Genomic DNA, 288,358 nt, shown 5'->3' with positions numbered 1-288,358 from the left:
CCTCCCGCTTGTGGACTTGAAAGACTAGACTTGGATGAGATGTCTGGAGCCACTGCTGCCATTTCAGCACCAGTGGGAAAATGAAGGATACACAGCAAACCTAGAACCCTCACATCATGGCACTGGTGAGACACCTGAGGACCATTCACCTTCACCTCCAGGTGTTTTCACCAGTGAACAGGCGATGTCCTTATGGACTGAGCCAAGGTTAGCTGGTTCTTCAGTCACCTGAAGCCACCATCACCCTGGCTGATAGAGTGGGTAGTGTTTTTATCCTCTTCACAAATAATGAAGCAGACTTAGGAAAATTAATATCCCAAGGTTTCCCAGAGAGCAGAGGGCAGGACCCTGCCTCAAAATCACATAATCTCAGAACAAAAACTTAACGTCCTCCAGTTTCCTGAACCAATGTCTACGTCATGTTTTTCAGGTCCTGCATTATACTGAGCAGCCTCATATTGTCATAACTTGTTTTCTCAGTATCTCTCCTTTGAGATTCTGGGAGCCAATGCAGTCCTTCCATAATGTGACTAGTGTGCAGTGGGAGGATGTTAACCTTCATGTTCTGAACACTTATTTCCATGAACACAGGCTGGAATTCCAAGAGCTTTTGGCTCATCCTCATGTTGACTCATGTTTAGATTTCTTATTTCCCCCAACTTCCCTCTGACCTTCTACTATTTTAGAGAATTGAAAGGAATTGTGGAGGAAACATCTCCTGCAGTCATCTGCCTTTATACACACACGGGATAATGTATGATTCTTTTTTTCCCAGATTTATTGACATGTAATTGACATGTGGCATTGTATACGTTTAATACATGTGTATATTGCAAAATGATGACCCCCAACATGGGTAGTTAACACCTCCATCACCTCACATCATACTATTTCTGTTTAGTGGTGAGAACATTTATGACCTACACTCTGCACAACTTTCAAGGATATGACAGTATTCACTGTAGTCACCACGCAGTGCATTAGTTCCAGAACTTACTCATCTTATAACTGGAAGTGAACACCTTTGACCAACATCTCCGCATTTCTCCTACACCCCGACCCCTAGCAGCCACCATTCCACTCTTGATTTCTATGATTCAGCTTCCTTAGATTTCACATATAAATGAGAACCCGGAGTATGTTTCCCCCGTTGGTCTTTTCCACTTAGCTTAATGCCCTCAAGGTCCATCCATGTTGCCACCAAAGGCAAGCTTTCCAAGATAAAAATGTCTGAATAATATTCCATTATTATGACAGCTCTTCCTTGGCTTACACTGGTGTTATGTCCCGATAAATCCAGCGTAAGTTGAAATATCGTAAGTCAAAGATACACTATTTCCCCTGACACTCAATCTAATCTGTTATTTTTGGACCCTCTAACTGCTGATCTGCCCAGAACACATGGTTGGTCAATGAATATGTCACGTGGGTTAGGATTGAGTACTGTGATGGAACTAGTGATCAGGCGGAAGGGAGGGAGGGAGGGAGCACAGCCAAGATCTACTGCAGTTACAACTTCTCTTTGATCCCTCAATCTCATCTCCTTTCACAGGAGGAGAGCACAGAAGGGTCTGCTTCTAGTCGAATCTTTGACTTGTTCTCCTGTTGTTTCCCATTCTTTTCATAGGAATCAAAATTAGTCTCCAAGGCTGGACTTTCTTTGTTTCCCCTAATAATGCATTACTTTTTTTAATCTAATCTTAAAGAATTTCACTAGGTCTCCATGAGTACCTTATTGCCCTGAGATTAGGCAGAGGGTCAATTCTTTACATCAGATTTCAGAAGAACTTAATGTGGATCTTTATCATCATTTTAATCAACTCTCACCACTTTGGTTTAATTTTATCCTACTTCCTCTCCCATGGGGAGCCTGTTCTAGATTTTGGCTCACTTACTGCAATGAGTAGAAACATCTTTTAGCTTAAAAGTCTAAATAAGGCTGCGATAAACATGTCTGAAGTTCACAGTTACCAAAAGAACTTGTTATAGCTAAAACCAGAAAGAGATTTGGGAAATAATGATTTATAAAGATGGTTAGTTTTATTTGAAGCATGTTCTCTTAACTGGTAAAGATGAGGTCAAATAAGAAAAACAGTGATACGAGTTTCTCTGAGAACATATTTAGAAATACTTTATTGCTCTGACTCTAATTGAGCATTGCAGAATATGGACGTTGTAGAAATGTCCTCTTCATGCGTGACTTCACACAGTGCAGCCTCGGGAGGAACGTGTTATCCCTGCCCTTGCGTCTCCCCCACGTGATCTTAGAAGGGTCATTGCAAGCACCAGGGCCATGTTGAGATCAGCGTTCACAAAACAGGCCCACATGGCTGGTTTGGGCCTGATATCAAGGCATCAAAAATTGCTGGAGCATGGATAGATTCAGAGCTAGAGTGTCTGTCCACTCACCCATTCTCTCCTGCTCCAAACCAGCAGAAGCAGCGGATCACAGCCCCAGACCCACGGGGTCAACTGTGATGCCAGAGGGCTGTGCCTTAGGGCTCATCCCTCCCTCTGCCTAAACTCGCCAGAAGGGGCACCAACCGTGACCTGACCTATACCCTACACAATGCCAGTAGGGGGCCAAACCCCCAGGGAAACAGCCCTCACAGCCCGAAATACCCAAATACATGAGGAGCTCAGTCTGTAGAAACAGACATGCTGTGGATGTGAACAGATTCATGGGACCAGTGGATCTGTACTTTAAAGTAAGCATTTATGGAAAACGGTATGGAGATTCCTCAAAAAACTAAAAATAGTCTTACCACATGATCCGGCAATCCTACTCCTAGGTGTATATCCAGAGGGAACTCTAATTTGAAAAGATACATGCGCCCCAGTGATCATAGCAGCACTATACACAGTAGCCAAGACATGGAAACAACCCAAATGTCCATCAACAGATGACTGTATAAAGAAGCTGTGGTATATTTATACAATGGAATACTACTCAGCCATAAAAAAGATTAAAATAATGCCATTTGCAGCAACATGGATGGACCTGGAGATCATCGTTCTAAATAAAGTGAGCCAGAAAGAAAAAGAATAACACCATATGGTATCACTCGTATGTGGAACCTAAAAAAAAGAGGACTCTAATGAACTTACCTACAAAACAGAAACAGACTCACAGACATAGTAAACAATCTTACGGTTACTGGGCGAAAGAGGGTGGGAAAGGATAAATTTGGGAGTTTGAGATTTGCAAACATTAACCATTATATATAAAAATAGATTTAAAAAATAAATTTCTTCTGTATAGCATGGGGAACTATATTCAATATCTTGTCATAATCTTAAAAAGAATATGAAAATGAATATATGTTTATATTTGTATGACTGGGACATGATGCTGTACACCAGAAACTGACACATTGTAACTGGCTATACTTTTAAAAAAAGTAAAAATAATAATGAAGTGAGCACTAATTCCCTGGTAATCTGACATAGGACACTGGAGAACTGAAGTCCCAGTAAGTAGAGGAAAGCATGTCCAGTCAAGGGCAGCAAGTCGGTCAGGAATTTGCTGTAAGTCCATGGTGACACCTGAAATGTTAATAAAATTACTAGTAGTTCTTACAAGGACCCAGACCCATGAAAACCAAGCAAGCAAGCAACCAACCAACAGCAGCTACAGTTAGTATCAACCATGCTGGGCCTTTTGGAGCAGGGCTTTGAACCACAGCTTTAAGATGGGTAAAAATAAGATTGGGGAGAGGGGAGCCTGAGGGCATTCAAGGCAGGCAGACAATGTGCGTGAAAGCACAGAGGTGAGACGGAAAAAAACCCAGACGTGGAAAAAGCATGTGGGTTCCTCTGGCTTGAGCTGAGAAAGTATTAAAAAGAGGGAGGAAAGCAGAGAAAAGTGATGTAGGTTATTGAATAAAAGGTTAAGGAGTTCACATTTTGTATACTAGGCTGAAGGAAGCCACCGGAACTCTAAAGCAGGTAATTGACAGCTTTCCATTTTACTACATTGATATGTAGGAGTTTGTAAAAATGCACACAAAATCCCATTCACAGACTTCCTTTTCAAACCTGCCCTCACTCACACAACCTAACATCCATGCAGTTAAAGTCTGGAGGCATCACCAGTTCTCTGATGGGAGACCTGGCGGCAAACAGGAGCTTCAGGATTTCATGATAATATATTTGGATTTTTGTTACCCTTCTTAGCCAATCTCAGTTTCCAGAAAAGTCATCCCGAAGAAGAGTGCTCTTAGAATTTTTATGTGATCATTGACCTACTAAAATGTCACGGTCAAGATGCTGGCTAACTAGGATTAATGCATTTTTGACACACTGAACACGAAAAAGTATTCCTTGTCAGTCAATTAGCCTATTGTCCGTGCTTACTGAACCGTTTCGGGAGTCCTTATTGTGAATTCTGAGGATAAGATTAGAAATGTGTTTACAATTGCTTTTTAAAAAAGGCACTGTTATCTATGTATTTGTCTTCAAATCCTCATACGAAAAGGTGCCCATGTACTAATTGCTCCATTCAGGTCCATACACCTTATAATTGGGTATTTCCCAGACCTTAGTCCAAGTTTGTCATTTGTTTGTTTGTTTGTTTATTCTCTAAACTGGGAGTTTGATAAGAATTGAGTATTAAGTAATTTGAGACTATCTTCTTAGGTCTGGTTTGGTTTGGTTTTAAATTTATTTTTAGCATAGAGTACATCCAAATAATTTTAGATATCAAAGAATGCTGAGCAAAGAGCCATCAGTCTCTTGAAGCCTTTTTCACAATTCCTGGCAACTGTGCCCACAGTAAATCAGTGTTTTGTTTTGTTTTGTTTTGTTTTCTCCTCTGGCATTTACATCAGTATTTTAAAATAACATACACAACTTTTTTTCTTGATTCTGGCTACAAACTAGACAGAATCACTGTTGCCAAGATCAATGTTATTTTAATTCTTTTTTAATTGAATTATAGTCAGTTACAATGTATCAATTTCTAGTGTGCAGCGTAATGCTTCAGTCATACATGAACCTACATATATTCATTTTCATATTCTTTTTCACCATAGGTTACTATGAGATACTAGTTCCCTGTGCTGTACAGTATGAACTTGTTGTTTATCTGCTATATAGTGGTGTGTATCTGCAAATCTCAAACTCCCAGTTTATCCCTTCCCACCCTCTTCCCCTCCCTGGTAACCATAAGTTTGTTTTCTATGTCTGAGAGTCTGTTTCTGTTTTGTGAATAAGTTTGTTTGTCTCTCTTTTTTTTTTTTTTTAGATTCCACATATAAGTGATATCGTATGGTATTTTTCTTTCTCTTTCTGGCTTGCTTACTGTGATTTTAATCACAGTTCAGTTGTTCACTTAGAATGATGATCTCTATACTGTGTAGCACAGGGAAATATATGCAGGATCTTGTGATGGCTCACAGCGAAAGAGAATGTGACAATGAATGTATGTATGTTCATGTATAACTGAAAAACTGTGCTCTACACTGGAATTTGACACAACATTGTAAAATGACTATAACTGAATAAAAAAATGTAAAAAAAAAAAAAAAATGAATGACGATCTCCAGGTCCATCCATGTTGCTGAAAATGGCATTATCTTTTTCTTTTTTATGGCTGAGTAGTATTTTGTTGTATAAATATACCACAACTTCTTTATCCAGTCAATCACTTTCCAGGAGATTTTTATTTCAAAGTAGCCTAATAGAGAGGTATTTTGACCTCTCTCTTGCCTTCAAAGTTCATTCCCAAACAGTAACAGGAACAAGAAACAAAAAAACAAATTCCATTGCCAGTGAAACTAGAAGGTGTTTCATTCAAGTAAAATATAATTACAGAAAATGGTGGAGAACTCATAAATGATGTAGCAGGGGACCCACCATCATTCCTAAACTACAAAGAAACACAGGCGAGAGTTGAAAGCCACGTCCCACGGTTTCTATCAGCTTTCTCCATGGCCAGTGAAGTGTGAAGGAGGGCTGGATGGTGGAGCATCGTTCCCAGGCTCACATCCCAGTGTCCCCTGTCCTTGAGGAGTAAACTGGAACAGTGTCAGGCTGGGATCTCCATCAGATTGGCAGCTCCACACTTGGAGGGGTGTGAAAAATTATGAAAAGAGTCATTTCCTGTTTGCAATAGGAAAGGGAATCCTTGGAGAAGATCATAGACGTGAATACCAACTACGTTTGCTTTTTTTCAGTAAACAGTTTTAATCGGGGTTCAGTTGTTCACAGTGATCATTTTTGACACAAAGGTAAACAAAAATACCAAAAATCCTTTTTGCATTGCCTGTACCCAGGAGTGACTGTTTTCATGTGAGTCTGTGTGATGTCTGTGTTAAAATGGAAAGGCTGAGTACTCGTTAATTTCCACAATTGCGCATATTACCAAATGCCGAAATTTGATTTCCGTTTTTTAGCTATCATTCTTTTGTGAGGAATAATAATTGACTGGTCTAAATAAAGGTTTATGTTTAAATCTCAACAAAATCTGGCCTGAGCCTGGGTCCCTGTGCAATATGTGTGTGATGTATAAATGAAACACACTTGTGAGACCCAAGTGTTCACCGTGTACTGAAGGGTACTAATGACTTTAATAAGAGTGAAACGTTGTGCTTAAAGCAAACTGATTAACCTTGACAACAGAAGTGTAAACAAGAGTCTAATGAATATTAATTTTTCTTCTTTCCTGCATTAGCTGAAGCTGTTGACTGATTAGCTCTGACACCTACATGGTCAAATTAACAAGCATATTTGTAGGATATTTTCCATTGTTTATAACATCAACAATATTCCTGAACTTTGGTATGTTGTTAAAAGCAGCTTGCCATCATTTCTTCAAAATCTCTCAGATTACCTTTAAAACGAGCCTGTCTGTTAGCTCTGACATTGTGGAAGACGGGTATTTTGGAAAGGGTGCATCTAGTTCCAATAATTCATAATGGGATTTCAGAGGCTAAACCAAAATGTAATAGTGACTCCATTATTAGACTTTCACATGAGCTGGATCACTTCTCAGCCGCACCGAGGCAAGGGCAGGCTGGATATATCCAGAACTACCATATTGAACTAAGTGCCACTTCCCATTGTGCCCTCGCCATCTGTATAATGACATCAAAGGATACAAGGCAGGAGCAGATGGCACCAATGGGAAACAGGAGCAAAAGTCACACCCCCAGCATGCTGCTGAGTAATGAAAGTGTGGGGATGCGGGGGAGGAGCAGAAGGACCTTCAGGAAGGGTCGTGGCGGGGCTGTGAGTTGCTCAGCCCCACCATCACAGCAGGGCTACAGCCCCACCCACTCCCACCCCTCTTAGGGGAAAGCCTCTTCCACTATCCGCACAAAGGCTGGCTTGTTTTTACAGGATCCCAACCTCCCTCACCTGAGCTGATCCTTGCAGGTGGTCAGCACCTGACCCAATCCAGACCCATTTTGCCCAGAATGTAAACTAAGTAAAAAGAGACAGTCCTCCCCCCGTGGTGGCAATAAGCCCAACACGAAACGTGTGAGCTGTCGGTAGTGATGCCTCCCCAGCCACGAGGAGAAAGCTAGCCTCCAGCTAGAGAGCATGGCAAATAATACAACAGGAAGTGAGAAACTGGTCAGGAGATACTTGAGGTTGGGTTTCAGAGGGAAAAAAAGAAATCTCTGGAATGGAAGAGAGGTGGAACTCAGACTCACCGGCGTTCATTGCTCCCTAATTATGCAGGTAGAGGCATAAATTTTACAGGCCACAGCAGAAACGTGTGAAGACTGCCCCATCCAACGTTGGCAGAAACAGTCAAGCCTGGCCCAGAGCGGCATCTGGACCATTTGCTTCTTACAGTCAGGCACCAACCTGCAAAAGAAGCGAGGCTGTTTCATAGTCAGGCACCTTCTCCACAATAAGGGAAACCATTTAGCTCAGGTCCCCAAATTCCTGCCCCTCCCCAGCTTCACCCCAGTCAGAAAGCTTGTTCAGGATGCCTGAAGTGTTTCCTTCTCCTAATCCTCTTAAATCTAGTAGAAGCCAGAACACTCTCATAAATTTCTCCGTGGAGGTCGCGCCATTGGGATGGCTGGGTTCTTTGTTGTGTGTCTAATGTGGGTTTCTCTGCAGAGGAAATTGGAACTAGGGAGAGAGGGAGAGCAGGCAAGAGGGACATTCAGTGAGTCTGCAGTGGTTAAAGTATCTTATAGCAATGATGACATTGTAATAATAATGTGTCAAGTTCTCTGCCAAATACTTTACATACATTAATTATTTCATTCTGGCAACAACCCTAGGATATCAAAGCCCTGAAATTATCACTATTTTATATATAAGGAAACTGAGGCACCAGGAAGTTAACTTCCTCAAGGTCACATGACAAATAATTGGCAGATCCTGGATGCTAACCAGGTAATCTTGGATCTGTGCTTTTAATCAATATCGCCTGCTACGTCTAATAGGAAGGAAATGTTGCTCATGTATTGATTGTGTTATTAAAACTAAACTAATAAAGACTCGACTTTTTTTAAGTTTGGAAAAGTGCACACCAAAATATTAAGTCAATTTTTAAATACAGGGGATAACTTTTATGTTATTTATTTCTGGTTTTATTATTGCTATCATTTATTTTTTTCAAATAGATGTGGTTTACTCTTCGATAAAAAAGTCACTAGTTTTCGAGGGTCCGCAGTTCTGTCTTGGAGAACTTCCCACACTGTCACAAGGGAACATTCTCTAAAGCACGCAGCAGTGTGCTTTCTGATTGGTGATTGGGTGAAACTGTTAGATTTTGCAGAGATGTTGCGTCCGTGTTTTCCCCACCCCTGGCACCGCCTGCTGTCTGAGAAGATGTGTGTTATACCTAGGAAGCATGAGGATGGTGTATAATAAGGTTGATTTGCAAGTGGTCATGATTCTGCAGAATGAGGGCCCAGAGAACTTCCTCATGGTCGAGTGGATTCAGTACCTGTCATTTCCGTCTGGGAACAGTTGTGGTGAAGCGACACCAGCATGATACTATGAAAAGAACATGACATTGGGAGAGCAGGCTGAGATTTGGGAAGAAGGGGTAGTTTATCCCATTAGAAACGCTTATCCCAACTGTATCTTTATCTAATTTTTTTTAATGGCGGTCCCAGGGATTGAGCCCAGGACCTGTGCATGCTAACTAAGCAGGTGCTCTACCACTGAGCTATGCCCTCCCCTCTGTATGTTAAATGGTGTGACCTTGTACAAACCATTTAACCTTCTGGCCTTTAGTTTTCTTGTACATAGAAGACAATTCAAAAATTGTAATATTCCATGAGTTGGTTATGTCTGTAGAACTAACCTGTATACTTTTGATTAAAAGTGAAATTTCCTGATCATTCAAAAACTGAACTTTCTCATCTTTTGGACAGATGGGTAACGCTCCCTCAGGGAAACAGGTGTTATAGCTCTTTGAATGCATTCCTTTATCTAAAAGAAAGTCAAATATACGCATCCAAAAAGTCAGGGCTGGCTGGTGGGGAGAGCCCAGGAGACCTGAGAATTTTAGACTTGGTTTCAAGAGTCAAATGGATGTCAGCCTTCAGCTCACAGGGTGAAGGCAACATTTAATATTGATAGCTTCAAGTCGATGCTTTCTGACGTGGATCCTGGCAGAAAAAAAAAAAAAACAGACAAGTATAAAAATTAATTTCTGCCTGAAGACAGTTCATTTGGGAATGAGATGGCCTATATCTAAAAAGTTTCTCTCTCTAAACAGCATTACAAGTAAGAGGAATCAGTTGTGAAAACTTACGGAAAGGGCACATAGGCACAAGGAACGCTTTCTGGTTGCTGGAGATATGCCATTTCTTGATTGTGGTGGTGCTTCCATGGGTGTATCCATCCATTGGTCAAAACATTGAACCGTACAGTTACATTGGATACATTTTACTGTATGCAAACTCAATTGAGTTGGATTAAAAAAATACTCATGGGGACCCCCTGTCAATATATACTCAGAAGCATTCTTTCTCACTTCTTGGAGCTAAGATAATAAAATTTCAAAATATTTAATTTAAAATCTGCTTCCCTTTCAACTCAGAAATCCCATTTATATAGATTTATCATTGTAAGAGGATCCTAATTGATGGGAACTGAAGTGAATCTTCAAGGATGTTCACTGCAAAGCTTCTTATAACTGGAAGCACAGACGCTAAGTAAAGAGTTGGCCTTGAGGTGGGGGGCGTGTACCCAGAGCCTGGGCTCTGAGGCCGGGATGTTCAGACCCCAGCTCTGCTGTTTAAAATAGCTGGACATTTCAGGCAGGTCTCTTAACCTCTCTTGCCTCAGTTTCCCCATTTCTGAAATGAGGTTAATAATAATACTCTAGTTGTCATGATGATTAAATAAGTGAATATTTGGGAAGTGCTTAAAACAGTGCTCGGCACATAACAAGTGCTGAATATGTAATCATTAAAGTGAACACGGTGTGTCTCTTATATTACCAGACTTCTAGCCTAAAAATAGTTCATGTTCATGTATTTTTTTTCTACATGGTGATTTTATATCATATATACTGAATTATAAGGATAAAAATAACAAATTATTTTTATGAGCTGTAACTTACAAGTTGTAGAACATTCTTCTAGAGCCTTCCAAGCGCCATCCTCAACGTCCTGATGATAATTACGGAAACTGAGCGGTGCATTCGGGGGAGTTTATTATACTAGCCTTTCTACTTTAGTGTATGTTTGAAATTTTCCATAATAAAAAAGTACCACCTTCTCCTCATTCCTAATGTAGTTTTTAGAGTCTTTGTTCTTTTTAAACAGTTCCTGGTTGAGGGTGGATGTTTGTAATTAAATTGTGGGCTGAGGCTTGTCACAGTTGAATCAAAACAAGAATTGGGAGTGGGATGGTAGGTAGGCATATTAAAGCTAAAAATCACCTAGCTTTTAAGGAATAATATATTACTATATAATTACATGTGTCCTCACTTTTGTTTGCCTTCAGATGAAACTGCACGTCTTCATTTTGCTGCCACTGGATAATAGTGTGCGTTGAGTGTCAAACATAATTAAAACGTAGCCGAGCACGAGGAGAGACATTGTCAGCAGCCGTGAATACAGTGCTGTTTTGCATCCAGTAAAAAACGGCGCCACAGGCAGCTGAACAGATGCTGCATTTAACTCAAAGGAGTTTACGGAGAAGGGGAAGGAACTGCACAAGACAGTGTCACCACGTTCGTTTCATCTCCTGGCTGTTCTTTACCTGGACTGTTCATTGAGTCTCTTACCTGTTTTCCCTGCCTCCAGGCTTTCCCTCTTTAGTTCTTCTTCATTTTCTAAAACTTGTCCAGCTCAGACCCTGCTCTGGCTACTCAGGTTCCGCAGTCTGTTCAAGCCAGTCCCAGCCAATCCTGTGCCTATCCTGGCCTTCAAAGCCTCTGCCATCTGGCTCTGACCTGTGAGCCTGGTCCTGGCTCCAGCCAGCCTCTCTGGCATCCCGTTCCCTGGTCAGATTAATTCCTTCTTTCCTTCGTACAACCAAACTCCACGTTTAAAATTGCCACCTCATTACAGCCACCTTCCACCCTTTGCTGCCCCCAGTTCATCTGCAAGGTCATTAACAATTTTTTTTAAATGTTTTTAAAAACCTCCCAATCCTTCCAATGTCTGCATTGCAAGTCACCTAGTTACACATTCAACTGTCTTCCTCAGATTCCAAAGCCATCTGTCATTTCCTCCCCTTTACATCACATCCCTGTATCCTTTCACCTCCCCCGCACCAGTTCCTTCTTCCTACAGGCCCCCGTTTCACGCACGCTCTACCTGCCAGCTCCAAACATCCTTCACCCTTCATGATGATTACTTGTCAAATGTGTGTCTCACCCACTCAACCATCAATTCTGTATGGCGGGGACCACGTTTGTCTTTTTCACATTGTAATCCCAAGGCCTGGTACCGAGAGACGAAAATACCTTCAGTAAATGAAGAAATGCAGCAAATCTATTTTATGCAGTATGAGGTATCCAATATTTTTGTTTATTTGTTTTTTGTTGGGGGGGGTAATTAGGCTTGTTCATTTACTTTTAATGGAGGTACTGGGGATTGAACCCTGGACCTCGTACATGGCGTTATCCAATATTTTGTTTTCTCCTTATGTTAATGCCCTCTCTGCTTTATGCCAGGAATCATTTGTTCTTTCCATTCCTCATTAGAAAGCATTTCCTAGCACCTAAATTCCCTTAAACCATTTTTTTCCAAACAGAGTATGCATGAACTACAACAATCTTAAAATATCCCAACAGAGATATTTTAGAGATTTTTTTAACGCCTTTATTGTGGTATGGTTCCTGTAGAGTGAACTACACACATTTAGATGTACAATTTGATGACTTTTGATAGATGTATACACCAGTTAAACCACCACCACAGTCAAGATAGCTAACATTTCCATCACTCCCCAAGAGGTGCAATTTTCAAATTCACAATTTATCCCTTCCCACCCCTTTACCCCTTGGTAACCATGTTTGTTCTCTATGTCTGTGAGTCTGTTTCTGTTTTGTAGATAAGTTCATTTGTGCCCTTTTTTTCAAGATTCCATACATAAGCAATATCATATGGTATTTTTCTTTCTCTTTCTGGCTCACTTCACTTAGAATGATGATCTCTAGGTCCATCCATGTTGCTGCAAATGGCATTATTTTATTCTTTTTATGGCTGAGTAGTATTCCATTGTATAAATATACCACATCTTCTTTATCCAGTCATCTGTCGATGGATATTTGGGTTGTCTCCATGTTCTGGCTGTTGTAAACAGTGCTGCTATGAACATTGGGGTGCATGTGTCTTTTTGAACTCTATTTATCTCTGGACATATGCCCAGGAGTGGGATTGCTGGATCATATGGTAAGTCTGTTTTTAGTTTTTTACGGAACCTCCATACTGTCCTCCATGGTGGCTGCACCAATTTATATTCCCACCAACTGTGTAAGAGGGTTCCTTTTTCTCCACACCCTCTCCAGCATTTATTGCTTGTGGACTTTTTCAATGATGGTGATTCTGACTGGTGTGAGGTGATATCTCATTATAGTTTTGTTTGCATTTCTCTTAACAATTAGTGATGTTGAACATCTTTTTTATGTGTTTGTTGGCCATCTGTCTATCTTCTTTGGAAAGGTATCTATTTAGGTCTTCTGTGCATTTTTTGCTTGGGTCGCTTGTTTTTTTGATATTGAGGTGTATGAGCTGTTCGTGTATTTTGGGAATTAGTCTCTTGTTGGTGGTATCATTTGCAAATATTTTCTCCCACTCTTTAAATTGTCTTTTCATTTTGTTGATGGTATCCTTAGCTGTGCAAAAGCTTATAAGTTTAATTAGATCCCATAATTTTGCTTTTATTTCTGTTACTCCAGGAGCTGGTTCAAAAAATATATTGCTGTGATTTATGTCCAAGAGTGTCCTTCCTTTGTTTTGCTCTAGGAGTTTTATAGTATCCGGTCTTACACTTAAGTCTTTAATCCATTTTGAGTTTATTTTTGTATATGGTGTTTGAGAATGTTCTAGTTTGTCTTTTACACTTTGTCCATTTTCTGAGCACCACTTATTGAAGAGACTGTCTTCTTTCCTTTGTATGTTCTTGCCTCCTTTGTTGTACATTAATTGACCGTAAGTGTGTAGGTTTATTTCTGGACTTTCTATCCTGTTCCATTGATCTATGTGTCTGTTTTTGTGCCAGTACCATACTGTTTTGATTACTGTGGCTTTGTAGTAGAGTCTGAAGTCTGGAAGTGTGATTCCCCCAGCACCATTCTTCTTTTTCAAGATTGTTTTGGCTATTCGGGGTCTTCTGTGTCTCCGTACAAATTCCAGCCATCTGTGAAAAATGTCCTTTGTAATTTGATAGGAGTTGCATTGAATCTGTATATTGCCTTGGGTAGTGTGGCCATTTTAACGACACTGATTTTTCCAACCCAAGAACTCAGTACATCTTTTGATTTGTTTATGTCATCCTCAGTTTCTTTCATCAGTGTCTTATGCTTGTCCTTAACTAGCCATACCCGGGCTCCAAAACAGAAACATTGAAGAAGAAATAAATGTTTGGGGAAAAGTTCAGCCTAATCATGGAAAATGATATGTGTGTTGCTACACTGCAGCCCATGGGCCAGATCCCAGATCCAGACTTTTTTTTTTTTGAAGTATAGTCAGTTTACAATGCTTTGTCAATTTCTGGTGCACAGCATCATGTTTCCGTCATACATACACATACATATATTTGTTTTTGTATTCTTTTTCATTATAGGTTGCTTTACAGTAGAAATTCGTGTTTTATCTATCTTGTATATACTAGTTAACGATGTTTTATTGGAACTTAGCCACACATTCATTCACATACTGTTTACAGCTCTTTCGCGCTCCAAGAACAGAGTTGAGTCATGCCAGAGACTGTGGCCCACACGGCCTAAAATAGTTACTGTTGGTCCCTTGTCAGAAAAAGTTTGATGGCTTCTGGTAAAAAAAGATTGTGTTTTAGAGGCTGCTGTGGGAAGGATGGGAGTTCTGGTCAAACCGGAAGAGAGACCTCTCTAGGTAACACAGTTTGAGCTCTAAAAAGAGCATTTTGCAATGTCCAGTGACCCTCCAGATAAGAAGGTGTAGTGTCCCAAGAAACAGATAAACACCTGAAGGAAAACTGTCTATCCTAGAGAAACAGCAGTACCAACGGGGATGCTCTGTTGGTGGTTTGAGTGAACTTGCGAAGCAAGTATCCAAAGGAAATCGTTCCAAACCCCGATCACAGCCAGCTGTGCTGCTCCTGAATCATCTGAGAGTTTGTTTTTGATGTTAAGCTGGTGGCTTTTGGGTGAAATGGAGGTTGGTGCTCAGAGCCATGGTAGAAGTAGGAGACACGGGGACGTAGGACAGAGTGGAGGTTGAGCACACAGATGGGTGCCCTTGGCAATCAGTTCACCAACAACTGCAGGTCTCCATCACCCCACGCGTGGCATAAGGGCTGGAATGTGTAGATGCTTAAATAAGAAAATGCACATGAAAGTGTCTGGCATAATCAGATAAGTATATCCTTATATCCTGGGCTCGGCTGCATGGAACACGGCCATCTACCATGAAGGATTGTGCCATCATCCGGGAGACTGGCAGAATAAGCTCTCCATAAATAAGAGTGATTTTTTTCTGACAGTAAAAGTACATATAAATGCTTATTTGGGGCCCCTCAATGACCTGGGATTACTCTCAGATTCTCCCCTGACCCTCGAAGTCACATAAAAAAGTCCTGGCCCCATGGGATTAGAAGAGCAGGTCTCACTGCCTGCTGCACAGTCTTCCCTCCCCTTCTTTCAAGACTGTTTCCAATCTGGTCTGTTTGGCAGTGACTTCCCCAGCAGATGAAAGAATTGTGCTTCATGGCATTTTTCTTCACCCTTTCAGAGGGAGCATGCTTTCATTTGCTCACGGAGGGTCTACCATGTGCCGAATGTCCTTCTAGGATTTGAATGCACAGTTGTGAACCTCAGTACTTCTTAAGGGAGTGCCAGCTGCTGTGCTGAATAAACTCCAAAATCGCAGTGGGTTAAGCCAGCACACGTACATTTCCAGCTTCTTGTAAGGTCTGATATGCAGGAAGATGCAGGTGCACTCTTCTCCACAGAGTGACTCAGGCACCAGGATGATGGGAGCTCTGCCGTCTTCTGCTCAGGGCTTCCAAGAGGTCCTGAGTGAACAGATGAGGGGTAAGAGAGCATAGCGGATGGGCCACATCTTGCAGGGACACACCTCACTTCTGTGCACACTCTGTTGGCCAGAACTCAGTCATGTGGCCTGTCCTGGATGCAGGCAGGGCATGCTGAGCGACGGTGTCTGTGGCTACAAACCCCTGCCCTGCAATGATTAGTGCTATTAAAGTAACTTTTTTCAGACAACTGACCATGCCACCACACTTCCCTAGAAAGGAGAGGTGCCATGAACAATTACAGGTATAAACCCTGGAGCAGGATCCCAGTTCTGGAAAAGCTTGCTGAGGGTGGGAAGAGAAGTCCACATTTTCGGTCACAAAAGGCCTCACTGGGAAATTTTCATAAGCTCTATCAAACCCTCCAAATGCAATCCATGCTTTGACACCAAAAGTAAAAACAGACATTCACACACAAGACAAGAATTCATGCAGAGGTGTTGTCTTTTTTAGCGTAACTTTATTTTTCCACTTTGATTAGATCATTCTGGTGTTTTCTTCAGACTTTTGCTTCTTGAATTTGCTACTCTAATCTCAGAGGACGCCTCAGTCCATCTCTGTTGGAAACTTACTTGATAAGCATCTGTCATAGTGTTTAATTGTACGTTAACAGTTAGCTTTAAAAAATGCATTACTGACATTTGCATTCTGGAATTGTTCCTCCTGCAGTTGTGCAGATCATGTTGTATAAGGAAGCTTTTGCCAGGGAAAAGATCCAGAAGTTTCCAGCTATCACAGGAACTCTGGGTCTTAATTAAGCAATCTGATTCAACAAAGTGTGTATGAGTGTAAGATCACATACCTGGGGGGCATTAAAGCTAAAGTCTCTTCTCTGAACGTCAGTTACAATTTGTAGTATCACAGTGTCACTGTGAAATATCCTAAATTATAACTGAAAGTTTATCACCAGAATTAAGTGGAGAGAGAAAGTTTTAGTCCTTCAGTGGGTCACTCAGTCCGAAAGGCATTTATTTCCGGGTCCGTGCATAACTCAGTACTGAGTAAGACTTTTCACCTGACAATATAAGTGTGTAGTTACTTTTTGGATGTCCCTTCTTACGTTGCATTACACTCAGTTATGTTACTTGTCAGCTATAATGACAACAGGATATGATATTCAGAAAAGAACACGATTATTGAAGGACATTGTGTCTCAAAGGAAGCAATAGTGTTCTTGAGGGTCTTTTGGAAATTAGTGGGGACATATTTGGTTGTCCCGGTTATTGGAAGGCATTACTGGCGCGTAGGGGCCAGTGGGCAAGGATGCCTGGTGTCCCGCTGTATGCTGTGCAGCCCGATGCAGCGAACAGCCCAGCAGGAGACACAGCCCTAGGTCCTGACAGACATTCATGAAGAAGTAATACCTTCATTATCTGAGCCCAGCACCTGTTTTTCACATTAACACAAAGTAGCACAATTTTTAGACTCATTGACCTTTCTGGAAATATAACTACCATGTAAATCCATGGAAGACTGACCTTTGTTTTGTTCAGAAATTTACAAGGAGATGTTCATTTTGAAATCTCAGGCTTCTCACTGCAATGTTGGTTTCAACCACCAATACCAGTCAGCTTGGTAGCTCTCCATTGGTGTGGATTCTAATTTAAGTAAACACGTAGCCTTTCACTATAAACTATTTTCCATTTATCTCTCCTTTATTTATAGGTAGGGTTTCTTTGTTTTTAACCTGTGAATATCAGGAGACTGACAAAATCTTTGTGGCTTTGACTCTCAGAGGGTTGGGAACCACTGCTTAGGACAGTGCAGGTTTTCAGGAGTACAATGAGATCATAATGATAATGGCAGTTACCCTTTACTGACTGGCTTGTCATGCACCAAAGCAGAGTGCTCACCACTTTACAGATATCTTCTCATCGGGTTCTCACAGTAAATCTTTCAGACGGGTATATTTTTATCCCCATTTTCACAAGTGAGACAAATGAGCATACCGAAGTTAATTTGGCCAATACAGGAAGTAAATGGTATGGAACCGTGGATACAGAACCATGGATACGGAACCACGGATACGGAACCATGGTTAAGCAGGGTTGACGTCACTACCCCATTTTATATAAGGGACTTGAGTATTCGCAGATTTTGGTATCTGCGTGGGTCCTGGAAATAATCCCCACAGATACAGAGGGGCAACTGTAATAGAGCATCATTTGAACCCAAATCTGCTTGACCTCAAAGCCAACGTGCTTTCCTGCTCAGTTAAACCTCCAACTTAGAAAAGATTGCTGCATTGGTTGAGGGAACAGCTGAAAGCCGGTAGGTCATAGCTGTGTGTCTGAACCATCATTGCTTTCAGTACAGCAAAACCAGTCTCCTAATTTGAGGAAAGGAGAGAGACTACCTAAAACAGTGCTTCTCAAACTATAATGTACATACTCAACTGAGGAACTTATTAAAATGAAGATTCTGATTCAATTAGCTGCTGCTGGTCTCCAGACCACTTTTTGTACAGCAAAGATCTAAAGATAAGTTTCAAATATCAGTGTGTCTTAGGTGTAAACTGAAATTAGAAAGTTCTCTAACACCATATACAAAAATAAACTCAAAATGGATTAAAGACTTAAATGTAAGACCAGATACTAGAAAACTCTTAGAGGAAAACATAAGCAGAACACTCTTGGACATAAACCACAGCAATATATTTTTTGAACCAGCTCCTGGAGTAACAAAAATAAAAGCAAAAATAAACCAATGGGATCTAATTAAACTTAAAAGCTTTTGCACAGCTAAGGATACCATCAACGAAATGAAAAGATAACCCACAGAACGGGAGAAAATATTTGCAAATGATGTGATCGATGAGGGATTAATTTCCAAAATATACAAACAGCTCATACATCTTAATATCAAAAAAACAAGCAACCCAATCAAAAAATGGGCAGAAGACCTAAGCAGACATCTCTCCAAAGAAGACAGACAGACGGCCAACAAGCAAATGAAAAGATGCTCAACATCACTAATTATCAGAGAAATGCAAATCAAAACTACGATGAGGTATCACCTCACACCAGTCAGAATCGCCATCAGTAAAGAGTCCACAAACAGTAAGTGCTGGAGAGGGTGTGGAGAAAAAGGAACCTCCTACAATGTTGGTAGGAATATAAATTGGTGCAGCCACCATGGAGGACAGTATGGAGGTTCCTTAAAAAACTAAAAATAGATTTTCCCTATGATCCAGCAATCCCACCCCTGGGCATATATCCAGAGAAAAATATAATTCAAAAAGACACATACATCCCAGTGTTCACAGCAGCACTATTTACAATAGCCAAGGCATGAAACAACCCAGATGTCCATCGACAAGATGACTGGATAAAGAAGATGTGGTACATATATACAATGGAATACTACTCAGCCATAAAAAGAATAAAATAATGCCATTTGCAGCAACATGGATGGACCTAGAGATCGTCATTCTAAGTGAAGTAAGCCAGAAAGAGAAAGAAAAATGCCATATGATATTGCTTATATATGGAATCTAAAAAAAAAAGGACACAAATGAACTTATCTACAAAACAGAAACAGACTCAGACATAGAGAACAAACTTAACAGTTACCAAGGGGTAAAGGGGTGGGAAGGGATAAATTGGGAATTTGAAAATTGCATCTCTTGGGGAGTGATGGAAATGTTAGCTATCTTGATTGTGGTAATAGTTTCATTGGTGCATACATCTATCAAAAGTCATCAAATTGTACATTTGAAATATGTGTAGTTTACTCTAAGGAACTATAGCACAATAAAGGTTTTTTGTTTGTTTTTTTTTAAAAGAAACATAGAAGACTTGTAAATCTCAAACTCCCAAATTTATCCCTTCCCACTCCCTTTTCCTGGTAACCATAAGATTGTTTACTGTGCCTGTGAGTCTATTTCTGTTTTGTAGATGAGTTCCTTGGTGTCCTCTTTTTTCTTTTTCTTTTTTTTTTTGATTCCACATATGAGTGATATCATATGGTATTTTTCTTTCTCTTTCTGGCTTGCTTCAGTTAGAATGACATTCTCCAGGTCCATCCATGTTCCTGCAAATGGCATTATTTTGTAAATGTTAACCACTGTATATAAAAATAGATAAAAAAACAGATTTTTGTATAGCACAGAGAACTATATTCAATATCTTATAATAACCTTTAATGAAGAAGAATATGAAAATGAGTATATGTATGTATACACATGACTGGGACATTGTGCTGTACACCAGATATTGATGCATTGTAACTGACTATACTTCAGTTTAATTAATTAATTAATTAAGTTGGGTTTAAAAAAGGAACATTAGAATATAAAAGTGTTACAATAAAATATAAAATAAAAGATTAAAAATGTCATTTCTGCATTAAAATCATCAGACGTGGAAAAGATAAAATGAATTTGAAATAGTGTTTGATTTTCCTCACCATGTTAAAATGAGAGATGATTAATGAGCAAAAGAGAAAGGAAACTTTCACCTATATATAGCATATGTGTGTTTACCTGATCAAGTAACAAAATAAAGAGAAAAGAGAAAATCATTAGATCAACCAGTGAAGTCCCCCCAAATAGGACAGCAGTATATGTGTGGCAGCATTATATCAAAGTTACCATGACACCCATCCCTGGATTCTTTATATAAACATTCAGGTCAAACACACAACTAAATTAAATCTCCCTTCGAGTCTTAAGGGTTCTCAGACACCTTTTTTTCACCTTTACATTTTGCAGACATAGATAATTGAAGGTTGCTTCTAACTCTAAAAAGTTATGATCCTTTGGTATTTTTATGACATTTAATCTAGGCTCTGACCTCTGACCTCTGATCCTTTGGTGCCTACGGCAAGGCTCACACACATTAGGAAAGACTGAGAGATCTCTATAGAGTTAAATTTCAAATATATCTGTGCTGCTTCCATTTTAAAAGTAGAAATGCCACAGAAGTCTCCAAGGTCAAAATCTCCTCCGTTCAGCTTTTCTTCACCGACAACTTCATATACTCACGCAAAACCTTTGACCTATAAGAGGCCGGCGGCATTGATAATTGTATCTCTGAAACGACTCTTTTTGTGGTATCCACTCTATAATGGATTCAGAGACATGAATAAAACATCTTAATTTTCAAGTATTTCTTTTTAAATTAATATTTGAAAGAAAAGTGTCTCGTAAAGAAAGGGGATTTTTTTTTTGTAAGGTGTGTGGCTCTTGCATAGAGGGATATAGTTTTCGTGGCCTGTCTTGTTAAAAATGTTCTAGTGCCCATCTGATGCACACTTATTTATGGATTTTAGACTAAAAGCTCTTTTTTGCCAGTTTTCTTCACAGGCACTTATCTCGACATCCTCATTAGGTGATTTTTCTCTTTTCTTTTTCGTGTAGACCTCGCCTTGCCCTTGACGCTCTCTTTTGTTCCGTGCTGCAAAAGGAATGGTTTTAAAGGCTCCCTCTCCACTAGTCCCACCTTTTTTTTTTCCCCTTTGTAATTAGCCTTATTTGAGGACCAGAGAAGCAAAAGACTGGAAAGAAATACAAAAACTGTTGAACAAAAGACGATGTTCTTTACCCGAACCATATGCTGTATAGTTCGTGTAGAACCTGGGTCAGATGACTGCATATATGCCTTTAAAATGAAAAGAGAACAGAAAAAGAAAGAACGAGAGAAAGCACCGCCTTCCACAGCAGCTGCATGGGTATAAACAGGCTGGGAGTAAATGTCACAGTGAAGAAGAATAATGCATCTTACCTCCATTGCCAAAGTAACTCACGTTAAAACCAAAGAACGTGCTGAAACTCCGCGCCTGGTCACAATGCTCGCAGACAACCATTTGAAGCACCTTAATATTAATTTGCTTTCATTGGAATGAGAGAAACATTTTTCTTTCTTAAGACTCTAAGCGTGTTTTCTCATTCGAGCCACATGAAAATGGAATTGTTCAGCTATTTCCTTTAAAATGGGCTCATTAAAAAGGTTTTGATGCAATGCTGATTAATGAAACGTTTTTTCTGCCTTCTCTTTTCTTATTTCATTAGTGAGAAGGACCAGTGGATTTATGCTGTCGTCTCGAGAAGTAAAACTCTAGCTTTTAAAATACTAAAGTTTTTTGTACCAATAAATTTCATGAGAATGACTAGCAAAAACAGTTTTACTGGGACACACATTACTGAGTGTGAAGACTGAGGGTTCTAAAGAAATAGTTGTGAAGAAGTCCAACCTGTCTTCCTCCCCATTTTACCCATAAAATAAACATTGTAAGTGTCAGAATATAGGCTTTGTTGTTTGTTTGTCTGTGGTTTGTTTGTTTCCTTTTGGATTGGGCAAGTATCAGTAATCCAACAGGAAGTACAGAGGGCACTCTACCTGGAAATGAAAGGAGAATTCGGGGAACAGACATGGGGGTTAGAGGCGCCCATCCTCTGCACAGTCAAAAATCTAAGTGTAACTTAGAGTCAGGCCTCGCTACCCACGGTTCCTCAGTGTCTGTGGTTCCTCAGCATTTGCGGTTTTTCAGTATCCACCGTTCCTCAGTATTCGCAGTTCCTCTGCATCCCCAGTTCCGCATCCTCGGATTCAGCCCACTGCAGACCTTATAGCACTATAGTTATTTACTATTGAAAAAAATCTGTGTATAAGTGGATCCGGGCAATTCAAACCCAGGTTGTTCTTGGGCCCACTGTATTTATAAAGGTGTGACAGGCATTTAGGAGAACCCGCAAGATGTTGAGATGGGTGCCACTGTCATCCCACGGCCTGAAGTAGCAAAAGGAAGGAACCCTGTTACCAAAATCCGTGAAAGGAGCTCTGGCATTTTGAAGAGCCTTGTAGCCCACGCACGATGACCTGGCAGTGCAGAAGTCAGAGGTACAGACACCCATCTGTCTTACTTCCTGCCTTTGATTTTTGGCAGGTGACTTCCATTAGCTAAACCCAGCTGGAGACCCGAGGGCAAAGGCAGCTGGTGACGCGGTCCCACAGGTCAGCCTCGGCAGAGAGCAGGTGGACAGGGAGTCAGGAGGGGCAGAGGGGAGCAATCCTTGGCTTTAAAGTCCCCATAACTACCTCTTTCTCTCCCTGCTTTTTGATACAGGCATCTTCTCCTCAAGCTTTCCTTTCCTTTGCTGTAAAGTCAATTTAATGGAACTCTTTTAGGAAACGGTTCTAAACAGCAAACTTGGTTCTCAGTTGTCTTAACAGATCTCAAAGAGCCCAAAATACCTGAAGACATGTGACTGCCCTGCTTCACCTGCTCCTGGGTGGAAAGCACTTAGATGAATGTGGTCTTTTCATTCGATGACTATTTACCAAGAACTTACCACGTGTATCCCAAGGCACCATCTAGGAAGCACGGAGGACCCGAGGTAAGTCAGATGAGGACCCCGGTCGCCAGCATAAGTCTCTGGATCCCGGCATCCGTTTCTCTTTCTTCTCCTGCACGTACTCAGCCAGGAGATGGGGCCGTGACCCAGACCAGTCAGATCGTTCCTTTCTTCCACTTGGTGTGACAGGCTCGGGACAGACAAATTACCTGAGATAGACCAATACAAGTCTTATCTGGGATGGTTTTGCCGTATTTATCAAGAAAGAGGTGCTCTTCCCAAAGGAACTGTCTGGTGAGAGGGATGTGAGTAAAAGCCCACGAGAAGGATGTAGCCAAGTTGAGGAAAGCAGAGCTGGGAAGGAGAGAGGGAGGCTGAGGCTCTGGACCAGCCACACCTGCCGCATGTTAGACTCACGTCTCCGCATCCTGAGACAAGGTTCTTGTTCTGCCTGAGCTGTGGTTTCATCTCTTACAACAAATGAGTCAAGAAGTTTACATGTAATGGGGAGGATAGGTGTGTAAGTAACACATAAAACAAAGTTAGAAACAGCCTTTTTAAAAAAGTAGTATACAGACTTCAGGGAGACTAAGGTTTACTTGCGGAAGGAATTACCTGAACAGTGAAGGACATGAAGATGCCATTTGAACTGGGCCCTGAGTCACAGGTGAAACGTGGTCGTGGTGATTTTTAGAGCAGAGAGCTCAGGTGGAGGCGGCAGCCATGGCGTTTGTGTGTTTGTGTCTCGCAAAGACAGAGGTGCACAACACAGTTACACCTTACAGTTTTTACTAGTGAGGACACAAACGCTCAGAGTATGTGTAAGACTCCGAGAACATGGAGTCAGTTACTTAACAGCTCTTAGCTTTCGAGGGTAGGACTGTGAACGAATGGTCACGTCTTCTTTGCACATTTCTGTTTCTCAAACTGCGTTTTGGTAATAAGGAGAAAATATCATTTTTTAAAAACCGTAGTGAGAAAAATGCCAGAATTGATCCCAAAAGGGGGAGGAGGGGCACAATTAATGTCAAGTTTTGAAAGTGTTCATGCTTAAGCTCATTGAGTTTTGAATTGTTGGAAGACGGGTCAGTGGCAGTTCTTAAAAGCATACCCACAAATTCCCGGGTAGAATTAGCGCTAGGAATCACACCGCATGCTGTTGCAGCCTGCCCAGAATCAGCGCATGTGTCAAAGACCTCCCTGTCACACTCGACTGTCATTCCAGGAAAACTAGATTTCAGCATACCGGTTTATCAAAGGGAGTCGAAGACTCAAGCCATATAATCGCATCAACCGAATAAAACCATAAAAACCTGGCATTTTAAAGCAGGTTCTGTAAATGGTAAGGCTCCATCAAAAACCAGGAAGACTGAGCATTTCCTTTTCATAAGGGAGAAGTTTTTATTTGTGTAAAACTAAGCAGTGATGAGCGTGAACATACACACCTCCCTCCATTTGAACCAATGGAGTAAAATCAACACATTTCACAAAATCAGTTAGGGAATTGTAAAGACCACCCAGTTTAGACTCATGAGAAGTTAACAGCCTTCTCTCTTCTGTCCCTCCTGAAAAAGAGAAGGGCTCCACTCTCTGTCAGAATTGTTTTGGGCACCATTCTTTTACCAATGATCACGAATGGGACTTTGGATAAAAAAATTCTTGGCATCCTTCCTCCCCAACCAGCTTTCATTGTCTGAGCCGATTTCTTCTTCCTCTGTTTCTATGGGGTATAGCTGGGGGCTTCGGTCATAAGTTTTGTGTAGCTGGGGGTTTGGGGAAGAAGAGGGAGTGGACCAGAGACCTCAGAATGTAAAATTTAAGCCTACTTTATGCGGCATCACAAGCATGCTTTCTTGGGGTGACCTTTATGTTTACTGTTGTTTCATAGATTAATTGTTTTACTATTAGTGCTTCCCCTTACAGTCCCAAAATGAAGTGTGATTTGCATATAGTCCTTTTTACAAAATGTCTAAGCATGCCCTAGTAAATTAGATAAGTGTACATAAACCTACTCTTTAATAAATAGAACTTAACTCATTTCAGATTTTTGAATAGGCTGAAGTTAACTTCACTTTGCTATTAAGGAAAACTCGTGTTCATTTCAAGAACTAGGCTACTGTATGAATAGGGAAGAAAAAAAGCAATGGGCAAATCGTGTCCAGAACAAACTCAGGTTACATTCAGGAACTTAATGCCACTTTAAATCAGCAGAGAAAAGGCAAAATATTCCATTAACTAGTTTGAGGACATTTGGCTATATACTTGAAAAAAAATGTGTATATTCTTACCTCATACCATTGACAAAAATAAATTTCAGGTAAATAAATATTTAAATGTATATTTTAACTGTAAATGTTATAGAAGATAATAAGGTAAAATATTTTTATAATCTTACTAGGGGGAAGACCATTATAAGATCTGCCAAGAAATGCAAAAACCATGAAAGGAAATTTGTAAGACCTGGCTACATACAATTGCATTACTTTGTGAATTAAAAGATACCATAAACAAAGTTATGTAGTTTGAATCAGTAGTTTGGAAAAAAATGTTTTGAACACATTTGAACACATGTAGCCCAGGCAAAGGGCTTATATCCTTCATACATAAATAGTTCTTGCAAATCAATAATGAGAAAAGCAAACAATCCAATTAAACATGGCCCCCGAAGAGAGAAAGTAGGTGTTAAACTCAAGATGTTTAATCACACTAATAAAGAAATGCTCAGTAAAATAACAATGAAGTATAGTGCCAAACATTTAGAAGATTAAAATTAAATAACAGAGTAGCACTAAAGATGTAGAGAAACAGGCAATGTAATTCACTGTTGGGCAAAGTGTAAATGATATAGCCTTTATAGGACAGTATCGACATGTTAAATCCGTACCCTTTATGACCCAACAGTTTCACCAGGAGGAATCTGTCTTATAGAAATAGTGGCATGGGTGTGCAAACACATCTACAAAAGAATGATTGTTAAACTTTAAAATGGCATTAAAATCAATAGTAATCTATATATATTATTAAAAGGACACTAGAAAAATAAGTTACAGTGTGTCTATGTGCTTCAGGCATGTATTACTGTATAACAGACCACTTCAAAACCTCTGGTTTAACACAAGTTACTGCTTCTCACAATTCTCAGGGATGGGAATATGGGCAGTTCTTTTGATCTGTGTGGTAATGACCATGGCCAATCACATGCTGCAACAGCTGGTGGCCCGTTTCTTGCTGGAAGCTTCAGAAGGCTTCACTCATGTCTGGTCCTCAGCGCTCCGCATGTGACTGGCTCAGGCCTCCACACAGCATGGTGGTCTCACAGCAGCCAGACTCCTCACAGATGCAGGACTTCCACAAGATGGCATTCCAAAGGGTCAAGTCCCTACGGCCTGTCAAGCTTCTGCTGTCCCGATGGTCAAAGCAAGTCACATGGCCAAGCTCAGTATCAGCGTGGACGGGAGCTACACAGAGGCATGGATGCCTGAAGGTATGGTCCTCTTGAATGTGCACAGAAAATGATGTAGCCATTAAAAAAAAAAAGGAATGGGCCGCTTTTATATTTCTTGGTAGACAGAGAACTGTCCAGGATGTATCTGTGTGTGTGTGTGTTTTGGTGCTTCATTGTGGGCTTTTTTTAATTATTGAAGTGTAGTCAGTTTACAGTGTGTCAATTTCCAGTGTACAGCACAATAGTTCAGTCATACATTTACATACATATATCCATTTTCATACTCTTTTTTGTGATAGGTTACTACAAGATATTGAATATAGTTCCCTGTGCTGTACAGTATAAACTTGCTGTTTGTTTATTTTATATATGGTAGCTAGTATCTGCAAATCTCAAACTCCCAATTTATCTCCTCCCAACCCCATACCCACTTGTAACCGTAAGTTTGTTTTCTATGTCTGTGAGTCCGTTTCTGTATTGTAAACAAGTTCGTTTGTCTTTTTTTTTAGATTCCACATATAAGTGATATCATACGGTATTTTTTGTTCTTTTTCTGACTTACTTCACTTAGAATGGCATTCTCCAGGAGCATCCATGTTGCTGCAAATGGCATTATGTTGTCGGTTTTTATGACTGAGTAGTATTCCATTGTGTAAATATACCACAGCTTCTTTATCCAGTCAACCGTTGATGGACATTTAGGTTGTTTCCATGTCTTGGCTATTGTAAATAGTGCTGCTATGAACATTGGGGTGCATGTATCCTTTTGAATTAAGGTTTCCTCTTGTTATAATATGCCCTGGAGTGAAATTGCTGTATGATAAGGTAAGTCTGTTTTTAGTCTTTTGAGGAATCTCCATAATGTTTTCCATAACAGCTGCGCCAAACTACATTCCCACCAGCAGTGTAGGAGGGTTCCCTTTTCTCCACACCCTCTCTAGCATTTATCGTTCTTGGACTTTTGAATGATGGCCATTCTGACTGGTGTGAGGTGATACCTTATTGTAGTTTTGATCTACATTTCTCTGATAATTAGCAATATTGAGCATTTTTTCATGTGCCTATTGGCCCAGGATGTATTTTTAAGAGGCATGTTATAGAGCAGTATTACTAACCCAATCACATTTGTTATTAGAAAAAAGTTTTAAACTACATATATATATTATACATATATGTGCTTATGTGTGTATGTGTGTGAATATACACACCACACACACAAAAGGGGAAAGAGACAGAGACAGAAGGATCTGAAAGGATATATTCCAGTGCACTTCAAACTGTTATCAGTACTAATTATTAGGAGTTAAGGTATTAGATTGGGAATGGAAAGGTTTTTTTTAAATTATTGTTGGTTGGTTTGGGCTATAATCTTTATTTTCTCTTTTGTATTCTTTAAATTTGTTCCAACTATCATGCGTCACTTCTGTAGTTTTTTAAAGAGAAAAAAAATTCCAATACCTCCTTTGGTTCACACTGCAGACCTACAAGCGGTTTCGATAAACCACGTGTTGATTATGATCTTCCAGAACAGTGTGCTGAGGAAGGGGGACGGGTAAGCAGACACAGAACAGGGACATGAATCGTGGCAGGACAGTGTATTGGAATGACTTTATAAACAGCTTTCAAACGTGAAGAGATCCTTCCTTAATTTCTTCCTCCGCTGGATGTGATTTGTCCTAGACCAAACACAAGTTGTGATGTTGGTAGTAATTAAAATCTGATTTGGTTTGCCACACACAGAAGGATCTACCAGATGGATGTTGCTCCGCTTTGGTTGAGAAAACTAAGCAACCAGGACGTAAGAATGACGAGAAAGATGATATAGTGCATAGTCCATGCCAAGCACATCACATGCACGGCAACCCTGTACATGGTCCGCTCCTGTAATCTGCACTTGGCCGTGGAGGAGAATGACTCTTTTCCTGGGCCCCATACCAAGCACCTGGGAGCCGACATCTGACCTCACGCAGTCCTGACGCAGGGCTCCTGTTCCACAGCTTCTCCGTGGGGACGGTGGTGGATGATCTCTGCATATACACAAACATTCTCAAAGAATTAGGAGCCGTATCCCGAGTACAAATAAGAAAGAGCGATAACCAAAAGTTTTCGCTGTTTCACTGCCCTGTTCCATTATCCTTTGGTGCACGGCTAGCTGACGTTAAGGGTGCTCTGATGCCCATAATCTCGATTTCAGCATCATACTAATTCAGAGGTGTGACTACCCCATCCGTATCTGTCGCTTTGCGCCCTGAGGATCCTCTGTGCCTGGCAGAACGTGACCTACCAGTGCTGAAATGAGCACTCAAGCAGCAGCTGATGGCACACCATGAGATCACTGCAGCCCGACAGCAGGCGTGTTCACCAGTTTTGACCATCATGACGGCAGTCAGGAGGCTTTGTGGTAAAGGGACGAGGGAGCAGAGATCTGGCACCAGGCACCGGGAGAGAAGAAAGCAAGACAGTTTTAAACATGGACCACATGGAGTGACTCATTAGATGCTGAGAGCTAATAAGAGGCTGAAAATTTTCAGCTGAGCGCCGATGCTGGGGGCAGCAGGACCTCCTAGCATCTAGAAATTGAGAATGCATCAGGAGGTGGTGATAAATCCTGTGCTGATGCCTGGTGCGTGGAGCTGTTATATTTTTAGGATGAAGGCAAAGATGTGAAAATCCAAGAGAGCGCCCGGGCGAAGCCAAGGTGTTGAGAGGTCTGCGTGTTTGTGCTTCCTTCGCTCGCCAGCAGGCCCCGTGCCACGGCTAGCATCCTAGGTTTCAGAATACAGATGGCGGCCCTTTCCTGATGGAGCTGGTCGTGTAACAGAGAAGAGACAATTAACCACAAGAGACTGTGAGATGTGATGGGTGTTGGGGTCGCAGAAAGGCAGGATCCGCGGAGGGCGTGGTCTAGAGAAGTGAAGAGACCTGCGTGGAGGTGCAGGCCCAGGACAATAAGGAGGAGTGATGAGGGAGGGAGGGGAGTCCCCGAGGAGGGGCAGGAGCGGTAAGACCAGAGCCGGCAGGACGGAGGGGCGGACAGGGCCTGGATCTTTATGCTCAAACAGACTGCTCCGTGCCACACAGTGAACAGATGAAGTCCCCACCCTCCAGAAGCTGGTCAGACACGAAGGCACAGAAGAATAAGTGTGCCGAGCGTGAAGACAAAGATGAAAGACGGTGTGATGTGACAGCATGAGGGGTCCATGGTGACCGCTTTTTTGGGAGAGAGGTTTGGACTGAGGTCTGAACGAGGAGAGAGAAGGCAACCTGTGAAAGTCTGAGGGAAGCATTCCGAGCAGAAGGACAGCAGACTCCTTGAGAAAGAAACAGGCAGGCGTGTGCTCAAGGCCCGGAACGCGGACCCCTGTGGCCAAGACGGGGAATGAAGGGAGGAGTAGGGGACACGGTGTCCGAGAGATGAGCGAGGACACACCAGGCAGACACCTGAGGGACGATGACCAAACGTCCAGGGTGGCCCCAGGTAACCCCAGTTAGCACCCTTTAGCTTGGTTTAACTACTAATACTGCCCTCCCTCCCTGTCTTAACTCCATAAAGTATGGCAAGGAGTTTAGATGTTGAAGTTCAGATGAAAGCCATTGGGAACTTTTCAGCAAGGGGGACAACGTGATCTGATTCATCCTTTAGAAAAGTCTCCCTGGCCGCGATTTAAAGACGTTCTTTAAGGGGGAAGAGGGGGGTCATGAGCCCAGTCAGGAGGCCTCCCACTTCCATTCATTCTGTTTAAGGCCCTGACACCCAAAGCACTTCTGGTGTTTCTCACAGTGCTGCAGAATCTTGGAATGTGGAAAGAATCTAGAATTCAGTTTGTTTGAATTCCTGTACCATGGAAGGATGCCTCCTACGATAGTTGATGCTTACTGGCTTTAACGAAATTGAAATAAGACTACCATCAAGTAAAGAGGCAGGGGACTTAGGCTAAGAAGAAAACCGTCTTTGCAGCAGGTCAGAGCCAGGTAGGTCCTGACCCTTTCTGAGACCCTTTGTGACCTTAGGCAAATGACCTAACCTCTCTAAGCCTTGGATTTGCCGTCCACAAAACGGAGACAATAATAACCACCTGGGTGCCTTTAAAGTATTAAAAATAAGGTATGTAAAGCACTGCCTGGTGCGTAGTATTTCAATATTATAAAAAGGAATTAAGCAATAAAATTTTTTTTGTTCGTTAAGAAAGAAAGGGGGAATTTTATTCAAGCCAAATTTGAAGATTATAACCTAGGAAGAACACCTCAGAAGGTTCTGAGAACTGTTCTGCCAGTTAGAAATCAAGGCAGTTTTATAAGGTTTTTGAGACAGAAGGTGTTTATTTACAGTTCTCATAATCCAAATCTAAGCCTCATCCTGTTGGGTCATGTGACCCCTTACAGGCTCAAGAAGGAAAGTTACCTTTTAAGGAGTTGTCAGGTTGATGCTAGGAGAATGTTTCTCTTTTTTTTTTTTTAATTGAAGTACAGTCAGTTGCAGTATGTCAGTTTCTGGTGCACAGCACAATGTCCCAGTCATATACATACATAGATTCATTTTCATATTTTTTCCAATAAAGGTTATTATAAGATATTGAATATAGTTCCCTGTGCTATAAAAGAAACTTAAGCAATAAAGTTTCTTTAATGCCATTTCCAAAACCCAGTCCTACCTGACAAAGTGAATTTCAGATTATTGTTGACATCACTTTTTCTAGTTAGCTTCAAACTTCTGTTGAAAATAACGCATTCTCTCCCCAGAGTAACACATGTGTTGATATGCACATCAAATTTTGCAAACATTTATTGATGGGATCTCAAAATAATTTTGCAAACCATTGAAGGGCTCCTTTTAAAACAGAAACTGAGATAAAATCAGAGAACTGTAATTCCATCTACTCCCCCTCAGTACCCCAACTTTCCTGGCAAAGTGATTTAAATCTTTCCCCTCTGTTGCTCACACCCCTTCTCTAACTGCAGTCTACCCAACCTCACAGAACAAACAGAATGGTTATAAGGGACTATCAGACACCCAAAGGAAAGTGTTGTACAGTTTCACCATTGAAAATTATTGAAAGTCTCCAGCCATCACTACCACGGTGTTTTTCCTGTAGTGATTTTTGTCCTTAAGGCTCTGGACAGGTCTGACTGTTCCTGAAATATACATTTACATGATCTTCACTCCAGCAGCTAGGATAAGGTGACCACATCTTTGTGATTTACCACTGGTGCTGAGAGACCAGGACCACAAACACTCGTCCACATCTATAGAGATAACATTTTCCAGAAATCTTGAGTAGTAATTACACTAGCTCTAAAAGGAATTCATCGTAAAAATTTCACAGAGATTGTATCCATCACAATGCTGACATGAATTCTCTTTATTTTACATTTACTTATGTCCTCCCCCCAAAAAGATTCCATTTGAACTTTTCTAGTTTCAGAAGAATGTGAAAGGGTAACTTCCTCAACTTGATGAAGAATATCTTCAGAAATCTATAGCTACTTCTTAACCTATGACTATACTTTATGGGGAAAAACTCAGAAGTTTTCCCACTAAGATCAGGTACAAGACAAGGATGTCCCCTCTCACCACTCATTTTCAGTATTATATTGCAAGTTCTAACCAGTGCAATAAGACAATAAAAGGAAATTTATGTATATATATATGTATATATAGCCTTACACACTTATGTACGTGGAAGGAAAAAATGAAACGGTCTTTGCAGATGATATGATTGTCAATATAAAGAATCCAAAAAAAAAATCAACAAAAACTTGGAACTAGTAAGTGATAATAACAAGTTTGAAGGATGCAAGGCCAGTCACTTTTCTACATACCAGCAATGAACAAGTGGAATTCGAAATTAAAGACACAATGCCATTTACATTAACATCACCAAAATGAAATACCTAGGTGTAAATCTTAACAAAGTATGTACATGATCTATATGAGAAAAACTATAAAACTCTGGTAAATAAAATAAAAGGAAGACCAAATAAATGAAGAGATTACTGCATGTTCATGGATAGGAAAACTCAGTGCTGTCAAGATGTCGGTTCTTTCCAACTTGATCTACGGATTCAGTGCAATCTTGGTCATGATTCCAGACACTTACCTTGTGGATATTGACAAATTGACTCTAGAGTTTACACCAAGAAGAAAAAAGCTCAGAATAACCAACACAATATTGAAAGAGAACAAAGTTGGAGTATTAACTCTACTCAACCTTAAGTCTTATGTTAAAGCTACAGTAATCAAGACAGTGTGATATTGATAACAGAACAGACAGATAGGTCAGTGGATCATAATAGGAAGCCCAGAAGTAGACCCACATAAATATGGTCAACTGATCTTTGGCAAAGGAGCAAAGGCAATGCAGTGATGCAAAGAGTCTTTCCAAAAAACGGTGGTGGAACAACTAGACATCCACATGCCACAACAAACAAACAAACAAACAAACAAACAAACAAACAAATAAATAAATAAAAGAATCTGGACATAGACTTTATACACTTCACCAAACTTAATTCAAAATAGATCATAGACCTCAATGTAAAAAGCTATAAAACTCCTAGAAGATAACATTGGAGAAAACCTAGATGACCTTGGGTATGAAAATGATTTTTTTTTTAAACGGAGGTACTGGGGATTGAACCCAAGACCTCGTGCATGCTAAACATGCTCTCTACCACTGAGCTATATCCACCCCGCTGAAAATGAATTTTTAGCTTGAACAGCAAAGGTATATAATCCATGAAAGAAATAATTGATAAGCTAGACTTCGTTAAAATTAAAAACTTCTGCTCTGTGAAAGATGTTGTCAAGAAAACGAGAAGACCAGCCACAGACTGGGAGAAAAGTATCAGCGAGAAACACATCTGATAAAGGACTGTTATCCAAAATATACGAAGAACTCTTAAACATCCGTCATAAGAAACCACCTGATTGAAAAAATGGACCTGTGAGCCTTAACAACCTCCTCACCAAAGATGAGAAATAGATGACAAATAAGCATGTGAAAAGATGCTCCGTGTCATGCTGTCGGGGGATTGAAATTAAAAGTATGAGATGCACACCTATTAGAATGGCAAAATCCAGAACACCGACACCAGCAAACGCTGGTGAGGATGTAGAGCAACAGGAGCTCTCATCCCCTGCTGGCGGGAGGAAATACGGAATAGCCACTTTAGAAGACAGTTAGACAGTTTCTGACAAAAGTAAGTACACTCTTATGCAATCAAGCAATTATGCTTCTGTGTATTTACCCAAAGGAGTTGAAATAGAACCCTGCACATGAATATTCATAGTCAAATATTTAATTTATAATCACCCAAAACTGGAAGCAAGCAAGCTGTCCTTCAGGAGGTGAATGGATAAATAAGCCGTGGCTCATCAGTACAATTCAGGAATAAAAAGAAATGAGCGATCAAGCCATGAAAAGGCCAGGGGAGAACCATACCTGCATGTTACTAAGTGAAAGAAATTTGAAAACGATATATATGTTGTATGATTCCAACTGTACAGCATTCTGGAAAAGGCAAAACTATGGAGAGAGTAAAAGAGCACTGGTTGCCAGGGGTTGGCTGGGGGCATGGGGTGGTGAGGAGGTACGAACAAAGCAGTAAAAAATACTCTGTATGATCCCGTAATGATGGATACCTGTCGTTACTCCTTTGTCCAAACCCATAGACGATACAACGCCAAGAGTGAACTGTATTGTAAACCATAGACTTTGGGTGATTACAATATGCCATCGTAGGTCATCAGTTGTAACAAATGTACCGCTCTGGTGGGGGAAGCTGATAATGGGGTCTTTGTGTGGGTGGGGTCAGAGGTATACGGGAAATCTCTGCTTTCCCATAAATTTTGCTATGAGCCTTAAACTACTCTAAAAATAAAATCAAGTCTTAATTTTTAAAAAGTGACTCTTTTAAACAGTTCTTAAGAGCGACTTGTCATTCCTGTTTGAAAAGATACTGGCTTTGAAAAGATTGCGCCTTGTTAAAAAATAGACAGCATCATAAAAAAAGAATTAAAAATGCAAAAGAATCTGATGCAGACCTCCCTACAGGCCCACCCCTGCCAACACTTGTTCTCAAAGTGGACATTTGCGTCTCAAGGGTCACCAAGAACACGGAACTCATTCCAAACATCTCTGCGGCTCAGTTGGAACAACTGTTCGTGTTTATAAGGCACATGGTCTGATGAAGATTCCATTTATTTTAGATTAGTCTGGGGGCTGGCATGGTGGCTGTGAAAGTCTGAGGATGAGAGGACACGTTTCAGCAGTTTGTGCTGGGAGCAGAGCCTTCTGTCACTGCCTCACCCTGTCCTGCAGACCCTCATTCTACCAGAAGCACCTATGATTCCCTGCCAGGGGGCTTTCTTCTGGGCTCACGGAGCCCAGGCTGGAACTGCTGGGGGCTTAGCTACCCCCGGGAGGAACTCCCAGCCAGTGGCAGCTATGCACTCCAGCTTTCTTGCAACCTGCTGGGATAACTCAAAGAAACAGCTACACGGACTCCCAGCATCCCAGCCTGGTTAAATCCAGCCACTGGTTCCCGTAACTCGATCTGCAATGGCCCTTTATTAGCCACCTTCCCTTCTTTCTCTCACTTCCCTTCTTCCCTGGTATTTGCTGGTCTCATCTCCTCAATAAACTACTGACTATCCTTTTAGGATCTGCTTCTGGGGTAACCTAAACTAAGACAAGTCTTATTCCCATTTTCCTTGTTAACCTGACTTCAATTTTCCCCAAGTTCCCAGCTTCAAGTTCAAGGTCATGGGCTTCAAAGGAGGCTGGCTCACCCCCGCTCCAGAAAACTGGGTCCATCTCAGTGCAGGTGGCTCAGTGATGACCAAGGAGACATGAAGGGAGTTCAGCCCGGGGACTTTGAGGACGTAGAGGAGCCCGTTTGTTTTCAGCCCCTGGCCTCTGTCACGTCTGGGTGAGACGCTGGAAGTGGTGCAGTCATCTTGTCACCATGAGGGAGACACCGGGAGGATGGAGCGAGGAAGGCAGAGCCCTGATGACAGCACGCCTGGAGCACCTGCCTTTGGGATTCTCGTTACGTGAAACAATTCCTGTCGCTGGACACAGCTGAGTCAGGGTTTGTTGTTACTCCAAGCCAAAAAGAAATCTAATTAATACATTTTCATGACTAGAGAAAACAACACCCATTGCCATTCTTACTTGGTGAACATGGTTCCATCTCCTGCCCTCTTCCCCTGAATTGTTTGTCCCGATGTCTGTTTGTCCCAATGTCTGTCTGTCCCCTTTTGGCTCTTGATTTCTGTTCTAGCATGTCCTCTTTGGTTCATGACAGACTTACTCGTGCCGCATGAACATGCTTACCTTCTCAGATGCAGAAAACAGAATATCACATCATCAGAGTCTACAAGTTAGGAAAGACAGACTTAAGACGGTGAGGCACAAACTAAGGTAAGCCCTCATAGGTGTGCAAATCTTACTGGGAGAGGTAGGAAGTTGGCAGGCTAATGCTGAACGCCCTGGGACCCAAAGGGCAAACTCTGATCAGTGGTGTAAATTCAGAAATTCTGCTTCATCATTTTGCTCAGAACGAATCAGGCCCTGTAAATGGACTTAAACCCAGCTACCTCAGAGGAGAAGACATCAGTAGGTCAATTGGTTATTTATGGTCAAAATCCCTGTAGCCTCTCCCAATCTCAAGGGACTTATAAAAGCCATCAGGAGTTTTCTTGAAGGTCCTGGATGAAAAACAACCGACTGGAAGAGTCCTGAAGGGTTTTTAATCCAGACAGTGGCCAAGCCCGGCGATCTGACTTTACTGCGTGTTGTCTCCATGTTCGTGCCAGGCACATGGAGCCATGGGCTTGGAATGAGGCATCATTTCTGGGATCCACAGTTCTGACTCAGGGCGAGCACTGGGGTGGATCAGAGCTGACCCAGAGCCTGGTCGCGTGAGATCCAAGTAGCAGCCACCCCCCTAGTTATGACAACCCAAACAGTCTGTAGTCATTGCAATGTATATATACCCCCCAGGGTGGCAGTAGGGGGCATAAATCCTGAGGGAGAGAACCACTGGGATGGAAGTGAGTTATGAAGACAATCCTGGGCTGAAGAGATCACTTTGGGAGTCGTTAGCCTGGAAATGATGTTTGAAGTCATTAGACCAATAGATATCACCAGGGAGTAGATGGAAAAGAGAAGACGTTCAGGGGTGAGATTGGGGGTGCGGCTGCACCAGTATTCGGAAGTCAGAGAGATGAGGAACCAGCAAAGTGTCAGCAAAAGAAACAAGTAGGTCAGGTGGGAGGAACGGAGAGAATGTGATGTCCCAGTGGAAATAAAGTGTGTTAACCAAGGAGACAGCATATAACTGTGTCAAACAGATCAAGTCAAATAGCACTGAGAATTGATCATTTGGTTTCCCATCATGAACGCTGTTGATGCCTATGACATTACCCATCTGTAAGCTGCTAAGTACAGTACTGATTCAACAAGAGGTGGGTCTTACATGTATGACCCCGCACCAATACTTCCTCTAAACTAAGCAGATCAAATGCAGTGTGATTTAATGTTTGTTGATTTGCACAGGTGATCCTTTGACACATCTATTTGATCTGGGTAAAATATGCTTCTAATTGATTCCACAAATAAAGGAAAATAATTACAGACACTAAATACAAAAATGTTTTCAACGCGCTTTCTGTAAACAGACAGAGGGATCAGGCACAACTAGAGGGCGAAGTGGAACCATGATGGCGAAGTGGCAGGACATGTTTTCATAGGGTGCAGAGGTTCAGGGGGAAAGTTTGAAGATGCAGAGGAGAGAGGAGAAAGTTGTTGGAGTGATATCCTCGGGTGGGCAGGAGAGAACTGATCCTGACCTTTGAGTCATGTTATGTACGTTTCAGTATATTTCACAGATGCCGAGAATGTTAAGCTGGAGATACGGGAGCAGGTGCCGTATCCTCTGGAAACTTTCTGTCCCGTACCTGCCTGCTTACAGCTTCTGCCTCAAGCACAGCAGGAGGCCTTCTCTGGCCAGAAGAGAGCCAAAATGTTGGCCTCCCCTCCCCCAAGCAGCCCTCAGGCGAAGGCAGATGGGAGTTGGAGTGCGGGTGCCTGGTTCCTTCGCCCTTAGGGAGAGGCAGCCCTAAGGAGGTTCCTGTGCTGTCCCCCAGGGATCTCCAGGGCAGCCAGGCCCCAAGGCCCACAGCAGAAATCTCTTTGGCTCCCCCTGTGCTGGTTGGCTTCCCTCCCCCACCTCACTTCTCCACTTCTTGGGATCATCTCCCGAATAAGCTACTTACACTCAAATCCTTGCCCCAGTGTCTCTTCCGGGGAAACCCAGCTCAGACAGTGTACATTCAAACAACTGTAAGCCCTACCTGCTGGTTAGTAATACATGACTTCTTACAGGTTGCATAGAAAAGTTGTCACTCTGGACAAACTTCAAGCAATGTCTTTATGCCTTTGCAGATTTCAGCCCAGAATATAACATAACACAGTGCAATATTTATCTTGACAAAAATGACCCCAATCTGTGCTTGAGTGTCTCTCTCTGTCACATCAGCGTGACAGCACTGAGCGTTTAGCTTTAGTAAGTGGTTCCCTGTCCTTTGATAATACACCTTGGGCCCTGCATCCTGCTCAGTGCAATTTTCAGCTCCATCAGGGGAAGCCTAAGACAGCTCAGAATTCCCAGAGATTTTCAAACTGTGCTTCATTTGTTCTGCTATGCACTCAGTCTGTCTTGTCCCTTTGAACTGGACTCCCCAGGGGATTCAGTTAGGTAGCCACTTCTTTTGTCCTTTCGTTTCTTATGCCCTCGCTGGCCATTTCCTTTTTAGTCTGAATTATGTTATTTCCTTATCCCCCACCCACCCCAACTCGCTCAACTTTCATCAAAAACCCCAGCAAGACAGGTAACTATAATATAAACCCTTCCTTTCCTTAGCACCTTAAGATTTCATTTTGCATAGTTAGGGGATAATTGGTTACATTTATATAGTGTTTCTTAGGTGCCAGACACTGTTACAAGTGCTTTACATGAGGTTTTTTTTTTGTTTTTTTTTAATTTCTTTCTTCACATCAACTCTGTGTTACAGGAATAATATTATCTCCATTTTACAAGATTGGATTATGATGAATTTTAATTGGTACACTTTGAATTCCACAGCACTTCAGGGCTAGAAGCAACCTTGAAAGTTCATGCAGGTGATCTTTTCCAAGTATTCTAGGATAATTATAGACCCAAACCTTTGAAATGGCTTACAGATGCTGTGAACGGAATTGTGTCCCCTTAGAATTTTTATGTCGAAGCCCTAAGCCCAGATGCGATGGCATTTGGAGGTGGGGCCTTTAGGAGGTGATTAGACTTAGGTGAAATCCTGAGGCTGGGTTCCTCACGATGAGATTAGTGCCCCTTTAGGAAGAGACCAGAGAGCTTGCTTTTTTGTTTGTTTGTTTTTTTAAGAATTATTTGTATTCGACAATCAGATCTAAAAGGAGTCCTTTATAAAAGAAATCTCCAATGAGAGTTGTTTTGTTAGGTTTTCTCTTTGGGGGAGATAGTTAGTTAGGTTTATTTATTTTTTACTTTTAGAGGAGGTGCTGGGGATTGAACCCAGGGCCTTGTGCATGCCAGGCATGTGCTCTACCACTTGAGCTGTACCCTTCCCTGCCCCAGAGAGCTTGCTCTTGTTCTCTCTCCACCCCACGAGGGCACAGCACGAAGACGGTCATCTGCAAGCCAGGCAGAGCCTTCACCGGAACCAAATTGGCTAGCACCTCGACCTTGGACTCCCTCACCTCCAGGCCTGTGAGAAACAAACATTGTGCAAGCCAGTGGGTCTGTGCTGTTTTGTTACAGTATCCTGAGCTGGCTGAGACAACAGGTTTCTGCAGGACCCAGCGTGGCCTCTCTCTCCAGGCCCATCTCACAGCATTATCCCGTCCCCTCCACTCTGACACTCTGGTCACAGAAACTTCATTCTGTGTCTGCAGTGAGACACGTTCCTCCTACTTCAGGGCTTTGATAATTGCTGTTTCCTTGGTCTCGAACTCTGTGGTAGACAAACTAACGGCCCCCAAAGATGTCCATGTCACAATCCCCAAAACCTGTGTATGTGTTACTTTACACGATGAAAGGACTCTGTGTGACTAAGTTAAGGATCTGGAGATGAGAGGATCATCTTGGATTATGCAGATGGTCCTAATGTGATCACAAGGGTCTTTCCAAGAGGAGGCAGGAAGTTCAGGGTCGGGAGAGAGAGAGAGGCCCACAGAGGCAGAGCTCAGAGTGATGCCTTTGCTGGAAGAGGAGCCAGGGCGCATAGTGGTCTCCAGAGTCTGGAAAAGGCAATCCTCCCCTTACACAGTCTCTGCCCAAGAGCCTCCAGAAGGAAAGAAGTCTTGCTGACCCATCGTAGATTTCTGAACTCCAGAATTGTAAGATAATAAATTACATTTGTTTGTGTCACTGTTGGTGGTGACCTGTTACAGCAGCAATAAGAAACTGATACTCTCTTCCTAGCTACTCCTCTCTTCATTTTAATTCTTATTGTTCTTTAGATTTTGATTCAAGTATCACTTCCTCAGGAAAGGGAATATCACTGTCACCCTTACCACTCTGACCACAGACTTATCGTGAAATGCCCTGTTACATTTTCACAGCCTTTCATACTTTTCCTTCATAGCCCTTAACACTGTCAGATTATTTGATTCACAGCTGTGTAACCCCCCAGATTCCAACTTCTGTGAGGGCAGAGTCATGCTGTTTTATTTTTCACCCATTATATTCCCAGCATCTCACACCATAAAATCACAAACATTCAATAAATCATTGTTTAATGAATAAATAAATGAATGAAGAAGTAACTGATTAATAGAGGACATGAAAATGATTGGTTAGCCCTAAAAGAGACATAGAAGATTATTGTTATAAGTTTAGCTGATTAGCCTCCAAGTAAAACTCAGTGCCATATATAAAAGGGATCCTATGAAGCATTAATTTCTATATTTAAGAAGCATCAGAAGTTTACAGTCAGAAACAGGTGCTGGTTAATAAGAAATTGGAGGTTCATTTCTATCTCATTTTAATTCTTCTGTGTCTAAGTTGTGTCTTTTTCTTGCTTCCACCAGTTCAAGTATATGAAAACTGCTTTGAAAAGGAAATTAGCTCTGAAGTTAACTTTTATAACTTTCTTAGTCAAGATAATCCTCTGTGTGGTGTAGCAACAACCCCTCAAATCTCAGTGGTTTCAGACTCAGGTAAAATGACTTCTTGTCCTTAGGAAGTCTGAAAAAGTTGTCTTGCATCTGGTGATTCAGGAATTCAGACACCCTTCATCCCCTGAAGCCTCGCTTTGACCTGTGGCGTCCAGGCTGCCTGCCCTGGCAGAGCAAGAACTCACAGCCCTGAGCCACCTTGGTCCGGAAGTGACCCACATTACTTCTGTTCTCAAGCCTTTGGTCTAAACTTGTCACGTGGGCCTGACCCAACAACCAGAGAGTCCGGAAAGTGTAAAAGGTGTGGGGAATATTTGGCGAGTATTGTCCACAATGGCTATAAATGTTTTTGGCAGTGAGTTATTACTCATATGCTGTAAGTAAATTGAAATGTTGCCCAAATAATATTTAAATGTCCTTAAAAGTTCCAGCTCTTTGAAGAAGCGATACAGTGAGTCATTTTGTAAAGTCTTTTGTGATAATCACTTCATATGTCTCATTTTCAAGTCAGAGAGGCACGTTTATGTTTATGTTGGCTTTTCTTAAAATCCCAAAGGCAGCTTGCCCCAGCTCTTCCCGACTCCCGTTGACGTGGGATGATATCACAGTGGCGGCTTGAATCTGGCCACAGTGGGATCATCTACACCAGAGTAGTTAGCAAATGCTGCAAATGAGGACCTTTTTGTTTTTCGAAGAGGCGACTGTTAAACATTTACTAGCACACCACCTTATAGACACTGGCAGTTAAAACAACTGTTTGGTACTAGAAATCAGATTGCAACGTAGTTTCAAAATGAGCCAGCTATATACAGTTTTAAAGCCAGATCATTTTGTGCCCATGGAGTTTGCACAGGCACCTGCACACGGGCTCATGGCTGGCCATGCGGAGGCTCCAGAAGGAGGAGCAGGAAAGGGCTGTTCTAGATTCTGCCACTAGTCACTCACTTACGAGTCCTTGCCCAGGTCACCCAGTCACTCTCAGGCAGGCACGGTTTTTCAAATGTCAAATAAACAGTTTGTGCCAGCTGGCCTTCCGGACCCTCTCCTGCTCTGATATTGACAATGCAGGTCCCAGTCATGTCATGATGCACACGGTCTGCACTGAGACTGAAGGTACTAAGAACACCGAATAGTCTCCAGGGCAGATATTGTCATTTATTTCCAGATGCTTCTGTTGGGATTTGTGTTTGCTCTGTGAGAAGTGTGCATACCGCAAAAACATCTCTGCAAGAATGGCCCTCTGTTGTTGTAAAATAACTGAGAGAGTCATTTCCCCAAGAATTCAAGTTGCAAGCTCTGTCATTCTGAGAATGAAACTGTACAGCAGCAGCATCTTCCGTCTTTTTAGATCGTGCGCTCTATTAGCTTTTGTCCCAATGACTTATTACTGCATAATGAATCACCTCAAAAACTCGGTGACTTAAAACATAAACCGGTTTAGTACATTTCACAATTTTCTGTGGCCACCTTTCATCATCCATAACATCAAAGAAGTAACTTAAACACCACCAGACCCCTGTAATCTTGCTGTCCCCCAGATACACCACTGCCACCACGAACAGCGAAGAGACCAAATCTCTCAAAGTTCCACTAAACATTATGCCTTGCCTCTCTAGATAAATCCTGCAGCAGGTTTAGCCCAGTCTTGGTATATAACAGTTATGTAAAAATGTGTTGATTTTGTCAGTACATTAAAAAATGTCTGTCTACAAAATACATGATTTATATATATGTATATATGTAAATCTCTTCATTTATTCTTCAAAGAATAAATCTCTTCCCTCATAAATCTTCCAAGACATTTATATATATTATATATAATATATTAACTTTATATGTGTACTGTTTTGTGTGTATTTGTGTGTGTGTATATATCTATATATCTATATCTATATATATATATAGATTTTTTTTTTTTAGAGAGATTTGTTATAAGATATTGTCTCATGCAGTTGCAGAGGCTGGGGAGTCCCACTGTCTGTCTGCTGCCTGCAAGTTGGAGGCCCAGGAAAGCTGGTGGTGGAGTTCAGAGACTTGAGAGTCAGAGAGCTGATGGTATAGACTGCAGTCCAGAAAGGAAGGCCTGGAACCAAGAGCACCGAGGGTGAGGGAAGTTGAGGTCCCAGCTCAGCAGTCAAACCCGGTTAACTCAGCCTTCCCCCATGTTTTTGTGCGATTCAGGCTCTCGGTGGATTGGTTGATGTCCACCCAACATCGGGAGGGCTCTCTGCTCTACTCCGTTCATCAAATCTTTTCCAGAAACATCCTCACAGACACACCTGGAAATAATGTTTAACCAGCTCTCTGGGCATCTCATGGCCCCATCAAGTTGCCACATAAAGTTAACCATCAAAGCTAATAACACTGATACTTTATTTAAGAGCTAGTAAAGAAAGTTTAGAAGATGTATACCCATGCCCTCGTCAGTAAATTTGACAACATCAAAATTTAAATAAATCTCTTACAAAATACCATGAACAAAGTTCAAAGAGAAGTGACAAATTTGTAGGAAATATTTGTAACATGTGTAAATACAACATGGATCAATATCCAAATTATACAAAACATTTCTACACATCAATAACCAAAGATAAACCACCAGAGAGAAAGACAGACAAGGGACATAAACAAGTCATTTACAGAAATAAAAATACAACCATAACCCTCACTAGTAATCAGGAAAGTGCAAATTGCAGTCAATTAAGTAACATTCTTTACCTCCCGGATTAATAAAAATGTTTTAACTTGACAATATCAGTGTCACTGACAGTGTGAGGGCAGAGCAGCTGAAAGTGGAGCCAAAATTGGGACAGGCAGCTTTGAGGCCAAGTTAGTGGTATTTATTGAAACACAAAAATACACACCTTCTGTGACCCAGTAATTCCCTTTTTACTAACCCCCTTTGTTCCTGTGCAGAAGAAAGCATTTTGATACTGTCAAAAAATTATTGACAAAGTCACGTATTTATAACATTTTTTATTTTCAGTTAAATGTCCCGAGTTACCAGTCATAACCTATGAATTTCAGTCGGCAGTTGTCATTTTTAATGCATTAATACATTTATAGGTTTTGCATGATTGTTATGTAAGGAACTACATTTTAAGTTACAAGAGTTAATAGCGTTATTTATAAGCAGGAAACAACCTAAACAATCATTCATAATTGAGGTACTAAGCAAAATGTACTGTAGTCACGGTTAAAAGCACGGGGTTAGATTGGCATGTGTTAACATGAACTGGTCTCCAGAACAAGTTGTTGAGTGGAAAAGAACATGGTAGAGTGTTATAGACAGGGGAAGATGATTTAAGCTAAGCAAATACATGCAAAACAATTCTATAAATTATTGTGATTTTGTAAAGAGTGGCATGTAAATGCAAAGAATATGGTCTGGAAGGACCTTTACGAAGCTGCTTACAGGGGTGACCTAGAGAGGTATTGAGGGTAGGAGCAGAAATCAAAGCAGAATTAAAAGGAACTTAAGCCCCATCTGAATATTTTAATTTCTATCAAGACAGCACTTTGCTGGGCAGAGGGTATAGCTCAGGCGATAGAGCGCATGCTTAGCATGCACAGGGTCCTGGGCTCAGCCCCCAGTATCTCCTCTGAAAATAAACAAACCTCTAAAAATCAGTAAACTCACCCCTCGCCAAAACGAAATAATTAAGTAATACAACAATAAATAAATAAATGATTTTTAAAAGGCAAGATGTTATATGTAAAAAGTAAAAATCATTAAAAAAATTAACCACTGAATTTTTTATTTCAACATTTTTGAAGACGCAAATCACTACTAGTAACAAGATGAAGTATCCACATTATATTTTTAAGTGAACAGAATAAATTGTAGGTTCCAGTGTGTAGTACAGCTTCATTCAGGGAAAGAGAGAGAAACTGTTCCATAGATACAAGCTGTATTTAAATGGGAACTATGTGCACATGGTTAGATCCCACAAACTGTTGGTGATGATGACTTTGTCAGGGAAGGGACCGAAGGTCAGAGGCAGAGGGCAGTGGGAGACTTTTACCTTTTTAAAAATATGCTTCTGTTGAGTTTCCATTTCTATAAGGAGCATGTACTAATCTTATCATAAAAATTCTGATTTGAAAAGTTAATTCTGGGTTGGTCTACTTGGCTAGTTATGAAACATCCTGAATTTCACACCTAAACCCTGGTCTATTTCCAGTCCCACTTTTGTTTAAGTGATGGAAATATTTGTATATCCAAGGGACTGGCTTGAAGTTCACCAGTTGAGACAACAAGAGGACGGCCTCCTCCCATCCCAAGTGCACTGACTGGCCTCCTTCATGGGGAATGAAGAACCCAGAGATGCTCCATTACTCTTCTCTATGGGTAAGGAAAATGCCCCCCAAAGGGCCACATTGCATTTTATTATCATTATTGGTTTGTAACTCTTTAAGAAAAGGGTGTTGAGCAAATTTGAGTATCTGGACCAAATTTTAGGCAAGAATGTGTTGATCCAGACCAAATTATACAGCAAGTCCTGGAAGAGACAGTATTTATTGTCTAACCCCTTTTTTAAATTAACATAGGCACAAAGGGGTAAGTGTATAAATTGATGTTGTTCCCATCCCACCCGTTTGTGCCCCCGAAAAAAGATAAGAAAAAGATTTTACAAACAGTGTCTGTGTGATGGTATCAAACATGGTGGGAAAAGCCTCTTCGACCTCAGTCATTTCCTGTTTGTCAGTTTTCTATCTAGGTGTCAGGTTTAAATTTGGAACACACAATATGCAGTGACTTTATCTCAAGCAAGGGAAGAAAAGAAAAAAAGGAAAGAAACAAAACTTCAGATTACCCAGCTGAAAACAAAATATAATCTAATATATAAGGTCATGTTACTTCTCCTGGTGATAAAAGCTATTGTGCTATAAAGGCAGTTAATCTGCACGATGCCCTTGAGAGCCATAAACAACTATGACTCTAATGGCTTATGAACTGTTAGACTGTGGTTTGGGAACTGCTGACACTGAAAGACTATAAAATAAGAGTGATGATGAGAAGTGATGGATTCCAGAATTGGGCTAGTTCAAGAGAATCAGTCTTGCAGACACAGTAAACAAAATTATGGTTACCGAGGGGAAAGGAGGTGGGAAGGGATAAATTTGGAAGTTTGAGATTTGCAAATGTTAGCCACTATATATAAAAAAATTAAAAAAAACCCAAATTTCTTCTGTGGAGCACAGGGAACTATATTCAATATCTTGTAATAACCTTTAATGAAAAAGAATATGAAAACAAATATATGTATATATATGCATGACTGGGACATGATGCTGGACGCCAGAAATGGACACATTGTAACTGACAATACTTTAGAAGTTCCTTCTGAGTAATACACAGGGGAAAGGGAGAGGGGGAAACCCTATTAAACCGTACTAGTGACTGACCCAGAGAACAGCACGTCGCTAAGAGGAATTTCTCCGTGCACGTGTGTCTCCCCCACCCAGATGTCCCAGTACAATGCCAATTCACTTATTTTTAATTGTGATATAACTGACACAGTGAAAATGCAGAAACCTTAATGAGATAGCACAATCAACGTATCCATCCATGTAACTATCACCCAGACCAAGCTTTACAATATTCCATCACCTTGGAAGAATTTCTTGCAACCTTTTCCAGTCAATTCCTCATCCCCTAGGGGGCGCCAGCCTCTCCTGCAACTGCTGTTGTCAGTTTAATTTGCATGTTCTTGAACTTAATCGAAACGGCATCAAACAGTAAGGGGCCTTTTATGTCTGGCTTCTTTCACTGTTGAACGCCATCTGCGTTGTTCCATTTTGAGATAGAATGAATGAAAGCACTGCGAGCATTCTTTACAAGTGGGCATGTGTTTTCATCTGAGCACAGGTCACCAGGTACAGTTCCTGTGGCTCCCGAGACCTAGGAATGAAAGAGAAAGGTTTCTCAACCTAAAACACGAGACAGAGATTGGATAACCATACACACAGCCCCGCACAAAATGAGAGGGGACAGAAAATACAGAGAAGTCAGACGGCTGTAGCAAGTTCGAAATCCACCAGGCACAGGCCACCAACCTCTTGATTCGGGCCCACTTCTGCATCCTGTGAGTGGCTTATCCTTGGCTCTTGGCTTTGACCTTTGAGCCCTTAATTCCTCCCCCTGAATCATCATTTGTCTCCCATTAAAAAAAAGCCTGTGTTTGCAGCAAGATAGCTCTCTTAAGCTGCTTTCTGCTTATAGAAATTAATTTTTCATACTATCTCTGTCTCTTTCATTCTACACCAGTTTGATTCCTTTAACAATTCTGTGGGTTTCTTATATCAGTTTGTAAAAAACTCCAATAAACAAAGCCACACCCACATTTCTTTCTGAGACAAACCCTTCTACATCTGGGCCACGTGTATGGCTGGGATGGAACAAAACTCTTAAAATTCTTAAAAGCTTTATTACTTAGTTGAGGGGGGGGGTCTATAAAAGTCTGCTCTTAAATCTTTCTGAGATCCTAGCACAGCATCTTACAGCTACATACTTGAGATATTTACCCCGAGGCCATGTTCCACTGATGCTCTGGATTTGGTCTTGCCGTTTATTATTTTCAAAATCTTTTACTGGGAGTGACTGGGGATGGAAAAGAATTTTATTTTCAAGCCCAGCGAGTCCTGGATAACTTATGGTTCCTCTAAATTTGACTCAAGTACTTAGCCATTCCTTATTTCATCTCTTTCTCCTGCTAAGTCATCATAATCAGGAGAAGCCCGGCACTTCCTGCATCCCGCCTGGAAATCTCCACAGCCAGGCCCGTGGGTGACTTGTTTTCCAAGTCTCTGCAGGCAACGATATTGCCTAACTGTGTGCCACCACGTAACAAGGACTGCTTGTTGCTCATCTTCACATACCTCTTCTGTCACTGCCGTAGGCATCCTCAGCAGTGGCCTCCTGAGGGCTTTGAATTTACATTTACGGTATTCTTAAAGCCCTACCAGCATCCACCCACTGCCCATCCCAAAGCCAGTGCCACATACTTAAGAGTTTTCTTAGGGCGCACCCATCTCCAGGCACCATCGGATGCACAAGAAATCACATCGACGTGTGATGGCTTCAAACAGAAGTCACGTAATTATACTCATTGTTTTGTGGGGCAGGGCTCTCCAGAGTGATTCTTCCGCTCCATGTGACACTGACTGACGTCACTCAGTGGTATTCAACTGTGGCGAATGGATTGGTTTGGAGAGTCCAAGACAGCCTCGTCCCATGTCTGAAGCACTTTGGTGAGATTGACTGGAAGTCTGGGCTTAACTGCAGTGTCCACACATGCCCTCTCCAGCAGGATGGTCTCAGGACATCCAACTACTTAGAAAGGGCAGACATCAGGTCTCCCAGAGACTGCGTTCCAAGGGACCAAAGCGGAAGATGCTAAGCTCCTTCTGACCTGGTCTTGGAAGACACACAATATGCCACTGCCGCCACATTCTAATAGCTCTGAGTAAGTCACAGGATCTGGGAAGGAAGCCAGAAGGATGGTTCACTGGGGAGACTTGATAGCACATATGGTACGAAAGTAGATGTCACTTGAAGACTAACAAGAATCACTGTAATGTCACTGTTCTTCATCCAACTAGCAAATAACCATGTTCTACTTTTTAGTTATAAGTCTTTTCTGTGTTATGTAGTCTTAAGTACATTATTTAATATTTCTGTATTTTCTTTGCCTTATTGGTTATACCTCATAAATGTGGTGATTTAACTGAGATTTTAAAGTGCTCAGTTGAATGTCTACTGCGTAGTAAATATTAGGCATAATAATATAAATATTTAATATTTTTCATCCCTGTTCCTATAAGAATCCTGTTGCAAAGAAATTATTTGTAAGGTATAATAAACAAACAAACGAAAAACACACACACACAAAGAAAGTACTGTTAACCAAAATTATCTTATTTTATTGTTGAAGTTTAGATATTTATAAATGTTATTTAGAAATGGTGAACAGAAAACTGGAAGGGCATTGATACATGTCAATACTGACTTATACTTCTAAAGAGAATGGGTTTACAGATAAATTTCTATCCCTCAGTCCCTCTTTTCAGTGATGATACTCTGCACATCAAAGCTCACAACTCCCTGAGATAGAAAAATCAAGTCCCCAAGGAGATGGGGACCGGACTCTAAATTAACAGGTCTCCCCAGTAAAAAAAAAATAATAATAATAAAAAAAGTTCTCATCACAAGGTAAAAAAAAACAGGTCTCCTCATTAGGGTCAGAGAGTAGCCGCAGAATCAACTTTTATAATTATAATAATAGTTCTTGTTGTTGTTATTTTGAGTTACTAGCATGCTCAGAGAGCTCAATTTCAGAAGACAAGTCTAAAATTTATGGTTTTGTCTTTCTGAAGTTAACGGCTATGGTTAAAATCTGATAAAGAATTTCTGTTCCTTTTTCTAATTCCATGCAAGACGAATTCATTTATAAAAAGCCTCTACTTCATTCACTCATTTAAAAGAGAAGGTATGAATCAATCCACTCAGGAAACAAATCTTGTTGTAGATAAAGGATCCGTTGTTTTACAAAATAAAATTAAAAGTGTAAATGTGGTTAACGTTTTAAAGATAGGTCAATTGAAAGCACTCCTTGAACTCATTTGACCAAGTATTTTTTTTTTTCCAGTTTTTGAAATCACACCTGTATTAAGACATGCTCTCTCTTCCTCTGTCTGGTAGGCACAAGGTGTGGGAACTTGTGCAATAGATAATTAATCTCTATTGCTATCTATAGTTTCATAGTTAGCACTGTCTTAGCAGAAGTGTGAAAAAACATTCACACCTTTGAAAATGGATGATTAACTAATCAAATGACAATATGAATGTTAGACAGCATTACCGAAATGACTGCAAGGCAGAGCTCTTTATGATGATAACGTTCTCTCATTTTTAAGGGTGGATTGTTCAGTGGAATCTGTGGTCCTCAAACATCTAAGCAGATTCTCAACTTTTTAATTGCATGAGTCTTCAAAAAAGAATGAAGCAAATTTCAGATGCTTCCCTATTTAAGCATTTTTTCCAGTTTTATTGAGAAATAATTGACACACATCACTGTCTAAGTCTAAGGTGTACAGCATGACAGTGTGATTTACATATATTGTGAAATGATTACAATTAGTTCAGTTAACATCCATCTTCTCATACAATACAAGATACAATACAAGAAAGGGGAAAAAAAGGAAAAAATTTCTCATTGTGATGTGAACTCCTAGGATTTACACTCTAAGCAACTTCCCATGAAGCATACAGCAGTGTTAGCTATAGTCATTATGTGGTACATGACATCCCTAGTACGTAGTTATCTGGAAGTTTGCACCTTCCACCAACTTCATCCAGTTCACCCTGCCCCCATCTTCCATCTGTGGTAATCATAAGTATGATCTCTATTTCTATCATCTTGCTTTCTTGTTTTTTTAAGATTCCTCATATTAGTGAGATCTGTCTGGCTTATTTCACTTAGCATGATGCCTTTGAGGTCCATCCATGTTGTTGTGAATGGTAAGATTTCTTCATTTTTTATGGCTGAATAATATTCCATTGTAAATATACACCACAACTTTACCCATTCATCCACCGGTGAACACTTAGGTTGGTCCCATGTCTTAGCTATTGTAAATAACACTATGAACCGTCCCCACTGAATGAACTTTAAATTAAACACAAATTCAAAAAATAAAGAAAAACTGAAACTGATTACCACTTATCTACATTTTTAATTGAAAACATTCTTAAAATGAAACAATTTTATTTCTTGGAAAAAAAAAAAAGGAAAACACGAATTCAACAGATAGCAAGCAGGGCTCCTTGCAGGAGACCCTATGACTCAGCATAAATACATAAGTGAAGGGGGAGGGTATAGCTCAGTGGTAGAGCGCATGCTTAGCACGCACAGGGTCAATGGGTTCAATCCCCAGTCCCTCCATTTGAAAAAAAAAAAAAAAAAAAGTTAAAGTAAGAATTACGTAAGTGAGTCCTGGCCCCTGTCTGGGCAAGCCCCACAGCCTAGTGAAGGAGAAAGGCTTGAAAACAAATAAGGCGCTCACATAAAGCAGAAATGTGAACCGGGGCTGTGGAACTGGCACCGCCAGAGTGAGGCGGGAAGGGAGGCTGCGCGGAGCAGGGGGCACACGGGCTGGGCCGGGAGTGGTCTCCGCGTCCCACTCTCCTTGTAAGACAGTCAGCCTGAGGACGGAGGCTGGACTAGACCGATGGCCACTGCCAAAGCCCAGAAAATCGAAGCCGAGGGTCGAGTACCTTGAATGGGAAAATGTGGGTCAGAATTCGATGCGGTGATTAGTAAGAATAATAAGGTCTGGCTGCAGTTTGGAGTCACCAATGAGGGCGGGCACCAGCAAGCCCCGGGTGGAGGTGCTACTGTCCATCTTCAAAGTTTCTGAGACCTTTTACGTCAAGATTTCTCTCTCTTCCCCTTCTCTCTTACTGGATTAGAGAAATGAAGCGCAATCCTTTAAGACTCTGGAAAGCCCGACAGTCCTGCCTAGGGTAGGCTCCCCCACATCTTTGTGTCTTTACAGTAAACCCTGGAAAGCGATCGGTTGTGGACTGAACTGTGTCCCAAGTTCATATGTTGACGCCCCCAGCCTGACTGCAGTTGGAGGCAGGGCCTGAAAGGGGGCAACCCCGCGTAAATGAGGTCAGGGGGTGGGGCCTTAATCTGATAGGACTGGCGTGCTCGCAAAAACAGGGAGACACACCGGGCATACCGCCCCCCTCTTCTCTCCTACTCTGTGCCCAGGGAGGAGGCCGGCTGAGGACACACCCGAAGGCCTCCCCACACCCCAACCCGGAAGAGAGGTGCCACCAGAAACCAACCCTGACGGCAGCTTGATCGTGGCGTTCCAGCTGCCAGGCCTGTAAGAGTACACGCTTCTGTCTAAGCCCCCCTGTGGTTTTGTTTTTGCAGCCTGAGCTGACTAAGGCACAGTCATAGTGGAAAGAATACGGCCTCTGGAACCAGAGAGGTGGATTTTAATCTGAGCTCTGCCACTTTCTAGCTGTCACTTATACTCTTCATTGTGAAATACGGACAATGAGTGTAATGTTGCCCCTTCGTTGATTTATTCAGCAATTGTTTCTTGAGTATGTTGTATGTGCCAGGGACTAAAGAAAAAAGATTATACTCTGTGGTGACAATTGGGAGTTAAAATCAGACACGGTCCTTTACCTCCTGCATCTTACAACAGAAAGAGGGACAGACAGTCGTGGGCGAATCTCATACATTCCTGCTAATTTGTAATTGTGATTAGTGCTTCCGCTTCTGTTAAAGAGAGGTCCTCACCCAGGGCCGTACCCCTTCCTGGGGCAGCCACCCAGAAATGGCTGGCCCCTGCAGGAACAGCCCCCTGCTCCAATTCAGGGCAATTCTGAGGGGCCCTCCCAGGCTCAGACGTGCTCACGGAGCTGGCCAAAGTCTTGTTAGGACTGCATTACATCACAGCTCAAGCTTCTCCGTCTGCCTAACCCTGGTTCTCTCCCTTATTTTTTCAAACGTGTTGACCCCCAGAGCACTCCCCAGCAAACTCCTGTGTGCTGATGTCCGCCTCAGAACTGGCTTCCCAGGGACCCAGCCCAAAGGGGCAGGTTTGTAGGAAATGCTCTGAAAGCTGGGATGGGAAGTCAGGACTCTTTAGCTGAACCTGAGGAGGGGGCTCTGGGCTCCATTCTTCAGCTGTCTGCTCCCAGACTAGGAGCCAGCAGGACGTGGAACCGGGATGGACAGGCAGGTCACATGCTCATTGTCCTGACACCAGCCAGTCACAGATCTTGTCTTGAGGCTTAGTAAGTCCAAAGGTCAAGTGTGCTGAGTCATGGCCCGAAACTGGAAGAGATGAAACCATCCTTGTGCCTTTGGTGTTACCTGTCTAGAGCTTAAGAATTAGTTAAAAGTAAAAAGACTATGACAGAAAAAGACAGAAATAGGTAGAGAGCTGGACAGGATAAATAGCCTCGAAGTCGATCCTACAGAAGAAAGAACTGAAAAGGAAAGGATAGGTTATTCAGTAAATACTTCTGGGAAAAGAGTGATAGAAAAATGGGTTAATTATTTGGGAAAAAAAGTCAAGGTAGATACTCAGTTCCTACTGTAATAAAATGAAGTAAGTAGGAAGGAAAGAAATAGATGTAAAATAGGAAACTTTTTTTTTTAATTTTTAAATTTTTTATTGAAGTACAGTCAGTTACAATGTGTCAGCTTCTGGTGTACAGCAAAATGTCCCAGTCATGCACATACATACATATATTCATTTTCATATTGAAAAAATTTTTTTGGAATATGTTTTTTAAAAACCAGAAAACAGAAGAAATATAAATGATAGGGTGAGGTATCTCTCACTGAGAATTAAATCATGGGATAGACAACAAAGAAAAAATATTCCATATGTGTGTAAGTCTGTCAAGTTATTATTAATAAAAGTAAAAGAAGAACAACAATTATAATAAATGAATGCCACAAATTAGATAGAGAAGTTAATATTAATCAGTATTAATCAGTAAGAAAAATAGTAATAACCCAAGTTTAAATGGGAAGGAACAGAAAATTCATAGACGGACAATTAAAAGGCTGTTAAGCACACAAATACATATCAGTACTAATAAAAATAAGTTGTAACAATATGCCCGTTTGTATCAAATTAGAAATATGCTTAAAATGACTTTCCCTGTGGTTGACAACTTATCCACAGTAATTGACACAATAATTCCACTTCTAGGACTTAGCCTTCAGAAATAAACAGAAGTAGAGATGAAAGCTTGATTTTTAGAAAATTTATCTCCGTGTTAATTTTAAAAGAAAAATCAGAGACATCGTGAACCTTCAGCAATAGATAAACAGTAAAATAAACTGTGGGAGGCAGACACAGCTCACAACAGAAAAAGAAGAGGCAAATAGTGGACGGGGAAGGGGGAGGGTACAGCTCAGCATAGAGCAAGAGCTTAGCATGCACAAGGTCCTGGGTCCAATCCCCAGTTAAAATAAATAAGTAAACCTAATCCTCACCTCCAAAAATTTAAAAAAATAGTGGACTGGAGTCATCCCGTAGACAGGAGCCTGTGTTTCTGTGCCTGGAATTTTAGGTATTTCCAATGGCCTTTTGCATCATTAGGGACAATTTCATGGTTAGCGAGAGGGTGAGGGCATTCAAGCAGCACCAAAGAAGTTAAGAATGCAAACTCTGGGTCCCATTTCCATTGGTTCCCATTCAGTTCTGTTGCTGGTACGATCTTCCATGGGACTTCTCTGTCTGAGCGTATCACTAGTGAGAGAGCACTGAAGCTTGACCGCACTTCTCAACACTTGAGTTTTTCCCCCTTGTGTCTTTCCCCTTGGCTCCAAATTGTAGTGGCCAAATCCAGCCACTTCAACCAGATTTGTAGTTCATGAGGTTTATCCAGCGTCTACTCTACTCAGTAAAACATTGTCAATCGGGACTCCATTTGGCTTTCTCTTGCTGGATACCTAATCACTCTTTAAGACTTATTCCAGATATGAGCATTTGTATATAAAGTTTTCTGGAATTCAACTAATTTCTCCCTCCTCCAGGCTCCCACAGCATCTCCTCTCATGTTGGACTGTAATTATTTGTATTATGTGTTTGTCTCTCTCCCTCTAGACCCTAAGTTCCTTGAGGGTAGGAGCTTCATTTATTCATGTTTCCCCAGGAGTTAGCTCGGTGAATGGCACATAGTAGGCTCTCCAGTTTGGTCAAGGAGTGGATAATGAATTCATCAAGTTTGTCCCCTGTCAGGTTAACGATGCAGAGACATTTGGTGTAAGTCACTAAAGTTCTCACCTCTTATTCCTTCCCCATAAGGAAAAGATCCTTGCAATGTGGCCAGGGCAGCTAACTAGAACATCACGGTATTTCAGACGCACTGGACAGCAAAAAGCTCTCCTGCTCTTTGTTTGCCATTTTTTTCAGCTCCTGGGAGAAATTCTGCAAAAGGTCATAGCATTTGCAGGAGCCGAGGGAGGGGAACTCCAGTGCGAGTCGTGCTGTGGTGCCACCATGATCTTTATCATTATTGTATTTTTTAGGAATGAGAGTCTCCGACCCCAGAGAAAATTGCAGTCTGTCTCATAGGAGACCATCCAGAAAACAGTACACAGTAAAAACAAACATAAAATATAGAAAGCCTACTGCAGAGGTGAGAGGTGATTTTTTCACACTTTTTTTTCCTCACCTGATAAGTGATAGGGCCCCGCTGTTAAATCTCCTTTGAAGGGTATTTCACAGAATCCTGATTTAAACATATTGTTCCTATTACCTAGATTTCAGTCCCAAAGGCGGGGCAGCTCTGAACTACTTTATCAAAAAAACAAAAACAAAACCCAAAAAAACTGAATATCGTGTGATGATAGTTCAAAAGACAAGTCTTCTAAAAGTAAAAGATGTTCATCGTAGTAACAAGGCAGGGATGGTGTTGTTGAGGGAACTGAGGCTCAAGAGGAGGAATGAGTTAGTAATGGAAATTAGAGGTAGGAAGGTAGACATACAGGTCCTTTCAACAACGTGAATGAGTCTCTGCTATTGAGTTGAACAAAAGCTAGATGTAAAACACTACACCCTGTCCTAGTACATTTATATGAAGCTCAAAAGCAGGCAGAACTCATAGATTCTCATAGAAGACCGGAGAGTAGTTACTTTTGTGGGGGTGAGGTTTGGCTCTGAGGAGGGTCTCAGGGCACCTTCTGGACGACTAGAAATGTTTTCCGTCTTGACCTGGATGGTCGTTCAAAAGTATGCACATATATAAATACTCATTCAGCTGCACAAATATCTGTGTCCTTTTTGGTATATGATTCATATCTCAAGAAAAAATTTTAAAAGTAAAAGGAGAAAAGCAATTTGAATTTAGTTCTGTGTCTGTGAGTCTGGGTATGAAGGGATAAATTGGGAGTTCCAGATTTGCAGATACTAGCTCCTATATAAAATAGATTTTAAAAAGCAAGGTCCTACTGTACAGCACAGGGAACTATACTCAATATCCTGTAGTAACCTGTAATGAAAAAGAATATGAAAGCAAATATATGTATGTATGTGTATGACGGGGACATGATGCTGTAACCTAGAAATTGACACATAACTGACTATTCTTCAAAAAATTTTTTTAGTTCTGTTTAGTTCCAAAGGCTGTCTCCTTCCACTACACCCTCTTTTGCCATCAGTTTCAAATTTTGATTTTCAGCATAGAATCTTACCCGTTTTCCTGGGATAGTGCACAAAAACTCTCACAGATCCTTTGATACACTATTGCAAGTCAGTTTACAGAGTAGAAATTGCAGAGTACAGGAATGGTTATGAAAGGCTGACAGTAGCAGGGACTAGTTGATAAAGGGTTTGGGGAGCCTTGCTAAAGGAAAGGGTTTTATTTGCATGGGGAACCACTGATGGATTTTACAGGACAACTTCTATGATCATATTTGCTATCGTGGGTGAAATGGATCAGAGAGAATGGATGGGTGGAGGAAGGGCCAGGGACCAGAGTGAGTGAGAGAGCTCTCATCATCTCTGCAAACGTGAGCAGGTCTTGGACTAAGAGTCAAGACCGTGTGGTTGTACAAGAAGTAAAGATACGTTGTGTGGATGCTGCGATCGCTGGGATGTGGGCAGTGAGGCGCAGGCAGGAGCTGACTGAAGGGGCTAGGTGCTCTGAAGCACCAGGAAAACAGGGGCAAAGTATATTCCTCTGGGGAGAAGCTAATGCTAGGCAGCTTGTCAGGCTCCCGCCAAGTAATCTGGGATTCAGGGAAGGGTCCTAGTTCTTGTAATAGGTAGAGTGTCATTACAGGCTGAATTGTGTCCCCCCAAATTCAGATGTTGAAGTCCTGAGCCCCAGTACCTCTGAATGTGACTTTATTTGGTGATGGAGTATTTAAATAGGTAACTAAGTTAAAATGAGGTCATTAGGGTTGGCCCTAACCCAACACGACTAGGCTCTTTATAAGTAAAGGAGATCTGGATGCAGACATGCATTGAGAGAAGACCAGGGGAAGAGACGGAGAAGACGGCTATCCACGAGCCAGGAGGAGAGGTCTCAGAAAAAGCCAGACCTGCCAGCACCCTGTACTTCCAGCCTCCAGTCATAAGAATATAAATATTCTATTGTTTATGTCACCCAGCAATGGCCACCCTAGCAAACTAATACAAGTGTCAACCTGGACTCAAGCCCAGGGCATGGGGGCCCGAGGGCTAAATCCCAGCTCAGAAAGCAGACAGGGTCACCAGGGCCCCTCAGATAGAGATTTTCTAGCCAAGAGCTAGTTCCAAAGTCCATCCACTGGTAGGGATGGGGCTCCTAATATTCTTCCAAACTGAATTCTCACTGGTTCAAAGATTAGGCAGAGCAGAGCTACCAGTGGGTTAAAAGGTACGGTCTTCAATTCTGATGTTAGGCAGGAATGGACACAGGCCAGGGCTGGCTAACCATCACAATTCCAAAAAAATAACTAGCTATCAGCTTGGAGCAAAAAGGAATGCTAGGTCCAGGCAGAATCGACTTGATAAACAAGATATGTGTTTATAATTGCACATTCCTGGGATATTTGACTGAAAAATAAAAGAGGTATGTATCCATACATACATATATATGTATACACATATGTTTAGTCTGTCTACTAAATACCTCACGTGCTCTGCCAGGGTTCAGCCACTGTCCTTGGTCCCTTGGGTTACTGCATCTCCTGACTGATCTCTGTCTCAGTATTGCTCCCCAGGAATGAGGCTCAAGGGCACATCATTTGCGGCATAAATTGCCATGACTTTCTCATTCGTCTATGTTTGTCAGAGTCGGATCGCCTAGGAGTCTTTGACTCCTTGCCTCCTAAGTACAGTTATGCAGTATAGCGTCTTCCTTTTCCATGATTCTCACATCCACTTCCTTTTTACACCTCCACTTACCCAAATTCAAATTCTTGTCTCATTCTGCCTTAACGACTGATAGCCTCCTGACTGTTCTGCGTACCTCCCTGCCCTCTCCGCCCCACCTAAATCTATCCGACACGATGTCTTTGAAGCACATCACTTTGACTACAGCGCCGTTTTTCTACTTGTTAGTCCTTGGCTGCTTAGAGCAGTCAAACAGTCCGCAATCCAATGGTCGAGGCTTTGGGAAGCTGGCTTTTCTAACATTTTCAGCCTTATTTATAACCATCCTAGCTTCCCCAATGTTGAATGCATGCACATGGTTTCAGGCATTGCCCTCCAATGCGGTGCAGCCCTGAGCTCCCCCACCCCCACTCCCACTCAACCCTGTGCTCTTGCTTGTGAGCCTCCTCCACCCATTATGGAAGCACCTTTTCCAGTCCCATTGTCCTTCCAGAACTGCTCAGATCCCAGGCACGTTTGCTCATTCTTCCAGCACGCCAGGCCTCCTCCTCAACGCACATCACTTATCTTTCAAGGCGAACCCTAGTTTGTCTTCATTTTGGGGGGAGGTAATTAGGTTTATTTATTTATTCATTTTTGGAGGAGGTACTGGGGATTGAACCTAGGACCTTGTGTATGCTAAGCATGTGCTCTACCACTTGAGCTATACCCTCCCCGTCCTCATCTTTGGCATCTCTGCTCATCACCTTGGCATCCCATCCTCAGTGACAGGTACCAGGGAGGCCATTACGTTCCAGATGTTGTCTGATCCTCGAGATCACGGCTGGATAACAATAGCCCCTCATTCAATGCAGTGAGTGCCTCCAAACTGTCTATTCATGGCGCGATTGCTTAGGACATTTCTGCTGTTTTGAATTGCCAATTAAATTTCTGATTTTAACTTTTGAAAAAATGACATCTCTTTCCCAGGTTGATTGTAAAGACTTCACCCTCAAATGACCTAGTTTCATAGGAGGGAGGAGAGGAAGACACTTAGGTCCCAGACATTGAAGTACTGGTTTTCCCTGGGCTTCTCTGAATGTGATAGTCTGGCAGTCCGTTTTACGGGACACACAAAACCCATGATTTTACAGATATTCTTGCTTAGGATAAGGCTAAAGTAGACAGTGCCCATGGAAGTTTATTTTTCTATTTTATTTTATTTTATTTTATTTTATTTTATTTTATTTTATTTTAATTCTTACGGACATAATTCCCATTTGATTGAAGTATAGTCCATTACGGTGTGTTAATTTCTGGCGCATAGCATAATGTTTGTCATACTTATGCATATATATATATATATGCTTTCATTATAGGTTACTACAAGATATTGAAAATAGTTCCCTGTGCGCTACAGAAGAAATCTGTTTTTTAATCTATTTTATATATAGTAGTATTTGCAAATCTCGAACTCCCAATTTATCCCTTCCCACCCCCTTCCTCCCATAACCATAAGTTTGTTTACTATGTGAGACTTCCTGCTTTGTAGATAAGTTTATTAGTGTCTTTTCTTTCTTCCTTCCTTTCTCCCCCCGTTTCTTTCTTTCTTTCTTTCTTTCTCTTCCTTTCTTTTTTCCTTCCTTCCTTCCTTTCTTCCTTTCCACATATGAGTGACAACATATGGTATTTTTCTTTCTCTTTCTGGCTTACTTCACTTAAAATGATGATCTCCAGATCATCCATGTTGCTGCAAAATGGCATTATTTTATTCTTTTTATGGCTGAGTAGTATTCCATTGTATAAATATACCACAACTTCTTTATCCAGTCCTCTGTCAATGGACATTGAGGTGGTTTCCGTGTCTTAGCTATTGTAAATAGTGCTGCTATGAACATTGGGGTGCATGTTATCTTTTTGAATTAGGGTTCTCTCCAGATATATGCCCAGGAGTGGGATTGCTGGATTATATGGTGGGTCTATTTTTAGTTTTTTGAGGAATCCCCACACTGTTTTCCATAGTGGCTGCACCAAACTACATTCCCACCAGCAGTGTGGGAGGGTTCCCTTTTCTCCACACCACCCGCCTTTTTTAAGTGAGTTGCTTTAAATAAAAAAAAAACATTAAATAATAATAGTTCAAGTGATACTCAGTTATGGCAGAAACTGTAGAAGTGGTCCTTCAATGACTGAAACAGTATTAGATGATACCACATTTATTTCTCTCCACAGCTTTGCAAATTAGAAACTGAAGTCCAGAAAAACGTTGAAACTTACCCAAGTTAGAAAGCTAATAGGTCGCGAAGCAGCATTCAGGTGGAGTAACCTAGGTGTCTGGCTAAAGCTCTCCAAGTTTCCCCTTTTACCATGACGCCCTTTTGTATACAGGAAGATTTAATTACTTGTGTGTGTCTGACTTGTGTTTTTATGCCCCACTCTTCAAAAAGACTTAACTTTCTAAATTAAATCCTTCACCTCCAGAATGAATTTGGTGTGTTTCTAAACACATTTATAAACCATACAAAGAGAAGGACCTGATTTCCTGCCTGGCTGAGTGAAACATTAATTCTCCACCTTGGCATCTCAAACTACAGCTGTAATAAGGGCCGTTATGCCCAGATAGGCCCTTAAACGGAAGACCTGCTGAGCGGAGACCCACTTTCCCAGCCCTGCTCAACCTCGTCAGCTTCCCTGCCAACTGACCAGGCGGAAGCGGCAGCAGGGGAGGAGGGCCCGCAAGTCGGTGGGGAGGGGATCATTCTGAAAGCCTTAAATCCCTCGCAGGGAAGAAGCAGCTGCTCCTTGTTTTTCTAACATCTGTCCCACCTGTCCCCATCGGCGCCTCACCCTTTGGAGGCTCCAGCCAGCTAAAGGCGGATAGGACGGGTTGGGGAGGAGGGATTTCTGAAAGCTGGTTGTGGGCATAACTGCTACCCGGAAAGTTTCTTCCGCTGAGAAGAGGGCAGCTGGGGTTCTTGAGGGGTCCTGCCCCCTCCCTTCATTTTCCTCACAGACACACGGCTATAGTGGACAGATGGGCATTTGCAGCATCACCCTGGTCGGACGTGCGCCCTGAGGGTGTTAGCTCACAAGGCAGGTGCCCCCAGCGCCACTTTCTAGCTGTAACCTCGGGGGAGGAATAAGGCCCTGCACGCAGGCTACCTGCTCTAGGTAGGACCCCTCAGCACATCTGGCAGCGTGCTGCTCGCATCGGGCTCCCTCGCCGGTACCGCGCTTCTCCAGCCCTCGGGACCTCAATTTCACCGAGTTATTTCCCCCGGCATTCAGGACCGTGCCTGGAACCGGTGGCCATGAAATAGACACTTCTGAATGAATGAACGTTAAGGAAGAAAAAGGTAAACGAGCAGGCTGGTTCATTAGGTTCCAAGGCGGGGGTGGAGGGAGAGGCTTGGACTTACACCGAGTCGCCGCGGGGCGCGCATTCCCGCAGGGTCGGCCTGCGGGCACTCACCCGGCCCCAACGCGCCTGCGCAGCCCGAGACAGCCCCGCCCAGGGCGCGCAGGCACGCCCCCTTCCCATCCTTCCCGCGTTCAAGCGCTCCCGCTCTGGTCTCGGGGGCGGGGCCAGGGGCGCAGGCGCAGTGCGCGGCGGAAGTAGCGACCGGAAACTGAACGGGGCCCAGGCCGCCCGGCTTGCGAAGGGCGCCGAGCTCCTCCTCCTCCCGCGGGCCGCCCCGCCGCACGTGCGGCTCCGCCCCGCCCCGCCCCGTCCCGCCCCCTGTGCGGGAGGCCGCCCGGCTGCTCCTCCCCGCCGCGGAGATGGCGCTCGACCCCGCAGGTACGCGCGGGAGTGGGGGTTGCGGCGCGGCGGCGGGGCGGGAGCGAGCCGGGAACGAGCCGGGAATGCCGGCGCCGAGCCGCCCCCTGGGCGAGGGTTCGAGCTCGGGTCCGACGGTGGCTGCCGCGCGCTGTCCTCCTGACGCGTGGCCTCTTTGCCGCCGCCCTCCCCCCGTCCCTCTGGGCGGGGCCCCTGAAATGTCTGTAGCGCAGCCTGGAGAGGCCCCAGACGCCCGCGGGGTCCCCGTGCCTGTGACTCCCACGCCCTCTCCCCCTCGCACCCCGGCCGCGGGACGCCCGTGCGGCCCTGGCTTCGGGGCTCTCACTCAGCTGCCGTTCTGGAGGGAACGGTCGTTGGTTTTAGCCCGTCCCCTCCGTTTATGGAGGTGAAAACTCCAGGCGTCAGGAGAAGTGGCTTCCAAGTTTTGGAGAGTCAGAAATGGAGAAGACACTTAGGCGGGCCTCAGGGGAGGGGAGCAGACTGCCCCTCGGCTGGTGGTGGGGACCGAGTTCTGGTCGAACCCAGACAATTCCTTCCGCAGTCCAGGCGTAGACGTGCCGCCGTTGGAGGCTTCAGGAGGAAACAGACGGTTGCTGCGCGCTCTCTGTACGTCGAGTCTTGGTCTAGGCCCTGGGAATCCGGTGTTCAGGACCAACAAGACAGCTTGTGTCCCAGTGGTGGAAGGAAGAAGACAGCCCTCCCCCAAACACACACTTTTACAGACCGTGATACACATTAAGAAGAAAATAAGCAGAGTCGTAGGTAGATGGTAAATAGGATCATTTAGATGGAGTGGTCAGGGAGGAGCTCTGGGGGAAGTGTCCTCTGAGGACCAGAGGAAACAGGCCTGTAAGGAGGTAAGGAAAGTCCGCTAGGCTGTCCAAGCGGTAGGTGCTTGGGCTGCTTGGTGGGACTGAGGGCCAGAGAGCGGAGGAGATCCTTAAGGAAGGATGTAAGGAGAGTAGGCAGAACCTCAATGCTGCAGGGCCTTGAAGGCTGTGATAAGAAAGCATCTGGACTTAAACCTTTGGAGGCTTTCTGAGAGGACAGTGACGTAATATGATGTGACTTACTCCTTTACTCCCCTGGCAGCAGTGGTAGTGTTGTAGAGGGATCCTGAGATGGTAGCAGCAGTCCCGGCCAAACATGTATGTATTGGCCTGCGATGGTCTTAGGGAAAAATGAAAAGAAATACAAAACTTCCGTAGATGATTGGGAGGAGAAATTGACAGGACTTGCTGTTGCATTAGCGGTGAGCAAAGCGGAGGCTTTAAGGCTTTTTACGTCAACGACTGGGTGGCTGGTGATGGTCAGATCTAACACGATGACCATGGGAAACTCCGATAAAAGGAGGGATGGAAACAAGATTGGAATGGAAAGTAAGAAAATGGAGTCAGAAAGCAGGAAGAGTTTTAAAAAATTTCTTTGTTTAAATACCAGAATACAAATGTACTGAAGTCAGCTTTTTTTCCCCACTTCATTTTTGTTTGGTTCATAGGGTGAAGCATAGGTTCCTATTTTGATGTTTCTCTTGCTTTTCACAGTCCACATTGGTCTATGCCCGCGCTGAGTTGATGTGTTTCTGAGTAGATGAATGAATAGTTAGGCCAAATGAAGTTTATGTGGTAAAATTTGTTTTCTCGTTGGTTTATGTTAAATTTTTAATCTTCATTTGAGAGCAGTTTTTAACTAACTTCTTAGGATCCATTTTTTTTTTCGGAAGAAATTCTAAACCCAACAGTGAAATGCAGGTTGCATACTTTTATACGTAGTTTTATTTAAACAGTTGTTCCTTATATATGTATATATTTATTGAAGTATAGTCGGATTACAGTGTTGTGTCAATTTGGTGTACAGCACAATGCCTCAGTCATACACGTACATATATTCGTTTTCATACTCTTTTTCACCGTTAATTACTAGAAGATACTGAATACAGTAGTTCCCTGTGCTATACAATATAAGCCTGCTGTTTATCTGTTTTATGTCTAGTAGTTACTATCTGCAAATCTCAAACTCCCAATTTATCCCTTCCCATCCCCTTCACCCCCTGTAACCATAAGTTTGTTTTCTATGAGTCTGTTTCAGTTTTGTAAATAAGTTCGTTTGTCTTCTTTTTGTTTTTTTCAGATTTCACATATAAGTGATATGTGGCATTTTTCTTTCTCTTTCTGGCTTGCTTCACTTAGAATGACGATCCCCACGTCCGTCCATGTTGCTGCAAACCGTTTTCCCTTTTTGTTACGTTAGCGGTAATAGCACTGTCTGCAAGCTTATCAGCCGTGATCACGCTCATCAGTTTCTCTTGCTCTTTGAATGCAGAGGGACAAAACTGGAGAGTCCAAAACACCCAGGAAGAGTGGCTGAGGAGAGAGAGAACTTAAAAAAACAAAAATCCTAGCAGCTGTTTGCACTTGTAGATAATTCAGACTTAATTTGCCCAAAGCCTCTGACGTTTTTAAATAGTCCATGGGCAGTTGTAATCTGCAGAGGAGAACCACCTCTCCCACCGCTCCCTGTTTTATTGACTTTGGCTTTGTTTTCTTATCAGCCTAAGCTTCCTGTTCCCCGGGAGTTCTCCCTACATCTTAAGCCATAACTGGGACTTTTGGTCACATAGTAATGACTCAAAATATACAGTATAGTTCACTCTCCTATAATAGGACTTAAGCAGTTAGTCTTATTCCAAGTTACAACTTTCCCAGTTTATAACCTTTTCTAGAAGTATTGTATTTATTTTAAAAATCGGGTCAAACTTAGGTGAGTGAAATTTTAAAGGCTGTTTATTTTGAAGGTACAACCCATGATCACCTATAGAAACAGTGTTAAAAGTGGTGCTTATGAAAGTGGAATTTGCAAAAAGGTAAAGTTATTGCTTATGCTAATCTATAGTGAATTTGTGTTGAAGATTTTCTTCAACTCATTAATCAGTGAGGGAATGGGTAAAATGTAAAAAACACTCCAAAAAAGCATTTGAGAAGGTAGATAACATGGAACATTTCATAGATTGCTGGCTTCGATAAAAATTTAAATAGGGCCCAAAACTGTGATTTGGGGGCTTATCTTTTCCACTGGCCGGAAATGATTTCTATCTCGATTCGACAAATTCTAGAATTTAACCTCTGCCCCTAACAAGTTGTGAAATAGCCCAGGAATGGGAAGCCAAGCCCATGTGGTACAGATTTTAGATTAATGGTCTGACACTGTCATACCCCCATATGACAACTCCCAGGAACCTGGGCCTGATCATTTTCATTCCTCACTTTCTCTAATAACGAGAAGAGATTCCTTTCTCCCTTGTTTTTATTCTGCCTTCTCTTTGAGCGGGATGGGTGGTATCCGTTCCTGGTCTATCAGTGTGGAGTCACAGTGCGGGCAGCGTGAGAGAGGTTACCTTAAACGCCAAGTGTTTCCCTCCATGGGTGTTTTTTTCCTCAGAAATCTAATAAGCGGAGGAACATGGGATAGTGTCGGGGCTCAGGGGGTGGAGAATGGGGTCAGAAATTTCATGACGGTCCCTGTGTAGATGTTTAAGGAGTGTGAGTTACGGTAGCTCTTGGAATACTTAGGTTGCAAGGGTTCTGTTAGTGGTTCCCGTGGGGATATGGGTAGGTTAGCTGTGGGTATACTAGCACTTAGCATGGGCAAGGTCCTGGGTTCAATCCCCAGTACTGCCAGTTTAAATAAATAAACTTAATTACCTCCCCCCACAAAAAAAAAGGAAAGAAAATTCTTTTAAACAGATACGAAGAATCTTTTTTTTTCTGAGCATTGTGTGATTAATATGTAAAAAAAAATACTGCTATGTAGTTGGTGAGACACTTCTTTGTTTTATTATTGCTTCTACATTCCTACAGTATCCCATCAGCCATAAATTATATTATTAAATATTTTAGTTCAGAGCTAAAAATCTGTTTGACTTCCAAGTTTTGTGTATTTTGAAGCTCAAAGCATCTTTACCCTAGAAAATGTATTTCTGTCTCGCTAGATTAATTTGACAGCCCTCTAATGGGTTGTTCCCTGAAATTTGAAAACCACTGGCCTGAGCATGAGGGAGATCAGAGTTGAGATCAGAGGAGTGCGTGCAGGGCAGGGCGGGGTTTGTGCTGTGCATCGCGAAATGTCTCATGACCCTGTTCCTGGAGTTTGAATTTTATCCAGAAACAACAGAAAAGACACTGCAAGTGTCTAGGCAAGGGAGTGACAGGGACAGCCTTCCTTCCTTTTGTGTTTATCTGACCTCTGTTCAGATCGGGGAATGTGGTCTCTGCTGACGTGTCTGCATCAGGGAATCACACCTGACAGCATGGGAGGTCCATCTTTCTCTCCTGGGTAGTTTTAATTTTGACCATGTGGCCAAGCTCTTGTCTCATTTCTTTGCTATGTTTTTCCTCCCTTGTAATCAGTAGCTGATCTTTTGGGAGACCATTGAAGACTGGGCGAATGTTCATTCCTCGTCAAAAATTCCCCCTTGATTTAGCATCCATTGATGATTTTTGCTGGATTCATTCTTTCCTATGCTGGTTGCAAAATGGTTTTCTGTGTCCAGCATTCTCTCCCCATTTATGAGATGGTCGTTGACATTTTGCTGTAAACAAGAAACCACTTTGTTTCTTCTTTTCTTTATAGATTTGTTACTGGCCTGGACTCAGGAGATTCTGTTTTTTTCAGTGGTTTGTAATTTGCTACTGTATGTAATTGTTTTGGTGCCCATGCTTTTCCAGATCAGACATGGCCAGTGAGAGTTCCTTCAAAGTAGCTTCTGGGTCCTTGTGATGAGCGCCCATCATAGTTTGAGCGTTTCCTCTTTTTCTCACACAAGGTGTCCCTGGCTTATCTCCTACCTCGCCTGGCACATCCATAGAATTTACTGTCTTCTCTGACAAACCCTGGTTCCTTCATGTGAGAACAAGATATGGGCTCCTGGGTACCACTGGGCAATAGATGGATTAATGGAGCGCCCTTAGGAAGAGCCCGTCTCGGAGGGAGGGGAGGAAGCTGGGCCAGGATGTGGGTCCAGGGAAGCCTGTCTCACCCTCAGCTCCGCTCATCGCAAAGTGCACGGTTGGTCCTGCTTTGGAGACGGGGAGCTGGGCTTTGTGATGCCCATCTGCCCTCACCCTTGGCAGGAGTAAGGAGAGGGGCCAGGGAAAGGAAACTACAGGATGGTCCTGGGGAGGGGAGGCTGCAGGTGTGGATGCTTCCGCGTTGCCTCCTCTGGGTGGCACCAGCTCCATCTTGAGAATACCTTGTCTGAATCTATTAGGAACCTTAGTTTGGGTAGTGAGGGTCTGGATCAGGTAGAGGGGGTCCGGTAGGAAGGGGGTCTTCCCTTGCTCAAGTACTTAAATACACACAGATGGAAAGTGTCTTGGGGTTGTGGTCAACGGTTTAAATAGCATTGGCCTAAGATATACCTCACACATACCAAACTGGGGCTTTGGTTTTTTGCCTCTAGGCCATTTGACATTGCTGTTCCTTCTTTTTGGAATTTTCCCTCTCTGCCCCATACCCAAATCTGTCTCATTCTTGTTCATTTTTGACACCTCACTTTTTGATTTGTGAAATTGTGAAATCAGTTTCAGAAGAGGCTTTCCATGATGGTCACCACTTTACAATGTTTCACGATTTTTTTAAATATTTGGAATTTAAAAAAAACCACTAAAATATTAAATAACCTGGGTATAGAGTTTTTTTTTTCACTCTAGCTCCAGAGTTGTTTCCTTGAGAAATAGAATGAAACTTACAGATGTGACCTGTTGTATGTATCAAATAATTTGAAAGATGAAGAAAAACCCATGTGAAAGTGGGATTATTTACTTGTGTAGTAAGCAGTAAATGTTTTTCGTATGATTCCATCTCTAACTTTTTCAGACTGAATGGTTAGGAAGGACAGCCCAGTTAATTACACCTAGACAGTAAGAGGTGGCCCCCCCCAGCCCCAGGGGTGCACTCCGTTGTTATGGAAACAGCACCGCATTGAATTTGGGAGTGAGGACTGACTTGTTTCAGACTTTGCCATTAACCTCTGGCCCTTAAAGTATTCTAAACGGCATAATCTGGGATTTGAGGACAAGGGGTTGGGAGATTAAGATATATCAGAAGCTGAGGCTGCTTCAAGTCTTAAACTTCTATGTTTTTAAGTACTTGCAATTGGTCTCAAGGGGTCCTTGACTAAGCACAGAAAGTTGCTGTTTCGTGGACTGAATTAGTATGGTTATTTATCCATAGAGGGGGTTAACATCATATTTGTAGAAATCTCTAGCAAGAACAATTACCTTATACTTTATATAAATGGGTCACACAGAATGGGCCCAAGTAAGAATGTTGGTTCCCAGATTGACTTTTTCTCACACCATATCCCATTATATACTTTTACATTTTTAAGTAGGGAGATTGAGGGGGAAAAAATTTTAAGAATGGGGTGTTTACTATCCTGCATTGTGTTTTTGCTGAAGAACTGTTTGTTACTGGGAGGTTTCAGAGATTAAAGGGTTTGTTCGTTAACTAAGCATGGTTAATTGTAATACAGAGTTTTAAATGTTTGTGCTGCAGAATAAGGAACATCACTGTATTTACAACCCCTAGTATGGGGAATGGTACGTGGCAGGTGCCTAATATTGGTTAACAGAACAAATACCAAATGAACCAATATATTTGTTCAAATACTTGTTAATATAATGATTATCAAATATCAAAACTTTGAAATATATGTGTCATTTATTAAAGAGTTTCCTTGAATACCACATGCTAGGACTTGGAGCTATAGAAGTCACTGAGACATGGTCTGTGACCTCATTACACTTAAGTTTCCTCTAGTGGTTCTTAATCTAAAGTCTAATATTAGAATTATTTAGGGAACTTTTAAAAAATACCAACGCCTGGGTGTTACCCCAGCACCTCTGATTTAACTGGGTTGGGGTAGGGCCCAGATGTCAGAATTTACAAAGCCCTCTTAGGTGATTGTTAAATGTAGCCAGAATTGAAAACGTCTGGTACCAAAGCCTATCTTGGTCCTCTTGGGCTGCCGTATTGAAATACTATGAGGGCGGGGCGCTGAAACAATAGACATTTATTTGCTCACAGTTTGGGAGGCTGGGAAGTCCAAGAACAAGGTGCTGGCCCTTTCGGTGTCTGGTTCATTATAAGGCCACCCATCGGATGAGGGCCTCCCGGTATGACCTCCTGTAAACCTTAATTACCTCTGCAGACACAGTCATTTCGGAGCTTAGGGCTTCAACGTGAATTTGGTGCTCCGGAACGTAGCTCAGGCCGAAGCCACCGCTGAACTATCGCGAGAGTTTGTAGACGGTTTTTGCTGCGATGCGTTCTAAGCCCGCACGTGACTAGAGCCTTCGCATTTGTGCACGAGAAACGTTGGCGTTAGAGGAAGGAGAAACCCCTTTCCGGTGCTGGCTCAGGGAGAACTTTGGAACGGAACGAGAGTTGAGTTTGATTTTAAATAAGTAAACTCTGGTAAGAAAAAAAGAGGTAAAAGCTGGAAGATAAAGGCAGAATGCGCTGGAGTGCAATTCGAGCAGTTACTCGCTGGGGAGCCTTGCAAGATTGCGTTGTGCTTTCTGAGCCTCTGCTTCTTGAAAACACCTGCTCCTACATGGGGTGATATTTGTAAAATGTTCCCTTCTGCCGCTCCTTCCTTCCTTCTGAAACTACTTGCTGTGCTTTTTCTGTGAGCTACATAAAAGTAAGCTGATTAAAAAAAAAATTTGGTGGGGGAGAGATCATTAGGTCTGTTTATTTTTTATCATTATTATTTTTAATGGAGGTACTGGAGATTGAACCCAGGACCTTGTGCATACTAAGCATGTGCTCTACCATTTGAACTATACCCTCCCCCCTACTAAGCTGATTTTTTTTTTTTTTTAAGCTAAGGAGTGTAGTATAACCACTGGGATGGCAAAATGAGGATTTAAATTTTAGGAGTCTTAAGTTGAAGTTCTGATACTGCTGGGATTTGGAAATTACTAACAGAGACTTGAAATTGCAGGCAGAGTAAATTTGGAGACAAGCACCAGGAACTCAGCATAATAAATGCCATTTTTAAAGACAGAAACTTGTGGGGTTACCGCAGGAGGAGCAGGAGCAGGTTTTACTTTGGAAGCGTTTTACACTTTTTCTAGTATTGTTACTGTTGTTGACATTTTTTAGACTCCTTTAAAATTTGCCTTCAGCCTCTCTCATTCATGCATCTTAATATGCTCATTTTGGCAAATTTCTGTTCAGAAGGTGAACTTGCCTTCAGCCAAGGTTAGGCAGAGGCAGTCTGGTGAAGGTGGTAGGTAGGTGGTCATCCTCGGAAATGCTACCCCCTAAAAAGTGGTATTGTGGAAGCGGCTTTAACTCAGACTGCCTCTGAGAGCCATACGGAGAAAGACGTTGTGAGTGATCTGAGCTAGGACTGAGTCTTTGAAATAAGTGAATAAACTCTCAATATGAAAATACTCCCTTGGAGGAGAGTACAGCTCAGTGGTAGAGCAGGTGCTCACGCACGAGATCCTGGGTTCAATCCCCAGTACCTCCATTAAAATAAGTAAATAAACCTAATTATCCTCCCCCCCCCAAAAAATAAAATAGTTGGACAAAAGAATTTAAAATTAAGTCCTTGACTCTATTATCAAAGCAGTCCATGTTTTTTGTAAGATGGGAGAGAATGGTAGAGATAGGGTGGCAAAGGCATTGATCAGCACTGGTAGACTTGGGAGTGACCCACCATGTTCCAGATGTGCATCAGGGAGAAAATAAATCAGCCGGGGGTACATTGCTGCGAAGCCACAGGCAGGCTGCCGTCCATTCCTTTCTCCAGCGTCTGCTTCGTCTCCCATGACGCGGCGGGTTTTCTACTAGGTATCAACGGAAAATTGTGCTTCTAGGAAAAGATAGCCTTGAAGTTTTACCAAATAAAGTCAGTGTGCACATTTTCTTACAAGAAAGTATGGCCACAAGGGAGGTTCCACGCCTGCCTAGAACTGGCACGTCTTATTGCATAAGCTGGTTTCCTGCTTTTAGGTTTGCTGTCCCCTTCTGGCCTCGTCTCGGCTAAAGTAATGTGGGTGGAAAAGGAAGCCTTCACACCTAGCAATCTGCAGAATCTGAGGTCCAGGAAATAGGTGCTTTTGGGAGATTGGGCACACCTAGTGTGAACGAGGTGGTTATTAACGGTGGATGCTAGTAGCATACCGAAGTTCAAGTGAAGCAGGCTGTTGGGGGAGGGGGGCGGTATCTGACCCAGAAGCTAGGCAGAAAAAGCCACGTCCACCTGCCTGAAGCGCTTTCTGTGTTTTGTAAGTTTGAGCTCATAAAAAAGATCAGCTTGTTACTGACTGACCTACTATTTCACATTGACCCTCGGTGAAGGTATTTTTCAGCCAACTGACAAATCGGTCCTCTTGCTTTTTTTTTTTTTTTTTTTTTTTTTTCCATTTCTTCATCATTTGACTTTACAGTCTGGTCAGAAAATGTGAACTGGGAAGTTTTGAATGTACCTATTTGGAATGATGCCTCTGAAACAGTCTATTGTCTAAGGGTTTTTTTCTTCAGGCTGCACCGTGATGTTGGAGGCACACGGGACCTGGCTGGCTGAGGTCCCCTTCTGTAGGCCACCGCCCCGTGTGAGTGTTCGGTTTGTGGATGAGGGTTCAGGACCTGCCCCTTTATCAGAGGCTGGGGTTCTTTCCCCTCTGTGCGTCTCCACGTGTTTATGTGCAACGTGGAATGAGAATACTTGACCTGAGAGGTTTTTAGAGGACTAAAGGGCTTCTTTCCCTGCCTTCATCTTGAGATCTCAAGTGGCTGGGATATTGGGGAGAATCTTTCCTACTCTGGATTTTCGTTTTTGTTTTATTGGTTCAGGTGTGGCTTGAAGAGGAGAGGGCGGGGAAGGGACACCGACCTTCCCTGTCTTTGTTTGTTTCCCAGTCTCAGTGCCTCTGCCCAGCACCCCTTCCTCATTTTACACTATCGTTGTAGAAGGAGATATGAACAAGCTGGCGAGAACACGAAAGCCTGGTCGGGGCATCAGTGTTTCTGTGCTGCTGAGAACTGAGTCCTCCTGGCTTCCCGGTGTGAAGCCCTTACTGGGAAGGTAACGATGGAGAACGCTGGTCTGACTCTATTGTGCGTGAGGCCACTTGCCCGGGGTCCTTCCATGTGAGCTTCATGGTAGCTAGCAAAGAAGAGGGACCTCAAGTAGAAACCGCTGCTGCGAAGAACACTTATGCACATTTACAAAGAAGCATTTTTCTCATTTTTTTCCTTCACAGTAACGGTAGCATGCAGATGTCTGCAGGAGCAAATACATGCGCTAAGAGGCTAAAAGAGGCGGGGGGGCAGTGTATAAATAACATATATGTTAGATTAGAACACTGTCACTTTTGCAAAGGCAGACCTCGCCCTTCAGCTGTCATTTCTTTCCTACGGGCGATTCTGTGATATTCTGATTCATTTCACCGCTATCTTTGTGGATTCCTAGCCAGTGCTGTTGTCAGTGGCCTTATCATCTCGGACTGCCACACTGCAAGAGCGCGTGAGCCGCAAGCAGACTGAGCTAACAAATCCAGCCCGTGAAAAAGGTGAAAATTGACTTTCAGGTGATGATAAAATGTTGAGAAAGTCAGGGCTTTTGGAAATTTTCCCTGGTGGCGTTATCTTGATTCTTTATCTCCGTCTAAATTCATGTGAGCGTGTAGTAGGAAATTCTAAAAATTTGACTTTTTGCAAGCTTTTGTACAAATGTATAACATGCATGCATCACGTTGACACTGAGGGAATCAGTCTGTAGTTTTGTGGATAAAAAGTACCATATCTATAGTATTTGTTGAAGATAGCTTTGCAATTTGTACAAAATCCCAATTAATTAAAAATTGACATTTAGTGGTTGGTATGCTTCCAAATAGTAGCAGAATTTACATATTTTTAAGTGTACTATTTCTAATTTAACACCAAGAGTGTGGAAAACCTAAGTCAATATTCATGATTCTAGAATTTTCTTTGTTTCAGGAGGATTTAGAAGAATGATCAGAAGGAGTTCTTCGCAAGCCGTTTAAAAAATGTTTTACAGAGGAATATTATAACCTAGAATTTATAATGCAGGTTAATTTCTATTATAATTTACTTACGGAAAAATGGTTCACTGTGACAAAGCTATGTCTGTATGCAAAGAATGGATCCAAAAAATTAAGTGTTCTTGTTATCTAAAACCACTGTATGTTTCATCCAGCAAAGAGTAGATTCATCAGGACACATTATAAATAAGTTGTATAGATTAAAACTCTCTCTCTCTCTCTCTCTCTAAATATATATATATATATATACACAGAAGTATATATATGACAGATGGTTTATAGCCTCCAAAGCTTGAAATATTTACACTCTGGTCCTTAACAGAAAATGTTTGTTGACCCCCTCGCATAGGCAGCAGAAACTGGGATACATTTATAGGTGTGGTAAAGAGGGAAAAGTCACATGAATGTCTTCATATCATCAATTTGAAAGTTTTAATGAAATAGATAATTTCCTTGAGAAATATAACTGACTTGAATAAATAAACAGCCATTAGAAAATTGGATCAGCAGTTAAAACTTGCTTTGTGTCTTATCTCTCATGCACATACATGCTTCCAAACCCTGACTAAACCAAGTGTGTACACACACACACACACACACACCTGGCAGGATACTGGCCTATGTGAGTGATTGTGGGAGCTAGCTGGGCAGGTCTGGAATGGGTAGGGCACCGTATCAGGAAGGGCAGCCTTGGATCTCTTGGTCATGAGCCGAAGCTGTAGTCCAAAGCTTCAGGAAACTCTTTTGTGCTCTGAAGGCTTTTCAGATGATTGAATCAGGCCCACCCAGATTTTCTAGGATAATCTCCTTAAAGTCAGCTGATTAGAGACTTTAATCACATCTGCAGAATACCTTCCTGCAGCTGGATCCTACAGCTGGATTAGTGTGTGTTTGAACAACAGTGAACTAAAGTCTTCCCAGATTGACCCATAGAACTATCACAGGTGGTATCCACTGGACTTTCAAAGAACTGGTCATAATCTTTCCTTTGTACAAAGCGGTTCAGAGAATACAAAGAAAAGTCCCTAATTTATTGTTTAAATAATGATTTTTATACCAAAACAACACATAGAGAGTCAACTCACAGGCAGACACCTGAAGATAACCGCGAAAGTCCTAACCAAACGTGAGCACCCAAGGCAGAGGTGCTGCTAGCTACTACTCACCGTTCTTCTAAAGGACATAGATAATAAGAATTTAAAAAGAAAGATGCAGAGCTAACTACCCCCCCGCCCCGATTGTCTACATAGAAACTGGAAGATAATCTATTGGCAATGTATTAGATTTAATGAGAGTTAGTAAGGTTGTACTGGTTATAAGGACGATATAAAAAATTCAGTTGAACCTACATACCAACAATAAGAAATTACACGTTACTTATGGAAAGATACCTTTACCAATAGAAATAAAATCTAACAAAAGATGAACAGTGTCTTTAAGGAGAAAGTTATAAAACTTTTTGTCTACTTAATTTCAGATAGTTTTGTGTCAGAATCAACTGCTGTGAGTACAGATTTATATCATGATTTATTTTTCTAATTTTTAAAAAATTTTATTTTATTTAGTTATAGTCTGTTTACAATGTGTCCATTTCCAGTGTAGAACACAATTTATCAGTTATATATGAATATACATATATTCATTGTTGCATACTTTTTCACCGTGAGCTACCACAAGATGTTACACACACTTCCCTGTGCTGTACAGTATAATCTTGTTTAGCTATTCTGTATATACCTGTCAGTATCTACACATTTCAAACTCCCAGTCTGTGCCTTCCCACCCCTCCCCCTGGCAACCACAAGTTATTTATTTTTATTGAAGTATTATTGATTTACAATGTTGTGTTAGTTTCTGGTGTACAGCAAAGTGATTCAGTTTATATATATATATATATATATATTCTTTTTCATTATGATTTATTACAGTATATTGAATATAGTTCCCTGTGCTGTACAGTAAGACCTTGTTGTTTTATCTGTTTTATATACAGTAGTCTGTATCTGCTAATCCCAGACTCCTACGTTATCTATCCCTGACCCCCTTTCTCTTTTGGTAACCGTAAGTGTTCTATATCTGTGTGTCTGTTTCTGTTTTATAAATAAGTTTCTTTTGTGTCATATTTTAGATTCCGCATATATGAGATATCATATGGTATTTGTCTTTCTCTGATTTACTTCACTTAGTATGATAATCTCTGGGTCTATCCATGTTGTTGCAAATGGGTTTATTTCATTCTTTTTTATGGCTCAGTAAATTTCCATTGTATAAATATACCACAACTTCTTTATCCAGTCATCTGTTGATGGACATTTAGGTTGCTTCCATGTCTTGGCTATTCTAAATAGTGCTGCTGGGAACATTGGGGTACACGTATCTTTTCGAATTAAGACTTTTCTCCAGATTATATCATATTTTAAAGTTAACATATTATCAACTGAAGTAAAATATACGTACAGTGAAATTTATGGGTTGTGAGTTTTGATATATGCACATGCCCCAATCAAGACATCCCTTAAAGAATGTCCTTGTCACCTCCCATGGGTAACTAGTGTTCTGATTTCTATCACTAGATTAATTTTGCATCTTTTCTTGTGTACTCTTGTGTCTGGCTTCTTTTTCTCAACAAGATTGTTGAGATTCATCCAAATTAAGTATCAGTAGTTCATTCTTTTGTATTACTAAGAAGTATTCAGCGAGCATTTAAGTTTCCAGTTTGGGGCTGTTATGAATAATGGTTCAGTGAAGAGACTTGACGAAGTTGTTTTCTGGACATATAGTTTCATTTATCTTGGGTAAATAAATACCTAGGAGTGGAAAATAAGTTGGGTGTGTATTTAACTTTATAACATAACAAGCAGTTTTCCGAAGAAGTTTATCATTTCACACTTCCACCAGCATATATGAAGGTTCCAGTTTCTCCACGTTCTTCCTAACATTTGGCGTCATCCGTGTTTTTAATTTTAGTCATTCTGGTGGGTGTGAAATGATATCATAGGTTTCATTTGCATTTTCTCAATAACTAATGATTCTGAGCGCCTTTTCGTGTACAGGTTTACAATTTGTGTGTCTATTTTTGACGTGTCCATTCTAACCTTTTGCCCTTTTTTAATTGAGTTGTTTGCATTTTTTGTTACGGACATGTAGGAGTTTTTATATATTCTGCATTCAAGTCCTTTGTCAGATACATATACTGTGAACACTTTCTCCTGGTCTATAAGTTGTCTTTCAGTTTTCTTCATGGTGTCTTTTAATGAACAGCAGATTTTATACTTGATGAAATCACATTTATCATTGTTTTCTTTTTTTAGTGCCTTTGTGTTCTCTTTAAGAAATCTTTGCGCCAAGGAATTGAAGTGTTTGTGTGTTTAATAGTTTTAGTTTTTACATTTAGGTTTATGATCTGTGGCAAATTAAGAGTACTGTGATGTAGAGAGTCAAAGTGTTCAAGCTCCTTCCCCCCCTGGCCCCCAGTGTTTACCTGGGTCTACGACAATTTGTTGAAAATGCTTTTATTTCTTTAATGACTAGCCTTGGTGCCTTTGTCAGAACAAATTGGCTGTATATACACAGAAGTGTTTCTGGACTCTGTTTTGTTACCTTAACCTGTTTATTGATCCTGACCGTGCTGGTGCCACACCACGTGATTGCTGAAGCTTTGTACTAAGACCTGAAATCAGGCCGTGCAAGTCACCCCAGTTTGTGCTTGTATTTTAATGTTGTTTTGGCTATTCTGAGTCCTTTGCTCTTCCTTATACATTTAAAGACTTTATTTTGAAAGAGTTTAATGCATCCAGCTGCAAAATGGTGCAGTTTCCAAGTACTTTCTTCCCAGCTTTCCCTGATGGTCCAGTCTTACATAGCCATAGTCCACGTCTTCAGTGAGTGTGGGACTGGCGCCCATCCAGGTTGTAGCTGTTGTCTGGTGTCAGTAGTTCATTCTGTTTTATCACTGAGTAATATTCTGCTGTTTACCCATTCACCCGTTGAAGGACTTTTTAGATAATTCCCATGTCTTGGCTGTTACAAAGAAAGCTGCACTGAACATTTGTGTACAGGTTTTTGTGTGAATCTAAGTTTTTGTTTCTCTAGGATAAACCCCAAGGAGTGTGTTTGCGGGGTCATATGGGAAGTGTATGTTTGACTTGATAAAGAAGAGCCCAGTTATCTTCCAGGGTGGTTGTACCACTGGATGTCCCCACCAGCCATGCAAGAGAGATCCGGTTATTCTGCATTCTTCTTAGCACTTGGTAGTGTATTATTTTATTTTAGCTGTCTTATTCGATCTGTAGTGGTATTTTTTTGTAACTTTAATTTACTTTGATTTGGACTTCCCTAAGCATAATTGAGTACCTCTTCATATGCTGTTTGCTCTCTGTATATCTTCTTTGGTATCATGTCTGTTCAAGACTTTTGTCCGTTTCTGATTGGATTGTTGTTTTCTTAATGTCGAACGTAAACAAGTCTGTATAATCTGCATACAGGTCACATATGAGATTTGCAAATATCTTTTTCCTAGTATGTGGCTTGTCTTTTTGTCTTCTTAACAGGGACTTCTGCAGAGTGAAAGTTTTTAATTTTAATGAAGTCCAATTATAGATTTTTTTTCTTTATGGATCATGGGTTTGGTGTCGTATGTAAGAACTAATTCATTGATTAATTCTAGGTCATAAGAATTTTCTCCTGTGATTTCGTCCAGAAGTTTCTTCCCTTTAACTTCTTATTTTGAAATAATAACAGACTCACATAAGTTGCAAAAATATTAATATGTAGAATCTTATGTGTCCTTGACCATGACATCTTATGTAACTGTAATACAGTATCAAAAATGAGAAACTTAAGTTGGTTCAATACTGTTAACTAGATTATTGATTTTTGCAGTTTTTCACTGGTTTTTATTACATGCATGTGTGTGTGTATGGTTCTTTGCAGTTTTATTCCGTGTTCCTGTTCTTACAGGAAAAGCATTCAATATTTCACTGTTAAGTACGATGTTCTGCAGATTCTTTGTTGGATTGAAGAAGTTGTTTTTCATTCCTAGTTTACTGAGAGTTTTGTCTGTTCATTTTTAATGAATGGCATTGAATTTTGTTACTTTTTTTTTCTGACTCAACTGATGTAATTGTACGGTTTTCCTTTTTTAGATCTGTTAATGTGATCACATTGATTGATTTTCAGATAGTGAGCCAGCCCTCCAACCTTGGAATAAAGCCAACGTGGTGTGTTGTATTTTTCTTTTCATATATTGTGAGATTCAATTTGGTAATATTTTGAGGATTTTTGTATCTGTGTTCATGAAGAATATTAACGTGTTTGTTTGTTTGTTTGTTTTTTTAATATTGCCTTTGCTTTTGGTATCTGAATAATGCCGGCCTCTTAAAATGTGGTGGATTCAACCAGCTGCTATCTTGTAATACTGTAGTACCTATTTACTGAAAAAATCCGTGTTTAAGTGGACCCTCACAGGTCAAACCTGTGTTATTCAGAGGATGGCTGTGTTGGTATGAGACTCGTAAAATATGAGCATTTATTACTATAAATTTCCCGATAAGCACTGCTTTAGCTTTGTCTTAAAATTTTTGTTGTATTTTCATTTTCTTTCCGGTTGGTGTATTCCTTTTTTTTCCCTTGATAACTTCCTCTTTGACCTGTGAGTTATTTAGAAGTGTGCTATTTAATTTCCAGGTGTTAGGAGATTGTCCTGCCATCTTTCTGTTACTACTGTCTAGCTGATCCCATTATGGTCAGAGAAAATACTTGCAATTTTTAATATTCCATTTGATTTACCTGCAGTGTTTTTCAGTTTATTTCTCAGGTTTTTTCTAGTGGTTGTCCTAAAGATTGCATTATGCATACATTGTTTATCATAGTCTACTAGCATGAATATTTTATCGTTTAAATTGAGTGTAGATATCTTAGTATCACCAAAGCCACTTTACCTGCTTCCCTTTATGATGAAGGCATCTTTAATAATACCTCTGCACACATTGAGAAAGCTGTAATTTTTGCTTCTGTCAAAAATAATTTTTAAAACTCAAGAATAGTTTATCATATTTACCCTTCCTACTGCTCACTCTTCATTCCTGTTGTTCTGAGTTTCCTTCTGTGACTAGTTCCTTCCTGTCTGAATAACTTCCTCTAGCTGTTCTTTTAGAACAGGTCTGCAGGCAGGAAATTACCTTCACTTCCCTTCATCTGAGCTATCTTTATTTTGTCTTCAGTCCTGAAGAATGTCTTTGCTGGGTATAGAATTCTTGATTGAACAGTTCTTTTCTTTCAGTACTTGGAAATACCATGCCACTACTTGTGGTTTCTGATGAGAAATCTTTTGTCCTTTGAATCCTCATTCCGCTGTGTTTCTCTCTGATGCCTTAAAGATTTTTCTTTGCTCATTTTTCAGAAGTTTGTTTATGATATGTCTAGGTGCATATTTCTCTGGGTTTTTAACTTTTTTGTTTTAGGTTTTTTTGTAATTTTTTTTTTTTTAAATGGAGATACTGGGAATTGAACCCTGGACCTCTTCCATGCTAAGCATTCTCTCTATCACTGAGCTCTACCCACCCCACCTTTACCTGTTTTCTGTTTATGTCTTTTGAATAATTTGGAAAGGTGTCAGTCATTATTTCTTCAAATTTTTTTTTTCATCCTTGTATCCTTTTTTCCTCTTTTACTGAGAGTATGGTAAAATCAATGTTAGATCTTGTCTTTTTGTCCTGCAGGTTCCTGAGCCTCAGTCCATTTTTTAAAAAAGCCATTTGCTATTTTTCAGATTGGAAAATTACTATTGAATAATCTTCTTGTCCTCTGATTTTTTTCTTATGTCATTTTCATTTGATTGTTATGTATTAATCTTATATATGGAATCCGTGCCAAACACTTACTGGTTCTGGTAACTTTTTGTAGATTCTTTTGGATCGTCTATAGAGGCAATCATATGATCTTTGAATAGCTATGGTTTTATTTCTTCCTTTTCAACCTAGAAGCCTTTTATTTTTCTTGCCTTATTGCACTGGCTAGTACATACAGTGAAATGTTGAGTGCAAGTGGTAAGAGCAGACTTCTTTATCTTGTTCCCTGTCTTAGGGGGAAACATTCAGTGTTTCATCATTAAATATGATGTCAGCTGTAGATGGTATTTATCATGTTCAGGAAGTTTCCTCCTGTTCCTACTTTACTGGGAGTTTTTATTAGGAATGGATACTGGATTTTTGTCAAATGTATTTTCTGTGTCTATTGTAATAACCATATGTCTTTCCTTTTTTAGTTTTTTAATAATGATGAATTGCATTTCTTGACTTTTGAATATTAAATGAACCTTGCAATCCTCAGATAGACCTCACCTGGTCATGAGATATTATCCGTCTTCTATTGCTGGATTCAATTTGCTAATATTTTGTTAAGGTTTTCATCTTTATTCGTGCTGGGATATTGGACTGTGGTTTTCTTTTCTTGTAATGTCTTTGTCTGGTTTTGGTATCAGGGCACTGCTGGCCTCAGAGTGGTTTTCTGGAAGAGTTTGTATGGAATTGGTATTATTTCTTTGTTAAATGTTTGGCCACATTCACTAGTGAAGCTGTCTGGGTGTGGAATTTTTTTGTGAGAAAGCTTTTAAGTACAGATTCAATTTCTTTAGTAGATACAAGGATATACTGGTTATATGTCCTTTTGAGTTGGGTTTGGTTATTTCTGTTTTTCAAGGAATTTGTCCATTTCAAATTTTCTGGCCTACATTTAAAAATTAAATACATTATTATTATATAAAAATGTATATCATTTCTGATGTTTGTGACCCTTTTTTCCCTGTCTGGTGGTTTATCAACCTCAGGAATCTTTTCAGAGAACTATTTTTGGTTTCATTGCTTTTCTGTCATTTTGCTTGTTTGTTTGGTTTGGTTTCTATTTCATTGATTTATGCTTTGATCTTTATCATTTCTTTTCTTTTGTTTGCTTTGTGTGTGTGTGTCTGGTTTTTGTTTGTTTGTTTGTGTTTACTTTTTCTGGGTTTTCAAGGCAGAAACTTAAGTCATTGATTTAAGACTGTCCTTTTCCAATGTAGGCTTTTAGTGCTACCAGTTTTTCTATCAGGACTGTTTTAGCTGCATCACACAAATTTTGATAGGTTATATTTTCATTCATTTCAAAATACTTTCCAATTTTCCTTTTCATTTCTTCTTAGACCCATGGGTTATTTAAAAGTGTGTTATTTAGTTTCCAAATGTTTGGAGATTATCAGAGATCTTTCTGTTACTGATTTCTAATTTAATTACAAAGGTGTCAGGAAACATGCTGTGTATGATTTGAATTCTTTTACATTTATTAAGATTAGTTTCATAGCCCTGGCTGTAGTTTATCTGGGTAAATAATCAGCTTCTGTCGAGTGGAACAGTCTTTAGGTCAAGTCACTTGATGATGTTGTTCAAGTACTTTAGAATTTTAACATGTAAATTTAAATGCATGTCTTTTTTAACATGCCTTACATATTTCACACTTGTATATTGGGGATTTATCTTTATTTGATCAACGTATCCCCTGTTACTTCTTGTGGCAGGCTTTTTACACAGAAGGTTCCAACGTTGCCTTCCATCTCGCAGGCTCTTCTAGGGCGTGGCTGTCCCCCGAGGAGAGGCTGAGCTTAGTGACTTGAAGTCAGGATGGGGTGACAGCAGTGATGCTCTGTGCCCCCCCCCGCCCCTGCAGGGTCAGCTCGCGATTGGTCGTCTAGGACTGCTTCCTCTCCCATGAAACCTACCGCGGTACCAGGGACAGCCCTCTGGTTTGCCGTCCTCACTGAGCCACCCTCCAGCCTGCCCAGCCCACGTGCCAGATACATATGGGAAGAAAGACATCATCTCGGAGGTAAATCCTCCAGCTCCAGCTCCAGCAGCTGTTGAAGTCAGTGTCTGAGTCTTCCTGGCTGAGCCCCAGACACTGAAGCAGAGAGAGTCGGTTCTGTCTGCCTGTCTGACTTCCTACTGCGGGTCCCCGTGCATAAGAGAACCTCCCTTGTCTTACATCACCACGTATGATTGGTGGCTTGGCTTGTCACACCATAATAAAGATCATTTCTTTTTCAGTAGGGTCGAAAGAGGTACCCTTTCCAGTCCCTGCATACCTAATAGTATCTGGTTTTGTTTCGTTTGTTTTAGGGGACAGGTAGTTAGGTTTTTTGTTTTTGTTTTTGTTTTTTTTAATGGAGGTCCTGGGGACTGAACCCAGGACCATGCATGCTAGTCATGCACTCTACCACTGAGCTATACCTTCCCCCATGAAAACATCTTTAATTTCACTCTCGAGTCGCTCTGGAGTTCTTGGATATAAAGTGATTCTCTCTCAGAACTTTGAAGTTAACGATCTTCTTGCATCCAAGTCTTGCCAGTGAAACAGGATGTAAATCTGGTTCTTATTCCTCTGCCTGGTAATGTTTTTCTTCGTGAAGCTTTTAGGAGATTGGAGCTTCATATATTTCATCAAAGTGCATTTGGGTCATCTGTTATTTGCTTCTGTCTAAGGACTTGTGTCTTTTTATTTGCCTCAGTATATTTATTACAACTTATTCTAAAATTGTACTTTGTTTACTCTGTTATCCCTCTTAGGAGTCGGTTATTTCTTGATTAATTACAGTTACTGTGTTCGCTGTTTTGTTGTTGATGTTTGGTTTTGAGATGCCCTGGTACCCTCCCTGCAGCACTGTATCAGTTCAGAGGTGCATCAGAGGATGTGGGGAGTGCCAGGGAAAGTTTAGGGGCTCCTGGTCTTACGTGTCACGAAGATAGATACTGGAAAACTTTCTGATCTTTTGGAGATAAATGCCTGTGTTGACTTACCCATGGTCCGAGGGCAGCAGGAGAGTGGCTCCTACTGTGGCGTTTCAACCAATCCTGCTTCAGTTTCCTCTGGGGAGTCTCCCTTCCCTGTTTCTGCTGCTTCAGAGCAGGGGCAGCTTCTACTTCTGGTGTCCTGGGAAGAAGCTCTGGGGTAAGGTTACCTCCTTCCATCTTGTCTCACGTCATCTGCATTTTGTCTTTCAGAATCCTCAATCATTTCAGCTCCAGAGGATACTGACCCCTTTGTTTCTCAGGGCACTCTAAGAATTTCAGGAGCAGCTGGGGGTCTGGAGCCCAGGGTCCCATTTTAGGCTAATTGTGGTAGTTGGTGTAAAATGCTCAGAAATTGCATGTGCTTTGTTTTTAATGCACACAGGGTCCTACTTGTCCTTCTGCTGGCTCTGTTTGTCTTAAGCTGCTTTTATTATTAGCAGGTAGAGAAACTGCTCGTGTGCCTCTTAGATGTCTCCATCCATCCTTGGATCTCAGTATTGATAAAAATCATCTTTCTGTGGATTATATTCGTTAAAAAGTTAAAATGCTTTAGTCTGTGACTTGAATTTTGACAAGAATATATGGAATATGTAATCAAATCAAAGTGTTGCAGTATTGTTTGCAGAAATTTTTAGAAAATGTTGCCTATGTCCCTCACATTTTTTCTGTTGTATATAAAACAATATTTAGAATGATTTACAGCGACTAAAATAATCACAGTTTTATAACGTTATAAAAAAGAGTCACTTTTTAAAAATTTTATATATATATATATTTTGGGGTGAGTAATTAGGTCTATTTATTTATTTGTTTATTTTTAATAGAGGCACTGGGGATTGAACCCAGGACCTCCCGCATGCTAGGCATGCGCTCTCCCACTGAGCTACACCCTCCTCCAAAAGAGCCCTTTTGTAATATATTTGCATAGGCTTTCCTTTTAAGTACACCAGCATGCTTATTTTCCCCCTAAATTGGTGATTTACTTGAGACTTTATTATATTAAAGAAAGACCTTTTTTTTTTTCCTCCAGAGCAGCATCTCAGACATGTTGAAAAAGACGTTTTGATCCCTAAAATAATGAGAGAAAAGGCCCGGGAGAGATGCTCTGAGCAAGTTCAAGGTAAAATTCAAATATTCATGTAAAGATCAAATGTATTTTTTATAATATGATCCAAATTTAATCCTTAGCCTCACAGTCGAGTAGTCAGTGAATTAATATGTACGAATTACTTCTCACCCTTTTACTCAATATCACTCAGGATCTCAGCTTTCAGAACTTCCAGGCAGTGTTCCATTCATTTACAATTTAAAAATCTCCCAAATTACTAAGAAAAAAATTTTTTCCCAGATGTACAGTTACATATAGAGAAAAGCTTGTATTCATATTTTGGAGAAAGAAGTTATTGCGATGGTTCGGATAGGGAAAGAAGAAACATCAAATGTAATATGTGCCTCATTTTCCTCTGTCAACATAATCATGTAGATATATATTCTAAGGCGATTTTCTTTGGTGTCACTGTCTATTACTGAATTGTTAGTGGAATCTCAGCAGTACTTACAATGAGTCTTGTTTTCAAAAAAATTTTTTTTCTGTATTTTGGCATGCACCAGACACCCACATATGCAATGAAAATGTTTTCTTTGGAAAATGTTTTTTAGCATGAAATACTCCTGTAGTCTGTAAATCTAGAGATAGGTTGTTGATTGATATATAATATTATAGTGAAAAATGTAAACAAAGCAGTCGGTGAAAAGGGGGACCGTAAATGATGGGTAATTTGCAAAGCAGGTGGCAGTGTTACCGTCAAAATGTTTTTAAATAAAGATCTGCTTCTGCTTCTCGGAATGGCCACTGGAAGGGCGCAGCGGCCGAGTCTGGCCTGCTTTCCTGGCATCCCTGCCTCACTCCCCCACGGTCTTCATTGAGGGACTGCGTCTGGTAGTTCTCAGTGGGCGTGATGGGCTGCGGTCCCACTGCAGGCGTCCCACAGCAAGGCCAGGCTGTGTCAGCTGCATGTCTGCTGTGCTTCTGGGACTGTGTCAGTAACATCTGGGTGCTGGGAACGTTTCTGTCCCTTAGACGCTATCTCCTTAGAGAATGGCCTCTGTGATTGGTGGAGAGGCAACGTCAGATGACGTTGTGTGATGGTTTTTGCTTTTTCTTAAATGATTTGTTCTGAGCTTTCTAGTTTTAAATTCATCCATGAATTAGGTCTAAAGTAAGTCCATCTATAAATAAATTGATTAACACATTACCAGTAATGTATTAGTGTCATTCTGTGGTCCTGCTTTCATTGTGAATTAGTTGCTTAATAGAGCACCTTCCTTCCCCCCACCCCAGGTGTCAGGAGAAATGACCCCATTGGCACCTGCAGGTAGAGTTCAGTGCACATCTGGCATTGGCAGGTGTCATGCTGGAGGTCCCTGGAGCCCACCCCCAACCTGTCTCATAGAACATTTACAAATACGTGCCCTGACTCAGGTGAGGGAGGATAGAACTTAAAAATGGATAATAGAATTAATGCAGTTAACTTTTCACTCCTAGGAAGAGTATTTACTTATTACTGATCTGTTGGTCCAAAATGATAAACATGAGTTCTATTTATGCTGTTTTGTAACACATGATTCGGATATGTGGAATGAAAGAAAGCTAGCTAACTCAGTTATAGACTTGAGTTTTTCCTCTCATGATTCAGATGAAAATATAGAACCATTGGGTTAGGGTTTCAGAACTACCTTTGCTTACTCTTAGACAGTGAAACTTTGTTTGTGGTCTTTGAAATGAAAGAAATAGAGTGTAACTTTAAAGTATTTATTTGTGTTGTACAACTACTTGTTGTACAAACAACTTTGTGATGGTACAGAAAAGAAAATGTTTACTTTTTGCTTCTTTATCAAAACTTAAGTTGTTTAGGATGTTGACATTGTTGTTAAGTTTTTTTTCTAATATCTTGTCAAGATGTTAAAATTTTAATACTTTCATTATGTAAAATAAAACCTGTTTATTTTAACAATATTTAATTTTAATATTTAAAATCTTCTGAAGACTGAAAGCACCTTAGAATTTGAGCTCCATTTGGGTAATTTTAGTGCATTTCTTATGTTATAACAAATGATGTTTGAATAATTGAATTTTTATAGAGAATTGCCTATTGATCTTTTTAGGCCATATGGTCAAAAACAGTGTCTTAGAATCTAAGATTGATTATTTTACAAGAGAATGATCCTTAGTGTCTCCCTGTTTAACCATGTGAATCAGGGAAGAACGCACATTGGTGTTGCTCCAACAGCAGCAGAGCAGCCACATTTAACCTGGACAGTAAGACGTGATTTAGAATCAGGACGCTTGCCTTGTAGTTTATTTACTATTTATAGCCTTTGCTCTGTTAAATCATTGCAGGATTTTATATGAAAGTGTTATGCATCCTAATTGTGTAGTTCTTGGATAAAGATATAGGAATTTTAATGATTGATCTGACTTTCTGCTAAATGCCTGAAACATGGTTATGTAGGAAAGCTATTCTGTTTGATTTTTTTTTCTTCTTCCCTCCATGTCGTTTCAACCCGGCTGATCATAAGAATTGGGTCAGGCTGCCAGCGACTTAGGTTTGTGAAGGGAGTGGAACAGCTTTTCCAGTGACAAAGAGAAATGAAGTCACTCTCAATGAAAGAAGGACGCCTCATTATAGGCATGGACAGCAGTTATTGACAGCTACACTTCCTATTAACAAGGGGCGTTTAACTAAGAGTTTGGCTGTCGGATCTTTGGACTTGATCTAATTTGCTAGCATTAATTAGTTTCTTTTGAGCACAGACACTTGGTGCTCACAGCTATAGATTTGGAGGGCTAATTAGGATGGAAAATTGAACAGAATGGGGTAAGGCATTAACCTTCAACCATTACCAGCTGGGACACTGATAAAGACCACGGCGTCCACATGCTCCCTATTGATGTGAAGAGTGCCCTGATGAATATCCATTTCAGCCAGGTTTCTGTGGTCTTCCTAGTTCTCTCTTCATCAGAAGTTTGAACCCGCATCCTGATCCCCATTATCTGTCTATACACGGTTGGTTTTTAGTACACACTGATTTAGTCTGAGTTGTACACTTCACCTTATGTTTAAACAATTAAAATTTGTCTTAAATAGCAGCTAACGTTTAGCATATTTCATCGTAATATCCCCTAATACTTCTAAAATTTAACTTCTGTCTACAATTACATGATTCTAATTCTACAGTTAATTTTTCTGAAGTCACTGTAACTTCGCCATTCCAGTATGATGAACATTATAAGCTGAAACAAGAAAATCTCATTTTGGGGGTGACAGTTAAGCAGTGTTGGTATTAAACGTGTCATCTTAGGAATCTTTGTCTTCGTCAAGTAGATATACCTTTTTGTTTGTTTTTGAAGAGAAAAATACTTTTGCACTTAATTTTGATGTGATGAGTGAAGATGGCTTGACTTGTAGATTGGATACAGAATTGAGACTCCTGACCTCACTATTGCATAAACTTTCACAAGATTATAACCTCTGCTGGTAGAGTATATATCAGAAGAAAGGCAATAGAACAATTAATTTAAATAGAAAACTCGACTTTATAGTATTTTTGTTTTGCCAGTGGTACTGGTGGCAGTGATTAAAGCCACTGAGAAACATGACCAGGTCTGTTTCCAGATGTTAACACAATGAACGCTGAGTACGCTGGGGATGGACCTGAAGGAAAACTAGAATTTTCTGACTTACTTGCTCCCTCCAGTCTCCCCCACTCCCAGAAGCCAAAACAGAGATCCCATTCCACCAAGTGTGATGATGGATCTGGGAGTTACCAGCTTGTGGTGTTTCAGGAAGATGGTTTGATGACCAGTCAGGGAAATGGTAGGACCACTCCCCAAATCCAGGTTTTCACACCAGCCAAGGGCCAACCTGGCAAGCAGGTCTCTCTAAGGACAGCAGTCTCAGGTCTGCCATGTTGTCTCTTTTCTGCCCCTGGACACAAGAAAAGTTACGTGTATTCAATAGTTTTATAACACTTAATTCAATGATTCCGTATTTAATGAAAGTTCTCACATACGCGTATTGGATCGATGTCATGTCAGTGGCGTCATGAGTAATAGACATCTGTCAATCACAAATACAGCTGAATGATTTTTAAAACAACTGAACAAAGTATATAATGGTCGTTACTCATTGATTTAGCAGTTCTCAGTTACATTTATTAAACCACACTTGTAGTGTAGGACTTAATGACTTACGATTGTCTTGTTTCTGAATAATGGCAGTTTTGTAATAAAATTATCTAAAATTGGACATCAGTATTCTTTAGTTTTACGGCTAGTTTTTATGGCTAGTTCCCCCCCCACACAGAGAAAGGTGCGGTGTACTTTAGTCTTACAACTTAAATCTTTAACTGCTAAATCTTTAAAGGACTAAATCAGCAGGGAATTTTGTCAGGGCAGATGAATTTAGTATTTTAAACAGCTAATTTATGCAACTCATTTCTGAAGGTATGAGTGAAAAGTCCACGTTTGAACACAGAAAAAATTATATGGCTTGAAACTTAGAAATATTGTTAAAATGAGTAAATATTATACAAAATATGAATTATAGTTTATCAGTACTTTATTAACAAGTTTGTATTATTTTCCTAGATTTCTTAGATATTCAACTTTTAATTATTTTGCTGTAATAGACTTAAATCCTTTCATTTTGTGAGCAATTAATGCCAAATTAAATGTGGTCTTTAAACAGATAGTGTCCTTTCATATAAAATCTGAGTACAATATCACACTTTATATGAGCTACCTGATGGTTCTTGAGTTGCGATTAGATTCTTTCCAGATAATCAGAACCTGTGACTGGTAAACTTCTTGCAAATACTCACAAATAATTATATTTTGACTAAATACATTCTTCTAGGAATCTTGTATGTCTGATGGAAAAATAAATAAGGGGGAAATTTGGTTTGTACAGAACTCTGGTATGCATTGAATTGGTAGGTTTAGAACTATTTAAAAACTAAGCAGTTCTTTTTGAGATGGGTCTAGAATTTGCTTCAAACTGTAATGTATAACACAGAAAAAAGTAGTATTTTTGTATTATTACAAATTATTAATCTTGTTACATTTCTAGAGTCAGTGCATGAACACGGTGTTGTATTATTTTCATAAACCAGTTCATTTTTGTGGCTGGCTTTTTTTGAGGGATGCAAAATACAGAGTAAATCCTAAATCACATAAAGAAGTAGTTTAAATAGTAATGATTTCTTATGATTTACTCAGGTTCTCAGAGTATTGTTCAGTTAAATAGATACAATAGAAATTTTATTCTGAGGCCCATAAATAAGCTTATCTGCCATATTAACTGTGTCTCCACAGTGTCAGCATTTGATAATACTCTTTGCATATATTTTAGTGTCAGACTGTTATTACATAACTAAAAATATATTTTCACAAAGCAAAAACAGAATTTTCAAATTCCCTTAAGCACTTGAATGGACCCTTAGGGTTATGTGGAACATAGTCATTGAAAAATATTTGTTGAATATTTCCTACTTGCTAGTCACCATTACATGAACAGTAAATGAACAGACAGAACTATTTATCATTATAGCCCTTACATTTCAATGAAGGAGGGAGATAAATATTATAAGCTATTATAAGTAAATATAATTGATCTGGAGAATAATAAAGTTGGTAAGGTCAGTGGTAGGGTGCTAGGGTTAGAAGGGGCTGCAATTTTTAATAGGTGGTCAGTAGATCTCACTGAGAAGGTGACATTTGGACGGAATTCTGGAGGGAGGGGAAGGAGTGAGACGTGCAGGTGTCTCTGGAAAGAACGGTGTGAACAGAAGGGGTGCACGTGGAAAGACACTGGAACGCAGGTGAAGCTGGCGTGATTGAGGAACACCAGAAAGTCCCTGTGGTTAGAGTGGGATGAGTGAGGGGAAGAGTGGAAGGTGGGAGACTAGGGGCAGAATCTGTGTCTTGTAGACACTGTGGAGCGAAGTGAACGACATCGACGGCTTAGCAGTGGTATGAGACAGGGTCTGATGTACAATTGAGGAGCATCACTCGCCGCTGTGTTGAGTAGATGAAATAGGGGCGAGGGCAGAACCAGGGACGCCAGTGCAAGGATGTGACTGACAGTCCAGATGACAGATGGTGGTGGATCGGAAGGGTGGTAACAGTGGAGATGGTGAGAATGAGCACATCCAGGATGTATTGTGAAGACAGAGGCAAGAGGGAAAGAAAGGACTCCCTGTTATTTGCCCTGAACAAATAATGGATGGAGTTGTGGTTAACAGAGATGGGGAAGACAGTGTGGGGGGAAATATTATTTTAGTTTACTTTCCAGTGATTGATAAATAAGGAGTTTAGTTTTGGACATGTTAACTTTGAGGTGTCTAGTAGACAGCTAAGTTTGAAGCCATTGTATTGGACAATAGTAAAAGGGAAACAAAGGAGGAGAATGTTTATCCAGTTGCAGTGGTTCTGGTACTTTTCTAAGAATTTTGTGTAAGTTCTCTTAGTGTATGTTTGGCCCACATTGCCAGCCTGGACAGTGGGAGATTAAAGACTGAATTGATGTTTGTTCCTTGGTTTTCCTTTTATGATTCCAGATGGACCACTTCCCTTCCAGAATAAATCATGACTACACTGATAGGCTAATCCAACAGACTTTACTTAGTACTGCTATGTGCAGTGTCTGGTGCTAGGTGCGGTGGGGACTACAAGAACGTGGTCTCATTCCACAGAAACGGAACTGAATTAGCTCTTCATATCAAATGACTAGTTAATACATATGAGGTGATGTATCTTAGGTATCTTAATTCCTAGTTTAGTGTTTGTTCCATTAAAACATACCATTTGACTACATCAGAGAACAATAACAGTTCATCTGTGCTGACTTTAATCATTTGGAAGTGGCTGTCTAGCACACAGGTGTCATTAGGTCATCTAGCTGTGTCTACCATGAGTGGTAGATTCGGTGGGTGATGATTTGCTTTGTCTAGTGTTTGTCCTTTTGGCCTATATGCTAGTTTATCTCTACTTACTGCTTTTTAGTTGTGGATTATGTTTGCAATGTGTTATTTATCCTAGACTTTACCAAGATTGAAGTTGTTTTCTTCCAGTAGCTTAAGCAATTTTTATTATTTTCATTTTCTGGGAACACTTTTTTTTTATTGTTTCCTGTAGCACCTTTTAGGGGCTGTAGCCCTACATATATAAACTATAGACCATTTATTCATTAAATGCGGTCATACATAACATAATTTGAGTTATATATTTAACTTTAATGTTTAATTTTTATAATTTGTAATTAAGAATATCTACTTCTTGGATGTTTAGTTTTCACTGAAATTGAAACTCTTCTTGATTTTCATTACCTTAATCTTATGAAAAAAATTATTCAATTAAATATTATATGGTAATTAATAGTAGATTTTATGAAGGATCATTAATAAACCTGAACATGTTCATAATGCTAAATTTTTAAAAAGCATTATATAAAATTATATATGTAGATGGATATAGGAAAAAAGAAATACATCAGAATTTAATAAGTATCTGGAAATGTGGGAGTGAAGAAGATGGATCATAGGTTATTTCTTTTCCTATGTGTGGTTTTTTTTCATACTGTCCAAGACAAAAACATTACTTTCTTTAAAATTTTTATGTCCCACATGCATAAATTCTAAGTACATAGTTTGATGAATTATGATAGAATAAACATATATCAGTAATTACTACTGAGGTCAAGAAACAGAAATTACCAGAAGCCAGCCTTCTTTATGTTCTCTCCCAATCACTATCCCTTTTCTCCTCCTAGACGGTAACCACCATTTTGACTGCAAACTTCGTAGATTAGTTTGCCTTTTTAAAAATTTAAATGGAATCATATGGTATGTGCTATTTTGTGTCTGAGTTTTAACTCAACTTTGTGTTTGTGAGATTCATCCATTTTCCTGCATGGAATAGTAGTTCCTTCATTTTCATTGTCACATAGTACCATGATATGAATGTGCTATAATTCATTCATCCATTCTACTGTAATGGATATTTAGGTCATTTCTGGTTTTATACAAATAATGCCCCTATAAACATATCCTTTGTGACCCATGTGCATGTATTTCTGTGTTGTGTGTGTGTGTGTGTGTGTGTGTATATATATATATATATATATATATATATTTAGAAATGGGATTTCTGGGTTATATGATGTGCATAATTTCAACTTTAGCAGATAATGTTAAACAGACTTCCAAATGACTGGAAGTACATACACCCAATGTTTAAAAACAACCATAAAGGATGTGAGAGGAAGAGGGTGGATTATGAGTGATTTTTAAAAATATGATTTTATAGATTATTATCCATAATGAACATATATTTCTTTAAAAACCTATAATCATTTTACATTTTATAATACAAAAACTATAAATATAGAAAGTGAAGTTTTCTGTATGTTATGTGCTATAGAGAGATCACAAACTGAGAAAATATTCCTAACACATGTGACAAAGGTTTGCAATCCTTAATGTATAAAAATTTACTATATACTGAATAAAAAGATAAGAAACCTTAACAGAGAATCTGAAACACTAAAAAAGACCCAAATCAAAATTGTAGAACTGAAAATATGCAATATCTGATGAATAAACTTTAGAGTGAAAATGGCAGAAGGTGTCATGAATCTAGAGATAGATCAATAGAAATCTAAAGAAAAGAGAAAAAAAGCTTAACAAAGATGAATAGAATCAGAACAGCAGACAGAAAGACGAAAAAAAAATGAAACCAATAAAGGGACCTATGGGATAATATAAAGCATGCCAATCTACACATAATAGGGGTCCCAAAAGGAGAAGAAAGAGAAAAGGGGTCAAAAATATATTTGAAGAAATAATGGCTGAAAACTTTCCAAACCTGAAGAACGAAACAGATATCCCAAGAACAGGAAAGACAGAGGGTCCCAAACAAGAGGAACCCGAACAGACCTACACCAAGACACATTATAATTAAAATGACAGAAGTTAAAGAGAGGATTCTAAAGGCAACAAGAGAAAAACAAAGAGTTAGTTACAAGGGAATCCCAAGAAGGCTGTCAGCTGATTCCTCTGCAGAAACTTTGCAGGCCAGAAGGAAGTGGCAAGATATTTTCCATCCTGAAGGGGAAAAACCTGCAACCTAGGAGCCACTACCCAGCAAGTTTATCATTTAGAATAGAAAGAGAGAGAAAAATTTCTCAGACAGACAAGCAAAAACTAAAAGAATATAGCAATACTAAACCTATCTGAAAAGAAACACTGAAAGGTCTTCTCTAAAATAGGTAAGCAGCAAGAAAGAGAAAATCACAATTGGAAATATGATGATAACTACAATGAACAGCAAAAGAATAAACATGAAGATGTAAAAGAGGACATCAGAATCATAAAATGTGGAGGAGGGGAGTAAGAAAATGTAGATTTTTTTCCCTTAAATTTGTTTGAGCCTATATCACTACCACTCTAAACCAAGTAGATACAGCAGTGGGTTAACATACTTGAAAAACAGGGTAACCACAAATCAAAAACAAAATAGATTCACAAAAACTGAAAAGAAGAGAACTCAAGCTTAATATGAAAGAAAATCATCAAGCTACAAAAGGAAAAAGAAAAAGGAAAGAACAAAGAAGAAATACAAAATAAACTGGAAAACAAGGTTTAAAATGGAAATAAATACACATTTATCAATAATTACCTTAAAGGTCATTGGACTGAATGCTCCAGTCAAAAGACACAGAGTGGCCGATTGGATAATAAAGTAAAAGCCTACACCATGCTACCTACAAGAGACCCACTTTAGGGTGAAGGACACACATAGATAGAAAGAGGATAGAAAAAGATACTTCATGCAAATGGAAATGACAAGAAAGCAGGAGTAGTAATACTCATATCAGACAAAACAGACTGTAAAACAAAGGCCATAAAGAAAGATAAAGAAGGACACTATAATAAACAGATCAATACGAGAGGAGGATATTACACTCATTAACAAAAATGCACCCCATATAGGAGCACTTAAATACATAAAGCAAATACTAACAGATATAAGGGGAAAATTTGATGGAAACACAATAATAGTAGAAGACTTTTAACACCCCACTAACATCAGTGGGTGGACTTTTCAGACAAAATCAGTACAGCAATGAAGATCCTAAACTATACAAAGAACACTTAGGCTTAATTGATATTTTCAGAACATTACATCCAAGAAAACTAGAATATACACTCCTTTCAAGTGTGCCTGAGGCACTGCCTAGGATAGACTGCATATTAGGGCACAAAACAAGTCTCAGCAAATTTAAGAGAATAAAAATTATTTCTAGCATCTTTTCTGGCCATAGTGGCATGAAACTTGACATCAACCACAGGGGAGGGGGGAAACAAGAATAAAAACCAGTAGGTCAATGACATAAGTAAAGAGGAAATTTAAAAATATCTTAGGACAAAACACAACCACAGAAGATCTATGGGATGCAGCAAAAGTAGTGCTAAGAGGAAAGTTCCTAGCTGTACGGGCCTTCTTCAAAAAACAAGAAAAATCTCAAATAAACAACCTAACCTACCACCTAAAAGAATTAGAAAAAGAAGAACAAACAAAACCTAGTTAGCAGAAGGGAAGAAATAAAGATCAAAGAGGAAATAAAAAATACAAATTTTTAAATGATAAAAAAAAAAATCAATAAAACCAAGAGCTGGTTTTTTGAAATAGAAAGCAAAATCTAAAAACCTCTGTCCAGGCTCACCAAGAAGAAAACAGACAGGACCCAGGTAAACAAAATAAGAAATGGAAGAGGAGAAGTTACAAGTGACACCACAGAAATACAAAAAAAACCGTAGGAGAATACTATGAAAAACTGTATGGCAACAAACTGGACAACTTAGAAGAAATGGGCAAGTATCTAGAAACATAACAGTCGGCCAAGACTGAATCAAGAAGAAATAGATAATTTGAACATACTGATCAGTAGAAATGAAATAGAATTTATAATTTAAAACAAAAACAAAAACAAAAACTCCCTGCAAACAAAAGTCTAAGACCAGTTGGCTTCGCTGGGGAATTTTACCAAACAAAGAGCAATTTATATTAATCCTTCTCAAACTATTCCAAAAGATTAAGGAGGAAGGAATACTCCCAAAGTCATTCTATGAAGCCACCATCATCCTGATACCAAAACCAGACAGACACTACCAAGACAGAAAATTACAGGCTTTTTGTTTTTTAATGTTAAAAATATTTATTTTTCTAACAGATCAACAACAGTTGGGAAGAAATAGAAGGTTGTCAACTATCTTACTATCTTTGATGAATACGGCTGCAAAAGTTACCAACAGAACATTAGCAAACTGAATCTAACAACACATACAAAACATCATGTACTATGATCAAGTTGGATTCATCCCAGGGTCATCAGTGTGGTTCAGCATTCGTAAATCAATCATTGTGATGCACCATACCAACAAAAGAAAGGACAGAAACCAGGAGATGCAGAAAAAAAAAAAAAAACATTTGATAAAATTCAGCATCCATTCATGATAAAAACTCTTACCAAAGTAGGTACAGAGGGAACACATCTCAACATAATAAAAGCTGTTTATGATGCACATAATGCCACAGCCAATATAATGCTCAGCTTTGAAAAGCAGAAAGCCTTCCTGGTAAAATCTGGAACAAGACAAGGACGCCCATGCTTGCTAGTTCTATTCATCATAGTATTGGAAGTCCTAGCTACAGCAGTCAGACAAGAAAAAGAAATAATAGTGATCTAAATTGAAAGACATGAGGTAAAATTGTCACTATACGCAGATGACATGATACCATATATAAGAAACCCTATAATAAAGACTCCACAAAAGAACTACTGGAGTGGTTAAAAAAATTCACAACATTGCAGGACACAAGATTAACATACAGAAATCTTTTGCATCTCTTTACATTAACAATGAAATACCAGAAAAGTAAAAAAAAGAAACCTTTTAAAATTGCATCCAAAAAAAATAATTAGGAATACACCTGACCAAGGTAGTGGAAATTGAAGATGATTTAAAGAAATGGAAAGATACCCCATACTCTTGGATTGGAAGAATTAATATTGTTAAAATGGCCATATTATCCAAAGCAACCTGTAGATTTAAGTGATCACAATCTAATTACTCAGGACATTTCTCACAGAACTAGAACAAATAATCCTAAAATTTATATAGACTCACAAAAGACCCAGAATTGCCAAAGCCAGTATGGAAGAAAAAGAATGAAACTGGAGGCATAACCCTCCCAGACTTCAGAGAATACTACAGAGCTACAGTAATCAAATCAATGTGGTACTGGCTCAGAAACAGACAAATGGATCAATGGAACAGAATAGAGAACCCAGAAATAAACCCAGAGACTTATGGTCAGTTACACTTTGACAAAGGAGGCAAGAATATACAATGGAGAAAAGACATTCAGGAAGTGGCGCTGGGAAGGCTGGACAGCAGCATGTAAATCAATAAAATTAGAGCACTCCCTCACAGCATGCACAAAAATAAACTGAAATGGCTTAAAGACTTAAACATGACAAGACACTATAAATCTCCTATAAGAAAACATAGGCAAAATATTCTCTGACAATGTTGTCCTAGGTCAGTCTACCCAGGCAATAGAAATAAAAGCAAAAATAAACAGGTGGGACCTAAAGAAACTTACAAGCTTTTGTGCAGCAAAGGAAACCATAAACAAAAGACAGCCTACTGACCAGGAGAAATTATTTGCAAGCAGTGCAACTGACAAGGACTTAATTTCCAGAATATGTAAATAGCTCATACAACTCAATAACAACAACAACCAACCCAATCAAAAAATGAGTAGAAGACCTAAACAGACATTTCTCCAATGAAAACCTTATACAGAAGGCCAATATGTTCATGAATAAAATGCTCAGTATGGCTAATTATCAGAGAAATGCAGATCAAAACTACAATGAGGTATCACTTCACACCAGCCAGAATGGCCATCATTCAAAAGGCCACAAATGACAAATGCTGGAGAGGCTGTGGAGGAAAGGGAACCTTCCTGCACTGCTGGTGGGAATGTAATTTGGTGCAGCCACTGTGGAAAACAGTATGGAGATTCCTTAAAAAACGAAAAATGGACTTAGCCTGTGATCCAGCAATCCCACTCCTGGGCATATATCCAGAAGGAACTCTAATTTGAAAAGACACATGCACCTCAGTGTTCATAGCAGCACTGTTTACAATAGCCAAGATGTGGAAACAACCTAAATGTCCATTGACAGGTGACTGGATAAAGAAGTGGTATATGTATCTGCAGTGGAATACTACTCAGCCATAAAAAGGAAGGAAATAATGCCATTTGTAGCAACATCAGTGGACCTTTAGATTATCATACTAAGTGAAGGGCTTCAGAAAGAGAAACATAGTGTATGGTATCACTTATATGTGGAACCCCAAAAATGATACAAATGAACTTATTTATAAAACAGACTCACAACCATGAAAAACAAACTATGGTTCCCAAAGGGGAAAGTAGGGGGAGGATTAATTAGGAGTTTGGGACTAGCAGATATACACTACAATATATAAAACAGATAAACAGCAAGGTCCTACTGTATAGCACAGGGAACTGTATTCAATATCTTATGATAACCTGTAATGAAAAAGAATATGAAAAAGAATATATATGTATAAGTGAAATCACTATGCTGTACACCATAAGCTAACACAACATTGTGAATCAACTATACTACAATTACATTTTTTTTTTAATTAAAAAAAGGTAAACAGAATCTCAGGGATCTGTAGAAAAGACCATGAGGCTGATAACCTTTATGTAATTGGAACTGCCTACCTACCAGAATGGTTACAGTTAACACACTGACAGCATTCACTAAACATACACCTGCTGCTGACCCCGCATCTCCACCCAGAAGAAATGAAACATGTTTTCTTTTGTGCCTTACTACTTATAGAAGCTGTTTCATAATAGCCAAAATCTGCAAGTAGCTCAGGTATCTCTGGAAAGGAGAAGGGGTGGATTGCGGTATATGCTCATACAATGGAATACTGCTCAGCAGTAAATTGAATAAACCAGTGTTATCTGCAGTAACAGAGGTGAGTCTCAAAACTATCATTCTGAGCGAAATGTAGATGTCATACATTTAAGAAATATTATGTCTTGAACAGGCAACATTCATAGACTAATCCAAACAATGGTTGTAGCTTTGGGGTCATAGTGGGACAGGTCTTGATTGAAAGGGACACGAGAGGAACTTTCTGGAGTGATTTTAATGTTCTGTATTTTGTTGACTTGTGTTGCACGGGTGTATACTTTTATTGAGTACTGTATTTAAATTTTGTTTATCTCATTGTATATGAATGTCATCTAATAAGAAAACGTAAACAAATACTGAACTCTGATCATGTGCATAATGCAGTATTTGCCAGCAGGAAAATATGTTTGATGTATAGTGTTGAGGAGGCTTTGGAAAAGCAGGTACTTCCATTGCTGGCCAGGAGTGCAGGTCAGCACAATGTCGTGAAAGGAGTTTGTGAGGATTTTAGAACATTAACAGAACTTCCTAAGTCGTGCTCCTTGACCTCGCGGTTCTGGTAGGGATGTGTCTTAAGAAAATGACCAGAGATGGGTGGTGACATATGCATTAGGATGTTCAGCACAGCATTGTATGTGATACAGAATATTGTCCAGGACTTAGATGTCAGCAGAGTCTGACTGGTTATAGAAATTATGGTATTGGAAATAATCGCACACATTTGCAATCACCATGATGCATTATCAACTTGAGAAGCCACTCATGATATATTTTCAATCTGGGCTTGGCCGTTTCCAGTGGTCAAATCTGGCCCTCTGCTTGTTTCTGTGTTTCATTTACTTATGTATTATTTTTAGAGGAGGTGCTGGGGATTGAACCCGGGACCTGAGGGATGCCAAGCATGCACTCCACCACCTGAGCGACACCCTCACCCCTTGTCTCTGTGTTTCCTTGGCCACACCTGTTCCTTTCGTGTTCCCTCTGGCTGCTTCCACACTCCTGTAGTAGCTTTGAGGGGTTGCAGCACACAAAGCCCAAAATATTTACCATATGACTCTTTACTGAAAAAACTTCCTGATCCCTAGTTTAAATTAAGTTAAATTAAAAAAAATACTGACGTGATTACCAATTTAACTCTTTTTCAAGTAATTTCATAAACTTTTTTTTTCTTTTTTTTTTTTTTGGGAGGGAGGGAATTAGGTTTATCTATTTAAATAGGGGCACTGGGGCTTGAACCCAGGACCTCATGCCTGCTAAGCATGCACTCTACCACCGAGCTATACCCTCCTCCCACCGAGTTTTCTAGGTTTTTTTTTCATTTGTCAACCATTTTTTATTGGATAGAAGTAAGGAAGATTGAGTAGATAACCAGAGATTTGCTTCTTCAGAGATTTTTAAAACTTTTAAAAATAATATTACTTTTAATTTAAAGAATTGATCTAAATTGCAGTCTTATTAAGTATTTACTGAGTGCCTGTCACGTGTTCAGCATTGCGAGGAGTGTTTCAGAGGGCAGAGCAGACGTATGAGACTGGGCTTTCTGGAACCTACTGTGTGGTTGAGAGCCAGACCAGACACACATAAAATAGCGTAACACCACATAAAACAATTTATAATAAAATACCGTTAGTTTAGGAAAAAGAAAAGCTGGTGAGTTCTGATCTAGTCAGATGTGACCTGGCCCGTGGCTGGGGTGGGAGGGTGGAGGGGAGCCGGAAAAGCGTCTCCAACCAGAGACTCAAGACGAAGGCACTGAAGTGAGTGCCGCGTGGTCTGTCTGTGCAGCAGGAAGGAGACTGCCCTTAGGAGACCAGGAGAGCACTTGAGGGATGGTGACAAAGACTGGGAGTCAGGCCTGACTCTGTAGTGCCTTAAAAACTTGAGAGAGAAGTTGAGACTTGTTTTTCCAGTAAGAAATCAGAAGCGTCCGAAGTTGCTCCTTTCCCCTCCTTCCCTCTCTCCCCCTCATCTTGTCCCCCCTTCCCAGGAACAGACTTCATACCAGCAGAATTGAATGGAGACTGATTCTGCAGCAGAACATGAGACACGTTGACAACTTTCCTCTCTCAGTTTTGGCTTTCTGTACTGTCTTAAAAGTGGAAGCTGCTGTTCATGAAGGTGACAGACAGTGGCGCGTGTGTGCCAGGGCCAAAGGGACAGCAGTCTCAGACTGCTGTGGCATGACCCGGCATTGGCACCGTGTGAGGGTGGGCGCTCCTGCAGGTCAGGGCTTTTGCAGGCTCCTGTGACCGTCTGTGTTCCTTCTCACAGGTGCCCTCAGGCATCTGTCATTCATTCTTTTCTAGAGAAATTGATTCATCCCATTTGCCAGATTTTTCAATTTGACATTTTATATGAAGTCCCCAAAGCTAAAGAAAAACCTTCTTTGGTCTAAGAATGGCCAGATAACCCCCTCCCCACCATCCCCCCATTCTAAGCCCAGTGGATCCTTGAGCTCTGCTGATCTCATTTCCGTTCTGGCTGACTTTTCTAGACAGACAGTGGCCCTTTATTGTGATGGAAGACGCCTTTGTTGCATCAGTGGGAGCAGTTCTGTTCCAGCCCAGTGCAGATTAAAGCAGTTCCAGCCCTTGCTTCCTTTGCTCGTTACTCACCACACAAACTGAACTAGGCCTGTCCTAGAGTCAAGAGCACGTTTGGAAATTTGAAACTCCACTTGACAGGGAGCTGGACAGTCACTGAATTCCTAGATTGTGTCAGTACAGGGTGCAAACCTAAACCTAAGATATGTTGCATCCCGATCTTTGCCTGGTGTTATCTCCCGTAGAATGTATCTTATGCCAAACTCATAAAACTTAAATTTTTGAAAAATTGAATTTCGGACCATTTTGAAGGGTTTACTAGCCATACTTTGTGATTTACTAGTGTGAAAAATCTGAACTGTTCGTTTACCACTTATTTTGGCATCAGGAGACCATCTGGTCCACTTACATATATATGGTTGAGTTTATGAAGGAAGTCTTGTTTCATTAGTACCCCATGATTATCAGGGAGGACCAGTGCCTTGGTGATAAAGGCGTCATGCAGTTTCTTCTGTGTTTTTTCCTTCTACATTTTCCCTGGTCGAGGCTGTTCGGAGGATGAAGTTCAGATCGCCATATTGTTACATATCCTGGCCTTCTGATGGAAGCGCATTTGATGCCGTGTCTCACGCAGGCGAGATCAGTGGTCCTCCACCCTTGCTGTACATCAGAATTATCTGGGAATCTTTTTAAAAATTACTGTTGCACAGGCTTCTCTCCACAAAGAAAGGTGCTGGTACATTTTTTCCCCTCAAGGTGATTTCAGCGTGCAGCCAAGGTTGAGAAACAAGGGCTTAGCCAAAGACACAGGAGAGCCCCTTGAGGCAGCACGCAGCGCTGGGCCGCGTGGATTTTACTCCTGTCCTCAGCCCGTTTTGTGCATCTGGCTGTTGCGTGCTCCACCGCCTGGAACACTCTTCTCCGCATTAACTGTGTTTGGTTGTTTTCTGTTACTGTAGGCATTCCTGGTTGTTGTGTGTGTGTTTTCTATTTCTGTTTCCCTTAATGCATCATGGAGATTGAGCCCAAGTTATCCAGGCCAGCCTTCAAGTTCTTTAGATTCCTAGCACACTCTTCTTAGGGAGTGGTAAACCCAGGTATGTTCTTGCGGTCTTCAACCCTGACCCCTTTTACCCTGCAAGTTACGTGGCCACCCCCTTCCCCTCTTTCCTGTTGTGAAAGTTGCTGACCTCGTGGCTTCACCCTCCTCAGCTGACTCTTGTCTGTGTTCCAGCAGCATGTTCTTTGGTTCTTCAGATTTAAAGTGTAGAATCTAATCGAAACGAGCAGAGATTGACTTGTGATCATTTTAGATCCGAGTCCCCGGGGTGTCCTGTGAGTAATTAGTTTACAGCTTTCGTGAGGACAGTTGTTGCGACATGGAGACAAGGCCTTTATCCAGCTTGTGCTGTGTCCTCTGTCCTCACCACACTGGTGGTTCTGGAGGGGACTGGCCCCGCTGGGAGGGAGGGCCTGGCAAGGTGACACCCCAAAACTGCGAGAACGTATCATAGAGCATATATACAAGTATGAGAGTTGAGCCTTTAAAAATCTTAACTTGGATTTAAAAACACACACACACACACACACACACACACACACAATTGACTTAACAAGTTATTAAATTATTGTCATCCAGTATGTTGCCCAGGTAAACTCTTAGCTCATCTGTTACGTCACTCTGGTCATATATACATCTTAAACTTCTATATCCCCAGTTTCTGAGTTTCACTAAAAAAAGGCTGGATCAAATCTACTATTATTTTTCCATTTTGTTTTGTTTGCTTGTGTTTAATTTTTTTTTCTTTTTTTAGTGGGAGGAGGTAATTAAGTTTATTTATCTATTTATTAAAAAAAGTTCTTCTGATGGAGGTTCTGGGCATTGAACCCAGGACTTCGTGCATGCTAAGCATGTACTCTGCCACTGAGCTATAGCTACCCCCTGCTATTGTTTTTGTTTTTAATTTTTTTTTCTTTTTTTAGTTGGGGGAGGTAATTCAGTTAATTAATTTATTTATTTAAAATTTTTGCTTAATTTTTTTACTGGGGATTGAATCCACGACCTCGTGCGTGCTAAGCACGCATCCTACCACTGAGCTGTGCCTTCCCCCCAGATCTCCTAATGTTGAGTTACCTTGACAGCTGGCATTCTTTTCACAAGGACACAGTGACTCTTGCTGCATCGGTGTTTTGAGCGGGCCTATTTGAATATCCCCACTTCCACCTCATAATGCAGAGTTGGCTTAGTTGGGCAGTCAGGAAACTGCTTCTTGTTTTTGACCTTGAAGGAACTTTGTTCTCCTGTAGTGGGTAATACTGAGTAGCTTATAGGGTTAATTGTTACTGAGATTGGATTCCTCACTGTTTTATTTTTCCTATACATTTTAACGTGCCATTTAATGAATGTAAAGTTATGCAAAGCATTTATATTAAATAGACTTGTTAAGTCTGACTTTCCTATCTGCTACATGGTTCCAGCTGAGCGTGTTAATATTCAAATATCCATTTATGCTGTGTGTTATTCGGGAATCTGCCTAATAAGAATACACCATATTCTTCGTCGTTAAATTATCACTGTTCAAGAATACGGTGGGTGGAGTATCTCAGTTTTCTTCTTTCCATTTCCCTTTTATTCCACGCTGTAAGGAAATAGGTCATGGCATCTATAAACGGGCTAGGAACTGAAGTATATTATGAAGTAAAAATTGAAGCTGAGTTGCCCTCTAGGGGTTCAGTTTAAACACAGCACATGTCGAAGTAACCTTAACGATATCTTGGCGGGAGGCGTCCATCGGCTGAATCCGGCTCCACTTTTCATTTTCTGTTAGTGTGACCAGTCAAAGTGAGCTGATTTCGGTATTTCAAATGAGGAGGTCCCAATTCTGTAACCTACAGACAGTTTAATTAAGCATCCTTTTTGGTTTTTTGTTTGTTAGTTTTTACAGTCAGAGCATGTGTACCAAAACAATCCAACCATTTGACGTATTTTCAGGAGTTACTTGGTGATCGCTCCGCGAATTCTTTCCGACGCTCTTCCGTCACCTCAGTGCCACTTTGACCGCGCCGTTAGGTCAGCCGCCTTCCCTCTCCTGGACCGCACTGAGGCGGTTAGATCGTGGACCTTTATGCTGTCAGGATGTGCCGATGAAGCTCTTTTCCTCTGGTTTCAGCACCTTTGAGTGGCATCTTTGCGGACTGGCGCTCTCGCCTAAGTGGTACCCAGCTTTGCACTGCTTGCGGTCCAGCCGTTCTCTGGCGTCTGTCTCTGGCGTGAAGTGGTGCTCTACTTTGTAATTGTAGAGTTAGGCTCTTTACTGTTTAGTAAGTGGGAGCAATTTTTTTTTCCATTATTGAAAATGCTAACTGAACTTGGACTTGAGTAAATACGTATGTAGATACTTAAATGTTTTGCATATTTGCATATCTTGCATATATTTTAAACATTTCTGTATCAAATTTAAAAATTCACAGTTATTGATCTGTTTTTAAAGGATCAGTGTGTATTATGTGTGTGTATATTTTAATAACATCCTTTGCTTCCCTTTAAAGGGTGCGATTTAACTTTACTCCTTTTAATGTATGTTTTTTTCACCTCTGTAGCTGTAGTGAGCTTTTCTATTTTTTTTTCTCATGGTTATGGAAAAATGTAGATTATTAATTTTCAGAATCTATTTTTATCATTAATTTGGAATTATTTTAAAGTTCAACTTTTATCTATTAACTATTTTCATACCTGAAGACTCACTGAATTTTGACATATATATTAAAATACTAAATTGGCTGTGATATGGATCTGTGCTGTCCAGTTTAATAGTCTCACTAGTCACATGAGCTACGTCATTTCTCTGAGTGGCACTACCCACCTTTCAGATGCTCAGTAACCATGGGGGGCCTGTGACCCCCACACTGGGTAATGCAGGAGTTGATCGTCCCCTCCACTGCAGAGATTTTTATGGGACAGCAGGTGTATACATACAAATCATCTTTGTCAGTGTTTTTTTAACAAACATCTCAATACTAGTAGTTCCCTGTGTAAAATGAATTGACACGTGTAAACATTATATGTCTTTATATTTTCTTCTCTTTTATCAAAAGAATGTTGGGAAAAACTAATTGAAACTGATCCCATAGGAAATAGCTTTGCCTTTCAGTTTATCTTAGACAGCAGTGGATATTTCTGATGACACGCTAATGATAATCAAATGCTGTAATAAAAATGATATATTTTTGAAATATGTAAATATGTCTCCTTTATCTCCATCTTGCGGTAGAAACAGATGGAAATCCTGTTCTTGAGAACACAGTAAACTGTACTCATCTTTATGCTGATTTTTCCTGCTCTTCCTCATTACTGTAAATGTAACATTGTTAAATGTCTATTAGCAAAGTCTGAGGTCTTACTTTAGGAGCCAATTAAAAATTTTAGGTTCTATAATTACTCTTAAGGGGAAATCCAGAACTGAAGTGTCACTGGAGTTTGTTGCAATGTTAAGGAATATAAATATTTTAGTCACAGTTGAGAGAAAAACAGATACAAAAGCTTCAGCTCCTTGCTTGCAAATAGTTTTTTGTTGTTAAAGAGGATTGTGATGAATATGTTTCTGTGATAAATCTATGGAGTTTCATGAACTGTTTCTTACTGAGACATAGTTTTTAAAAATAAGTTTGAATTTTATAGTTTCTAGTTTTTAAATGTACTCAGTCCTTTTGTGAATACTTATTGTAAAGTTATTTTGGGAAGTAAATTAAAAATGAGCATTAAAACAATTTATAAGTTATAGCATTCCATATAAATGCATAAAATTATCTTTTTAAACCCCAGTGTGAGATATCAAAGGTTTTAAGTACTTATTTCAAATCAGAGTTATTTGAAAATTTTAATTAAAATTTTTAAAATCTTTAACATTTTCTTTAACATTTTTCAGTGAATTATATTTAACTTAATATTCTTAAATTTTGTATTGTGTTTTTTTTTTTAGTTAACTGATATAATTTACAAAGCAGTATTAATTTAAGAGTTAGGTTTTTATATTGAAGAGTCTATGAATGCTCTAGGAATTCTGAAAGAATATTTTAGTTAAATTCCAAGAGTTTGGGGAGACTTTTATGCAGCAAATTGGCTTTTTAGCTAGGTTAGATTTAGAGAGTTTTTTTTTAAACTCCATTTGTTTATCTTAGTAAGTCTTAGGGCAGAAATAGCCTATAAAGGTGTACCATCTAAATTACCTTTCTATTTAGAAGATATCCCCAATAGGAATTAAGACATGAAAGCTGAATATAACACAAGTCAGTGTTGTGGGACAGTGAGCAGAATTTTTGGTGCTCCTGGAAAGCCAAGCACAAAAGTCTAGACCTAATATGATAGAAAACAGAGATTTCCATGTAGCAAAGGTTTTTATTTAGGGAAATTCTGTGATCTTGGAAACTTAGTGTTAGATGGAGCTTTTGGGGTTAACTACTCTCAGCTCAGGAATTTTTCCGACAATATGTAAGACCTTCCGTTTTCAATACCTCTACCCCAATTCAGACTTTTATTTACTTCCTCCTGCATCTGATTATTAGTGTTTTAGAAAACACCATTCTTTTGATAAAAATTATAAACACTCAATTTATACAATGTAAAGAGTATAGAAAATATAAACCCCCTCCCCCAAATTACCCTAAATGTCAACATTCACAAATACAGGTGTCTCTCTGAACATATACAGAAGGAATTACATAAAACACATGGTTTTTAATAGCTGAATTTAGCAAAACAGAACAAGACTAAACTGAAAGATTTGCTGAAGTTCAGGTAAAAGTTTCTTGATTAAAAGTGTATAACTTCTAAATTTGCCTCAGATTTTAAGAAAAGATTACATAAAAGCCCTTAATAAGGCCGAGTCGTGTTTTTTAACTTCACATTGTAATTTTGGACAGGATTGGAAGTATTATTATACCCCTGCCACACCCTGTCTTTTAGGGTCCCAGATATTGTAAGTTGTGTCACAATTTCTAACACTTCTAATCTTTTGTGTAACCATAAATTCGGTACTCATCACCTCTTCTCTTTTTCTTTCTTTATTTTGATCCATTGCTTGACTGGCTTGATTTCATCATCACATAGTTTATTTAAGAACAGTCTTTGGTTTCTAGGGCCCTTAACATCTGTGATGATTGAGATGACCACTTGTTGCCTTATAAATTGGACATGTGGGATGGGTCATGTCTGCTTCCCTCAGAACTTTGTACACATTGCATTAATGTTTTATGACATTAAATGTTGCTCTGGGAAGTCTGAGGCCAGCCTGATTTTCATCCCCGCCCCCCTTGCAAACACCTTGCCATAGATGATTTGATTTTTCTCCTTGGATACTAAAAAAAAAAAATTATTTCTTTATCCCTGAGTTCAGTATCTCGGGTGTTGATTGCTCTGTATCAGTTCTTTCTGGACTATGCTATGTCCTTTTGATTTATAGATTCAGTTTTTCATGTCAGAAAACTTTTCTTAAATTGGCATTGAAAATATGTTTCTTTTCCTTTTTTGAATTCTCTACCTCCAAGATGCCAGTGATCCTTGGAACACTGAAATGGGGTTAACACTTGATGTTACTTGCAGGATAAGAAATCACCCCTAAACTTAGTGGCTCAAAATGACACACATTTATTATGTGACAATTACTATTGGTCAGGACTCAGCGTGCCTGGGCTGGGTCCTCTGCTGCGGTTAGGCACTGGCTCAGGGTCTCCAGGCTCACCTGAAGCCTCGACCAGGAAAGGGTCTGCTTCCCAGCTTGGTGGGCACTGGCAACGCTCTGCTTCCCCAGGGCTGTTGTGCTGACAGCCTCTGTTCCTTGCCTGGTGAGCCTCGCCCACAGGGCAGTTTTCTTCAAAGCATGTCAGCTGGGAAGGCAGCAGTGAGCCTTTGTAACCTAATTATAGCACAGACGTCCCATCCCATCCACATTGCTGCCTTCTTACTTAGTAGGGGACCACTGGTTTAGCCTGCCCTCAAGGGTGGTTTACCCCGGGCATGGGTACCTGGGATCGCAGCCCCCGGAGAAGCCACCTGCCACCACCCACACCTTGGTTTTCTCTGTGTTTGCATTACTTTTCTTCATTTCCTCTGTATTTACCACAATTTTCCTAAGTTATTCTTATAAAATCTCTCACTTGAATTGTAGCTGTGTCTATTCTGTTCCTTATATATTTCTGTTATATTTATTAGCACTATTAGGAATTTGTTTAGGTCTTCAATTTATACTTCTCCTCTTGCCCTCTGTTTTATAACTAATTCCTTGAAGTCTAGCTTTCCTAAGTTTATGTTTTTATTAGTTTCTTATATAGTGTGACATTTGAGATGAACCTTCTCCTTTGGGTGTGTTTGCAGCATTGCCCTGCTGTTTCTCTGAAAAAAAAAAATTTTTTTTTAATTGAAGTGTAGTCATTTACAGTGTATGTTTCTGGTGTCCAGCATCATGTCCCAGTCATACATATACATACATACACTCGTTTTCATATTCTTTTTCATTAAAGGTTATTACAAGATATTGAATATATATAGTTCTCTGTGCTCTACAAAAGAAATGTGTTGTTTTGAATCTATTCTTATATATAGTGGTTATCATTTGCAAACCTCAAAAATTGTGAGTTAATTCTAACACTCCTGCCACCTTTTTCTGATGTTTGTCGTCCCTCATGGGGTGCAGTGAGGGCCGAGGGCTTCTTCTATGTATTTCCCAAAGCCTGGGAGTGGGGAACAGTTTCCTCTTCCCTGGGGGGCTGCCTCTGGGTGCTCCTCTATTGAGTGTGAGGCCCGAGAAATGCCAGCCCTGGTTGCTCTCCTGGTCGTGCTGGGCCCTCAGAAGGGGCAGAGGCTTTTATTCTAGAGGTTTTGTTTGTGTTTCACTTTGCTCTAGGCTTCCTGCTTATGCCCTGGCTCTTCTCTGGAGAGTGAGGGGTGCTACTCACTTGAATTCTCGGGGTTTTTCAGCTCATTTTCTTTGCCCAGTTTGTTCTAAACAGTGGATCTGGGGCCAGGGACCGTGCGCTGCTGAGCCTCGCCTGGGTCTTGTCTTTCTTCCCTGACAACTAATTTCTAAAGCTTGTGCTGTGAGACCGTAGACCCGTAGACATCCCCCTTGTATTGTGGAAGCTAGGCAGTTTTTCCTTTTTTTTTTTTTTTAACTCCTTTTGTTTATTTTATTGAGGCAGGGTTTATGAGCTTGAAATATCCTGCCATTTTTACGCAGACCTGTCCTCGGTATCCATTGCCCGAATTGTTCTATTAGCATATAGACTAGCTTTCCCAACGCAGAAAATTTCCTGCCCTTCCTCCTCCCTAACTTCACCCTCAAAGCTGGTTTCAGCTCCTGTCATTCCCCGCCTACAGGATCAAGGCTAAACTGACATTTAAGGTCTCCCAATTTCACTTAGCCGACTACACTAATCATGTCTTGTTCCCTTCCTTGAGCTTCATTTCCAATCAAATGTACATATTTTCAGTTCTCCCCTGCACGCCCTGGGTAGGTTTCCAAGATGCAGCCAGCGCATACCACGGTGTGTGTAGACCCTGTGGTTTTTAGATGTCTTGATCCGATCCCCTTTCTGGAGGAACACGCTCATCTGTCATGACCCCCCTGGATGTGCGGTCCCCAGAGAAGGGCGCTGAGAGGCCATGAGCTGCACTGCGACCCCGACATTGACGCTAAGATCGGTTCCAGTACTCTGTCCTGCTTCATGTCACTGGGTCACATTGAGTTTATCCGTCATTCTCTTCTAAACTTCGGAAGTTTTGAAAAATGTAAACGTAGGAATTTGCATTTATCCCTGAGAAACTTCACCTTTAATCACAGGAAACGTTGGCAGGACTTGGTGATTGAAGAGACCACTGAAGAGAAGCTGATGGTGCCAGGAGGTTGATGTCATGTGATTTGCCAGAAGCAGTGGCCCTGGACACCCTGGGTTTGAGGGAGATGCTTGTGGGGCGTTCAAGAGGATACCCAGCTTTTAACAGAAGTTTGCTGTCGTCTTGGGTTTCCTCTGTAAAGCATTACAACCAGGTTTTAAAACAAAACATACACCCATTTCAGAGTATTCTTTTTTTAACTCACAACCCTGTTCTGGGTCCTGTAAAAGTCCATGCTTATTTTCCCTCTAAGACCTCTTATCTTTTGCATACATAATTAAATTTGAACTGTGTGGATTTTAAGTAAGGGAAGAGAATAATTGTTATATTTTGAAGAACCCCCTTGAGTTGTGTAAAATAAATGTAAAGTTAGTGATTTTTTTTAAAAAAAAAAAACACCTTTACGATATAATGCCCAGTTGTGTACAAAGTGCGGTCACAGGACCTTCCTATTTACCGTAACATCACCTGTCCATTACTGATACTGTCGTGCGGGCTGTGGGGCAGTTACATCACTGAATTCCATCCGCAAAGTGATAGGACGCGCACTGCAATTTTGAGTGCCTCACTCAATTGCTGTGATGACAAAGACACATGCCTTTTCCCCACTGATAACGTGAAAATTTCCACATTGCTTTATTTTCAGACTTTCGATAACTTTCTAATAGCTTTCTAATGTTGCACACAAGGAGTTAAATGCAAAATTTGGGGATAATTTTTTTTTTTCTTGGATGAAATAAGCATCTCTCTTATACAATATAGGACAAACAAACTTATTAGCCACTTCAGATGTCAGATGGATTGGGAGAACTTTTTATAGACTTTTACGAAGTAAGATAAAGCGCTTGTATAACTTCATGGACCTTAGTGACTATCAGAAGTTAACTACGAAACTACTTGTGTTTCGTAAATAATATAAGGGAAGAAAACTCTGTAATTACAAGTTAAAAAGCTAGTGGAAACTAACATAAGTAAGTTAAAGGCAACATAAAGTAATGATACCAGGAATCGTAAATTTGTTCATGCTGTTTCATTTTTATGAACTAAAAAAATCATTTTCATCTTATTTTCCCCATCTTCTCTCCAGGGAATCTGTGTTCACTGACTTATTTAAAGTAGAGGACTTAGGTTCTTAGTGCATGCTAGGAGGGCCGCGTATAGATTTATCTTTCCGAAACAGCAGCCAATGCTCATTTCCCTAGTTCTCATGGTACTGGACATACTAGAAATCAGACTTGGGCTCAGCATATAAACGTATTTCTTCATTCTTTTGTTACCGTGGTCGAAGGCACAGAGATGCTTAGTTTATGTTACTGATTTTCTAGAAAAACAAAGATTAAAAAGGGTATAGATGCTGGAAGGAGTAGAGAATGCTGTTTGCTGCCCTAGAAATACCGTAGGTGAATGTTTTTCAATAGACTTATTTTAATCTGAGCTCATTTTGCTTTAAGACTTTAAATCGCTTTTTAAAATTTTTTTAAATTTTATTTTATTGACTTGTAGTCAATTTACAATGTTGTGTCAATTTCCAGTGTAGAGCACAATTTTCAGTTATACATGAACATACATATATTCCTTGTCGCATACTTTTTCACCGTGAGCTACCACAAGATCTTGTATACGTTTCCCTGTGCTGTACAGTATAATCTTGTTCATCTATTCTATATATACCTGTCCGTATCTACAAATTTTGAATGCTTTTTATGTGTTTCTTTTATCTTCAGTCTTCACTTTTATTTTAGTGGCATCTTAAAATTAAGCCCTGTCTGTTTCCCACGAGAGTAACGTTGTTGGCACTATGCCTTCCCTTTAGTGGTTAGTGGAGGGGCCACCTGCCTTGTGTTTGGGAATCCAGTCCTGGAAATTTTGTCTTATCTACAGTTAGTCTTCCCCCATGTCCCTTTTCCTTCTAAACATTTCTTGATCTGTCATGTGTACAATTAGAAACTAAAGTATTTGTACGACGCTGCCATTGGATATACAAAGAATGTTATTGATTCCTTTAGTTCCTTTGAGTTTCCCCCCCAAATTTGCAGAGGGTCCTGCTTTGCCAACCCTACAGAAAACACAGCCCACTGTCTCCACCCTCCCATGTTCACCCTTCCCCCCGCTCCTTTATTCCTGTAACTTTTTCCGCATCCTGACATGCTACACAACATTGTATTTCTTGTCTGTCTCGTTCTTTTGAATATGCTTCACAAGAACAGAGAGCCTGGCTTCCTTTTACCCATTTATTCAGAGTACCTAGAGTAGGGCTTGGCGTGTAGAAATGGTGACTATTTAACACTAGGGGGAATGAAGAATATGTTGTTTGTGTTGCTTTTCTACTGTTGCAGAGGATGAGAATTAGCATGCACGAGCTCAGCGGCTTTCAACACTTTTTTTCACTTGACCTGTGGTAAGAAGGACACTTAAAAGTACAAGCCGGTGTGTGTATACCTGCATGTGCACTTTTTGTGTGTGTGTGTGTGCATTCAGACAGATGAAATTTCCTCTTCTCTTTCGTTTTTAAAAATAAATGTTGCTTGCAATCTACTAAATTTTCAGGATCCACCAAAGAATTGCAGACTGCAGTTTGCATTTGGCAATAGATAAACCTAAAAAAAATTTTACGTATGTGGAACCTGTTTTTCCCCTTGTCTTATGTGACTGATTGGAAGTGTTTTCATTTCAAATTGATCTTTGAGAGTATTTTCCAGGTTTCTAGAGGAGCTGCTGTTTTGAGAAACTGATCCTTAAGAAAACTACGGATAAATTGTTCAGTAAAAATGACCTTAATTTGATACGTGCAGTTTCTCTCAAGTGTGCTTGTTTTTTTTAAGTTGGGGTTCATTTCTTTTTGAAGGAGGGAGATTTCCTTCCCTGTAACTGGGAGCAAGTAGTTGAGAGGCAGACGAATCCTCAGTGGAGGCAAAGGCAGCCGCTGGATTCATTTTGAGATCTGCATAAAATCCAGGACCAAGTGGGCTGGGAACAGACTGGGAGAAACCTGAATTCCTCTCCCTCCCAGCTGTTGTAAGACTTCACAGCCCAGGAATTATGCATATATTCAGTTAACTCGAATGTGACAGACACGGCCCATGATAATGTCATGGCGAGACTCCTTAGATGGTTGGCTGACTACGACTCTAACCATGTAATATTTTATCTAAAACCAGAAGACCCAGGAAATAAGTTCCGTTTGACATTAAAAAATATGATGAGCCTCTAGTTTTAAAGTTTGTATATTTTGAGAAAGCTCTTTTTAGCTTAATGTCAGCAAAGCAGCTGCTGTTTGAATTTACTTTGTAAAACACTGAATTATTCATTTCCATAAACAAAACTTCCTCAGTAATTACTTAGCATTAATTTATTTCTCTTTATTTCAATCAACCCTGTTGACATTCTAGTTTAAAATTAAAAATATTCTCTGTGGATTCTAACAAGTAAGACTCTGTGACAGCCACTTTCTCCTCTTCTAGGGCAGACACTTTCCAAATACTTTTTCACTGTTATATTTTAAATATTTTATGTTTTAATTTAATTTTTATTGGTTTTTTATTTTAATGAAACTTACTAATAAAATATAGGCCAAAAGTAAAATCCTTCTTCAGCGGTGTCTTACATAAAGTAGCTTCTTAAGACCAAGCCACGTGTTTTTGACCTGTTAGATTTCGCCATAATGCTTTCTTTACGCATGTAGTATAATCCACAGCTGCTGTATTGGATTCTGACAGTGGAAAGTTACTAGCAACATTTAAAACAGTTGTTCATTTCATCACCTGTACTCACAGGCTGTTTAGTGGCCTATTTAGGAGGAGAAAGGCAAAGATTGTAGTTTTACATTTCCTGGGACTCTTCCGTCCGGCTTTGCCAGTGTGGGACAGTCCTGTAAGTCCTCTGCTGCCTCTCTGGTGGCTGCGGTGAGCCCTTCCCTCCACCTGCAAACCATTTTTTTTTTTAATTGAGTTATAATCAGTTTACAGTGTGTCTATTTCTGGTGTACAGCACAATGCTTCAGTCATACATAAATATACATATATTCACTTCCATATTCTCACCTGCAAACTCTTACATTAGTTACTGCACTTGCCCCCTTGGTGGTCAGCCTGCCCCTGCCGTGTGATGTTTGGTGTCCTTTTGCCGCAGTGTCTGTCCACTTGAATGTATGTCATTGCCTTGCTGTGCCATTGGAAACCCCTTGAGGGCGGCAGACAGACCACTCGTTAGCTAGTCTGATTATTTAATCAAGGAGGTAAAGAAAGGCCTTGCTTATTTCTTAAAGTAGTATCCACTCAGATGAAACAGTGCTTCTTGGCGCACACATTCAGAGAGGTCCAGCAGCTGACGGAGATGCCAGCCTTCAGGGAAGGGCCCCGTTCGGTTCCCTGGGTTTGGTTCCTGAAAGGCAGTAACTGTACTCCATCCGCCATGACTGAACTGGCCTTGCAGGACCACAGAAAGGAGGGGACCTGTGGGACTGGGGGTCGGGGCTTCAGAGCTGGGACCATCCCCAATGAATTCCTCTGCTTCTGGGGCTGTGATGTGACTTAGAGTAAATAGGAGACCCTGCTCTGGGAGTTGTCAGATGACTGATGGTAGGTTTTGGAGGGCACACCACACATGCGTGGTTACTCCAGAGGGGAAGGGTTCTAGGAAGACTGGCAAGCTGGACACGGGCCTCAGCCTTTAGTTAGGAGCCACTGTGCACACAGACGTATCTCCTCTTCCCTCTGCAGGGTGTCTTAGGAAACAGTTAACTAAGCTACTTAAAATTGTGAGGTTTTACCTAAAACAAACATACTAGCTTTGAAAAAACATGAATCCTCGGATCTGGCGGTGCTGTTTCCATTCCTACAAGGCAGACAGTGATCTCGAATAAAGTGACAGCTGCGCCTTTAGACATGGGGCCTGTGCACCAGCTCATTGGTCTTTGTGCTTACAGTGTGATTTTTATATATGTATAAAACATTTTGTAATATACATATATTTTTAATATATATGATATTTTTAATGTATTATACTATATATTTAAAATATATAATATATAATAAGATATATATCACATATACTTTATATAATATATAACTATAACATGTTTTGTATATTATAAAATACTTTATGCATATACTTATATATTTGTTTTTATTTATATATTTTTATTTTTACTTCTGTATATATTTTTATATATATTTTTTATTTCTGTATATTTTTATTTATATATTTTTATTTTTTATGTATTTTTATTTCTGTATATTTTATTTATATTATAAATATATTTTATATTTATATTTATAAAATATACTATATTTATATGTAAATATATTTTATAAATATTTTGTATGTATATAGTATTCATATTAGAGAAATATTTCCCCTGAAATATGCTTCAGTCATAAGACAATCAAAGTGAGATGTCTGTGTGGGTCAAGAAAAACAGGGCAGAGTCTTTGGTGAGACTGAAGGCTACCCTTCTGTGTAGAACATGCTGACAGCCCAGCCTCCACGCTGCACGGGCAGCCCCAGTCTCAAATTCTACGTCTTTGGAGACTATCATATGGTAACAAATGTCGATTTTCATGCCCTTAGTATGGTCTATAGGTAACTTCTATGGCTGTTTGTCATAGGATATGAATTTTGGAAATCTAAATTTCTGGGTTAATTTACAGAATTCTTTGGTTCCTCCTTTTCTGTGAAGTGATTTATCTAAGACACTAGAAAAGGCACATCTAAGGTAACAGCTAAAAATTATTTAGTAAGTGGTAATAACCTACTTTGTGAGGTTTAAAAATATATATAATAAATATATACTTCATATATTTTATAAAATATGTAATTTTTATACATATAACATATAATATAATAAAATATTATATATTACAAATAATGTATGTAATAAATATATGTAGTGAGCAATGTTCGGCATACAGTAAGTACTCTAAATTGTATTGTTATTTTCGATCCTAATAAATAGTGCTTATAGCTGTGATTTTGCTTTCTTAAATCTGTGGTTTAAGATTTGAAATTTTTTTTGTTATTTTCATCTGAATTGTTGAGTTTGCTACAAGCCAAACAGCAGTCTTCTATTCGGTCAGTCCCGCAAATGCTTCTGCTTTTCTTTTCTCCTCCATGTTGGATTGGCAGAGGGTTAAGGACTGAAAGGGGAGGAGAACCTCCTCCTGGTTCTCTTGAGCAGTCTAAGTTACAGATACATCAGCCTTTTGTTAATTCGGGATTCACTGCCCTTCACCCTTCGGGGCAGGGCTGGGTCAGCATGTCCTGCTTTTTCTGGAAAAGTCATAGACGTAGTTTGGTTGTTTTCAGGTGTCTGAGAGCTCCTTGGAGGTGGCAGTGCTGGACAGAGGGTGACCTCTGTTTGTCTTCTTTGCCCACCTCGTAGACGTCTGCGCCCAAAACAGGATTCCTCTCCACGAGTGATGAGTCCTTCATCGAGGCGCACGTCTAACTGCGGGAGCTGATAAATAGCGAAGTTTGTTCTTTTAAAGAAGTCAGGTTTCTTGTATGTCAATTTTCTATTTGCCCTGTGTAAGATATATTTAATTACTGTATTCCATCTCTGTGTTCAAATTAATCAGACCCTGCTACATATCGGTGCTCAAATTAGAATAATTCTTTAATCAACTGTGTTATCCATGCCATGGTAGACTAGAATAGAAAAGCTAGTCTTGGCATATTGAAGATGTGTGCATTTTATTTCCTATTGTAATTTAAAAGTAAAATCAGAAATATTGATTTCTACTTGACTGGAGAGATGATTTAGTTTGAATATCAGTCTGATCTTAATCAGGTGAGAATTAATTGAGTTGGAGGTATTAGATATTCAGTGATGTTAACTGAACCATGGTCAATCTAGAGAGAAGCTTTCTTTTGTACTATGTCAGAATTCTCAAATAGCTCATGCACCACCATGTAGAAGAATCGTGTTCATCCCTCCACCTCCTTGTCTCATTAAATGCACCACTAAATTCATTCTGTACACAATCTAATCTTTAAAGTAGGAAGCTAATAAATCGCCACTTAATAGAAAATTAAAAGCATAATAACTTGGTCATAAATGCTATTATTGTCAGAATTTCATAATGAGGTATTTTCTAGTACCTAATTTTAAAACCGAGTGATTAAAACCTCAGCTTTTCATGCATACCTGGAACTTAAAACAAAAGTAAAACTAAGATTTTTTTTTGAATATTCAACATCTCAAGAATAAAGTGAACAATACAAAGTTATTTTAATGTTTATTGCCAGAAATCAAAGTAGAGTGTGTAGCATTATACTGGTCTGAAACACGGCATGGGTTTTTATTTATTTTAAGAGTGTGACAGCAATATCATAAGTGTTGTGAAAATATAAATGGTGAGATAACACCTCCATAGGACTTGCTCCTCAGTAGTAAAATTGTAAAGTCTTTAAATAAACTGCGGCCAGAACTGAAAGGAAGGATCTGCCTGGTTAACTCAGGACACTACACTCATTAAATGTCTAATTAAATTTAGCATGACATGTCTTTTATTCTTTTTCCTTCTTTAAAACTGAGACTTTGGACCCATTTGTTAGCCAGGGAGCACGTGTTATCCTTGTCGGATCTCTTCCATTGGCAGCTGGTGTGACCATGTTAAATGAAGAGAAAGACAATGGTGTGACTTGACGGTGTCCTGTCACCTTGGGAGAGTGCTTCCCTGGGCATTGGTACGCCGTGCAGCTCTCAGTTTTGCAAAAGGGAGTGTTTAGGTTTGCATGTGAGAACAGGTAGCATTGGATAAAATTAAGCCATGGGTGCAGGAGTGTCCCCAGTGAGATCAGGAGCGGTTCCCGCCCTGCGTTGCTAAGCAGCAATTCAAGGAAAGGGTTGCTGAAGGAGGGGAAAAAATGAGAGATGACCTTTCTGTGCATCAAAGCCACGGCTCCTCTCTCCTGGGCTGCCCCCTCCCCTCTCCTCCGTCCAAGACTATTGCTGTGTTTTCTTTCTTTCTTTAAATTACATTTTGTAAAGGTGACTCATGCACAAACTGCCAGCATGCAGTAGAAGTGTATTTCTTCAATCTTTTCTCGCAGACCCTGAGTTTTCCTCCTGAGGCATCAGTGGACGTATGTGCGCTTGCGTGTATGTGTGTGTGTGTGTGTGTTTGTGTGTGTGTGTGTGTGTGTGTTCACTTTGAGTCGTGGAGACCATCCCCTGTCCCTGCACTGTCTTTAGTGGCTTTTGGATGGTGTTTTGTGGTGTGGTGTTTCTACTTTGGCTGTTGGTGTGACTGTGATGGATTAAAAGAAAACTGATTAACTGCCTTTTAATGGTGCCACAGAATAATTTTTTATGACGTAGAAGTATTTGTTGCTTCAGCTAAGAGAAGACAGGATGTGGAATGGCTGGTGGTACACCAGCCTCTTCATGATTCTCTACAAACGATTCTTGTTAGATATTGATGTATGTATTTATTTTGTTAAGAGGGACACAGCCATGGTTATTTGTATATTTGAATTGCCTGCTGTGTTTGGATATGAAAAACTTACTGTCTCTTTGAATGCCGCCTTTTAAGGGACATGCCAAGCTGTTTCAAATCCTTTGTAAATAAATTTGACAAACCAGCAGAGTATGAGGAGGGTGACCCGGTTTTGTCAATAATCTGGAAACCGTATCCAGCGAGGAGGGCGGAGCAAGTGTTCACACTGGCTCTGAACCAGGACGAGGAGAAGATAGGAATGGGATTTCGTATATATTTGATGATGAGGCAGCCACAGACTTAACTCTAGGTTTTTTTCAGGCTGTAAATTCCCCCCCCCCACCTCACCCCACCCGAGCATGCATGCGTGCACACGCGCGCGCACACACACACACACACACACACACACACACAGTGGAACTGGCTACCGTGTAAGACAAGGAATTTTCTGTAACCGCAGTGTTTACACAGTGAGATGAACTAGAAAGGACGTTATGAATGGAGTAAGGGTCAGATTAGTGACCTCGGAGGTCCTGCCTGCTCTCACCATTCCCATCCCACAAGTCTAGACCAAGGCCTTTCCTGGACCCGCCGTGAGTGGCGGTTAATGGTCTCTCGTGGCCCACACTTAGGCCCAGAATAGGCTGTCAAACCACCTGCAAGAATGAAAAACTGCAGTATAGGTTAGTCCACTGCTTACATTACCAGCATTATTTAAAGCACTGCTGCTTCTGTGTGGTCCCACTTCTTGCTAGGGGATGGCAAGGAGGCCCAGAAGGCTCCGTGGTCGGAAGTGTGTCAGCTTCTTTGTTGGTTGCTCTGATCTGTGTGTGTTAGCGAGTAGGTGTTTAACTTCGGAGGCTGGAGGAGGGAGCAGAGGGGAACGTGTAACACAAAGGTGGCAGGAACCAAACTCGTCCTCTTTTATTTCTCTCTTTTCTACTGAAGTACAGTCAGTTACAATGTGTCCATTTCTGGTGTCCAGCGTCACGCCCCAGTCATGCACACTTGTGTTTTTCTTGCTTTGTCACTGTCCAGATCCTCCACCTCTGTCTTGATTAATAATGCCCATGGGTTCTAATATTTGGGGCGCCTTAAAGCCTCTTTTACATGTAGACTTTTTTTCAAAGACGGGGTGATTTGGTACTTTCCTCGGCCACACTAGGTTGTGCTAATGTCTGCCTTTCAAAGTCTGATAGCACTTAAAATCCGAAACAGAATTTGTTGTTTCGTTATATACTGTTTGAAGAAGCCACTTTCTAGCGGGTAAGATCCTTACTTTAAATATTCAAATATATTTGATAAGAATTCTGGAAGACGAGGTGTGCACCCAGAGGGTGAGGTGTCTGATGTCATTTTATTTTAGACGATTGCTAAGAAGATGGGAGCAGTGAGCTGTGTCTTCTTTTTATCCCATGGTAGGGATGGGGTGTGCTGAGCCACCCTGGGTCTCGGCTGTGACCTCACGCGAGATGCCTGGCAGGGGCTTCCTTCTCCTGTGCGCCTGGGGATTTCCGCTGGGTCTGGAGCTTTTTCTGATGGTGGAAAGGAGTGAGTGGGATTCCACAGTAGTTCCAAGTGTTTTTTTTGTTTGTTTGTTTGCTTTGTTTTTTTTTTGAACTAAAAAGGCCTGATTCTAGGCCAGTCCTTGCCACATTGTGTGTCTTAGAAATGTGGTGTAATCTCCTGAGAGCTCAGTGTCCTCCTCTGGTAAATGAAGGTGATAGTAGTGCTTATCGCCCAGGTTCTGTGAAGTTCATGTGAGCTAACAGAGGACTCGTTATAGTGCCTGGTACGTAATTAATGCTCAGTATATTTCAGTTGCTGTCTTTATTTATTTTTTTTATTGTGGTTACTGTTAACACCTTTAAATACATTGCAAGAAAAAATTATGAAGTTACATGGGAAAATGGTAAAATGAATAAAAAGGCCACCTGAAATAAGACAGTTTATTCCAATGGAGATATGAGTTAAGAGCCACTTTGAGGGGAGAGGGTATAGCTCAGTGGTAGAGCACATGCTTAGCATGCACAAGGTCCTGGGTTCAATCCCCAGTGCCTCCGTTAAAATAAATAAACAAATCTGCTTACCTCCCCCTCCAAAAAAAAGAAATGAAATAAATAGATAGACAAAGTAATTATATATAATTAATTATAATATAAATTTTATATTATATAATTAACATATAGTAATTAATATACAATCTATTATAATATATAATAATACATAAAATTTTATATTATATAGATAATTATAACATACATTTATAGAATTAAATATAAATATAATTATATATACATATATATAAAATAAAGAACCACTTTTGGCCCTGCTGCGCATTAATGTGGTATTGCCGCCTCTTCTCCATGAACAGACATCACCTCTGTTCCGGGTGCTTCTTGTCAGGATCCCATTGTATTCCATTCACCTTCCATTCCAGCAAGCAGAGATAATGGATGTGAGCAGCTCACCCCAGCCACCTGTCTGCCTCTCACCCAAAGCCATGGGTACTGCCCTGTCCCCCACGGCAGCCATCACACACGTGACTGCTTCACTTAAGTTAATGAAAAAGAAAAATCCATTTCCTCAGAAGGTGCAGAGAACAATTCCATCGTTGCAGAAATACTGGACAACAGAAACATAGTGCCAGCCATATTTATAATTTTAAATGGACAGTAGCCACATTTTAAAAATGTGACACTAATTTTTCAAAGGTAAAATTTATTTGAATATATTTTACTTAATGTATCTAAAACACATACTGTATTTTTAACATGCAATCAATATAAAAACTATGAATGAGATAGTTTACATTACCTTTTCCTTCCTAAGTTTCCAGAATCCAGATGTTTTTCACACTCAGAGCACAATGAGATTCAGACCAGTCACATTTCAGACCTTGCTTGTTAGCCACGTGTGCAGGGTTTAGAGGGTTACACACGCAGGTTGACCAGATGAAAACGCAGCTGTTTGATACTCTCATTGAATTCCTTTGTGCACCTGCCACTGTCTTATAAACACGTTGAAGTTAGGAACCATATTTTATATTTAATGAACAGTTGGTTAAGAAATAACGGTCCTAGAGAGTTGAAAGTACAAGCTGTTTAATGCGTCAGTGATAAGGAGCATTTATTCTAATCCTCTCCATGACCTTCTGTAAATCAAAGATATTTCTGGACAGCAAAGTGACTTAAAATCTTACCACAAAAACTAGTAGGTGATTTTCACTCCTCATCTTAGTAGACGTCTCAGCGGCAGACATAGATGACCCCATCTTCTTTAATCCAGACTATCCTAGAAGAGATAGCCATCTGTGGGTACCTTCATGTATTTTTATATTTAAAAATCAAATTAAAAACTTACAGAAGAACAAAGGGATAGTGACCTTAGAAATTTTAATAATAATCAAACACAGCAAGTCCCAATTTTTATTCCACGTTTCCCTGTTTCGAAAGTTTTTTACTCAAAATGGTCAAAGTTGTTTGAATGCAACTAACTATCCATCATGAGCCTGGGATATATCTGTCTTGTCAGTACCGACTCCTGATTCCAAACACACCTCCAGTCGGTCCCACTGCACCGTCAGGCCTGGTTCTCCGTGTCCTTGCATCTAGAATGCAACATTTCCAAAAATGTTGATGGCTGCTGATGTTTTTGAAGAGAGGATGGTTATCTCTTTTGCTCCATAATTAAACTGTTTTGACTTACACATGCCATACATACCACTTCCTTCTGATCATCTTTGTTTATAAACCAGCCTCTGGCATTTGGAGCAAATACATCTCAGCACAGAAGATGGACGAATACTGCCTTACTTACCACAGTGGGATAGTGCAGGCTCTTTTTAGAGAATGCTGTGTGAAAATCCCTCTTGTCGAGTGACTAATGGGATGAGAATGCCGTGATTCCCTTCTGTCCTTCACGTATGTTATTTGCTCATTAGTTCCTGATTGACGAAGTTCACCTCGGATATGGTCACCTGAAGATTCCCGTCTGGGGCTGTGATTACCCAGCCCCTTCATCATCCTCGGAGCCTAGAGGGCTGCTGTCAGTTCTCTGTGTTCATCTTCTGATTCACCTAATAAGTGTGAGGCATCTGTTAGTCAGTTTCCTTTTTTCCACTATAGGCAGCGTATTAGTTTACAATTGCTGCTGTAACAAATTAGGCGAATTCAGTATCTCAAACAGCGCACATTTATTACATTACAGTTCTGCAGTTCAGAAGTGTGACGTAGGTCTTGCTTGGTTAGAAACACGGTGTTGGCAGAGCTGTGGTCCTTTCTGGAGGCTCTGTGGGAAAAGTCCATTTCTTTGCCTTCTTCAGCTTCTCGAGGCCTGTGTTAGCTCGAGCTGCTGGAACAGAAACCCCATGATGGCTAAGAAACAGCAAAACTTCACTTCTCACAGCTCTGGAGGCTTGACGATGCCCTAGACCAGAGTGGCCAGCATGCTGGGTTCTGGTGAGAGACCTTTTCCCGGTTGCTCGGTGCTTCCTCAGGACAGGAGGGGAGAGAGGAGGGGAAGGGGATCTCTGTTCACTCCTACAGGGGCTTTAATCCCTCTTAGAAGGACTCCACCCCTGTACCCTTTTCATCTTGATTACCCCAAAAGGTCCCACCTCCAAAAACATCACCTGGCAGAGTAGTTGGAGGAGGGGCCGTAGGGTTTCAACATAGGAATTTTGGAGGGAATTTTGGAACCAGCAAGATAACACCTCTCTGACCCTGCTTCCATCATCCTGTCTCTTTCTCTTCATCTTGTGCCTCCCTCTTCCACTTTTAAGGACCCTTGTGATTACCTTTGGGCCCACCCGATAATCCAGATAATCTCCCTATTTGAAGGTGAGCTGATTGGTGACCTTAATGGAATAGATTCCCAGGTCCCAGGGGTTAGGATGGTGGGGGCTGTTACTCTACCTAACATAATCAGAAGGTGAAAACCAAATAATCTCAAATCTCAGTTTTGTTGAAAACATGAAGACTGCTTTTACACATTCATGAACAGTGATGTAATACACCAGGCAGTGCAGTAAGGAAACTGATCACATGATGGTTTATTTCGCTGTTGCGGCCTTCTTCCAGGTGATTCCATCATTTTGTTTTCTTATTATTTGTCATTTTTAGCATAGTTGGGAATAATTGATGAGTCACAATGAAGTCCAGGATGATATAGTAAACTGTTTCAAAACGTAGGAAAAATAAAATCATTAGGAATCTGTATTGTGTCTGAGCCTCATTCAAAGATCCAGTGAACCTCTATGAAATTGCAAGTCAGAAATGAGTTTTGTTGTGTTACAAAATGTTTGTTTTCTTTGGGGTTTTTTTTTGGAAAACCTCTTAAGAAAAAATAAAAATAACAAAATATCCTTAAAATAGTTAGAACCACTCATAAAAGAAACTCATTAATTAAAACTGGGTCCAGCGGATCCCAATTTATATTCTTCTGAGAGTCAGTCACTTGGTTTCCTTGCCTTCTGTGATGCCACAGAGTCCTCCGTGTCTGCCAGTGGCCTCTCTCCGATAGACCCTTAAGTACTGGTCTCCCTCGGGGCTCACCGGGGCTTCATTTCTTTTCATTATTTTTAGTAAGTTACTTCTGTCAAAACAGTATCTTCCGACTTGCCTCAGACCCACACAGCCAAGTGCTGTATGGACAGCCCTGCTTGGATGTTCCGCAGCGCTCCCCCCACCCCACTCTCCCGCCCCCCTGCCTCCTGCAAACACGTCCTCATCCCCCCGCCCTCCCCCGGCTTCTTCCAAAACGAACAGCATCACGTGATCCTTGGCTGGGGTTTTCGGGTCACCGCACATCCTTCCTCCGTTACCCTCGTAACTGGTGATGTCCCCAGCCCTGTCGCCTTTCACCCGTGATCGCCACTTCTCTCCACGGCCGCCCCCTCTGCCCCGGGACCCCTCCCATCCCTTGCTTGGATGATCACACCAGCTTCACACCCAGTCTCTGCTTTCTTTCCACTCCTGCCTCCCCTCCTGCTCGTCTGGTTCTGTGCAGAAGACCCTGCGGTGCCGTTCTGCGGGGTAAACTCCTGAGGGTTTCCATTGCCGTTAGACGAAGCCTAGACACCGCTGCCTGCTTTCCTCCCGCGTCCGCCAACCGCACGTCACATGCACACACGTGCTCGCGCACATGCACGTGTGCGCCCTGCCACTCGACCTGAAAGGTCCCAGCCCTTCACCTGCCCTGCCGCTGCTCCCTTCCCTCGTCCATTCTCCCTCCTCCCCTTCCTCCTCTGCCGGCTCACCAGGGATCATCGCTTGCAAGTGTGGTCAGACCCTCCTGGGTGGTCGTGGAGTCCCGGGTCTGTGCCCCCGCGGCGCCTCCCGCCTCCCGCATCAGAGCAGGTGCCCCACTCCGCCGGCAGCGCCTCTTAGCCGTCTGTCCGCCTGTCGTGTTCAGCATGGAGCCCCCCAGGACCGCGCACAGGGCTGGGTGCAGGGTCAGTACTTGGAAAGTATGTATTGAATGAATACATGATATTTTATGAGCCTATGGATACGTACTGAAAGAATGTATGAAAAAAAGATTAAAGTTTTACTTTATTGAATCAGTTACTACGTGTGAAAGCCGGAATTAACTCATTGGACGGTGCCTGGTTCATAGTAAATTCAAGCGTTAGCTATTATTATCATGAAGGCAGGAATGTAGGTGACTTTTCTTTTTTATTCTACTCTCACAACTTAAGAAAAAAATGAAATATTTACAGTTGGCTCTCTTCTTAAACATTAAGGTGACAGCATGATTTGGTGATTTCCCATCTGCAGTTATTTTCCATTTACCTTTGGAAACGGAAACAGTTTTAAAGATGTGAGTGCAGTGAAGAAGCCACTGTTCCAATGAATGTGTCTCCTGAAAGATGATGTCGCTTCTGGGTGTGAGATTTTTTTTCATCAAATGATTCGTTTTATGGACCTCTTGAAAAATTGTCCATGGAATTTTATTGTTGTTGTTAGAGCAGTTGCTGGCAAATACTCAGATCCACTTTTTTCAACTATATTGAACTTGTCCTAATTAGCCTCTCATCCAGTCTAGAATTATTTATAATGTTTGGCTTTTTTGTAGGTTGGATTGGATTCAGTCTTTTCCAAAAGTCTTATTACTAGCATCAGTGACTCAAAAATTGCGAAGAGATCTACAGTTTCATTAATAAATTTTATAAGCAAATGTACATAAAGTCAGAACTGTTTATAAAATATTTCACATCGAGTTCATGACCTGCCATCCCTGCCATCGGTTATACAGATAATGTGCCTTGTGGCCATGGCTCCCTTAGCTGAGCAGTCGGTAGGAGGAGGGGACACACTTGTCCCGCGTGGTCTCGGCGTCGGGTCAGGGCTTGTCACCCCTCGTGATGAGCCTGGGGAGCGCAGGACCAACGTCCCCCACTTCACAACTTCCCGAAGCTCCTCACGCAGGCAGTCTGCAGGATCCAGGGCTTCACTTAAAAGATAGCTTTTCCTGGGAAAGTTAGTTTTAGATTTTAATTTCCGTTGTAAATTCAAAACTTGCAGACACCTTTGTCCAAAGGAAAAATCTTACTAAAAGTCAACACATTCCCGAGACCTTCCCTAAACTGGATCATTTTCAGTCCTGTGTTTTAGAAACCTCTTCTAATTCAGTAACTGGTCAAAAGCTCGTCTGTGCATTGTTCAAAGTACGTTTCTGTTTTTTATTCTTTTTTTTTTCTTCCATTTTTCAGTTTTATTAGGTAGAATTGTTACAGTTTGCACATATACAATATACTGCATGTAAATTCTGTTTTTATTCTTATCCAGTCCTATATCAGGAAGCGGTTCTATGCTGAAGCTTTCCAGTTGCAGAGTTGCTAATATATTTTGAATTTAGGGTGATTTAAAAATCTGCCCTACTACATTTCTCTCATAAGCAGGACCTCCTAAATGTGTCTCATTTAGATTAAAGTTCCAGATTTAAAGTGGAACCGTTAAGATGGTGGCGTAATCACGGAAATATTACACATAGCTTATGTGTTAAAGTTCTAAATTACAGTGGAATCCAAATAGATCTTTGCTTTTTGTAATGCTGGGAAAAAACAGGTACTGTATAAGTACTTTACTGATTAAGGAAATAAAAGTACTAGAAAGTTAGAAATAAGTACTGTGTCTAAAGATGGTTATGTAAAAATTCATAAGCTTTGGATTTCTTAAAAACTGTTAAGTTAGTGAAGTTTTACAAGGAGTGGTTCTAGTCAGAGACATGGAACATTGGGGAGTCTTTCTTTTAATCTGGTCTGTTTTCAGACTGTCATTGCTCATTGAGAGCTTTAGCTCTAACTGGATGACTGCATTTGTGCAGAATAGTACGTTGCTTGAAACTGACTACGTGAAAAGGGTGAGAGGTCCCGTGCCCAGGGTTTCTACTCCCATGCACAGTGGTGGTTCCTCCTTGGCTAAGGCAGGAAGCCTTCTTTTTGGGGGTTATTTAAATATGAAAATACATTTTTAAAAATTCCATAAATTAAATGAGTTGAAAGCGATGAATTCCAAACCATTATTTCTTTTCCTGCTTTTATACGGGGTTTCCCCAAAGTTTTTTCTTATATAAAGTGGAATTTATACAGACTACTTGTACTTGTTTGCTTTGCCCATTATCTTAGACTAAAGTGAGGAGAAGACTTCACCTCTTTCTGTTTTTCTTAGATTTAGTGGATCCAGATTTTAGGATGCCCAAAGAATATTTTTACCAGTAGTTTATTATACATTAAGTAGTTTCTTTCAGAGAAATGAGGGTTTACAAAAGAAAGAATTTCATGTTGTTTATACTTTAAAGAAAGAAGTCTTCAGTGCTATCTTCAAGCACATTTCTTTAAAGGTGAAATAATTGTTAATAATCTCTCTTACTGCATATTGATACTGTTTTCATTACCTGAAGATATACTTCAGTGAATAAAATGTTATTTTTGTAGCCTTTAATGGTCATCAGGTTGTTTATTATATGGGTGTACAAGCTCTTTAACATTGAAAGACAGAAGCCGTTGAAATCGGGGCTGTTTCGGATACCTTGTAGAAACCGGCTGGCGCTACTGTGAACATGAGCATCGTATGAAAGCGTGCTAATGCGGGATGAAAGAAGGATCCTCATTAAAATCTCGCTGCTAAACAAGTGACAAAAACCTTACCAACAGCTTGAGGCTGCAGGCCAGTCCCGGTCATTCCTGAAGAGATGTGGACAAGTGCGAAGATGCCAACACCTGCCTTTGCTGTCCTGAGAGCGCAAAACGCCGCCTGGAGTCCCTTCCCTTCAGTCATGTTAGGGAAAACGAATCTTAGCATAATCAGTGCCTCGGCTTTCCGTTGTGAATTTCTCAAGTGTGGAAGCACTGGGTTTATTCACTTCGGGAAGTACTTCTGGTAACAGCCATTGTATTGTATCTGTGTTTTCCGGGAAAGGACTGGGGTTCGGTCAACTGGCATATTCTCACTGGGTGAGATTCCTGGTGACCGTTGCTGGGACGCGCGGCGGTGGCTGGTGCGGGGCTCCCGCTTACAGCCAGGCTGCCGTGGGTCACCGCCGTCCGGCGTGAGTCACTCCCGGGCCAGCCGTGTGTTCGGACTCCCGCTGAGGAGTGCCCACGTCTGAGGTTTTCTTTAGGACCATGTTTCTGGGGTCTAGAAAGGCAGAGCTAATACTCGGCTGTAGTGGAACGGCCAGCTGGTGGGACTGCTGTGCGCGCCGGGGTGGCAGTGAGCGGACCTCTGGATGGCCTCGTGGCCCCCCCGCAGGACCTCGGATGAGAACGGGCTGCTGATCAGTCCACCCTGCCCGTTTGAGTTGGGGGGGGGGTCCCCTGGAAGGATGCGGAGGAAGCCGCCTTGCCCCGATTGCCCCGCACGCCCAGCTCATCCGCGCGGGGAGAACCAGGACACCTGAATAAAAGAGATACCTGATTGGGTCCAGGAGTCGGAGCGCAGGGCGGAACCGCTGAACCGGTGGAGGAGGCGCCCGAGGGTCACGGTGGGGACGGGGCTGAGTTGAGGTCGCCCCTCCGTCCCTCCGAGCGCGCGCGCGCTGCACGCGGTGTGGACTCGCCCGCACGCCCCGCGCAGCCGCTCCGCGGGGTGGGTGTCCGCGCGCATCCGTCTCAGCCGTTTAGCCGGCGTGTGGCTGAAAACCGTCTTTGTTACCTGTTACGTGTCTCCATGGAGACTCCTGAAATCACCTGCTCGCTTTAAGGGGCAATTAAAATGATACTCCTTAGTAACGGAAAGAGTAACGTATAGCTCAAGAAAAGAGGGGAAGCCTGATAATTTTGTACCAAAGGAGTTCTCAAAAGCTATGTAGAAAAAGCATGCATTATTTTTCGCCAGAGCTTCTTTGTGGGGACGATGTCGTGTTGTAAGGTCTGCGGTGGGAATGGGTGGTCGCCTACAGCAGGCTGGAGGCGCAGAGGCCGGGCCAGCAGCCGGGGTGGGGTGGGGCCCATCCGACAGAGTCGCGGGGCCGCTGTGGGCGGGATTTCTGGGTTGGTGGTCCTGAGAAGGCAGGAGACCCAGTGGCCAGGGCAATTTAAAAGGCAAACTCCCAGAATGGAAATTTAGTCAAAAGCTATTTGAATTTCATAGGTGTTTCAGAGTTGACTCAGGAGTGGCATGGGAGCCCTGTTACCCGAAGTTAAGGACCACTGCAGGTTGTCTGAAAGAAGGGGGGACCGTGATGGCGTCAGAAGACCTGCGGAAACTGCCATCAGATGCCCGTGTCTGGGCACCACTCCCCTTTTGCTGTTCCCACTCATTTCTTCTAGAATATCCTCTTTTCCTCTAGAGGCAGACCCTAGAGATACTGCAGGTGTGGTTGCAGACTTCTGCAGTAAAGCCGGTCACACACATTCTTGGGTTTCCTAGTGCACACAGAACTTTGTGCTCACACTGTAGTGTAGTCTGTTTAGTGTGCAGGAGCTCGTCTGAAAATGTACACACCTTAGTTAAAAAAGACTTCATTGCTAAAAACGTGAAGAATCATTTGAGCCTCCAGTGAGTCATAATCTTTTTGATTATGGAGGGTCTGGCCCGACGCTGAGGGCTGCTCACCAATCAGCCTGGGGGTAGCTCAAGATTAGGGTGAATTTCTTAAAATAAGACAGCAGGGATGCCTGCCAGGTCAGTGAATTCCTCCTTTCACGAATGCCTTCTCTGCAGCAGGCAGTGCTGTTGGATGACGTTGGATCCACAGTGGGACTGCTTTCAGAACTGGAGGCCACCCACTCTAACCTGCCACTGCTCTGTCAATTAATGTAATATTTTAAATCCTCCGTGCTCATGTCAACAACCTTCACAGCAGCTTCACCAGGAGGAGATTCCATCTCAGAACACCACTGTCTTTGCTCATCCAGGAGAAGCAGCTCCTCCATCACGATGGAGAAGACGTGAACAGTCCCATCTTCAGCCTCCACATCTGACTCCAGTTCTCTTGTTTTCTCCATGTCTGTAGTTATAACAGTGACATCGGAGATTGCTGATCACAGATCACTGTAACAGATACAGTAATGATGAAAACGTTTGAAATATTGTAGTTGTACCAAAATATCATGCAGAGATGGGAGGTGAGCAAATGCTGTTGTAAAAATGGTGCCTATAGACTTGCTCGATGGAAGGTTGCCACCACCCTTCAATTTGTTAAAAATGTAGTATCTGCAAAACACAGTAAAATGAAGTATGTCTGATTTAGAAATCCTACTTACTCTCTGCATTCTGTGTGTCTGTGAAGCCACTCACTATCTCTGTCCTCTCCTTTCAGATCTACAAAATGAACAACTTTTATTCATGTACATTTTTTTTGTGGAACGTGTATTATGTGCCAAGCACAATCTAGGAAATAGATGTTAAATGAATGAATATTTTAGAGTTGTTAAATTATATTGATGTGATTACAAGTCATTTATTTTCCTTCCAAATTTTTTATTTCAGATTTCACGAAATGTTGCAAGGACTCTGGAGTCCTCATGGTAGTAAAATGCCAGAAAGAAAATTCTGCATTGAAAGAATGTCTAACTGCTTAGTAAGTAGTTCCCTTAGTGTTTGTACTTCTGGGTGTATGCGTGTGTAATATACGTGGTAGGTAAGAGTATGTTATTTGACTCCTTACATGTAATATATTCTGTACTTCCCAGCAAATTCATCATATTGTTGGCTGAATCTAAAATTTCTGTTTGTTAAAGATTCTTCTGAAAAAAAAAAAGCAATACAGTATATTTATGAAGGGTCTTTTCAAGTTAGGTGTGTTTGTCAGCATTTTATCTGCTGATTAGGTCAGTCAATAAAAAGATACAATTTTCACATGATTCAATAAATTCCTTCTCATGAATAGGTTAATCTATAGAATACATTTTAAATGGGTTTGTATTTATCTCTTCTAATGAAAAGGTACTGAATTAGACTTTGGTCAGCCTTGTGATCGTATAATTTAACTCCCAGAAAAGTGGCACTAAATCAAATGAAGGATACCAACGTAAATTTAGATTTTTGAAGTTAAATCATTATAAAAATAATTCTTAAGTATCATGGTCACTGATACTTCATTGTAGTTTCTTGAATCTTCAAGTAACAGTGTGCAGAGTCCTCTGAATGCAGGCGCTTTCCGCTTATCTCCCCCCCCTCCCCCGTTTTTATTAGCCACGTGTGGACAGGCAGTACCTGGCAGGTGGGACTGCTGAGTAGCTGGTGGGTTGTCCCTGAGATCCCGGTTCTGCTGAACCTGCATTACGGCTTTCTGAGCTGGGATCCCCTGGCCTGGGAAGCACAGATGTCAGCGTGGTTTGATTCTTCTCAGGAAGTTAGATCAAAAGAAAGTAGTCATTAGCTGAATCTTTCATGTGTTTTCTTTTTTTTTAATTGAAGTGTAGTTAGTTACCATGTGTCAATTCCTGGTGTCCAGCATCATGTGCTGGTCAGGCATAGACATACATATGTTCATTTTCAGATTCCTTTTCATTAAAGGTTATTACAAGATACTGAATATAGTTCCCTGTGCTCTACAGAAGAAATTTTTTGAAATCTATTTTTATATATAGTAGTTAATACTTGCAAATCGTGAGCTCCCATATTTATCTCTCCACCCCCACCCAAGCATAAGATCGCCTACTATGTCTGCAAGTCTCTCTGTTTTGTAGATGAGTTCATTGGTGTCTTCTTTTTTCTCATACACCTGGATTTATAGACTTTTAGAATACTGGTTTGGAAGACTTAAGGGATTATTTAAACTAATTATAGATGGGGAAACATACTCGAAGTCCACGTGTCTTTTCCCAAGTTAATAATAAAAACAACCCTAATAGCTCCTCTTGTCTAAGAGCCCAGACCTGTACTAAGCGTTTACCCGTGGAGAAGTGACAGTTCTAGTCCCCAGAGCTCCCAAGGGATGTTTAATGAGCAGAGGGACCTCTTAGACGACTGCCTGACGGAATTTGTTAGATTCTCGTTTGTACATTGATTAAAGGAGTTTCCAGCTCGGTTTCAGCCCACGTAGTAACTTGTGAGCCTTAGCTGGGTCAGGCTGCCCTGGAGGAGGCGGCGCCAGCGGGGATCGTGGGGAGGGCGGCGGGCTCGCGGGCCGGGTCCCCGGAGTGGTGGCTCCGCTGCGCGGGGCGGGCTGCGCCTCCCGGGGCGACTGCACATCTCCCCGGCGCCGGGCACGCGCAGGGTGCTCACCCAGTGTTAGCGCCCTTTCTGAATCTGCACTTGCTCTTTGCTAGCCGCTGTTATCTGACTGCAGATGGTGTGAGTATGCGCCCATGCGTCGCCCCCGAGAGACGGGAGAAAACCCCGGGTTCTGGTCCAGGTGGGCGGGCTGGGAGGGGAGAGAAGCGGGGAGGAAGCCACTCGGGGTGAGCGCCCTTTGCGGACAGTAGGTGGGGGCTGTTAGGGAAGAGCTCGACTGGCGTCCAAGTCTGACGCCCGCCAGGAAGACACTGGTCTCGGCTTCGCCCTCCACGCTTCCCGGTGTTCCGTGCGCCCCCGCCGCGCCGGGGCCGCACGGCGCCCACGTGATCGTGACGACACGGCGACTGTCGCGGCCTGGGCTCCCGGGACGGTGCCGCGCCTCTCGGACTATCCTGGTACATCGCTGTTCAGAAGAGGACCATTAGACCTGTTTTGTTTTGTTTTACTAATTTGGTAGCATACTGTTTATAATGAATTTATGACCATTACTAAAAATCTGTTTCTAAAGGTTGTGCCTGGCGCGCCGGGTGTCTGAACGTATTACTAAGGTAAGTGTCTATTGTATGCTTGTACAGTGACTCAATTTGAAAAGATTTCTGTTTCCTTCTTGTAGCTATAATGATCCAGTCTTTTATGAAGAATGCAAAATGGAATACCTGAAGGAAAGAGAAGAATTCAGAAGAACTGGAATTCCTTCCAAGAGGAGGCTGCAGAAGCTTCCCACAAGCACGTAGGCGGATATTCAGATGGTCCTCAGGGCCCCGATACTCATGGGAATCACAGGCACCTGCTGTAACAGACTCAAAAAGTCTGTTTGCTTTATCCTTAACTATGGAAATAACTGTATTTGAAATAAAGATTTTTTTTGAACTTCACAGTTAAGTGTATTAAATGGGACAAGAGTAAGGAGTGAAATGGGGTGGGTGGCCTGGTCATGGTGGATTTTTCACAGATTTGTCCACAACCGGGGTTCTCTAACACTGATACTGATTCTTAGGTTTCCAATAGAATCTAATTACCCCCTCAGCGCACAGACTCACGGCCGATGGAGGGGCCGGGAGCAGAGACAAGCAGGAGCGGACAGCCCTCCACTCCAAGGCGTTCGGACGCGGCGGTGGACCAGAGTGGTTGTGAGCCTGGCTCTGCCGCGACCAGCTCAGCCGCCGTGGATACCAGTCTCCATCACCATGAGGATGACCTGAGGATGCAGGCGAGTGGGGCCCACAGGACAGTGCCTGGGACACGGTGAGCCCCTCTCCAACGGCCACCAGTAGCAGGACAGGCTGGCTTGGAAACACAGGTGAGGAGACAGGTGTTTCTACATTAGTTTTACTTACATCGTTCATGGAAAATTTCCTGCCATGTACTGTTACATTCCTTGACCTGGTAACTTGGCTACTAGAAATATTTTAACCTTAAATTTTTAGTCTTCTTTGTAAGCATGAATGACCATTTCGTAGCATAGTAATAGTTTCAGGAACTAGTGTAAGGAATTTCTGTCCCAGTGCAGTAATCTGGTCCCAGGTTGAGCTTTTATATTAGAAGTAGCTTTTTTTTTCTTTCTGTTAACGCTTTACCATAGCCACTGCAGCCAGCTTCCAGGTAAGTACAATTTATATTTATTTCCATAGTTCTCATTAAAATTGCAAACAGGAGTTAATACCTGCTAGGACAAGAGGTAACTTTGGCCCCAACCCCATGAAACAGATCTGAGATCTAGTTCATAGCAGGGCCCTAAAGAACCAATGGGTGTTCCACGCGTTGCTCGAGTGGACCATAGAACTGTCTTGCTCGTACTTGAAACCCAGAGACCACATCTTCCCAGCACCCTGACAGGAGCCCCATGGAGTCCGGGAGAGCCCACAGCAAAGGGTCTGCAGGCCCGCCCCCCCGGTGGCCTGTGGGTACTGGTGCGTTTCCTGGAGCCCAGGAATTCGTTTGTTTTTAATGACGTAAATGAAGAAAGGGTAAAATGGTTACTTTAAAAAGCTACTGGAGTATACAGTCTGAGGCTATTTTGTGATTTTAATTAGCATCAGAGGGGCCAGCTTCCGTTTATGTGGAAAATTCCTTTCTGTAGACATCTCTCCCCGAGAGGTGCTGGGCAGCCCAGGCGACAGGGTGTAAGTGCGCTCATTGCCCTTCACCGTCCATCCTGAGCCCGCCTCCAAGTGACAGTCTGCTTTCCACCTCCTCCAGAGCTTTCCTGGAGAAGACCGTGGCTTTTTTCCCACGAGCGTCCGCCCTTAGTGCGTTAGGTCCGAGTTTCCCCACTGTCTTGGTTTCCTCGCACTTCACACGGGTGCATCGCTGCTCTGCTCTGACGCTAGGTTCCGTTTCAGCAGAACCTCGGTTTCCTTTTAGAGAAGATGAAACTTATTTTAGCTAACAGGGGATCCAGAGGCCTTTTTTGTTATCTGTGTTCTCTTCATTCTGCTGAGTTATGGATGTGCTGAATTGGGTTATCCTTATAAAAATCTGAGGATTAAAGCAATCTGGAGCAAGTTTCAGCTAATGTGAAAAAAGTCAACAAAGTTTTCCATTTTAAGTAGACAGGAAGCCACAGACGGCCATTCTTCTGAGTCTTACCAATAACAGGCATGATCTTGAGTGTACATTTAAAAATTCGTGACTGGGGAAAGTGACTTGGTTAATCGTTCCTCAAGAGCTTTTGGTCATTTCTTTAGCACTTTAAACTGTCAGGGACTCACTGATTTTCCAGCATTCCTGTTTCACAGCTACCCTGCTGTTTAGATGCAAAAGCACTGTTTCCATTCAAAAGTTGGTTTAGCAAGACAAATGTCTGCTACATGAACGAAATTAACAACTAATAATTAGCATGCGACCTTGGAATACAGAGGCAAGGACAGTATTTCACATCCACTTCAGTGTCAAACAAAAATAATTTATTCTCATTAAACAATGTCTTGGCATTGTTCAAAACATTAATCAAGCCATTGTGTCACCCGACTTAGTATCTTTACCAGGAAAACTTCCAATCTTGGGTTTTAAAAAGGCAGACCAGTAAGCTACATTAGAGATTAGAATATACAGCCTGCCCAGCCACATGAGGAACGGTTGCTGTTGCTTTGTTGTTACACAGGTAGTTGCTTCCTTCCGCTAAAGCCTGGAGCCTGGTATTTGTTTTATGCATATTGGGTTTTGTTCTATTACTTGGCAGGAGATTGTACTCCCTTGAGTTAGCTGTGTTCATCGGTCAGAATAAATTCCAGCATCTGACACCAACTCCATTAATCACAGACGAGCTTGAATAAGTAAGATAATAGAAAGACAAAAATACCCGGTGAATGGTGAACACTGTTTATATGTGTATGCTATTCAGTTAAAATAGAAAAGACTTGAAATACTGAGTTCAGGGTGTTTGAAACTGTCTATCAATCAGACAGGATAAAGGCCTTTTACATGAAACACTTTCTCTCAAGCAAAAGGTTTAGAGCAACGTGTTACTAATATTCTTAATACCACCACCCTGAAAGAACACAGAGAAATTGCCTTGTGAAGTCATCCTTGGTATTTCTTTGCTTGTTTATAAATGACAGGCAGGCCCACTAGAATCAGAACATTCTGGGGACATTTTGTGACTGTAATATGTCATGTATCAATACAGCACAGAATTTGGTTTCTAGAATTGAAGTTCCTAATTCAGCTTCTTAAAAATCACTTTCTCAGTAAGTAAACCATTTTGTTTGAGAACAGAGCTGGCCAGTTTCTAAGCGGCTCTATGTAACAAGTGGGTGTAGACATCACACAGTCACACACACATTTAAGTTTTCATTACAGAGCACCGCAAGGGACGGGTCAGACGGAAACCTTTGCGATGCTGTTCCTACGTCTAACTGGATAATGTGGAGGACTGTAATCACTTGTTCACATGCCATGTGGTTTTTCAACTAGTTTTTTGCAACTTTTTTTCAACTAGGATTTGAGTGATATACTGGGACAAAGCGGGACTTCAATCAGCAGGTTATTTCAAGTCTTAAAAGTCCAAGCTGTAATTTTCAGTTTTATCAACACTGTGATTAAAGAATGATTTTAAATCTTAAAGTCTGAGACACAGGAGCACATGTGGATGGAATATGCTAGATACTGCTGTTCCACTATAATACGCAGTATTAAAATATAACCAGCTCACACTGCCATTTACTCCTTAGTGCAACTTACAGCAACTTACGATTTTTCTCTGATCTAATGGTCTCCTTTATTTTTACGAATGGATATTTAGGCATTTCATATGCTTTGTAAAACCATGCCTGAAAACTTTCAATTCTATTCATGTGAGAGGCAGAAATTTGTATCATCCAAGGCAGAGGTGTCACGTGGAAACCCCGGAAGTTTATCACGTCACCCGGCAGGATACTCTCAACCACAGCGGGAGCCGGCACGCGCTCCTTCCCGCTGAGAAGTAGACCACGCGCCGTGCTACGCCGTGTGCAAGTGCACAAACTGAGCAACTCCGCAGGTGTCATCAAAGATCTGCCTTCAGTCTGTTAATGATTTCCCAAAGCCACTGAGGGAGATACAGCAACCTCGTGACCAAACCAGGAATCGCTTCAGAAATCAATTATTATAATGGCAGTTTTGATTGCGTTGGTCCAAGTAATGCAGTGGTGGCAGGCTGGGTAAAGGCAAAGTTTTATTTCTAGTTTCCCCAAACGCTGTCTCACTTGACTTGGGAGGGCTCGGGAACACCCAAGAGTTGTCTTCCAGAGAATTCCTGCCGTAAGAACTGTGTTCCTGAAAGTGCGTGCTGTCGTGAGGAATGGAGTGTTCGTTGTCTGTCCAGGACTGGAGGACGGCCCGCTCCGATAAAGCCCTGGCCTCCCCCGGCAGAGGGGAGGGCGTGGCGGGACACGGCGGCCTGCCGTCCGGGGAGCGCGGCGCCGGTCCAGCGTGCGCTGCGGTCAGCGGCGGCAGGTGCAGGTCCGTGCCGTCTTCCACACGTCCTGCCCTGGCACAGGCTGAAAAGCAAGCACAGGCTGAAGGTCAGCTGTCGTGGCATTTACGATCATAAAACACATAAACTTGTCATTCATTTGGGTGATTCTGGAACGGGAAATAAAATAAGCGTGTCCACGTCAGTGCCCTCACTGGGGGTCTGTGACCTGCGCACGGATGGCAAATGGTCTCATCCTAATCCTGGATCAGCTGTTTACAGACTCTGTGACATTTCACTGCTCCAGGTGCCACCTTCCTTGTTTGCAAAATGGCCCCAGTAGTCCTGTCCCACTGTCTCATACTGCAGGTGAAGAAGTTCCTTTTTAAAAAGTTAGAAACCAATTAGAGACCCTGTTCTTGGCTCTCAGAGTGGCCAGAGAAGCCTTGCAGCATGTTCGTGCATCAGTACGGAACCAAGGATGCTACTCCTTGGTTTGAGTAATTGTATTAAATATAATATTTCTTCTCTTATTCAAATCTCTCTTCCATAGGTGGTCCAAAAACAAATCTTTTCCAGAAATAATTACATTGTGAATTGGTGAGACCCAAATGAAGTTAACATGTATTAAAAGGCTTTTTATGGAAAAAACTATGTGAATAAAAAGCTGTAAGATGCTCTTATTTCTTATAAAATACACATAATGGTAAATGTAAATTCTGCAATGGTCGCAATACAGGTGAAATTAAAAAAGAAAAACAAAAAACCCCAGCAAGGAAAATGTGTTTCGTATACATTCAACGATGAGAAACCCAACTGCTCTCAAGTCGTTCACCCAGAGCACACAGCGGGGGCAGGAGCCTTCCCTCCGCCTCACATCCTGCCCGGGCAGCAAAGACAAGCCAAGTGCGTCTCTGAGATGGTACCGAGTGCACGAAGGCTGACCCTGCAGTTCTAAGGGAGGAGGAAATCCAACCGCGTGATCACATAAGCTCACTGCCTAGTCCCTGGGAGGAGGCGGCATGGCTCAGCTTCTGGACCAGCTGAGATGCAGGTTGGAGAAAAGGGGATCCGGTCTCCTGTCTGTCCTGCAAAGCGCTGAGCTCTGTGCCGGGCGTGCTGGCCCCGAGCCCACCTGGCACGTCCAGGAAACGTGCTAGAAAACTCATGGTTTCTCACGCCCCAGCTCAGAAGGGACACAAGCATGAGCCATTTCCAAACAGGAAAAAGAACATTTCTCCTGTATTACTTTCTGGAAGCTCTACTCAGTATTTAAGAGCCACACTGAAAACTCACTGAAAGATTACTCTATGAGTCTCTTTTAAGAGACATCTTATTTCTTCTGTCAACTTAAAGTCGTCTCATATGTAACTCTGGCCACTGGAAACCTTGAGGGCAAAATGAAAGGTGGATCACGTCAGGGCTGCCGAAGCACCTTGCTATCGTGCTGACTCATAAGGAAAGGAATCTGAATTTAGTTTTCCATCCCAGTGTGCGACGTTCCTGTCCCCAGTAAACATCCCTGAGGAGAACTATTTCTAAAATCTCTTGTGCCCTCTTAAGACAATTTGAGGTGCAAATAGCAATTTTAAATAAATGATTTTTTTTTAAATTAAAAAGTCGTATCTCATTCTTCAAAAATTAATTTTAGGACGCTCCAATTTGTATCACGCAACTTTACGCAATACAGCTAGGTGTGGTACAAACACACTGATTTTTCTCTGAAGGATAAAAATAGCTCTGGCGAGGTAGCCACTACTGGTGAACACAAACCTCAAAGGGTTTAGTCAGCCAAGCAGTTAAATATGAGAAACAAAGCAATGGGAGGTTTTGGTTGGAAGGGCTAAATAAACAGCACCTAGTCTCCATCCTCAACAGCCTATCCTTAATGGAAAGCAAAATTCAGTTGACAAAAAAAACCCTGAAAATAACCAACTGATCAATCAGTTGTCTTTTTAAAGACAAATTAAAGAGCCAGCTCTTCGGGATTTTCTATAGCACTGCGACAAAAACAGCTTTCGGTGTCTTGGTGCCTTTTTTTAAACAAATATATGAAGTCGTTGTGGCAAAAGGTCAACGAGAGCAAACCTAACACCTCGGCCTTAAACACAGAAGCAACACTTGGCTGAGAAGGAAGCCACAAGGGGAAAGGACACAGCTCTGCGGGCAGCACAGAGCGGCGACACCTCTACGTGTGAAGCTGACCGGCGGGCCGCCGCGCACACGCAGCCTCATCGGGCGCGTCTGATGAGATTTTCGATAAGACCCGCGAGCGAGCCGGGCTGCTCTCTGAGCAGTCTGGCTGGAATCGGCGGTTCCCGGCAGAGCCTGACTTGCCTTTCCTGGCCGCGGCGGGGCTTTTCAGCTTTCTGAGCAGCTCAGCCTGCACTTGCGTCACCAGATGTAAATTAGACATCTCTCTCTTCAGGTCCCAGTATGCGCTTTGCATGTTAGCGCTGAAATACAGGGTTTAAGAAAAAAAAGTTAATTGTTGTTATTCTGTGGACAGAGGCAATAACTGTAAAACAGAAATGAGCTTATCTGCATTTCTGCTCAAATTAGTTTTGAAATATAAATTAACTTCATTAAGTAACTGAAATATTTAGAGCATTATAGTTAAGTGAAAAGACGCTGTTCATAGTACCGACCTAATTGTTAGCAATTAACTGAACTATATTAAACAGAAGGTATTTTAAAAAGTTTAGCCAACGAGTTTAATAGTCCTCCTCTCAGAACTGAGGTGTTGTGACACCCTGTGATAGGCAGTGCTGTTCATATATTTAATGGTAAGGAATATGTTCTTCATTTGCAAATCTGATCAGGAATGAAGTGACAGTCACTCATGTATGGATTTTAAATCTGTGTCTGGTTACTCTGTTCTGATGTTGTAAATTGAAGTGCTGTTATGAACTGCTGAGCGTGTACCCAAGCCCACATTAAAATAAAATTTAGATTTCATGTATTCCATTCTTTTATGTCTGACTGGGCTGTCTCATATGGTTGGCTCTGAAGCAATGTGACCTGACAGCAGAGGACCTGGGGAGCCAGATGACTTCCTGGGGAGGGAATGGGAGCTAGAGATGGGGATACAGCAAACACATAAAACTCATGGTACCTCTCATTCTATGGTTAAAACTACTCTACCTCAGTTATCTAACAAATTATAAATCAGTTATTTTAAACCTAATTTTATTAAGTTCATCTTCCATTAAGCATTCCTATCTGGGTTTTAATAATTTTTGCTTTTCCATGCTCTTAATTGCCAACTAAGTAAAACAGAATCTTCAGCATTTATCCTTACTTTGCTGCACCAGAATACATAAAATGTGAAATGTACAAACAGTTGATCTCATAGTGTTCAAATTGCCATTATTGCCTCTTAAAGATATTAGTGTAATTTTAGTAATAATGAAATCAAATTAGATAAACATCACTTCATGCTTCAATTTTTGTCTAGCTGCAAACAAAAACCTTTGAAGAAACTTCAAGGATAACACTTGATACCTAAATCTAACAGCTTATCAATTATCAAAAGCGATACAGTCGAAAACAGAAGTATTCTCAATTATGTAAAATTACATACCTTTTGGTCAAAACATTTCCATGCCACTCAGACTACAATTCTTTCATCAGAAGCAGAAGAATAAACTTTACACTGCTTTTGAGAAAACTCTACTTGTTTTAGTCTGTTGTCAACGTCATTTGTTAACCAGTGGTCTATTAAAGAACACAGGGATTTTTGCAAGTTTCTGACAGGTGTGAAATAATTGCTTCACAAAACTTAAGTTAGCCACCTCTCTTCCCCAGTCAACGTCTGAGATGCGTGTCACGGTGAGCGTTCCTCAGAGGAGCCCGTGTGAAGTGTGGAGAGAGCGGGCGGTGCCTGGGTGCAGCTCGGGGCATTCAGTATGCTTTCCAGAGAGCCCCTCACACTGCGCAGCAGGGAAGTGTGAACACTGCAGTTCAGAGACAGTGGTTTATTACTGGCCTGAGATGGTACATCAGTGCCTGACTTGGAGAAAAGAAAAGCAATACTGCAGACAGTGTCTGGATACTGCAGCCAAGCATGTAAGACACAGCAGGAACAATTACAGTGGAGGTGTGAGAGCAGCATCTATACACACCTTCCAATTCAAGTTCAAAAACTAGGTCACCACGCTTAACACACATCAGATTGTTTTCTTTTGCCCTTAACGTCGCCTGAATTGAAAACTACAGATAGAAAAATCTAGTCATTACTAAGTACGAGCTCTCCCTCTTGTGGGAAACAGAGTAATGGCAGTTACTCTGCTCTTTACAGTTCATAGGAAAGCGCTGGAGTCCTCCAAGTGTGTTAATTTTGTAAAATTCTACTTGAACAAAATGTTGACATCGTTACTCACGTGAGACTGGAAAAGCTGTCATCCACAAATCTTTAGCGGAGCTCCAACTAACCTGGACTGACCTGTGTATTTCTGAGACACAACCTTCCCCTTCTGCCCCCACCATCGGGGAGTGTAAATTAGTTTTGCTCTAAATGCCACACGAGCAGCATCCTAAGGCCATACATAAATTTTATAAAGAACTTAAAAACTACTTGAACACTGAGATGCAGCACAAAGCATCCGAAATGAGAACCCGAGACAGTAAGACAGATGAGACAGACTGGTAATGAGGGCTGAGCCTTCACTCTGCGCTGGACAGGCGCCCCTGCCCATCCGCAGACCGACATGGCCACCTGGGAAGCGTGCGCGCGCACGCGCACACACGAACACGCAGCCTTCCTAGGTTCCTAGGTCCAGTATAAAGTTCCACATCTCTGAATTTTAAATGTAATGAAACCTGCTTACCCACATCTCAGGAAGGGGGGACACGCCCAGCTTACAAAGTAAAACTGTAAAAGCTCAGTTTTCTTAATTCACACTGTACATTCAACTCTCATATTGAAATGAAAGTTCCTTGTATAAGAAAAATCTACTTAAGTTTTTACTTCAGCCATAGTTTTCTTCAGCTTTTGAAAATGTACTGAACTACTATATTCCCCAGAGGAATTAAAATGAAAGTACGGCACAGTCTTAGCCAAGAACTAGAGACTCAGACGTGTGCATTTTGCCAGCTGTTGATTCCCTCAGACAAGCATCTTTCAGCTGTTTTTGACTGAACGGCGCAGCAGGCAGCCATTTCACACTGCAGCTCACACTCTGGGATGTTTTGTTTTATTCCTTATTTTAAAAACGCATGTCTTAACTCACAAAATTTCATGACCACTAAGGCAACACAACAAAGTGTGCAAAACACTAACTTAATCCCCATTTTCTAAGCTCAGAGTCTGCACTTTAAGAAGCTACCCCACCCCCAGATCTGGCGTCAGCGCTGGGAGCGGCAACCGGAGGTAACCCCAGCCAGCGCACGGGCAGGGCGCCGGCCGAGCTTCCGACGGGCAGGGCTGCTCCTGTTACTAGTTGTGCAGTAAGAGTGTCATGTCAAAGGTAATTAAAAGCTTCCCTCAGGAAACAATATGGTACCACTTCACCTGCCTGGCAATGTGATGGAGGAAATAGAAAAAAAGGGAATTTTCCAAATAACTGGAAAATCATCCTTAAAAATTTCTAAACTTCTAGTTAATGGTTTTATGGAAACATTCCTATGTGCTTTTCTCCTAATATAGTAAACTTAATTTATCAATGGAATTGTTCCATTTATAAGTGGATGAGGCAATTTACAAAGATTAATAAAACGGCGGACTCTAAACTGGAAGCAGGTATAAATGACAAGGCAAAGGGAAAGCAAGACAGAATGCACTTAGGAGTGACGCTAACATAAAAATGCACGATGCAAAGTGTAGCAAGGGTAAGCCCCAAAGTTGGTTATTGGTTTTCTAGCTGCTAACCGGAAGATGGAGGCCTTCTGCTTACAGAAGATAAATGCAAAGCAGTCTGCAAAAGCACAGTGTCCCGAGCACCAGGGAGCCAGGAGGGCGTGCTTTAATTAGTACAACTTTCACATACAGCGATGTTCAGACTGAACTCAAGGCGATTCTAACATCTGTTTCTCTAAGCCTGAATTAATACAAAGCTTTAGAGAACGAACACTGCACAGAGTCCTGCAGCCTCAAAAACCAGACTCACCTCCTTGGGGCTTCTTCCTCCTCCAAATCCTGGCCTAGAGATTCCTCACTATCTTGCTAGTTATGTGGTGTCAGCTTTCCGAGTTATTCTCATAGAAGTGATCCAAACTATGTACTGTCGCCCGAGAATGGAAGCAGAAGTCCCGTTCCAACACACTATTTATACAAGCCCTTTTCTCTGACCTACTGTGATTGTAACACATTTGTTCCCTGCTTCTTCCCAAAAATGCTTTGAAGAGGCTTATGAAAATGACAAATGCAACAAAATTAATAAAGGGAAACCTAGGCTGACAGGAAAAAAGAAGGTAACTGACAAACAACTTTGAAAAATAATTTACATGGACACTGTACTAGACACGTGTTTAAATATAAGGAAAAGCCTCCCTGCTGTAAATGTGGATAAAAGCTGACGGCATACATGAGCTACTGTTTGAAGGGCAAGAGACTGGCCCATGAGGCCTGCCACCCTCACTGCTGGCCCTTCACATGTGGTGGGGGCCGCCCAGGGCCGGGAGCGGGGCCGCCTGGTGTTTCCTCGACCGTCTTCCCCTAACTGATCGTTTCTCTCAGTCAGGTTTTCCACAGGAATAGGTCGGAGGTAATTCACATTACTTACTTTAGGCCAGTAAACTTTGGAAACCAAACAATCAGACGATCAATTCAAATTTAAGTTTTTTTCATTGCCTAGACCTATCTTTATAGAGAGGGGATACTAACACAGTAGAACAAAAATTATCAGACAAAACAATGTACTTGCGTTACTTAAGTAAAAATGATGTATATATATTTGAGAAAAAAAGAGGCTGAATATTCCATACATAAACTCTGCTACTTTTACTCTTATCCCAAGAGAATAGTTCTCTTAAAATTCATGTCATATCAAAGACAAAGGGTGTCTAAGTTTGCCCCCAAGGCAGAGTGGTACTAATAAACATAATTACCTACACCCCCCCCCCCCAAAAAAAGGCAAAGTGATACTGCTGTATAGGGAAGTACATAATTCTTCATGTAAAAATCAGAATTTATGACAGAATACATCTATACTGCTAGCTCCCTAAAACCCTGTCTAAAGTATAACTGCAAAAATTCTGTCTAAGGCATCACAATATACACCTTTCTGCTTCTCAAGTTCAAGCCTATTGTTAAGCATTAGTTCACTATTTTCTCTGCATCTCTTGTGATCAGAGATTAAACGCAGTACCCAAATGGTGTCCATCTGAGGTTAAATCATAACAGAAGTCTAGGAACCTGCACAAAGAGGCTACAGGACAAGACTGCACTGTCCTGAGCGCAGGAGAACGGTCATACCTGGAGACGCTCAGTCTCTGGACATCTCCGCTCTTCGGACTGTCTTCCTGAGGTGGGTCCTGTCATTGTTTAAAAAAAAGTTTACAAGTTGTCATTATACTGCGTTCTATTCATTGTCAGTACTTGATTAGCCTAGCCATGTTTCAGCTTTTAAAGAATATGTTAACTGCAGCATAAAACTAGATCTTACATTCAATGTTAATGAAATAACTAAACCTATACCAGGTAATTTCTGTATTTCTAATTATTTAAAGTCATGAATGCTTTAATTTTCTTTAAAAAATGCAATTCCTCTCACATAAAAGAACTTGGAGTCTTACAAAATGTATTTCTGAAAACACCCATCTGAAGTCTGTATTTTAAAAAGGGTAACAAATTTTATCAAATTACTCTTTATTCAAAGTACAGCTGAGTGAATTCATTCCATCAGAAAATGGAAGTTTGTTAGTATCTCACTTTTTGGTATCATTACCAAAAAAAGTACCAAAATTTAACAGGTTACTGTTGAAAAAGATCAGCATAAATTTCCACTTCCCACAAGACAATGGTAGGACAAGGACTTCATAAAGTCCTTATATGCCTTTAAGTTTTAGTAGTTTAGGTTATAGGTGACAAAAAGAACCTATGAAAGATATTTAAAAGTGAACTTAGTATGTTTAAGGCAATTCTGTAACATACTTGTTTGCAATGCATTTACTTTCAGGGTCTGTAACAAATAAAAACAATACCACAGGCACTAATTTTATTAGCAGGAATGGCCACTATAAACTGACAGGACAAAATTCAATTTTACCATTTATTTATATCATCTCAATGGTATGTTTTAAAGTGAAACACTGAAGCGCCACAAAAGGACTTCACGAGTCCTCTGCACTTGGGGGTGTAAAACATCAACCATATTATAGGATTCAAGGGTATTTGGACCTGACTGTTCAGAAAATACCAACTAAGGACTGTAACAGTTTAGCTGCGTCTTAGGGGAGCCCTGTAGAGACGGGAAACTGGCCCACAAACAGGGGAGGTCTGACCCCTAGCCAAAGCACATGACCTTGGACATGTTCCTTTCCTGTTCCTCACAAGATATAAAGGAGTAAGATCAAGTCACTTTGAGTTTCTCGGTATTAGTTAATAATCATTAATAAAAAATATACATAAAATATACATTTTAATTAATGTATACATGTGTAATGGAAACCTTTCTCATTTTTAAAGCCAGTGATATTAAAAAAAGTAACAGTTTGGGTTGTTCAAGTATTTTCCCAGTTGCCACCTAACAATTCAGAAAATCTAATGTAAATCAACAAGAGGCTCAACAGAAATTATCTGTAATATGCAAACACCTGGCGCTGGAGTCCCACGGGACCCCGGGGAGCACTGCTGAGCGAAGCGGGTCCCTGTACTGCAGGGCCGCTCAGAAGCGCCGGCACAGCCCAGCGCAGCGTCCACCTCCAACCCGCCGTCACCGGGTGCCTTCCACTTCTACACCAGCTCCGCTCTACCGAGCCGGCGTTTCCTACACTTCTGCCCCAGTGTGTGCTTTTCTCAAAGGACCAACTGTTCTGAATATAAATGGCTGGAATATTGGAGGATACACAGAGTCCAAAAGATCCACAGTGGAACTTTGAACTCAATAGTACCAATCAACTGAGTTCACTACGTACTTCAAAAAAAAAAAAAAGCCCAAAAAAGGCCACTCTTACATCCATGTAGCAATGCTCTTTCACACTCAGGTGTTACAAAATGTTTCAGAAAGTAGCACCTTATAAATATTTGTAAATACGGCTACAGTAAATAGAAGGAAGATGATTAATGTGAACATACGTCTCTCTCCTTGGCTCGCTCTTGGTCTGCTCAGCAACACCTTTGACGCAAGACTTAAAACGTACACATGCCACAGTATCAAGATTCAAATTTGGAACTCTTGATAAATTGATAAATTTCCACTATTTATTTTCCTGGTGGATATCTTTATATTAGTTGTGAGCATTTTTTTTTAAACCTTTAAATCTCCCCTCCCCCAGCCAAATAAATTCCTATGAAGGAAGGACCATGTCTTAAATCCTTAAAAAAAAAAAAACCTCCCTTATCTCACTTTAAGAAGTTTCTTAGTCTCTGACTGAATTTCGTCAGCAGTAAAAGAAGTGATTTCTAAAGTTTCTTCTACCTTCAAGTCTATTTCTGTGATTTATGAAAGATGAATTAAACTAAAAGCAAATTTATCCCCCAGCACCATCTAGTGGAAAATATTAAATGCTGAGAACTGAACTGTATCACATGTATACTGCTTTTCTGGATTACCCTAATGTGTAGTTCACTTTCTGAAAACCCTCTGTACCAGGCACTATGCTAATTGCTTTACCTATTACCTATTTTAACTTTCATAAAAAAATAGGTATTTAACGTCAGCTTTATAGGAAGAAAGTTCTAGACAGTTAAATGACTTTGCTAATGTTAATAGGAACACAACAATTATAACCAAATTTTTGTAATTCCAGGGTACTGCTTCCTACTATGTAAGTAAATATCCATTGTTTATAAAAACTATCGCATCACTTCAAGTAGAATGTATATACTGACGATTACAGTTCAGAGCTTCGTGGTGAGACCTTTTCTGGCAAGCACAGCTTTGTAAAAGGAGCCTCTCGAGGGCTGTGGCCACTGGGGCTTGTGGGGCAGGATGCTCAAGGCCTCTGAGGGAATTGTGTCATGGGTCATAGGTTCAAAGCCAGGAAAACTAACTTCAGATGTCAAATAAGAAAAAAAAAAAAAAAAAAAAAATTGGCTCTAACAGGAGTTGCCAGTAATTTTTGTAGTAGATGTTTCCCTTTTATCAGGACTGGGGGCTCTGAATCAAGTTCTCACTGTCCAGTTCATCTGGTAAAGGCCAAAGCAGGATGCCCCATCACTCTTAATGCCGTTCTTAACCAGCGGTCACCTTCGGTAAAGGCGACATTACAGAAAAGTACAGTCAGCTCATCCAAGGACACCTGGGGCTCAGGGCAGAGTCCTGGCCGGTGGCCAGGAGGTGAGGGCACAGCCCCTCTTCCAGTCAGTGGCAGCCTGGAAGAACCTAGGGGTAGTGGTGGATGCTCTGATGGGCAAAATGGTTGAGCTGAGAAGTAATGATCTAACTGGCTCCCTTAGTTTGAAATCCATGAGTGTATACAATGGCTCCTGAACTCCAGACTATTAAGCTTTTCCATTTCCCGTAGTAACTATTTTAAACCCTGCCTTTGGTGCACCTTCTATCCTCAGCGCTCTCCGTCATGACATCTGAACAAACGTATCCAAGCTTTCTAGGACCCAACACAAAGCTCAGCCGCCCCTTGGTATCCAAGGGGCCTGGTGTCAAGACCCACAGCAGGGACCAAAACCTGTGGGTGCTCAAGTCGCAGAGCCAGCCCTCTGCACCCTCAGGCTGGCATCCGTGGATTCAAGCAGTGACGGACAGCGTGGGCTACGACTGTGGTTGGCAGATGCCCAGGACCGACTGTATCTTTACTGAAAAAACCCTTGTATACAGGATCTCTGCAAGTCACATGCACACTGCTCAGAGGTCGCTGCGTCAGTACATAGACTGTTGGTGAGGACCTGAGAGGCATCCTGTGTTTCAGTGGATGACTAACCACACTTCAGCAGCTCAGCAGGGTTTTCGGTTTTGCCTTTTGCCCCTCAATTCTTGAATTCTCAGCTATCTGCTGAAAATTAAAGTTGTTCCGAAAGTATTAGACTTCTGAAAATTAGTGGATGCGGTAAAGGTTTTCTCTCTCTCTCTCTTTTTTAAGAATTCTAAGAATCAAGTAGTCTCTTGTGGTGTCTAAGGTAATGAAATTATAAGGTAAATAAACTGGGAAACATAAAACCTGAGCTCTCTCGCACTTTACACAGAAAAAAATGCCTTGAGGAAACTGAAGGAAAAGGAAGTTTGAAAGAATCGTTTTAATAAGGTAATAAACTAATAAGGGTTTTTTAAAAATTAGCTTTTAAACAACAAAATTATGTAATTCTAGGATTATGCTAAAAGTATACAGCATATCAAATTTTAGCAAAAATGATTAAAAGGAAGATAAAGGTGAATGAACGTTCAGAGACTAGCTCTCTAAGCAGCTACAGTTTACGCTGATCCTGTGACTTGACACTTATGACAAGGCCTGCGTGTGGCGCGCCCAGCATTTGAACCTCCCGGTGGAACCAGTCTGTGGTACCGTTTGTCTGGCTTTCTGCAGCTCTAGTCTGAGGTCTCTACACTCTCTCCTCATCAGCTCCAGCTCTTGCTCCAAACCATGGATCTTCAGGTCACGGCTCAACTTCTCCACCTCCCAGTCTGACGAAGGTGGATTTAAATTCCTTATCACTACAAAAAGGAGGGACATTAAAGCTGTTAATTCTGCCTTCTGCACTGGTTGCAACTCAAAAAAGCTTACGCTAGTGAGAGGTGGGTAAAAGAAAAGCCAATGTAATACACACACAACTAAGGTTTTGAAAAACAGTAATCGCTTTCAAATATCTATGCTAATGAGAATAAGAAATCTAGCGATCTTGTCTTAGAACGTATTAATCACCCCATCCCTGATTTTCTGCTTAGGTTTAAGAGCAAATTTGTCAGTTTGAAATTTTAAAATATACAACACTAATCAAGCATATGTTAAAATTACAGATAGATCAGTAATCTACGTCAAGGTGAAGACTGTGATAAGAATTAAGCGAAGTGAGTAAACTGAGGCTCACTCAGCGAATCACTCCATCTAGTCCCTTTAGAAAGTATAAAGTTTCACTTCAGAACAGTTTCACTCATAAACGCGCCACTGTACAAACTCAGCGCAACCAGATACTAACGCTTGACTTAGCTTCTCAGTCTCTCTCTGCAGAAAAAGCCCCAACGAGCTACCGTGAGAGATCTCCTCTCAGCCTCCAGCCAAAGGTCTCTCAGAGCCTCATCTCCAGCCTGTCTCATCAGAGTGAATGTTCATGGAACAGGCGAATAATACTCAGACCCTCAGCCCTGACTTTTCAACACAGCATCTCACCTGCACATTTTAACAACCTTCAGAAATGAAAACAAACCAAAACAAAACAAAAATGCAAGTGTAACCACTCCACGCCAGTGTTCAGCAGTGGGCAAAAGCCTCTGAAGAGGATGAGGTCCACTCCCTTCTTCATCCACTTCATCACAAGCCAGCCCGGAAGAAAACCTGGCAAATTCTCTCCAAGAAAAATGCAATCTACATCTAGGGAAAAGCTAAAAGGAGTTGCTATTTTGTAAAAGCAGAACAGAGACATTGATACAAGCCTAAAAATTTAAAAATAAGTTAAGGCCTTATCAGCATACAGATATAGAAAACTGATCATGGACATAAACATCAATGGAAAAATGTATTAATTCCGTTAGAATATTTGTAACAAGTAAGTGGCCTACCCTGCTGAGTTTCCACCTCTGTCCTTAGCTGGAGGAGCTCTACTTCTTTAGATTGTAGCTGTTCATTCAATACTTTCAAAGATTCAGAGTTGTCTTTATTCTAGTTAAGTAGGGAAAATGCCAAATTACATTCAATAAAATCTATAGATCGGTATTATATATTAATTTTCAGGTAGATACTGTAATTCTAGTCTTTTTAAAAGCAAGGTGGGAACATGAACCCAGTTTTTTCTTCACTAATCTCTTTCTCTAACTCAGGACTTATTATTCACAGGTTTTTTTGTTTTTTTTTTTAACACATTGACAAATTCTACCAATTCATGATTTCTCAAAATAAGTTAGTGGTGTTAGACGTACTTAAGACTGAAACATCATTACATTCTGCATATTTATTTTGTATAAGGACAACTTTCAAATGTTACCATTAAAATTTTCTATATTTGCCTTGAACATGCATATTTTCAATTTTTTACTTAATAAATGCAAGTCTCTCTTATTTCTGATTTTAAACCTCTTCAAGGAGAAAATATTTGCAATATATACGTATCATTCTCTTCAAACCAACCTACCATTTTATCCAACTTGCTCTTCAAATTGTCTCTGTCAATGCAAACCTCTCGATACGCATGGTAGGCCTTATTGACTTGTTCTCGTCCCACAGAACTGGCTTCTTCATCCTTTCGAGCCCCGATAAGCTAGTGGCAGAAAATCAGGAGAAAGCTTAAGAGGATACTCCATCTTAAAAAAAAAACCAGTTTTCTGAGGGCTCCACATCTTAATCACTGTGATGCAGGGATGAAGTCTGGACTACGGGTAAGTGAACATTTCACTGCCACACAGTGAAGCTTTACTGATTAAGAAAACAAAAAAGTACAGAATATTTTTTAAAAGTCTTCTTTTTATGCTCTTCCTTCATCAGTATCTTATACTTTGTAGTATCTATTTTATATTAGTTCATCACATCAAAACACAGTACATCATTCTTGTATAGTGCTTGAGTTTTCCAAGCCAGTATACAGTACCAAGTTACTGTGTAGCAAAAGTATCAAGTTAATGTGCACCTGACATTTTAAGGAACAGATGTGTTAGTTCATTAAATCTGTATTACTCCAGAACAGAAATTAATAGGACTGTATGTCACAACGCACAGAAATATTTTCCAATGTTCATTATACTAAGTCACATTTTTCTACTGACCTTTTAAATAAACCTAACTACGAGCTCCAAAGTGTTATGTTTTGTCACTCTATCCCAGTATGTCACAATTTAATTATCATTAAAGAAAATTGTATGAATACAAAGAAACTGATTTTTTCGTATTTCCTTCAAAGGACTCAATTCTACCAAGCCCCATCCTCAAGTTTTTATTCCTAGATTATTTCCTTCCTCCTTTGTGGAAGCTGCTGTTTGTAAAACATGAATACACTGAACATCTGAAGATCATAAACCATGATCTGAAGAAACATGAACTAAGTTACACTTCAAAACTTAAAAAAAAAAAGATGAGTGAGGAAGATTTCTCAACATACAAGCCAAGTAGATCTGATGATTTATAACTGAATCAGATGTTTATATATTCTGTCACCTTTAGGAGTGTCCAATTTCTACATGAAAAAGGTAAACAGAAAAAACATTAGTTAATCAGTTAAAAGCATTCTCATTATGTGTGTTCAAGAACAAAAGAGAATGTTGAGGTAAAGAAGATGTGGAATTTCAGTCCAGATGAAAACATTATTAAACGTGTCAGAACAATGTTCCAGGAGCTTCTTCCTTGGACACTTAATTTACTTTGTTGGTATATAATTTTTTGCACAGATTTAAAAATGCTGTGTAAAATACATACTACTATGAAGGTAAGGCCATCTGACAAAAAGAGGTAAGAAAACTATTTGATTGATACAACATTGTAAACTGACTATACTTCTATATCTATATCTATATGTATACACATACACACACAAAAATTGAAATTTAATCCCTTCATGTTGTTAAATCCTATTCTGCAAATATTCACCAAGTGTTATGATACGTGAAGCACAGAAGGCTACGTAAAATGCCCAGGATTTTGAGATTGGCAGTGTGCTATCCTTGGAAATCTGGTACACTCATGGCAGACAGGACGGAAAAATATTTAATTCTCCAAATACTTTGGATTTGAATTGTTCTTTAAGTCATACAACATAGATGAAGGTAACAGATAAATTACCTTTTCTTCCAAAATTCTTATTCGTTTTTTTAAGAAAGAGTTCTCTTTTTCTGAATCCTTAAGTCGTTTCTTGATGTCTTCATATGCAGTGACCAGGGCAAAATGGGAAGCGACAGATTCATCTCCCGAATATATTGAGACCGGAGTCACAGTATCTCTCCTCTGGGCTTTTTCATGATTCAGAATGCAGATATCATCTTCCACCAGCGTATCCATGACAGCTATTTAAAAACAAAAACATAAAATACAAATGTATCAGTGAATAAAGAAGCAGAAAAGAGAACACATATTTAGAATAATGTGAATATTGGGGCAATGTTTAAAAACTCCTATTTCTTTGTGTTTTTTTGAGGTATAGTTGGTGTATAATATTGCATCAGTTTCAGGTACAACATAGTGACTTTTAAAGGTTATATTCCACTTACAGTTATTATAAAATATTAGCTATATTCCCTGTGTGGCTCACTATATCCCTGTAACTTACTTATTTTATACATAGTGTCTGTACCTCTTAATCCCTCACCGTCTTCCCTTCCCCTGTATTCTCTCCCCTCTGGGAACCACTAGTGTGTTCTCCATACCTGTGAGTCTGTTTCTGTTTTCTTAAATCTGCTAGTTTGTTTTCTTTTTTAGATTCCACATGTGATACCATACGGTAGTTGTCTTTCTCTGTCTGACATTTCATTTTAACATAATACCCTCCAAGTCCATCCATGCTAAATGGCAAATTTTCATTCTTTTTAATGGCTGAGTAGTATTTCAGTGTGTGTGTGTGTGTGTGTGTGTGTGTACCACAACTTCTTTGTCTATTGATGGACATTTAGATTGCTTCTATGTCTTGGCTATTGTAAATAGTACTATGAACACTGGGGTGCCCGTATCTTTTTAAATTAAGTCTTTTCATTTTTTTCAGATATATGTCCAGGAGTGGAACTGGTAGGTCATATGCTATCCTATTTTTAGTTATATTTTTAGTTTTTTGAGAAGCCCCCATACTGTTTTCCATACTGGCTGCACCAATTTACATCCCCATCAACAGTGTACAAGGGTTCCCTTTTCTCCACATCCTCACTAGCACTTGTTATTTGTGTCCTTTTTGATGACAGCCATTCTGACAGGTGTTAGGTGATGTCTCACTGCAGTCTGAATTTGCATTTCTCTGATTAATGATGTTGAGCATCTTTTCATGTGTTTGTTGGCCATCTGTATGTCTTCTTTGGAAAAATGTTTATTTGGGTCTTCTGCTCATTTTTCAATCAGGTTTTTTTCTGATGTTAAATTGTATGAGTTGTTCATATATTCTGAATATTAACCCCTTATTGGTCATATCATTTGCAACTCTTTTCTCCCATTCAGTTGGTCTTTTTGTTTTGTGGATGGTTTCCTTTGCTGTGCAAACGCTTTTAAGTTTAATTAGGTCCTATTTGTTTATTTTTGCTTTTGTTTTCTTTGCCTTAGGAGACAGATGCAAAAAAATACTGTGATTTATGTCAAAGAGTGTTCTACCTGTTTCCTTACAGAAGTTTTATGGTTTTAAGTCTTACATTTAGGTCTTTAATCCATTTTGGGTTTATTTTTGTATGTGGTGTTAGAGAATGTTCTAATTTCATTCTTTTACATGAACTGTCCAGTTTTCCCAGCACCATTTAAGAGACTGTCTTTTCTCCATTGTATATTCTTGCCTCCTTTGTCATAGGTTAACTGACCATAAGTGCATGGCTTTATCTCTGGGCTCTGTATTCTTCCCCACTGATCTACGTGTCCATTTTTGTTCCAGTGCCATACTGTTTCAATGACTGTAGCTTTGTAGTATAGTCTGAATTCAGGGAGCATGATTCCTCCAACTCTGTTCTTTTTCAAGATTGTTTCAGCTATTTGGGGTCTTTTGGGTTTCAATACAAATTTTAAAATTATCTGTGGTAGTTCTATGAAGCATGCCCTTGGTATCTTGATAGGGTCTGCACTGACTTTACAGAGTGCCTTGGGTAGTGTGGTCATTGTAACAGTATTCATTCTTCCAATTCATGAACATGGTATATCCTTCCATCTGTTTGTGTTTTCTTCAATCTATTTCATCAGTGTTTTATAGTTTTCCAAGTACAGGTCTTTACCTCCTTAGGTAGGTTAATTCCTAGGTATTTTATTCCTTTTGCTGCGACTGTAAGTAACATTGTGTTTCCTTAACTTCTCTGACAGTTTGTTGTTAGTGAATAGAAATGCAAGAGATTTATTTCTGTATATTAATTTTGTATCCTGCACCTTTACCTAACTCATGGATGAGCTTTAGTAGTTTTTTTTGGTGTCATCTTTAGAATTGTCTATGTATCATATCATGCCATCTGCAAAGACAGCTTTACTTCTTCCTTTCTGATTTGGATTCTTTTTATTTCTCCTTCTTGTCTGATTGCTGTGGCTAGGACTTCCAATACTATGTTGAATGAAAGTGGTGAGAGTAGGCATCCTTGTCTTGACATTAGAGGAAATGCTCTGCGGTTTTCATCACAGCGTATGCTGTCAGCCATGGGCTTGTCATCTATGGCCTTTATTATGATGAGGTGTGTTCCCTCTGTGCCCACTTTCTGGAGAAATCTTTTTTATAGGCAGTATTGCATAGTGGTTAAGAGCATGGACTCCAGGACCAGGCTGCCAGGATTTGAGTCCGAGTTCTAGTGTCTATGTGACTTTGGGCAAGGTGCCTGACCTCTCTGCTTCAGGTTCCTTTTTATAATGTATAAGAAACAACAGCTACTTCACAGAATTCTTAAGAATATTAAATAAGTGGATATCTATAAAGCATTTAAAACCATCAACTAAGCTATTATTAGTAAGCTTTATAAAAAATTGTAAAACACCATTTTCACTAAGAGGGTAAAAAATTTTCAATATTTTATACCCATATATTTCTTCCTCAACATTTCCACTCTTAGATGTAAGTAACAAGTTTTACAGCTCACCAAATTATAAATTTTCTGAGTATAATTCTTTACAACATATCACAGAATTTTTTTGCATACTCCACTATGTTCTTTCTACACTAGAAATTGATTATGTTTATTGTATGTTCACAACAGAAGACAAAGGAATTAACATATGAGTGCCCACTATGTCCCAGTACCATGTACTATATTCTTTTAACATTATCTCATTTAAATTCATCATAACAATTCTATGAGGTAGATTATCATCCACGTTTTATAGGAAGGGACTAGAAAAGTGCAGTAATCTGCCCAGGCTGAAGTTGGTAGAATGTGAGCTCTGTGACACGAGAGGTTACATCTGCTTTGCTCACCACTGTGTCCCCAACTCATCACTGTGGAAGGTGCTCAAAAATACTGGTTATTCAGAAAGAGACTCAGACGTAGAAAAAAACTTATGGTTACTAGGGGAGAAAGGGGGAGGGAAGGATAGTTTGAGAGTCTGGGATTGGCAGATACAAACTACTATGTACAGAATGGAGCAGCTCAGAGAACTAAGGAAACCCACTTCCTACTCACTTGACTACTGTCGATTACAAAGAACGTTAAAAGGTATGAATCAATAGTCAGATACAGAGATACACAGGGCTAGGTGCTGAACAGAAGAGCCTCTGCCCTCCCGGAGTTTGAAGCCAGCGCAGTGGCATATGGAAAAGTGTTGGCTCACCAACCTGGAAACTCTCTGAACCCTCTCCTCTTTGGGTTTCTGTGGAGGCCTCATTACATAGGCATGATTGATTAAATCACTTGGAATTGATTCAGCCTCCCGACCCTGTCCCTGTCCTGACCCTGCGCTGCCCAGGTCAGTGGGACTGAAAGTTCCAATACTCTCATCACCTGCTTGCTTCCCCTGGCAACCGGCCCCATCCACAGGTGCTTTCCAAAAGTCACCTCACCAACATAAACCCAGTCAAGGTGGAAAGACTCTTGTTATAAGTAACAAGACACCCTTTTCACCTTTATGGCTCTGAAAAGATTTTAGGAACTGAGAACAAGAGGCCAAATATTACGACAAAAGATGCTCCCATGGTCTCAGGAAATTCCAAGGGTTTGGGGAGCTGTGAGCCAAGGAACCATGGATTAAGACAAAATATATATGAGAAATATATTTTAGTCATCTGAATGACCACATATTTATTTCTTATGAATCACAGTATTGCAATATTAATGGAGAAAGATGGGCACAATGAGCCAGATGAGGTAGAAAAGTGTATGGTATTTCTTGAGGCTGTGGGGGAGACATAAGGAGAAGAAAAAACAGTCAAACATTACTCATCAGAATTATTTCTCAAGATCTTAAATTTCAGTCTTTACTGCAATCAACAATGAGGGGACCCTCGTTGAGATATTCTATATACACTGGGGGGTGAGATACTAGAAAACACAGAATCATCTTCAACACCAGATTAGTCTTTCTTCTAGGAAAAAATATGATTGTCCTGTCATATTTAATCATCTTAACATTTACTATGTATTGTTCACTAACCAAATGCCAGGTACTAATGTGTCCTCACAGCAGGGAGGCAGAATTTACCACTCCAAAAAAATGTCTCATAATTCTGGATTGTGTACACCATCACTAATATGTCATTTAAAGTATGATCCTTTATCTCAAAAACTTAAATAACTGTGCTTTGACCTCTGATGGGTAGTCCTCAGAGCTTTTTGACAGACTGTCTCTTGATACAATCTTCAGGTTGGCTAAAATAAAAACTTTCCATTTCTTTCTTAGACAGACTATTGATTAACCTTGTTGCTGACGTGTCCTGGCTGGCAGGCTAAGAGAGACACCCACCAGAGGACACCTGGGGTCTACCCTGGACCAGTGCTCGGTACCAGCATGGCTCAGGTGTTCTGGTGAATTCTCCTGCTATCTGCATCTCATTACTTTTAAGAATAATCCTAAAAATTGTACACAAGCTATTTTTACTTAAGACTTGGAGTCTTAAGAATTACCGGGGCATTTCCTAGGCAGAGGGCCTAAGGGGATCTGGGCAGCAGGCCCAGGCAAACATAGGTGGCTGGGTTTCTGCTAAGATTTAAATTAAAAAACCAAATTGATATATGGTCTGAACAAAACTTGTGCTAGTAAAATGAGAGACTGAATTAATTCAGCTCTGAAGAGCCAGGGATATCTATTCCTTCCAGCCACAAGGTGTTCGCAGCTGACTGAGAACCTAGTGGAATATCTGAGGATCTATCCTCGTGACATCCACATGGAACATGTAGGACATGCGGTGCTCCAACAGGGAATCCCACTGCAACCATTAAGTAAATGCTGCTCTTCCAAGGACGCTCAGTATATAGACTGATCACCTTGTGTTCTGAACACGCAGTGGTTTTGCTGTGGGAGGGAGAAACCGAGACAGGTAAACAAGTGGGACAGGCCCAAGGGTAAGTCTTTAGAGAGCCAGACTCAGAAGAGCACATGTTCCCATCCACCACACTGTCCTCAGGGAGTTGTTCAGTGAATATCTCACATCTGAATTAGACTACCAGACTGATGATGGGAAACTGCATCAGAAAGGCCAAACCGCTCCTGGACAGCCAGCCACCTATGGGGATACCAGCTGGGTTTACGTACGCTTCCAAGTGCTTATTTAATTGGGAATTAAAGGAAATCCTGCCCTGAAACAGCCAAGATGGGGCCCTTTTTTTTTTAGCATTCCAAAGCTGATTTTTGCATGCACAGTTAGGGAAAGCTGGCAGAAGGAAAGTTCTTACCATGTCAGTCAGTCTCCTGGGTCCCTGCCTGCAGGATCTACTGGAAACAAGAGTGGTCAGAATTTTTCCTCTTTTTTAAAATTAGATTAGCAGGAGAAAATATTTGTAGGGCTAGCTCCTTGGCTCCTTTGACTTGGGAAGACTTGTAAATTGTTAAAATTTTAGAGCGCTCTCATCTTAAACTATTTTACCTATTTTGATTGGTATGCAGAAGCCCCCAAAGACTTCAGAATTCCAAAACAGCCTGATTGAAAGATCTGTAGAAGGCTACTGAAAGATTAATGCTATAAAAGGTTTGTAAAATTAACCGACAAAAAACCCCTTTAAGGCTGGCATTACTATTCCTACCTTCGACCCGCCTTTAAGTAACCCTCTACCTGAACTGCCTTCCCACTCTGAAGACACTGTTAAATAAACACTACCTTGAGATAGGAACTACCTGATGCTGTAGGCGAGCCTCTTCAGGTCAAAGGCCAACTGAGAGCTACAGGCAAGGAATTATAGTCAGGATCTTCCCCAGGGAGGATCCTCAAGAGTTTCTATGAATGGGTTATCAAGATGGGAGGCCACTGGTCTGACTCAACCATCTGCCCCACCCAATTTGAATACAATTTCTTTCAGAACTTTACATTTACTGTGCCTGTTCATGGTTGAAAATTTGGAATGAAAACTATGGGGTGTCTGTGTGTCTATGTGTGTTGTAAATGTGTGATTTGCCAAAATTAATTTGTAAAACAGCTCTATTTAATTGGCTTAACGCAAATGAAGCACTCATACTCAGAAACAGAAAACTCAAATGAATTTCAGAATCACGTGATCTGAAATCATATAATTTTAATGAATGAAAACAAGTTTAAGTTTGTTGGTTTAGTTAACAGACAGCTGTTTAGAGTCATTGTCATTAAGTATAATACCTTCATTGTATCTAGATTTACTACAAATCAAGTAAGATCTTACATTATTCCTGTTAAAAATTTGTCAGCAAGAAAAATAACTTGATATGATGAAATTAAATGTAAATGAGTTTTGGGATAAACTCTTTAGGAATAAATTATGTTTTTAGGAATGTCTACATAAAAATAGTTCTTCAGGATTTGGGGAACTTGAAACTGTTAAGTTAAATGATGGGAATTCAATGACTATTCAGATCATTTCTAAATAAGATACTGGAATGTTAATTACTGAATACAGGCTTCCTTTTACAGAGAAACTAAAGATATTTAGGACCATTAATCTGGCACCACACTGAGACATTTTCTATAAGGAAGCACCTGTTTTTAGAATTAAAAGTAGTATTTATAAGTTTGCTGATCTAAGGAATGCTAACGGAAAAGACAGTTCAAAATTGCTTACTTCTAAGGTTTTCAAGAGTTGAGAATTCTAAGTAAAATATGCAATTAAAACTGCTAAACATTGATAAGAAAAACATTTTGTGTGCAAGGAAAAAGGTATGAGGAATGGAAACGCATTTAGTTAAGGGAAGTGAGGAAAGTCATTTTGTCCTAACGACGTGAAAGAGAAAGCACAGAACAAAATTTGAAGGCAAAAAGGATGTCATAGAAGGTTTGTTGAAAAGGAAATCGAGAAGAGTTTTGTGTATGGTTAGGATTTGGTAAGATTAGACTGAATTTAATTAAGTAAATGAATTTTGTTATTAAAAATAAGCTGATGCAGGACTGGAGTTTGGTTTGCTTCTCTGTTCAGAGAACAAGGTTTTCTTAGAATACTGTTTTTGATAACAGACTGTGTAAGTTCTTACAAAGTTATCTTTTTATTCTGACACTTTTGCAAAAATGCTCTGTCTTCCAAAAGAGTCATAGGAAGGACTTTTTGACTATAGGTTTCCGACAACTTTCAAATCATACTGCTGGTAAGAAATGTAGGAATTCTAATGAAAAACCTGATGGTCTCACAAAACTTAACAGAAGATTAAGATCAAGGATTAATCACACAGGACTGAGTGAAATGATGAATATGGTTACACTTTTTTTAGTTTTTGGTTAAAATGTTACTAGTTTTTAATGTGTTTTCCAGATACCAAAAAAAAAAAAAAAAAAAACCTTTCCCCTCAAGCTAATTATGACTTAACAGCAGTTTGGTAAATTACACCTTTGTAAGGAGAATTGAAAGTTATCTACCTTTTCTCTCTACCTGATCCCTGCAAAAATTGGTAACTCTTAGGTTCCAGCAGCTTTACCCAGTAAACAAGGAAGGGCCCCTAACAGGTGCAGGAATCTCAAGGTGTTTTGGAGACCTCAAAAAGAGAGGAATTCACTCGAATCTATAGATACTGCAGGCAGAACATGTGGCAAGCCCTTGGTGTATTTTCCTGGCCTTAAGAGGTTCAATCCAAGATTCCTTATGACAAGTTCCAACAGAGCCAGTTTAAGAGTCTAAGTGGTCAATTAGGCAGATTTGTTTTGCAAACAAATTAGTTTTAATTTGGCTATATTTCGTTGAAATGAGGGTAATTATAGAGATTAAAAGTTTATGTTTCGGTGGACATTAAATTCTAGTTTTAATTAAGGTTTTTGTATTTACTGCCTAAGACTCACTTCTCAGATGTCTCCTTGTTACGTTATATTATTATAACGTTTAATTGGATTATTAACATGACCCTCTTAAGTTTGTTTCTGAAGCTTGTCACAGCAACCTCTCTTTGGATGAAGATCAGATTTGCCATGACTGGCAACCAGGAGATTATGCATACTGGAAAAGACATGAGATAAAAGACTCTACAGCCATGCGGGACAGGACCCTATCAGGCCCTCTCCTGAACGAACTATAACCCCAGTTGCTGACACCTGACTTTGACTAACTAGCACTACCAGACTAGGACGAGAAGACATCGACATCTGAAGTATAGGTAGCTGACCCAAGATGTTGGTCCAGGCCTGTATAATATTACTTTGACAATTGCTCACACTTTTGCTTATGAACAAAATGTCTATCTTCCCTGGGCTCAATCATTTGCAAGTTTCAAAAATAATTCAATCCAATTGCTGGGTTTGTGGCCAATTACCTATGTCCAATACTCCTAGGTTTCCTTGTTGGATTTCTCCTCTCCAGAGCGCTAACTGTATGGTCCTTATTTTTTTAAGAAACTCTAGCACTGTGCAAGCTACCACCCGTATCACTAAGTGAGATTCTCACCTGGACAATTAATGACACCTGTTCTGAACCTGGCCATAAATACTCCTTTTCACTAGATGTTAAATATTATGTATCTCCTAAGGGGACCCAATGGACTTATGAAACAAGTTTATGGCCTTGGCTCTCCCCAGGTTGTTTAGAAATAGTGCAATTGGTTTCCCTTGGGCTCAAGGTCACCTCTGGGTAGCCTTCGAAATAGCCCCTGCCCTACTGCCTTTAATGCTAGTACCCTGGGTTTCTATCAGTTTTCCAACGGTATGACCGTTTGGCTGAGATATCTGTTAATTCATAACACAAATGAAGAGTCAAATTTCCCCTCTGAATGATCCTCTTCCCAGTTTAGGAAAAATACTAGGAAAATGGTTTGATTTAGGAGGATCCTGGCTTAAACCTTTACCAATGACATTATTACTCCTATTGCCAATTCTGATTGCATACATAGTTCTCCATAAATTAATGAGCATGCACAATGCACATGCAAAAGATAATCAATTCCAGACAACTTGGAATTGACCATTAGTGCTTGCCAGACATCTACTCTCATAACTCCCTAAAAGGAAGGAATCAGGCTATTAAAACCTGATACCAAGGGACCTGATGGACCCAGGGCAGGTAAGCAGCCACCATGGAAATGGGGGACCAAGTATTTGATCCTTAGGAGACAACTTTCCTTCTTGATCTTGTAAGGGGCCACACTGACCCATGACCCACTATTCACTTTGTACACTTAGATCTGGATTGTGTAAACTGTCAGTAATATGTCATCTGATGTATAATCCTTTGTCTCAAAAATTTATATAACCATGCTTCGATCTCTAAGGGGCAGAAGAGCCCTCAGAACTTTCTGAAAGACCATCTCCAGATTGTAATCCTCCTCAGGTTGGCTGGAATAAAGTTAGGGTAGAGGAATATTTCTCCTGGACAGCATGCATTTTCCTACTTCTTGGGTAGGTACCATTATCCTAATTTATAAACAAAGCCCTAGAAAAATTAAATACCTTGCCTAGCACTACACAGTCAGCAGCAAAGGTGGGATGTGAACCCAGGTATGCCTTCTTCCAAATTTGTGCCCTTGATACTACATTCTGAGAGGCAACACAAAATGGATTCTCATTTTCTCAATAAGAATCTGGATAAGGCAGAACTCAGTGGCAGAAAGAACACTGGCCTGAGATTCAGAAACCCAGACTCTAGTTAAGATCTGCCACCTTGACCATTGATTAGTTTACCACTCCAGATCCAAATTTTCCCGCCAGTAAGATGCCAGAGTTGAAATACATCTGTGAGATGCCACCTTCCTATATTGTGAAAGCAAAGTTTTAATGTGAACATGGAACGGCACCTTAAACAGAAAGGAATTCACAGATTTGCCAGCAACTGAGTAAAAGATACAGTACACGTACAGTTTACATGGAAGGGATCAAGAGCCTTTCTTCAAGACACAGTGTATCTATGCACCTCAGCATTCGAATGGCCTATAACTCAGTGAATGCCCCCAAATGTACTTAGCATCAGATACACAGTACGGAAAACCCCTTTTCATTTTTATAACCCTCACTGAGTTATCTCACTAACTGCCTTATTCCAGAAGTCAGTTTGTACAGCCAAGGAATCAGGACTCTTTCTGGTTTAGCAAAGGTATGAAGAGTAGTCTAACTCTTTCCATTCCTTTCAAGAAGTGATACATCTCAATGCAACTGGGCATCTTTACACACTAAATGTTACTAGTCCTATTATTAATTCTTCTCTGATAGTGAGAAGACAACTGTACTTGAAACCAGAATATATGTGCCAAAAGAAAGAGAAAAAAGTTACACTGATTATGAAGTACTTTATCATAGTTTACTTAATAACGATGACAATGTACTGCGTTGGTATGGCAGGCAGTGTGCTTTGCCTTTTAAGGGAATTACCTCATTTGTTTTTCGTAACAATTCATTAAATCTACATAAGACCTACCAGGTGGGCAAGAATTTCCACCTATCACAGATGGAGCCAGTAATGAAAAAAATGGCTAGTTGGCTCTAGACCAACCAAACTCTTGGAAACTTTGCTTTGGTGCCTTGGAGAGGAAGCATTATTCCCATTTTAGAGAAAAGAAAGATGAGGAAGAAATTTGATCTCTTCCTCAGTGCCAAGTGAGTAAGTGGAAAATTCAGCCCTCTGATTCTGGGTTAATGTTGACTTAATCCACTGCATTTCCCGTTTCGCTACAATGTTTCCTTAATATCAAACCCTTACGTTGGTTTACAACCGTCCACTCGAATTAAAATTTAACCACCTTGTGAGAGGTGACCATTTCTAACTTACAGACGATGTCAGGAGTGATCACAACAGGTAGATAAATCACATATGACAAGTTTTGGGAACTGGAATTTAAATTACTCCTTGAGATCTTGTTTAATTCAATTTAAAATTCCAAAAGTAAAAAAGCAAGCGTCTTCTATGTTGAGGAGGCATGGGTCAATTTCACTACTAGTAAGTCGCTGTCTCTGATCGTCTCAGTGTATCTCCAGCACAGCCTGGAGCACTTTTGCTTTCATCTGTATTACAGCTTTTTGAGTGCTTCCTCTCATTTCCGGGTGTCTGAGTTTCTAGTTTGCAGGGACGAGGGTCTCAGCCTACCCGGCATGATCGAAAACCACACTGAACCCCAGATTAAACTGGAAAAAGGACGAATTCGTACTGTCAGCCCTCGATTACGCACAGAGGGCTGCTGTACATTGCCCCAGTCACTAGCGTCCTAGCCACGCGCTCCTCTTTCGTCTCCGACCGAAACGCAGTCTCACTAAATGAAACAGACCTGAAGGTGCCCAGGGAAGCAGAGCACTCGGGGGAAGTGAGGACCGAGCGGGGCCTGGAGCGGCTCGAGCCCGAGGGGACGGGGTAAGGAATGCCGGGGCGAGACGCCGCCGGTCCAGTGACGCCTCTCTCCGCACCAGCCACCGCAGCGGAGGGTGGTCCCGCCACTGCCCGCGCCCCACCCGGCCAAAGTCAATCACTCACCCCGACGACGGACTCCGTGGAGCCGCCCCCAGCGCCGCAGAGTTTCGATTCCCCAACGTGTGGAAACGGACGGAAAACAAACCGGGTCGCCAAGGGGTCACCATGGGTTTCCGGTTTCCTCGTAGACACCGCCGCTTCCCCAGCGAAGGCAGCCGCTCCGTGGGCGCCGCGGAGGGGCTCCCATTTCTCTCGCTTCGGCGGCGGTCGACTGGGGCCTCGGAGGTTCTGGAAGGAGGCGCGGGCCGAGGGCCGAGCCGCCGCCGGAGAAGGCTCGTCACCCGGCAACAGGCGCGCGGGACCCCGGCCCGCCGGCGCCGGCCCGGTCAGGGGGGACCGGCCCCGTCAGGGGGCGCGTCGGAGAGGGGGCTGGGCGGGAGGGCGATCGGCTCACGGCTGTAAAAAGGCCTCCCGTTGTCCGCGGCTGGACGCCTGCGCTGCGCCAGCAAACCGGAAGTCAGGCCCAAGGGAGCCGGGAGAGCGTTCGCGAAGCCCGTGCTGGGGGTGGAGGGAGAAAGGGGACTCGGCGTACTACGCCTCCCGTCAGCCTCCGCGGCAGGAGGCGGGGGCCGCTGCGTACTACGCGTCCCGTGAGCCTCCGCGGCAGGAGGCCGGGGCCGCTTCGTACTACGCGTCCCGTGAGCCTCCGCGGCGGGCCGGCGGGGCCTCAGTGACGCGAGAGGCGGAGGTGGAGGCGGAGCCGACCTGGGTAAGACGTTAGCCCCCGTGGCGGCCGTTGGGCCGACGGTCTCCTTCATCGCCGTCTTTTTTCCCCTCAGCCTCCGCTGGGGGTTCCCGAGCGGTGTGGAGCGGTGCGGCCCGAGTTGGCTCCGCTTGGTAGCGCTTTTGCGGGTTTCCGGCGCTCGCCTCGCGGTGGCCACTAACGCGGGAACCTGTGACGATGCGTGCCAGCTGGGGAGCCGTTAACCGCCGCCGTTCTTTTGGGGGCGCTGCTCCAGGTCTCCTGGTTATCCAGAGCTCTGCTCCTTAAAAAATGTGGACTCTGTCGACTCCAGGGCGGAGCTTCGGGATTAGGGGTTGTACCCGCCGCGCCTCCTCGGTTATTTCTGGAAAAGGGACAGGTCCTGGGCTGTGGGGTCGGGAGTAGTTGAATTCCTCGCCTTCTTCGGGGATCGTAGCCAGATGGAGCCCCTCAAGCTGTAGCCTATTTCTGGTTACACGAATGAAAGAGAAAACGGTCCTCTTAGCGAATTTTATCCTTGGTAACTGCCGATGAGCAACAGCAACGCCCCTCGCCTCCCTTACGTAGTATTTTTGTCAACTGAGGGTTTACGTATCGTTTGAGTCGGTGTTCTGTTGGAAGATGTTTTTGAATCGCGTTTTAATTCATCAGTCAATTCATCAAAGGATGGATTCAGCTCCAGGGTTTACTTTAAAATATGTTTTTATTGTTGTTAAGCCTCTCTTTTTGCTTCAGATTTAAGTGATAAGTCGCAGCTATTATGAACAAAGATGACAACGTAACCTAAACATGACATTTTAAAAATATTTAAAAGTCTGTATTAATGTAATCCTTTAGAAAGATCCATTCACTTCAGTTTATCAGGCTGGGACATCAGTGCAGTGTTTTTAGTATTTTGGACAAGAATCAGCCCTTTTTTGATTGCCTGACTAAATGCGCTTTACAAAATAAAAGCAAACTACCAAGAGGTATGTTTTTGCTGGTAGTTTTTGAAGAATGTTAACCAAAATCGGTTGAGGCACCCCAAATCATCAAAAATAAAATGGTCATCTGTTTTCTAACATTTCTAATAGAAATTTATTCACAATTCAGAGTAATTTGAGACTTGTTGAAAAAGAAGGGAAATTCATTTTTATCTTTGAGTAAGGAGATGACTTAGCTCAGTATTTTAGCTTATTGAAGCGTCTTATTTTTGTATTAAAATACATACCTCCCTATTATGATTATGAAAAAAGTGGGTTTTGTTAAGAATACTATTTGCTTGTTCAGAATGCGTAAACGTATCAATTTAGTCAAGTGAAACACCTTGATTTTTTGTGAGTAGTGCCCCTGCTAGTATATAATATAATATACAAAATATAATCCAGGTATTCTTTAAATTAAGCTGGAAATGGTCACTTTCTATCCACTTGTGCATCCGCTTTAGTTAATTTTAATAAATTATTAAAAATGCCACACTTTAGTTATAAGCATATATTGAAGTTTTATTACAAGTTTTGCTGCAAAGAAAAAGACCTCCCGTAAGTCAAGATACAGCCTTGGTAGGGACGTTTGGTAGGGGAAAAAAATGGTCAGATAATCATCACTGAACTTAGATAACAGAAAAAAGAATTGAGGGTCATTAGATTCTTCACTAATAGTCAACTGCTTAGGTGAGAGAATGGTTTCCCAGAGCAAGTCTTAATTCCATTGAAGTTTACTGGAAGGTTGCTTAGGCATTTTTTTCAGGAATGTTCATTTCATCCCAGGAGAGAGTTGTGAATTACAGTCATCCAAAAAAAATCTGTACCAGCAGGTTTGGGACAATTTTTTTTAACCATTATTACATTTTCTGTAACTGTAAATGTTGTCTGACATGTTCAAAACAATTCAAGGCTTTGAAATATATACTTGTTATAAAATGGCCATTTTTGGAATGAGTTCAACACTGGGCATAAGGCATTTTTTTAAGTGTCAAATGTCCTGTTTACACGTTGTGAACAAAAAAAAAAAATACGTATCACAAGAGCTTCTCCCCCAGGGACCTTTTTCCATCTCCTCCCACCCTTGCACAAGGGTCCTAATGTTTTCCGTCAGGAGCTGCTCCTGAAGGGTATGAAACTGGCTTCAGCAAAGTTCCCTTTTTCACTGGCTTAGGTTGGATTTCAAAGCAACGTCTGAACAAAGAATATGGGCCCTGGCACAATTCCTGTGGCTCAGCCTGTTTCTCTTGTTCTTAGGCAATCACGCATTTTTACAGCTGCTTCAAATCTTATTTTTGTTTAATTAAGCAGTGCGTTAAAACAATGAAAAAAGTGTTCTTTGTTTTTTTTCAAATGAGAGCTAAGCATTTCTAAGCTATGGCGAATATATACTGTTAGAGGAGAGAGAAAGCACCTTTAGAAGAAAATTTTTAAAGCAAACATTTGATTAGTGATTTAAATTTTATATTAATTTAATTTTATTTAGATCACACCACCAGAGGGATCTTTTTTTCTGTGTCTCTGTAGATGTGGCTTTTCAGTATCAGCAGAACAGAATTAAGATGGCAGAACCTTTAAGTTGAAATAGCAGTGTCTCATTTCATGTTAATATCAGCTTCAATTTCATCAGTATTGTCTTAAAAGCACTCTTCCTCTTCTCCCCTACCTAGCATGTGTCCAGGTTAAGAGCTTTAGGGTAAGGAGATGGTTTCAGTGGCAGAGATAAAAAGCAGATTCAAAAATATTACCAAAAATGAAAAAATCTGTTATCTGGGCATACATAGTCTTTTTTCTTTCTTTTGTCCCACACCTCATCTCACACACACACACACATACCTGCAAGGTACACATACACACACAGAAGGTTGTGAACTGCGTTATCAAACTTCATGACTTCTATTACACTGTGTCTATCTGAATCTATGTGTGCCTGAAGCAGCAGTCTTCAAACTAGGCATCATCACATATCCCTAACCCTTAATCTTAGAAAGTACATGAAGACTTTTTAGGCAGTTATGTGAATGATAGTTTATGGGTATTAATTTTCAGGTTGCCAACTTGCATGTTTCTGCCCTAAAATTGATGTGCCTCGGGGTGTGCCTGATCCAGGCACCTTGCCCCTTTCCTCTTTGGTAATTGTCCTCCTCTCACTCTGCAAACAAGGCAATACCTTTCATATAACCTAAGTCTTGTTTAGAAAGTAAACGATTGTAATGACTGGGTAGCTAATTGTTTTGCAAGAATGGTAATTTCCAGTGGCTTTTGAGAATATTGCAGAAGGACTCAACTGAGTTGTCAGCTGATCATTAAAAATAATTTTATGACATACCCCTATGTGATTTTTGGTACACAGCTTAGTAATTCAAAAGAATAATTATTGGTATAACCAGAAATACTCCTGCTCCCAATAATTGGAATGGAAGAATACGAAATATAAGAATAGAGTTAGAATGCAGCCTGTTTCTTTGTAGCAACAAACAATATTCATCCTGGATACATGACCTAAATGGGGAGGGGGTATGCATTTCTTTAAGAGATGCATTTCCAGTAAAAGCTGACTTGTGATATTTTATAATGATCATAACACGTAGTAAGTTTCTCATTTGATCAGTTGTGTTTAATGATAATACAATGTTGCTGACAATTTTTAAAGTTTATGTTCTTGGAATTTTTAAATACAGTTTTTTATGTAGGGAAATGTGATATGATGACCAATTCGAAATATTTTCAAGCACTAAAATATGTTTAAGCTTATGGATAAGCTTAGGTGAGGGAAGTGAGATAAAAATATGAATTCAGGGAGAAAAGAGACATTATCAAGTTCCTAACTGTGAAAGGAGATCTCGTTCCTGTGCTTTTCAGATGGACAGATTAGTAGATATCAAACCACTATGGCATTTTATGTTCCATTTATAAAAGACATGTATGCTACTGTCTCTTGCTGCCAGCCTTGTCCTGGGCATACAGTCTGCTTCATAATAACTTTTTGACTTGAAATGCTTTGCAGTCAGTAGGACTTAGCTTCTGACAGCTTTCATTTTTTAAAAAATAGCCATGAGTGTCATAATTGTATGCATAGTTACCAAATGCAGTGACTTTCTTTTGGAAACATATGTCCAATAAGAAGTCTCAACTGGACTTCTTATTAAATGAAGTTAGAGCAACCCTTCTCTGAAGCTTGATAGTTACACATTTACTATTTGAGTTCATGAATTTATTCGATACTTAACAAATATTCCCTCAGTACCTACCATGTGTCATTGTTTTAGGCACAGAGATGAAACAGGCAAAATAGCTTTTTAATGTATAAGGAAGTAAAATCTACCTCCCCTCCCCCCCAAAAATTAAAAATACTCACAAAAAAAGAATTAAAATCTATCACAGATAAATCAATCACATAGATAAGACCTATGTGAAATTTAACATGACAAGAAACTCCCAGTAATTTTTCATGACAGTTTCTATATGTGCCTATGAAGAAAATAAACTTCTCCCCCTATTTAAAATGGGAAGAGAGGGAGAAATAATTCTATTTTGAGATTTTCACATCTATACTATAAAAGCCAAGAAGATAAAGTCAGCTTTTCAGAGGAAAGACATTTTATAAAGCCACCAAATAAACAGCAATGAAAGGATGACATTAAACGTCAGTAAGATCTATAGAAGGAAATTAAACTAGATTTTTGAAATAGATTATATAGCAAAAGAGAGGGAAAATTTCCAACTCTGTTGTACAATTCACATGATATAAAAATGAAATCATTGATTTTGTAATAGTTAAAAACTTAAAGACATAATTTCCTAGTGTAGATTTTTCAATTGTCTATGAACAGTCAATTGATTCTTTTTTAAAAAAATTGAAGTATAGTCAGTTACAATGTGTCAATTTCTGTTGTCAGCATAACAATTGATTCTTAAAAGTCCAAAAACAAAAAGACATGTTTTTTTAAATTCACTGATATTTTACTAATTATTTTCTCTTGACAGTCATTTTATATCCTTCCCTTTTGGCCTTAATAACCCCCTACCCTCTCATCCCATAACCATTCTGTTCACCTGGTTTTGTGGATTTTACCCCTCAGCATCTTTTGGATCTCTTTCGTAGTCTCTACTGTGCCACAGTTTCTTATGTATTATAATTTCCTCTAATTAGTTTTTCCTTTTTTCTTAGTTTCCAACTCATCCTTTATATGTAGCTAAATGAGTTTTTAAAAATGTAAATCTTACCATTACATTTCTACTCTTAAACCCCTGAAATGATTTCTTGGCATGTTTTAGAGGTCCATTCTTAATCTAACCCTGCCTGTTTTACCACCAGCTTCTATAAAGGACTAAAGAGATCCAATTTCAGTGTCTGAGTGTCTCTAGTCCTTTATAAAGTTTTCTTAGATGATCATTGACTTTTTTATAAATTTAAAAATTCTCAGAATGGGAACTCCAAAAACATTCTTCAGCATTAGTTTGATAATTACGTCTCTGCTTCTTACTTGGCATCACATTTGGAGGAGGATCCTATATCTTCAGATAATGGATATCATCAGAATAGATTGAGTCGTAATTTTTAAAAGTATTCTTGAATCATTAGTGTTTTTTGGAACATGTGCCAGAAAGATATCATCACGGTTTTGACACCACGTGCTCCCTGGTAGAAACCAAAGTTGTACGTTCCCTTTGTGCCTGAAATACAAAGGTTTTTCTCCAGAGATTGTACTAAACTAGCATCACAATTCTCAATTGTTCTGCTAAATCTTCATAATGAATTGTGTTACTACCTGTATATTATGCACAAAAGTCATAAGAGAAGTTCTTATCCCATCCCTCAAATCATTTTTCTGGAATAATTCAAATTTTCAATTTGAAATATTTCTTTTGTTTCCCTGACCAGATCGTTTGATATATTTATTATTGCAAATGAGTTAATATGTTACAAATACCTGTTAGATAAGAAGTTTAAAGATCAGAGATAAGGCTGACCTATAACTACCTGGAAATACTTAACTACACTGAGAAAATCACTGATACGTTGAGTGTAGTAACTGAGGTGATTGCTCAAAACTGAAAGAGTTTTAGAAGCCAGATTATTCTTAGTTTTACAATTTTTCTTCTTTGTTTAGATCGAAATGGAAATGAAATAACCGTATCTACACATTTTCTTATATTTTAACTTGGGAACTTTTTAGTTACAGAAATATGATTAAAATTATCAATAACATTTACATTCATGAAAAATGTAATTTTTGACATTGAGTATTTCATTCATTATGTTTGCACATTTACTGTTTTGGTCAATAATTTTTATAAAGGCATGAAACATAGTATATAGAGTCTAAAAGAATAAAAAGTGTTATGTCTATGCAACTAGGCAGAGGACAACTATGATTTTCCCAATAGAGCAAACTTACTTAGAATATATGCATATGAATGTCTCCAATTGAAAAATAATGGCTTGGGTTGAAGAAAAGAAAAGGTCTAAGGAAAAATTCTGTGCATCTTAATATTAAGTAAATACTCCATAATCCTTGTTTTCTGAAACTAAATCAACAATAGGAAAATTCTTTGAAAAATTATATATAAATGACTTTGATCTTTACAAAAACTGAGAGACAGGTTTATTTACTTTCAGAAGAGAAATACTATACAGTAATAAGGATATTGTCAACTATAAACTGTAGCATTAGACATTTTTATATAATGTGTTTATAAAATGTTCCTTTAGTTAAGAGTTATTTTGAGAAAGTGTACTTTTCCCCTACACAACCTAAATTATATCAGTCTCAAGTCTCCTTTATGCTGAAAAAGTGGTAAAAGTTTTCAATATTGATTATCATATGTAGTCATTCATAATTTTGATTAGTTCTCCTCATGATGTTTTAAAAGTTTTAGGAAAAATAGACTTAATTGACATTCATTTTATTGTTTTGCACATTATAGGATGATATATTTAAAACCAAATATATCAGTATTACATTGAATGCACTCAGACTACTGAAAACAAAGATTATCATATTGGGTTAAGAAAAAATTAACTTTTCAGATTATAAGAAATCTGTGGATAATAGCAAAGGATGAAAAATTATTGATCACAAATAAACTGTAGTAAATTAGCCTGTTTATAGTATGTTAACATGAGACAAAGCAAACTTTCAGGAAAACAAAAGTATTACTTCCAATAAGATTTAAAAATTCTAAGTTTGTATGCGTCTAATAAAACAGCTTCAGACTATATGAAGCAAAACTAGACAGAACTGGGGCAAAACTCCACAATATTAAAAGATTTTAACATGCCTCCCTCACTAACTGATAGTATAAAAAAAATACAGTAAGGAAATAGATGATTGGAATAAAATTATTAACATCACGTTCATTAGGACGGCTATTATCAGAATTAAAAATGAAATGGAAAATTTCCATCTTAAAATGAATATGAAATCTCAAGGGACCTTAAATAACCAAACAGTTTTGAGAAAGAACAGAGCTAGAGGCTTCCCATTTGCTGACCTTAAAACATATTACAAAGCTGTAGAATCAAAACATTATGGTGCTGGCATAAAGACGTTAGCAATGGAATAGAATACAGAGCTCAAAACAAATCCCCACATAAGTGGTCAAATGATTTTCAACAAATGCGCCAAGACCATTCAGTGGAGACAGGGCAGTCTTTTCAACAAATGGTGTTGGGAACACTAAATATCCATATGCAAAACAATGAAGTTGGACCCTTACCTCACCATAAAAATTAACACAAAATGAATCAAAGACCTAAATGTGAAAGCTAGAACTGTAACACCCTTAGAAGAAAAATGAGGGGCAAGCTTCATGACAGCAGATTTGGCAATTTCTTGGATGTGACACCAAAAGCACAGGCAGCAACAACAAAAATACAAAACTAAAAGTCACTAAATCACTAATAAAATATTAAAAATCGTTATCTAGTGACTCCAATATTGGACAAATACTGTGATCTTTACTTTGGATTTCATTAGAACTCTCTTAAGTACATAATTGAAGTAAATAAAGAATATAATTTCAGCTTCAAAACTAAAATGCCTTAAATAGTACAGACACCTAATGATATGGGAAAATATTCATAATATATTGTAAGTAAAGAGAATAAATTGTTAAGTTTTATTTGAGATTATAGACAATTTTATTTCTTTCCCTTACATTAAAATTGGAGTTAAAGCGCCAAAAAGTATACACAGAACAGAAAAAGGATTGGAGCGTCAACAGTGGACAAAGGATTTCAAAAGACGTTCTGAGAGAAACTAGGTATGAACCCACTGTGGAGTGAAAGGGGAGCCCAGGAGGCTTCGGCAGAGAATACACTGGAGAAGCATCCACAGTGGAGACAGGAATCAGCGCTGCCAGAAGGATCATCACAGGGCTGTGAAGGCCCCAGATGAAAGATGGAAGATGAATATGACGTTTTTCGAAGTCTTTCATCAAACTAATTTGCTTCCTTGTCTTCCCCATCTCATCATGCAGAAAGACAGGCAGTCCAGGCTTGCCTCTCAGGACAGAAGAGGAGAGGACCCTCTCGGAAGGAACTGAAAAGAAAACTAGACAGACTAGGGGAAAATCTTTAGTTTGTTTCTTTCCAAGATAAGAATTCCAACTTTCCAACATTCCAAGAATTCCAATATTCCTATTCTCAGTGTGTCATGCTTTCTTTGCAGATTTAGATGTGACATGAGGAAGCAGCACATTCTTAGTTTTGCATTATGCAATTTAAAATTAATTCCACTGGCACGTCCTCATTTGAAAACTCTTTAGTGATAGATGCCTTTGCTCAATATCTGCATAGTGACTTTTGAAGCATTAATTATATAGTTACTAGCACCCAGAGTAAAAAAAGTTACCACTTTTTTCTTAGAATTATGACACATTTCTGAAATGAGGAAAATAAATGACAATGTATAAATTTACATTTTTGAATGACAAGTTGAAATTCTCTAATTAAATGAACTTGAAGTTCTCCTTCCCCATCTTGTGATTTAAAGGAAGCGATCAACTTAATTGAAGATTGTTCTTCAGCAACATTGGTGGAACAGAATTTTACCTTGAAGCAAATCAACTGTGTGACTTCCTTGATAGTATAGCTTAGCTAAAGGTCACGTGTAGGGAGAAATAACTAAGCAGGTCTGAAATGAGTATTCTCCTTGTTCAGCCTACTGACATAATTCTGATTCTTTTTTTTTTTTAGTTATTTTATTTTATTTTATTGAGTTATAGTCAGTTTACAATGTCGTGTCAATTTCCAATGTAGAGCACAATTTTTCAGTTTACATAAACATACATATATTCATTGTCAAATTTTTTTTTCGCTATGAGCTACCACAAAATCTTGTGTATATTTCCCTGTGCTATACAGTATAATTTTGTTAATCTATTCTACATGCCTGTCAGTATCTACAAATTTCGATTCTTTTTTTAACACTTGGATTTGGTAGACAGTCTGAAGAACTTAATTTTAATTATTCTTGTTGGACCTGTTGTTTTATTCTCACAAGTCTCAATATTCTGAATAATACAAAATACTGGGATACTTGTAGCCATCCAATATAGACATAAATAGCGTATAAATTGATTACTAAGGTTTGAAGTTGGCACTTAGCACAATTTATCACATTTCTCATTATTTAACTTTTCCCTTGAAAAAATTTAAAGCTCAAGAACATAGTTGCTGCAAAAGATACCAGCCTTTAAATATTGCTATTAAGCTGTTTCTTCCCACTCCACTTTGATTTCTTACTTTTGTTGAGATCTATCAGTTGTCCTCATTATTAAAACAAACAAACAAAAGAAAATATTAAGCATCTTGGAGCATTTATTCAGGTGGAAGCTATCCAGCAATAACTGCATAAACTCGTCCCGGGATGATAAATTACAGTATTGCATGAATAGTATGCTCTTAATAAAGTTCTCTTGAATCGTTAGGTATAATCTAAGGTTGATATATAGGCAAAAATTTGTTAATTAGGTAAATGAATAAATAGCAAATTTTTAAATTTACAATATAGAGAAGATTAAGGACAAATGCATTTTAAAGTTTAGAAGCAAACTAAGCATTCACTTTCTGAGTTGAGCACTTGAGAAAAATCATGAAGTTTCCTCCACAAAAGAGTGCTCTCATTCTGTACTGATTTCTGCATATTTTAATTTTCTTACCTAACTATACATCTAACTCAAAAGCAATCTAGAAGAGAAGTCAAACATTTATGATATGTATTGAGTGTACCAGCGCTGAAATGGATTTTTTTCATATGCTGTTTCATCATTAAAACCATCCTGTGAATTGAGTATTATTACCATCAGTGTACGTATGATAGAAGGATATTCAGATCATTTAACTGACTTGCCTTCATTTAAAAAACTCAAAGGAAGTGGAGCCAGAATTTAATCCAGAGCTACAAATGGTATTCAGCTGACACACACAGCCATCCTGGTTTTTAAATAATTTGAATATCAGTAATTCCTAGGACAGTCTTAACTTAGGCGTTCATATTATTTTCCTTATTTCATAATATAAACATTCATTCAGTGCTTCTCTTTGGCAAGCATTCTGTTAAATGCTAGGGATACGGCGGTTAACAAGGCAGACTGACTTGCCAGTGGCTCTTCCTTGTCTTGTGGAGGACTTCGTTAAATAGACAGTGTGTCAAATGGCATGGTGAGGGGGCGGGGACTCCTACTTAATCATTTTTCAGGTTGGCTTGGCCATCACCTCTCCTAAGTAGCCTGCCACTCGCCGCCTGCAAGTCGCACTTAGGTGTGCCCCGTACGCATTTGTCTCATAATATTACTTGAGAAGAGGAATCTTGTCTTTGCTTTAGCAGTATGTCTGGCTCATAGTAAACCCTCAAGAAGTGTTTTAGAACAAAGAAAAGAGAATCAAGGTCTGAAACGGCAGCACGTTAAGAGAGCAGTTTTAGATAAGTTCTTGGGTATTGAGGTGAGAAATGATGGAGATAGGTTTGTCTTTTGAGAATGAGGAGGATGGTCTGAGATTTATGAAGGTTTGGAATAATCACTAAAGGACTGCAGGAGTAAAGAGAGACTACAGAAAAAGGATAGCCTTAAAGATGTGTTGAGGGCTCATCTGAGTTTGGAGTCCATGAATTTGGAGTGGTGCCAATAGACATGACCACATAATTTCCTCCAGGAACCAACAGCTCAGACACAAGAGGTCAAAGACCAAGCCATATACCTTAAGAATGCTCTTGACCACAACTAATTGGAAAGAGAGCAAATAGTAGTTTAAACAAATAGACGTTAATTTTCTCACATACGCAGGAGACCAGATATGTAGAATGAGGGTAAGCTCCCTAAAGTGAAAAAAACAACAATAAAAAAACCAGTTTTCAGAATGTTACTATGAGTTCTTTCCTGACTATAAACAATTGGAAATAGTTTATAGATAGTTTTTTTTCCTGAAATCTTGTTTTGTACAGTAAATATTTTTTATATTTAAACTGATTGTTGAAATAAAAGTTTAGAAGGAAAATATCTCTCTGTTCTGTTTCTAAAACTTTTTGCTGTTGTTGTTTTACACTGAACATGACTAACACCAGATAACCCTTCAACATCATGAAGGAATCCAGAACATAAAAAGAAATGATTGTACACTTTTTAAATGGGTGAATTCTGTGGTATGTGAATTATGTCTCAATAAAACTGTTAAAGCAAAAGAAATAAAGAGAAAAATAAGAATTTTCCCCCATCCCTAAACCTAGCAAAACCTAAAGAATAGAAAAATTTGACCATTTGCAGTAAAGAAGACTCTTAGACAGTGCCTTCTCTAGAGGGGTGGGGATAGCTCAGTGGTAGAGCGCTTGCCTAGCAAGCATGAGGTCCTGGGTTCAGTCCCCAGTACGCCTTTAAAAAAAAAAACCTAATTACCACCCCCAAAAGTATACATAAAACTGGAAGGAAGGAAAAAAAAAAAAGAATGATTAGAAACAAATCAAAATTAAAAAAAGAATGTGGCTTTCGGTTTTGTGCATAGAGGGGAAGGTGAATTGTATTGGATTCTAATTTCCTGCCAAAATTATTAGGTAAATCAAGTTTAATTTTTTATACCAGACTCCTTCTCCTCAATTACCTGCATACTACACATCATAACTTGCTCTGATCCCACAGTGCTTTCAAGCTTTCGCTTTCTGCATTTCTCTCCTCCCCATTCACAGGAAAATAAATACAAAACGACAACTCAAAACTTGTTTCTTCACTTCCTTACTTCATAGTTACACTTTAATGTGCTCCAGTCAGGATTTCATCCCCACCATGAACCCAGCACTGCACTCAGATCATCATTGACCTCCACGTTTAAATCCAGTGGCAGCTTCTCTGTCCTCATAACTGAAATTCCAAACGCCTAATGCAATCAACCATTCTGTCTTTCTGGAGACGTTACCAACTTTGATCCAGTTACTTAAGCTGAAAATTTAGTAGTAAATCTTGATCTCCACCTTTCCCTTATTCCTTCCATGCAGTACATCACTGAGTCCCACCTCTTCTACCTCTAAAACACACAAGAGCCCTGTTTCTACCCAGGGCCAAAACATAATCTCCTTACCTAAATATACTTTTTTATTTTTAATTTTTTTTAATTGGAAGTACTGGGGATTGACACCAGGACCTCGTGCATGCTAAGCACACACTCTACCACTGAGCTATACCCTCCCCCCAAATATATTCTTTATACTGTAATATGTTTTTAAAATATATACTTTGTAGAACAATACCATATGTACAAAAAAGTACAAAAATTATAGATGAACAGCTCACAAATTAGCACTAAGTAAATACACTTGTATGACTACATTCAGGGTCAAGATGAATCTCTTCCCCTCACTCCTTACCTGTCATGGTTTTCAGGACCCTAGAAGAACATTGCCAGCCCCACGGAAGCCACCTCATGGCCCCTCGCAATCACTGTACCCCATTGACCCAAAGCTAACAACTATTCTAACTTTTAACATCACAAATTAGTTCCACTTGTTTTAAAGCTGAATATATATGGAATCATATAATACGTATTCTTTTGTATCTGGCTTCTTTCATTCAGTATGTTTCTGAGATTCACTCAAGTTCTGTGTTGCAGGAGTGTGTTCATTTTGCTATATAGTATTGCTAAACTTGCTATTAAGTATTCTGCTATGTGAGTATACCACATTTCATTTTTCTGTTCTACATGTTATAAATATTTGAGCCATTTACAGTTTTTGGCTCTGAATGTTCTTGTACATATCTATTGAGATGGATATAAACATTAGATGTATTTACATTATGTATATACTTAGAAGTGGGTGTATTAAATTTAGTAGATAACGGAAAGCAAATTTGCCAATGGAATTACTAATCGGCAGTTCAGCCAGTTGTGTCTGAGACTTCCAGTTTGTTTTATTCCCCTGTCAACTCTTGGCAACGGCAGTCTTTCTAACATTGGCCTTGCTTGTAAGTGTGCTGTGGTGTCACATTGTAGCTTTGATTTGCATTTCCTTTACAACTCTTTTAAGTTTGAGGACGTTTTCCTATTTGTTAGTCATTTAGATTGCCTCTTTTGCAAAGTATCTGTTCAGGTCTCTTGGCTTTTTTTTTCTATTTGGTTCTCTGATTTTTTTTTTTTCTAGTTGACAGTAGATCTGTACAGGAAATCTTCCATGCACCTGTTACCTGTCATGCTAGCCTCGTTTTTGTCCTTCAGATAGGCCAAAAATGTCCTCTTTTCAAGCCTCTTCATGGGTCTTTGTGGTTCTACATGAATTTTAGAGTTGTATTTTCTGTGTTTATGAAAAATGCTACAGGGATTTGATAGCGATTGCATTGAATCTGTAGCTCCCTTTGGGTAGCATGGACATTTTAACAATATTCTTCCATTCCACGGACACTGGATATCTTTCCATTTATTTGTGTCATCTTCAATTTCTTTCGTCAGTATTATATAGACTTCAGTTTACAGATCTTTCACCTACGTGGTTAAATTTATTCCTAAGTATTTTATTATTTTTGAAGCTCTTGTAAATGAGATTGTTTTCTTGATTTCATTTTTGGATAGTTTGTTGTTAGTGTAAAGAAATGCTACTGATTTTTGTATGTTGATGTAGTCCTGAATTTAGCTGTGCCTCATGTTAGCCATACTGCTCACTTTTGATATATGAACCAGTAGGTTTTTTTCTGTTTTCTTTCCTTTTTATTTTAATTTTCTAATATTTTGACTTAAACTACCACTTGCATCAAAATGAATCCTAGCTGATACAATATAGTTTCAATAATAACATCGTATACATTTATAATCTTGCTTTTGCCCTCATAGTATTTTACTTGAATACATAAATATAAAATTAATACATTTTAGCTAACACATTTGTTAATAATTTGCATTTTTAAAAAATGTAAATATCAACTTCAAATATATTCGTCTTATTATAAGTCTCTAGATCCTTTAGATTCTTCCTGCAATATAACATTTTTACAACTTTTCCATTTCATTTTTGAGAGTTCCTTTGCCTGTCAGAATGTTTCAGTGTTTGAAAATGTGAGAAAACTGTCTCTCAAATTTTTTTCTTCAATAACGTGTCTGGTCAGACTACATGAAAGTGCTTTTGTTGACATTTTCTGTGCTGCCTTTTCTTTTCTGGAATTCAGCAACTTTTACTTTAGCCATGTCAAGGTAGAAGCTGTGAGCCTTTTTTTGTGTTTCACATTTTCTTTTGGCTTACCAGAAACAATTTATATTCAAAAGATTAGTTCTCAATTATTGCAACTCACTATGCAATAGTAGGCTATTGCTGATAGACTTGGAAATACTTTATTCCTATCTCATTTTATTTTAAAAACAGTTCTAGTTTTGAACATAGAGATTATTCAGTTCTCATAAAATGATATTTAGATTAATTTTTAATTTACATAACACTAATTATGGCCGTTAGTAATTATAAGAATACTAGTTAAATCATATCTAAAATTGTAAAGAGGTATTAAAATAAAAATGCATATTCTTATTTTATTTTTAAAATTAAAAAAAAATAAGCCAATGTAGTATTGAGGTGGGGGGTTATTTATTTATTTATTTATTTATTTAGCAGAGGCACTGGGGATTGAACCCAGGACCTTGTGCATGCTAAGCATGCGCTCTACCACTGAGCTGTATCCTCCCGCCATTGTGTGTTCTTATTTTAAGTTAATCTTCCTGTTTCTGTTAACTTATATCACTCACCGTATATTATAAACAGGATACATATTCTAACAACATGCTGTGATGTTAAGTATTTAAAGTTAAGATTCACAAACATTAAATAGCCACAATACTAGTAAAGTTTAGTTTACTATAATTTTTTAATTAATTGGAGCTATTTTAAAATTTGTATTTTTAATGCCAAGTTCAGATAATGGTATAATATACTTGATAAGTGTATTTCAAGTATATTCTGCATATAAGAGCAGAAGACTCCCTGATAGCTTGGCATTGTGAAGGCATTATTTGGAATATTGGAAAATTAACATGGGAAATATAATAAAAGGAAGATGAACGGTTCCATTTTTAGCACACTGGCTTAAATTTGCAAACAACAGGTTTATTCTGATATATCTTAGCGTTAACCTAGCCTATGAGCTAAGGTCAAATCTGTGTATGTGTGTGTATGCATGTGTGAATGTGCTTATGATCGATCCTGGATGAAAATAATACTGGAATTCGTAGAAATATTTCCTATCTGAGGTCGTTAGCTAAGGTGGGGAGGCAGAAGGGTATGTTTTCAAGAGGAGAAATTGTGTGGGTGAATGAGAAAGGAAACTGAAAGGGAGCTGTGGTAGGATTATGGAGAAGTGTTGAGTAGCCTTTTGAGGTTTGTAGTCACAAATTTACAACTAAATCAGGCTGGGAGATTTGGGAGGAAATCAGGACACTGAGTCGTCTCTGTGCCCCAAGTTCTCCCTGACAGTCCTCACTGCCTTCTCTAAGACTTACTCCTTGTTAGTAGGAAGGAGTAATTTATTTAGTAATTCTTCTCTAGGTGAACATTTCCTGCACTAACCTGATCTTGTCATTTCTAATTCTTCATTTTTATTCCTCCACTCCTTGCTGGAGTGCCCATTTCAAAAATCTCAAAATATGAATATGTAGGCAGATTATTTTCCCTTTACTTTGCTACGTGGATGTTAACTTGACCTAAGAATCCCAACAAATCTTCACGTTTAAGTGTATAGTTCTTTGAGGAGGGTGCAGTGTGGAGTAGGGGGGAAGACAGAGCCTAAAATACTGCTACAGAAGTAGTTCTTTGTGGCTTTGAGCTCACTGTGAATTCCAAATTCTAGACTCTTACAGATCCTCACTTAATCTCCAGCATTTTTCAACTTCTGGGGCCTGACACTGTTAGAGCACTTAGTTTATTCTAGCCATAATTCAAATGCCTTTTCCACCCTCGCTGGCAGTGTTCCTTATTAATGCTGGCAGTTGATGACAATAAACACCCCTACTGTGGTTCCAAAGCCTGCTGAATGCCTACAGCATGGTTTACCAATCTCCATGGTTTCAGTCACAGCCAGTCAAAAGAGGGAGGAACCCTGAACCAGTCTAATTGTTTCCTCCTCAGACCTCCCCTTTCAGACCAGGAAAGACACCATCTCGAACAATTACATATCTTTGAAGCCTAGATTAAAATGATTTTTTAGTTGTAATTCCCCAAGAGAGTACTTTCATTCAGTGAAATCATGTGATGCTGCCAAAAAATGGTTTCCATCTGTAAATATCTAATCTTGAGGCCTGAATTCCCAATTAAAATCCACTTTTTTTAATGTCTTACAGTAATTTTTGGAGAAACCTAGTCCCCTGGATGGTTATGGTGAAGGTTAATTTGTGGCTTTGTCTTCGGGTGATGATTTAATCTGAGGTAGAGCTACCATTGGTCCCAAATCCCATCTGGTAGTCCTTCACATATTCCTCAGCTTTGAGGCTTTCTTGTTCCCATCCTGATAAGACCAGCTCAGTGTCACATTTAAAAAAATACAAATTCTGTTTTTAAACACATTGAATATTAAGACCTAAATGTAAGACTGAAAACCATAAAACTCCTAGAAGACAACATAGGCAAAACAATCTTTCAAGTAAATCATAGCAATATTTTTTTTTTTTGGCTCTGTCTCCTAAGGCAAAAGAAATAAAAGCAAAAACAATGGGACCTAATTAAACGTAAAAGCTTTTGTACGGCAAAGGAAACCATCAACAAAACAAAAAGAAAACCTACTGAATGGGAGAAAATATTTGCAAATGCTATGACTGATAAGAGGTTAATAACCAAAATATATAAACAGCTCATGCAACTCAATATCTGCAAAACTGAACAACCTGATTAAAAAATAGGGAAAGACTCGAATAGACATTTTTCCAAAGAAGACATACAGATGGCCAACAGGCATATGAGAAGATGCTCAACACCACTAATAATCAGAGAAATACAAATCAAAACCACAATGAGATATCACCTCACATCTGTCAGAGTGGCTATCATCAGAAACACCACAAATAACAAATGTTGGTGAGGGTGTGGAGAAAAGGGAACCCTAGTTGGCGGGAATGAAAATTGTTGCAGTCACTACGGAAAAGAATATGGAGGATTCTCAAAAAACTAAAAAGAAAACTACCATGTAATCCAGCAATTCCACTCCTGGGTGTATATTCAAAAAAAGTAAAAACACTAATTCAGACAGATACATGCACCCCAGTGTGCATAGCAGCACCATTCACAATAGCCAAGATGTGGAAGTTTCTAAGTATCTATCATGACATCATGAATGGGTAAAGAAGATGTATATATATACAATGGAATATTATACAGCCATAAAAAGAATGAAATTCTGCCATTTGCAACAATGAACATGGACCTAGAGGGTATTATGCTTGAAGTAAATCACAGAAGGACAAAAACTTTATGTTATCACTTATATGTGGAATCTAAAACATAAAATGAATGAATACAACAGAATAGAAACAGACTCACAGATACAAAGAACAAATAGTGGTTACCAGTGGGAAGAGGGAGGGGGAATGGACAAGGTAGGAGTATTGGGATTAAGAGGCACAAACTGCTAGGTATAAAACAAATAAGCAACAAAGATATATTGTACAGCACAGGGAAGCAGAGACATTATTTTGTAAAAACTGTAAGTGGAATATAATCTGTAAAATTACTGAATGACTATGTTGTACACCTGGAACTAATATGATATTATAAATTATAAATTAACTATACTTCTATAAAAATATAATTTAACTATGTTTCAATAAAAATATAATTCAGAAAATCAAATGCAAAAAGTAAAAGAAAAATTAGAAAGTAGACTGATGGTATGATGCTAATTGAATATATGAACAAATTAGAGATTCAAATACAAGAATTTTTATATGCTAAATAACTCAGTATAGTTGAATCATCTCTTTTAAAGTTTTTTCATGATAATTGTCAGTATTTTCTATTCAAAATGTATATTATTAAGTATACTTTAAGACAAAATAAAAGACCTTAATGAGTTCAAGAAAAAAAGTGTACTACTATGGAACTCTAGAGAGAACATTCTAGAATCCTCTCTATGGGGAATGGCTGGTTGGTAGGCAGTCCTGGAGGGTGGTGGCAGAGCCCTAGGGGTGCTGAGTGGGATGAGTGAGCAGCCAGGCCAGTCTTTGCTCATCTTTCACTGACCGTGTCTTCACTAAATCAGGACATTTACTAAATATTTAGTAAATGATACTCTGACGCAGGTAACTATTAGGCCCTTAGTGTGATATGAACTAAGTTCATGAGCCTCAACTGCCTTCTAATAAAGTAGAATTTTTCCTAAGCATAAAAAAAAGAAAAGCATTGAGTGTTAATTTCAGCCTTTATAAAGTCTCTTGAAGGGGCGGCAGAGGAGGAAGTCCTTCATTTAATACGAAGTAGACTTTTAAAAGTTCGCTTTATCCAACTGTCCTCAGAGTTCCAAACCTTGCAGGAATTATTTGCCTCTTTCCCTCAAATTTCATTAACTTTTTTGTTTGACTGATCACATCCTTACTTCATTCCCTCTTGTCTCCTATGACCTCTCAAATCTAGTGTTAGAACACCTTCCTGTTCTTTCTTCTGTAAGGAGCATTTTCAGCTCCTCCACGTCTGCATTTTTACCCATCAGCCGACGAAGTCCCCGGGAGCAAATAAAAACTTTTTCTTAGAAATACAAACTGAGGAGCGGAAGGTGAAGCTGTATTTTTAATCTTTATGTTCTTGTACTCTGTGTCCCACCAAGTGGTACAGTATGCATTTAGATCCTAAACATTTTCTTGTAATGCCACTTTACCTCGCCCGCAGCCATGGATACTGCTCCTTAGGCTTTTGAAGCTTTGCTGTCTGCTACTTCTTTGTTAAAAACAAAACCAAAAAAATCCCAGGGAAAACTTCAGGACACAGTCTTCCTAGATACAGCAGTTTTGGGGGTAGGGGGAGGACTGGACATGGGGTGGGGGGTATTGTTACTGAGTGTGGAATGGCTGCTTTTGGAAGACTCTTTCTAGAAGAAAAGATGTTTAGTTTTACAAGCCAAAAATGGACTGCCGATCTCTGGTTCTCAACGTGGTGACGGTAAATGCTGAAAGCACTTTCAGAACTCTTTGCGGTTACACGAGACCTCTTTGGAACATGTTTGCGTGGCTGAGTACTGCTTGTGAAAAGACAGGAAAAGCAGCCAGCAGGATAAAAAACAAAGCCAAAAACCAGAGTCACGTGGTAGACACCAGGGCAGGACCCAGTCTGAACTCCACATGGAAACCAAAGGAAGTGGAAACTGCCTCAAACGGGATGAAGAGGCAACCAGATCAGGAAACTGCAGGAAGAATTTGAACATCACGATTCTGATGCCCACAGCCCCCCCTCAAGTACTTCTCCAGCCAGTCTCCTTGTTGCAGTTACCAGTCAGATGAGGGCTCTGATGCGGAGATGGTTTGTGGTTCTAACGAAACACCTGTCTTCCCCGTTTTAACCTCAGGTGCTGGAAAAGGTAAAAAGTATGTTGCCGGTTTATCTATAAAGGCATTTTGGGGAGGTCCTCCTTAACACACATCTATTTAAGCCTTACTGTACCGGTAGGAAAGCAGCTTCTGAGAAGCTGGAGGAGCAGGGGCCAGAGCCTCCTCCCACTCACTCCCACTGAGGAGTGGCGACTGGGGTTGAGACTGAAGGGGAACAAAACCTGTTTACATTTTGGAAAGGCAGAAGTGGCTGTATGCATTTTCTAGGGCGGTCATAACAAAGTTCTGCAGACTAAGTGGCTTAAACAACAGTCTGAAATCAAGGTGTCGACAGGCTTGGTTCCTTCTGAGATCCTTGAGGTGAGGATGTGTTTCAGCCTCTCTCCTTGGCTTGTGGACGGTGGTCTTCTCCCTGTATCTTTTACATTGTCTTTCCTTGGTACTTGTCTGTGTCCCAACTTCCTGTTCCGGTGAGGACACCAGTCAGATTGGATTAAGACCCAGGCTCATGACTTCATTTCCATTTAACTACCTCTTTAAAGATCCTGTCTCCAAATACTTCATTCTGAGGTACTGGAGTTTAGGACTTCAACATATAAATTGGGAGTAAAGGAAGACAGTTCAGCCCTTAACAGTGGCTATCCTGTTTCTCATTTGGATGCTTGCTCTTCTGCCGAAAGACAATTTCTAGAATGATTTCCAATTGGTTCTTCTTGTCTCCATTCCCACAGGTTCTAAAGCCAGTATCTAGTTTACTAAAAGAGAAAAAATTATACATTATATTTAAGATCCTGATTATTTCGTAGGAAAGCTGAATGCGGCAATAAAGTGCTCTTAAGTCTCTAAATTCCCTTCTAATGAATGAAATTACGGAAATGTCAGAGGACAGAATAGGATTAATTGTATGATAAACCATCTGTGCTTTTATCCTTCTATCTTGAGAAGCAGTCAGTGGTTAAGGCATTTTCCAGAGACGATTGTTTTCCCTCCTAATACTAAATTTGTAATAACTCAATTTCATAGTCTTGTCACTACAAGTATTTGTTCACAATTTTGAATTAAAATTTGCCAAGGTTCTGATCACTCAAACCTTTACTACTGAAATATTAATCAGGACACACTAAGCTTTCTAGTGTAAATACCTTGAAGGAGAAAGTAATTCCTAAAGACACAGAGAGGTAACTTGACTGTTTATGTTGCAGCCGGTGTCACCTCTCCCTGTGTTAATATTTGATAAGGTGTTTAATTTAAATGAGACTTCTAAAGCAGAACCAAAGCTCCTCGTTGGGAAAACTCGCATCTTTTAAGATAAAGGACCCTGTGTAACTAGCACCAAAGCAATATCACATAGTAGCTAATATATTCTATTAAAATGTTACACTATATGAAAAAAATAAAATGTGTAGGTGTTCAAGATGACACAGTAGAAAGGTTAATGCTTCTTGGGGTACATTTCTTAGAGTTTACCATGTATGTAAATGGTTGACTTTTGTTTGTATTATGTGACTGATGACTTCGCTGGAAACCTGCACAAGTCACGTTTAGTTCTTCAGTTGACTTTGTTAAGTATTTACCGGGCATTTGGTTTGTTTTAACCTGTTAGGATTTTTTTTTTTCATTTTATATTCAAGAAAAATTCTACTCGAAGAAAGGAGGTGTGTAGTAATGCTACGCGGGCTGATTTGGGGATGGATGGCTTCTTTTTAGTCAGGCTTTCTAAACATGGAGATGTTGGGGGGATTAATGAATCCTGAAAGTGGAGTTCTTCAATTCTAATAGCTTCATTAAAAGCCTCTCATCTGAGCCCAAACCAAAGTACTCTCACTGCTGCTTTTCTGAAAGTTCAAGAAAAAAAAAACTTCACCAGTTCAGACTTTTTATAATGAGGCAAGAACATCTTGCCCACCTTATGAAAATGTGACTCAGTGCTTAATTTTAAAACTGGATTTAAAATATTGGATAGTATAAATAATGATAGGCAGTGAGTCATTTTTATGGGTATCCTATAATTTTATAATTATTAATCTAAAATTAAAATTCTGTACTTCTTCCTTTTGGAAAAACCTACATACTGCATGTCACAGTATACACAAACTACATAGTGAGTTGGCTGGCTCTCCCATGCCCTTTGAGGTATGAGAATCTTGCCCATTACCTTCCCTCTCCTGAGTTCTATTTGAATTTAATTTTGTACGTTTTAACTGGTCTTGGTAGAATATACTCTAATATGAACCATCTCTACTTCTGTATTTTTTTGTTACTAGACCCAACCACAATCTTGTTTCCCCCCTTCCACCCCTCTTACTTGTGGAATGTACTATATCTGGTCACATAAATTTGTAATGTATTAGAAATTACAGATCTGTTTGGTGTTTTTTATGTTGTTAGATACTAATACTCAGTCTTTTTGTAGGAAATTAAATATCTTTATTTTAGTCTCACTACAACATTTTAAAAATAATATAAATAGAAAAGCAACCTTGAGGCTTCTCTGCTTTCATGATGCTTTCTGAGTATGTTCACTTCATACTGTCTGTATTCTGAATATTAATCCATATGAAAATATTTCATCCTTGTCTTTTTCTTGCCTTTCAGTTTACTTCATACATTGATTGATTGATTGATTGATTTCAGTTTTAGTTACACGGAGGTTTAATCTCACCATGTTTGTTACAGAGTCCAAGCTCCTTCTGCTCGCCACATGACAGGCGAATAAATCGGGAGACAAGGTGCTGGGGCAAGGAATAGAGACTTTATTCATAAAGCCTGCAGCCAAAGAAGATGGCAGACTAATGTCCTGGAGAACCATCTTCCGCAAGTCAGTATTCAGGCTCATTTTATACAAAAAAGGGGAGGGTGTGGTTGGTTGTTTCAAACTTCTTGGTGTAGGAATTCTTTGTTCTTGGAATCCTTTGTTCTTGTAACTGTCCGTGTAGGTCAGGTCATGGTGCCCCTGTAAAACCTCCAACAAAACAAACGTTATTTTCTGTTCTGCAACTTGTTGTCTTTATATGAATGAAAAAGTGTTAATATCCAAAAGTGTTAATATCCTTAAAGGGCAGAGTCTTGAGAGCAGGCTCTCCTGTCTATTTCAGGTTCTAGGCAACATTCTGTTACAAGAGGTGCAGAGCTAGCAAGACTAAGCCTAGGAAACAGGGCACAGGGTTAAAGCCAAAGGAACAGGTCTGATATGGAGTCAGATTTATTCTTTTCTATTACATGTACAAGTTTATCAGTCTTTCCTTTATGACTTTTTTGTGTCTTACGTACAAATGCATTTTTTACTTCAATGCTGTGTATGATATTTTACATTACTGTTTAGTCAGTCTGGAATTTATTTTTATAAATGGTGCCGGGTTGAGATTGAACTCTATTTTTTGTTGTAAAAAAGGATGAATGAATGTTGAATTCCTCCCATGCTTTTGGGAGAGTAACTATTCAGATGATCACATATGGTTTTCCTTCTCTAGCCTATAAGGTGGCACGTCATGCAAACAGTGCAAGTGGCCAAGCAGCCCGTGTATCAGACTTGCTGTTGTAGTACTTGCTAGAGAATGCGCACTTAGGTGGGTGGTGAGCCTCCGTCTCCTCATTCCCCTCTGACGCAGAACACAGCAATCTGTTAGGGCCATAGGACACATACCAGTAGAGACCCTTGACCGTTGAACTATGGCGCTTTTCATGAGTAATTAGAGAAACACCACCTTCTCCCCTGGCATGATCAGGGACAGTATGCAGTAGTAATGAAATGTGGCAGAACTTTGGTTCAAGTACTTTCCTGACAGTATGGCATTCAGGGTGGATAGGAAAGCTAAGACTTGTGATTACAGTTGTAAGAAGCTGCAAGTTAGCACACGCCTAACTTGCAGTAGGGCACACCAGTATACACGATCGGGTTAGTACCATCCCCTTCCCTGGCGTGAGGAGGTAGGACTGGGGTCCACATTTTGTGGTTGACCAGTATTGATTGCCTCAGGCTCTGGGCCATAACCAGATTCCATGGAGCTTTGAAAGATGCTACATTTCAGAGAAGACAGCTTGGAGGGGACCAGTGTTGGACTAATTAACTCTTATTTCTGATTGCCTGTGTGGCCATGATCAGTTTTTTCCTTAATATTCTGATAGATCTGATTTACTTTACAGATCTGATCTGCTTTAGCTAGGATTTTTTTAAATCTTCCTTCCTAAATGAGATTAACATAGACTTTTCTTATGCTCTGCTTATCTGGCTTTTAAGATCTCCTTTGGGTTAAATATATACAAGCTATCCTCTAGGAACTTTTACATTTTGCTATAGTTCTACAGCTGTATTTCTAATATGATTTATTTCTGACTTTTCTCCTTTTGAAGAACCAACTTTGGATTTATTGATTGTTATGGAATGAATGTTTGTGAGCCTCCCAAATTCATATGCTGAATCCCTAATCTCCAGTGTGGCTGTCTTTGGAGAAGGAGCCTCTAAGGAAGTAATTAAGGATAAATGAGATCATAAAAGTAAGGGCCCAATATGACAGAATAAGTGACTTTATAAGTAGAGGCACCAGAAAGCTCTCTTGCATGCTTCTGTGCACGCACACTCTCTCTCTCTGCTCATGCACCAAGGAGAGGCTGCGTGAGAGGGACCATAGTGAAAGGTAGCCATCCACAAACCAGGAAGAGGGCTCTCACCAGAAGCCACATCAGCCAGGCCCTTGATCTTGGATTTCCATCCTCCAAATCGGTGAGAAAATAACTTTGTTTTCTGTTGTTGAAGACGGTTGTTGAAGCCACCCAGTTTCTGGGTTGTTTGTTTGACTGTCTGTTTTAATGACAGTCCACATTGATCAACTCTGTTGGTTATTTATGTGTTTTTCTCTTGCTGGTTTCCTAGTGTATTCATTTCTCTTATACGTCATTTTTTTAAATGTAGGTTTCATTCCATGAAAAACTCTTGGCTCAGTCTTGCAGTTCATTTATTTTTATTTTGACAGTGTATCGATTGTTTTTTTTTAATTTCAGCGGTCAGAATTTAAATTTCCGTAATATTCTGTTGATTCTTTTAAAGAAATGAATATCCTTTCATATCTTTCTGGAGTTAGTAGACATTCTAAAATGCCATCTTGTTTAGTTTATAAAACTTGTGTTTCATAGGTAATGAATGTTTTCTTTGGTTGGGTTTGTTCTCTCTCTTCCATTATTGGATTTTTTTCTTTAATTTTTGTGATTTGAGTGCTCAGCTGTGTACTTGGGATTGTTTATAAACTCTCTGTTTAGCTTTTCTCCAAATACGGAAGGAGGAGTGGTAGGACCAAATTCCTAGATGGGGTGAGCCAGTGGCTTCTTCTGGGTCATGAGAACTCTATTCTTCCTGGGTGTTGCTAGCCTCCTGAAGCCCCTGTTTTACCCCTTCACCCCAGGGTTGGTTGGCTCTGCTCTACCTGACAATAGACATCGCTTTGCTTACTGCCTGACCCAAAGAGAGGTGACCCTCACTCTCTTGGCTGTCCCAGACCTGTCCTATATTCATTATCTGACACTTGTAGGCTTAGCATACCCTCGGACCAGCTTCCATCTTTGTAGGCGTTTTCATCTGTGCATGTTTTGGGCTGTGGCTTCCTTCTCTTCATTCCCATCTATCTTCTTTCATGGGAGGAATCCTCCTAGTTTCTGGACACCTGAAGGTACTGCCTGCTTTTTAAAAAAAAAAAAATTTTTTTTAGAAGATATGGAGATAGGTACACTCTTCTGTGATTTCCTGGCACTTGGGGTGGCATGAGAAGCTCTGGCGTGTATTCAGTCTCCCATCTTGAACCAGTCTCTGAGACAGCTAAGTTTAAAAAGTTGTTTTATTTTGATATAATGTCATGTAAAGAAAAGTTTGAAGAATAGAAGGAAGAATTTCCAGTTGCTTTACACTCAGATTTCCCCAATATTCTCAATGGTAATATTTAAAAATAATGATGTAGGAATGTATATTCAGTATATAATTGGGTATGTATATTGAATCATTTAAGAGTAAGTTGTAGTGGTATTACTGAAAATAGCAGATTAGGGAATTTAAAATCAATCCCTTCACTAAAGCAATGATTAAGCTGGCAGAAACTGTTAGACTTAACTTTTTTGGACTTCTGGAATCTAATTTTGGAATCTAATAAAAACATGACAACACCCAGAAGAGTGCTTACTAAAGCAGGCAGCTGCTCATTTCAGTAAGTGAGCCATGTGACGCTTTTACTTACCCACTGTGTTAGGGTATTCCAGAGGAACAGAACCAACGAACGGGATGTGTGTGTGTGTCTGTGTGTATATACACACTATATATGTGTGTATGTGTGTATCTGTATATACATATAGAGAGAGGGAGAGAGCAATTTATTTTAAGGAACTGGCTCATACAATTGTGGTGACTTGGTAAGCCCCCCCCACCCCCCCACCCCCAAAAAAATCTGCTGGGGTAGACCAGCAAGCTAGAGACTCAGTGGAGCGTTGCATTTCAAGTCCAAAGGCAGTCTCCTGGCAAAATTCCTTCTTGCTTGGAGAAGATCAGTTTTTGATCTGTTAAGGCCTTTGACTGATTAGCTGAGGCCCAGCCACATTGTGAAGGATAATCTGCCTTACTCAAAGCCCAGTAATTTAAATGTTAATCTCATCTTAAAAAACACCTTCACAGAAACATCCAGAATAATATTTGACCGAATATCTGGGTACCCTGACCCAGCCAAGTTGACACACAAAACTAACTAACAATGGTTAGTTTTAATAGCCACTTACTGTCCCCGTTCCCAGCGCACAGGTGGCCATGGGAATGACAGTTAGCATTCCTGGTGTAACTTGCTGGTGCCAGAGAGGTTGACCACACTTGGCAAGGAATGCAGTCTTTACAAAGAGTAGGTTGCAGATATGATTTGTCTTTACCACTTGATACTTCAGTATGTTATTTCCAAAAACAAGAAATTATTTTTATTATTACATGACTATAATATAGTTCTCCAAATCAGCAATTTAACTGTGATGAAATACCATTACTATCTGCATACATTTTAAAGGCTTTTGTCACATACTTCAAAATTTCTCTCCCCAAGTGTCCACGAATTTCCATTTTTGTCAGTAGTACATGAGAATTTCAAATAATCCTTTACCATTTTAAAATCATAGACTAATGTAGTTTTAAACTTTGCTAGATTGATATACAGTATCTTCAGATTTATCCCAGTAGAACCCCTATCTCTTTTTGCTATTGTAAACCTTACCTTCCTTCTCTGTATTCTCTAAGAATAAAAAAAAAGAAAAGTCCAACTCTGGAAGTATTGGGGAGAACTTCCAAACTTGATTGTCCCTAGTATAAACGCTGTTCTTTTATTTTTATTACAATCATTATTCTCTACTACATATGCTTATTTTTTTAATTTATCTTTACAACTTCTCTATAAAATAGTAATTTTGCAGATAAAATTATGAGGTTAAACGTCTTTCCCAAAGCTATACAACTAGTAATTAGTTGATTCTGGACTCCTCATGGACTTCCTGACTTCAGAGCTGATCACATTACATTGGGCTGGTTAGTGAGAAGGACAGTGAAACACTCAATGAACATTTGCCGAAGGGAATTCATACCTGCTGTATTTAATTGTCTTGAAGATAGTGATAAAAGCATATTTCATGAAAGACGATGGTAGATACCAGATTGAAGGCCCCAGATGGGGACTGAAGGTGATGAAGAGTGTTGAATGTTAATGATTGACAAGAAATACACCTTTTTCTAACTTGATTGCCAAGTTAAGAGAAATTATATGTGAACTGAAGACAGAAGAAACACTGAAAACCAGCACATGCTGCAAAGCAAATAAAATATAGTAAGTCTTGAGAGCTGACAAGACTTAACACAGATGTGATGAAAGGGTGGCTAGTGAAATGTGGGCTCTGAGACGTGCTTCAAAGGAACATAGCCGAGGAGCTAATGGTCCTGCAGGCGGAGTAGAGGATTTTTGAGGAAGAACAGTCAGAAAGCATAAATCAAGAAGTAGGAAAGGGGGACGATGTTTTAGAAACCGTCTAGCCCCACTTTCTTTACCTTACGGATTATAGAGCTAGGAAGTTGCATAGCCAGGATGAGAAACTACGTTTTTGACACTGAGTCCTGATCTTTTTCTCCTCTCTCTTGAATATTATGAAATTTTAATCCAGAATATTAAAATTACCTTTTTAATCACTTCAGATTATCTTTGGAAGTAGGCGGGTTTGGTATTACAGTTGTACAGCTGTTGGTTACACATGACATGTTACCTAGAAATGGGAGTGATGAAAATTGAAATTCTAATGCTGAAATGCACCGACTCTGAGGACACTCATCCAGTAACCATTACTTTTCTCAAACCCAGAAGACTTGCAGCATCTGGGTTAGTCGGTAGTTAAAAATGTATGCACTTCCTGTAACAACAATGTTGGCGATCAAAAGAATAAGGACAACTTTTTCATTTGGAAGAACAGTCATTATTTTTCTCATTCACATACAGACAATAAAAACAATTTCTATTATAAGCATCCATTTATCTTTACTCCTATCCTGTACGTATTTATTCACACTGTCCCATTATATTCTGAGATTATTCCGAACTCCTTGGTTATGTTGTAATTTTCCCATCTGGGATGCATCAGTCACAAATAAAGAACGTAAACATTGTAATAAAAAGTGATGCTTCATAAGAATTCATATTGGCTGTACTCTTATCTTTGAGACCTTTGTTCTGTTGAACAATGGAATGATGTAATAATTCAATTCAAGAAGACTTGATCTCATTTTCTAATTTTTTTCTGCTATAACATTCTTAAATAACATTCATGGAATACAGAAATCTTTGGAGAACTTATATAAAGTCCATATGGACTTTTCTTATTTTCTTTACCTCATGAATTTCACTTTAATGCTACAAATATCTGTAGCAATTGTGCTATATTAAGTTATTTAGAACTGTTTGGTGGGGTTCTGCTGACTTTGGTGGTCTCTTTAATAAATTCAATTTAAGTAGTAATGCATTGTAATGTATTGTTATAAATAAAAAATTACTCACTAATCCCTTTCCCATCTGTTAGTATATTTAGCCAGTTCCCTCTGCCCCACAGAAATATAGAAGAAATTGAGCAAAATTAGGGAAGTGATATGAACGACTCCTTCATGTTAAAGCACTATTTAGGCATTTTGAGATCAACACAGAGACAACAATGTTTTCATCATCAACTCATTTATTGCTGGAGGTACAAAAATAATGCCTCTTCCCTGGGAGAGCTTAAGTGCAGTGGTGGGAATTAGACAGGAACGTCATTATAATATGTAGCAGAATGTTGTCAGTACCTGAAGTTAAGAGGACGGGAAGGTCAAGCAGGGGGAAATTGCAGCCAGTTGGGGATATGCGGAAAGACTTCTGGAAAGACACGGTGTTTAAGGTGGGTCTTGAAAGTAGGCAGTTTGCAGATAATGATGGAGTAAGAAGAAGAGCATGAGCAATGGTATAGAGACAGAACGCACTGGGTGTGTTTGGGAAGTATCAAATAATGTAAGCTGATGCTGTCTGGAAGACTAATAAAGAATGTAACGCTAGCAACCATTTAATGAGCACCCATTGCATGCTCTGCTTCTTGCCACGTACCCTATGTGCATTGTTTTATTGAACTTTTACAACGTTCTATGAGGTGGTGTTAGCGTTATTCCTGCTTTCCAGATGGAAAGATATTAAATGATTTTGCCCACAGTCATACAGCTGTTAACTTTGTGTTCTTAGATCTTAATCAAGGTCTGACTGGTAATAAAACCCATACTCTTAACTACTTCACTGTAGAGTTGCACTGTGGAGAATTCAAATACAGAGTGGGGACCTTATTTCCAATTATGTTAGCAATGGGAAATAATACGTTTTTTTAGCAAGAGGATCCATTATTGAGAGTTTATAAGATTAACCTATTATCAGTGAGTTGAAAATTAACGTGAGGAGAGAGGAAGTAGACAGATTGGTCAGTTGGCTGTTTATAGCAGTCTAAATGAACTAATGAGAAACTGAGCTAGGTTTGTAGCAGTAGGATTGGAAAGGTGGGAACACAGGCAGAAACCTTTTCAATTTTGTAAGTTGTAACAAAATGACAGCTTTAAATTTACATAGAGGGGATGAGGAAGTAGGCAGTTTCAAAGTTGACCCTGGATGAAATTTGAGTCTAGGTAACAGTAATGAGAGAGAAACTGTTTTGAAGGAAAAGAAAACTTGATTTGGCCCAAATTGAGGGTGCTTGAGTAAATCCAGGTGTCAAAATTATTTGGAATGTAGATGTGAAGATGAGATTTCAGATGGAGTTCAGGGATTAAGATGGAGATTTGACAGCTGTTTGCATAGGAGAGGGAGTCAAAGCTATTTGAGTGAAATCCCCAAGGAAAAGAATGTAGAAAGAGAAGTTTGAAGACAGAACCTTGGAAAGGCCTACATTTAGGGCCTAGAGAGAGACAGAGGAACTAGTAAAGAAATCAGTAGTGGGTAGAGGTTTAAGGATAAGTTTAGGATTAACAGATACACTATTACTGTATATAAAATAGATGAACAGCAAGGACCTACTGTAGAGCACAGGAAACTATAGTCAGTATCTTGTAATAACCTATAATGAAAAAAATCTGAGAATATATATATATATATATATATATATATATATATATATATATATATAAACTGAATAACTTTGCTGTACACCTGAAACTAATACAACATTGTAAATCAACTATACTTAAATAATAAATAAATAGACACCATAATTAATTAATTAATTAGGATTAAAGGATTAGAAAACCTTTGGTCTCTTTAAAAAATAAATTTAAAAACCAGATGGTCAGTCATTTAAGAGCTGAGAAACTGCCTAGGATTTCTGGTGCCAAGTTTATACTCTGACTTTTTGTTTTAATAATACGCTTTATTTCTTTAGAGCAGTTTCAGGTTTACAGCAGAATTGAGCAGAAAATACAGATATACTCTGACTTTCTATTGTGTGACTCTAGAATTTTCTTCTAGAGGAGCAGACCCATACTTCATACTGCCTACCTAGCAGACTCACAGGCGTTTTAAACCCAAGACCAAAAGGAACGTATTATTTCTGATCCCTAAATCTCAAGCTTGCTCCTTATTTATATGCCCTGTTTGGTTATTAACTCCACTGTTCATCCATTTGCCCCAAATAGATATCTAAGCTTCATCTGCCACTATCCTCCCTTACCACTAAGAATCTACCCCTCTCTTTCAAAACCAATGTAGGTTTGTCGCTATAGACTGAATATTTGTGTCTCCCTAAAATATGATGGTATTAGGAGGTGGAGACTTTGGGAGGTGATTATGTCGTGAGAGCAGATGGAATTAATGGATCTAAAAGAGAGGCCAGAAAGTACCTTGCCCTCCCGCCAAGTGATGGCCACCAAAAAGATGGCCATCTGTGAACCAGGATGCAGGTTCTTACCAGACACCAAATATTTCAGCCACCAGATTTATGAGAACTAAATATTGTTTATAAGTCACCAAGTCTGGAATTTTTGGTTATAGCAGCCCAAGCAGACAGAGACAGAAATTGGTACTGAGAAGCAGGGGTTCTGCTGTAGTAAGTAACTGAAAATGTGGAAGTGGCTTTGGAACTGGGTTAAGGGGTAGAGGCTGGAAGAGTCTTGAGGTTCATGCTAGAAAAAGGCCACATTGTCATGAACAAACAGCCCATTAAGGGCAATTCTGATGAGAACCCAGAAAGAAAAGAGCAGAACTATAGAGAAAGCTTCAGTCTTCTTGGAGAGTACCTAAGTAATCTTGAGCAGAATCTTGGTAGGAATGTGGACAGTGTGAAGGCAGTCTGATGAGATATCAGGTGGAAGTGAGAAGCACGGTATCAAACAATGGAGAAAAAGCAATCGTTGTTATGAAGTTGCGAAGAACTTAGCTGAATTGTGCTCATGCCTAGTGTTCTGTGGAAGGGAGAACTGATGAGTAAACAAAGTGGATATTTGGCAGAGAAAATGTCTAAGCAAGGTGTTGAAGGTCCAACTTAGCATCCCTTGACTAAGTGAAGTAAGTTCTCTTGGCTTACAGTAACATGTGAGAAGAGAGAAAAGACTCAAAGACAGAACTGTTTCATCAGAAAGGAAGCAGAACTTAAAATACTTGGGAAAGTCTCAGCCTATCCATATTGGGAAGAATGAGCTGCTGTTTGGGAAAGACCATGAAAGGTGTGGCCAAGTAAGCACATTAAGGAGCTGATCGGCGGCCATTTCCGCTGAAGCTAGGTGGCATTGTTTAAGAGCCTGGAAGAGCGAGGGCAACTCAGAGACCATCAGGGCTGCCACCCACATCACGCAATGCAGAGAAAGGCCTGGAGGACAGGATGATTTCAAAGGAGGGGCCGCAGGCACTTGTGGGTCTTTAATACATGCTGCCCAGCCTTGCCTCAAGGCTTCTGCTCCCCACATTCGTGCCAAGATCCTTGACTGCCCCAGGTATGTTCCAGTGGGTTCTTCTGCAGCATCTACCCATCAGCAGACTTTGCTGCCATGCCTGGGTGCTGTCTCTGACCAAGCACAAAGTGCACAGCCACGACAGCATAGCTACTGCCACCTAGGTTTCCTGGCTTGGGACACAGGCAGAGAATCCCTGCAGGGGCAGAGTCACCACAGAGGGTGCCTGCTGGGGCATGGCCCACTGGGGCTGTAGGCCAGGGCTGACCCAGACCAGTAAAACCCAGGTGAGCCACAGGCACCTGACTCTTACCTGTGTGGGCTGCCCAAAGCCACAGAGGCAAGGCCAACTATAGCCGAGGGGCCCAGCCCCTACCTGGCAAAACTGTGGGGCTGGGACTCACCCCAGTGGGCCTAGAAGGGGTCTGCAACCCCCGTAGGCCTAGGGGGCAGAGCGCAGAGCCAGACAAGACTATTATCCAGCATTAGTGTTTAGACTCACTCGGGACCGGACGCTCCTTTCTTTCTTACTTCTCCCTGTGGAGGGGGAGTGTCAGGCCTGTGCCTGTCCCTCCATTGTATTTTGGAAACACATAGCACGTTTGACTTCACAGGTTCACAGTGGGAAGGGAGTTGGCCTCAGGATGAATCCTCCCTTCAGTCTCACTCATATCTAATTTAGGTAATACTTAGACATAACTTTGGATTTTTGAGTTGACGCTGGAAGGAGTTAAGACCTTTGGGAGTTGTTGGGAATGGGATGAATGTATTTTTCATGTGAAAGGAACGTGAATTTTGGGGGCCAGATGGAATGCTGTAGAGTGAATATTTGTGTCGCCTCAAATTCATATCGAAACCTAACCCCCAATGTGATGGTATTAGGAGGTGGGGCCTTTGGGTGGTGATTAATTCATAAAGACAGCCTTTATGAACGGGATCAGCATCCTTATAAGAGAGGTTCCAGAGTGGTGGTACTCTTATTATCCCCAGATAATAATAATATCCAGAGTGGTTAACTTTTTTGCCTAGTAAAAAGTGGTAGAGCTGTCTGACTGGAAATTGTCTATAACCATTCAAAACTATGGCCTTAAGTGAATGAGTAAATAAACTAACGTACAGCCTCAACTTACGGCCGTGTAATTTTGAATAGATGTTCAATGTTTTCTATTTTCCAAAATGTAACTTTTACCTTTTCTTCCGACTTCTCTAGTTTAATATGTTAGCTAAGTTATGAAATAAAAAAGTTAGAAACAGAAGTTGAGCAAAGCAAGTGTATTTAGCACAGCTTTGCATTTGTCAATATCTTTACACACTGAAGTGTCGACAACTTAGGCGTGATTTTATAGGGACCCCTTCAAATACTCCACCACTTTCCTTACTCCTCTCTTCTCTCTTTCTCCTCTTCATTTGCACTTTCTGTATGTGACAATTTTGAAAACCAATGTGTTGGAGAAAAGGTAATAGAAATAATGAGAATCTGGTTTGAAAAGAGTAAGTATTTTATAATCTGTAGTATAAATTCCATTAGCCTAGATAAACTGTGTCCAATCTAAAATACCAAGAGGTTTAAGTTAGACACAATTGAAAATGAGTATCAGTATTTAAGTAATAATGACATTTTCTTAGTGTTAATTTATCTTCTCAGTATTATCCACTGTGAGACCCAACTTCCTAAGAAAATCTGAAAACTTTATCTACCATTTCAAAGTAATCTTTTAATCCCCTTAACATTTTATAATAGGCTATCATAATGGATTTTGCTAAGCTTTCCACTGATGTGGTGCCAAGTAAACTTAGAGTGCTTTCTGCTTTAGAGCAGACCAGTGATTGCAAGATGGACAGAATCCTAGGCAGTTAAGTGGCAGATAGTCGTCACGTTCTGCTTTCTTTTATGTCTCTTATACTTTAGTTATTTGTGTTATTAGTATTCTCTTCAAGATGTCATTTCTCTTTAGAAATATTTTAAGTGACTTCATTTTGTGAGGAATAATCTAGATAATATAATCTATAAACCCATTTAGTTAAATATGTCTGTAATATAGTGAAATTAAATGGAGAACTGAAGGGCCCCTCGTGAAACACTCTGAGTTGTGGTTCCTCCCACCTTTCCAGCAGGAGGCTTCATGTCCCATTCAGGACGTATGACCTGCTTATATAGAGACTGAGTGAGATTTCTAGTGTCAATTTGTTCTCAAATATCAGTAAGACCTATTTCTCTTATTAAATAATAAATAGAAGTAGAAGATTCTTGAACCAATTTGTAATGGAGAACCTCACCATTTCGAGGACTGTACCCCAACTCCTTATCCTCAGCTTTGTTGTCCACACAGACTCCCAATACCTGCCTTAGATTTAGAATCCCCCTCATCCCTCTTTACATTTGGTTTTTGAATTGGTAGCCCTTCACCCAGTGGCCAGCATTATCTCGCCTTCCTAATACACTGTTTGCATCTCACGTGGGGGCTTGTGGAGGATGAGTGATGGTGTGATGGTGTCTTGGAACATACAACCAGAGGAAAGCCTTGACAGAGATAACCTTAATTTCTTGCATTTTTGATGGCCAGATTTACGCTTCAGTCTTGTCAAAGTCACAACAAGATAAAGATGTCTGATATTACTACTACTGTTTTATATTTTCCTGGAAGTAATTAAAAGTAAAGAAAACAAAATACAAAGGACATTAGCAAGACAGCTGAATATGAGGCTTCAGACTTTTCTTCTTCCTACAGGTGCACGGAATAAACAGCTACATGCAGATCAGTTCCCTTGGAGAGAAATATAGAAACAAGTTGAGTGAATTCTGCATGTAGGATGACTGAGAAAATACCCACATTGAAATGAGTAGGAAAAGCATTGATGCCATAAAACTCCATAGTAGCTCCTTACATTCAGGAAGGAGCCCCCAGCTGCCAGCCTCTCCCTGAGGAGCAAAGAGGTGGGACCACAGAGCTCCTCAACTTTCATGGCTGCTACCCAGGGGACTGGCTTCCAAATCACCTCGCTCTGAGAGCCAGTGGGAATGAGCATTTGTGAGTCCCCAGGACCACATTGAACAGATAGGTGGTTCTGCACAGAAGTGCAGGCACTTACCATGGCCATCCCCCTGGGCTCAACACAGAGGGAGCAGGCTAAAACACAAGGTTACCAGTTTCTCCCTGGAAGGGGTTTACCTGCGTACTTTCCTAGCTGCTGCCCAAGGGTTGTGCTTCTGACCAGCCTGCATCTGGAAGCTGCTTGTGTTCCTCAGGGAGCCTGAAAGGGCTTGTGGGCACTTCCATCGCCTTCGCTCCCCACACTCACTCCAGTGATAAAAGCAAATGTTCATCTTCTTTCTGGAAGGAGCTACTCCGTATATCTAGCACCCCAACTTTTATGGCTCCCAAGTCTTAGAGAACCAAAAGGGCTCGAAACTCTCAAGTCTGCATTCACCACAGAAGACAAATAGGTGATGTCTGATGTATGTGTGACCAGCACAGAGGGAGCAGGCAAAAACACAAGACTCCCCTGTTTCCCCTAGAAGGGATTTGACTGCATACTTTTTCAGCTGCTGCCTAATGGTTCTAATTAGCCTGCATCTGAGAACTAATAGGGCACACAATTAGTAGTCCCATGGGACCCTGAATGGCCATGTGGAAATAAATGTTCCATGTCTTCTCCCCCTGGCTTGCCCCAGTGAAAAAATCAGGGGAGATAAGTGATTTACGTGCCAGATAATTCAAAATCATTATAAAGTTGCTCACCAAGGTCAGGGGAGCAATGCAGGAGCACTGTAAGAATTTCAACAGAAGAAGGAAATGTAAAAATTCTAAACAGAAATCATATATGTACTAAAAATTCAAACGAAATATTCAACAACAGACTAGATCAAACAGAAGAAAAGATCAATGAATTTGAAGATAGCTCACTGGACTCAAACAATCAGAGGAGCACAAAGAACAAAAAAGAGTGAAGATAGGGAGGGGGATGATATGTTCAAAATTCTAAAAGAACTCATAAAAGAAAGAAAACTGCCAACCAAGAATACTCTTTCTGGAAAAGTTGTCTTTCAGAATTGAAGGAAGGATAAAGATACTCTGAAACAAACAAAAACTGAAGGGGTTCATCATCACTAAACCTGCCTTACAAGAAATACTAAAAGGAGTTCCTTAAGCTGAAATGAAATACTCTATTACATGCTTAAAAAATTAAGAGGGTATATGTCATGTTAAGTATTCTTACCACAATATAATAAAATTAATAAAGTTTAAAAAAAAGATTGAGTATGAATTAACTAAGCATCAACTCAAGAAGAGAAAGACCAACAAAGAATGCCCAAAGAAAGTAGAAGGAAGGAAAGAATAAAGTGCAGCTATTAATATAGATAGAATTGAAAAAATAAATAAGAAGACCGAACTCAATAATAAAGAAATAAAAATTTAAAAATAAAAATAGAATAAAAATTGTTTAAATTTGAAAATAAAAAAAGTTGAAATTACAAAAATTAAATAAAAATGAATAAATAAGAAGACTGAAACTCTGGTTGTTTACAAAACTCTGACAAGATAAATGAACTGAAAAAAATGGTATAAACAAATTCAGAGTGAAAGAAACATAATGACAGGTACAGTAGTTACCCTGGAATTTTTTTTTTTTTTGTATTCTCAAAGAAACCTTTATTGTTTGCAAATTTAAAATTCATTACAAGAAAAATTCTCAGTTTGTTTCGTGACAGATTGGAGAAAATAAGCAAATATTTGTATTTGTGCAAATCTTGTAGAGAATGCTTTCTACATGATTCATAAGTTTCTATCAGTTTTACTAATTTATGGTTTTTTAAACAATATTTTTAATTTTTCAGTTTTTTAGTTATGAGAGATTTCCAGTATAGAGAAAAAATGAAATACCTATGTACTCACTGCATGGACTTAGCAGATAGTAACATTTTGTTCTGTTTGCTTCTGGTTGCTTAATTTTTTTGATTGAAATATAATTGACTTATTATATTAGCTTCAAGTGTACAACATAGTGATTCAATATTTTTATAGATTATACTCCATTTAAAGTTACTATAAAATACTAGCCATATTCCCTGTGCTGTACATGTACAATCTATCCTTGTAGGTTATTTATTTTATACATAGTAGTTTGTGCCCCTTTAGAATTCTTAAATGTTTGACAAAATTAGAAATTCCTTCCTTAAGCAAACTTACCAATAAAGGAGGATATTCTATATCTCATTTTATGAGACCATTTTAATCTTGATATCAAAACCAGAAAAAGACAAAAGGGGAAATGAAAGTAATAGACCAATCTCACCTATAAACACATATATGAACAAATCTCATAATTGTTAATAAACTGAATGCAGTAATGTATGTTAAAGAAAAAAATCTTGTGACATGGCCATATAGGGTTTACTCAGAGTGCAAGTGGGTTTATCATTAATAAATTCATTAACACAACTTACCTGATTCACAGATTTAAAAAGAAAAATCTTATATTCACTTCAGTCTTCAGAAAAGCATTTGATAAAATTCAACACCACTTCATGTTTAACGCCCCCCCCAAAAAAAATACTCTTAGTAAACTGGTAATTGAAGGAAAACAACTTTTTATTATCTTTTAATGGTTTCTACAAAAAACATGCATATATATTTGACTTTATTGTCAAATAGTGGAATCACTGTCTTTAAAATTAGGAAAAAAAAAGTCCACTATCATGGCTTCCATATTATACATGTCCTAGCCAGCATTAGTAAAGAAGACATAAGGATTGGAAATAAAAACAAAAAAGCTGTTACACACACACACACACACGATGAAGTTACACCAAATGTGAAGTGAAATGAAAAACAGTGCCTTGCCCAGGGATGTACAGCTGGTGATTAGTGGAGCCAGGAATTCACATGTAATTTGGCTCTGAATTCTGGACTCAAAAATTTCTGCTCTACTGTCTAGTGACCCAAAGAGTAGAGAAAAAGACTTCACTTCAACTGCAATCTAAAATGCAGAGTTATTCCTCATGAATATCCTCACCAATTAAAGAATTAGCCAAATTTTAAAAAAATATATATCATTAGCAAAATTTTGTATTTGTCTTCCTGTTTTGTTCTTCCTGTTTTTAGATTTTTCCACTCCTTCAGTACGACAAACCGTGCACAGTGAATATTGTTGGTCTTGCAGTGTGTAGGTTAGTCTCTTTTACGTTTATTTTCTCTGGATACATTCACATGAGTGGGATTAATAGGTCAAAAATTGTGAACTATGCCTGTTGGAATACATTGGCAAGTTTTTTTCTAAAGCACTTTGTAGTGACCATGGGAAAGTATGTGATAAGTGAGTTTCTAAATATATAATTAACTCAGAATTAAGAGCTGCTTCAAATGGCGCTTCTACTTGAATAGTAGTGTTCTACTAATTTATTAATATGGTATCTCTAAGTCTTTTTTGAAAAATAGGTTTTGTATTGCAAAGTGAGTTGCTAATAATTAGTTTTACTTGTATTTCAGTTATATTAATTATTTTTAGTATGCACATTATTCTTCTTGAAGCTAGTAGTTTGGGACTTAATCGTGTAATTCTAACTTTTTTATGTGTTTAAAATTTTCATAATAAAAAAGCTCTGGGAAGTTTTTACTCATATCACTTGAATTAATGGATAAAAGACCCCAAACTATATAAGCAAAAGATTACTTTAATTTTTAACAATAAATTCCAAATTTTCGTATGGTGAAATACTTTGCTTCATTTTATATCCATCATATAGCCAGCAGGCAGTACAGTCTCGTGGGTAAGATCACAGAATTTGTGGGGGAGGGAAACCTGCCTGCATTTAAATCCCAACTTTACCATATACTAGACCTGGAACCTTAAACAAATTACTTTTCTTAGCTTTCCTTTTCCCCCTAAAAGTGGTCATATGAAGGTTGTGAAGACTATGTAAGCTGTGTGCATAAAGCACTTAGAATAATGTCTGCCTCATAGCACTGAATGAGATTTCATTTTTATTACAGCAAAAGTATTGGATATCTACCAGCTTTGTACTAATAATAGTACAATAGGTATTATAATTAACTTCTACTATTCTTCTACTATATCAGACTTTTCTTCTTTTTGATTTTGGAGTATTTGTGACCAGAGTGATTGAGGCTTCTATTTTGTTCTTTTGTTTCTGGGTAGGTGGAAACGTAACACGTTCAACGAGTGTAGTCTTTACAGGATAGAGAGGGGGTAGTCAAGGTATGGGGGAGCTTATCGGGAAGGGACCGAAGCCGGGTCACCTTTCAGGGGCCTGGAAAGAAGTGTTTGTTCTTGGTTTCTCAGCACGATGCGGTTCGAGATTCTCCCAGGGCTTGCCGTCATGGCCGCTTGCTTGTTCATCCCGGGAGTGGCCACTGCGCGCGTCCACAGGTTCAGTAACGGGGCAAGGGAAAAAGGATTGCCCGTTATCCGTATCAGAGGAGTCTGATGGAAAGAGATAGGTGCATCTCTGGAGTTAATCATTACTATGTGTCAAAGGGTTTGGAGAACATTGATTAACAGGGCACTTTCCTGATGAAAAATAACTCAGTTATTTTTGCTAGAAGGTTATACAGTGTATTGTGTAGCATACAGTATATTATGTAGTGCATAATAAAAAGAAAAAAGAAAAATCATAAAAAAAAGATATTGCGGGTTAGGGTATAGCTAGTGGTAGAGTGCACACTTAGCATGCATGAGGTCCTGAGTTCAATCCCCAGTCCCTCCATTAAAAAGATAAATAAATAAATAAACCTAATTACCTCCCCTCTAAACAAATTTTTAAAAATTAAAAGAAGAAGGTATCAAAGAGCTATTTCTCAGAATTTGGCTGGAACTTTTTCTCCTTACACTCTCAAATCCTTATTCTTTTTTTGTTTTGCTTTGTTTTAACTGAAGTATAGTTAATTACAATGTGTCAGTCTGGTGTACAGCACAATGTCCCAGTCATGCATATACATACATATATTCGTTTTCCTATTTTTCAAATCTTTATTCTTTTATTTTCCTCTGATTTATTTTCCAGATTGAATGCATTTATGGAAAAAGAAAAAGAAAAATTAGATAGTAAGATAATAGTAGAAGAGTGTAATACTGCAATGGAGTCCTCCATGGAAAACAAGATGTATGTAAACAAAGTGTGGGTTCAGTGTGAGAATGAAAGTTGTTTGAAATGGAGATTGTTGTCAAGTGAGGATGCAGCCAGAGTTGACCACAGTGAACCGTGGTACTGCTTCATGAACACCGACTCAAGGTATAATAAGTGCTCTGTTTCTGAAGAAGACTTTCCCGAAGAGTCCCAGCTTCATGAGAGTGGATTTAAGATCGTCTATTCACAGCTCCCACTTGGAAGCCTGGTTTTGGTCAAATTACAGAATTGGCCAAGGTAAGGTTTTTGTTGTTGTTTTATAGTAAACTGCTGAGAGATAGTCTTGCTAAAGTTTATTAATTTTCAAAACTTCTCAAAGATAACTTTTTCTCTTATTGTTTGGTGTGGTTTCTTATTTAGTGTTTTCTGATCTCGCTTTTCTTTCCCTGATTTCTTTGGGTTTAATTTTTCTTTTTCTGGTTTCTTAAATTGGAAACTTAGATAACTGATTCAAATCTTTTTTCCTCCTGATACGGGCAATTAAAGCTATAAATTTTTAAGTACTACTTTAGCTAAGTCCCACAAATTTTCATATGTTGTATTTTATTACTATTCAGCTTGTGATTTCTTCTTTGGAATGAGTTATTAGAAGTGTGTTTTTAAATCACTAAATATCTGGAGTTTTAAAATATCTTATGGTTATTGATTTCTTATTTAAATCTATTGTAGTCAGTTTCATTGAATCTTATTTTATGGCTCAGCATGGCCTATCTTGAAAAAAAAAAGTGTATTCTGTAATTGTTGCCTAGATACCTAAAAGATTTGGTTTTTTTCTTTAGATTTTTGTATATTTACTATTGTATAGCTCAGTGTTTCCCGCTGAGTTGATTTTCCCAAGTATGTAGTGTATATTTTCAGCATAAGTTTTAAAGTCTTTTTATTTCAATTAAGTTTTTTTTAATTGAAGTACAGTCAGCTACAATGTGTCAGTTTCTGGTGTACAGCACAATGTCCCAGTCATGCATATATATACATATATTCATTTTCATATTCTTTTTCATTAAAGGTTATTACAAGATATTGGACATAGTTCCCTGTGCTGTAGAGTGCTATAGAGAAGAAACTTTTTTTTAAATCTATTTTTATATATAGTGGCTAACATTTGTAAATCTCAAACTCCCAAGTTTTTTTTTTTTTTTAATTGTAAGCAGTTTATTCTGTTCATTGCTTTGATTTTATTTTGGGACTCCTATATTACTTATGATGGATCTTCTTTAGTTATCTTTGGTACTTTTTCTTCAACTGTTTTCATCTTTTCATTTTTTTAAATTCAAATATTTTTTCCCCTTTCAGCTTTTATTTTTCTAAAGGAACTACCAATAGAACTCATTTTTTTCTTGTGTTCCATCCAGTTTAGTCTTTATTGAAAACTGTAAAATTTCTTTCATGAGTTTTGCCACCTATCTTTTCAAATCTTCCTTTTCTCCCATCATCTTGTTTTCATTTATTTTCACCTTTTCTCCATGAAAAATGTAAGATGTTTGCTCTCATGGGGAGACTGATGGGCGTGTTCTAACACACACACAAGAGGCTTCAAGTCATTACCTAGATTTGTGCTCTTACTCTGTCATGTACTGTTGCTGGATAAATTGTGTTCCCTTAAAAGTCGTGAGTTAAACCTCTGACCTTAGAATGTGACTATATTTGGAGTAAGGGCCCTTAAAGAGATGATTAAGTTACAACAAGCCATTAGAGTGGGCCCTAATGCCAACTGACTGGTGTTTTTGTAAGAAGAGGAAATGTTGGGCACACAGAGAGACCCCAAGGATGCCTGTGCACAGAAGAGAGACCATGTGAAGTCGCCAAGAGGGCAGCCACCTGCAAGCCAAGGAGAGGCCACAAGAGAAACCAGCTCTGCTAACACATTGATCTTGGACTTCTAGCCTTTAAAACTGTGAGAAAAAATTTTCTGTTATTTAAGCCACCCAATCTGTGGCATTTTCCTATGGCAGTCTGAGCACACTACTACACTGAATATCTTTTCAGATGTGGAAATCTCTCAGATATGCACCTTTTGTTACTGAGAACTCTTGTAGGGATTAAATGTGAAATGTTCACACATATATACAGATACATATATAATTGACTTCTGTGTAATAATTAGGATGGGCATGAGGAGGAACTAGATAGTTATGTAAGAACAAATATTTTTAAAAGACATCAGTGTGAACACACATTTTTGAAGTTAGTTATGAAGGTATTTGTAGTCCCCTGTCATTTTTCATATCTCAAATGAACACTTTGGAAGCAGACCATTTGTATTTTCTAATGGAAGTTCTGAAGGTTCAGTTAACTCTACTTCAGGAAATGGATTTGAATCTTTTCATTGTATCTGAAATTTTATGTTAGAAATTTGATTAGGAATTTCTTTTGCAGTTTTGTGCTTGTAACTGCGGGTTAGGATTTGAAATACAAATGAAGAATATTCTACTCTAGTCCCTAAATTATTTCTAATCTCAGATTAGGACCGTCAGAATGCCCCCAAATACAGCTGTATCTCTGTTCTTGATTATTGGATAGAACGGAAAGCATTTGGCTACGTGCTCACATATATTCCTCTTTATGAACTAAGTACAGATGAACACAGACTTAAAATACAGACTAAGAAACTCAGATCCACAGCTGTATGGCTTATCCAGTACCACAAATACATAGAAAGATGCTAACAGAATAAATTTCAGTCATAGAGTATAAGGATAGAATTGATCTACTAAAGAAAAACAGCCAAACATCAGCTCTTAATTAGGAAATGTTAGAGAGGCTGAAATTTCAAGCGAAAAGACCAGTCAGCTGGCTACAGAGACACTTAGTAGTGTCGCATTACCGGGGTCCCTTCTTGTTAGCGCATGGCCTCACGACTAGCTTCGAAGGCTCAGAACCTCAATCTTGTCAACATCTCAGAGGTATTTTTTTCTCAGAAGAATTCACCCTCTCCAATAAAGCTAAAAAGCTAGAGAGGCTTATACAGAGTGAAGCAATGCCTATTTAATCTTTCTGTTTGTTTGTTTTAACTATTTTTATTGAGTTATAGTCATTTTACAATGTTGTGTCAAATTCCAGTGTAGAGCACAATTTTTCAGTTATACATGAACATACATACATTCATTGCCACATCTTTTTTCGCTGTGAGCTACCATAAGATCTTGTATATATTTCCCTGTGCTATACAGTATAATCTTGTTTATCTATTCTACATTTTGAAATCCCAGTCTGTCCCTTTCCATCCCTCTCCCCTTTGGCAACCACAAGTTTGTATTCTATGTCTATGAGTCTGTTTCTGTCTTGTATTTATGCTTTGGTTTTTTTTTTAGATTCCACATATGAGCGATCTCATATGGTAGTTTTCTTTCCCTTTCTGGCTTACTTCACTTAGAATGACATTCTCCAGGAAAATCTGTGTTGCTGCAAATGGCGTTATGTTGTCGTTTTTTATGGATGAATAGTATTCCATTGTATAAATATACCACAACTTCTTTATCCAGTCATCTGTTGATAGACATTTAGTCTGCTACCATGTTTTGGCTATTGTAAATATTGCTGCTATGAACATTGGGGTGCAGGTGTCATTTTGAAGTAGGGTTCCTTCTGGATATATGCTCAGGAGTGGGATTCCTGGGTCATAGGGTAAGTCTATTCCTAGTCTTTTGAGGAATCTCCCTACTGTTTTCCACAGTGGCTGCACCAAACTGCATTCCCACCAGCAGTGCAGGAGGGTTCCCCAATGATCAATTACATTGTATTGGGCTAGAAAGAGCACAGATATTCAAAGTTAAAATAACAGTGCGTATCCCACGTAGTATAAGAAAAGGCATTGGTAAGGAGAAACGGGGTTCTATATAGGGCAACTGCCTTGGGCATGTTTACACAGACATTTTACAAAGATTTCTCATAAATATGAAAATTAATTTATAGAAAATATATGCACATTCTAAATACTGTAGTCTGAACAGTTTAGTAATTAAATATGCCTGTAAGTTAACCAATCCATGATACTTTTTAGATATAGTATATATGCTTAAAAATTGAGATTTCTACTAGACCCTTTCAACATTATAAAATTTTATTTGATTACTTCTCACTTGCATTCTTCTGCCTATGGATTTATGTTCTTATAATGCGTGTGTATGTGTGCGAGTGGGAAATTTCCTCTCCCCATCAGCCCCTGCAGTTAGGTATACAGCAAGGAGATTCCTTGGCAAATATAACATGAAGTTAGTGATAATTCCAACTCATCCATTTTGTTTCCCAGCAATTAGAAATGAGGCCCAAGTAAAATATTTGCTGTCTTCTTGAACATCTAGATCACAATTTGAAAATAAAAGTTATGTACTTCTCATTGGGTACAAATACCTGGCAACAGATACCGTGCTTAAGCTTCACCTTCGACTGAAGGCAATGGCTATCTTATTAAAGATCATATCCACTGGAGAAGGAATGTGTGAGATTTTTTTGTGATGTTTTCAATTCCTTTGAAGTTTCTTGTCCTGCAAGTGGATTTCAACACCTGGTGTCTATTTGACCTTGTTGAATTTTACATTTTACCGTCCACCACCCGCCAGTTCTGAGACTGACCTTACACTGTCCTTGTATTTCTGATCCCCTTCTTTTGGGTGGCCTGCTCTCACTTTTCCTGTCCACCTTTAAGTCCCCAGACAACACTTACAGAATTTCTCCTCAATATGAAAGTGAAAAATCGAGAAGTAGAATGTTCAATGCACTATCATCTCTGACAGTTTTGGAACTCAAATTGAGGTCAGAGGGAGGGCAAAAAATGGACTTCAACTTCTTTCTTCAATCACAGCAAGTCAGAGATGATGGATGTAGCAGGTGGGGGAAGTAATCACGCTTTCCGCATCTGTTGCCTCCACTCAGCTTTTCCTGCAGTTTGCTACATTCTGTTTTAGCTGAGATGTGTGGATTAGGAGTTAGAATTTCTTTGCACCACCTGAAAATGCCCCAGTTATTTGGACATTTGGTAATACTTTCCATAATTCATATTTAAATCAGCATGTAGTATTTTCTTTAATATAATGTTTTAAATAATGAACAGGAGGTTTTTTTCTTCTGTTGGCTTCTACTTCTTTTTAGGTGTCATCTCTTCTTATTTATATTTAATAGATTTAAATTGAGTACTCTTGGGCCCAATAGGGTTGACTTAAAAAATAGTTGTATCAGAATTTATGTCAGAACAGTAGTGGCTCATCTTACACATAATAACTGCAAAATATTTCGTTCTTTCGTGTGTTAAGTGTTAGAAAAGCTGTTAGAAAAGACCGTTTTACACCGAATGGAATAGGTGCTACTTATAATTTGGTATTGGTTGGCAGTGAGCCTTTTTTAAATTGCTGTGAGATCCAAATCACCTGGTATTAAACGTGAGCTCCTTACATTTTATAATGAGTTTAAACACATGATAATGTAACAGTCACATTTTCGTTGCTTTTAAAATAGCCATTGATCATGTTGAAGGACCCACTTGTTCCTCAACTTTTGATAAGGTGGGGGGTCTCTGCTATAGTTACCGCTCATTCTTAGTCATTTATCTGCCTGTTGAAGTCTTCTTCTTTTGAGTGGGTTCCTTCAGAAATGTAGGTTTCCACTGTAAGTTTAAAAGATAAACTGCCCCAAGTTTAACTCTTAAGCGCAGCTCAGAGTCGCCAAATAGCAATAAGATACTGTGACATGAACCTGATAATAACCAGATGGTCTTCATTTAGGTCCTAAATTTTCACTTGACTTTCCATTATCATTTCCAGTTCTTCCAAATATCAGGCTGCTTTGGGTTCCAGATAGTCTGACTCAATTTTTAATTTTCTAGCCCTTCCTTTTCCATGATCCGGGGCTAGCAGTCAGCCAGCCCCCCATGTCTCCTTCCCAGCTCAGTGACCCAAGAGCTACAGGATGCTGCCCAGCATTCAGAGAGCAGGTGCCTGCTCCATTCCAACACCTCACCCACCCAGTGACTGGGGCCCCCAAGTCACCACCTGCTGACAGCTGTCCTTGGGACTCAACTTCCTGGAATCTGTTTTTTTACATTAATAATAGTAAGCATGAAATATTTCCCTTAGTTTACATTGTTTTATCAATTTATATCTGTAAAGTCTTTTTATGGTTGGTTATGGAAGATACATTTCTATATTTATGACTTTATAACTGTAATATAATTTTAATATCAAGGATAATTTAGCAGAAGATTAAGAAGCTAGAGTCCTCAAATCCAGGCCATTTATAGATTTTGTATCTTTGTGATTTCAGATTCTTTATGACATGATTTACAGCTTCCTTTACATTTTAAAATTATCTAAGTATCTAATTTATCTAGTTTCTAAATAATTATCTAAATGAGGAAAAAACTTTCTATCATTCTTTCTACTTTTCACTTGTACCAATTATCTTACTTGATACATGATTGTACTAGTTTGCTAGGGCTGCCACAGACTGAGTGCCTTAAAATAGCAGAAATTTCTTTTCTCACAGTTCTGGGGGCTAAAAGTCTGATGTAAGGTGTCAGCAGGGTTGACCTCTGAAGTCTCTCCTTGGCCTGTGGGTGGTCGCTCTTTCTGTGCCTTCTCGTGGTCTTCCCTCTGTGTGTGTCTGGGTCCTAATCTTCTCTTTTTATAGGAAAACTAGTCATTTTGGATCAGGGCCCACCTTTTAACTTAGTTACTTCCGTAAAGACCCTCTCTCCAAATACAGTCACATTCTGAGGCACTGGGGCTCGGGACTTCGACATGTGACTTTGGACAGGGGTGGGGCTTGGTGGGATGACACAATTCAGACCATAATGATGGCACTTTGCAGTATTGCAATTTGCCAGGAAATGTATGTGCGTAAAGCACGGGTTCGTTTGAGCTCTGAAGCAGCACAGCGAGGAGCCAGAGTCACGCTGACGCCTGGTTACCCGCTCGAGGCTTCTTGTTGGGCTGAAGGCAGAGCTGGGGCCTGGATGCTTTATTTTGAACCCCACTATCTTTTTCGCTCTGTAGTGCTGCAAACTGAAGTAGAACTTGACAGTCGCACAGATTTTTGCATGTTTGAGTATATCAGATAGGCATATTTTGGATTGTGGGCTATAAAATTCAGTCAGTTCCCAGGGCCTTGGAGGAGGGCGCCCAGAGAGGGAAAATGCTTAATGTGTAAGAGGTTGCATTTTGGGTGCTTTAAATGTTTTGGAACTAGACAGAAGTGGTGTTTGCACAACATTGTGAATGTACTGAATGCCACCGAGATGTTCATTTCAAAAATGGTTAATTTCTAGATTGTGGATTTCACCTCAGTAAAGTATTTAAATAAATAAATAATGAAATGCCCCCCCCAAAATAAGAACTAAAAAAAAATAAAATTCAGTAAGATTTCTACTGTACATTCCTTAGTCCCAGCTTCCTGGTCTTATTTGCTGCCTTCCCTGCCTGCTTTCTCCTCTGCACAGTAGATCAGAGTCACGAAAGATTGGTAACAGGGCTAAAACTTAGTTGATGTATGTAGTATGTTTTTGCCAAATGGGAAAATGAAACATATCAAGGGATTTGTAGAGGTTTATGTCATGAAAGAACACACCCCTAAAGGATTTATGTTCAGTAAAGGATAAACCTTACTTCCAATACTGAGGATTTTTAGCGATTTGGTCATGGCCAGTGGGGCAGATTGGGTGGGGGTGGGAGGGTGGGGGGCGTTACAGAACTGCTGAGCGCTATTTCAACACTTTCCCCAGAGTCGTGACAATCTCCAGTGTCATCCTAGCCTAACCTACCAGTACCCCTTTGGCGGGCCTGGTTCATGAAACACTGGCTCTCTTCTGCCCTGTCAGAAGCCCTGTCCGTGGGTTAACATTTGCATAATTAATCATTCTGACTGGTAAGACTTGATTCGAGCCTGCCATGAATCTGATGAATCCTTTAGTCTCTTATCTTTCCTATTAGCAGTGCCTAAATGTCTCTCAGAGACCTTGGAAATCATTCTTTTGTCTAATAATTCTTTCTCCTCATATTTTATGAATATCTTAAGTATGTGACTATTTCAAAGCTTTCTGTATCTACAAAGATACAAATGATTACCTGCATCAATTGAATCTCCGACTTTAAAAAGATGAAACTATGAATATGTTTGAAATTCATGAAAAAGTTTTTAAAATTCAAAGGAGGAAATGTGAAATAAGATTGTGACATATATGTTAATGTCTGCCTTATTTGAAAACATCAAAATAATTAAAAATATTTTCTTTCGAAAGCTGGCCAGGAATACTTTGCCCTGATCCTTTTAAAGGGAAATACGTGACTCATGACCGGGATGGAAATGTTGAGCAGTATCACGTGGAATTCCTGGGTGACCCCCATTCACGGTCGTGGATCCAGGCATCGTTTGTTGGACATTACAGTATCACATTAGAGGTAGGTGCAGTAACATCAATGCCTTTGTTTTTAATGATGGCCATTTGTCTCAGATCCTCAAAGATACGTAATTACCTACTTTCATATTTATGTACACAAAATGGCATATATTATTTGTTTAAACTCAAATATTTGTATTTTTTATTTTATCGAATTATAGTCAGTTTATAAAGTTGTGTCAATTTCCAGTGTAGAGCACAATTTTTCAGTCATACATGAACATACATATATTCATTGTCACATTCTTTTTCACCATGAGCTACCACAAGATCTTGTGTATATTTCCCTGTGCTGTACAGTATGATCTTGTTTATCTGTTCTACATATGCCTGTCAGTATCTACAAATTTCGAACTCCCAGTCTGTCCCTTCCAACCCCCCTTCTCCCTCAAATATTTGTATTTTAAAGTAGCTTTTTTTAAAGGAAGTGTGGACATAAAAATACCCAGAGGATAGTTTTAAATTCTGTTTCTCTAATGGCAATATAGTATAAGTCAACTGAAGACTTAATTGCCTTTTGGAACACTTTTAAGGTTATCATTTGGTAATTTTTTAATTCTCTTGAGAAGTCTCTAAGTTGTAGCCCTAGCTCACAGGAAAAATTAATTATGGAATCAACCAGATTTTTCAAATTTCAAAGAGAATATTTCATTATACTAACTCCTTCAGTATTTTTGACTCTTTTTAAATTTTAAATCACACACTGCGATTAACGAGTAGGCTGAATTCTCAAGCTGGTGAGACTAAGTGAATTGGGCTCGTTTTCATGATTGGTTTAATTGTTGCACATTAATCCAGTTATCTGTGTCTGTACTCTAATACTGAAACTTCATCTGCAAACCATGCTTCTATTAGAAATGTGATTAAAAAGTAGATGTCAGAAATGTGAATGCCTTTGATTCAATTTGGATGATTTCTATTTTATAGTGAGAAGTATATATATATATATATATATATATATATATATATATATATGAGAAAATATACAGACAGATGTATTACATTTAAGGCATGCCATTGAATCCACAGTGTGAGTAAACTGGTGGAAATTTGAGGCACTTTCCGGTGAACTTTTACTGTGTCTCTGGCATAAACAGTATCTTTGTTCCATTCAGCCTGAAGGCAGCTGGCAAGGAAGGCTCTTGCAGTAAAAATCTTTAGGTGTGGAATGACATGACTTACATTCGTCTCACGGTAGTTGTGAGCCAGTCACCTTCGTGGGAGGCACCTTCTCTGCTCTGCCACTTTGGATGTGCTCCTGCTGGCAACCACAGAAGACAGGAAGGCGTGCCCTCCCTTCTGTGCCCCTCCCCTCTTCTGAAAGATAGGGAAGCCGCCTAGCTTCTCGTGAAGCGGACCTCAGAATCTGATATTTGACAGTGTGATAAAGAGCAGGGCATTCTGCAGAAATCCTATTTAAATATGTATAAAAAAATCAAAGTGTATTTTTACATCATCTGAACTAGCGTTACTCTCAGGAGTTGAGTTCTGTCAGGATAAATTTGAGTAGTATGATTGCAGGGAGCCCACCATTCATTCCTGGGACAAGGGAAAAAATCTGATGCCAAACAAAAGTAAACTCAAGAATCAGGAGCCGTAAGTTTTCAACCTTCGGAAAGCATGAAAGCAGACTTAGAAATTCTTGCAAAGACCCGGGAATTCAGGGCTGCTTAAATTAAGCAGCCTCCTAAAGCAAGAATGAGGACAGAAAAAAATTAAGTGTATGTTTCACCCACTCCCCGATTGGCTGGGTGCTCTGGGTGGATGAGTCACTGGGTGCCCGCAGACTCAGCGCAGGCTCTCCTCCCTGCTGTCATGCGGGGTACTTGTCCCTTATTCTCTCCTCGTCCGTGTCTTCTTTACTTCCTCACTTGGAGCTGATATAATGGTGGCACGTTCTTCTGTGGGTCTCTTCATCCAAGGCTGCAATTTCTGCTCCCTTTTCCCTCACACTCAGCCGGCGCCCGCCAGACCGTCCTGCTGTGCTCCGGTTCCCTATTCCCAGCTGTGTCAGGCTCTCCACTTGCCAGGAGGGAGAGACTCACCCATGACGGGAGCCTCACTGCCCCAGTGAGAAATCAAGAAAGCAAAGAGGTCAACTCAGGAGATACTGGCAACCAAGATCGAAAGATGGTCCACAATGATACATACAGAAATTGTTTGAAAATGAATAATATCACACTGAGTCTAACCCAGGGATGGCTGAGATTTCTCTGTCCCTTGGAGATGGAGATAGTATTGACTTCAGCCTACAGTTCTATGCCTAGACTTCCCAGGAATTTAATCTCCTATAGTCCTCTCTGCACTGGAGCGCCTACATCCTCAAATGCTGTCTCTGCAGCGAACCACATTGATACAGGTATTCAGTTCACACCCCCACCCCACAGAAAAGATCACTTACACAAAAAGAATGTATAGGAGAGTGTAGACTTTAAAAATTTTTTTTGAGGTGGGAGAGTTTACTTATTTATTTATTTTTAGAGGAAGTACTGGGCATTGAATGCAGCACCTCTGTATGCTAAGCATGCGCTTTACCACTTGCCCTGTATCCTCCCCCCAGTGTAGACTTTCTTAAAGATTTTTGTAGAAGAGACGAAGGAGACACCCATTGTCTGAGCTGCTTTTCTAAAGGTAGACAAAGAAAGGTAGGCATGCATGGCTCTCACTGCTTAAGCTGACTTCATATATTATCTCAACATCATTTTCTCCTAATGTGAGCAAGCTTAGTTTAACAAGTGATTAAATAATATTTCAGGGTTTTCACTGACTATGGCTTATCTTTATTTTGCAGTATGTTTTACAGTGGGAGAGAAATAAGCTCTTCTAGAAAGACATTATATGCGGTTATGAGAAAATACGATATTTTTTAAGTTTTAAATTCTGAAAATGTTCATAGTTGTCTCTACTCTTTTGAGTAGTCGCCCTAGGTGATATATTTAGGGGACCCCCCGACGTAACTTACTTTATTGTTGAAAAGAAAACAGAGCTCTGTCACTGTCTATTCATACAGGTGATAGATAAGCTTTTCCCCAATAAATAAAATCACTCATAGATACTCTAGGATGTACTTTAGGAAAGTTGAAGGCAATATTTAGATTGCGTATTTGTAATTTATGGTAGTTCACTCATACATTTTACTTTCTTCACTTACTAGAAGGTCAGTGGTATAAAGAGCTGAAATTCCCTTCCCCCTTTTAAAGAAACCTTGATTCTCTTATGGTGTGTATTCAAAATAGATGTCACTCTGGTAATTACTCAGAGAAAATAGCCGTGGATATGTGCTGGGTAACTATTTTAAGAACTGATGGATGGAATACAATTCTTTCCCCAGTGAGCACAAATGTTGTTTTCTTTTATATTTAGTAGGTGCTGGTCTGCAGAACCCATTATTTGCAAGTTTCCTTTTTGTTTGATAGACTGCATGACTTGGTTTAGCATTTCTTAAGCCTGGCTTTGCATTCAAAGGCTTTACAAAACAGTAACAACAACAAAACGGCAACCGAAACAAAGCAGTGCCTGGGCTTCACTGGGCTCCACTCCACTGGATCCATTAAATCAGCTCTGGGAGGAGGGCCAGCCAGGCCTTAGTAGTTTTAAGTCCCTCAAATGAATCTCATATGCATCCCAGAGAGAGAGAACCACTGACCACATTTTCTCAACCTGAGGTGTCAGAGTTTTCTGGTTTTATCCCCTCTAGTGTAGGAACGCAGTGGTGGTGGCGGCTTCCTGTCTCACTTTGCTTTTCTCCTGATTCCTTTGTTAGTCGTTCACTTCCTTTCGCCTGGGAATGATGCTTGCTGCCCTGGGTTCACGTGTCTCACCCAGTGGTAACAGCCTCATTGAAAACAGCTTTCAAGTCATTCTTGTCATTCAGCAGTATACATAATCTATTGCTGATAAATTGCTGATGTATAATTTGAAACTTAATACTCCTAGTGTCTTTAAGTTGATCATCTATCTTACAGGTTACATAGAGTCATTTTAATTTTTATTAGAAATAGGTTATGTACTCCAACCAATGATTGCTTGGCCTACCCTTTTCTAGTTCTTTATATTGTGAAGAAAATGTTAGTTGTTCACTCATGATGCTATGATGCTCCTGTGGTAAAATTTAGGGGATTCTTTTGGTCCATGATGTGAATGGATTTTTTTGTTGTTGTTATATATTTTAATAGACTGCCCTCTACTGTATGTAGTATATCCCCGTAGATATACAGCCATTTCTTGGGGTACCAGATGTTGTTTGGGTATTTACCCATTGTAATATGAAGTTGCCTGTATTTTCCAGTGAGATGAGAAGGGAGCAATACCGTATTGCTAAACCTGAGCTCTGCAACTTCTGGAACTCTGCTTCCTAATTAGGGTGGTCGTGAGTGCTGTTCACCAAGTTTTTCCAGGTTTCTGCCTTCCTGTTATAAAGTAGAGCTGCATGTGTGGAGCTCTCGTGGTGGGGTGAGGCCGACGAGTTTCAGTGAATGATTAATATCTGAGCATGTGCCTGGGTCCAGAGCACCATCCTCCAGAGTCCTCTGCTCTGTGGCTCCATGACTGATAATGTTTGAATGTTGGTTCCCTACCCTGGATCACTCTTAGCAAAAGCCCGCGCTGCCAACGAATAACAGATATGCAGTATGAAGAAGACACAGGCCTCATGTTGAGCCCCTAGGATATTCTAACAGACACACTAATAATAGTGCAGAGGATGTCACCCTTCTTTGTAACCTGTATCTTCAGAAATACCATTCCTAAAGTTTCAGCACTCCTGAGAAGGCAGCCAAGTGACTGAAATCACATTACCCTCATTCCCCCAGTCTGTAAATAGAAATAACACAACTTGTTATCCTATAGTAATTTATCAAGTAAGTTGATTTCTTTTCTGTGCAACGATAAACATGGAGTAGAAATTACCAGCATTGATGATACATTGAATATAAATTTGTTCTGGTAAATATCCTCCAGCACAGAGCTCTGATGTCAGTGTGCACTGCCGTGACTCCAGTAACTCAACAAGCCCATAAACAGAAAACACGTAATTGAGTCCCTACCCCAGGCCAAGGGTTGGGTAGACAATATAATGATATAATAAATATCATATTTAAAGTCTTACAGAAACCCCATGAAGATAGACATCGTTATTTGACATACGGAAGAAACTGATATTCAGGCTACATGTCTAGTCCAAGGTCAGTCAGCTGCCAAGTGATGGGGCAATGATTGGAACCAAGATGTCTAACTATAGGGTCCGATTCTTTTCTATTTCTATACTGTGCCAGTTTACATATGCATAGGCAGTGGTCTGATTTACTGTTGAATGTTTTTCTACATTTGCGCCTCCTATGAAATGAGGAACGTTTTCACCTTTTAATTCTAATATACACGTTGAATGATGGCAGTTTCTGGTACGCTTGCTCTTTATTTGTTGCTCAGTGCTCCCCTTTGGAGGACTAGTGACAGGACTCTGATATTTTCAGATTACATTTGCAGTAGTCGTTTGACAGATGTGTCTGGATTAACATCTATTTGAGCAAGTGTTTTGCTTCCAAGATTTACGAGGCTCCAAATTCTAAGAATGTAGTCTTTAATAAGGTTTAGCAAATTAGCTTATAACTAGAGCATCAGGCAGTGTTCTGCTCTTAAGGTAATGAAGTGAAGCTGGATACAAATTGATTGAGCCAATTCTCAGTGGAAAATCACACTTGGAAAAAGAAAAGTGTATGTGTGTATATGTGTGTGTGTGTGTTTCTGCACCATGTTCCTGCTGGCAGATAATCTATACAGCTACCAAACTCTCAGTAGATTTTTATTATACCAATTCCATATTTTTTGTAAAATTTGCTGTAATTTTGGCATTATTGGGTTAAGAGCTTTTTGTTTGTTTGTTTGTTTGTTTTCTAAGCATCCTTTAGTTTTTGGTCTGAAAAAGTCTGAGGGAATTAGAACATGTCTCTGTAACTGTGAACAATTTGTGAATAACCTGTCAAGAAAACTTTTGTAGTAATGTATATTAGGAGAAAAATGAAGTTGTCATAGTGGTTAAAAGGCAGACTTCCAGAGCTAGGTTCTTTGGGTTTGCAGGTTGGCTGTGTTCCTGACTAGATGTCTGTCCTGAGGCAGACCACTTACCCCTTACAAATCCCACATGCCACATCTTAAAATGGAGATTATAACAGTATATGCCTCCTAAAGTTGTTACAGGCTTGACTGAGATTATGCACAGAAAGTATTTGGCATAGAGCTTGTCATGTAGTAGGCTCTTTTTTTTAATTGACGTGTAGTCAGTTAAAATGCGTCAGTTACAGTGTGTCAATTTCTGATGTCCAGCATCATGTTTCAGTCATACATATACACACGTATATTCCTTTTCATTCTAGGTTATTACAAGATATTGAAAATAGTTCCCTGTGCTGTACAGAAGGAACTTGCTGTTTATCTATTTTACATATAGTAGTTAGTATATGTAGTAGGCTCTTAATAAGCATTAGTTGACACTATCATTGTAAGTACACGTGAAATATACTGTTACATTACTTATTTCCTCCCTCTAGAAACCCATATCTACAGGAGGGAGTACCAAAAAAAACAAAAAAAAAACAAGAATGACAAGGTGGAGAGTAATATCTTTTCTTGTGACTAAGATTGTCTGTGAAAAATGACATGATTTTATTGAAGTATAGTATTGAAATACAGTCGGTTTATAATGTTGTGTTAGTTTCCGGTGTACAGCATAGTGATTCAGTTATATATGTATATTCCTTTCCATACTCTTTTTCATTATAGGCTATTACAAGGTATTGAATATAGTTCCCTGGGTTCTACAGTACGACCTTGCTGTTTATCTATTTTATATATGGTAGTTTGTATCTGTAAATCTCTGACTACCAATTTATCCCTCCACGTCCCCCCTGCCCCTGGTAACCATAAGTTTGTTTCCTATGTCTGTGAGTCTATTTCTGTTTTGTGAATAAGTCCATCTGTCTCATTTTTTTTAGATTCCACTTATAAGTGATATCCCATGGTATTTTTCTTTCTCTTTCTGGCTTCTCTTTGTATGACAATCTCCAGTTCCATCCATTTTGCTGCAAATGGCAAAAAAAGACATGATTGTAGTGTTGTTTTTTTTTTTAATCAACCAATACAGTGCTTTCGGAAATTGAGGGAAATAGAACTGAGTGATCACCTTATCCTTTGACTCTTCAGTCCGTGACTGAAAGTGGCCACTGCTGCTTTGCTTTTCTAGTTCAGTGTAAACAGAAGTGCTACGACCCCTTGAAAGCAGGAGATAGGTCAGAGCCTTCTTAATGTGACTCCTTGGTGAATGAATAGTCCCCAGGATCAGCCATGCCCCAAGAATACTTCAGATTTCTTTGATGGAATTGGAAGGAGACTAGGAAATAATATCTTTCATGTTTTTTTGCAGCTGAATAAAACCAGTTGTTTCCCTATCTCTATTCTGTTTTTTTTTAAATTCATTCACACTTATATATGCTGACTTCGCTGCTCCAAATAAATTCTTAAATTCACCTTTGTCATCTCCCAACTTCATCTCTTATGAATTTAGATAGCTTGAACTTGTACTGAAGTTAAAAGTCTAAATCCAAATAATATGACCAACTGTACTCAGTTTATAAAGGAAGGACCAGGTGGCTACCTTGCCCATCATCAAATGCATGAAAAATGTATTAAGCATGAACTGGATTTCTCATATCGACTCCTCAGTGCACCAGCAATCATCTTTCCAAAGAAATTCCAGTATGTAGCTTTCTCAGCTTTCCAGAAGAGCTTATTTTCTGTTAAAGAAACCAGAGTCAGATCACTGTTTTTAAGCCAAAATACAGGGCTCACTAAATTGCCTTCAGAGCCACATATCCCTTATGAGTAAGGCTGTCTTATAATGAGTCTGTATGTCGGGTTCTTAAATTAGTAAACAGTTGTGGAGTATCTTTTGGATACATTCTTCCATTAGGGAATGGTGAAGTCCAAAACTCACAGTCATAACTGAAATTCTACAATTGATATACTAACTTTTTTCTTTTCTTTTCATTAACTTCTTCATTTTTAAAAAAAAGGATCTTGTAACCCAGGGCCAGGAACAGTCTGTGACTCAGGCAAACCCTTAAACAATGCTGATTAAATTGACTTTGAAAATAAATTCCAGGGTTACCACTTCCTTACCATTTTGTTTCGATCACAGAATATGCACTGTGATTGTGTGACATATTTAACCGTCCTCTTCTCAGAGATCTCCCACCTGCTTGTATGATTCTATTTTTAAACAGAATCTGAGCATCTGTCTGTAATAAATACAGCCATTGTTTTCCCGTAAACATATATTCCATAAAAAACAAGCATATGTGGAGTCGAAAATAGCAACCACGTATGTTCACTATTAGATTCAGGTCTGCATATCTATTCAGACTCTTGCTTAAAATCCTTTAAGCCAATCCTGACTTTTCTAAGGCTCAGGGCAAATGAGCACAGGCTTATTTTCATGGCTGATTTTCAACCTATTCTCCCAGTTCTGTTGAACATCCCCAGCTGGAGCAGGCAGCCTGGCTGGAGCTGTGGGAGATACAGCACTTGAGATTAGCACGGCCTTACAAATTATCTGTGGACTCACTGGCTTCCCGTGCTTTCTTTCATCAACATGTTACTAATACTTCCCTATCATTTTTCACAGCAGTAAAACACTTTCTTGCTACAGACTTCGTGGTATCTTCAGTTTTGCAAAATAAAAATTCTGCAGCTTGAAATCAGAGTATGTAAAATACTTTAAACTGTACACAATAAATAAATTGAAGAGTTTTATTCTTTTTAAAAAACTATGATAAAATAAATATAACATAAGGGGTTCACAGTTTTGAAGGCACTAGCCTGCTGTGAATCCCCTTTGTCCAGCAAAGTTATAAAGCTGCCTCTTTTTTTCTAAGCTCCAATATATATACATATATATTGTATATATAAATATATATATAACATAAAATTTTACCGTTTTAACCATACATTCAGTGGCGATTTAAATTTTTAAGTGCTGATTAATCATCCTAGAAAAACTTTTCCTAAGCAATATAAATATGACCTGATACAGAAAATGCCAGATGGCAGTTTCCTGTCATTTTTAACAGAATTTATTTCTTCCCATCTGGTCTAGACGCTCTTCATAACACCATCTTTGAGATTTGTGCAACAGAATTGCCTTTTAGTGGAATGTCATTTTATAGTCATTGAGCCCATGAATTCTGGAGCTAGAATGCCTGTCCCTGTGTCTGAATTCCAGCTCTGTCACTCACTAGCTATGTGAGCTTGAGCAATTTCTAAATTCAGTGCTTCAGTTTCCTTATCTGTAAAATGAGGAAAATAATAGTACCTACTTGGTAAGCTTGCTGAGAAGTTAAAGAGAGTTGTTTGTGAAGTGCTTCAGACTGTACCTGACACTTAATACTATATAAGCATTGGAGAAATTAGTAAATGAAATAGCAATGGATTTTTTTTAAACTGAAGCATAGTCAGTTACAATGTGTCGATTGCTGGTGTCCAGCATCATGTCCCAGTCATACATGTACATACATATATTCGTTTTCATATTCTTTTTCATTAGAAGTTATTACAAGATATTGAATATAGTTTCCTGTGTGGACTCTTTAATAGTGGAACACCTTTTGAAATATAATAGTTAGTCAGCTCCTTTCTATTGTGAATAGAGTTTATATCTCATTTATTTGGGACTGCAGAAACTAAATGATAAATGTTTATTTTCTGATCATTTATGACATTGATAACCAACATTTCAAAAATGCTTTACATTTTACAGAGTACCTTTTACTATCTCCTGTGATCTTGGTTCATTGTTAAGAAAGTTGAGGCTCAGGTTGAATGACTTCCCTGAGGTCACAAAGCAGCAGACCTGGGACTCAAGCCCACTCTTCTGACTACAGGCCCCAGGTTTTTACATTATATGTCGACCTGCTTGAGATTTACTTTGGACCATCTGCTTCTAATCTTCATAAGCATATCAAATTCATAATAAGCTCTCATCGGTAAACTGGACAATCACAAAGCCCTTCTTACTGGTTTCCTATTGTTAACTCAGCCAGCTTGATTGATTAACTCAACCTTTAACCAGCGCTTTTCAGAATTGAACAAAGATGTGAAAGCTCCCTTCTTCATGTTGAGTGCGCTGATTCCTAGCCATAAATGTAGGGCCTCTTTGCGGCTGTCATTAAAACCTAGCATTTATTTCATTCCCCTGTAACTTTAGAAGTAATTGGTTATTATTAATGCAAATGTTGGTATTCTGATGCCATGGTTTGCTTTGGTTTTTTGTTTGTTTGTTTTACTCCGATTTTGGTTCCCCAAACTTTCTCATCATCATATTCTCCAGAGAGCTCTTTAAAAATGTGTATTCCTGAACCTCCATACTGGGGAGTGTCCTGAGAATCCCTGTGGTTCCTCAGTGAATCTCCAGAACCAGCGTATAGCAGGGTTTCTCCCCATAAATACCTGTTTTCTGTGTTCACTGGCATTAACTAGAGAAGATATTTGTGAAAAGGTATAGTATTTTTATTGTTTACTTTGTAGAATTTGTAAATGTGTTTATGAATTCGTGGTGCTAAAGAAGCCAGGCAAATCTTTAGCAAAACTGTGAGGTTAGACTCCCCTGTCCCTTTAAACAGTTTCTATCCTTGGTGGTGACTGATTTTTCCCTGCTGTGATGCCAGAGGCCTCTTTGTTTCTCTCTTTTTCTCTCAAAAGCTGGTTTCAGGTCCATTTCACTAAACAACTGATGTACTGGTTGTATAAAAATTATTTTCTAGGGGATATCAGTCCAGATAATAGACCAGCCTAACATGCCAGACGAGGGTGCCTTCAAACACACACACAGACACACAGGCACACAGACACATACACACACACCCCACAGCACGCAGCCGATGTTTATCCATCTTGACACACAGGGAAAGGACTCAGATATTCCAAATACTTAGAAAATATATGTTTAAGTCGAGGTTAATAAAGAGCTTTTCTAGTGGCCTGTGATTTTTCTGATGTGTCCATGGGGGCCGTTTTACCTAAAACTGCTTGGCTTCCTTCCGCTCCTCCTCCCCAAGGTTCAGGGAGCACTCAGGCCCTGTAACTCCCCAGTATTTCAAGCCAAGTAAACCAGGTTTTGACTCTCACACTTTCCTGTTCTTTCTTTTCTGCCTAATTTCTCCCCTGATACTCACTGCATTCTTGGTATTATCTTTCAAATTGATGTAAAGGATCAGACTGAACAAGCTAGAACTTTTTTTTTGTCAGCTTAACTGGCTCACGTGTCAGTGGTATAGGACGCAGAGGACATAGTTACTTTGATGTAAAAATCCTGCTGAGTTAGAGGAAGCCGGTTCCTATTGTTGAAAGCATATTGCTTCAAGTGTTGACTCACTTGAATAAGCTGTCTAAATAATCCAGAACCTACGTTAAAGATGGCAGATGCAAGGGGAGACAGATGTTAGGCGGCCCTGGTGTGTGTGGTGCACAGGGGTGTGATGTGACCGTCTCTGCATCAAAGCAACGAGAACGTTCTCACTGTCGAGATTCCTGGGTGCTGTTGCAGAAATCCAGTTTAAGGAAGACAAGATCGCCTTGTGATTAACTTTCTCCTGAACTGCTTTAAGTGAAAATGATCGCTTTGGCACAACAGTAAATAGAGAGCCATCACGGTTAGAGTCAGCAAGGTGCACGGTCAGTTTGAAGGTACAAGTAGCGGCAGTTGACACGAATCACCAGGCAGAGCGTATTGTAATAGGTGCTCGTGTTGGTCCTCAAACCTTTAGGACAGAAACATTCCACAGGAAAGTTACTTTGTTTTTCTTTACGTTCTGAAATCTGTGGCTGATCTCCCCATGTTCAAGGGCATATTATAACAAAGTACTGAAATAACTTAAAGTAATGGTCCCTATTTGTAGCCATTTCAATGAATTTATGACTCCCAATTAAGCAGTCCAAGGATTCCAGTTTTCCAGATTTGTAATATAGGTTCAACATTGTGTCTGAAAGGTACATTTTCTAAATCGTAGACATTTTTATTTGCAGCTGCCTTTATTGATATAATCAAAATTTGAATCAATAATTTGGGATAGTAAATGTTATCATTTGTACCTACAGGATGGTCATGAGGCCAGCCCTCCAAATAGATCATATTAAGAAGCATTTGACCCTATTTAGTTTTAAAATTAGATATAACTTTTTTACCTAATATTTGAAGTACTTGAAATTTGACACACTTCTTCTTTTCGAGAAAAAAATGCTACAAATATCATAGGATAAATCAAGGGCTCGTGAAATACTTTACAGATTTGCATTCTATACACAAAATGAAGTTTAATATTATCTTAGAAATAATATTACCACACTATAATGCAAGATACTCATTATGTTTATAAAATTTTCTTTTGCCTTTCTCCAGGGATAATCACATAATTCAGGATTAAAATGTAGCAGCCTTTCATTTTCATCCCCAGTTTCCTGTCTGGGTTTTACCCATGCCACCCTGAACAAGAAATATCTATTTATAATACTCAAATATTTACTGAGCTCCTAGTGTTTGCACGAATTCTAGGCTCAGAACTGATCAAAACATACAAAATTCAAATGCCATCATGAGACTTAATGGGATGATGAGACACGTAGTTAACAAATATATTTTTTTAAAAGATACAGGGTGTTGTTGATGAGGGCTGTGAGGAAAAATTAAGGGAGGGAGGGAGGTAGAGTGAAGGAGCAGGGTGCCGGGGGGGTGGGGAGGAGGGACGGCCACCTGCCCATCGGTTCTGATACTCAGAGCCCCTTCGCTAGGAGACCCTCCCGACAGCCACGCAAATACCAGCCGTTGGTTGGCGATAATTTTTGTTTTCATTATACTTTTCCCTTTCATTTATTCCGCAAAGTCGTCCAGCCCCTCTTGTTCTCCTGTCTCAGGGGCGCTTTCTGTTGTGGGGATCCAAAGCAGACCTTATCTGTGTCCCTGAGCTGAGTTCCTTGAGGGTGGGAAGTACGGGGAACAGAGAGTCCTGTGCCTCGGGAGGGGCAGACGGGAGCGTAAGGCAGAGAAGAGGTCCTCTCAGACATTGAAGAGGACAAAGGTCCATCAGTGCCCTGGGGAGCGGCAGCATCTCAGAGATTAATCACACGTGGTGCCTCAGGAGATAGAACCCACGCCCCAACCCTCCGAACAGATCCTTTGGTCCAGGTGTAGCAGAGAAGCTGTTAGATGGCCTGACTTCAGGGGACTTGAAGGAAGATGCTATTCCGGAAGCCCTGTGGGTGGAGGAGTCATGATCTGCCCCACTCCTCAGGCACCGAATATTCCCTTCCAATTTACATGAGCCTAGGGAAAGTCAGGGCTGGCCCCTAAATGAGTAGGATCAAATTTCTTATCCTTGTTGCGTGTCGGCTGCCATATTCAATTTTATTTTGCAAAAACAAGGAGATGTGACTATGCTGACACATTCAAGCTTGAGAAGTAAGACTCACCCTGCTGCGGCTCCAGGTTATTCCGTCTTGATGAATTTTAAGTGGAGAAACAGTCTTACCATACAAAGCAGCAGAACATAGGAACTGCCAGATGGCACATTTCTCTTTACTGGCCTTGCTGGGTGGGCCACCACGTAGGTGTTCTTCTCTTTGAATTTGTCCCTTCATGTTAGTGTGTGCAGAGAGCACAGCCCTTGTTCAGTGAGTCAGGAGTTACTGAGACTGGACGTCCAGCTTCCTCCTCAAACTCGGGGAAAGGTGAAAATGGTACTCGGACTTTCAGCCAATAACACTCAGCTGAAACAAAATCACACAGGACAGCAGTTTACAAGCTTCAATTTTGGACACAGCTAGGAGTTTTCTCAGAGATGGGGTGATATCTTTCCCTGTCTAACCGTCTGTTTAGTCTCAGACCTCATCCTTATTCCAAATATTTACATGCTTATTCATCTATTGAGAACACATCTAGAATCATCTTATTTATACTCATAAATTCACACAAATTTCTAGACTATATGCTTCCTTCTCTTTCTAGGACGATTACTTATTTCCCCTTCCACCCTAAATTTATTTAATAAAACTGATTAAGAAAACTCAAGTTGCCGAAGTAATATAAATATAATGAAAGATGATATTTGCCGTTGGGATCAAAGAATTTACTGGAATTTGAAGATGCCCAGCCCTTCCTAGCATCTCATCTGAAGTCAGTGATCTTAATCCTTGACTTTACAAGCTTTTGGCTCCTTGAAAATCTGTCAAAGAGCCACCTTGAAAATTTCCTTCTTAAACAAGTATATTTAAAAATGTGTCTGTGTTTTGTTTTGTTTCAGGGTGGGAGGTCATTTGAAAGTTCTAAAATTATTCGGTATACTCAGGTTAGGGCTGCAAAAGCTGAGGACAGAAATACTTTTCACATTGCAAACCGAGGTACAAGGCTATGTCTGCAGGACTTGCAAAGGGGGTGCCCAAACTGGCCTGGCAGCCCTTAGCCCAACTTACGGATATAAAATTTTTGAGTTTGAACAAATAGATATTTCTTTGGAGGGGATGATGGTGTACTGTGGCATTTTCTTACACCTCCTCCCCCCGACACCATCTTCGGCAAAGGGTAGATGGTCATTTTCCTGTACAAATGGTTGGGAGCTTGAGGTGTGTGCTCTGCAGCTCCCCCCAGAGAAATCTACAGACTGAGAGCTTCCAGTAGCAGGTCTGGCAGCAGAGGGAAGAGAGCTGGAGGCACTGGGAACGGCCAGCATCACCCAGTTTGGGGAGCTGCAATGCAGACGACATAGGACAAAGAGTTGGATCATTTTGCTCAGGGTTCCCGCCCAAGATGGCTTCCTGCTTCCACACGGCCTCAGCAGAAAAATAGTTAATGGAGTGGGGATTGAAAGCAGCCAGCTAAAACAAAGACCTCGCCCCTGTCAAAGGAGCTGTTCTTTGTGGGGACAAAAAGTTCTCTCAAAACCCACAAAGCACTTTACAATAAAAACCACTTCCAGCCCGGGAGACAGTGACCCAGATTGCCTTGATAGCAATCAAATAAACACATTTTCTGCAATTTCTCTTGCGTTCTCCACAGCTAACCCTTTCAACCCCAGGGGACCTGGAAGACACGGGGAGAGGAGACACATGTAGAGGAAAAGGAAAACGGGAGCCTGAAGCCTGGACGCCCCAGGGCGTGCCCCAAACCTGAAATGACGTTTTGTCTCTTACATCCGGTAGACATTTCAGTTTTTTAATTTTGGAGAACCAAATAAGTAACTATAGGACATTTTATTATTTGAGAATTACCAGAAAAACCATAGTACCTGTGGTAGATTTCAGTCAAGGCTAAGAAACTTCTAGATTCCAGCTAAAAAAGTGCGTTTGAATGGTGGTCACTTTCTGCGTGAGTTTGAATCCTATTTTAAATAATACTTGGCTTTGAACAATTCATTGTTTAAAAATGAAGTTAATTATTTGACTTCTGGCTGAAGAAGTAGATGGAAATGTTTTCTGCCTTTAAAAGACAATTTTTCTTTGAGGTTCTGCCTTAGTTTGGGATTCAAAACAGCATCCTTTCCTTTTCTAGCTTTTTCCCAAAAGGTAAACCTTCAGGCTGAACATTTACCTCATTAAATACTACAGTATTTTTAAATTGAACTTAATCACAGTGTTACTGTAATTCATTCAAGCATAATGTTCATTCATCCTTCACAAACTTTTGCCCTAATAATTAGTGTATGGAATGAATCTGTTATGTTTGAGTCTTTCTTTCTTGTCAATCCAGAAGGCTTTCCTGGGCAGATTCCACTTGAAAGATTATGAGAATGTCTCAGAGAGCTTACTTTATAAAGGCGATTACAAACAAATTTTTTTTTGGTAGCTTCTGCAGAAGAATTCAATTTAAATAAATGTGAGACGCTACAATGCAACTTGAAAAATACATGAACTCTTTCAACCAGAAGTTTTAATTAGAGAAGAAATTGGTTGTTCAGGTAGGAAATTGGGGTACTTAAAAGGATGTAGGATTGCTACTATTATTTAATTGTCCTGGTAGATAGAATTGGCTCATATAATTAGCCAAAGAAAGAAGCAGAAGTGTACATACAGGAAAGGAAAAAACAAAATTATCGTTATTTGTAGATGTTTGTTTACCTGGAAAACCCATGGAACTCAAGTGGAAAAACTACTATAAACAAAACTATTATAAACAATAGAAGAACTGTTATAAACAACAGGAAAACGGAAACAATGGGAAAATGTGGCAATAAAATTACTATAAAGCGATCACCAGTCTGCAAGTATGAAGGGATGGATACCATTTATGACAGCAGCAAAATATATATGATACACTGGGGTAAGCTTAAGGAGTATGTGCAAGATCTGTATGAATAAACTTTAAAATGCTAGTAAGAGGCAGAAAATAAAACCCAAGTAAATGGGAAGATATAATCCCCCTTCTTTGTTTAGGAGAGTTAATATGGAAAGATGTCAATTCTCCCTACATTGATTTGAATGCAATCTCAATTTTTCAAAAGGACTTAAAAAAAAAACCCCTACAGTTGACCCTTGAACAGCTCGGAGGTAGGGACACCCACCCTCTTTGCATGTCGAAAATCTGCATGTAACTTTATGGTAACTTTCCGGTGGTCACTCCAGTCCACCGGGTCTGCATGCGCAGATCCAACCAACCAGGGATCCTGTGGTACAGCAGTATGTATTTAGGGAGAAAAAGTCATGTGTAAATGGAACTGCGAATGATGCAGGAAAAACAGATGTGGGGCGTGAGGAGGGCCGTGTCCCAGGCTTCCGTTGAGGCCCTGGGACGTGCCCGCCAATTGTGGGTCCTTGGCTTCTCGCAGGAAACTCTTCAAGAGCGAGCCACAGTTGAGTAAAGGTAGATTTATTCAGAGAGATACATCAAAAGGCAAGAGAAAGGCCACGAGGTGTGGGGGTTGGGTGCTCAGATTAAAAATAGATACACACTCCATAGACAGAGCGTGGGCCATCTCTGAAGACGGAGAGAGAAGGGGCGGTGGCTGCGGGGCACCGTGTTGCCAGTTTTTATGGGCTTGGTGGCTTCATAGTAAGTGGAAGGACCAGTCTAACTAACCTGGGAAAGGGGCTGGGATTCCCAGGGAGTTGGCCATTTCCCACTCTTTGACCTTCTGTGGCCATCCTTGGGGCTGCCGTGGCGCCTGTGGGCGTGTTATTCACTATGCTAATATATTACAATAGACGTATAATGAAGCTCAAGATCTCCTAGAAGTGAAATCTCCCACCATCTTGAGCCCCCAGGCCTACTAGGGGTTGAATCTGCCACCATTTTGATGTTAATTGCTGCATCATTCCTTGAATGACTGTGCCTTGCCCCCTTCCTGTCTCACGAAGTTCAAACCTGTGTTGTTCAAGGGTCAAATTATAAAATTTGTAGGAAAATAAAACACAGAAGAGGGAGTTAGGTCTATAAAATATAAAATTATAGTAATACTCCAGTAGTAAAAGCAGTTTGGTATTAACAGTTATCCAATAGATTAATAAAATATAGTCCACAATTACTTGAAAATAGTGGTTAAGGTTGTATTCAAATAATTAAAGAAAAGTTATATTGGGTAATAAATAATGTGTATACAAATGGCTAGCTTCTTGGGCAAAAAATGAAGTAGAAGCTATATCTCACACCTCACGTCCAAATTACTTCTGGAAGGATGAAAGATTTAAATGAGCAGAGAGGAAAATACAAATATACTAAAAGGTAAGCTATAAACAGAAGAAGGTATTTGCAACACATATAGCAAAAGACTACATTTTTAATACACAGAAAATCTCTTACAAATCAATGAGAAGATGAGCGATAAATATAACACAGGATTTGAACAGTCATTTCATAGAAAAGAAAATATAAATGGCTTTTATTTATTATTTATTTATTTTTTAGAAATATTTATTTATTTATTTATTTATTTAATTTATTTATTTATAGGGGTTTTTTTGGAGGGGTGGTTAGGTTTATTTATTTATCTAATTTATTTTAATGGAGGTCCTGGGGATTGAATTCAGGACCTCGTGCATGCTAAGCACGCACTCTACCAGTGAGCTATACCCTCCCCTGTAAATGGCTTAAAAATATGAAAAGTTGATGAAAAAGTTCTGAGGAATCTGATGTATGCATGATGACTATAGTTAATGAGATTGTATTATATCCTTGAAATTTGCTGAGAGAAAAGTTCTTAAATGTTCTCGCCACACACACAAATATGTATTAACCGAGTTAACTGATGTGTTAACGATGCGGTAATCATTTCCCAGTATATACATTGTACCAAATCATTTCGTTGCTCTCCATAAGTTTACAGTTGTATGTCAATTAAATCTCAGTAAAGCTGGAAAAAATAGGAAAAATTGCTCATGATGACAGAATTTAAGAAACAAAAATGACAATAAAAAGGAAATACTGGTTTTTTTTTTCCTTAAAAATGTTGACAGAGATCTCAGTGTGGTAACAGAAGTGTTCTCCAGAGTGTGAGGAAACATATTGTTTGGAGCATTATAAATTGTGACCACCTCATTTAGGAGTGATTTCATTGGGAACTATAATCCATATCTTATAATAACCTATAATGAAAAAGAATATGAAAAGGAATATATATACATATATAACTGAATCACTATGCTGTACACCAGAAACTAACACAACATTGTAAATTGACTATACTTAGATTAAAAAAAAATTTTTAAAGAGTTATTTCACAATGGTTTCCAAAATTTAAAATATACATGCATTAAACCTGGTCATTCAACATCTTAGGAACTTATACTCAGTACACTTTCACATGGGCAAAGAGACATAGGGACAATTTTTCTTTTATTGCAGCATTGTTTCATGTTGCATAATACTAGAAAAAACCTAAATGTCCATCATAAGAGCATTTGTAAAATAAATAATGGTACATGCATACCATGTACATGGATATACATACATCTGATTCCTCATTCCCTTGGTTTTCTCATCTAATTTATTGGCTTTAAATATGGTGCATGTGTATGGATGTTTCCTGCATTTTATCTGCAGTTCAGTTCTCTCTCCTGAATTCCCTTACCAAATTGCTACTCAGTATCTTCACTTGGATGTCATAATGCATACTCAATATGTCTGAACTCTTGCTCTATGCTCCCCCCCAACACACCTACTGCAAGTCTCACTTCCCTGACAGCCTTCCTCATCTCGGCAGGTGGCAAATTCCATCTTCTGTTCACTCAGGCCAAAAACCTTAGAGTCATCCTCTCTTTCTCTCATAATCAATTTTAAGTTGGTCAAGAAATTATTTTTATTCTACCTTCAAGTTATATCCAGACTCCTACCACTTTTCACCACAGTGGCTGCTATTATCTGGTCTACATCACCATTATTTCTTGCCTGGACTATTGCAATAGCCAGTCATCCTGTTCTCATCAAAGCAAGCAGAATGATTGTTTTAAAACATTAACTCGAATCAAATGTTATTTTTTCTGTTCAGAACTCTGCAGTGAGTCTCATTTCACTCAAAGTAAAAGCCAGAGTCCCTACAGTGACCTGCAAGGACTTCCATGATCTGGTCCCTGTCCATTTGTTTTTTGTTATCATTCCGTGTTACTCATTCTGTTTCTCATTCACCCTCAGCCACCTTCCTTTCTTTGATGCTTCTTGAAAAACTTGTGATCTCCCATCTTACAGCACTTTTCCTCCACCTGCAGTGCTCTTTCCTTGGATAGCTACAGGGCTAACTCCCTGACTTCCTCTAGGTCTTCGCTCAAATGTCCACTTTCAACGCGAGTCACCCTGACCACCTCCTTGCCTTACCTTTTCTTTATTACATGGTACTTACAACCTGTTAAACTGTAGCCTTGATCTGTTTGTCATACTTATTGTAGATTGTCTGTTTCACTGGTTATAATGTAAGCTTTGTCTGTTCTCTTCAGCAATAGATCCCAAGGGTCTAGAATATGTTGAATCAATTAATAAATGAAGCAGCCTGCAAGACAAATAGAAAAACTCAAAGTATGTAACTATTCATGGCAATCTGTAAAACATATATAAATGATATAAACGCTTGTAGATAAAATACCTCTGGAAGACTGTGAAAGAAACCGGTAAAATTGGATGCCTTTGGGAGAAACACTGAGTACTAGGGACGGATAGGGAGGCGCGTTCTACACTTTTTGGAATTTGCACTTATCACTTCTTCAATTAAAGAACAAACTAACTGAAAACTGCAATGCATAGCTGAGCCTTATTCTGGAATTCGAACTTCTTTATAAAGTAAAGAGTCTTTAACTTTTTGAGTTCTTTAGAAAATGTTTAATTGTATTCTTACCAGTAGGTGGCACATACTTCCTGACAAATTCTTAAAGACTCAGACAACAGGTTATTTACAAAACAGAAACAGACTCACAGACGTAGAAAACAAACTTATGATTACCAGTAGGGTAAAGGGGTGGGAAGGAATAAATTGGGAGTTTGAGATTTGCAGGTACTAAATACTATAGATAAAATAAATAAACAAGTTTCTACCATAGAGTACAGGGAACTGTATTCAATACCTTGTAGCAACCAATAATAAAAAAGAATGTGGAAAGGAATATATACATACGCATATATATGTATAACTGAAACATTGTGCTGTACACCAGAAATTGACACATTGTAAATTGACTATACTTCAATAAAAATAAAGTAATTAAATTATGTGACTTCAAAAAAAAAGTTCTTTAGTTCCCCAGACTCGCACAAGTTTACTTTAGCAATATATCACATTGATTTTCCTCAAGAAATTTCCGTAGCTTCAATTGTTTAGTGCTATATCAGCTTTTAGGTGATTTTTCACTGCTTATAAATTCTTAACTCATCTTTATAACATTTGAGTTGCAGGACTGTCTTAAATCTGCAAATGTCAGCCTTAGATGTTCTTTAAATTGACTTAAATTTTCCAATATTTATTGAATTGTATCTGCCTATCTTTTCATCTTTTCTCGTATGAAATAACTTAATAAGTGAAATTTAAATATTCTGTGTACAAAGATATATTTTTGATTATATTTTTTCACTTTTTATGCCAAATAAATTAGTGTCCAGGGACCACATGTAATTTAACACCTCTATTCTTTTTGATGGTAAAGTTTTCAAAAAGAAAGGGGGAGCATGCATTTTATAAATTGTAACGTTTGTAAACATTATAAAAACCTTTTATGGGCAAGCTTTAAAAACAGCATTGGCAAAATTATTGGGCCAGATAATTTTATAGTCATTTTTAACCTAGAGATTCTTTGATTCTGTTTTTCTTTTCAAATTGTAGTTTTTAAAAAACTAAATAAACGTTTTAGAAAAAGTGCTATGTTCAAGTAGAATAATATTTATTGAATGTTTACAGAAAACATTCATCTATTATTTTGTTTAATGCTTATGAAACCTTATGATAATCGTGTTATCCACATTTTACAGGTGAAGAAATTGGGGCACAGAAAGTTTCAAAAACTTGCATGAATGTATCAACTAGCTGCAATAACACCAAAACTAGCTGTAAATGGAATTAATCTTATTACAATAAGAAACTAGACTTTTCAGTTTTTACCACTTCTTTATCATTGCTGTGTTAAAAGGGAATTAACAGTATTCTGATAAAATGTATTAATATTCACTACTTTGTTACATTGGTGGTCTTAACTTTCTGTACTTTTCTAAGTGTGAGATGAATTATATTATAAGTATTACCTTAGTGAATGAAGACTCTGACCCTTTTGGCTATTAATATGCAAAAGTTCTACAATTTTGCTCTTTTCTAAAATACTAATAAAAGAATAATCAGATACCAAAGTGTAAGTAATCTATTGTACAGTGCTCAGATTTAGTTCTAGCTCAACTGCTGAATCGAGTGGATGCTAAAACAAAATTGTAAATTTCAAAGTGAATCTTATTTTCTGTCTCTCTTTAGCCAGGAAAATGTAACAAGAAGAAGAAGTGGTACAAAAGTGCACTCCAAGAAGCGTATCTGCTGTATGGATTTTCTGATGAGCAAAGACTGGAGATGTGCTCCCTCACAAACCAGGGTACATGCATTTTTTATTCCTTACCACCCCCAAAATAAGGATTTATTCAGGGGCATGCTTTCCAAAATACGTTGCCATTAAAAATCTCTTCTCTTCATAGGAAAATAGTATATCTTTGTCCACTGAAAAATCATTTCATATGGATTAATAGTATGTATTTTGCCCTCTTGAAGCTATTTTCAATGACTAAGCACACACTCTGTTTAAATGCTGGGGCTTTAATTAGTGCTTCTGTCATCTTCTTGTTCTTAGTCTTTCTACATAGGTCCCGCTGGTGTATTTCAAAGTGTATATTTCAAAATTAGCAGCTGTGGCTTTTAAAATATACTCCTGGAGCGAAACTTTCCCTTGGATATTTCAGAACAAAGTATTTTTCAAAATATTTTATTTCTGAGTAAATTCAAGGCAAATATAAAAGGTAATAACTTTTTTTTTAATTCGGTGAAAAAATATGATATTTCAGGTCAGTTTCAAAGAAAGTTCTCTTAAATCATAAACATTCTGGTTTATAGATAGCTTTTTAAGTGAATTCATCATCAGATTTACAGTAGGTGTAGCACATTTTTAACTCTTAAAAAGAATATAATAGTTGCATGGAAATGATGATTTTTTGATAAACAAATATATTTAAATTTTTTTTGCTCAGTGATCACAAGAATTTTTTTTTTCTTACGAGGCCCATCTCACTTAATCAACCTAAGTTCTAAACAGATTATTCTGTGGGAGGATCTGATCTGGTGCCGAGTGAATTTTAAAGTAAGAGCGATATTTTTTCCTCCTTTGCAAAACTTTAATATGTATTTTTAAAAACTTATATGTAAAAACATTTTATTTGAGAAAAAGTTTAAATGTTAACCCAGCCATCTAAGTTTCAATTTCAAAGCATATAAGTAGGTTTGAAAAGAGTGGAAAAAGAATGACAAGCAAACTGCTCTGGTAAAGAGACATTTATTGCCACAAATGTGGTTTTATTCCTTGTACTGAAAATACAGTTTCTTTGTTTATTAGCAATAAAGGTTGAACTCCCTTTATTGTCACAAATACAATTTTATTCTCGCATGGACTAGACATTTCTCTTATGTAACCAGCATAAACTTTGAAATATTTAGTTTTTCTAAACAATAGTATTTTGAGCAGGGGAGGGTGTAGCTCAGCAGTAAAGGGCATGCTTAGCGGGCACGAGGTTCTGGGTTCAATCCCCAGTACCTCCATTAAAAAAATTAGTAAATAAATGAAGAAACCAAAAAAATGGTAAAAAAATAAAAAGAAACCTAATTACCCCCCTTCAAAAATTAAATAAAATAAAATTTTAAGAAATTTTAAAAAGCATTAATATTTTGAAGTGATATGGTCTTTGACTTTTAAAAAGCATATTGCAGCCATTTCACACTAGCAGGAACCTGCTTTCTCCAAAAGTCATGGAACTATGTCTCTTGTCACAGTCGTGTGTTGTCGGGCACTTAAGTCCAGGTCCTTTGGCATTCCTGCATACACACACTCTTCACTGTCTCCAAAATAGACAGTTTAATCCTGGGTCTGCTTAGTTTCCAGGGTGACTTTAGGACATACTCAGCTTCTTACTGCGATCAAAGTAGGTTTGCGAGATAATTAACCACTCAGATTATTTTACACAAGGTGAGTTGCTTGGAAGCAAACCATTTATCTCGTCCTGGCAACTTTGAGGATTTCTCTACCCCCAAATTTCTTCTTCCAACCCAGAAATAATTACTACTAATTTTTTGGCCTAAATTCTTTTTTACCCTGTAGAAATTGGCACACTATTACGTTTGATGCAACTCTTTCATTGTTGAAATCTGCAGGGTCAGTAAATGATGTATAAATACAGACCCAGTGATAGTGTAACAGATTCAGCGTCCTGTACACAGGATTGGGTTATCCTGTTTTTGTTGCGTTAACTGTTACTCTACATAAAGTAATTCTCCTGCTGGGTCTAGAAAGCATTTTCTTATATAGGAACATTCATTATAATTGTATTTTTTAAACAAATAGGGTATTATTCACATAATTTTTCTTGATTCAGATCTTGTCCATATTTTGTTAGATTTATGACTAAGTATTTCATTTTGGGGGGTATTAATATAAATGGTAATGTGTTTTCAATTTCAAATTCCACTTGTTCATTGCTGGTAAATAGGAAAGTGATTGAGTTTTGCGTGTTAACTTTGTATCCTGCAACCTGGCTATAGTCACCTGTTTGTTCCAGGAGTATTTTCCTTGATTCTCTTGGATTTTCTACTTAGATGATCATGTCATCTGCAAAGAAAGATAGTATTATTTTTTCCTTCTCAGTTTGTACCTTTCATTTTCTTTTACTGTCTTATTGCATTAGCCCGAAATTCCAGTACAGTGTTGAGAAGAGTGGTGAGGAAAGAACGTCTTTGACTTGTTTCTGATCCCAGGGAGAAAGCTTTGCATTTCTTGCCATTAAGGATGATATTAGCTGTAGGTTTTCTGGAGCTTCGCCTCATCAAATTGAGGAAGTTTCCCCCTATTCCTAGTTTGCTGAGAGTTTTTACCATGAATGAATGGGTGTTGAATTTTGTCAAGTGCTTTGTCTGCTTCTATTAATGTCATGGATTATATTAATTGAACTGATTTTGAATGATGAACCAACCTTGTATACCTGGAATAAATCCCACTTGGTTGTGATATATAATTCTTTACAATGTTAGATTTGATTTGCTAATATTTTGTTGGACTTTTTTCATCTATGTTCATGAAGAATATTGGTTGCTCTGTAGTTTTCTTGTAATGTCTTTATTTGGTTTTGGTATTTCGGGTAATACTGGCTTCACTGAATGAGTTAGGAAGTATACCCTTCCTGGAAGAGTTTATACAGAATGGGTATAATTTCTTCCTTAAATGTTTGGTAGAATTCACCAGTGCCCCTACCTGGGCTTGATGCTTTCTGTTTTAGAAGGTTATTGTATTAATTCAATTTTTAAAAGAGATACAGAAGGCCTCTACAGATTGTCTGTTTCTACTTGTTTGACTTTTGGCAGGTTGTGTTTTTCAAAAAGTTGGTCCATTTCATCTAGGTTACCAAATTTGTTGGCATAGAGTTATTCATAGCATGCATTTATTATCCTTTTAAATAAGGTCTGTGGGATCTTCAGTGATGTCTTCTCTTTCATTTTTGATGTTAGTAATTTATGTTTTCGCTCTTTTCTTAGTTAGCCTGGCTAGAGGTTTATTGATTTTATTGATTTTTCAAAGAAACAGCTTTTTTTTTTTTTAAATGTTTTTATTGAGTTATAGTCATTTTACAATGTTGTGTCAAATTCCAGTGTAGAGCACAATTTTTCGGTTATACACGAACATACATATATTCAGTGTCACATTTTTTTTTCCCCTGTGAGCTACCACAAGATCTTGTATATATTTCCCTGTGCTGTATAGTAGCCAAAACATGGAAGCAGCCTAAATGTCCATCAGCAGATGACTGGATAAAGAAGATGTGGTATATTTATACAATGGAATACTATTCAGCCATAAAAAAGACGACGTAACGCCATTTGCAGCAACATGGCTGTCCCTGGAGAATGTCATTCTAAGTGAAGTAAGCCAGAAAGAGAAAGAAAAAATACCATATGAGATCACTCATTTGTGGAATCTAAAAAAAAAAAAAAATTAACATAAATACAAAACAGAAACAGACTCATAGACATAGAATGCAAACTTGTGGTTGCCAAGGGGACAGGGGGGTGGGAAGGGACAGACTGGGATTTCAAAATTTGTAGATACTGACAGGCATATGCAGAATAGATAATCAAAGAAACAGCTTTTGGTTTTATTTATATTCTCTCTTGACTCTCTGTTTCCAATCTCATTGGTTTGTCCTCTAATTTTTATTTCTTTTCTAATATTTACTTGAGATTTGACTTGCTCTTTTTTCTTGTTTCCTAAGGTGAAAGCTTGGCTTATTGACTTTAGATCTTTATTCTTTCATAATATATGTATTCAGTGCTATAAATACCCCTCTAAACACTGCTTTCACTGCATTTCACAAATGTTGATGAGCTTTATTTTTTTCACTTAGTTCAAAATGTTTTTAAATTTATTTTGAGATTTCTTTTTGATCTATGTGTTATTTAGAATGGTGTTGTTTAAGCTCCAAGTATTTGGGGATTTTTCCAATTATCCTATTTTTGATTTACACTTTGATTCCACTGTGGTCTGAGAGCACACGATTGTAAAATACCTGTTTTTTAATTTGTTAAGGTATGTCTTATGGTCCAGAATGTGGTCTATCATGGTGAGTGTTCCAGGTGAGCCTGGGCACAATGTGACTCTGCTGTTGTTGGATGAAGTAGTCTGTAGATGTCAGTTATATCCAATTGGTTGACGGTGCTGAGTTCAACTGTGTCCTTAGGGATTGTATGCTTGCTGGCTCTGTCCATTTCTGATGGAGGGTGTTAAAGTCTCCAATTATAATAATAGATTGATCTATTTCTCCTTGAGTTCTGTCAATTTTTGCCTTACTTACGTTGACACTCTGTTAGGTGCATTCATGTTAATGACCATTATGTTTTCTTGGAATATTGATCACTTTATCACTATGTAATTTTCCTCTTTTTTACTAATAAAGTTTGTTCTATATTAAATTGATATAGCTACTTCTGCTTTCATTTGGTTAGTGTTAACATAGTATATCTTCCTCTATCCCTTTACCTCTGCCTAAATATGTCTTTATATTTAAAGGGAGCTTTTTTGTACACAGCATATAGCTGGGTCCTGTTTGTTGATTCACTCTGACAATCTCTGTCTTTTAATTGGTGTATTTAGACCATTGATACTTAAAACGATTCTTGATATAGTTGGGTTAATATCTACCATGTTTGTTACTATTTTCTGTTTGCCTTGTTTTTTTGTTCTTGTTTTTTCTTCCACTCTTTTTCTGCTGTTTGTAGTTTTGAGTATTTCGTGTAATTCTGTTTTCTCTCCTTTTTTAGCCTATCAGTTATACTTCCTTTTTAACTTTTTTAGTGGTCTTCCTAGAGTTTGCAATATTCATTTCCAGGTTATCTAAGTCCACTTTCAAAAAACACCATATAACTTCATGAGTACTGCATGTATTTTACATTAACAGAATTTTCCTAATTCCTCCTCTGTCCTATGTATCATTGCTGTCATTCATTATGGATATATATAAAATATATGTATAGTAATTGAATACATTGTTGCTATTATTATTTCAAACAAACTATTTTCTGCTGGGTACATTAAGAATGGAAAAATAAAAGTTTTTATTTTACCTCCACTTAGTCATTATCTGATGGTCTTCCTTTATGTAGACCCAAGTTTCTGTTTTATATCATTTTCCGTTTCTCTTTTAACATTTCTTGCAAGGCAGGACTTCTGGTAAGAAATTCCCTCAATTTTTCTTTGACAAAGTGTGTATTTTAATTTGAAAGATAATTTTACAAGGTACAGAATTCTAATTTGGTAGTTTTTTTTCCTCTCAACCGTTAAATATTTTACTCCTTTCTCCTCTTGCTTGCATGGTTTCTGAGGGGAACTGGATAGAATTCTTCTTTGCCCCTTTATAAATAAGATACTTTTATCCCCACCGGCTTCTTTCAAGAATTTTTATTTTTGATTTTCTGCAATTTAAATGGGACACACCTAAGTGTATTTTGGGGGGGGGTAATTAGATTTGTTTATTTATTTATTTAGATGGAGGGACTGGAGATTGAACCCAGGACCTCGTGCATGCTAAGCACACACTGTACTTCTGAGCATACCCTTCCTCCCAAGTGTAGTTTTTATTGATATTTGCTTGGTGTCCTCTGAGCTTCCTGGAGCTGTGGTTTGGTGTCTGACATTAACTGGGGGGGAAGTTCTCAGTCCTTATTGCTGTAAATATTTCTTCTGTCCCTTTCTGTCTTTCTTTTCCTTCTGGTATTCCCATTATACATATGTTACACTTTTATAGTTGTCCCACAGATCTTGGGTATTCTGTTCAGTTTTTTTTTTCTAGTCTTTTCTTTTTTTTTTCTCTTTGCTTTCCAGTTTTAGAAGTTTCTATTGACATGTCCTCAAGCCCAGTGAGTCTGTCCACAGCTGTGCCCAGTCTGCTGAGGAGCCCAGCAAAGGCGTAGTTTGTTTCTCTTCCAGTGTTTTGGTGTCTAGCGTTTCTTTTTTATTATCTCTTGCAATTTCCAAATCTCTGCTTACATCACCCAGGTGTTCTTGCGTGTTGTCCACTTTTAACGTTAGAGCCCTTAGCATATTAATTGTAGTTGTTTTAACTTCGTAATCTCATGATTCCAACATCTCTGCCATGTCAAAGACTGCTTCTGACACTCGCTCTGTCACTTCCAACTGTGTTTTGCCTTTTAGTATGCCTTGTAATTTTTTGTGGCATGACGTACTAGGTAAAAGGAAGCATGGCAAAGAGGCCTTTAATAGTGCAGTGGTAAGGTGTGTGGGACTGGGGGAGCATTCTGGAGTCCTGTGATTAGGTCTCAGGACTGGGCTTTGAGCTTCACAAATGCTTCTCTTTTTTTTTTTTTTCACCCCCTTAGGTGGTACATGATGGCTCAAGGGGGCTGGAGTTGGGTAGTTCCCTTCCCCCACAGGGAGGGCCACACCAGGCTGGATTTGGGCATTTCCCTTCCCTCAGGTTGGTTTGGTTCTTTAAAAACCCCGGTACATTAGGTTCTGGTAAAAGAGTATCTCTTGAGGCCAGGCCTTGCTCAGAAGAACTGAATGCTCTGGCGTATTTCAAAACGGTTTCTTTTTCCTCCCACTGCCAAAAGCGCAGGGGGATTTCTTTCCCAGTCTTCATTCCTGCAGGTAGACTCACCAAAGTATGTCTCCCTCCCCCACCAACTGGTTCCCCCTGGAGTTTTTCTCTCTCAGCCTTGTTGACACTGAGTCTCCAGCAGTCCAGCCATGACCATCCACGTTTTCCTGCCCTGGTACTGGTTCCTGCAGACGTTTCTGCTCCGGTCAGTGGTGATGCTTTGTATTCACCAGTTTGTCTCTGCAAATTCGGTTTGCCCTGTGAACTCGCTTCTCTGAGGGATCTAAGCAGAGCTATTGATTTTCAGTTTGTTCAGCTGTATACTTGTTATGACAGAGTGGTTTACTTCTGAGTTCTTTACATGTCAGAGTATCCTTTCTGTTTTTAAGAAGATGGTCTCGCTGTCACATTTAAAGAAGCATGTACTGCCAGTTCTTCTGAGGCCGTGAATGGACAAGCTTTAGGAAAAACAGTCAAAGAAGAGAAGCCATTGATTTATATTACTACTTGGACTCTGATATGGTTGTGAATAAAAATTCTGAACATCTGCTGTGGGTCATGAGGCACGGCCACCTCTACCCATTTCGAACTTGTCATTTTCCACCTGCAGCTCCTCTTTTGCACTTCAAAAATATGATGTGGCTATAGCTCAGAAGAGGAGAAAAGGCCCATTTAATGATCAAAATCTACATTTCCTGTTAACTGCTTTTCACTCCGTACGTGAGGGTCCTTACACACAGAGATTTCTGTAGGGAGGAAATTAAACCTTTCTCACTAGGGAGAATTCAGCTCTTAGAAAGTAGTTAATGTTGCTGAAGTTGAACACGGACCCTACTGTTATTAACAGGGAAATCGCCAGTGATTGTTACGTTTTTCAGTATTACGTCAGAATTTTCCTTTGGCATTTGAAATGGGTGGTTCTGTTGCCCTGGGAGATGGTTCTGCCACTTTTAAAAAGTTTCTTGAACAACAATTTGGATATTTCTGTTCCCAGTTCACCTCCCTACTGAGAATTTCACGTAAGCATGACTTATGTTTTGAGGGAAAACATACATTTCTATTCTATTATCATTAATCATTAACTGTCAGTACTTAATCAGGGTCCTTTGGATCCAATTTTAGTTTTTAAGTTTCTTTTTGTGCAGTTTTAAGTATCTGTACAGATGGTATTTCATTGTGATTTTTTTTTTTTTTTTGCTATTATCAGAGGTCTTCAAAAGAATAAGGAGAAAAAAAATTTTTTTGATAGAACAAAATTATTCTATCTTGTAATTACTATCAGGTTTCACTGGGCCCTTTAATAAATCTAAAATGTATTATGGAATTTCAGTGATCTAATTTTTTTCTTCTACCTTGCATTATTTTGCTATTTTATCATTACTCATCAGTTATTCCCAACTGTGTTTAAAAGAATAAAATAATTATTTAAATGGAAGAATGAAGGAATCACTTAAAAAGCTGATACAATAGTGGAATGAATTATCACTGAACTATTTCCTAGTAGTATAAGGATTAAGGTCTCTCTTTTTTTCTCTGTCTCTCTCACATGCACACACCAATTAGCTAAAATGTAAGAGAACATTGTTAGTGTCTGTCATCTACCAGGCATTGTTTTAGAGCTTTACTATGTAGATTATATTATTGAAATCTCACAGTATACCAATATACTGCTCCTTGTTTATCAATAAAGAAACTGAAGGTCTGAGAACACACAGTATTTTACACCTCGCACTGCCTAGTACCTTATACCATGTATATGTTCTACTGTATTTTAATTAATAAATTATATTAATATGTTCAGGTACAACGTGTCTTTCAGATCCATATAATATTTTGAATAGAATATATGTACATATACTACATATAAAAAAACTGAGCACCTGCTGCATATGAAAAATAGTCCCTGTCTTTAAGGCACACACCCTGGTCTTGCAGAGTGCTTAGACAGACATAGAAGTAACCATAATACAAGGAAGAAAGTTCTGTGCCCTAAGACTGTGGATTTGTAAGACAGGTGGGTATTACTCCTAATTGGAAGAATCATCTGTGGAAGGAGATGGTCTGGTACATTCACCAGAAGGGAGAAAGTGTACTCCAGAAGAAAGGATTATTTCAAACACGCAGCTAAACACAGGGCAAGAGGGCAGTTTACATGCGGCCAGACGGTCGTAGGTATGCATGTAACAACCTGCTTCTCTGCATTTCTGGATTTTCCGGAAATAATTTTTTTTACGGCAAAATTTTCTTTACATATCTATTGTGAACTATACTACTATGCTGATGAATTAAATCTCTGTATTTTTCTTTAATGTTAATAGAACTTTACTATTAATGTCCATAGCACTTTCCATTTTTCATTCCCACAATACTAAGGTTTCTAAAACATATCTATGAATGAATATTTACATATAATCTATTCAATTACAGAATTCCATATTGAACATTTTTTAAAATATCCATAGTTATGCCAATAATTTTTACTAATACACACACATATGCTTTTGCACATGTCAAAATGATATCTCAAAATAATTTTCTTTTTTTTCAATTGAGGTATAGTCAGTTTACAATATTGTGTCAACTTCTGGTGTACAGCACAGTACTTCAGTCATATAGGAACATATGTATGTTCGTTTTCATATTCTTTTTCACTGTAACCTACTACAAGTTATTGAATATATTTCCTTGTGCTATACAGTATAAACCTGTTTATCTATTTTATATATACCAGTCAGTATCTGCAAATCTTGAACTCCCAGATTATCCCTTCCCACCCGCCTCCCCCTGGCAAGCACAAGTCTGTGTTCTATGTCTGTAAATCTGCTTCTGTTTTATATGTAAGTTCATTTGTCTTTTTTTTTTTTTAAGATTCCACATATGAGTGATACCATATGGTATTTTTCTTTCTCTTTCTGGCTTGCTTCACTTAGAATGACATTCTCCAGGATCATCCGTGTTGCTGCAGATGACATTATTTTAGCATTTTTTATGGCCGAGTAGTATTCCATTGTATAAATATACCACTACTTCTTTATCCAGTCATCTGTTGTTGGACATTTAGATTAGAATAATTTTATATATGGTTGACCCTTGAACAACGTAAGTTTGAACTGCATGACTCCGCTTATACACAGATTTCAATGAATTCATAATAAGTATATGGAAATATTTTTGGAGATTTGCGACAGTTTGAAAAAACATCGCAGATGAACTTCATAGCCTAGAAATATTGAAAAAATTAAGAGAAAGGTATGTCATGAATGATTAAAATATATGTAGATACTAGTCAATTTTACCATTCACTACCATAAAATCCATACAAATCTATAGTAAAGAGTTAAATTTTATCAAAATGTATGCAAACACAGATTGTACATGGTTCCATTCAGAGTCGAGAGAAATGTAAACAAAGGTAAAGATGCAGTATTAAATCATAATTGCATAAAATTAACTGTAGTACATACTGTTGTACTATAATAATTCCATAGCCATCTGCTGTTGGCTGTTGTGAGTTCACGTTTAGTGAGTATCCACTTAAAATGCTGTGACCCTGATCACCTCTGCATGAACAGTTCATCTCTCCAGTGAGTTGCGCATGGCAATAGAATGTTCTCACGTATTTTGCATCGTGTTTAGTGCAATACCATTAACCTTGAGCAATGCTGTGGACCCACAAGGTGCCACTAGTGATGCTGGAAGTGCTCCCGAGAAGCAGAGTCATGACATGACGAGGAAAAGTTGAATTGCTTGATATGTACCGTAGATTGAGGTCTGCAGCTGAAGATGCCACCATTGCTTGCACGAAAACCTTGCACTTTTAATCTCGCGTCGAAAACTCAGCCTTAATGTGAATGCAGGGTTGCTATCACAAAGACACACGTGTGGACTCCAATATACTCCCAAGAAAAAGCAAGGTCATTATTTGACAACTTAAAGCAAAAAGAAGATGAGGAATCCAAAGCTGGAGAATTTAATGCCATCAAAGGATGATTTGGTAATTTTAGAAAGAGGTTTGGCTTAAGAAATGTCACGATAACAGGAAAAACAGCTTCTGCTGACCAAGAGGCAGGAGACAAGTTCCCAGACACCATTAAGAAAGTCACTGAAGAGAAAGGATATCTGCCTGAAAAGGTTTTTTTTTTTTAATGCAAACAAAGTGCCCTGTTCTGGGAAAAAAAAATGCCACAAAGGACATTTGTTAGTAAGAAAGAGAAACCAGCACCAGGATTTAAGACAGGAAGCGACAGGCTAACTCTTTGGTTTTGTGCAAATGCAGTCGGGTTTATGGTCAGGAGTGCCCTCATCCATAAAGCTGCTAACCCCCAAAGCCTGGAAGGGAGAAGATAAACACCAGCTGCCAGTCTTATGGTTGGACAACAAGAAGCCTTTTTCTGGACTGGCTTCATCAGTGCTCTGTCCCTTAAGTCAGGAAGCTCCTTGCCAGTAGGGGACTGCCTTTTAAAGCTCTTTTAATACTAGACAGTGCCCTTGGCCACCCAGAACCCCATGAATTCAACACCGAAGGTGTCAGAGTGGTCTGCTTGCCCCCAAACACAGCGTCTCTGATTCAGTCTCTAGAGCAGGGGTCAGAGGACCTTCAAGGCTCATTACACATGGTACTCTATGGAAGGGATTGCTAATGCTGTGGAGGAGAATCCTGGTAGACAGAACATCATGGAAGACTGAAGGGATTATGCCATTGACGATGCCATTGTTACTAGAAAAGCCCTGAAAGCCATCAAGCCCCAAACAGTAAATTCCTGCTGGAGAAAACTGTTACCAGATGTTGTGCATGACTTCACAGGATTCACGACAGAGCCAGTCAAGGAAATCATGAAAGTGACTGTGAATATGGCCAAAATAAAGGAAGGGGTGTGAAGATTCAAGATATGAATCTTGGAGAAATTTAAGAGCTAATAGACACCACGCCAGAGGAATTAACAGATGAGTGCTTCTAAACCAGCGCCAGATGATGAGGAAGAAGAAGTGGAGGGAGCAGTGCCAGTAACAGACTGACATTAGACAGTCTGGTAGAAGGGTTCTAAATATTCAAGTCTGCTTCTGACTTCTTTTATGACACGGATCCTTCTGTGATACAGGCACTGAAACTAAAGTAAACAGTGGAAAAACAAGGTACCGTAGAGAAACTTTTTTGGAGAAACAAAGAAGCAAAAAAGAAAAGTCAGACAGAAAGTAAGATGAATATTTGCAAAGCTACATGTAGTGTGCCCGTCTCCCCGTCTCCCCTTCCACCCCCTCCACCTCGTCTGTCTCTAGCACCCCTGAGACAGCAAGACCACTCCTTCTCCTCCTCCCCCTCCACCTACTCAGCTTGAAGACGGCGAGGATGAAGACCTTTATGATGACCCACTTCTACTTAATGAATAGCGAAGAATCACCATGCCGGACAGTCAGTAAGCTTATCTGTTGTGTATTATGGGAGTGTCTTCATGTAAGTCAAATAACTGCATGGGGCTTTTTGTGGCAGCATCGTTGTCATCAGCATCCTGTAGAACACTGTGTGCAAGACCCGTGTTGAAGTCTGTGTAAGCATATCCTTAGGGAGGCACAGGGTGAGTGATACTTACATGAAATTCATCCTGTGTTAGCTTTCTTACTGTTTTACAACTTTGCTTTCAAAGAATTACATTGCCCTACAGTACATCTCTGTCTCTCATAATTGGAGAAACTGTATCAGCCAATCATCACAGGTGAGTGGTTTTTAAAAACTTTAACAGCGTTTCCCGGACTGTCTTATAAAATGCCTGTCGTACTGTGTGCCCTAAAAATTTGATAATGATGCATTCTTCAGTGTGTAGGCTGGGCTCCCGTGACGCAATCCTGCCCGTTACCCTGGGCCTCCATAAAGCAGTCCTGTAGCTGCTGCTTTATTATCAGCGTGTGAATCATTATACCTATAAATAAACATGAATTTCTTTTTCACATTATCTTTTCATTTTTGCTGTCTAGTGTTAGTAATACATGTAACATCTACAGTGTTTAGATCATAGAAGACAATACTGACGTAGGTCCTGACAGACCTTGTAAACAGATCATGTAAACTTACAGCATTGGTATATACAGTGGAGTACTATAAATGTTTTTTCTCTTTCTTATGATTTACTTAATACATTTTCTTTTCTCTCGCTTACTTTATTGTAAGAATACAGTATACATATAACCTGCAAAATGTGTGTTAATCGACAGTTTATGTTATTGGTAAGGTTTCCAGTTAACAGGAAGCTACTGGTAGTTGAGTTTTAGGGGAGTCAAAAGTTATCCATGAATTTTTGACTGCACAAGGGGTCCACGCTCTTAACCCTGACGTTGTTCAGGTCAGCTTTGTTCTGTTTGATTATAGTCTTCATTCTTGCTGAGTCTTTCTCTGAGTTACTATTGGCAGCTCCCAGGGCCCCAGAGGAGGCTGCAGACATAAGGACAGTTAGGGACCTGTAGTTAGATGGACGTGCCCCGCTGCACCACTTTGGGCTATCGAGTGAGGGTGGAGTACACACCTTGCAAGACGGTCGTGAGCATTAAATAAGATATTGTCCCTGTAAAGTCTTTATTCCATGTCTGGCATGTAGCAGATGTGCAAATAGAGGTGGCTGAGATTGAATTCCAGACCCTTTATGCTCCAGATCACACAAGCTGACCAGAATGTAGAAATGAGATACGCTGGATGCTCACTTGAGGACATCCAACCCGCCAATCAGATTTAAAGGAGGAGGTTTATCAAATAAGGATATGAATCCCTGATGTTCTTACTTTTGGATCACTTTGTTGTACTCAACTCTGGGAGCCGAGTTTGTTGGCATTTTGATCGAAAGAACCACTGAAGACACATCTCACAGCAGGAACAAGTAGAGAATTCTAATTGCGTCACGTTGCGTTTACTTGGGCAGGAGTGTAGGCGCTTTTCTGAAGCAGCTCTACTTTATTATCTTACAGACAAATCCAAAGCAGATGGCAGAGTTGCTGTGGTGGCCAAGAAAAGGGTAAGATCGTGCTTTATTGAATAAGGTATACAGACTTCAAATTCAGTTTGATTAATACTGTGTTTAAAAGAAAATCAAATTAATATTTAAAACCAAAATGATACATCAATCTTTTCTTGCAAATGTTAGTGTGGTTGACACTAGAAATGTAATATTTATGGTTACTTACATCACTGTTACAGAATTATCAGATGTCAGAACAATAGAAAATTTGAACTTAACAAATAAATAGTTGTTTTCATTCGAATTACATTTCATGTACATATTTTCATATAGTAAAGTATTTTGTATACTGTGTTACTGTAATGCGGGCAAACAATCTTCATGGAAAATTCAAATAATTAAAAGTCACAGCTTAGTATGGACTTTACTGTAAAGTTAAACATCAGACATTTGTATGACTCTTTCATGAAAGTTTGTAAAGTCAATAGCATTTTAAAGAGACGCTTAAAATTTAACGTGTCATTCCGTATATTGTACGCAGAGAGACGTTTCACTGTACTTACCGTCAAAACCGTGACGGGGATAAGATGAACCTTGACGGTTCTCTCAAGTGACAATATTCCTAACAGGACACCACTGAAAAGGGAAGGAGTCAGTGCTTAAAACAAATTCTTCTGGACAGATGCTATACTGGTGTCATAAGAAGAAGAATCGTGGGAGAAAGGGAGGCCTGTCCTGTGGCTCTTCCTGTGCCGAGGGGCGGGGTGGGGCTGGAGTGGGCCCACGGAAGGGCGAGTGGGATGTGGGCACTCGGGAAGAGGATGCTGAGCGCGGACCGGCAGGTGAACAGGCAGCGAGCTGAGCATCGTTTCGTGTTCTGCATGTGTGTATTTCGTGAGTCCTTTAAAAATCAGATTTTGTTTTCTCCTTTTACTTTTGGCCTCTAAAAGGAATCTGGACTTTTCTCTGGCTGTGTTGATGCACCTTTGCAGAGAGGAATTCAGTAGCATAGAAGACAAGGTTGTCCTTTAAAAGGAAGGGGATAGGACTTGTGCGTCTGTCTGACGATCTAGGCAGGAGTGCGTGAAGCAGTGCAGGGCTGTCAGTGTGGATGGAATTGTTTATTTCAGTCTCTGCGAAAGGATATTTAGCATAAAAATTATGACGATGGTAACTAACATTTCTATGTATCGCTTTATTTTTACTAGTGATTTTCAGCAAAGGCAGTGCCATCTCTAGGACGGTGCTGTTCACAGTGTGGCCCATGGTCCAGAGCTGGTCTGTAAACTGTTGGTCTGCAGTGAGATAAGAGCAGAAACTGAGAGGAACCACTCAGAAATTGGGCTGCTAATTTGACAGAGTCGTTCTTGTCCACTGAGTTTGATAAAATGGAACATATATTTTGTATGTCTTTGTTTTTTATTTCATTTTTTTCCTAGTAACTTTTTTTTTTAAATAATAGAGTATATATCTTGGACAGATTGGAGGGTGGGCAACTGGTCCTTTCCCCCAGATACTGTGAGAGGCACTGCCCTATGAGTTGTTCTAGGAATTTGTGGAAGCGTTTTGGGGTAAGGTAATTTGGGGGAATACAGGCATTTTATTGGACAGAAGCTAAGGACACTAGATACCTTGCAGTGCATGGAACAGGACTGAATAACAAAAAATGTCCAACATTTGTCCTTTTGAATGTCCTGCTGGATTCAACAAACTACAAATACAATCGTATAGTGATTTAATATTTAAAAAAATACTGAACTATATAATACATTAGGCAAAAAGCCAAGGAATTTAGAAGACTTATTATGGAGAAGAAAGCTGAAATGGAATAAACATACTGTTCTTGAAATTATTGAATAATTTACTTATTTTCTACTCAATGCATTGTACCATTTTCAACCATATATTTAGCTGTTAGAAGTGCAATTACTGAGAAACCAAGGAAAACATTTACAAATACGTAAAAGGAAATTTGAGATGCCTTTTAATAGTCTTAAAATAAAATATGATTAATTTAACAGACACATGGAATATATTGATTGCATTTAATTTTAAAAGATAAACATTTAGAAATATTTTATAGTATTGCTACCCTTTATATTTTTAAAATATTTTAGGATGATGATAAGAAATCTATGTTAAAAACATTACATATTGAAGTTATTTTTGGATAGCTTGTTATTTTCCTGTCTTACTCTGATACTGTCCTCGAAAGTCTACCTTAAAATTCTTTATTGTTGCTTCTTTTCCACATTGTTGCTTCTTTTTCCAATTTATCAAGATACTCTTCCTCACCTATTGGAAGTTATGGTCAAGTCCTTTTCAAGTACTGGAGGCTGTGTGTACGCACCGATATGTTGTATGATTTCAAGAAAGGAGCTGTATTTTTCTGTGAATTTTGTTAGCCAGTCACCCTACAGTCAAATCCCAGTCATAGCACAGAGAATTATTTCTCCCTCCTGGGAGTTACTTTGCCAAGTTCATTTGGGAGAATATCATTCTTCTCATTTTCTACATTCAGTCTGTAATTTACCTTGGAATATTATTTCTTTCATTTAAGATTAATCTCTTCTCTCTCAACATATGCACTAATGCCTGACCTTTTACTGGAAGTGTGTCTCTTCTTGTGTCCACCACTGCTTCTGCTGGTACTTTGTCCCACAGATCCTGTGCAGCATGACTTTGACGCTCCTGGTTCACTTGGATCACGACCAGGATGACTGACATTTGTCTGATGGCTCATGTCCTCAAATGGAGTTGCTCCCAAGCATATACATATAAAAATACATGTTGGGGGAGGGCGTAGCTTAGTGGTGGAGCGCATGCCTAGCAGGCGCAAGGTCCTGGGTTCTGTCCCGAGTACCGCCATTAAAAAATTACAGAAATAAACTTAATCCCTCCCCAAATAAAAAACCCCCCAAAAAAGTCATTTTATTTATTTTAAGTATATTTTCTTTTACTTCTTGTTTATATGACTCTTACAGTTTTTTGAAATTATTCATGCAACCAGATGTATTAATTAGAATAAAGACTACGATCATAGAACAGGGAGAGTCCAAACTGCAGTGTGTCAGACGAGATGGAAGTTCATCTCTTCATCACATGCATGACCGAAGGTGGGCAAGCAATCCAGGGCGGGAGGAGGCCTTGCCCCGCAAGATCATTCAGAGTCCCAAGTTCCTCTGTCTTACTGTTATGCCAGCCCCTAGGGTGTGGTCCTCTCCTGTAAGGTCAGAACTTGACTGCATCTGCACATCCGCCTTCTGGCCCATGGGAAGCAGTAACGTAGAAAAGGAGTGCAAATGAGCTGCTGAGTGAGAAAGCACGAAGCCGCTCATTCCACTGGCCAAGTTTAGTAACGTGGCCAGACCCCGGAGCAAAGGGAAGGAGCAGAACGCAGCTGCTCAGCGGGCCAGGGCACAGGGAAGGTTTTCAAAGAGGTTGCCGATAAGAGGGCTGAGGGCTGAGGCTTTGCTCAAAGGAGGAAGCTCCGGAGCCTGGATCCTCGGTTACAAGTTAGTGCCCTAAGAGTTTCATTTCAAGATAGGGAACGATAAGTTTCAAAGTATTTGTTACAAAAGGGGGTCATTAGGTGTGGTATGACTGAGAAGCACTAACATACCGCCTCATCTGACCCCGACAATACCAGTGAGAAACGGATTACCATAGTGGTTCTCACAAGGACACCACCCCAGACATACCCAGTGACAAAGTGGGTGTCAGAGCCAGGTGGGCGTGCAGTTCTGCTGGTCCACATCCCACAGCTCCCTTTGACAGTTCTCTGGCTTTCCAAGTCACTTCTTTGAGGTACGAAATCACTTTCTTGTATCTTTTTTTAGTATCTAAATCACTTTGTATATTTGACTCTTAAATAATCTTGAACTTCATGCTTATGAATGGGCACAGTCTTAGCTTTAAAACAATACTTCATTTGTATAGTACTTTCAGATTACTGAGCGTTTCCACAAAGCATCGTCTTTCTCTTCAGACCCTTGGGAGGGAAGCAGAGTAAACATTTTCATCACTGTCTTACAAAGGAGATCATTTATGTTTAGAGAAGTTGCCAGAGCCACACTGCACTCCTTAGGTACTTTTATTTAATCTGAATTAGTTTTCCTTGGTTCCTGTTAAAATATTAGAGAGCTAGCCCCATTAGAGTTTGAGTGAGTTGAGCTTAAGAAGGTAGCTTTTATTTTTCTGTTCATTTTGGATCTGTGGATACTGAACACAGTATTTTTTAAAGACAGAAGTATTTTATATAAAACACTATAGATGGACCAAAACAAGCTCTTGGTATGAAAGAAAAAGATAATAATATTAGTGTGATGTATGAAATGTCTGCTAAGTGCTGGGCATTACGCGTAAGTTATTTTCACTCCCACAACATTCAAGAGATATTCATTATTATCTCTGGTTCACGAATAAAGCAAGTAAGTGTAGGGAAGTTCACCCCTGCCCAAAACAGAGTGTAACGATGGAATGTGAGGAAGTGTAATTGCCTCCACACCCTTTCATCCTGGGCTGCAAATCTTAATAGTCCGCATTTTATTTATTTATATAAATACTTACTTATTTATATAAACACATTTGTGTAGGCACATGTATAAATGTTTTGTGATTGTTGTGTTTTTACAGCAATGAGATCTTACTATGTACGCTATTCTATAGATTTGACTCCATAGACTAACAGATACAGATCTGTTGTTAACCTTTTGCATAGCATCCCGTAGCAGACAGATCACAGTTAAAGTCAACCAGTGCTGTATTGATGAGCAAGTTGCAGGTGTGGTTTGGTACGGCTACAGGAAGTGCTTTAGCGAACATCCTTGTACAAATGTCCTTCAATACTGATGGCATTATTTTATAGGATAGACTCGCGAAGTGAAATTGTAGATCGAAGCTAGCCCCAGTGTCACCTGCCTCCCTTGAGTGGTGGGAGGACCCTGGGGAATAAGTTGTTAAAGTTATGAGTCCGTCTTTGCCAAGTGGTAGTAGCAGTTGCTGCCACCTCTTTGAACCAAGACGTAAGAGTGTTGCCACCTTGGACATCTTCCCTAAGTGCCTACCAAGAACGGGCTTCCAGGGTCAAGTGTGATGCTCTTCGTCAAGCCTGTGCCACTCCGGTGGCCACGCTCTTTGACCCCTTCAGCTGCGTGGCTACCTGTTGAGAGAGGTGAATAGTCCAGGTGTCCCCGCCTGGCCACTCTGACAGCAGTGACAGCAGTCAGGAGGAAGGAGACTTGAGTAAGTCACACTAACCTCCCTGAGTCCCACCTGATGAAAAGAAGAGGAAGATGTAGGCCACATCTAAGTCCCTTCCTGCTCGAATATTCCGTGAAGTGTAGAACGTTTACGACAGTAAGTACTTTCAGAATGTCAGAGGACTTGTGCAGACCAGAGTAAATCTCCAAGTCCAATGGCTCTGGAAATAGAGAAATAGAAATAAATAAATAAAGTATAAGACAGTAGGGTCTCAGGAGGACAGGCGGAGGAGCTAACGTGTTGCCCGTTACGGATTCTGGGAAGTGTTATACATAGAGTCAGGAAACAGCATCGCGTGGTGGAAAGAGTACAGGCTTAAGAATGAGTCAGATCTGCCTTCAAGAGCCAGTTCTGTTACCTAGTTGTGACTTCAGGCAAGTTTGCACCTCATTGACCTAATCTCTGAGTTGACAACAATAATAATTACCTTGTCTGATTGCTGTGAAGGTTAGTATGAAAAGCAGTGATAGTACATGTAGTTACTGGGTTTCAAAGGTGCTTACTTAATAAATGCTGATACTTTTCTCCCTAACTTCTCCTTAGAAAGAAGTAGAAAGTAAGGATTTAAGAATATTTAAAATTCTCAGACTTATAATAGTATCTTACTTCTATTAGATAAAGATTATTTATGTCTTTTTTTTTAATGTAGGTCCCACATTTTAATCATGATTCAATTTTTTTCAAAGTAATATAATAACATATTTGGAGGACAAATTTTAAAAACCATCCAAAATCCATCACCTTAATTAAACCAATTTTTATTAATTTAATGCATTGGTTTAAGTCATTTCTGTATACATTTGTCTATTTGTATAGTTTTAATCACCGAGTAATACGCCATTAATGTTTTCATTTATATAATACATCACAAACCTTTTCCATATCTTGTGGTTTTTATAACTTTTAAGAAATTTTTTTAAAAGTAAAGTAGCATTGTGAGAAAAAAAATTAAAGATACAAATAAGTCCTTTCCCAGCTGTAATTTCAGTCCTAAAAGAAATAACAGTTAATTTTTTATGCATTTTTTCTGTGTGTATAAATATATGTATTATATGTAAAATGTTTATGAATAGACAAAGTATAACGTTTATAAGTACATATACTTTATTAACATAAGTGGAATGAATTAAACTCCACTGTTTTCCCTCAGTAATACATTGTGGACATCTTTCCAAGTCAGAGACCCACCAGTATCTTAAGAGTCTGCATGGCGTTTTATTTCATGGAAGTGTCTTAATTTCCTGTGCAATCTCCTGGACATTCAGGTTGGCTTTAGGTTTACAAAACTACAAGATGCAGCAGCAGCATTGTGCAGAAATCTCTTCAAACATTTGTGAAGTATTTCTATAGGAAAAATGACTAGAAGTGGGCTTGCTACTTCAAAGAATAGATGCATTTTTTAAAATAGACTTTATTCTTTTAGAGCAGTTTCAGGTTTACGGCAGAATTGAGCAGAAAATACAGAGTCCCCACCTAGCCCTGCCCCACCCACACATCCCTCATCAGTGAGGCATATTTGGTATAATCGGTGAACCAACATGGGCACATTATTACCAACCAAAGTCCATAGTTTACATTAGATGCATTTTAAATTATGCCAAATTGCTGAACACCTTCCATTAAAAAAAAAAAAAATCCCCCACATTATTGTACCAGTGGCAGTCCCAATTAGTATAAGGGAATGTCCAGACTGCCTTAGCTGGCTATTTCTAGACACTGATGGTCTTTGTTTCTGTATAATTTGTCTTATTTTCCTTTAATTATGAAACAAATACATGCTAGGTGAAAAAAAATTACGGAATTCAAAAGCATGTGAACTGGAAAGTGGAAGCCATTTTCCCTCCCCATTCATTGCCCCACGTCCAACATTTTACTATTTCACAATCTAGAAATAAGCATCCTCGTGGAAACATTTTTGCACATTTATGCACGAATTTTAGCAAAATAATTCCTAGAAGTGAATTTGCTGAGGGAAAGTGTGTAAGCATTTCACTTTGGTCCCATACAACGAAAGACTGAGAAATTGCTGCAGATTGAAGGAGACTAGGGAGGCATAGCAACTAAATGTCACATGAAATCCTAGTTTGGATCCTGAAACAGAAAAAGAACATCAGTGGGAAAAGCTGGTGACTCTGAATTAGGTCTTTAGTTAATAGTTTTGTAGCGGTGTTAATTTCCTGGCTTCATCAACGCATAGGATATTAACATTAGGGGAGATTGGGTGAAGGATACATGGGGGTTCTCTTGTGCTATTTATGCAACTTTCTGTAAATCTAAAATTATTTCAAAATAAAAATTAAAAATTTGAGTTAAGTATCGCCAAATTGCACTGCAAAACAGTTATACCTGAATACACCTACCAGTGTTTTTCCCACTCCCCTGCCAGCTTTAGAGATCACCAATCTTTACATATCTGCCAATATTTGAAAGGAGAAAAATGCATCATTTTTATTTTAATTTGCTGGTATTTATTCTCTTGCTTTAATGAGCAGAGCATTATTTATACATTTATTGGAGATATTTCTTCTGAAAACTGTCTATGCATACACTTGCTCATTTCTTCCATGGGCTTTTTTTTTTTTACTTTGATTTGTAGATACTGTCTTTCATTATTGATTGTTAATACTTTGTTTGTTTTTTAGAACTTTTTTTTTTTTGGTAGGGGGAGGTAATTAGGTTTATTTGTTTATTAATAGAGGTACTGGAGATTGAACCCAGGACCTCATGCATGCTAAGCACATGCTCTGCCACTGAGCTATACCCTCCCTGTAATACTTTGTTAATATGTTGCAAACATATTTTCAGTTTTCCTTTTCAGTTTTTTTTTTTTTTTTGTAGTTCTTTTGGTGTACTTATATATAGTAAAATATTTTCTCTTAGGGCTTTAGGGCTTCTGAGACATGCTTTAAAAGACTGCTCTGTCGTGAAAACAGAGTATGTTATGATTCATGTAACCTTTCTCCTGTGCTACTGGTAATACTTCGGTGAGAATCTTCATGAGTATGGCTTCCTCTTCCATCACGTGTGTTGGGCTGTTTCCTTAGGACAGTTTTCCCTGCAGAAGGATTCCTGGGGAAGGGATAGGAACCTGTTACCACGTTGTCAGGCTCTCTCCAGCAGTGCATGCAAGTAACCACTGTCATTGACAGGAATAATAAAGCTGTTGCTGTCAATTTACATCATACTTTGCTATTGCTGTTGGTTTAATCGCGTTTCTTTGACTTGAGGTAGATTGTCTGTGTCTGGGCTCTTCTTAATGTTTTCTTACACATTTATGTGAACTCCTTATATATTCATAATGAAGATATTAATTTTTTCATAGTTTCTGTTATGCTTTTCCCGGTGTGTTATGTGCTTTTCCTTTTTTTTCCCCTGGAAATACAGAAGTTATATATTGGTATGTGGTCAAGTCTACATTTGTGCTCTGCATTTATTTTGTTGCTTATAATGGTACAGACTTGATAAATAATGGTGCAGTGGTGTGAGTACAAATGAGGAAGCCTAGAGAGCCCTGGTCTGTCACCCGCCAGTGCTGTGACCTTCAGTTTAGCTGCTTAACTCTTGAGCTGTCGATCTCCTCCTGTCAAATGGGAAGAATGAATGTATGACAAAATGAAACTTGCTCTGACAGTGTGTGTAACACACATCTCACAGTGCTGGAACGTAGGAAGTAGCTTTATAATCGTTAGCTGTTATTACAGAAGCATGGATTGATTTTTACATGTGGTACAAAGACAGAGCGCAAAAAATTGCATGCAACCTTCCAATGGTAAGAGTCAGGACGTGCCACCTCAGAATGTGGCACCCTGCTGTAGTGAATATTTCAAGCTGAAGGAATTTGTGAAACAGTGCAGGGAGGACTTTCTGACCTTCCCCTGAAGCAGGTCATAAGAACCTCACGTGGGAGGTGTCATCCATATACACAGAGACAGGGAGCATCCTTGAATCCAAAGACAGGAGGACACAGAGAGGAATGTGAAAGGTCAGGCCTTACCGTCCCCTGTAGTCTGCTGCGCCCAGCTCGTACCCTTTCCTGTCTGTCCCATTTCCCCATGACTTTCCACTCTTCCTCAGACCTCAAAGCTCTCAGCTTTCACTGCTTCTTCGAGTCTTCCTTTCCTTATGAAGGCCTCCCTGTCACATAAAACTTAGATAAATTTGAATGCTGTTCTCTTTTAAATCTGTCTTTCGTTACAGGGGCCCCAACTGAGAACTTAGAAGGGTAGAGGAAAAAGATACTTTTTCCCCCCTACACTAACAATTTGTCCCAATACCATTTATTGACCAATAAATAATTTTCCCTTCTTTACTCTTTTTCTTTTGTTATCGTCTTTATAATACATAATATGCCTTCTTCATAATATAATGTATGGCATTTCACATGTCAAAACATCTATTTCCATATCTATCCATGTATCTAAGTCTTTTTTTTTTTAGTTGAAGTGTAGTCAGTTTTCAATGTTGTGTTAATTTCTGGTGTACCTGTATCTAATCTTAAAATGACTTCCAAATTGCTTTAATTACTGTCTCTCTGTCTTTTCTTTAATGTGTGCATTAGTGATCCTTCATTACTCTGCTTTTTGAAAAATTGTTTTCACAGTTCTTGTCTTTTACTTTTTCAGATTGTATGTATGTGTGTATATATATATATATATATATATATATATATATATATATATATGTATGTATTTTCTATATATTATGATGTCTTAACATAAAAAAAAAAAATCTTTTTGGCTGGGGAGGGACTGCCCCCTCCCAAGACTGGCTAATTCTTGGAGGTGGCTCAGGGTACATGTTTCATGTGCAGCACCCAGCTCCAAACCCACACCCCTCAACTACCTTCTTACCAAATTCTCAAAGCCCAAGCCGGTATTTCCCCTGCCCTAAATCAGCCCAGGGCTGGGTTCCAGCCAACCAGAGACCACCCCCTTGAGCAAAGCCTTACAGAATTATTCACGGTAGCCAGTCTTAAAACTGTTTACCTACCCTACCTTACCTTTCCCGTGGAAACCCCAATAAAGGCACAAATTAAATAGTTTTAACAACACACAGATGAACTTAAGAAATATTTAGTCAAGTCCCAAGAAAAATTCTGTTGACACGATGATTGGTATTGTAGAAAATCTGTGTACTAATTTGGAGAGAAATCACATGTTTATAATACTAAATGCACCCATGTAGAAGCAGAAATTGTCTCTTCATCACTTTTCTTTAATTTTTTCCATGTAGAGTTTTACATATTAAGGCTATCCCGCTGTCCCACATATTTGTTACTAATTGGAAAAGGTTCTTTTTTTTTTTAATTTTTTCTTAATCTTTTGGCTTATACAAAGGAAGTATGCATGTATGGGTATCTTTTTTCTAACAATTTGTTTTTCTTAATACCAAGAGTTTAACTTAAACCACCTTGAAAGACAAAAATAATGACCACTGTCTTGATTTATACACGTATGTATGAGGAATTTAAGCTATTATATTTTCTGATGAAAAAAATTTTTTCCCCAAAAGTTTGGAAAAATTCTTCATAATAAGCAGAACAATATCATTAGCCCAATTGCAGGAGAAGCTGCTTACACTTTATGACTAGATATTTGGATATTTGTGCTAATTAATAGGTTTGCTTATTAATACAGAAGTCATACACTGTAACTCACTTGATCCACTCAGCTTTATATGCATTTTCCCACAAGATAAAGATTATAAAAGATCTCTACTGCTGGTTTCTAGCCACAGGCAGAGCAGAATCTCAGGAAAGAACAGTAAGCAGAGGAACCCCTTGAGAAGAGTCAAAGTCAGGCTTCAAAACTCATTTAATGTCCTTTCGGAGTTTACTCTGTGGGCATCATTCCCTTCCCAGAGGCCAGTGTTCCCCAAACTTGAATCATTCAGGTATTCTGTCATCATTTTGCCATTTTCTGTACTGTTACTTACTATGGTTTTCTTTCATGTGATTTACCTTTTTATTAATTTTTTTATTGAGGTAAAATTTAAACACGGTGAAATGAACCGATCTTAAGTGTAGAGTTTTGATGTTTTTCTTACGTGTGTACATGCACGTGACTACCATTCCAGATTAAAACAGAGAACATTTGCCTTACCCCAAAAAGCTTCCTAACCAAAATTTTAAAATGTAATGCCCTCTTTTGATATGATTTACATCTTCAAATATATATAAATAAATACATTAATATTAAAGACTATTCATTTATCCCTTTAAATCATCAGTAGAAACTTTAACATAAAAAATTCTTTTCATATTAATTTCAATTTCCCTATTCTCAAACTCTGCCCTACTGAAAGGCAGTGTTATGAAACAGCCTTCCAGGGGAGTGATTTTTAACCATGACGTTCTTTAGTCACTTAATAACTAAACCTGCCCGATTAGGTTGCAAGAGATTTCCTTTTTTTAATCTTGAATTACAAGCTATAGGAATTTGCTAGGATAACTCTTAGTAGGAAAATATTAAAATTAGACAAAGTGAATTAATTGCTGATATCGAAGCCTTTTGTATACCATTTATGAGAGCAAGCAAAGACCCCTTGATTTCAAGTCGCTGTTTTCTGCTGTGGATGATTGTATTTGTTTATTAAATTAAAAAGTCTACTTTGGGACTTGTAGATTTGCTTAACCTTTTTTTTTTTTTTCTCTTTGGTTTGACTTTCAGTTCACGGCTCTGACTTCAGCCAAACTGAGCCTGTTGTAGTTTTCCTAAGATGGGCAGCGGGAGAGGGAGGAGCTGGGGGATAGAGGGGACCTGTGCACCGGGGTGGGGGCAGCAGACTTGGAAACCGTTCTGTTTTCCTTCCCTGGAGGTGAAGTGTTGTGAGAGAATAGGTTCTTACCTCACGCAAAAAAGGATTCAAGAGCAAGGCATGGTAGAGTGAAAGCAAGTTGATTTAGAGAGATAACATACTTCATAGGCAGAGTGCCGGCCATCTCAGAAGGCGAGAGAGAGAGAGAGAGAGAGAGAGAGAGAGAGAGAGAGAGAGAGAGAGAGCAACCGGAAGGTGCTGAGTTGGTTAGGTTTTATGGGCTTGGCAATTTCATATGCTAATGAGTAGGAGGATTATTCCAACTACTTTGGGAAAAGGGCAAGGATTTCCAGGAATCGCCCCCCAACCCACTTTCTGACCTTTTATGGTCATCCTAGGAACTGTCATGGCACCTGTGGGTGCTCCGTGAGGCTCAGGGTCTACTGGAAGTCAAGTCTTCTGCCATCTTGGTTCTAGCCACTTTGTCCTGTCCTCAGTTGCTGTGTCATTCCTTCAGTGGTTGCGCCCTGCCCCCTTTCTTCCCACTTCAAAAGGACAGTATCCTAGTGTGAGGGTCATGCTGTTCTCCAGGCTCACAGGGCTTGTAGTTGGCAAGGTATTGGCCAGCTGGCTTTTAAAGGGCACTTTTTCCATCCACAGGGCTGCTGGGAACCTGTTACTGCCATTCTGGGGACTTGCAGGTCTGAAGGGTGCTTTGGAAGGTGGAAGTGATGTGGGTATCCAAACCAGTGACTTTAAGAAATTCAAAATACAGACTTGGTATATACAGACTTGGTACTTGGTAAACAGAAATTCATCTTTGTCAGTAATTTTCTCTCTTAATGTTTAAGAATTGTTTTCATCCTAATTATTAAAAAACACAAAGTATCGTGTAAAATTTTTTAAAAATATCCCTGTTTAATAATAGAAGATTGTATTGATTTTTGTTTCTCTATGCATGCTTATTTGAAAATTCACTCAAAGTATTAATTCACTTGAAATTCGAGTTTAGTAATACTTAAAATCCGGTGTCACAGATTCCAGAAATTCAAAACTTTTCAACCATAACTGTCCACGTTTTCTAGTCTACATTTTACCTTTGAGCCAGAAGGCAATAAAAAGAATTCTATAAAGTGTGATTGCTCTTTTGTTAAGAAACAAAAACCTCTTCAGCCTGAGTCCTACGAATCACATGAAGAACAGGCATTGTCCTTTGTTGTTTGGGACAAAAGGTTGTGTTCTGCAGTTTTCTTCAATCTCGTTGATTATACTCATCTCATCCAGAGACACATGTGTCTCCACCGTCAAGCTGCACACAAGATAAATCCGGGTTTCTTCTCGACGTTAGGTTATTATTCACCATCACCTTCCTCATCTCATTCCACTAAAATCAAGACCAGTGTTACTGATCGATAGAAAAGTGATGATTGATATAACACACAATAGGAATGTGAGTAATGAGTTTATTTTATAGATTGCACCTATTACACTAGATGTTAATCATCTTTCTATGCCTAATAGTAATAACTACGATTTTCCTATTTACAAAGGGAAATTATTATCATCGGAAAAAAATATGCCAGTGAAAATTAGTAGAATTTACTTAGAACTTATTAGAACTTATTAGAATTAATAACTTGGAATTAATCTATAATTTCCAATTTATAAGCATTTGGCTTCTGCCCACAAGTCTTCCAACTTATTATTTATATTAGACAGCACAAACCTATTTCTTTTCTCTGAAGACCTATGAATTATTACTTTTAAATTCTTTGTAATTATAATGACTTTGGGTAACATTTTTGTTTTGGCTTATGTAGTAATACGTTCACATTGCTTTGAAAATAATTTACTCCTTTATGAAATATGTATATTGGATATACATCTTAAGTCTGTATTCCCCCACACAGCCAGATCAAACAGATGTATCTTCCATGTCCTTCCACGAATCTAGGAGCAAGAATGTCTTTCATTTTAACCTCTGCAGTCCTCAGAGAGCCGGTGTAAAGAATTGGATCCAGATAAAAATTTTTTTTAAATTGTGTTATTGTGCAGATAGTCTCTTAAAAAAAATGTACTACTGTGCAGAGTTTGTCTGTTCCTATGTAGAACAGAGATCATCTTCTTTCGCCTAATGCTGAGGATAAGTGTTCAGAACACTTGACAGTGATCGTAGGTTCAAGGATCAGGCCAGTTATCCTTACTGCTCAAGTTGTTGGAGAGAAAAATGGTAAAACAGATCACAAAGATCTCAACATCTATTCTGTAATCCAGAAAAAAAGTCTAATATGGGTACTAGAATCATCAAAGGTTCTCTGTGCATCAGCTTTTTAAATTTAATTGAAATATGTCAATCCTAAAAAAATCTTCCCTGGAAACCTTATCTTTTCCTAACCTTCCTCTTGCTGAAATATCCAGTGACTTTAGGAAAAGCCATACACAAATAGGAATTGTTTCCAGCAGACTTGAGTGTTTAGACAGTGTCCAGTTACAGGTCAAATAATCTAATTTACTGGCTCCATTCAGTCAGATGAACAGCTGGCATCAATTCTGCTTTTCCCTGGGACCTTTCCTCTCGGGACACCCTGTTTCTGTTAGTCCCAAGTATTCTGAAGCTCTCCATCGGTGCGAGTACAGCCTGTGCTATCTCTGTGTACTATCACTGGTACAGATAGATAGCCAAAGGCTATTTTAAAAACAATCAAGTCCAAGGCTTTAAAAATGATCAGTGAAGTGTATAATCACAGTGTTTCTTGAGGTGTCCTGTCCCTTCCGTCCTCAGCCCGGAGTGGAAGGTGGTAATAGCTGGCCTTTTCATGCCTTCTGTTTAAGGTGGCCAAGTGGCCAATTTCTATTTTTCTATTTTCTCCTGTGTCTTAGCTCATTCCTTGAACACACACTCCACTGTTTTCTCTGGTAAGCCCCTCAAAGCTGAGAAATCCACATGGTGCTTTAGTGTGAACTCACAGATGGCGGAAGAGATAGTGCAGGGGACAGCAAGATATTTACAGGTCACATTGCCACAGACTGATCTCTGACACTGTTCAAATCTCACAGCAATACTGGCCTCTACTGAAGATGGAGCACACTGGAGCACTGGTCACTGACGGACGGTTATGTAAGAAAGTCCAGATTTGTAGATGATCTGTTGAAATCATGTTTAAAGTAGGGCTAGACAGTGATCATTTCAACCTTCCCCCCTTTTTCAATAAAGTGTTAAAAATAAACATTATCCGGGCTCGAAGACTTAACTGTGTCATTTGTACTCTCCAGATCCTCAGATTAAGTAATAACCATCATTTACAATGTTGCCTGAAACCAGTTTTCATCCTATTGCAAGCATATTTTCCCAGCAGATTTACGAAAGGAAAATGAGAATATTGGCTTTCCCTTCTGTGTGATGACTTTTGACAAGGAGTTTGTGTACATTATTCGAGGTACATATTCCCTTTTCCGTCAAAGTAGGCAGCTCTTTAGTTAAGATTATTATTAACTGACAGTTATTCTCACAAGATTACAAAACATATTTATATCTTCTATGAGCATAAAATACTGAATGAAAATTTTACGCCCTCAGATTTAACACAGCGTTAGCTAACAAACTTGTTCTTGCCTGAAAGTAAAAAGATTTTAATGTAGATGAATAGTGACTTAAGGAAATGTGTAGTGTCAAGTCAGTTTATGCATTATGCAGATTTTATAAATCGAATGTAAACACAGTTCTTACAGATTTTCGGTTCTTTGCAATGAAAGGCAGTTCTATCATTTGCAATCGTAATAATCATTAAATATATATATTTTTCAATGATTGTCGTGCTCTCTATACATATGACTCTTTGTTTTTTACATCCAACAAGAAAAGAATGAATACTTGCTTTGTTTCCTTTAAAAGACTTGATACTTCTATAGCAGTAAATATGTGTGAATGGGTGTGGACTAGACCGGTGCCTGGAAAACTTTAGTTTGCAGAAGAATCACCCAAAGAGCTTAGTTAAACACAGATCCCTGGGCCCCACGCCAGAGTTTCTGCTTCAGTAGGGCTGGAGCAGCCATGAGTATTTGTATTCCTAACAAGCTGCCAGATGTGCTGAGTCGGTCACGTTGTGGCTCTTAACTCTGCGGAGCGTTGGACTAGACACCATGGGAGAGTCAGCTGTGCCACCCAGGAAGCGAAGTAGAACGGATGGAGTGGATAAGGTAATCTTTAGTGTCTGATGTGGTGGGTTGACTAGTAGCCTCCAAAAGATATGTCCATCAGGGACCTCAGAATGTGGCCTTATTTGAAATAAGGATCTTTGCAGGTGTAACTGAGGTAAAAAGACTCAGATGTGATCATCCTGGATTGCGTGGGCCATCAATCTAATGACAGGTGTTCTTATAAGAGACAGACATCTATCCTAGAGAACTGGAAGAGGAAAATTTTCTGATGCTTTACCAAGTTTGTGGTAATTTGTTATGGCAGCCTTGGGGAACTAATAGGCTAGCAGAGTCCAGCCATATCAAAGTGCCAAGTTCCCTCGGTCATGTGATCTAAGGATGAAGGACAGAGTTCCGGCACTGACCTGGTGGCCTGGTGGTAAGCAGTGATTGAACATCAACTAACTGGCATGTTATTTAATTTAATTTTCCCTCAGATACCTTGAGGTAGTTATTTTTTAGCATTATTTAACAAAAGAAGACCCTGAAATGCAAAATGGTCATTTAGTCAGAAAATATATATTAGACCATTTGGCAAGTACTGACATGTTCGTTTTGGCTGCTGTGGAGTATTTAACAAAGTAGAAGCGGAATTCCTTGTCACCAACACAACTCTACTTGACTTTTGGTCATTGTCTAACAGTATTTCTTTCTATTAAAAACCTATAAAGCACTTTGCACTTTGTTACCTTAATTTTATTTTCCTTTGTAGCAATCCTCTCACCTCATACTCAAATATGCTTATAATTTAAGCCGATCCTTAATTTCAAGACAGAAATAATAGAGGGGAGGGTATAGCTCAGTAGTAGAGCACATGCTTAGCATGCACGAGGTCCTGGGTTCAATCCCCAGTACTTCCATTAAAATTAAATAAGTAAATAATAAACCTAATTATCTCCCCCTCCAAAAAAAAACCCCGAACAAACAAGATAAAAATGATAGCTTTACATTGTCTTTGGAGATGTAGATCAATGATTTAGACAATAATATTTCTATATGCTTTTTTACCTTGTGTGTATGTAAAACAGTCCTGGAAAAAATATTTGAATATTACTTTGAGGTTGAAGATCACAAAAAGACCACTTAGTCTCTAGCATCATAATAACATGAATTCCCTGAATGCTTCATATAAATTTTCCTTGAGTTATTATTAAGATATAATTTCTTATGAGAAGTAAATGAAAATAGCCCATTTTAACTGTAAATTCATCAGTTTCTACTTGTAGTTGTCTGTTTCTCTGTGTATATTTTAAGGCTAACATTTTAGGTGTATACAGGTTCAGGACTGTTATACTTTTGGGGTAGATGGTTTCTCTTAGCATTAAATAATAACTCTTTTTATCTCTGATTATGCTTTTTTTTTTCCTTAACATCTGTTCTTTTCTAACATTAAAATCACTACATCAGTTTCCTTTTGTTAATAATCATTGATACATTGTATCTATTTCATTACTTTCAATTTTTCCATGTCATTGAATTTTTTAAAAATTTCTGACCTTCACTGAGATACAATTTATTCACTCTTTTTAATATGCACAGTTAAGTGGTTTTTAGTAAATTCATAGTTATGCAACCAATACCACTATCTAATTTCAGAACATTTTTTCATGATCCCAAAAGGAAACCTAACATTCATTAGGAATCACTGCACATTTCTACCTCCCCATGGACCCTGGTAATCACTAATCCACTTCTGTCTCTGTGGATTTGCCTTTTCTGGACATTTCAGATAAATGGACTCATACAACATATGTCCTTCTGTGTCTGACTTTTGTTTTTACTTTTCACTTAGCATAATGGTTTCAAGATTCATCCATGTTGTAGTATGTGTCAACAGTTCATTATTTTTGAAGGCTGAATAATATTCCATTGTATGGATATACCACAATATCTGTCCATTGATGAACATCTGGGTTGTTTCTACTTTTTGGCAGTTACGAATAATGCTGTTATGTGTATTTATAGTTTTATCATTTTGATGAAACATAATTTCTTATGTGGACATGTGTTTTCATTTCTCTTGGGCATATACCTAGGAGTAGAATTGCTGGACCAGAGGGTAACTCTACGTTTAACATTTTGAGGAACTGTCAAACTGTATTCCAAAATGGCTCCACCATTTCCCAGTCCAGCCAGGAATGTATGAGGGTTCCAGCTCCTTGACATACTTCATCTTGTCTTTGTTTAGAGATTAAAACTTCAGTCTCAAGCCCTTTTGGCCCTTTCCTGGTTCACATTCCCTGGGGGTCTTCACCATGTCATTTCCCACTGATACAGCTTTGCATTGCACATGTTTCTGGCATCTGAATATTTCTTTTTCTTTCTTTAAAGATCATATATGTATTAAAATTTTAAAGTTGTTTTACTTAGTATTTTCATGTGGTTTTGAAGGTGAGGAAGGAAGAGTGGATACAGGGGGTAGGCACTCATTTTGGATCAGTCGACCATTCCTGGAGCTAAGCAAATCAGCGCAATTGCAGTGATTATGAAGTAGTGAATTAGAGTTACAGGTGTTGTTTGGGGCTGTGGGCCAGAGTTTTTCTTCTGGGCCAAATTACTTGGACCATATCGAATCCATTATTATACTGAGCTCATCGTATCCCACATAAACTAACTCATCTTTTTCTTTTTATTTTACAGATGCAAGTTTCCAAAAATAAGACTGAAAAGAAAAAGCCCAAATTTAGAAAAAGGAAAAGGTCTGATTTTTTTTTTAAATTAAACACTATGTATAAAATTGAAATATATATGTTGGGTTTAATTTTTATGATATTTCCCCCTGGTTCTTAACTCTGTTTCTCTAGGGAAATGTGTTCTAAATTTTCTAAAAGAACAAAATGATAAGTAGTGATCTGGGAGAGCAGCCAGATGACAAGCAGGTTTTTCGTTTAAAACTAGATAATGCAAACCAGAAACAAGCCTTTATAACAATCCACTGATGACAAGTTTTCATGTTTATCATTGAACCAGCCATAGAGTTGTTTTTTTTTTTTTAATGAACGGTCATCAGTGCTGTGTTACACCACAGTAACCCCATCAGATAGGTAGGAGGTGTCTCGTAATTAACTCCATTTAAAAGAAGAAGAACTCGTGGCTTAGAGAAGTTAAGTGGCTTTCTCAAGCTCTTACGTTTAGAGAAAACGCATTTGAACAAACGTTCTCTGACTCTAAGTCATCAACAGAGTGTAGTGGAAGAAACGTGGGTTTTGCAGTCGGACAGAATTTAGTTCTGTCATGTTCAACCATTTTCCTACATTATCAGATTTCTCAATTTCTCAGAGCTTCAGTTTCTTTATACAATAAGAGTAACAGTCACTTAGTAGGTTTCTGGAGGAAGAATTACATGAAAAATGCTGTGTAAGGTGCTGAGCAGATTGTTAGGCCTTTTCCCCTGGTGAGAGCTCAATATTATTATTGAATCAATATTTTTCCCCTTTGGTTTTTTCACTGCCTCACATACTGTGTAAAACCACCAAGCCAAAGTACCTCAAGATAAGAAATAGATGTTTATAATTTACAGTTAGCAATGAATATGCGTGACTAGTCATTTAAATATACACAATTGATCTTTTGGAACTAAATCTGTCCAATTCTTTTTCTAGGCTAGCTGTTTTAGAATCCTCTTTCGAAAATGTTTGTTCAGATGATGCGTTATCAAAGGAAAATCTGGGTATGTGAAAGCTGGCCCGCTCTTAGTTCTTTTACCTCTGTTTAATTCCACCAAATGTAGTTGTCGTCCTTTGAAGGAAAAAAAATGTACGTGTAGGAGAAACATTAGTGAGACATTTTTAGGACGGATTTACATACTAAGGCTTTTCAATGTCTTTCGGTTTCTATTCCCTCGAATGAATGAAATTTTCTCTGGCTTTGTCATGTATTTAATTTTTTTTTTTTTTAATAAAGCACCAGCATTTGTTGGGGAGGCACCAGCATCAGTGCACGTCAATCCAGACTTCTCTGTCCAGGGTACCAGGGTCTGGGGGCTGCCCCAGGGACAGAAGGAAGAAAATCACCTGCCGGGGCTTCTGGCTGAATTGATTGCCCACCGTGGGCGTCAGACCACAGTGGGGAGAAAGCAGGGAGGAAGCCTTTGCTTTCAGAAGTGCTTTCCACTTTCTGCATTTCCCTTCGTCCTGAAAAGCCGGCACCTGCTTGCTTGCAAGGTGGAGCTTTGGCAGCCCTGCAAAGACGTTTCAAAGTTGATTAAACCCAGAGAAGTGATCTGAGCCAAACTCTCTCCCCATGGAGCCCCCCTACCACATCCTACACACTCATTTCAACTGGCTAAACAAGCCATTCGTAAAGTCTCAGCACAAGAAAGGATCAGGCCAACGAAGGGCAGAGTAGTTATTTTATAAAAGAAATTTCTTCTGTTCCTCTCCTAAAGCACAACAGAATTCCATTGCTCCTGTCTCTTCTTCAACTTAATTCTGCTGCCGCCTTCCAGCTAATAAGGTTCCTTTTTGTTTCCCCCTTGGCTGTTTTTTCCCTTTGCCTCAAGTGATCAGTCCAGATATTCCTATGGAAACGCAAACATCATTCTATCCCTAAACCGAGCTCCCACTGGGAGACTCTAACCCCACAGCTGGGCCCTTCTCCCCTTCAGCTGGCACAGGACCCCACAGAGGAAACCCACTGCCGCCGGGAGTCCAGGGCCGGCAGTGACACTTTCGTGTCACTGTGTGACCGCATCTCGGCGGTTCCCTACGTAACAGGAAGCCCTTTCAGTAGTCTCACGCTCTGTGTGGCTCTGAAAGCCTCAAGGGCTCATTGTGAGAGGAGTTAGCCTGATCTGGATTTTACTCTTCCAGTCCCATGCGAACTATGGAGCAGAAACATCCAGTCTTCTCTGTTCTTTGTAAGAGCCGCTTCCTGACTGACTTCCTGAAAGAGGGGTTCTTTCCCAGTAATTTAGCCCTCTTCAGACTTTTTACCTCCTACCCATTTTCCTGTGGATCTCTTGGTCCAAGCCTCTGATATGTCTCGTTTCTTCTTAGCCTAATTAGGGCCAGTCCTATTTCCTATACCGTTTTATTCTTGAGACTCCGTCCCACTTTTTGGACCCTCTTTCCTCACACCCCCAGGTCTTGAAGGCCCCATCAGTCTGCTGCCCCAGCCCTGATGCGCCTGTACGGGTTTTATGCTCCACGATCACTTCTCTCCCCTTTGGTTAGAGATCCGGGGGGAGTTAATTAAGTGCAGCTACTTCACCTCTCCAAGGATCAGTTTCTTCGTCTGCCGTAAAGAAAGGCAGAGGAAGCCCTCTTATCCAACAAAGAGAGCACTGTCTCTGGAAAATAATAGAAAAAGTGGAGAAGTCATTAAATAATGTAAACGCTATGTTCATGGCTCTATAAAGATTTAATCTAAGAAATAATTATTTGTGGAGCATGTCTGGGTTGTTTGGAAAATCACTGCCAGGAATATCTTGTATTATATTTGTGTCATCCCTGTAACTAATTTTTTTTTCCAGTGTTCAGGGACAAAAAAATTCACCTATGATGATGAAATAATAATACAATAATAGCGATGATAATCAACACCTGTAACGGTTACTGTGTGTCCTCACTCTTCTAAACATTTCATGTTTACTGATTGATTTAACCCTCACAAGATCTCTCTGAGACAGGTAAGATAGGAATTCTGACACCGCCTGTTCTATCAGTGGAGAAACTGAAGCACTTAGGTTATATGACTTTTCTAAGGTCCCATAGCTTCTTAAAATTCCTCAAAGCTCACAGTTGCTTCCTTGCTTGGAGCACCAGAAGCTTAAAGCTAAATGTATGGTTATCCTGTACCGCAGTGGTAGTTGGTCTAAGCATCTTTTAAACATCATTATCGCCCTTTGTATCCCCCTTAATCAATCGATTTTGATTCCTTTTGTTTTTAGTCTTCGAGTTTTTGTCATCTGTTTCGTTGTATCACTGTTTTCTGTTGGTCATCACCTCATTTCTTTTGGGGGAGTAGACAGTCTGTCAAAGTTTTAATAAAGAAAAGATTGACGGATTACCCTGGATTAACTAATAATCTATTACTATTCATTAATAAGTTAGCCCAGGGTGTGATCATCAGCCACCTGAGGCCGGTAGGCGCGGCAGAGAATGGTTAGCACAGGAAAGGTCTGGACCGTAGGCTGAGCCTGGCCAGGGCAGGAAGGCCTGGAGGCCTGGGGCTGGGCGGTGATGGGGAGAAAGGTACTGTCTTGCTCTTCAAGACAAACCTTGCCCCTGCCTGCTCTTGGTTGGGAGTTACCTTCAACCTGCAGGCTGAAGGTGCGGGGTGGTGGCCGGCACGCCCCTTTCCAAACAGCACGGTGCCTCCTGTTTCTGCTGGTGTCTCAGGACGGTGACTTTTTCACTCCACGTCAGCCTGGATTTCACTCATCTCTGCATCTGAATCTTGAACTCTCAGAGGAGGGAGGGTTTGTCGTTTATTGAAAACCAAACCAAACCAATGCTTTTGCCTCCTCTTCACCCCCCTTCTCTGTAAGAATGGCTTCAAAATTTCAACATTGAAATGGCCCTGAAAATGTATTTAAGATGATGTTTTCAGTGCCGGGCGAGAAGTAACCCAACCAGTGGCCCCTTTGTATGAGGGAGGAAACAGCTTCTTTAAACACTGAATAGAGAAATAGAGATTAACCCAAACTTCATAAATATAAATCTGAAGGCTTTTAAAATAGTGACCAATTTATTGAGACAAACAATAAGTTATTTCTTGTCAGGAACGGAAAAACAACACTGATTTATTTTACAAAAATTCATTTTTAAAAGCCAAATACAGACTTCGGTATGGGATCCTTTTTTTTCCTCCTTTTTTTTTTTTTTTTGAACTTTTCTGTGATAGAACAGCTATCATGCACCACTTGACTCTCAACAACAAATTGAAGCAAGTCAGGAAAAGCACAGGATAATCAGGGTTGATAGATGAAGATTGGCCAGGCAGTAAGCACAGGCGTTCATCCTGTCTCCATCCTCGGAGGACCTCATTGACCAATTTTGCTAACCCAGTTTGTAGATTACAGTAACCGCTATTTCCGAGAATTATTTTTGGACTCCATCAGTTCGCAGAATAGAAATACCTGTTGAGAATAGCAAGCCTCCTGTTGCTGTGGAAGGAGAATTTGACATCAGTCAAGTTGGTGTCATGAACCCCTGTTGATTTATGAAGTCATCCATTACTTTGTCTACCCTCGGATCAAAAGGCAGCGGAGATATTTTTCCAGATCACTTGAAAACAGAGAGCCCACAAAAGCATTCAGCAGTGACCTGCGTTATCATAAATTGGTTGTATTTTAGTCGAGCCTTAGAAATATAAAGATGTTTGTGTGCCATTTTTCCTTTACAGCACAGCTCAAAATTCATCGTCTCAACAGTGCATTAAGTGTCAGCGTCAATTTCCATAGACTCAGAATGAGAAGCAGGAATGAGTGGGACTGGGGAATCGGGGTGAAGAGAACCACACGTAGGTGTCGTGAGGTAACAGGTCCCTAAGCAAGAAGTCCGTCCTGAAGAGAGGTTAATCTCATTAGCAAAACTGCTGCAATAAAAACGTGTGTTCCTGTCAAAAAGCCTTGTTCAGTAGATGGGGTCGCACTGGAGTTTCCTCATAGACTGTCCAGGTGATTCTGACACCTCTCAAACTTTGAGTACCGTGTTCTCCAGTGTAACAGTGTATAGGCTGTGTTCTTAGGCTTAGCGATTCCCACAGAACACAGATCCGCGTGGAGACAGCTAACATGTGAGCTACAGTTTCTGTCGGTTTGTTTTGTTTTCAAACATAGAAGCTGATCCCAAGGTGCGGAGTGGCTTATCAGGAAGCTGCTTTCAAACCGTTCTGGAAGTTTTCCATAGAGAAAGCCTGAGGTGGGCTGGGTAGGGATGACGCCAGGAAACTCGCTGGTCTGTGACTCCTGCCAAGTCCCCGGCCTTAGAAGGCACTCAGTAAATATGTGTGGATTGCATAAAAGGAGATGGTGATAAAATATGGATTCTTTTGAACTGGAACTTTTCACATTAATAATCTCTGTTTTTTACCTTAAAACGTGCTTGGTTTACAGGATACCTGTGAGTGTAAACACAACACACACACACAAATGGATGTGTATATCACATGCACAATTAAATTAAAATTAATGTTATTGCTGGGAACATCTTACTTCCATATCCATTGATAATATTTTACCACTGAAGGGTGCGTCCAGCTTGGGTCCCCTGAAATTGCAGCTGCTCTGCCTAGTGGGATTTTTGGTGACCTGCCAGTGAACAGTGGATAAAAGGATTTGTGTGTCAGATGGGAACAACCGGAGTGGAAGGTGATGGGGTGTGTGCGCGTGGCCTTGCCTCTTGCTGTCTTGGAAGACTTGTCAGGTGCTCCATCTGTCTGCGGTGTCGGGGCAGGCCACGCTGGCCTCCTTCCCCTGGTCTTCGCTTCCGCAAGACTCTGTCTGAAATGAAGATGTTCGCTTTATTTAAATCGGGAATTAAATCGGGAATCAGTTGCAAATTGTTAATCAGTAATCGCCTCTGTAGAGTTACACTGGACGTTTATAGGCGTTAATTTGGTAGGGAATACTGTTTTATCTCAGCACGTTCAGTGAAGTACCAGATTTTTTGCCTACTCACATATTTATGTCACTATAGCAAAAAAAAAACCCACAACTTTTACGTGTGGGGTTTTTTTTTTTTTTAAATCAGATCAGATCTTTAAGATGCACTGATATTTTGATTAGGAATAGCCTAGCCTGTGTGTAGCCTAGCCACGTAATTACAAGGCCTCCCCTTTTAAATAGCAGTTTGAACAGTTTATTGCAGGGACTGGCAAATTGTGGCCCCGAGTCCACCAGTGGCTGCCAGTTCTTGTAAATAAAGTTTTTTTGGAACACAGCCACTCTCATCTGGTTTATACAGATGCGTATGGTTTGCACTGTAGCAGGAGAATTGAGGTGTGACAGAGACCATCCAGCCCACAAAGCTTGAAATATCTACTCTCTGGCCCTTCACAGAAAAGGGTTGCTGACCTCTGGTCTGTAAATAACAATTTCATTTGGTGCCCTTGGCTCCTGATTAAAAAAATACCAACTTCTGGTGAGCTTTTGATACTTCAGGGCTACTTTGTGGTCCTCACATAGCAAGAACGTCACCTACAGTTTTCAGGGGGTACTTGTAAAAAGATTGACCTGGAAACCCGTAATGATTTTGCATCAAGCCAAGTCCAGACATGAAAATTAGACGAAATATTTATTTTCTATCTCCTAACATGTAGAGAGCGTCCTCCTTGGGGGTGGTTGAGATTATGAACGGGATGGCGTTAATTAAGATGTAGCATTTTGACTGTCTAATTACTGATGTCTCTTTAGTTGTCTCTGAGACCGAGATTTTACTGAAAGAGCTGGAGCAAATGCTCCGGCAAGCCCTGGAGCCCACGGCAGTGCCTGAGGGGGCCGAAGAGGAGCAGGTGGGGACGGAGGCAGCAGGAAAGGTAGGCTTCGTGCTTATTATCAGGCCGAACGGCAGCTTCAGGTTCCATAAGTGGCAGAAGTTGCTCCTGGATGTTCATTTTAATTGTATGGGAATTTTTTTTTTTTCAGTTCTGAAATGTGAGCCCTTGATTATCACGGGCTAGATAATAAACTAAGCAGCCTGTTGAGAAATCAGAATACATGGTTCATGAACGTCTTTGAAAAGAAAAATGTGTTTGAGGAGAGGGAGGGGCTCGTGGTTTGAGGGGCTCCAGTCTTGACGGTCAGGACGAGAGCAGTCTGGAAAATCTGCCCTGTCTGGTTCCTGCACAGGGACAACCCCCACGGGGGCAAACCTCCTTAATAACACCCTGGAGGCGGAGGTTCTCACCTGGATATATTTCACCAGCCTTAACTAGATTGTCTTCTTTTTGGTGGGGGAGCAACTATGTTGAGCTGAGAAAGGCCGTGTGTGTTTACAGCATCCAGTACTTCCATGTGACAACAGAAATTTGAAGTTGGTTGACAAATCACTCAGCCCATCAGCTCCGTGTCTCTGCAGATAAAATCAGGGGCCAAGCCCGGGTCATTAACACACAGCAGCAGTGTGGCAGGTGTGAGAAAAGCAAGTCACAAGGCAGACGCTCCCCAGGGGTGGTACAGCTGTTCCCTAAATAGTGGGGAAGACGAGTGGCCGTGAGGAGCTGTGGGTCCTCAGGGCTTCGTTCATTCTCTCGCTCACTCGCTCAGATACACAGCGAGCCCGGAACCCGGTGCCTGTGCCCCCGTCCCGGTCCTGCCACCAAGGACTGGTGTGTTTTGGCAGAGTTGCTTACCACTTGCCTCAGAGGATTGTTTGAGGGTTAAATGGGGCAAACCAGGAAAAGCGCTTCGCACAGTAATTGGCACCCCAAAATTGGCTACTGTTACAGATGAGCGTTGGCTCTGGCAGCCACTGGAGAGAGGAAGGGCTAAGGGTTCCTCGCTGCATCTCTTTCCCCACATTCTCATTGTGAGGACCCACCCGCCCCAAGTCTGTTCTGAGATGCAGAAAACAGTGGATTCATAGAAGGACAAGATCGTTACCCCACCTTGGCTGAGTTCATTCAGACCTTTAGCAAGAATAAAGGTGACTCTTAAACACCTCCTTTATTGAGTTAGAAGTCAAGAAAATATACAGAATTTACAGCTGAGATCGAAGTGTCAAGAGAAAATAAAAATAACATTAAAAACACCCACCGAGTTGAAAAACAGAATTATCCTCTTGATCAGTGATACGAGCTTGTCCCTGATTGGCCATGGACTGTGGACACCGTTTTCCCAGTTAGAGTTCCCTTTCTTAAAAAGCTTGTTCTCTCTCCATAGATCTTACCTTTTGTAGAATAAGATCTATAGATTGGTGACGTATATATTGTATATGTATAATTCATTTACAAATTATTCTTTTCTAGCAAATGTGTGTTTGTTTGAGCACCATATGGCTTTATACAATGTTTTTTCCAGTCTTTGCAGTTCGTCTTTTCAAAAACACAGCCAGGTTGATTTTTATAGAAATGGCCTGGAGTTTTTACAGCCACAGAATTGGCTTCTATTTTGCCATTATAACTGGTAACCTGATAGAACAGAAAATTACTTTGGATTTTTATTTCTAAAGGTCAAATACCTAGTTTTAATACATCGCCAGGCAGGAGCAGGCTTTTTGTTTTAGAGGCCTGTAATATTTTAGGTTTTCAGAAGGCATTGAGGAATTACACAAAATTAACCACTTTAGCTTGCTGGCAGGCAGGTGCGTGCCGCCTGCTGACTGGCTCGTGGGCTGTTCTCCACCAAGTTCAGTGAGCGTGGTGCTCATGCAGGTTCGGTTACTCGGGGCCTTATTCGCTTTGAAATGAGGAGAATAGCAGCGAAACCAGCTGTCAAAGCCGGAGCCATTTCCAGTTTAAAAATAAAGAATGATCCCCTAAGGGATTTATTTTTTTTTCCTTTTTTTTCTAAGTTGGTAGGAAATATTAATGCGGCTTCCAAAGGTAATCCCACCTCAGACAGAAGATGCGTTTTGTTTTTAGGAGAAAGTGGCCCTTCCACTTCGGGTAAAGCTGACACACCAAGAAGAGCCACCTGGTAATTTTTAAGTTCTGAGCATGTTTGTTCTCTGGGCAGAGACTGTTTGAGCTCTTTTCAGAGTTGTGAATTCGATGGTGTTTGCATCATTCATTTCCTGTATGAGGTTTCAAGTTGATTACACTCAAGCTCTGAGACCAGAGAACAGGGAGGAGCAACGGGGAAGAAGGCAGACACACATGGATCATCAACATTCGTTTCAGTTTGTCACTGAAATACTTTAGATTATTTTCCTCAGTAGACTCACCTTTTTAATTATGTTCTTAGCTAATATTACTGCTCACTGACATGCCCTGACTTGGGAAAAAAAATGGGAGGGAATTAATTTCAGATCATTATAAAATCCACCTGAATAATTCACAGATTAGGTCACCCATATACAAATAAGACAGAATTTACTGAATAATTATTTGTATTACAAGGTACATCTTTGATACATGAACGCACTTGTATAAGCTACATACATTTTTTTCCTTATGTTCTACTTTTAATGAACCTTGAAGTTATAAATCTCATAAATGAGTGTGTTGTGTTCTTTTACCCGTGTCCTTTCCCACTAAGCTGGCGTACACACTCTCCCTAGTTGTCAGGAATACAGATGCTTACAAGGTGATCTCAGAAAATGTGCCTGAAACAACTCTAACTTGTATCCCCTCCTCATAAGAATCACTTTTAAATAAACAAATAGAGAAAACTCCCAGAATTTTAATTCTAATGACCACATTTTTCCAAAGCATAAAATCAAACTAAAAACATGTAATGTTGGGGAATCTATTCACTTAGACGTGACTCAGTAAGTGACTTTCACATGAACACACTTACTGTACAACCTGGGATCCCTGTTTGACCAGCGTGACGGACACCGTGTGCCTGCTGTGGATGCGGGAGTTACGGATTACTTTGCGTTTTACTTGTGAAATAATTAAGCCTGGTCTTCAAGCAGATTTGATTTAGTCCTAATGAGTTGTATGGTTATTTTTACAGTCTTGTAAATGCGGCCCTGAAGCTCCTGCGGCCAGCTCGCCTGAGGACCACTGTGAAGAGGACTACCTCGTGATTGATGGGCTAAAGCTGAAAGCTGGAGAATGCATTGAAAGTATAACTAACAAGTTTAAAGAAATAGATGCTTTGATGTCCGAATTATAGCGCATTATAGATACTTTCAAAAGTTTATTAGAAAGCCATTCCCATCTTTATATTCTCCCAAAGTCAAAACTTAAAAAATGTTTAGTGAAATAGGTACCCATTATCCCAAAGTTGGTAATTTCTAATAACTTTCTACTTAATATTTTGAGAATATCCATTGTTCTGAGTCAATCAAATGGTATTTGTGTTTTAAATTTAGAATTTAAGAAACTCTGTTATTGTATTTGTAGTTTTTTCTTGTTTGCCTTAATTTAAAATGATTTATGAAACCTACTACACAAATATATTCTTTACAATGATTATTTAGACCCTTTATTCAAATGTGGCTAACTGTTAAAATGACTGCTAATGCTATTATAATGCTTACAGATAATTCAAATCTAATATCCTTAGAGAATGTGTATTTGTAGTAGAATTAAGTTACTGCAAAAATAAAAGGAAATAATTTTTTAAATGGTTATATAATAGCATCGGGGATTTCCTTAAAAACAAAAATGTCAGTTGCCTTATTCTGTTGGAAACAATTGTTTCAGCCACAGTTCCCAAACTGCCTGATGAGCAGAGTCTGTGGAGGGTCTTTGGAAGATCAGAATCCTGGACTCTTCCCCACTGAATCAGAATCTCTGGAGGTGAAGGTGGGAAAATGTAATTTAAAATAGAGAGAGACAGTTACACAATCTTCACTATAGAAAAATCTGAACAGTAAAGTAAAAAAAAGTACACGGTGCTGTACCACTCCCTCATCTCCCCTGAAGATTGGGGGTTCCCAGTAACGGCCCCAGCGCGTGTGCACGTCAGCACGTGTGTTTGCACACCCATCTCACGTTCTAGCTCCAGCTCTGTCTGCACCTGTCGCCCTCCTGGGGGGGGAGAGGTGGGGGAAGGGCATTCCCTGCACAGAAAAACAAAAAACAAAGCTTGAGTAGAGATGAGAAAGCAAGAAAGCCTCCAGGACTGGGTGTTGGTTGAAGGAGCCGGAGTGACGGTGGGAAGGGAGCCTCAGTGGGTAAGGAGACCGGTGGGACAGGCTGGGGGGCCACGGGAACGTCCCCTTCACATCTGAGGATGCTCACCGGCAGCAGTGTGTGGAGAGTGGGTGACGGGGAGGGTCCCCAGGGTCAAGGCGCCAGCTGGGGGACGCCTTCGGTAATTCAGTTGTGAGATCCAGAGAGCCTGAGTGATGCTGGGGCCGCAATGGAGAGAAGCAGGTAGGTTCAGGCTCCATCAACACGAGTGGATTATTAGGACTTGGAGATCAGGTGTGGGGTGGGACAGGTGGGGAGTCCAAGACGCCCCTAGGTTCCTGGTGTTACCAGCGTTGTTCACTGACGTGGGCACACGTGCAGATTAGAAACATAAGCCAAGTTTGGGCCAAACGGTGTGAGTTCAGGGAAGAGTCTAAACGAGTCATGCTTTGACCAAGTCTGCATATCAGCACCAGTCCAAGAACCAGAGCGACTGGGGTCAGTCTCTCAACACATATTTAAATTCTAAGCGCTGGGAAACAGTGAAGGCTGACTTCCTCTTTTTCTCCCAGCTGAATTTACTCCAGAGCATTTTAGGAGAACTGTTCCACTTCTCCTTGGCAGCATGATTCTATATTCACAGCCTCCCCAACAGCTCAAGAAGTAATCCCATTCTGTGTTACTTCTTTGAGCCAACTATAAAAATGACTCCAATCGTATCTGAAAGCGTTTCATCCACCATTCAGGTGTTTGATACAGACTCTGATCTGGTGGATCACTTAAATCACTCACAGCTAGTTCCTCTTGGTCAAACAGCTGGTGCTCATCAAAGTCAGATTCCATAGGTGAGAGGCTGAACTTGCCAGACCGAATCCGCCTCTGCAGCGTCTGCAGTGTCCACTGAGGTCTTTGTGTTCTTGAGCCGCTCAAAGTGATTCTGAGAACAGACATTTGAATGGGCTTTTCTGCAGACAAAACTGCAGCCTCCTTCCAAGAAGAAGCCGGGGGAGCCCCCATCCGTGCGAAGATACAGGCTTTTGCATTCCCGGGTGGGATGCAGGTGCGATCAGCTAACGTCTCTGTCCTCAGGGCTGAGAGTGGTTCCCGGCGGGCAGGCCCTCCGCACGGGGGAACATCCCGCATGCAGAGGCGGCCCCCAACCTGGAGCCGGCACAGAGGCGGGACTGCGGGAGCACTCCCTGCCTTCAGACCCCGGTGCCGGGGGACCCGCACGCGTTGCTGAACTTCTCTGCGCCTACGCTTCTCTCCATCTCTGAAGTGGAGGTCGCTGTGAAAGGGAACGTGGTGTGGTCATCTGCGCGGAGCTCAGGTAAGAGTCCTAACAGATGGATAAGTACGCAAGGTAGGACCATACCACCCCTCCCCAGGGGAGTTACATCTGCCTTTCAGCAGAGCCAGAGGCCATGCAGCTGCTTCTGCAGCTCTGGGACCAAGGACTATGTGTGATTAGCTGACTTCTGGGGCCACACTCTGCATTTATAGCTAGAGCTGCTTGCTGGGCCCAGAGGAAAACTTCATAAGGAAATTGCATCTACCTACCAGCCAAAGTTAAGTTCTAAGTACACGAGCTAAACCATATTTGATATGTGAGGTATAAGGCAGTATGTCTGGGCCTTCTGCCCAAGCATTTGGGTTTTGGAAAAAGAGCCCCAACTTTGTCCAGTCTGAGGAGTGGCTGACTGATCCTCTTTGGAAGGACCTGGGTCCTACTCTGCAGCCTCTATAAAGGTCTGCATTTATTGGAAACTGAGTCCCAGGTTAGATCTGCAGACCCTGGAGAGTTGGGCACCAAAGCCAGCTCTGTTGCCCTAAATTCTGGGAAGACCTGGGCCTTCCACCCTATGCGAGGTGAACTTGCACAGGGATTTCCACTGGTAAGAGGCTTAGCTGCATCTTTATTGGGGACAAACTGTGGACTTTGAATGGATTCGTCTCTTTTTGCTACCCGTGGGGTGAAGAGGGACATGGACCTGTGTCCTTGCAAAAGTCTGTGGTGTTACAGCCTTGGCCTCACTGGCTCTACAGTGGAGTGTAATGGGCCACAGACAGTTAATCTATCCACAGACAGACCCGGATACTATAATGAACTGTGAAAATCAGTCTAGTCTTTGTGGAAAAAGTGAGTGGTTAGTTCTTTCTAGAGGAACTTGCGTTCGCATGGCTGAGGTCACCTGTGCAGGGCTTAGATGGAACCAGATCGGAGCTGGTAATCCATGACTCCACCGTATCCTAGGGCTGACAAATGGTTGAGTCTGTCCCAGTTACTTCCAGGCCAGTCAGATTTGTACCTGTGGCCCTTCCAAGGGACAGAGGTACAATTTTGAAAATTCTCAAAATATCCAAGTCTTGCTCTGTCATTTTTCTCTCTCTCGGGTCCCAACAGGAGCTCTGGACAGAATACAATTTAAAAATAGTATTTCTTTAGAGCTGAACCAATTCTTGATGTCTCTCAATGGAGTTCCAGAAGTGTTGGTCGGTACAGATAAATTTGTTCTTATGGTCCAAGTGGGAAATTCTGTGTTGACAAATCTAAATATTAGGATTTTGTTTCCGCCACTGATTCGTTGCATGGCGGTAAGCAGCGTAGCCAAGTGAAAGGGCAGAGAGAAAGAGGAGGGAGAAGTTCCTAAGACAGACTTTGAAAGGACGAGTTGTTTGCTTTTAAATGCGTATAGTTAAATTACTATAAGAAAGAGAGATGCTCAAAGCAAAAAGCAAGCAAAGAACATTTGGCAAGCAGCCGGGAAGTTGCTACTTACAAAAGAAAACGGGTATCTTCAGCCCAGCCAGGCAGGAAAAGATTCTCAAAGTTAGATGCAGCCAAGATGAAGTCCCGGGATTGGCTTGTGGATCTGAGAGCAGGAGAGACAAGACCAGGGGATTTGCAGGAAAACATGACCTCGGGGCAAAGACCCAATCGAGGGCTTGGTTATAACGCTGCAAAATATTATGAAATGGCTTTTAGTAGATCTTCCAGCTGGGCAGAGGCATGGTCCCACAGACACCTGACGTGCCCAGAGGGCTAGTAATTAAATCTGGGGAGAAGCATGTCTTGAAAAAAACAATCGTGATTTTTGACTCATGGAATGAACTCCAGGCAAATACATAGAAAACCCCGCTAAGTTGTAGAGAAGGGGGTATTACCAGAGTACAGTTAGCCTGAATTAAGAAACTGAAATTGAGAGGAACAAAGACCTCTGAGCCCCAGGTTTCTTCAGGTAGCAAACAGGCTGGGGAAACTCAGCCATTAAACAAAGGTTTAAGTTGGTGTCCTCATCAGAAGCAATGAGGAACACGATGGCAAGGGTATCGCAGAGGACAGAGCCACGTAGAGAGCGTGGACTGGGGGGTCCCATCCCCTGCCCCTGGTCCCCACCGTCCCTCCCCTTCCCCTGGGAAAAGAGGCAGGAATCAAGAAACACTTTCTACTCACATGGGCAGGGGAACTCATCTGATTTGCCTAGAGGGATTCCAGAATTGCTCAGGACTGAGTTTCCTGTTTGAATGGAGGTGTCCATTGTGATGATCCTGTCCCCGTCACACCACTGTGTGTTGTGTGGCTGTGTGTAGCGGGGCGGATGGGCCAGTAACTTGTGCTTGTAGTTCACAGGACTAGTTCACATCTGGACCATGTGTACATCCTGAAGTCCTAAATGTTGAGCCTGGTACCGGGATTGAGTGAGACTTCAGGGTGTCCTTTGACGGAGATGGGGTGTTTTTCACGTTAAAGGGATATGAATAACGTGTCCATGGAGGTGGGCAGTGGCTGATTTGATTGTTGGCCCAGGTTCTCTGTGTCTCCCGGCACTGTGCTCGGACCACAGCCCATCACAGGCAGAGTACACCTTCCCACCGTGTGATACTGGGCTTGGCCTCTCACTTCCCTCCGTGAAATTGGGCTAAAGTGATAGTGCCAGTTTTTAATCAAGCCCTTAAGAGGCTTGTTTCTTCTTTTCCTCTTGGGCCTCTGCCCTCACCATGAGAAGAATGCACCCCAGCGAGCCCTCTGGTTCAGGGCAGGGAAGAGACGGTGGAGAGGACTCAGACCCAGAGACCTGCAGAATGAAGAGAGCTGCCCCAGCTGACCTCTAGCTCCACAGCCTAAAGAACTGTTGCTTTTAGCCACTGAGTTCTGGGGCGCTTTATTACACAGCATCACTGTGGCCATAACTGACCGATACACTTGGCTTCTTGGTCCCAACAACAATGTCACAGACCAGCTGTGGTGTCAGCTTCCCAGCTGTACCCGCAGTGCTTTCTCCTCGGGGTGGAGCTACTCTTAGATAGTCCTGCCTCCTGGGTTGGACCCAGCGTGCTAGCCCAAGGCCTCTGCCCGTGACCTTCCCAGCTTCCAGCACCACCAGCATGTCACTAAGGGCTTACCAGAGCGGACCACTTGTGTTTTTAGACTCTATAATAATCACTTGGAGTGGGGATATGCCCATAATGGTGGAATGCCTCATTTGACAAAAGTATGCACATTTTTCCATCCGCCTTGGGTTCCCCACGACTTCCTTAGCACTTTGGATTTTGAGCTCCGAAGTCTGTCTGGGTCCAGATTTTACCCGCTCCTGCCCACAGCCCTTCTCCCCACTTCTCCCGTAGCCTCCTGGCCCTCTCTCAGCCTGTCCGGCAGGGCCCAGACCAGAAATCCCCGATCTGTGAAAGCCTGACTTCTCCCCCGCAGAGGAGGTGGGGGTGTGAATGTACGGCAGGGCGTGAAAGGGCAGATTATTTGGAAATTGGGCTCCAACCTCAGGAGGGAGAGAGAACGTGTTAAGTCCTAGAGTGGAGATTTGAAAGCAAAGGAGAGTGAGATTAATTCTGCCGCAGGAACAGCTTCGTGGGGATGTTTCCCTTCATTCGTCCATGCAGTAGGGTTGGCGCTAGGAACAGAACAGTGTACGCGTGACCTCCAGGCCCGTGAACTGATCCTGGTGCTCTGGGCGAGGTGCTTCAGCCTCTGTGCCTCACTTTGCTTTCTGAAAACTGGGATCAGTTGTGCTGGTGATGCTGCTGACCCCCTGGACTTGTGGAGCGGAGTCAAACGGGTTAAGACGTGCAGAGCACCGGGTGGGGTGGGAGGGTGTGGCTCAGTGGTGGAGCTTGTGCGTCGCATGCGCGAGGTCCTGGGTTCAACCCGGCTTGTTGCATATTATGTAATCGTCATTTTTACGGTCTCGCTGAGGAGTGAGTCCCGTGAAGTGAAGCCAGAGGTGGAAGCGAGGAGAGGGGAGGAGGAGAGCCACAGGCTGAGCCAGCCGAGCTGCGAACAAGCAGGACCAGCAGAGCGACCAGACTGCAGGGGGCGGAGGGGAAGGCAGGTGTGGGGGTGACCTCCAGGATGGGCACACAGGGGTCTGGGAATGCCAGACCACCCTGTGCTTTGCATGCATGGGGGATGGGGAGGGGCAGGGACCAGCGGGCAGACATCCCTGTGCCCCATCTGAGCGTGTCCGTGCCCCGACGTTAGCTCAGACTGTCAGCTTCCAGAGTGAGCGCCTTAGGGCTGCCGGCAGGCAGTCTGGGACTGGAAGGTTAGGTGTCTCTGCCGAGTCTTATTAAACTCTGGGCTGCCTGGGAATACATCGCAGCCGCAGAGTTTTAAATGGCAGCGGGTCTCTGGCTGTCAGAAAGGTTACAGGCAGATCCTTTTCATTTGTCCTCTGTAAAAGCTTAAAATCATTTTCTTCTGTTCAAGTCAACTGGTAGACCTCATTACTTCATCAGGCAGCTGGAGCAGTCTTTTTGATTTCACTGGGTTCTCAGAATCACCGTGGGGGAGAGCCAGTGCGTCTGTGACCACCTCCAGCAGTTTAAAGCTCCCTGGTGCCGAGCTTATGGATGCAATGTTGCTGACGCCCTGAGAGCCGTGTCTGCTGCGAGGGGTCCCCACGATTGCCATGTGCATCCCAGGAGGGAGGATTTGGGTGTCCTTCCACTCTGGTGACCTACCCCCCCACCCCAGTGCCTTGCCCTTGTTAGAAATCAGCTCCATTTTTAGATTGATTTTAAACTTTCTGCCAGTCCAGCCTGTACAGAAATGACTTCTGCCTGCTTCTGTTCTCAGACATCTGTGGTTTGAGCCCGCGGTGGTGGTTGCTTTTCCTTCCAGTTCCCCTCACCCCTGACAATAGACTGGCGCTCTCTTGGCTACCGATGACTACATTAATGCAGGCCAGCAGGCAACCGCGGGGTGCCAGGGCGGACAGCAAAGCACATTTTTGAGTCTGGGGACCCTGTGGGGCTGGTGGGCTTGACTACTTGCTGCCGGTCTCAGGCAGGTGGGTGCAGATCTGCCCCGCAGGGCTCTGTCCACCTTGCTGGGCTCAGTTCCTTATCCGGGATGGCTGGCTCTCGGGTGAGCTAGGGCAGCCTAAGGTGGGAAATCAGACACCTCATCTCTGCTTCCCACGCCGCCTTCCCTCTGCCGACCCGCACAGCCTCATGTTACCAAAGGCAAGTTCGTGTGCCTGCTGCACCATGAGGCCAAACAAACTGAAACATCAAAGTTTGAGCAGAGGAATGTTTATTACAGGGCCGACCAAGGAGGAGGGGTGGCTCGTGCCCAAGAAAACCCCAAACTCCCCAAAGGGTTTCAGCAAAGCATATTTAAAGGCAGATGAGGGAGGGCAAAGCACAGGGTAAGTGATCAGCTCGTGCACAATCCTGATTGGTTGGTGTGGGGGTAACAGAGCAGTCAACACCATCAACCCCCAGGCGCCGGAAGGTCTCGAGGCAGTGTGCCCTCGTTCATCAGGTAGTTAATTTCTTCCCTTTGGGGGTGGCTTTAAGCATCTGAAACACTCAGGAAATATACATGAGATACTATTATCTGTGTGCGTCATAGAGGAGCTGCAGCAGAGGACAGGGGGAGGGGTCTGACCCCAGAAGGCCCCCCAGGGTCAGAGCGACAAGGGCAAGGGTGCTCTCCAGGCCTCTGCTCCCACTGCGTATGCTTGCAACATCCCGTTAGCCAAAACAGTCAGGCAGCCGACCCCGGAGCCAAAGTCGGCAGCAGGGCACCTGCTACCTGTGCTCGCTGAAAAAGAGAACATTTCAATCAGAAACGGCGCTTCACCTACAGTCCTACCAACCGCAGAGAAATCATTGCTGACACTTGAAAAAGCCTTAGAACGTTGTTTCCAAATAAATGTGTACTTTTTAAAGCCCATAGGTAATGCTCATCACATGATTTTTTTCTGTTGCTTTTTGTGTACTTATGTATTTATAGCCACACAATAAGATACACTCTTCAGCATTTAATTTGTTTCTGTTTTCACAATTATAAGTCCCCCTGCCACGAGCACCCTCACCATCCCATCTTAACGCGCTCTCCCGTGTGTGGTCACTCCTAGCAGAGAAATCAGTAAGTCAGCGTCTGCACGGCGTCAGACTCTTCACGTCTGTCCTGGGTTAGCCTCCACCGGACGTGCCTGAGAGCCCCGGGGTCTGGCTTCTGCCTGAGTTTTCTGTTACTTAGAACAGTGCACTGGGTTAACCTCTGTCTTAAACAACATTGGCCAGACGGCTACGAGATGGCAGTTTTGCCCTCATTCCTTAGAGAGGGATGGAAGTTAGCACCAACACAGGCCACAGGCTTGTTCCTGAGATAACAGTCATTAATCAGGCAATGGAAGGGAGACGAAGAGGCGCTAAAACAATTGGTGGTCACTTGATTTAGACGCTGGGTGTCCTTTTGGTCCACCTTTGATGTGGCAAATACCAGCGGAGAGTCACCGCTCTGCAGCATGTTCCGGCGGACTGTGACATTAACAATCTGCGAGGTTACATGCTGTTCAGGTGGGGGGTGAGGGTGGAGATACTTCAGAGAGTTAGACCGGTCTCCACTGGTCCCATTTATGGAAGTAGTCAGGTGTCCTTCCTCGACGTCTTGTCATCACGATCGGTGAGTGTTTTGATGTTCGATTACTTGGCTGATTACTTCCGAACTGCACCTTTCTTGGAGTAAATTGAGATGGCTTCTAATGAGAACACAATGACTCTTTGATTTTCCATTCATATAATGTGAATATTTTGTGTATTTGTCATTTCTGTTTTTAGTGTCCAGAGAAAAACGGGCTTTGGACGATGGTTCTTGCCCCCCTGCACAAAGTACTTAAATTCAGTCCAGGCCAGTCTCGCTCCAAAGTTTTGACCTTAACGGGGAGGTGGTAGAGCGCATGCCTAGCACGCATGAGGTCGTGGCTTCAATCCTCAGTACCTCCATTAAAAAAATTAATAAATAAACCTAATTACCTCCTCCTTCCAAAAAATTGTTTAAAAAAGCAAAGTTTTGACCTTATACACAGCGGCCTTCCCAGGCTCTGGGCTTTGTTCATAACATTTGGACTCGGCGCAGCAAGCAATAAGTATTGTTTATAAATAGTTAGCTAATGGATAATTATTTAATCGAACAATAGTCACTGAAGAAATCAATGGAGTATATGTTATGAAAATATCTGGAACCATTGCCCAAATGAGGATTAAATTTGCCGTCTCACTAAACCTTTCCAACTATAGAAGTTCAAGTTCTCGAAACGTTAAATCTAGGCTGTTTTCGCAGTTTGGCCCTTAATCACACATGGGCACGTGTGCGTGCTGATTGTATGTGTGTGGTGGCCCGTCTTCAAGACGGGTGTCAGTGCCTGGCAGCCACACTTTTGTGGTGTCCTTCCTGCAGTGAATGGGGCTCACCCGTATAGCCATTGAGGCGTCACAGGCGTGGCAGAGGACACCCCCCAAGGTGAGGTCATAGGAGACACTGGGGTCTCCCTTGGCGCCCTCCTGGGTCACCCATCGGGAAGGAGTCAGCGGCAGGTCATAAGGACACTCAAGCAGCCCTCTGGAGAGTCCGTGGGGTGAACCACCGAAGCCTCCGCCAACAGCCAGCTCTAACTTGGCAGCCGTGTGGGTGAGCTCGTTTGGAAGCCACCCACCAGTGCCAGGCAGCCTTCAGGTGACCAGGCCCAGCCAATGTCTTGACTGTCACCTCATGAGACACCCTGAACCAGAACCTCCCAGCCAAGCCACTCCTAGATTCGGAGCCACAGAAACTGTGTGTGCTAATAAGTCTTCATTGTTTTAAGCTGCCAATGTTTGGGGTAATTTGTTACCCAGGAATTGAAAGCTAATATAATGTGTGACAGGCTTGTCTCACCAAATAAGCATCTCGAGGAAAAGAGCCATGTCTTTTCACTTGTCACGGTGACTTGATGGCATTGAGATCACATTAGTCAAAATAAATGCATTTAATGCCTCCCAGTTACCTTCTAGTCAAGTCAACAAATATTTATTTAATGCCCACTGGACACTCTTCTAGGATCTCAGGCAAGCAGTAAACAAAAAGGAATGAAGTAAATTCTAGTGGATAAAAGATACAGTAATAAAAATAAATTTACAGACCAGGTCAGTGATGACATGAAGCTAAGAAGAAAAAGGACATAAAGATGAAGGGTGCTATTTTGTGTATTTGATTTAGGGTGTCAGGAAACTTCCTCGGATAGACTTTTGAGCAGAGAGCCCTGCGTGTGTCTGGAAAAGAACGGCCCAGGTGGAGGGAACCACACGGTCAGAGGCCAGCAGGGTGGAGAGGAGGGCGCCGCCAGCGCGGCAGAGGCTGACGTCGCCGTCTGATGTAGATTTCACCGTCTGATGTAGATTTCACCGTCTGATGTAGATTTCGCCATTGACTTTCTCCCAAATCCAGCTTCACATTTCAATCTCTCTCCGGGGGGCTTGGACCCCTCCTCCCTTGTTCCCTGAATTTGAACCGGGCCCTGGATACTGGTCCCCTTTAAACAGACCTGTTTCTGTAAATGAGTCGTTATACAAACATATAAACATGGCTGCTGAGTCAAAATAGGCAAATATTTGTAGCCGGAATGAAGAATCAGGAAATTCACAGGTAGGAGTCTATCTTTGATTACAGCTGCTGCTGTAAGCTTCCGGACATCATTAAAGCCATCGGTGCTCACCAATGAATTCTATAGGCGGTGACACGAATCTGTTAGAATGTTCCTGACACTGCAGGAAGTAATGTGCTCCATCAGTATCTATTTATCAAGACATCAGCTCTCAAATCGACATGTGTTAGCTCGCACAGCAGAAGAACAGGTGGAATTCTGTTGTTTCCTTAATGTTCTGTCGGCCTCTGCTGTGGATCTCCCCTCTTTTCTGTCTCACTGAAAGAAACACGGTGAATGGATGATCAGCGGACAGCGAGTCCTGCCTGGGCCACAGGGGCTGGTGCCTGCAGTTCAGAGCCATCCAAGCCTTCTCCTCTTGCGTCTCCCGTCAGATAACCAAGTGTGTCCTCACTTCAGTAGGTTAACGCCCTGCAGAGAGGCGTGAATCACAGCTTCCACTCACCCTGGACGTTTACAGTGTCGTGTAAACCAGGGCGCCTGTGCTGGTCTCTCTCTA

General features: G+C 40.0%; 3 protein-coding genes, 1 long non-coding RNA gene and 2 pseudogenes across 9 annotated transcripts; 5 read left to right on the top strand and 1 right to left on the bottom strand.

The window, feature by feature from the left end:
- The first annotated feature begins 61,130 nt into the window (after nt 1-61,130).
- Nucleotides 61,131-131,675, top strand: CMC1 (C-X9-C motif containing 1). Of its 4 annotated transcripts, XM_074345370.1 has the most exons (5): nt 61,191-61,253; nt 76,427-76,584; nt 83,183-83,272; nt 129,049-129,139; nt 131,414-131,675. In XM_074345370.1, the coding sequence occupies exons 2-5, from the start codon at nt 76,527-76,529 to the stop codon at nt 131,532-131,534; spliced, it is 360 nt and encodes a 119-aa protein (XP_074201471.1). In that variant the 5' UTR covers nt 61,191-61,253; nt 76,427-76,526; the 3' UTR covers nt 131,535-131,675. The 4 variants fall into 4 exon arrangements, with proteins under 4 accessions (XP_074201472.1, XP_074201474.1, XP_074201471.1 ...); XM_074345371.1 differs by lacking the exon at nt 76,427-76,584 and having other exon boundaries at nt 61,131-61,253; XM_074345372.1 differs by lacking the exons at nt 61,191-61,253; nt 76,427-76,584 and adding an exon at nt 61,789-61,859.
- On the top strand, nt 68,744-72,834 carry LOC141573805 (uncharacterized). Its single transcript, XR_012500131.1, has 4 exons — nt 68,744-70,882; nt 71,241-71,355; nt 71,743-71,842; nt 72,270-72,834. It is a non-coding gene; the product is annotated as an uncharacterized LOC141573805 (long non-coding RNA).
- A 2,009-nt stretch (nt 131,676-133,684) lies between the features above and the next one.
- On the bottom strand, nt 133,685-162,728 carry AZI2 (5-azacytidine induced 2). Its single transcript, XM_074345368.1, has 8 exons — nt 162,589-162,728; nt 150,731-150,951; nt 149,094-149,219; nt 148,525-148,624; nt 147,314-147,462; nt 143,109-143,167; nt 138,032-138,150; nt 133,685-135,779 (listed from the first exon to the last, which is right to left on the bottom strand). The coding sequence occupies exons 2-8, from the start codon at nt 150,944-150,946 to the stop codon at nt 135,379-135,381; spliced, it is 1,170 nt and encodes a 389-aa protein (XP_074201469.1). The 5' UTR covers nt 150,947-150,951; nt 162,589-162,728; the 3' UTR covers nt 133,685-135,378.
- Nucleotides 162,729-162,777: 49 nt separating this feature from the next.
- On the top strand, nt 162,778-277,412 carry ZCWPW2 (zinc finger CW-type and PWWP domain containing 2). 3 transcript variants are annotated; one of them, XM_045520109.2, is made up of 10 exons: nt 163,166-163,294; nt 201,788-201,852; nt 203,707-204,066; nt 212,057-212,216; nt 234,181-234,295; nt 248,016-248,062; nt 266,861-266,919; nt 267,823-267,890; nt 273,579-273,700; nt 276,786-277,412. In XM_045520109.2, exons 3-10 carry the CDS (start codon nt 203,720-203,722, stop codon nt 276,945-276,947), a joined length of 1,080 nt encoding a protein of 359 aa, XP_045376065.1. In that variant the 5' UTR covers nt 163,166-163,294; nt 201,788-201,852; nt 203,707-203,719; the 3' UTR covers nt 276,948-277,412. The 3 variants fall into 3 exon arrangements, with proteins under 3 accessions (XP_074201470.1, XP_045376067.1, XP_045376065.1); XM_074345369.1 differs by lacking the exons at nt 163,166-163,294; nt 201,788-201,852 and adding an exon at nt 162,778-162,910; XM_045520111.2 differs by lacking the exon at nt 201,788-201,852 and having other exon boundaries at nt 163,155-163,294.
- Nucleotides 182,823-201,822, top strand: LOC105072679 (SIN3-HDAC complex-associated factor pseudogene; annotated as a pseudogene).
- On the top strand, nt 201,859-203,700 carry LOC123618235 (NADH dehydrogenase [ubiquinone] 1 alpha subcomplex subunit 1 pseudogene; annotated as a pseudogene).
- Nucleotides 277,413-288,358: the final 10,946 nt, after the last annotated feature.

Source organism: Camelus bactrianus, chromosome 17 (genome assembly GCF_048773025.1).
Source record: "Camelus bactrianus isolate YW-2024 breed Bactrian camel chromosome 17, ASM4877302v1, whole genome shotgun sequence".
Lineage (NCBI taxonomy): Eukaryota > Metazoa > Chordata > Mammalia > Artiodactyla > Camelidae > Camelus > Camelus bactrianus.
Note: the sequence above shows the minus strand (reverse complement) of the source record. Positions and strands in the feature narration are given on the sequence as shown.

What these genes read in the sequence shown, in the direction of transcription:
- CMC1 (XM_074345370.1), top strand. Translation starts at nt 76,527, where the DNA reads ATGTCCCCACCAGCCATGCAAGAGAGATCCGGTTATTCTGCATTCTTC. An exon ending in TGCATTCTTCTTAGCACTTG is followed by an intron (nt 76,585 to 83,182) that starts GTAGTGTATTAT and finishes TTTTTCCTCCAG; the next exon opens with AGCAGCATCTCAGACATGTT. An exon ending in ATGCTCTGAGCAAGTTCAAG is followed by an intron (nt 83,273 to 129,048) that starts GTAAAATTCAAA and finishes TTTTTATTTCAG; the next exon opens with ATTTCACGAAATGTTGCAAG.
- AZI2 (XM_074345368.1), bottom strand. Translation starts at nt 150,946, where the DNA reads ATGGATACGCTGGTGGAAGATGATATCTGCATTCTGAATCATGAAAAA. An exon ending in AGAGCAAGTTGGATAAAATG is followed by an intron (nt 148,625 to 149,093) that starts GTAGGTTGGTTT and finishes CTACTTAACTAG; the next exon opens with AATAAAGACAACTCTGAATC. An exon ending in TGCAGAAAGCCAGACAAACG is followed by an intron (nt 143,168 to 147,313) that starts GTACCACAGACT and finishes AAACAATGACAG; the next exon opens with GACCCACCTCAGGAAGACAG.
- ZCWPW2 (XM_074345369.1), top strand. Translation starts at nt 203,720, where the DNA reads ATGGAAAAAGAAAAAGAAAAATTAGATAGTAAGATAATAGTAGAAGAG. An exon ending in AAATTACAGAATTGGCCAAG is followed by an intron (nt 204,067 to 212,056) that starts GTAAGGTTTTTG and finishes TTCTTTCGAAAG; the next exon opens with CTGGCCAGGAATACTTTGCC. An exon ending in GTTATCAAAGGAAAATCTGG is followed by an intron (nt 267,891 to 273,578) that starts GTATGTGAAAGC and finishes ATGTCTCTTTAG; the next exon opens with TTGTCTCTGAGACCGAGATT.